Genomic DNA, 246,156 nt, shown 5'->3' with positions numbered 1-246,156 from the left:
ACTGTGTCTAGGCAAGTAGGGCAGTTCCTGAGTTTGCAAAGTCCTGCTGTGTAAACTAGATCTCTGGGAGAGGGCTTCCATTGTTAATCTGTCTTTACTATGTTATAAAGGATAGTTATTCCTTCTACTGAACCTGGCATAGTATGCATGACATGTTTTTACTGTGCTGTACGGGTACTGTGGATTGAAGACTTGCCCAAAGGCTGCTATTAGCATTTTTCAGTGTAATAATCAAGAGAAAGAGGTGCAACATCTAATTTAGGTGTTCATAGCAGGTCACCTTAAGACAGTGCCCAGATCTCTGTATTAGTTGGACTGGGAGACATGGTATTGCAGACCTGGATAGGCCAGGATTGACCCACCCATTGCTCCTTTGTACTCAGAAGCTGTAAGAGCTCTCACACCTGAAGCTCTGTGATTTGTGCTTTTTAGGAAAGAGGAGGGTGAGATGTAAGAGATGGTTGTGCTCTGTACAGAGAGGAGCAGCTCAGATACATGGAGTTCTGCTGTGTACTGTGTGATGGGCTGGTCAGAAGCTTATGGGACAGGATCAGAGGAAAGGCCAACACAGGTAACATTGTGGTAGGCATCTGCTACAGATCACCTAGTCAAGAAGACAAAACAGATGAACCCTTCTCTAGAGACATGGAATAAGTGTCAGTGTTTCAAGTCTTGACTTTTACAAGAGATATTAATCAATGTGACATCTGCTGGGCAGGAAAGAGTAGGGCACAAGCAACTCATGTTTCCTGAGTGGGTCAGGGACAATGTCTTGGTACGGACGCTGCTGGTAACGATGTGGAAAACAACAGGAAGTGTTTCTACAGGTGTGTTAGCAGTGAAAGGAAAACCGAGAAGATGTGGGTCCACTGCTGAACGGGGCAGGTAAGCTAGATGAACAACATGGAGAAGTCAGAGGTTCTCAGCATTTTCTTTGCCTCAGTCTTTACTATTATAGTCTGTTCCTGCTTATCTATGTCAAGTGGCAGAATTTGGAAGATAAAGATACTACCCAAAGTAGAAGACGATCATGCTGGGGTGACTTAGATAAAATGAACACATACAGATCCGTGGGACCAAATGGGAGGCAGTTCAGATAGACATAAGGAAGAAAATTCTTCGTAGTGAGGGTTCTCAAGCACCAGAGCAAGTTGCCTAGAAAGTGTGTTCAATTTCTACCCTTAGAGGAACTCAAAACTCAGCTAGATAGGGCCTTGAGAAACCTACTCATTCACTGAGCAGAAGATTGCATGAGAGCCCAGCATAAGTAATTTCCAACCTATTTTTTTTCTATGATTCTCAGTACATGTCTAAATGTAATCTGTAAAGCTCCTTGGAAATGAGATGCATGTGCCTTTAAAATGTGCAGTACTGAATGTAGCACGGCTCAAGTGCCACCCAGCCTTTGAATGGGCCCATAAGCCATGGAATTATGGAGGAGAATGTAATCGTGGTGGTACAGGGAATGCAGCCGATAGGAAGGTCTCTGACCTTTGGCCATGAGGATTAGTGGTGCTTAAACAGTGCTCTCTGCTGCTCGGTTCTAATCTCTCACCCTGTAGGTGTGCTGTAGGTATTGCAGTAAGTAGTCCAGATCCTCCCAGTGCTCAAGGTATTGGTGTCACACTCTCTGAAGTCTTCATGAGTCCGGTAAAGCTCTCTGTCCAAGAGCCCTGGGTAGCCTGAGCTCTGAGTCAGTGCTGACGTCCATTTGAGCAACTGTGGCAGCTGGGAGCTAATGTGTACTTGTTTTACCCAGCTGGCAGCAGTTACAATAGCAGCACAGAGTGCAGGGAAGGTCTTGCCAGGGGGTTAGTCACCAGCAGACACGCTGTCTAAGCTCCCTGGGCAAATACTCTGTTGCTAGGGTGGGCTGGCACCCAGGCTGCTGCATCTTCACAGCTCTTGCTACCTGATCTGGGAGCTATGGGCACATCTCCAGTGCCCATTGAAACAGACCCTGTGAAGGCCTCGGTTTCTTGCAGTGCTTTTGCTTTGTCCCCGAGCAGCAACTGCTTCAGGTGATGTTACACAGCTGCTGGTTCAGCAGGTTCACTCCCACAGGAAAGCTACCGTAAGTATTTCAGGTTTAATTTAGACCAATTTAGGTTTAATCAGTGCTTTGGACCTTTTGTCATTCCTTATTTCGACACTATTTCAGAAGGGCTGCCTCTTGGGCTATTGTGTCCTCTGCAGACTACTGGTTGGAAGCAGTTTTTCCAGGCCTGTATCTCTCCACAAGTGAGACACTCTGACCCCTGCTGCCTGGCCAGGAGGAGCCACAGTGTCCTGGAGCCTCTCTCCATGGATGGTGAAATCTTGGGGAGTAAAGTCTCAAAAGAACAAAGCTAAACTCTGCAGTAAGAACTACACTTTAAACGGGGTAGGTTGGTTGTGCTTATTAGTAATTAAATTGACATTTTCTATCATTTCTTTGAATAGTCCTTCTTGATGTTGCATCTGAATTACTGGCTGATGAAAGTTCCAACCTCAGTCTTTCAGCAGAAGTTGTGTGACCATGGACACGTGAGAAAACTTGCTGAGAGCATATCTGTATTAAAGTAATAGGCTTTGGTGCAATTCTAAGAGTTGATTTCTAAACAGGGTTTGATTCCTGTGTTACTTTGTGCTTGCCATGACTAGAACTGTATTTGGTTGGACTGGATGATCTTAGTCATCCTTTTCAACCTTAATGATTCTATGACTCTTTTTTAAGTTGCAGTCCCTTCTCTCCATGGTCAGAACTGCTGCAGCTGGAGTACTACTCGAGAGGGGACAGGACAACTGATACACAGCATCATGCAGAAGTTTGGTAGCAAAGCAGGGAAGCTAGGTACAGCATCCAGGAACTCAGCTTAAATATCAAGAATCACTTATTGCTTAAATGGTCTTATGTATGATACAATAATTATCACAGGATAAGAATCGTCTCTCAATAGATTTTTATATATATTTTTTAGCAAAGATCACTGACAGATTCCTTTCAAGGTAAACAACATTGTACTCAGGAGAGCAAGAGTTATTATGTGAGGACAAACAGCCAGATTTGCTCTGAATTTTGGATTTCCACATGATGTGCTAATTTAAAACAGAATAAGCAAATAAAATAACAAAGAAAGCAGTGAAGTAGTAACTTTGTAGTGTGTAAGAACTGAATTGAAGTGCTATGGACACTTACAAACACCTTTATTAATACGAAAACATTGCTTTATCTTTGAAATGTTTTAGATTTGAACCTATGTCAGTTCCATTGAAGACCAGAAGCATGTCTGTATATTATGTTTTTACAGAATATTCTTCTGTGATTACACATTCTGGTCCAAGGTATCATCCAAGCCAAGCCCGTCCCTGATGAATTAATGTCAATGGAGTCACATGGCAGGATTGTGACTCTTTCAGTAGCCCTTATCCAGGATTAAATTGACATTTAATTGGCATAGTCTGCGGAACAAACTCTTGGCTCTCATTCAGTGTACTCACTGCAACAAAACATGGGCGTTTTGGACCTGTCTCATCCTTCTGTCCCCTCACTTCCCAGGCACCATGGACTTTGGTGAGGTACATTCAGGCAAAATATGCAACTTGCTTCAGCCTGTATCTTTCTGCTTATGCTCCTGCTACTCAATGAGATCACCCTTTTGTATGTTTTAGTTCATTTGCACCAACCATAAAATCATAGAATCATTAAGGTTGGAAAAGACCTCTAAAATCATCTTGTCCAACCATCAACCCATCCCACCATGCCCACTAACCACATCCTCTGCCACATCTCCATGGCTCTTTAATGCTACCAGGGATGGTGACTCCACAACCTCCCTGCGCAGCCTGTTCTGGTGCCTCACCACTCTTTCTGAGAAGAAATTTTTCCAAATATCCAACCTGAATTTCCTGTGAGGTTCATATCTCCTCTGGAGTGCAGCACCCAGCTGAAACTCCCAAAAGTAGGAGCTGCTGAAGAGCCTCTGTGGCTGCAGGGAAGGGAGACAGAGGAATCCATACAGGTGCTGGTATCCTGTTACCCACAGTGTACTTACCATTGGGTTCCACCTTCTCATCCTCACTGGAACAGAAAGGAGCTCCATGGCTTTTGAAGTTGCGTGTGCTTTTTGCCATTCAGGGGAAGGCAAGGCTGTGACAACAGGTACACGCCAGCAGAAAGTACTTTTAGTGCACAGCATCGAGTTATTTTGGTCTTTCAAAATCCAGTACCTATGCTATTTATCCTTGAGCGTCTTTTACTAGCGCTGTGCCTATTTATACTCACACAACCATAGCACCCTCTGTAATGGCAATAATTCTTACTGCAATGGCATTTGTAGCAGTGAGCAGAAAGCAGAAGCTGTTCTCCCTCAGTGGCCGGCTGTCCAGCGACACTGTCTGCCAGTCAGGAACTCTTGGAAAAGAAAAGGAAAGAGGGAAACAGAACTCACAGGCCAAGAGGCAAAGGCATTCCCATAAAGGCTTAGTGGTTATGCCAAGACAATTAAAACTGTTTACAAGGAATCAAACTGGTTTAGAGGAAACTTGGAGATCTGTGAATGTCAAGAGCTCTTCGTCCTTACAAGGTAAAGGTTTGCACTCTGCTCATATTGTTACTTCCCAAGGTACCCCATGCTTAGCAAATTCCTCTGCTTACTCAATTTGTGCCTCAGTGATGGTGGTCTAGTTTGGCAAAAGGGAAAGTAAGTCCACCCAGCTGTCATTTTACTCTCTTCAGGGAAGAGGTGATGCAGGGGGAGAGCAGATTGAACATTAATTAATTCATTAATAGTTACATCAAAGAAATGAGCCAGTCTTTTGGCTCTCCTGTGAAAAATATAAGCTGCTTTTTTTTCTTATCTTTTTTTCTTCCCATGGCATGTAAAAAAATGTAAAATCATATTTGATAATATTATGCAATAACGAAGGCACACATAGCATCTGGACCTGCATGCTCTGTTGGTAAGTGTCTGCCTGTTCACAGGGACACAAGTTTCCTGGCACTGACACGAGTGATAGCTCAGAGCTTTTTGAGGATTAAGCCTTGGTTCCCTGTGCTGGCATTCTCTGTAAAGGTCAGTTAGCCTTTCCTGTGTCCCCTGTCAAACTCACTGACACTGAGCCCCTTTCCTTTGCTAAAGATGATTCAAGCCTTGGGATATGCTCTTGACTAATGAGCTATTTTGGTTTCCGAGCCAGCTGTTTCACGGGTGCAAATCAATGTAGTGCTGATTTGAAGTAAGAACAACCAACTTTGGCTTTGACGTCCTTAGCTTCTTTGCCAGTGTATCTGTTTTGGCAAACCCTCATAGCACAAACAGAGCTTATATCCCTGTCGCCCCAGCTCATCTGCATGGGTGAAGCCTCTCCTTCAGTTCCCAAGCTTCTTGGGAGGATTGAGTGCACCATAAGCAAGTTTGCCAGTGACACCAAGCTGTATGATGCTGCAGCGAAGGGCTGCCATCCAGAGGGGCCTTGACAGGCTTGAGAAGCGTGACCATGTGAACCTCATGAAGTTCAACAAGGCCAAGTGCAAGGTCCTGCACCTGGGTCAGAGCAATCCCAAGCATAAATACAGGCTGGGTGGGGAATGGATTGAGAGCAGTCCTGAGGAGAAGGTCTTGGAGGTGCTGACTGATGAGAAGCTCAACATGAGCTGGCAGTGTGTGCTTGCAGCCCAGAAAGCCAATAGTGTCCTGGGCTGCATCAAAAGTAGTATGACCAGGGTGAGGGAAATGATTGTTGCCCTCTACTCTGCTCTTGACAGACCTCACCTGCAGTGCTGCGCTCAGCTCTGGGGCCTCCAGTATAAGAAGGATGTGGACCTGTTGGAGCAAGTCAGAGGACTGGAGCACCTCTACTGGGAAGACAGGCTGGGAGAACTGGGGTTGTTCAGACTGGAGAAGAGATGGGTCTAGGGGGACCTAATTGTGACCTTCCAGTGCCTAAAAAGGGCCTACAGGAAAAGCTGGGGAGGGACTTTGTCAGGAAGTATAGTGATAGGATGAAGGATTATGGCTTTAAACTAAAGGAGAGTAAATTTGGATTAGATATAATCAGTATGAGGGTGGTGAGGCTCTGAAACAGGTTGTCCAGAGAAGCTGTGGATGCCCCATCCCTGGAGGTGGTCAAGGACACGATGGGTGGGGTTTGGGCAACCTGATCTGGTGGAAGATATCCCTGCCCATGGCAGGCAGATTGAAACTGGGTGATCTTTAAGGTCCCTTCCAACCCTATCTATGATTCTGTGATACCATGCTATGAAACCCGTGTTTTGCTTGCTTCATTCATCTCTGAATGGGTTCTTCTCCCTTATCCTTTCTTTCCTTCATGGTCAAAGAAATCTGTCTCTTGGTCTATGTATTTGTGTAACAATCCAGGAGTGCCAAACAAAGTATGAGGGACTCTGAGTACCCATATCTCCCTTTCACACCTAGAGAACTTGGGCAATATATGTCAGGTAGCCTGAGGCCATAAGGAAAGTCTGTGTCCAAACCTGCAATTACAAGCAGTTGTCTAACTTCCATACCCTTGTCTTAGGCATTAGAGCACCTATTATGGCTCTCTCCTATGCTTGTCCTTGCACATACTAATGAGTGTTTTCTTTTATATTTAATGGTTTCTGACATGAACTTGTTATCATTGTATTCAGATGCTGTCTGACAAAACCATCCATTCTCTTTACTAAAGTGATGGAAGCATATACTTCTGATGAGGGTTGGCTTCTTCAGCTAATGAACCAGCAAAGTTTTTTTCATTGCTGAATTGTCCTTAATTATTGAAATCAACACTGAGACAAGCACATTCATATAACATTTATCTACTGATGAATCGGAATCATGAGTATAAAATCCAGACTTCTTACATCAGTTCGAACATACCAGACATTCTCTAGTTCAGTTCTGGGGAAAAAAGCAATCATGAACAGCTTATGCGGCAACAGTGGATTTTATATATATGACTTATACTCTGGTTTTAGTGTAGGAATATCTAAAGCACATATCAGTGAGTCATTTGTTGAAGTATTGAATCTTAAAGCAAGGGAATAATTTTGCTGATTGAGTTTCTGTGCTTTCTAGTATGTGTCATGGAAAACATTGGTTATCATGCCAGACCTTGCCTCTGAGGAAGGTCATATTCTTTTACCACCTCTTGATTAGCAAAATACTTGAAACTCCCTTCCCTACTTTTAATTAGTAAGCATGATTGAAACCTCTGTGGGTATTTCTAATAGTTGCTGGAATGCTGAGGTAGTAGATATTTACTTGTTCTGGCCTGCTGGGCTGGAAGAACCCAGAAGAAGCAATTTGTTTACATTAATTTTCCTATTCTGATGAAATTTGCCCAAGACTCCACAGTTGGAGGATGCTATTTCTGCTAACATGGTGAGAAGTGCTGTGATGATCTTTCAGACCTTCAGAACTGCCTAGTATTTGTCATTTGGATCTCTCAGGCACCTTTTCCAGAACAGAGATAGCACAAACCCTTTTGTAACCTAAAGGAAGTGTCAGCTAGGTGGGATTATGTGATAGTGAAGAACCAAAACAGCAGGACTGTGGATGGTGGGAGCTTTGATGGATCATGGTCCTGTGGCAAACAACAGGCTGAAACTTATATACCAGCTACTCTGTGGAATTGCATGGAGCTAGGTGGTGCCTCCTAAGCCTGGCTTTCTCTCTGAGACCTTCCAGGGCAGAGGCAATCATCCCATGGATGATGGTTCAGGAGAGCAGTCAGAAAGAAGGGCCTTTCATTTGTGTTGTGATTTCCAGCTCAAGCTCTGTGTGAGGATATTGCTCATTCATTTATTTATTTTCACTATTCCCCTAAGTTAATTGTGGGATTTACTCTTTGAAAAAGAAACAAACAGACAAACAAAACACCAGAACAACCTTTCAGTTTTGTTATTTAGAAAAAAAAAAAAAATTGTAGCAGGATGCATGTACCTATTAAATTAGAATGTTTATTACTTGCTCATTTATTCCTTAAACTATGAGAGGAAATTTTTTCTTTCTGATCTTTCTCAACCTGGTTCTGTCTGGGTAAGCTGATAATATCTCACTTTAAAACTGCAATTTCTTATTCTGTTTTGGGCAGACATGGTGTTGCAAATGAAAGGTGACCATAGCAGGAGTGGCTAAAATGTCGTTGCTCTATGGGCTGATGATTATTAGTCAGAGTATATATTGGGAAAGGCTCTTCACAATTTTATATGCCACAAAAATAATTTGTTTTTGCTCTGTGCCTGATGAATTGCTGTTTCAGCTGGATGTTTGTTGCAGCTTGTTTGATTACAAAATCTTTGGTCATCTGGATGGTATTTCTGTAGCACGGGTGAGAAGTCATGGAAGTAGCTCTAAAGCTTTATTAGGAAGAAAGTTCTACTGTTACAATTGAGCATGAGATAAGCTATGAAGGAGAAGACAGGACATGGTAGAAATGCCAACGCTATAATTTAGTTCTATTTTTGACATCCTTTCTACTCACTTTATATATGAAACTCCTTTCAGTAGGGGCTTTATGTATAATGGATGAAAAATGTATGGAATTTTCCTTTCCAAAAGAAATCATATACTAATTAAACTTAACATTTTCTGAAATGCTGCGTGCATATGGGTGTGGGATTGAACATGCAAAGGGCACTCTGAAATGCTTCTCATGCTGTTATTAATAATCAAACTTTACTAACAACATACATCATTGGCAACATTGTTGTCTACTGCACTTGTTCAAAAAATAATGTTTTTGTGTAATTCTCAGCAATATGGTACAAATATAATTCACGTAAAGAACAGTGGTTTAAAAAGGGACTGAAGACCTCATTGTTTAGTGGAACACATCATCTGCTGACTGGTCTGTTCAATTTGGGCTCCAGACTGTAAACTCCAAGGTCAGGTTTTTTCTAATCTTGGTGTGAGCCGACTGATTGAAGCACGCACAATGGGAGGGCAAGCCAAAGGCTCCAGATCTTACTGGCATATTGTTCTATCAGATTCTCAATTTACTGAAAAAAAAAAAAAACCCAAACTTTTTCTGATGAGATTGGAAAGAAGAGCTCAAAACTGTCAACAGCTGGTAGTCTGAATTGGTAGCACCTGGAAACAGAGAGCTAAGACATGAACCAGCGATTCCTTCCGTAATGTTGCTGGTTCCCAGACTTGTGCCCTACTCAGACTGACAGCTGCCAACACTCGTCAAACAGAGTGCACTGTCAAATACAAAAGAGAGAGATGATCCCAGTCCTTTGAGTAGAGCAGAGATCGGCACTGCCATGGTTATGGTGTTCCCCCTTTGCTCTACTGCCATGGATGATTTTCTGAAGAAATGGCAAGATTTCCTGCTTTGGGAAGGATCTTCTTTTGATTCTGGAGGTGCAAAAGAGATTTCCTACCTTTAGGGGAGAGTGAGGATGAAAATATCTGGCTTGCAGTGCAATACAATTTTTCTCTCAACCTATTTTTTTAAAATCAAATGCATATTGATGCGCTGAGACAAAAAAATGATGATAAATGCTTCCCTTTGAAAACTGTGGCAGCTATTTTTTTGTAAATATTCGCTTTTGATAACTTCACATTAAAAAAAAAAAAAGATTTATTTATTTATTTATTTATTTATTTATTTTTGGGCTGACTCAAACGATCGGTATGAAATTGTCTGATTTAGTCCAAACATTTTTTATGCTGCCCTTTGAAAAAAATGTGAGGTCATCCCATTTATTCAGCTAATTCAAACTGGGAAATCTGCCAAATTCTTGAAAATTCTCCAGAGACAGAAAAGGATTACGCAGTGGCTCCTCTGAAGGCTAGTGTTGTTTTTATTTAGCCCACTCATAGCTTCAGACAGTGGGCAACGACCCTTAGTACCAAGTGAGCGTTGCTTCGGCACTGGGTTTACTCTGGCATATCTGAGGTACTGGGGATCGCTCAGAAGAGCACTGAAAGGAGAATTCTTGGTTGCTTTTTGTGACCAAACAGGAGAGAAGTGCCCTCATCCACGGGCCAGCTAGCATTTATTCAAGCTGCTTGCTGCCTCGTGCCTTTTCCTGATGCTAATGAGCTGTTGGAAAGAGGATGTTGTGTTCTTTGCCCTGAGTCCAGCCTGGCAACAGCAGAGGCTGCGTGAGACTGTAGCAATGCTCTCTCCTTGCAAGTTTCCTGTGTAGGGGGTCCCTGATGGCCAAAGGAGTTGTGATGTTACCATACATAAACATACACTTTTGACTCTCAGTTGAAACACAGATGTTTTGTGGTCTTAAATATCAGTTGACTGCATATTCTTCTTTGTTGCCAGCACTGCCATTTAGACTGTGGCAGAATTCTACCTATGAAATACCAGTAGACTTTGGACCATTAATGCCATCCGGTGACAGCAGGATTTTTAATATCAGCTCTAATGTAGTGAGCTGACCCCTGTTTAAGAGGCTGTTTTTTCTTATAATCCTATTTATGTCTTACTAGCTATCATTTTTAAAGGATCATCACTGTCTGAGGCACTTTACAGGCAGTTTTTTGACTGCATGTTTAACAGCATTGAATTTATCTCAGCGCTAAGCAGATAGTCCACTTCTGTGTAACTACTTTTCCAAAATTATTCTTCAAGACTAAAGGAAATTCATCTTTATTTTTGATGCACTTCTAGTTTCCCATTTTCTAGTCTGATCTTGTGGCTTGTAATTCCAAATTTGGAAAGAATGGAAATTATCAATAGGATGTTGGCTTGCTCTTCCACTTGAATGTGCAAATCCATTCGGTGTAATATCCCCATTTCTTTCCCTTTCATAGGGATAATAACACTGAGTGAAAGCCTTGCTTTCAGTCTCTGTAGAAAATTTATTTGCACCAAAATATAGATTCATTGAGTGTGCACACAAAAATTTGGTACTTACAGGCAGGCATTGCCTCATTTCAGTTCAATTTCTAGATACAGAGGAAGTTGCTTATGTAGGCAGGGTTCTCTGGTGATGAGTGGTGACTTCATGAACATTTGAACAAGCAAGTTGCAGAATACAAGAGCTGCCATCAAGTGGAGTTGTACTTTTCACAGGAACGACATCCTGTACTTGCAAGCCAAGGTGATGGCGGCCTCCAGTGATTCAGTGAAGAATATAATCAATACTTTCCTAAAAAGGGTCTCCTCTTAAGTGACTGCCCTGAACAGATTTGTGTCATTTTATCATTGTATATCTGAAAATTTATAATTGAGCAGTATCCCCACAAAGATGTTTTTCAGGCTGTGGCTGGTTAGCATTGTCCTTGTCTGGAGAAAGAATTGCTCTTGTGAAACTGTCCTGATACAGAGAAGCTGTAAAAGAGAACTAAAAAATCCTGACCGGCATGAAGAAGGTGAGAAGGGAGCAATTAATTATTCACCACTCGTTATAGCACGAGAACTGAACATGGTCAGATGAAATGTGTAGGCTGTTTTTAAACTTTTTTCACTTGCTACCCAACTAAGCTATGAGAACCCCTAAACCACCGGATGTTGTGGATGTTGAAAGCACACACATTTAAAAAAAACTGATTCAACAAACAGATAAAATGTCTCCTCGTGCTTACTAGCCTTGCTTTATTTACATCCTTCCTGTAAGCACTCGCTTATCAGCTGTACCTCTTCAAGTAGTGTGTGTGTGTGTGTGTTTGCGTGGAGAACAGCTAGACAGTGGTACTGCACGCAGCTTCCATCAATTTGCTGATGAGACACTTCCCAGACTAGTGGTTGCTTCTGGACCTTTGCACTCAATACCTTTGGACTTTCCCTCCGCTAATTTCTCAGTGGATTTTCTAAGCCATAGTACTTGAGGTTTCTCCTCGCCTACTAAGAACTGTACAAGACAGAGATCCTGAGAAGGGAACTGTGACAGCCATGTGGTTTTTCTGCCATTTACTTAGGAATCAAGGCTCAGTCGCAGAGTGCCATCTCTGAGCAGCAAACATGTGATTGCACAGAGATAAGTGCAATTGCTCACTAAACAGCTTTGCCACACGGTTTAACAAATGACAAAAACTTCCCTTCTCAAAATGATTTTCCCAAAGTTTTTTTTTTTTAGCTTTTTTTTAATGTACCGTTTATTGATGAATGTCAGGAAAACAATGTCAGGAAATAATTAGAAAAGGCGTGGACAAAAGCAACAAAAAAAGGAAATCAGCTGGAAAATCAGTCTTGCGTGTGGGAAGCGCTGCAGCTCCTCTACCGTTTCATTTTCCTTGGGTGCCCTCTCGTGTCCATCGCTAGTACAGCCATTTGGCGTTCGGACCGGCACAGGCAGAAGAAGCGTCCAACTGCTATCACTATCACCTTATAAGGTTAATCCATTTCGAAATCGTTTGTTCCCCCCTCTATGAAATTCCCATAGCCCCAAAGAATCTTTGTGCAAATTTTCAGGTTGAATGCATAATTGATGTCTTTTTTTAGGACGGTCCATAACCAAAGAAGGTTTCCTCTGCTTGCGTTTTGCCTGCCTGGCTACAGCTACAGGCACGGCCAACTCCTTGCAAGATTTCAGCCAGGCTCTTAGGCCTGCCTTTAAGATAAATGAACACAGCTGAGATCCCTGAGAGCTGAGGATGCTTACATGCTCACAGCAGCTGATCAAGTCCGTGGCTCGTACTCGGACTGAAAATATTTCCCACATGTGGGTGTGTTGGGAGGCTCAGCACGCAGAAGGTTCAGCTATGATGAAAAGGCACAGAGTCTACGGGTTTTCTGTCATCTGATATTAGGCATCTGCTTCAAATCAGTATATTTATAGAAGGAGACGCATTCCTTGCAGAAGCACAGTGATGTGTCATCACCTTGCTCTAGCGTATTCCCTGCTGTGCTGTTCAACATTAGCAAGCAGAGTGGGATTCCCTCGCACCCCAGCCTGGTTTTGTACAGTCCATTTGCATTCTTCCTACTGTTGTACAGTAGAAAATGCAAATGAGAGAGCTCCTCTCTTTGAAACCTCAACAAATGAATGCCAAACACACATACCCATGTGTAGGTTATATTTGAGGCTCCTGAAGACACAGCAGGAAGGAAATGGGTCAGTCTGGGCTAACAGACATCCTGATCACTATTTTTTTTTTTTTTTTTGCACTTATGAGTGAAAATAAGAGGTATGAAATATGAGAGCAGGTGAAATGGAAGACAGATCCTTTTCCTCTCTTAATTAAAAGGATAAAATAGCGTGGGGAATGGGGTTCTGTCAACACAATTTTTTAATCTGTCAGCTCTAACTAATGCAAGCTTGAGACAATTTACTGAAAGATTATTAGCTGTTAACTTAAGTGAACTGAGTAAGTGGTATTGAACAAAAAGAGTGTAGTTAACCCTCTTGCAAACAGAAAGGATAAAGATCTAATGGAGATGAAGAATGACATTTTGGCCAGCAGGTGACCATACAGAAATGTTTAAAATATTTGAATGCTTTTGTATAAGAAAGCTTTCATGAGTAGGAGGCAAAGGATTTCAGTTTTCAGGACTGGGAGCACATCTTCCATCAGCACTAACCTCACCTTATGAGAAGATAAAGACGCATGTCCTCGTTCAGTATTATGTTAGATGAGATTTTCTTTTTTTGCACAGCAGCGGTATGCGGTGCTCTCACTAGAGCCCTCTGCTGCTCACATTCAGAATGAAAAACTCCAAACAGGTCAGCAACAACTTTGGGATGAGGATGTAAAATTCAAATAATGGATCAAGACTACATTATCTTCTGTCTAAGTGAAATAAGAAGAAACCTTTTCATGGAAAGGTATTTTGTAACTGCTGCAGGATTTCTTCTGTTTATGCTGGCCTCAGCCAGAGACACAATATGACAAATGACCTGATGTAGATCAGCAGTTTTTAATTAAAATATTTCGATATTTTAGAGACTTTTCTGAGAGAGAGAATAATATTTCTTTTTTTTTTTCCTCCTATACACAATAACAATATTTGTGTATTGGGGATATCACTTTCTCCTGACAGTACTGAAACAATCTATAATTTTGTGAGCTCACACCTGGAGTCATGGCATCACGAACAGCAGGAGGAGCTTCAGTAAAGAAACAAACTCCAGAAGAAGGAATCTTCAGATACCTAAAGTTCTTATTTTTACAAATCCATCTCAGAACAGAAGAAAAAGGCCAGTAAGAAGAAAGCCAAACTGTGTCTATAGCAGCACAGTCTCCATGATGATATTGCTATTTTCCCTTTGCAAAAGCCCAGAACCTGCAAAGTTCCAGGCATGTGACAAAATCTCACACCTAAGAGATGCTCAGCCTCCTGAATGGCACAGTACAGCTTCAGTATGTGCCCCACTGTGTGTCTAAATATGCTTCAGGAAGTAATTTTGTACCATGCGTATGGGCAGTTCATAGAGGTCTGTATGTAGTATTTGGCTACATCTGAACCATTTGGGGAAAACGTACTGACAGTAGTGAGTTTGTAAGGTCAAATGCTTCTGCATTAGTGGGCTTCTATATTCAAATGCCAATAGTGAAAGTCTGTACAGACACCCTGCTGTGGTATCTATTCTGCTCAGCTTCAGTCTGTGGAGTGCCACACTGGTTGGTGACGTACCAGTTGAGTACTAAAGTGAGCAGTCACTTTCTTGGATGAAAATTTAGTTCAGGTGTTTCCAGAATTAATAACCACAACTTACAATGCACTATAAACTTTAATAACAATGGTGTCTCAGTGAGGCAAAACTCAAAGGGCTTTACTGAAATAGGTTAATTATGCTCTGTAACATTTCTGTTTATTATTATAAAATGATCAGATTGGATGTGATTGATGAATTAATAATATTTGAAGCACTACAGAAACATTATACTTTTGAAATACGAGTGGGCCACAGAGATGATTAGGGGCCTGAAGCATCTCCCTTCTGAGGAAAGGCTGATTGATACGGGACTGTTCAGCCTGGAAGAGACTGAGTTCCCTACCTACAGTAGGGAACTGCTTTAGCAGGTGGCTGGGCTGAGGGATCTCCAGAGGTCCCTTCCAACTCGTACAGTTCTGCGATTCTGTAATTATTACAGGCTTTATGGAATATCAGAAATGCCACACTACTCGCTAGGTGCAGTGCAAGTTCCTCTGTTAGCTATGAACTCCTTTCCCCCTAAATCAAACCACCTCACCTGGGAGGAAGAACACAGACCGGCACAAAGGAGGTGTCATCACCACCGTTTTACTATACAGAAAGTACAGCACGAGTTTATTAACAGCTTACATAAGGTCGGGTAAGAAACCTACAGTGAAATGAGGGAAACTTCAGCGAGCCCTGCGGACCTGCTTTAAGCATGAGATCTACCGCTCTCCCATCCTTTCATACGGACTGCCACGGGGCTCATTCTGCAGAACCACTGATAGCCATGTGCACTGCCTTGTGCTGGTCAACATTTACCCCCAACAGCAGAACACTTAACGTGGAGAAACGTGAATACAAGCGCCTTTTTGGTAAGCGGGGCCCACACCTGCTTCCTAAGAAGCACCTCCAGAGCGCTCTCTGGCTTTCCTGCGCTGTAACCAGCTAAGCGCGGCCCTGTCACACACACCCCGCACCCCGCCATGAAGCAGCACCGGCACGCGGAAAGGGAGGGCGCGGCCAACTCTCGCGAGAGCTGCTGGGGCCGGCGCCGTCGCGCTCCTCCCCGTGCCGGTCCCGGCGAGCGAGGCCTGTGCCGACGCTGGGCCGGGCCGCCGGAGCGGGAGGCGGGCGGGCTGCGGGCTGCGGGCTGCGGCCGGGACCGCGGGGCGCGATGCCGGGCGGGCGGGTGTGCGCCGCGTGCGGTTGCTCGGAGATCGAGGTAGACGCGGCGCGTGGGGATGCGGTGTGCACGGGCTGCGGCTCGGTGCTGGAGGACAACATCATCGTCTCCGAGGTGCAGTTCGTGGAGAACAGCGGCGGCGGTTCCTCCGCCGTGGGGCAGTTCGTGTCGTTGGACGGTGAGCGGCGGGGGGGAGGAGAGGTGTGGGGGGCGAGGGGCGGCGTGTGGGAAGCGCGGGGGAGGGACGGGGACGTGGGGAGTAAGGCGCTGTGTGGGGAAAGGATGCTGTGCGCGTGGGGTGTGGGGTTAGGGAGCTGTGTGGGGCACGGCGTGGGGAGAGGAGCGCTGCAAAGGACGGGGATAGCGGGGTTGCGTTGGGAACCAGCGGCGAGGGGAGATGGCCACAGCGCGGGGAGGGCGGTGTGCTGTGGGAGGCAGGGTTGGCGTGGGGGAGGGAAGGGGAGATGGGTGTGCTTTGCAGGGCGTTGAATGGGGAAAAGGCGTATGCGTGAGGTGGGTGAGATGCTCCACGTGTGGCAGGTGTGAGTGCACGAGGGTCGGAGCTGTATGCGACACGTGCGAGTCATAGAGTCATTAAGGTTGGCCCGACTGTCCGCCTATTGCCCGCTAACCCGTGTCCCTCAGCATCACATCTACATGTTTCCTGGATGCCTCCCAGGACAGCCTGCAGCAATGCCTCATCATTCTTACGGAGAAGTTTTTCCTAATATTCAACCTTTTTTCTAATGTCCAGGAAGGTGCAGTGTGGAAGGGCTTGGGATGGTATATGAAATAATTTGGGCTTGAGGAAGGAAGGTGTGGTGGTGGGAGAGGCAGCGCTGCACGCTGGAACCAGAGGGTTTGTAGCTGAGAGCTTCTCTAGACGTTGCCCGGTGCTGTTGCCATCTTCCATCTCAGGGCACTGACGCTGTATTTCTTTTTAAGCTTACAAGTAATTCTTACATCCTTCACTTTTTCCTGTAGAGATGGGGAGGCTACATTTTAAGGGCTTGTACTGCTTTTTGCCTCCCACCTAAAATTATGCAGGACAGATGGCATGCAAGCTAGAGCTCATTTTGGGAGCTATAAAAAAATATCATAAAGGAAATAGAGATCCGCACCAAACTGAGGCTCTTTCTTCCCCTGGCTGAATTCTACAATAGTTTGCTAACAGTTTCTTTAAGGAACTTTTTCCCTTTTGTGCAAATTGTGGGATGCTGTAGCTGGCTGCCCCTTTTTAATGGACAGTGTGTTATTTCCTTGGTATTGTATAGGCAGTTACCTATTGTATTAGACTGAAGAGGAATTCTGGCACCCAGGAAGACAGATGAGCACTGTGAGGATAGGTGGGTGTGTAAACCTGACCAAAGCACATTCTAGCATGCTTATGGTGCTTTATCTGGCTGGCACAAGAGGTGGTGGCAGGAGCTTCACTGTGTGTTGATAACGGGTCCCTCTGTGCATTAATGATTGCATTTTGGTGAAGAACGAAAATAACAGGACTCTGAGAACAATACTGCTTGTAGATTGGCAAAGTTAATGCACGGAGGAGTGAAGGGCCCTATTTCATGCAGTAAATGTCTTGAGGGAGTTTGGCTGGGGGTCATACATACTAATATAATTCTTATATTCCAGGACAGATGCTTCTGCTGTGAATAATCTTTTTCCCTGATTTTAAATTGAGTAATCTGAAAAGATGTATTTGAACTGTACTAACAGTGTCTTTGTGATGTATGCCTATCTACAATGTCAGTATGATGCTGATTTAAGTTCCTGGGAATGGGGAGAAAATTCCTTCCCTGTATAAGCAAGGCAGAGTTCATCCCTCTCTGTGTTGTCCTATCTGAATAATATCCAATGGAGTGTATATTTCTTTTCCGCAAATACACATTTTCTGTCTTAAAGCAACATTTTCTGGAAAGCGATAGCCTTCAGTGATTCTTCTGATTACATAAGCAGGTTTCCGTCAATGTTACTGGTTTATAGCACCTTCTCCTGTCATCTTTGTAGGCTTTTTAGCTCTGTGGCTCTGAAGGATCCCGAGTACGAAACGCTTTGGGCTAAGGCTCCTTGGACTGCAGCCTGATGCTCTCAGGGAGACAGCGCTACTGTGCAGAGTGTTGTGCTGTCGGAAGTGCTGGCTATTGGTTTTGAGCCCCTGGCACCTGGTTAGGAGGAGTGGGTGACTCAGAGACCTTTGCCCATGTTTTGCAAGGTGTGAGGGTGTCGGGTTCTCTGGTGCGGAGCTGGGAGTTGAGTGGGGCTCTTAATGGCTGAGCAGTTTGGATTTCTGGGTTGCGCAGCAAATCTTGTGAGATTCCCAAACCCTTCTGTGCTCTGTGAGAGATTCTATTTGTGTGCTAGTGTATGTAGAACAGCTATAGATGTCTTTATTCATTATTTGTTTTCAATTCATCAAAAAGAAGCAGAAGGGTATGGGAAGCACTGAGATATTGTTACTTCTCTTTGGTACATCTAGCAAAACCTTTTATTTTGCAAGGCTGTGGGTCAAGGATTCAAAATGTTGAATCTGTTTGCTGAAGGAAGAGTTTTGTGCTTCTCTATATTAATGCAAAACCAGCTGCCTAGATCACGCCATGTCCTTGATTGTAAGCCCAGCTGCCTCAGCACAACGCATGGGAAATCCCTTCTTTTGGCTTGGAAGAGTTAGAAGAAAGTGTGGGATCACCATTATATTTGCTCAGATGGTGTTCAAGTTTGGATGTCAGTGTGCCTAGCACAGGAAGCCACAGCCTTAATGCTGATGCCTTTCACAGAGGATTGGTATGGCCAGTGCTTTCCCATGCACGTCTGTGAGTCTGTGCCTTCCATTGTTTTGACAGTTTTAACAACAGAGCAGTGGTGTGCTGAGAAAGTGAGAACTTGTGCTGGGATTTGAGTGAGAGAACTTGCTTAGTTACTGAAGAGAAGTTTGGGAAAATGCCCATCAGCTGGACAAAAGGGCAGAAGCAGTGAAGGATGAAATAGGTGGATGTACAGGTAATTACGTGGAAAGAATGTTTTTTGGCAAGATAAATTCATGCCTTGCAGATCTTTTGGAGCTTTCTGAAGAAACCAGTATTTGGAGAAAGGGGATGGTTGGATTTGCGAAAGGAAGTAAGCAGAGTAGAGTAATCACTTAAACAATAAGCATAGACTAGGAATAAATAATAATTCTCCTGAAGGAAGTGGCAGTGAAGTTCCACAGACATCTGAGCCATCTGATCTGGAGAACAGGTGAATGGTGTGTTAATGAGATGGGCTGGCAACGCTAAATTATTTGGGGTAGTGCAAGGACTTGTGCAAGGACCTGTTGCTATTAGTAGTCTGGGTGGTGGGGTAGCACGTGTGATTGACAGTTGCAGTTTCCTCCCTATTCTAAAAAAAAAGTCTAATAGAGCTGAAATGATAGAGAGGGAGATGAGATGATCAAGAGGAGGATTTCTCGAATTGCTCCCCAGTGAGAAAATACTGAATAGATTCAGCCTCTTCAGATTGAATGGGAACATGGTAGAGTATTGTATGGTAAATACCATACAATATCATGGTCAAAATGAGCAGTTGTTCAGTATTGCTTAATACAAAACCTAGGGAACACTAAGGAAGCTACTGGCTGGCTTGTTTTAAAGGCAGCAAGTAGTAGGTTCAGAAGCATTACGAGTGGTTTGGGGTGAGATTTTTTTTTCCATTAAATTTTGAATCTTAAGTTGTGGACGTTAAAAGTTTGCATGGATTCAAAAAGCCTTGAACGGAATAGAAATGTGGTGTGGCCATTATTAAAGAGATGCTATTTCTGACTTAGGAAATCCTTCAGTGCTGGATCTGTAGAATCTGGATGATAACACAAGAGATGTATCACAACAGAGTTTGTGCTTATGTTTTGTGCTTCTTGTAGACACGTACATCAATGGTCGTTACTGTTCAGATGCAGGGTGCTGGACTAGATGGGCCTTTGGCCTGAGCTGGTACAGCTCTTCTGAGGAAGATGGTGTTTTTTCTGAGCTCTGTAAAGATGCTTTTGAATATTTTGACCATTCTTTTAAAGCTTGTCCAAGAATGTGTGTGCTGTGGTTTTGCAGTAAAAGACAGGTGTTCCTAAGTATTATGGTTTCTTTCAGCTTGACGTCTGCTAAGTGATGAACACAAAACTCCACTGACGTTGATATTATGTAGGCGTGTTCTCTTCTGAAAATGATTAACTAAGCCTTCTGATTTTCTTGTGGGAAGTCAGTCATAGAAATATTTACAATTAGGAGAGAGTCTGTGATCAGATGTCCAGAAATCAGACTGCGAGACAAAGGTTTATTTAGAGTGAGGGTTACCAAGTTGCATATGCAATACTTCATAAAATGGCCATGAAATCTTCCTTAATGGTAACTGAGCTGTATAAAGTATGATGTGCTTTTGTGATTACACAGAGGGAGAGGGACCATGTCAGTCCTAATGAGACACTCTTTGGAGACTGGCATGATCTGTCTGTCTTAGTGTAATAATGCTCACTTCAAGACCATGCCCCTTCATTGCCATAGTCTTGATGGAAAAGGAGAATGTGATTGCAGGTTAGCCTAATACCACAATTCTTATTAACACGGCCTGTCTCTCTTCTTGTCAAGAACTTGCTGGGAGATGAGCAGGTAAATTCTTTCAGTAGGAAACAGATACCCTCTTCGTGCTCTAGAAAGGGGCCAATGTGTGTCTGTCAGTCTTCTGGTAGGAAAATCTTCAGAGAGCACATGCTTGTGAAACATTTGATAAGTCCCATACTGTTCCAGCTAACTGCACTTTTAAAGTCTGTTGCAGTGAGGTAAGAATCTAGTTTCAGCGCTTAATCCTGGACGTGTTATTCTCTTGAAACTTTTGAAAGCCATGCATGAGTGTGTCGTTCTTGAACTTGATTAAACTTTTCAAGTGTCAACAGATACTAGTGGAAGAGAGTTGTCATGCACATTTGAGCTCCAAGAAACTGTTATTTGCACGCAAAATGTTTGAGGCATGTGCTTTTCCTACTACACAGATCTAATTTTGATAAGCATCCACTTCAGAATCGATAGCCAGTTCAGACTCTCACAAAGCAGTCAAAAATATTGTTCTGCATCTTTGTGCCAAATCTATAGAGTGTTTGAATTAAAATTCCCCATTTTCTTAATGGAAATTAATGTGATGTTTTTTTCTTCATACCCAAGCTCCTAACAGGCTCATGTCAGTCATTGTATTTGAATACATCCCAGCAGTGAATTACAGAACTGTAGTATTTGAGAATGAGCCGTATTTCCACCTCTTAGTTATCTTGTACCTGTGTACAGGAAAAATGAGCTCTACTGAGCCCTTCTCTGGTCTGCAAAGATTTTTTGGCTGCTGTTTTTGAAGAAAGCCAGATTGTTAGTTGTGCACTGTTTGAAGGCAGTGCATTGTCTGATCATTCTTTTAGCTCATCTGGATAGTAGTACACCGGTCTTGTGGTACTTGCTGGGAGAAACTGTTTTTGCATGTAATTGCCCTGAGGCTGGCAGCAAAAATAAGTACAAAAGTGAAGAGAATAAGGGGAGGAAGGCTCAACTTGATGTAGAGTTTAATCATCCAGATCTCTCTTCAGATTTTTCTTTAAAGAAGATGAGAAAGTGGAAGTCTGGGGCTTCAATCTGACACTAATCAAAGGAGATGTAAACAGCCCTGTCTGAAAGAGCTGGTGCGTGAGCAGTGCAGTGGCAAGCTGGAAGACATAACGAAGAAAATGTAGCACAGAACAATGGCCCTCCAAGGCACGCTGACCTTGTGATCCTGAAAGATCTCTTGTCTGGGGAAGTTGGGGTTCTTTTCTTCCAGGAAAAGTCTTTAAATGCGTCGTAATTAATTGAAAGAAATAGCATCTGATAAGCTTCTTAGAAGCAAACCATAAGGCAGCCTGGAAATCTGCCTTTTGGAAATCTCACGAGTTTCTGTGTGCATGCAGTGAGAGCTGCCTCCTTCCAGGGCACTGCTGGGTCTTACTGGCTCTGACTGGCTTCTGCGTGGGGCTCCCCAGCCCTGCCTGTGGCCCAGGAGCCCATTTCAGACCCAGGGGGCCATCAGCTGCTGCCACAGTGAGGCCTCAGCCAGGCTGATCCCCAGCTGCCCACAGCCAGGCCCAGCCATGGCCCCACCAAGCCCCAGCAGGCTGGTGTCCCGGCCTGGTCTCAGCCAGTCCCTCGGGCCCAGCTCGGCCTTCCTTGGGCCGTGTGTGACCTTGGTTCCCCTCTCTGGGTCTGATCCTGACTCTCAGCCACAGCCCAGTGTCCGGTCTGGCTTCAGTTCATACCTGGTCACATAGAGGAGCCTGATGCCCTGGGTTGAGGCTGCCCCTAGCCTCTTACAAAATTTGTGGTCGTACCTCTAGTAGAAATTTAAATCTGTTATTTCCCATAAGCTTTTAACTCATTCCCATCATTGTCTTCCCTAACCAGCTGCCTATTTTTAAAAAACTTAAGAAACCTCATAGTTTTCAAACCTCTACTCTTGTTTGTGCTAAGGTGAAGGTCTTGCCTTTGCTTTATCTTGTTCATTTGACATTAGGCTTAGTCAAGAAGGTTACTGTGGAGTTATGTGAAGAAGGGACTGTTGCTTAGATATTAACCATAGAATGGTTTGAGTTAGAAGGGACCTTTAAAATCATTTAGTTCCAACCACCTGCTATAGGCAGGGACACCTCCCTCTAGACCAGGTTGCTCACAGCCCCATCCAGCCTGGCCTTGTATGCCTCCAGGGAGGGGGCATCCACAACCTCACTGGGCAACCTGTTACAGGGTCTCACCTCCATCATTAATGGCTGCTGTATGAAGGTCTCTGGTATGTAATGGTGGTGGTGGGTTTCTAGTTGTTTTTATCCTGGCCTTCTCTTTCCAAGTTGGCTGGCTCATAGCAGCAGGAAGTGAAATCATACATCCATTTAGTCACGGTCGTTTTAGTGACAGCTGTGGGGTGGAGAAGCTGGTGGAACTAGGGGCATTTTCTAACTCCACAGAAGACCTATAGGATATTTTATCCTTAAATTCATTCTGTGGAAAGCATCAGCAGGAGGATTATGTAGGCTGGCTGCTGAAATGGGGTTCATGCCCCACAGGATTTAACCTGCATTTGGCATTGGAGATGAATGTGCATCACCAGCATCTCTGTGCAAGATTGAGCAGCGTGACTGTCTTGAATCAGGCTTACTATTTTAGTGTTGATTTCTTGGAATTTATATTTATGTTGGTGGCTTTTGATTAAAAATACATAATAAAATTAAAAATGTGTTTGTTATTTGAGATGTACAATAACTGGTGCAAATTCAAGTCTTTTAACCGTTCTTATGTAGTGACTAAGCCAGGAAGTTTTAGGAGAGTGACAGTTGTACTGACCTTCATAGAAATGGAAGTCTGCAAGGGGCACTGATGGCATTAGTCCAACTTCAGAATTGAGTCAGGATCAAGTAAAGCTCATGGCTCTTGCGCAGCATCCATATGTAAGATTCTCTATCTCCAACTGTACATGAAACTGTAAGACACTAAGTGGAGGCTGATGGGAAGAAATATCACTTGCGGGAAGTTATTTGCTTACTTTTGCTCATAGGGTGAAATGACAATTGTGAACCAGTAGCACTAAACGCAGTAGCAAGTGTTCATAGAATCATAGAATTGTTTGAGTTTGAAGGGACCCTTCAAGGCCATGTGGTCCAACCCCCTCGCAATGATCAGGGACACCCACAGCTCCATCAGGTGCTCAGAGCCCTGTCCAGACTAAACTTGAGTGTCTCCAGGGGTAGGGCATCCACCACCAAGGGATGGGGCAATGGGGCATCCACCACAAGTTTGTTAGAACTTCCAGTATAGGAGGTACCACAGTGCTTGTAAGTAGTTTTTTTACCAATATTACATTGTCAAGGAAAAGTTTATTCCTGCTGATTTTGTTTTTTTGTTGGTTTTGGTTTTTTTTGCAAGTAAATGGTAAGCATCTTACTGCAGAGACCCATGTGCACTGCTCTAAACTCTGAATATATACTCATACTCTCCAGACCCTTGACTAATTTAACGTAGCTTATACATTTGTATAGCTGTGGTACGTTCCATTTTTCAGTTGTGCATATAGAAGCTTACTGTAAGATTCTGCATATGCTACTTCTTTGTCTTCACATCTAGGAATGTGAGCTACACTGACCTCAAGTGCAGAACTTGGCTGCAGTTTGACTTGATCAAAGTATTTGGTTCTTTGGGGGTTTGTGGAAATGAAGTGTGTTGAACAGTGGAAAGCTGTGGTCAGCCAGCTGGAGTGAAGAGGGACTAGATGCAGGGAGAAAAATGCTTTCCTAAAACTGAAGGTAAGCTTATTAGGTATTAGCTTTCTATACCTTCTTTCCTCTAGAACTTGATAGGAAGGAATAATATAATGAGGCAGTTGTTAAAGAGGATGGTCTCTGTATTCATATCAGATTCTGTGTTTTTGTCTGTTGAGTTCTGCACAATAGAGGATTATTATGCATTTTTCAGTATTACAGAGGTGGTGGGAGTAGGTGTTTTGTTTTTAATTAGTAGTTGTTAACGAGTTTCTATGCAGGATATGTTGACAGTCAGTGCCCTGACACAAAATGTTAGTTACAGTGCAGCCTCGAATCCTGAAGTGAGCTCCAAAAGTAATACGTATACTTGAAATAAAATCACTAAGATCTAAAAATAAAAAATATCAGCAGAATTCCTCTTAGTTGTAGTCCAGATTCCTGGAGGTAATATAAACCACGAGTGGTCATGATGTAATTAGCAAAACAGAAGAAAATACGAGTTTAATGGCTTTGCAGACCTTTTTGGGAAGTCCAGAAGAGTGCTTACCTGCTTCAGTTTGCGCTAGGTTTTCACTTTTCTGATTACAAAACTAATTAATAATCATCTTGAGTTGGGAAGGAAGAGGGGAAACGCATCTACTTCATGCTGAAAATAATTATAGTTCAGTGAGATGAGCTGTATTGCTTCTTGCTTCTCTTCCGAAATCCTCAAGGTGGCAATCTTGCATCAGAGCTAAGTGTGTAGGGCTGTGGGGTTGGAACCCCCGTGCTGAGTCTTTTATATGCTGTCCTTGTGGTGGCAACAAACACTTGCTTGGAGTGCTGCAGAGTATACTGCTGTCAGTTGTGTAAATGCTGGATCTTGCACGTAACTTGGATACAGACTGTCTTTCATAGACTCATGCAGCCTTAAATTTGGGTGTGGTGGATGCAACAGTGCATTTATCCCTTGGGTTGGTAGTTATGAAAATAAGCACATAGGTAACTGGCTATGATGGACTAGATTAAAAGTTTGTCTTTATGTAATTATTCAGCAGGAGCATTTCAGCAGATGTGGTGCGTGCATGCAGGCCTGTGAGCTTCCCTGTAAAAATGGCTGAGAAAACAAGTCTTTTGGTCACAGTAGTTTTGTGTGTTCAGAAGACTTTAATTACATCATTTTGTTGTGGGCATGAACTGTAATGGAACACTGACCTACTCTCCTTTTGATTTTTACGATTAACTTTAATGGGAAGCTGATTAATTTTTTTTATGTTAGACTGCCAAGCTGACCCTGGCTATCAAACAGTTGGTGTGATGCGGTCTGCACTGTTTACAGATTTTATGTTGTTCTGTAAGTACATGGCTTTCAAATGGAAGCTTTTTCTCCTATCATGTGCAGAAGAAAGGGCTGAAGTTCTTTAGTTTTAATTTTGCAGGGAAGGATTTTCGTAACCCTGGCCTTAGCAAATAGCAGATACAATTCAGTTCCACTTGCAAGCAGCTTCATTCCCAGTCTTCACTTGCTCTTTCATTTAGGGGAAACAAAATCTATAACTGAGGGACTAGTGCTGTTTCTTCTCCAGGTGTTGAAGGTGGAACTCAGCATGTCAGTGGCTCTCAGAGGATTGTCCTTTTGCTGCAGGTGCCCAAGTAGCTGCTCTTTGCCTCCTCTATAAGGGAGGATGTGATCAGTGCTGTTCCTGCTGTCATCTGTTTGTCTTTCAAGGTTATCGCAGAATTTAACCTTTGCTTGCTCTTTTTACATCTTGAGGAACATTTTCTTTTGTAGAAGAGCTGAGTGCTATGTATTTCTTTGCTGGCAAGTCAGTGGAGCAAAACAGAATTGGCCAAGGTGCCAGGGTCTGACCTGTGTATGGCATGAGTAGCGGATGTGAGGATGGCAGCTCTTGGCTGCTCAATAGGTAGGCATGGTGCTTCAGCACAGCAGCAATCACAGGGGTAGCGTGCTTGGTGTTAAAGGGACATTTCAAGATCATCTAGTCCAAACCCCCTGCCGTGAGTGTGGGGTTTTGAGCTGGATCTGTCTGAGCTTTGTCCAAGCATCAAGTTTCCAGGTATACCATAGAATCACGGAATGGTTTGCATTGGAAGGGATCTTTAAGATCATCTGGTTCCAACCCCCCTGCTATGGGCAGGGACACCTTCCACTAGAGCAGATTGCTCAAAGCCCCATCTGGCCTGGCCTTGAATGCCTCCAGAGTGGGAGGACCTCCACCATCCTTGGTTCTCCTCGTCTTGTGTCTCAGGGCACTGTATCCTGCTGAGAGGACCACGAAAAACTGAGCAGCTGTTCCGTAGAGCTGCCCAAGGCATCTCTCCACATTGTCCAAGCAGAAGTGGTAGGCAGTGGGACTTGATGATCTTTGTAGTTCTCTTCCAACTCAACTGTTCTAATTCAAAACTTCCACAGTGTCCAAGGCTAACTAGAAGAGGAGGCGAGCCTTCAGTGAAGCACAGCTTGAGAGTTTTTAGTTTCCAGAAATAACCAGTAGATGACAGTTTGCCTTGGGAGGCACCACTTCCCTGAGGAGGGTATTTGCGTTGGCTTAGGGAAATGTTAGTGTTAACGTTGAAGATTTGGCAGGCGGTACGGTACTTGCAGACACCAAATACTTCTCGGATGTGGGTTTCTTTTTTTTCTGTCTTGAAAGCTGAATGTGAAAAACCAAAAGCCTGTTTAATTCACTTCTGAAGTTGTAGAGGAAAAATAGAAAAGGTCAAGGAATGTAAAAATTGCAGTTAAGCTGGAATGTTAATTTGGTTGTGCCTAGCGATTGCTGTTCCTTTTCTTTGTACGTCTTAAATGACTGGCTCTGTAGGGTGTTATTTTTGTCTTTAAATTAATTTGATGATTTCACAGATTTTTTGTTTAGTCTTTTTCTAATAGTTGCTCTTATTACCCAGCTGTGCAGTTGCGTTAATGGGTTTGGTTTGCATTCTCCTTGCAAAGATTAAAGCTGGTGGTGAGACCTCACAGCATTAGTTGGCAGTTCTGAGAGGGTAAGTCCCCAACAGACTTGTTTTCTGTCAGTTTTCAAAGCCAAGCGCTAACTCAAGCCGTACAGCGTTTCCAGTTAACTAGCTGAGAAATGGACGTGTCAATTCTGATAGCAGAGCTTGTCTTTCAGAGTGCTCTGTCAGTATCTGCTGTGGACTCCATAGCTTTGAAAGAAAAGACTTTTAGACAACAAGGTATAAAATGGTACATAATGAGAAGGGATCTTAAAGAACAGCTGAAATCTCATCTTAATCATCTTTTCCGGTCTTTCTGGAGTTCTGCATCTGAGTAAGTTTGTTTTTTTTTAAATAGTATTCATTGTCACCTCTATATGATTATTTTAGCTTCTTATTAGTAACAAGGAGACCTGTAAAAGCGCAGTACGGCCATTTTGACAACGATAGTCAGTGGAGTTCAATATTTTTGTGTATTCAAAGAGGAAGAGGACTCTCCGAGTGTTCTGAGGTGGTGTGGCCAGGAGGAGGCAGCTGCTCAGGCTGCCTTTGGCCAGCTGCTGTGTGTGCTCCCCAGCTGGAAGTTAGAGCTGTGAGGCAGCCCATCGTGCAGCAAACATTGATGCGAGAAAAAAAAATTGAAACTAGGAAAGAGAATTTGTGAAGAGTTAGATTTGTTGCTGAGGAAAATGTGCATAAAGCTGTTGTCACCATCTCTATATTTTTGCCAGGTAAACCAATATTACTAATTGTACACGAAAACCTAATGTGAGTGGTGGAATAATGTGGTAGTCTCTATTTTGCCTGATCACTTTGCTTTGGAGTGCTTCTGGAAAGGAGAGATGCTGTCTGTAAGAGCAGCAAGGAGATGGTGCTGCCTGTGGCCTGGGCTGGGAGGCCCACCTCTGCATCCAGCCGGGAGGTCACCGCTGAACATTTTCCTCTCTAATTAGGACGCTGAAGTACTTAAGCTGTGGGGCATTTATGTGAGAGCTTCTGATTATCGTGTGTTGAAAGGCTCTGTTAATGAAGCGAAGGTGAAGTCAGTTTCTGTTGTGGATAGCATTGAAAACCTAATTTAAAGGTTGTATGGAGAAATAAGCTTGGAAGGCTTGCAGAAGATTCTACCAGAATATTAGCTTTTCTGTTTTTTCTCATCAAGATATTTATTACATACAGCTGAGAGAGACTAGCCAGGGAAATCGAGTCAGAGGCTGCAGTTTCTCCTCTGCTGGGCCCACTCTGGAGGTGCCTTACCCAGGTGTGTAGCTGCAGTGCCCTGAAATGCTTGCAAGTGTAACATGGGAAACCATAGCTACAAGAACTTGAGGAAAACTGTAAGCATGGCAGGAAACAAGATGATGTTTCCTATTCTGAAGGGCAGACTGAAGTGCAGTTACCAACAAATCAACTGGTTTTCAATCTTTGCAATTTAGCTTTTTGGTCTCACTGTTGAGCTGATCGATTCTCGCATCCTGCTTAGGGAATCATAGAATCATAGAATGGCCTGGGTTGAAAAGGACCTCAAAGATCATCGAGTCTCAACCCCCCTGCCAAGTGCAGGGTCGCCAACCACTAGACCAGGCTGCCTAGAGCCACGTCCAGCCTGGTCTTGAACGCCTCCAGGGACGGGGAACCCACAACCTCCCTGGGCAACCTGTTCCAGTGCGTCACCACCCTCTGAGTGAAAAACTTCCTCCTAATATCTAACCTAAATCTCCCCTGTCTCAGCTTAAAACCATTCCCCCTTGTCCTATCGCTATCCACCCTCACAATCAATCAATCCCCCTCCTGTTTAAGCCTGATTATTTAAAAAAAAACTTTCTGCTTTAGTAAGAGACTGCTTCTGTGCTCAGTAGTTTAATTCCTTGCTCTGCACGATTTGTTTGCATGAGTAGCTCCATTGACTCCCAGAGGACTCCACATTCAGACTCTCAGCGTTGGCACAGATGCATAAACCAGCCTCTAGTTTGTGCTAATTCACAAGGCAGACTTATTTTAGTCTCCAGCCTTTCAGGGTGTAAACGTAGCAGTTCCAGACTTGCACATTTTGTAGCCTAAGCTTCTCTGTGTGTGTCTGATGTTAAACTGAAGTTATTTTAAGTGCGTGTTATGTCTGTAGTAGCCTACACTCTCATTATTGAATGTTAGCCATGATGTTATGTTTTGTAGTGCCAGTAATCAGCTATTAAAATTCTGTATTGAATATTCTTCAGACAAGAAAAAACAATTAAGAAATTTTCTTGTTTTACTTTGAGCAATCTTTTACAACACTGATTTTCGTTTTCTGCCCCAAATAAGGAATGTGATGTGTGTTTAACTGGAGCTGAGACTGGGGAGGGCCTGGGGGGAACTGAGTGATACAGGGCACGCTGTCTTAAGCCCCTCAAGAACTTTACGGAGCCCTTCTTACTGTAATGTAGGATGTTGTAAATTATACAGATACTACAGTGCCTCATTAAGTTTTCTTCTAGTATTTTAATTCACTTATTGCATTTGACATGTTTTTGGTTTTTTTCTTCCTCAATAGGTTCAGGCAAAACACCAACTTTGGGAGGAGGATTCCATGCGAATCTGGGAAAGGAGTCAAGAGCACAAACTCTACAGAATGGTACTTGCAAGCTTTAATTCTCTTGAACTGACTTTTTTTTTTAATTAACATGATTGATTGCAATAAATTTGTAGTTTCGAATGTGACCTCAAAACCTTGGGAAGCCACTTGCTAGTCAGTAGGAGACAAGTTGGCATAGTGCTGATTTTACATTGTGCTCTCATTTGGTTGCCATACCTGATTTATGAGGTCAGGTAGCTGGCTGACAAAGGGTAATGACACCTTACAGTACTATCAGAGTTTAAAAGAGCTTTTTCAAGGTTGATGTGCCCATTGCACTTTTTTATTCTTTCTTAACTTACTGTGGCTTTATATCAAATTTCAGGGTTCTTGTGGTGCTTTATGCATGTTTATTTTTAAGTATAATTGCTTTTGTTTTTATATAAGCGTAAGGCAATGCACTTATAGTAATCACATACACATAGTAATACACTTAAGTAGTAATCACATTCTTAATATGTGACTCTTGAACAGAGAAGAGAAATAATGGAGAAAGATTTTAGCGTCCAGAGAATATTTAAATATATGTTCTTGTTTCTTGCTATACATTTCAATTGAAATCTTCCTAATATCCAGTCTTTAAAGAGACTGAACAAAAACAGCTTTTATTCCAGAAATGGTTTTCCAATTTTATTTGCTGTTGTTCGTATCAATGGACAGGAGTTGCCTTTTTTTTGGTAATTAATACTCTTGTCTCATGACTCACGGTGATGACAGCTGATGGACTGTCATATCAAAGATGCGGGAGCTGATGTGTAATTAACCAGGGGATGTAGATAGCACCATATCAGTAAAACTTCATCTTGGGGGGAATTTTAAATAAAGGCATTTTCTTCAATGCAAATCTTAAACATACAACTAAAACATATAAGGTCTTGGCTGATACTGTGTCTGCATAGATATAGAAAGGATAAGATTGATCTGATATTTCATCTGCATCATTACAGAAATGGTAACATTGATCTGTGGTATTGAAACATACCCAGATTGCTTTGATCAGCATTATGCAGCTGTTTGGTATGCAGACTGTTCTATTCAGCTGTTTGTAGCAAGTATCAAGCCCTGTTTGTTTGATGAAGTAAATCTCACACTTTGTTAGCAGGTTTCGGTGTCATGTCCAAAATTGCTATCTTATGAATTCTGTGAATGTCCATATAGACTATACTAGTGGAATAAAACCACTAGAATACCTTTTACAGTATTAGAGTTGTCATCTGTTGAAGGCATTTTAATCATAACTGTAATTTTGCACAGGTATTTTAATAATAAATTGTCTGGTTGTGTGTAGGAATTACTCAGTTACTTGGCTTTAATTGTAGAAAAATAAAATGCTGAGGTGAGAAAACACTGTCATCTTCCTGGAGTGTAGGAATCATTTAAAAGCCCATTTTAGTAATTGAAGTTAAACCAAACGTAGGCATTATTCTGGAAGTTAAACCTGCCTTCTTTTCTGGCTGAACTTCTTCTGGGGTTGTAATATGTCTGAGCATCTTCCATCCCAACAGCTTGTGTGTGTGCTGCACTTGTCAGAATCCCCTCATCATACACAATGATCTTTACTTGGCATCATAGTTTATCAGCACCAGAGAAAAGAAATTATAGTTGTTTGAAATGAAATTGTTTCCCAAACCGTTCTGAACTGGGAAAACAATTGTCTTTTTAGCTATACCTCTTTGAGGCCCTTTATAGTTTTCCTTCTTTTGTGGCTATCCTTTATATTAAAAAGCAACAACAGCAAAACAACAAAGGTATTTGGTCTTTGATTTCTGTAGGCAGCCTGTATTTGTCACTCTGCCAGTCCGTCTGAGAAAGTTTGTTTCCATGAGCTAAGCAGTGCTCTTGCTTAGTCCTGGGCATGACAACAGCAGCTGCAATTTCAGGTAGAGCAATTGGTGTTTGAAAGGCCCTTCTTTCTGCTGCTTTATAATGAGCTAGTTGTCTGCTGCATTTAATCACATTTTTAGCTGTGTGTAGTACTTAATTGCAACTTGAGCTGCGGCAGTGAGATTACAGAATCTCACCCTGTCACTCTGTGCCCATGCTCACGATTTTTTAAAAAATTGTCAATACCCATTGTATTCACACTTGAAAGTGTAGCAAGGTAAATGAACTTAGTGTATATTTCTAAAAGAAAATGTGTGAGGTTGTTCACTGGGTGAAGCTGAAGTGCACTGATAGATGGCTGTACTGAAAACAATCAGCTCTCCCTGGAGCGCTGTGCTGATCGGAAAAATGGCCACGCTAATTATTTATTTGCTGGTACTCTTGTGTTTGCACTGCCAGAGTTCCCCGAGTTGCAGATGCAGTGAGCTGCTCTCAGGATGGGGCTGCAGCACGGCTTGTAAGCGCCCTTCCCATGGCTTCCAGGAGGTCTGTTCCTTGGGATCTGCTGCTGGTGCTTAGGTCAAGGCTATAGGTCAGTGCTATTTTCTCCCATGTGGTGCTGTGCATCGCTTGCTGCTGGAGGGAAGAACCAGACAGGGTGGAAAGCAGCGATGGGCGGCGGAGCTCCGGAGGTTGTCCCCGGTGTCTGAGAGCAGCTGGGAGGCGCGTGTGTGGTCTGGGAGTGCTGGCAGGTCTCTGAGCGCGCCCGCTCTGCTTGCCAGCAACCTGCAAGCTTGACATGATCCGGGGAAAAGTCCAGCAGTGAAGCAGGAACTTATTATTTCTTAGGGAAAAAAAACCGCAGTCCCCCCGCTACTTTCCCTTCCTCCTCCGTGTAGCTCGGGCCAAGTTCTTCCCATCTGTAATGTCTGTCTTTTCAGGGGAGGTGGAAGGGAGGTGGTTTGGCCTCACTGTCTCTTATTTAATCACTAGTAAAGCAGCTGGGGTTGGCTAAATGTATGATGCTGCCGGTTTTTGAGGCTTGTAATTAAAAGACATGTAGAATTAGATGAAAAACAGTTTTTCATTAGAATACCTAAAGTAATAACTTATGTGAATTTTTTCTTTTCCTTTCATTTGAAAGTGAAGAAACACCACAGTAAAATCTCCATACAACTGCTGAACACTTTTAGGCTCTTCTGCAAAGCCATTATTTTGTGCATTGGTATTTACATTGGTGTGCTCTCAATACATCCATGGGCAAACCCTGAAGGTTTTCCAGTTTCCAGGTGTGTGAGGATGTCTCGTACACAGAGCTTGTCTCTGTAACACACATGCCTTTGCTTTATTTTTCCTCGCTATTTATAATGTGGTGGTGTGTGGCAGTCTGTATTCTCTGCCTTTTTTTACCGAACCAGCTGATGTTTGTGGGTGTTCGGTTGGGAATTGGCTGCAGTTATAAAAATGCGAGTCTTGTTTATGCTTGTTAAAATATGTATGCAAGGAAGACCTAATACTGTTGTGTTTGTTCATTATCAGTTTGGTTTCCAGCGCGCTGTTCCGTGCTAATTGAGCGTGCAAAGCTCCACCACCAGTTCCTTAATCTCAGGACCACAAAATGGTTCATCTCTGCTCTTGTAGAGCTCATTGTTGCTGTAAGGGCCTGCACATCCATGGGATGGTACGAAGAAGTGTTTCTGCTTGCTTTTGTATGGTTTGACAAAATAGCCACACAGTGCTGTTTCTGTGAGAAAGAAGAGTTTTGAATAAAATACAGCTCAGAGAGGGGATCTTTGACTTCTTCCTTCATTGTCTGAGTCTCTTCAAATTGCTGCAGTGCTGCCCAGCTTCTCTGGGTGCTTACAGGGCTGAAATTGAGAGTTCTGTCTCTTTAAATCTTATTTTACAGCTCTGTGCTACATTACATAACCTCTTTAAATAGCTGGTTTATTCTTGCTTCCTTGCAGGCAATCTGCTCTTGCTATATCCACGTCAGATCCATAGTTACAAGGGAGTTGTTCTTGACTTGGAGCTCTGATAGTTTCAATAGTCTTCAGTGGCCAAATAGAAAAGGGAGAGGGTAAGGAAAGTCAGTGGCATGATTATAAATTGAAAGCTTCAGTTGCAATTTTGGTTAAAACTAAGTTTGAAGATTGCAGCCGCATCTAGCTTAATCCAATTTCTGAACTGTTGCGCTGTGTTTTTAATCATTTCTTTAAATGAATGTGTTTTCCCTCAGTCCTAAATGCCAAAACTTAGCTGACAGTATTTTAATCCTAAATGGGAAGGCATTTCTGAAGATGTTTTTTAATGCATTTTTGACTGTTTAAATGTGCACTATTTGCTTAATTCTTTCACATTTGTTGTCATCAGCAATTTCATACCTAGTTTATCACAAGTGATTATGGAGGATCCACTTCCAACCAGAACTATATGGTGTGAATTAAACCAGAACAATGTATTACATGCATGAAGAACGAATGTAGCCAAAGGAGAGAAATGGAAAGCACATCTTTATTTAACAAAACTAAAACAAAGGAGCAGAGGACAGTAGAATCATAGAATGATTTAGATGGAAAGGATCTCTGGAGGTCTGCAGTCAAAGTGGTGGCTTTGAAGTTGCATTAAGCTGCTCAGAGCCTGGTGCAGCTGAGCTTTGAGCATCCATAAGGATAGATATGATGCAGTCTCCGTGGACAACCTGTTCTTACGCTTGACCACCCTCAGAGAGAAGAATGTTTCCTATGTGTTTGATGTGATTCTTGCTTCTTGTCCTTTCGCTGTGCATCTCCAACAATTCTATCTCCATCTTCTTTGTAACCTCCCACTGAGCAGCTGAAGACGCCAGTAATACCTCCCCGTTAGCTTCTCTTCTGAAGACTGAACAAATTCAGCTCCTGGTCTCACATCATGTGCTCCAGTCTTCTGGCCTTGTTCCAATATGTCGGTGCCTTTCTCGTGCAGAGAAGTCCTGAACTGGATGAAGTATTCTAAATATATTCTCACAAGCGCTGAATAGGAGATGATAATCGCTTCTCTTGACCTGCTCGTAATACTTCTAATAATGCATCTCTAGTATGGACTAGTATGCAGCTGTAGCCTTCATCACTGCAGTTAGGTGCTGCAGTCATGTTCATCATTTTGTCCAGGAGAACTCTAGATCCTTTTCTGCAAAGCTGCTTCCTAGCCTGTTGCCTGTGATTCTTCTATCACAAGTGCAAAAAAAAATTGTTGCATTTGCCTTGTTGAGCAACTGTAATGTGGCTTTGATTGTAATTATGAGGCATCTCATCTGTGCCATTTTCTTGTCCTTCTTGCATTCATTTCTACTGTGATACAAGCTGGTCCTTGTCCTTGCATCTCCACCATCAATTAGTACTCTCATTGCATTTTCTTTTGTTGCTTCTTCAACTAATTGCTGCTTAAGGTTCTCCTTTTCTGCATTCGTCTCGTATCCTCCTTACTTCCTTTATTCACTGAGGCTTTGAGAGATGATTCTTCTAGCCAGGCCATTGCTTTGATCTTACCCTCTGATCAAGCTAATGCCTTGTCTCTTTACGAGTCCCTTGTTATCATTAACAACTTTTGTCTGATTAATTTTCATCTTTCCTTTTGATGTGTCATCTTTCTTCATGCCTCCTTGTAGAGGATGTAGGGCCTCTTTCCCTTTATTTTTGGGATGATTTTTTCTCCTCTGGCAAACTTCTTCATTCCCAGCATACCTCTTCCATCCAGTCCCAAGTCGTGGTTTGTGGTGGGATTTAGTTGGCAAACTTTAGATGTCTTTGTGAGCTTGTCATCTTGAATTCCATTCAGGGTTTCTAAGTAGAGGTGGACAGATTCGGAGTGTGATTAATTTCACCCGAAAGGAAGTCATATGACTCATTCTTTTAAGTGCCTGTTTCTCTTCTCCCACTGAAAGGAAGTCTAGATAGACTAAGCTCAGATGTTCATCTCTGCTGATAAGTGATGAATCCTGTGCTTTGCCGTCTGTGTTTGTGGATCATCTTCTCGACACAGACTTAACACGGCCAGAATTGAACTTCTGAATCACATCCCACTGTCCTGCTTTTTGCACATGAACAAGGTCAAGCTTCCTCCCTTTGAGGTTACTCACATCTTTCCGTCTTTCTGTCTTGTTGGTCCATTCTCTCTGCTAAAACGTGGTTGGGTCTCAGACATAACACTTGCATACGTGTTTCTTGCGCAAATGCTCTCTTGACCTTTGCTCTTCCTCTTTGATCAGAACACGCTACAGAGTTGGGAAGGCAGGCAACTTGTGACTTGGGATCTTAAATCTTTGCTACCTTAAACGCTTCATGGAAGAATTTTCAAAGGAATATTTTTTCCCAGCCTGTTTGCCCTTTTTCATTTGTGATCACTGTTACTTGTCACATCACCTTTCAGCAGGGAACATTTCTGGTGTTACTAGGCTGCTGTGCTCTGTCTCAGTAGATATTCCTGGTCTTGTGTATTGATAAGTCACCAAAGTATGGCCCCGATGCTGGGGTTACCGATGGCTGACCTTCAGGGTATCTCAGTAGCTTACACACCTCTCAGAACTCCATATTAATATATTTCTCTGTACTTTCTCTGTTACTCTTGAGGAGGCATAGGGGATACCAGCCTCTTTTGGCACTGCCATTCTGTACACAGCTTCTCCTCCAGTGCGTGGTGTATCTATTTCAGACGGCTGCGCTCCAAGGTCTCCAGTTACTTACTGAAAGACCTGTCAGGTTCATCAGCTGATGTGGGGCAACCTTTTGGATAGGGAGTGATTGATCACTTCCTACCCGACTTCAGATTTGAAAAATTTTGAGTGCTGGCTATCCTTGCATATGTTTTGATAGAGAGTGATGAATCTCAGAGATGTCTTCAGGGCTTTTGCTGCGCTGCTTTGTTCTCTCAGGGTTTCTAGTGAAGAGGGGCTGGAATCCTTTAGAGCAGAGGATCTGCTGGAGGTACTGTAATGGCAAGATTTTGCCACGAGGATGTCGACAACATGTTGAGCACAGCATCCCAGCCAACTGAAATACAAGAATCAGGCTTTTCTTGTCTTACTTATTCTGTTCCTGTGTTTGCTTGCCCTCAAAAAGGAGAAATTAGAAAAGAGGTCGCCAAAATCTGTTGGAGGTATTGATTTCATCCATATGTGGACTCAGGCCAATCTCTGTTGTTAGTTTCTTTCTATTAATTGCAAAGATTGTTCTTGAAATTGAGAAGAAAATCAGTCTCAAAAGAGTTAACAGATGCCCTCTATTGTCTTAATTAAAAACAAAAACCCCTTTGGTGTTCAGCGCTTTGAGCTGGCCTGGCTGTGGCTGGAGTTAAAGGCGTCTTTCATGGTTCTTTTGCTCTTCCTCCTCTTCTGTCTCTGTTCTGTCTGCTGGTTTATTAATTGGCTGAGGGCAAGCAAACTGTTGTGCCAGGGAAGCACAAACCTCTGCTTCTTTTTGTCAAGCAAAAGGAGAAGTGCTTTCTGAAACTGTGCACGCTAGTGAAATTTCGTACTTGGGTATTAAGATTTTGGTGTCTCGTGTCTTCAGAATTTTCCCTGTTAACTCTGACAGTTTCTACGTGACACAGAGTAGGACAATACGTATCGCATTTGCGGGATTCACTGGCAGAGATTTATCTCCCTCCAGCCTTGTGTAGGTAATTGGAACCTGTCATTTCTCTTGAGAGCAGTCCCTTAAGTAAAGACGGTTTATCTAGCGGGCTGATGTTTTTTAAAGCATTCACTTTTTATAGCACCATTCAGGAGGAGATGGGCTTGGATATGAGTAGGTCTAGCTTCCTGCTTGCACACTGTCACAGAAAACGACTCTCTGCCTTTCTCTCCACCCCTCTAGTAACATCTCCCCATTTCTGTGCTGCCTCTTCTGACCAGCTTCTGAATTAAACCATTCTAGCTTTGGAAGGTTGTTAGACAGCTTTAAAATACACCTGAAATAACGGAGCTTTGATTTCAGTTCTGTGTAAATGCCACTCTCTATCTTTTTTTGATAATGAAAATATATGTCACTTATGGCATAAGACTTTTTAAATAAATGCTTGAAGATTATTTTTGAAGTGTTTGTGCCATTTCTAGGCACTATGACACCAAACCTGAGGGGGAGAATGTTTTTTCTTCTCAGTGCTGCGCTCTCTGACAGCACTGAGTTCCTCACTTGGTGCGCTGAAAGCGCCTTCATGTTTTTCCCTATGAAATAAATTGGAGATCTTACGACGCAGCAGCACAGTGTTCTCTCAGCCTGAGGATCTGAAAGCATGCTTTGCTGGTGGAGCTAGTGCAGTTCTCTGGAAGATAGCTTCTTAAGATAGATACTTAAGTAATGGCCACAGCCTTGAGCTTCTGGACCGCTATGCTATGGGATTAACAAATAGAGTGATGCACTGCCTGTATACACTGTTATTAAAAGGATGACTGACTTGCTTATGTTCTTGCAGACACATTTGTGCTCACTTCCACCTGCAGTTATGCCACAATCCTGAGCTGCTTTTTCCTCGTTATGGGTCGTGGTGTGAGCACCAGGTGCCCCTTGCATCAGAACCAGCGTATGTCTATCGGTGTGAGACCCAGCTGGCATGACCTCCTGCCTGCCTGTGGCTGACCGTGTGGGCATGCTGTGCATGTCCCTGTTGCAGGGCTGTAGTGACACCGGCCCAGGCACATCTGGCACGAGAAAGTAGACACTACCAGGTTCTGTATCAAGTATGCAATACACGTGTATTCAACATGAGGGTCTCATGTCCCCTAAGTTGCACAGTGCAGCAGCACAGACCTACGTCCACCTCCCTCTTAGAAAAAGAAAGCAACCAAAACCACCCCAGGAAAACAAATCCTTCTTCTTGACCAGGACAACTCTGTGCACACGTATTTTTAACAGTCTCTGTGACTTGCTGCATTCGTGTGGGTGGTTGTGTCAGCCTGGGAGCTGACGTGCCGTGGTGCGTGGGTGACAGTGAGGTGTTGTGTTAAAGGGCTGGGAGCTCCTTGGAGTGGTGTTGCCATCAGAAGCCCCCGTCTCAAAAAGCTACAGCTCTGTCATCTGGTGCTATGATAAATGTCTCTAGCAGCAAAGCTACTTTGCTCCCTGCCTTTCTCACCCTTCAGCTGCCCTTTCCCCTCCTCTCTTCTAAGCTGGGGCTGGGGTTCAACCACCCTCAGTTGGCGTGATGCATCTGTTCACTATGACAGTGAAAATATTTGGGTTTCATGACAAAAGCAAACAACCTCCCTGCTGCCTCTACCCTGACCAACTCCTTTTTTTTCCCCCATTTTCCTTTGTTGGTTTCACTCCTCTGTTTGCTACCATGGTGGATGAGGGAATGGATACTGTAGAGATCACAGAATCATTTGAGTTGGAAGGGACCCTTAAAGGCCATCTGGTCCAACCCTTCTGCAGTGAGCAGGAACACCTACAGCTCCATCAGGTGCTCAGAGCCCCATGCAGCCTGACCTTGAGTATCTCCAGGGATGGGGCATCCACCACCCCTCTGGGCAACCAGTGCCAGTGCCTCACCACCCTTATGGTAAAAACAAACGAACAAACAAAAAAACCTACTTCCTTGTATCCAGTCTAAATCTCCCCTCTTTCAGTTTGAAACTATTTCTCCTTACCCTATCACAACAGACTCTGCTGAAGGGTCTGTCTCCTTTCTTACAGCTCCCCTTTAGATACCCAAAGGCTGCTCTCAGCTCTCCCTGGAGTCTTCTCTGGGCTGATCAGCACCAGCTCCCAGCCTGTCCTCACAGGGAGGTGTTCCATCCCTTGGGTCACTTTTATGGCCTCTTAAACCAGCTTTGTAGAGGAGAGGCTGAATGTGGGACCGTGTTGTTAGGTACCTTTTTTTTGTAACATGTATTTATAATCTACTGTCCTGTTAGGCTCAGTCCTGCACAGTCAGTGAAGGAAGGTGTTTTCTGTTCTTCTGGCTTGACTTAGTATGAGTGGGAAGCTTTTTAGAAGTATTCTGTTCATTGACTCCTGCTAGCAGATGGATGCTCTCTGCTTGGAGTGCCTCAGGCCTTTATATCTTCTGATTCCCCCCGCCCTCCTCCCAGCACACACCCTGGAGCGTGCAGGCTGTGCTAATTCCATCGCAACTTAAAAAGGAATGATGAAGAAGAAATGCTCTCCTCTAATAGAATTCTTGTCTCTCGCTACGTCTTCAGGGAGTACTTTTTCATTTCGGGATCCCTAAGGATTTTTTCAGCAGCATGTGTTAGCTGTTCTGCGATACTTCACCAGAACAGCAGTAAAATTCTTAATGCATTAGGACCCAAATGCTAATTCTGTTTATATATTAATCAATTCAGAGCATACAGCGTACGTGACACTCAGTTTGATTTTCAAGTGATTTTAATAAGCTAGGCTTGACTGTTTCTGATTCTGAGGTGGCCTTCTGTCTGGATGAACTATAAAGGAAGCCATTAAATAAACAGGTCATTAACCTGATATGCTAAAACATTTGAATGAATTCCAGAATTTTACTAATTCGGCTGTTGCTATGTCAAGAGCTTTCCCCTCACTTATCAATAGAGATCAGCAGATGTTAGAGTTGAATTTAGCTCTTTTTTCTAGCAGAGTCACAAAATGTTACTATATACTAATAAAAATTCCACGTATTTCTAGATAAAAATAATCAAAATTATATAGACCCAGAATTAAAACATTTTCTCTACTCATCACTATGCCTTAACTCAGCTCTGCAATGTTTTCAAGACACTCGCTAAGATCAGCAGGTGGTGCTCTTACACACTGCTTTAAGCACTTCTTCTAAAAGTTCGAATTCTGAAAGAAAATGCTATTGTCACAGTTATTAAACTGTAATTTCGTGGGAGGAGTGGCGAGAAAGATTATTTCTTTAATCAGGTCTTTAAAGTAAAGCTTTTCCTAAGTCATTTTTTACTTCCAAAGTTATACATTAATTACAGCTGTAAAGAAAGTTGCTCTTTTCCAGAAGTCTTGTAGGAGTGGCTCTTAGTAGGTGAACTGGAATGGGAAGTCATGAGTTTAATGTTGCAAACTGCTCTTTCAGGTGAGGATTTGCATTGTCTTTTTGTACTCGAGTAATTGAATAATTTGGGGCAGTACAGGTGACTAAGTACTAGTCTGTGTTGACTGAAGCTATCCAGGTAAGAAGGAATTAGGGCTGAGTAATTGTGGGAGGGAATGGGTTTTCCATGGATGCATGAGGCATCGGTATTGCTATCACTTTAGTTACGATTTCTTACGTTGAGAATGTAACACTTCAGAAATGAGTTGTATTGTTTTGTACGTGTTTTTTGTTATTATTTTTTGCTTTGAGTGGTTTTGAATGGAAATAATAAACAAATGAGTTTTATACATAGGGATAGAATGTGGTGGAGTCACCATCCCTGGAGGTGTTCGTGAACCATGGAGATGTGGCACTGAGGGACGTGGTCAGTGGGTGTGGTGGGGATGGGCTGGGGTTGGACTGGATGATCTTAGTGGTCTTTTCCAACCTTAATGATTCTATGATTGTGTCAGTGTAGCATGGTCTCCTTCAGTCTGAGCTCCAGTGTCAGCAAGAGGTTGGGTTCAGTGTGCTTAAGGCTGTTCTTGAGCTGTGCTGTTTAGATGAGACTGTTGGTGTTAGCAGAAGCTGTGTTTGCTTGACAGTGTTGTTTGGGGTCTCAAATATGTGTCTAGAAGTCTGGCTTTAATCATCCCCATTTAAAGTCTTTATACTGTTAAAACAAAATGCCACAAACAAACACAATGTAAATGAAGTGAAAAGGTAATTGATTGCTAAGCTGCTCTAAAGTCAGTTCAGGTTACTCCTGCATTTTCAACAGAAAGGCTTCTTTTAAGTTTGGGCAGTAGAAAAATCAAGCAGAAGTGGATCCTTCTTCAAAGAAAGGTCATTAGCACTAAACACAACTAAACAAGTGGCTAATTATGTTCAACTGTGTGATTCCCCATGAAGTATGCAAATGAACTTTTTTTAAAACAAAATCAATTAGAGATTGGATGTTTAGAAGAAAGCAGTACATTCTTTCCCTTACGTGCTCCAAACCCACACATTTGATTAACAGTACTTTTGGATAGTATATTATGAAATATGCAGTATTAAGCAAGCAGCTTAGGATCATAGTTGTGGTTTCCAGGGGTTTGTGCAGAGCTGGGATTCTGGTACAGGAATTAGATGCACATGTTCTCATGTATAGTTGTCATTCATTAGAGAGAACGTATACAAATATTTTCATTTATACCTTAGATGTACTGTTTGATTGCTTTCATAAGTCAGTATTCAGGGAGAACATTCCATGCGTTTTTATGGTAGGAAGCATGAACTTAGTATTGCTTGAAAGGGAGCTCTGTAGGGCTTAGTTTGTCCTTTGTAGCCCATTCAGGGTGAATTTCTGAGAACGGGTTCCTCTCCAGAAACCAGACTTTAGGTCTGATCTGAGGTTTTTGATGGTAGTACAGAACATACTGAACCTGAAGGTCACCTCTTTCCTGTCCTTGCAAAATTGATGTATAAAACACAGCCATCTTGTGGTGCTTTCAGAAAGGCCAGCACATCAATTGTGCTGTCTGGAAGGGAGATACAAGCACTGCAGTCTCTAGCCACGCTCCTATGGGGCATAGCACAGGTGGGTGCTGATTGTTAGCAACTGTCTCCTTACGCTCAGGGTGTTGCAGAGACGCTTGATGCAAAAAGGCATTTCTGGTTCCTTTGGGCACGTGTGCAGGCACATGCAAGCATAGATGCGCAGAAATCATTTTGCATGGGAAGAGACACATTCTAAATCAGGTTAGGAGATTAATTTCTCTGCTCATAGAATATGTATACTGCACATTTGGAGGCAGTAGGCAGCTGTAAACTCCTGCTACCAGAATCTTGTTAGCCTCTTAGACAAATCAGAGGGGCCGCATGATGCTGAACTGCTCCCCAGGCAGGCTGCTGAACTTCTTGCACGTGTCTCACTTCTCCTTGCTCTGGCCAATGCCTGTAGAAAACTGCTTTTTGTTTTTTCCTGGGGTAGTGGCTCAGCACAAAATCTGAGGTGCACTGGGCGCTCTAAGAGGTATGCTGGGGGGGAGAATGGAAGGGAGCTCTGGGATTTTCCCTTCCGACTGTCTTAGGTAAATCCATCCTCTGATAATTTACCTAATCTCATATGTAAAAAAAAAAACAAAAAAAAACAAAAAAAAACCAACAACAAAGCATCAGCAACAAAACAAAAAACCCCATAGATTCCTTCTAATCACTGGAAGATTACGCAAAAGCCCTTACAAAATACAAAGGATTAAGAGCAGAGCCCCAGCTGCTCCAGTTGCACCAAGTCTTCAGGCTGAGGTTTTTGTGTGTCACCTCTCCTCTTTCTTACCCTAGGTCTGCCGTGGAGTGAAAAGGAGAAAGCTGGCTTTGTGTCAGGAAGTTAGTAATGACTCTGAGTTTATCAGTCACTCCTCTCTAACTACTAACCTCCATCTTAAGCGTGAGATGAATTGTCAGCATTTGCTAATCCAAATTCATCCTCATTTCAAAAGGTGAGCACAGCTATCGTCCTATCGTCAGCAAATTGGCGCCTGTAAATGAAGGAGATGTTAGAGGGATGCCTTATTATTCTGAGCCCCATGTAGCTTGCCAAATCCAAGCAGGTGTTACGTTTGCTTACTTCCATGGCCTTGAAAGCTCTGTGAGCTCAGGGAAATAGCTGGAAATAAAATTATTCAGTGTCAGCTGAAATCTTCTAAGTGACTTCATAAGCAGTACTAATGTGGGTGAATAGCTTTGCGAGTACAATCTCCTACCTCAATATAATACTTTACCTAAGGGCTGCTTTCTTTTGGGGAGTGGGAGGTGGTGAACAAGTCTGTCATTTTTTAGTTGTATGAAATCTTTGTTTTTAAGCTTAAATACAAAGAAAGTAATTTTCCAGCTTGCCTAATGATATGATGGGCAAACATGGATCCTGAGACTACTCAAAATGATCTCAAAATAGATTTAGAAACGATAGTTCCTAACATGCACTAGAAACAAATACTGCTTCTGATGCAAACTGAATCAGTCCTTGAGTGTGTCTAGGAAGAATACCACTTTTCAAGTGATTTCTGGAACAAATCCAGGGTGCTTGTGAGGTGACGTTTGTAGTCTGAGTGGTCTGTGTTATTCCAGCTGGCCCTATACTAGAAGTTAACTCTTGCTGCCAGCTTCTTTCTTGTGAGCAAGTGAGTATCTGTAGCTTTGGTCAAAATAAAGTTGTTAGACATCCTGTGGATTGTAAATGTACTTCTGTCTCTTTCTGCTCTCAGACCACAGCAAATCTAGCGTGCACTGATGGCAGATGGTCTCCTCAAGGGTTGTTTGCACCCCATTTCTGATCCTGTGGAGCTGGGAATAGAAATAATGTTCTTTCTGAAGGATTGCAAGGCTGCTTACATGTTCTTTTTGTCATTGAGTAGACACTTTTCCTACTGTGTGTGGGTAGTTTTTCTTTTTTAAGAGAGTTGTTGGGTATTATTTAGTTTTTTAAGTAGGAGAGGAAACTCGAGGTTGATCGTGGTCTTTGACATAGAGAACTAAAGCTTTGAGGTAATTTTGGCTTACAGCAGCACTGAATATTAAATACAGTCCTAAGAAAACTTCAGCAGAAGGTAAAGGGAGTTTAAGTGGTTACATGGAAATTAAAATCAAATCCTTCAGAGTGTCTACTTTGGAGTGTCATCCCTGCTTCCCACAGCAGAAGTGAAGGACTGCCACCTCCCTCAATGGCTCAGTGCAGAGAATACTATGTGTATTTTTTCTTTTCCTGCAGGTGTACTCACTCACTATCAAGCTAAGAAGGATCCTTATGTCAAATATCCATTCCTGATTTAGTCTGGAAAGTGTAAAAGGGAGACAACATAAGCTGCCACTTGGAACAGAATGCTTTGTTGAAGTCTTGGAGTGTTATGATTTCATAAGATAATAGGCACAGTTACCTGAAACTAAAACCATGATGGATTTGGAGCCCTCAGAAATGTTTGTTTCAAGTCCAGCTCCCCATCTACACGAGCATGACTTTCAACAGGAAGGTGAATGCTGAAGCTTATGGTAATCAAAGCTGGATCAAACAAAGCAGGGCCTATGCTCCTTGTTATGTGATAGTGTAAGAGGATGGAGTTTGATCGTGCAGAAATGCTAACTTCAGTGTGTTCTGTAGTTAATTTAGCGGCCAGGCCCATGGATTTATGGACATATGGTCACCTTGCACAAAGCTAGGCAAAATTTTATCTGCCTGTCTGCTTTTTCTTCCACTCCAGAGTGAAATACGAAAGGTAGGAAGGAGAAAGGAACAGATAATAATTGTTCTGTGGAGGGAAAGCATGGTCCTGGAGGTTAATTAATATAGCAGTAGAACTTGTGAGGCCTTCGGTGAGGAGGCTGCTGGTAGCATAAACAGATCGGAGGCAGGCTGCTGATTGAAGTGTTTGTTTATTCTTGTGGATGCTAAGAGGTCAGTAAGTAGAATTTGCTCTGTGAACTCTAGCAAAGCAATATGTTTTTTTAGGTTCAGGATGATGCTGACGTTAAGTGATTCCTTGATTGCAGTTCCACAGAGTCCAAGAGGACAAAAGCAGAAATTCATTTTGGCATTTAGAGCACCTGCCTGATTGAAAGTCTGAGGCAGGTAGTGCCTTACAGATAGCTTGCTTAAAAAAAAACAGAAAAGATTCCAAACACTGTCACTAATCAGAAAAATAAAGTGGAGACCTCTCTATAGTGAGGCTTGGGCATTATTAAGTTGAGATGGATCGTCCTCACAACTGGTACAAAAACTATTTCTGAGTGAGGTTACAATCAATATTCTTCTTTGTGTTAAGCATCAATGTCAACTCTGTAGGAGCAGTGACAGTATCAGGGGAGAAGAATCCATGTCTCCTTTAATGAGGTTCGTTAGGTTGCTGCATAGCAATCATTGCATTAATCCACTGATTTCTGTTTAAGTCTTTAGTCAGTGTGTTCTCTGGTAGCTCTTTTTCACCATGCCATATTACCTGGGGAGAAACGAATTAATAATGCATCTGGTCTTGGACATACATGTTTAATGGATGCTCTCGCATCCTACCTTGGAGTCATACTGCATGGAAAGCTGCGCTGTAATTGATCTTTGAGCATTAACACTTGAAGAGGAAAACGTAATTGTGCTTACCTGAAATTTTCTTTAACTGCTAAGGTCTGGCACGCTGAAGCTGAGTGGGTCTAGAATAGCAAAGGAAGTTGGTGTCTGAAGTTTGATTGTGGAGGAAATGTCACATACTGTGAGTGGTGTTGTGATTTCATTGTTTCTGTTGTTTTTCCCAATATTGAATTTGAGAAATTTAGAATGGAGTTCTATGGACTATGGAAAAGGTTTTTAAAGAGGTGAGATCTTACGTACATGTAGATGGATTTTTGCTCTACAGATCAGGTAGGTCTGTCAGGTCGACACTGCCTCTGTATTGCTTGGCTACGGAAATGCAAGCAGGCTGAAACACTGTTGTACTGAATCAGCAGAGGTGGCAATTTGGGGAGGGTGAAAAGGGGACCTTTCCTGTTGTATCTATTCAGAGTACAGAATGATTCTGTCATAGAAAGATGCCCCCCTCTCTTAATGCTTTACAATTTTGCAAAAGCATGAGAACTTCAACCTCGTAAATCAGCACAGCCTGTTTGTATTTGGACGAGATCACTCCGTATCATCCATTTTTCTTGTCTTTTGTTCTTCCTGGATTCATATGTTCCAAGCAGTGGGGGTTTGCACTAGTTCCCTTGGGAAACTATTATGAGGTCCAATGAGTTGTGTTGTAAATTCTTGTTAGTACGGTGCTTACATTTTCCTTCAATTTCATGTTGTTAGTCATGAGCTCATGCTCATATCTATTTATGGCCTAAACTTCCATTATCTTCCAGAAATCTAGTGATCTTATGCTCCTCTCTTTATAAATCATGTTCAGTAATTTAAAGAAGACTGGAAGTTCAGTCTCTGGGTCTTCAACAGCCATCGTGTGTGCCTACCCCCAGGCCTCCATTTCCCCCTCTTTCATTTGAAGGTGATTACTGTTCCAGAGGAGAACAAATTCTTGAAAGAATTCCGCCTTCCCAGAAATGTTGCTAATGACATCTTGTATGTGACGAATAAGTTCATATGAATGGAAAAGATTACATACATAAAGATGGAAACTGCTCAAATATGCCAAATATTTTTGAAGAAAGCCACGTTGGCTCTGTAGAAATACATAGATGGCATTGTGGTTCTAATTCTTTACTGGAACAGCCTGTACATCTGACTTACACAAATGTTATTGTTTAAAGAAATGTAGGATTGTTGCTGAAATATGTGCATTCACTCTTTGACCATAAATCTCCTTTTGGTTCTGAGCTGAAGTAGATAACGCGAGAGACGGGTTTGATAAATAGCATCACTGATCCATTTCATTGTTTAGCTGAGATTTGTGGCAACCTTCACCTTATTTTTAGTTTTTAAAGGAAGGAAGGGTGAAAAATGAGGATGAAGCTCTGTCTGTAACTTCTTCCATAGCCTATGGCTGTGCACAGATAAAATTACCAAGGGCAGTTGTAGTTCTGATCTAAACAGATCTGTAGTGGTAAAAAAAGAGCAGCCCCCTCAAACGCGTACTCCTTACTTGTTATCTGCAGCTGATGGACTTGGCTACTGGGGACAAACGGAGGGCAGAACTTTATTCTTTAGCTGCAGCCTGAATAAAGATTGATGCTCTGTTACCTAACTGCTGGGTTTCTTATCCCTCCCAGATAAAGGAATGAAGTATTTGACCGCTCTTGTCAGTCTCATATAAAAATACCTTAAATAAGTATTAACCGAACACAGTCTTTCTTGCTTTTGTTATGGTTCTGTGCCTTTCCCAGCTTTTAGTTCTCTCCCAGATTTTACTTCTCTCTCTGCTTCCATTTTTAGATCGTGTTTTATCTCTTATCCCTTTGATGTCTTTAATAACTGCCTCTTTTTCTTCACCCCCCTCATTTATTTCACTCCATCTGCATCCTTTTTCACTTGATGCCTTCTCACCACATTTCCATTTTTGAGATGATGTAAGGAATTTGCCAATTCGTTAATATTTACGAAGTTTTTACTTCTGGACTTACGGTGTCAGACATGTTTGCCATTTGGTTATGGTCTGAATGGGGAGAGAGTGTCATTTGTTATGTTCGCGTGTAGAATTGTGGAAAGGAAAGGAAAAAAACTCCTCCACCTACCAGACCCCAAGAGCAGCGTGGGGCCAATGGGGCCTTTTTCAATCCTGAAGCAGCAGGTTGATAGCAGAGAGGTATCAGTCTCTGTCAGTGAGGTCATTCCTGCCTACGCAGTTGGATGATGGAGAGTGGGAATAATTCCCCGCTCACTGCTGGCGTGCAGAGAAGAGGGGCTGAGCTCTAGGTGGTAATTGTTCTGCACGTGTCTGAGGACAACTAAATTCTCAGGCATGTGATACAAGATAAGTACTAAAAGGTGGACGAGGAAGGAAGAGAAGGTTCACAGAGATGCACAGGAGCCTTTTGGCAGGAAAAGGGAAGGGCTGGGCTGGCTTTTATAGCCGAGAAGGTGGATTAAATGGAAAGATTACATTTTTTTAAGCAATCTTAGTATGTATGACTTCAGCGAGCAGTCACTGCAGTGCGGTGTTGGTAACTCAATTACTTCTGCTCTTGTCTCTGTCTCCTTGGCCTCGCTCAGCTGCAGTTGTGGCCGGGGACACCTCCGGCTTGGCCTCCTCCTGCCAAGCAGAGCCATGCGGTCACCGGGGCTGCTGCCTGCTCCCCTGCTGTCTGTGGGACTCTGAAAAATGGCTCCTGCCAGCTTTCACTCTACTTTGCCTTGCAAAAGCTCTGATCCGCAGGGAAGGAGCTAGAACTCGCTGTCAGCAAGCAGATAACATTGCTCTGATTTATGTGCTGTTTGCATCTGTAAAGTTTTCTGTTGCAGCAGTGAATCTTTTGTGTTCAGTCTTCATTTTTGTTTTGTTTTAAAGATTTTGACAACTTTTACCAGCAGGCAATGGATTATTTTTTTTGTCACGTGGCTCTATATTCTTGAATTATTCTGGCTCGTAGGCTGATCAGAGTTGCATCTTAGTTAAATGCTTTTTGCTTTGGAGGTGTGAAATAACTTCTGATCTCTGTGATAGTGCTAGAATTACTATCTTTTAAAATGTTAAATATATATGTATATAGTTCCCAAACTGTCAGATTATGTCATGTGCATTTTTTTTTCTTGCAGTGATGTAGACATGATTTTGGATGGCTGAAGGTACAGCTTGGATCAGCAGTAATGCTGTGTGACAGCAGGAATATTTCATTTCTTGTTGTGACAGGAGTAACAATTGGTAATTGATAAGTGTAGGGGGAAAAAAGCTTTACGTGCATATAGGTATAGAGAAACTGTCATGTAAAATGTAATTAAAAAAAAAATCACTGTCCAAACAAAACAGAGGAAACTTAAAGCACAGCCAAACTGGTGGTGCCATCAGAAAGAAAGCTGCACGTGCAGTAGCAACTATTACCTAAAGGCTTGTGGTATCTTACATGTTTCTTTCCGATTCCTTTAATGTCAGGTAGCGAAGGCTATCCTGTGCTAACCATGCGTGTGCTCTCAGTTCTTGCTGGTGGTTCTGCCTTCCTTCCAGCTGTTTCAGCTTTGAAACAGATGCACATTGTACGTGAGTAAAAAAAAAAATTAAGTTGACAAAACTTCTGGAATTAAAAAAAATCCCTTCTTGCCAAAATTAATCTGAAACTACCTGAAGTGTTTCAGTGAACAAACAACTAAATGAACACGTGAGCATGTATGTAAGCTGTGCTAAGTCAGACTTTATGTAAGCACATTGCATCAGAGGAGCAGCGAGGGCTGGGAGCGGTAGCAGAGGAATTGGAGGAAGCGTAGGTATCATGTGTACTTTTCTCTTTGACCCATTTAGGCTGCAGACTCGCATTGCTTTAAGTCGATCCACGTGTAGGCTGCTGCTGACAGCAGTTCTCCTCGCCTCAGCCACGTTCTGCTGGCGCTGGGAGGTGCTTGTTGAGTTACAGGGGAGCTACTCCAAATGAGAACTGAACTTTTGGTCAGGCCGACTGGCAGCAGGGTGGGTTCCCCGATCTCTTATCGGCACGTGGCTGTAAAAATGTAGTGCTGGAGGGGGGAAGCACTGCCTGCAGCAATAGCTTGGGCTTTGGCTTGACTTTAAACAGTCATGATGCCTTCAGATGTCAGAGAATCAGCCGTTGCTTTGGGGTGTTTTAATGTCTGCACTGAGTGTGGTTTTCCAGCTTTTGATAGCAGAAGCGAAGGACTTTTTTAGCAAGAAGTTCTTTAACCTTATTAAAAAAACCCCAAACAACAAACAAGGATAAGAAGCGAGCAAGCTGCTGTCTAAAGATGATGGGGAGAGATGCCAATAGGTTAGGTACAGCCCGTGGTTAAACTGTATGGCTTCAGCTTCTAGTTGTTGAACCCGGAGTAGTGGATACATGGATAATGGGAATGAAAGGACAGCAGCACCACCTGCAAGAGAAGCAGGATCCCGGGAACTAAATGCAAAAAATTGGAGGAACCACTCGTGATGCCAAGTTTTTCAGAATTGTAAGGCAAATTAATTCAAATGGCTGGTTGCTGCGTATGAAAAGAGTCTGTCCATGTGGGAGTGATATCATATAATCAAGGAATGGAAAAAAGGGTTGAGGAGGAGGGTGGGGGAAGTTACATGGGTGCTTTGCAGGCCTGTTTTGGCACTGATGGAATACAAGGGCCAGTTTGGAGGGAATGAATGCTTAAAGAAGTACTGATAAGTGCTGGGAAAAGATGTTGACAGCAGATTTTGTGTGTGAAAGAGAAATAGCGTAGTATCAAATATTAAGAAAGGATTGAGGCAGTGACCACTGTCTGAATTTTTAAGCCATTAACCTTAATGGTGCCTGCTGGTTCTCTGTAGCTGAATGCATGAACATTTGAGGCACGGTGAAAGGACTTTACTGGGATGGATGGGGAGCTCTGCCTGGTGGTTGAGGTGCTCTCGTGGGAGGCCAGAGGGATGCGTTTGGTTGTCAGCAGGCGGGGACACTGAGCACAGGTCTCTGCATGGAGGTGGTCTGGTTCTGGCCATAAGAAGAGAAAGTGGTGGCATCAGTCCAGCCACCATGTTAAATCACTTTCCTTATGGGCAGTTAGGCGTTACTGGGAATAACTCTTAGCTATCCTTAATAAAATTAGAGTTGATAGCGTGCTTGGTCAGTGCTGCTGCAGTGCCCTGCTGTGCTGCTGCTTCTGCTGCTCATTGGCTGTTTCCAATACTGGAAATGCTCTGTGCGAGCGCTGCAGTCATCACTGTGGTTTCCTCTTTTCCCTTCTGCATTGTTTGGTCTTTAAATGTTTTTCTTGTCTTTGATCATGGGACCCTCCTCTTGATTAGGCTTCTGGGAGCAGCCTTCGTAAATGTTACTGATGATGCTGTGCTTTCCCTGTCGTGGCTTTGTTTGTTTGACTTATTTATAATACAAATAGCATAGAAGCCTGGCATGGAGCAAAGAGCAGGAAATTCATTCAGGCTTGAGCTGGGACTTAGAGAAATTGAAAGATATGACAAAGCACGCAGGGATGCCCACACATAAGAACTGTTCTTATTCCCTTTCTAGGGAGTTCTTTAGCGAGCTTTATCAAAGCAAGAAAATAAAAGGAGTTAAACCCAAATGCAGAATAAAATCTGCACATAAAATTCAGTCGCTGCAGTAATTCAGCTTCTGGAAATGAATACTCCAGCAAAAATCACCCAAAACATTTCTTTTAATAGAATCTAGTGTTTGTTACCATAACAATCCCTTCTGCAGAAAAGGATTAGCACAGTTAACGTGACTCCATTGCCCAATTCAGGTACCGTTAGTTTCCAGAGCCCCTGGAGCAAATTGCAGAAGGGGAGGAAATCTGTATGCCTTGATTTTGTTGATGCAGTTTAGTATTGTAATAACAATTCATTTAAGCTCTGGCTGTGTACTGCCTGTTATTTCCCTGGAAACTTATGCTTCTTGCTGAAAAAAGTACTACTTGGAAATAGCTGCATTAGTCTCTGTCAGTCTATGGGAAGGGCTGCAGACAAGCGGGCAGAAGCCAGATGAGAGTAATATGTAGCTGCAGCTACTTGACATTACTGACTTTTAAGGGATCCAAAAAAAGGTACGATCCCTCTTGAATAGCGGAAAAGAACAAGATGTTTCTGTAGTAACGAGATCGTAAAAGAAAGAAAATTGCTTGTAAAGGATGGATCTGATTTTTGCCCCTTTTTTCTGAAGAACATAAGCTGCAGTTTTGCTATCAGCCTTCTCTTGTGTAAGCGTTTAATATTACCAGGTTTTCCTTCACATTTATTTTTGTGGCAGTGATGGCTGGCTTCTGTATTTCGCTATTTGGTAATAGCAACAGTTTTCTCAGTCCAAAGAATGGAAATCTTCTGAAACAAACGCTTAGCAGAATTCAGCTGTCCTGTCTGAACTTGTTAAGTCTTCCCCGCCAGCCCAAAGTGTTGAGGTTGTCATCTGCTGAGAAGATGATTGTGTTCCAGCATGCTGAGAGTTAAATGGATATAAGCACTTTTTTAGTGGGCTTGGACCTAAAAACAGAAAAGGGCTTTTGTTTTCTAGATGCTGATTCAGGAGTGTGATAAACTTTACTACTTGGTGGCCTGGGAATTTGATTTTGTTTGATCCTCACAGAAATGCAAGCTTCTTTTTATCTCTTGTCCTTTCCTTTTTGTATTCCCCACCCTGCCCAATGGTGTGATTTGCCTTAGAGAAAGGAATGGCAGCTGCCCGGTATTTCTGTTGTTTCTAGGCTTTTTCTTCCTTCTCTCTTTAAAGGAAAATATTTCTTTCCTGTAAGACCCAAGAAAAGCGACCAATATTGCATGCTGCTGATAACACGAGAGAGGTGCCTGATGGGGTCCCCTCAAACTTCTTTTTTTAAATCATTCTACTGGATAAAATGGATGAGAAAGTCAGGAAGTTGTATTTTGTTTTATGATCCGGAGCATGATGTGGTTTAAAGGCCTGTCAATTCTTTTCCATCCACTAGAGCAGTTCAATTCATTTGATGAGTTTGTAACGCTGCAGTGTAATCTGGTGTACACTGGGTTGAACAGATTGGTAATAAATTGTGTTGCAGTGTTGGATATTCCTACTGTTTTGGCTGAGACCACAAGGCTTGATGCATTCTTGTGGGTAGCTGGAGCAGCTAGCTGCACACTGGGACCATATGGTCAGACCAGCAGAATGGGCATCAGCCAGCATTTAGGGCTGATTGAAGCCATGCTGGTAGTCTAGAGTAAGCTGTAGAGACAATCAGGGGAGGAACAAGAAATAGAAGGTAAGAAAATGCCACCCAGCTAACACGGAACAGTGGTAGCAGAAGTACATTCCAGGTCTGGTGGACATGGTGCGGTATTGTAGGTTTGCTGAAGGGAATTACTTGTTGGGGGCTGATGATATGGATGGGTATCTGGTCTCCGTTTGTATTTTTCTTTGTTGATGGTAACTGGAGCATTGGATAGAGAATTTATATTGATCAATTATTTCCTTAGCCCTAATTTCTCTTAAGTGCGAACATCTGCTCTTCAGATGCCAACAGAGTAAATTGCTGTATTTATAGTTAAATAAAATGCATATTTTTCAGCTGTAGAAATGTCAGATCAGTGGGATTGGCAGAAAAGACTGGAAATCACAGATCAGTATGCTTTTGATTGTTGTCTGACTGTGATGGGGACACTGTACAACAGCTCGGTTCTGCAGTACTGAGGCAATAACCATCCAACTGATTCTTGCCTTTTCTTGGCAGTTACCTTTTGGATGGAAATGCTTCTTGTATCTGTGGAGGAATCAGACTATGAAGTATGAGGGCTGCTCCAAAAGTAATGCATCCTATTTTATAATGTTGGTCCGTGACATCAGAGGCAGATATTGGTGGTATGGCAGTAGAGGATGAACCTTCCCACCAACATTCCATTCCATTTTGCTGCTGTGTGACAGATGGCAGCAGAGGGGCAGTCTGACAAAATGGCATCTGACCTAGAAGTGCGTATGGAGCAAAGATGTATCATTGAATTCCTCCAAGCAGAAAACATTTCATCAGTTGGCATTCATCAGTGCTTGCTGAATATTTCTGGAGACCAAACAGTGGATGTGAGCACAGTGAGGTGATGGGTGGTGCAGTTCAGCAGTGGTGGCAGTGGGTCATCTCTGCTGGTGCAGATTGTTACGAGTGCTCTGTCCAGAGCCACATCCAGCCTGGCCTTGAATGCCTCCAGGGATGGGGCATCCACAACCTCCTTGGGCAACCTGTTCCAGTGCGTCACCACCCTCTGAGTGAAAAACTTCCTCCTTAATCTCACCTGTCTTAGTTTAAAACCATTCCCCCTTGTCCTATCCCTATCCACCCATGTAAGCAGTCATACCCCCTCCTGTTTATACACTCCTTTCAAGTATTGGGAGTCCTCCCTGGACCCTTCTCTTCTCCAAGCTAAACCAGCCCAGTTCCCTCAACCTTTCTTCATAGGAGAGGTGCTCCAGCCCTCTGATCATCTTGGTGGCCCTCCTCTGGACCCGTTCCAAGAGCTCTGCGTCTTTCTTGTACTGGGAGTCCCCGGCCTGGATGCGTGTATCTTGTGTTCCCTGTGTGGAAGTCCAGAACAACTGATAATGTTAACTTTTCCAGGTGTGGGTGGGTTTTTTTGTATTTTTGTTTTCTGTTGCATAAGGTAGCAGCAAAATAGAAGTTTGTTGTCACGTAAAATTAAGGGGGAGGAAAAAAACGCAACGTATCTTTTGATCTTTCCTTGGTAAATAGGAGACTGGTTACAGCATGTAAATATTTATCTTCGATGATGCTATAAATAGTACCTTCTCCCTCTCCTGTAACAGAAAAGGACAAAACCAGGTTAGTCATGGAGATACACATTGCTTCAGAGACAATTCTTGTTCTGCTTTATGTTGTTCATTTAGGGATCAGTGGCACTATCACGGTTGTCTTATTTTTGCCTAAACTGTGTGACTGCCGTAATACTGCAGAGCAGCTTCAGGAGCAACCCGCACACAGCGTTAAAGCGTTCACTGGTCTGCTGAAGGTCGAGTAAAACACTTAATGAAATAACATTTCCTAAGTGGATGAGTAGCATTCTGGGCTCTCTGATCTCTTTGGTGTTTGTCAGTAGACAATAACTGGCCACTCCTAAAGTAATTGCATTTAAAATATTGATGCTGCATGAAAAGCTCAGCTAAAAAACCTGTATTACTCAAACAAGCATACTATTTACTTAGGATGGATTATGATGAATTATACTTCAACATTTGAAATTAGGAGAAGGTTAACTACTTAGAGAATATTAATGATAGCTTGGAGATGGGACCAGCTAGTGGGAAAGATTGCCTGTGCAAAAACATTAATTTCAAACATCTTTTTCAATGTTGTTCTTTCCTCTTCTGGTATGTTCTTTGTTTCTGGAGTACCTTGCAAGGTGTGGAGCTCTCCCTGTGTGAGAACGGCGTTCCTGGGAGAAGGAATGCTGTGTACTGGGGACAGGCCAGCGGAGTGCTGGAGAGGAAGCCTTGTAGATGCTCGTCCTTTTCATGCTCTGTGTCTCCAGCTCATCTGGATTTTACTCTGGTGTGTGCCCAGGGCTGCATCAACTGCTGCTGCTCCAGTGGTGACGTGGCAAACTTGCTCCTCATTTCTTGCTCGGTGACTGCAGTATGTTGGGCCGACTCCCTTGTGGAGCATACCGTTGTGGAGCTGGCCCTGCGTACCGGTTCAACCATTAGCCCAAGAAACCTTCAGGAGTGCAAGTGGCTCATCATTTGCATAGGAGCTCCTGCTTTTATGTTTTTATGAAAGCTTTACTCAAGCGTTGTCCACATTTTACTTTTGAAGCTTCTGCAATTTTCTTGTTATCAGTTGCCTTTGTGACTTTAAAGACATTGAATTGGAAGGAATAATTTACTCTTGTTGCCAGTTTGGATCTCCCTGAAGCCAGAGAGAGGCACAGTGGCATGTGTCTCTTTATTCATTTATTTTTAAATGGTTGTACATCTGCATATAGTGCATAAAATCTCTACAGATGACAGTTCTTTGTGTTTTCATCTTGGCCACAGTGCCTCACAAACTGTGACCCGAAAGGAGAATGCCTCCAGTGAAAGGCACTTCTTTTGGTATAAGAGCTCTAACAGAATCCTTGGGTCACAAACTACAGGGCAGTTTCTCTTTGCCTCTCCCAGGAGCCTGTGCTTCTTGCTCCATCGGGTAGTGGGTTGCTTATGGTAGATCCTCCTCTGATGCCCATCTCTTCTCCTGTCCCAGAGTCCTGGACTAGGTGGATCCAGCGTGATTGTCCTTGAAAAATAATCTTGGAGAGCTGAATTCTCTGCTAGAGACCAGAGCAGAACTGACTTCAGGTGTGGGCACTGGTAACAAGGAAAGCAGCAAAATCTGCTTTATTGCTCTGCAAGTCAGAAATGTTCTATGTTTGCCACGTGTGCTGCAATGTAGCCGGCCCTTGCAGGCCACAAGGCCTCTCCTCAGTCTCCTCTGGCTCTGGGCTGAACAAACCCAAGCACCTCAGCCACTCCAATACATCTTGCTCTCCGGACCCTTCCCCATCTTTGTAGCCCTCCTTTGGACACTGTCTTAGTAGCTTTACATCCTTCTAATACTGTGGTGCCCAAACCTGCTTGCAGTGATTGAGGTGAGGCTGCACCAGTTCAGAGTGTGGAATGTAGAATACAAAATAAAGCTCAGAGGAGAGAGATGGAGAGATGGATAAGATCTAAATTTTGAGAACATGCTGGTTTTTTTTTGTTTGGTTTTTTTTTTTTTTTGATGCTATGACATCAGAGCCCTGGTTCAGTGTGTGCTGATGTTAGTGGAAAAACTACTCACTTGATGGGCTTTGGATTACTCTTGAGTAGCTTACCGTGCCGGTGCCTCCTGTGGAAGGTGACGTACCCTTCCTGACATTACTTCTTCATCCAAATAGGTTATACTTGGTTGCTCAAAGTAACTTAGAGGAGATCTATTGATGATTGCATTAATTGCTGTGCATGCTGAGGGCAGAAGCTGTGGCTTTCTTGTAGATTCTGTTTATCTGGAGTTTTACTGACCCTGATTGGGTTTCTGGAGTTGCTTTTTATTAAAGCCAAATTGAAACAGCGCTTTGGCAGAAGGTTGTTCAGAGGTTAAACGTTTCACTGAGTTATTAGTGGTGATTATGTAGGAATTTGCATAAAATTAAGAAGTGTGGTGTTTGCGGGTGTAACTTGGGTAAGCATCGTGCAGTCATTCTCCATAGTAAAGGTGGCAGAGGCACAGGGCCAGCTTTGTGCCAGCTTCAGCAAAGCTGCTTGTAACAGCTCTGAAAGGAGCAGATGAGTGTTTCCTGTACTTACACGTGCTGGAAACATCTGTCCAACACATTGAATTAAAGAATTTCTCTTGATGTGCTGTCTGACCCCTAATGCTGAGGAACTTCGGTACTGTTTTCCTTGTGACTTCCCCCATCTCTTTCTTAAGCTGTCTTTTCGACGTACTTTTCCGTAGCTGGAGCTGTGAGAATGGACGAGACTTTGCCTTCCACATCTGTCTTAGCAACCATACCACTTCCTGCTATGAATCATCTGAAGCACTTTTTTCTTTCATTATTTTGTTTAAGGGTGAAGGCACATTTGTTTTCCTGAAGCCGCAAATGAATCTCCGCACTCTGGCAGCCAAGCCTTAAATGAAGGCTCTGCTGTGAAAGTGTTCAGAGGAAGGAAGTGCCTCCCTATCACTGTGATCACAGACAAGCTCTCAGGGCAGCTCCTTCCCTTACAGGCTCAGGCTGTGGTCAGAGGAACTACAAACTTCATCAGTCCTTGGAGGGATGCCGCAAAATGTCTCATTTGTTTGTACATTAATGTCAAACGTGCAGTGATCTGAAGGTTTCAGAAGCTCATCTCTATAGTGCTAACTTTAAAACTATGTCTGGGGAGGGGTGCCTAATCTTTTATCTGAAAAGTCTCAGCTATGTTTTGAATCCTCTCTTGGAGGATCTTCGCAGCTTTCATTTTCCAGGGCTCACTGATGACACACATTTTAGTTATAGGAGTCCAAAATGAGGCATTTTTTTTTTTGTCCTAAGGATGATACTGCTCCCAGGAACTTGAGCAATTGCTGTGTTCTAATTTCTGTATTTAACACAGAGATGAAATCCAAAATCCACTCTCTTGGTTTTATCTTCAAATCCCTCCACCCTGAAAAAGTACATTAGCTATGAAGTTGTTAAAAAATTTTTCCTTATTAATTTTTCTAGGAAAACGTCAGATTCACCACTTAGGAAACCAGCTTCAACTCAACCAACATTGTCTGGATACTGCCTTCAATTTTTTCAAGATGGCCGTGAGCAAGCACCTAACCCGGGGCAGAAAGATGACCCATGTAATTGCTGCGTGTCTCTACCTGGTGTGCAGGACAGAAGGAACTCCTCGTATCCTTTCACAATTGTGCAGTATGAAAGTTATCGCTTGGTAACCTACATAAAACGCCTATGTGGGAGGAGAAAACGTTCACTGTTGAACAATAAAAACCATATTTTGGCAAGCTAGCTGTTCCAACTAGGACTTTTTTTTCTAAATTTGAAGAGGTAAGTGTTTAGAACCTAATGTTGTTGCTGTTATAATGAAGTGAGTGGGATTTTTTTCCTGTGGTTCAGCTAAAAGTTTTCCCATTCTAAATATACAATACTTACTAGTGTTTTCATGGATCCACAAATTTCTGTGTACCCTCAATAACTTCTTGTTTCTCAAAATTTTCTTCTAGTGTAACTGTTCTTTTCCTGTGCTTTCCTTGGGATTGTTTATTTGTTTGCCTCTTGCACTTCCAGCATTAAAATACAGATCTCAATTCCTCTGGATTTTCCATTGAAATACTTGAATTTCCTTCTTTTAATGCTTGTGGGAAGGACAATATCACTACTGTTTGAGTTTTGGGGGAAAATGCATTTGATAAACTAGGAAATTTACTTAAAGATCATCTGGGAAATCCATAGCTGGAGATGGAACGGCGCGCAGGTTAGAGTTGCAAGTGAGTGCTACTTGCTCTAGACATTCCTATTTTTGTTTTTACATCTTTAAAACGTTCGTAACCTCTAAATATTGATAGGTATCCAAATGTATTTGTTTTAAATATGCTTTTTAAAATGTTATGTTGCAGTTGCTGGAATTGGGAGATTAGTAGCACAAACTCAAAAGAATACAAGCAATTACTTCTGTATTTTTTAGCTGTCCTTTTCTGCTTTGAAGCAGTTTGCGTATACCATCAGTTTTCTATTTGACGTTTTCTTCCCCTCGTATTGTTTGCATTGCTACATTTCTTTTATCAGTTGAAGAGCTTAGGTTTTCTTTTAATATCTGAGATTTTTTACTTTTGGGAACTGCATTCAGTATTTTAAAGTTACTGCTTTCTGATAACGTTGTGGTCATTACATATTACATACATATTATTGTATTTCTTAAATTTTCACAGATACCACAAAATTTAAAGGAAGACTTATTACATTAGTCTTTTCTAATGTAAAGTCTTTGTGCAAACTTTGAATGGTATAAGTCTAGAGTTACCATAAAGACAGCATTGAATTGCAAACTGCCAATATTTTTTTTATGCCCATGTCAAATTTTAAAAGCAATTTATTTATAGTCATTATCCGATACTGTTAAACAAAGCTTAGCCTTAATATGCAAGTCCATTTTTCCCCACTGATAGTGATGGGGAGGAAAAAAAAAAAGCATTTGAAGCAGTATGAGCTGTTTTGAGTGATTTAAGTGTGGCTTACTCTTCTAACAAGAATTCTTTGCCTGTTTGACATATCCTTTAAAGTACATCAGCATCTATCTCAGTTATGTGCAAGACGTACTGGTCTGGTTGACGCTTCATAAATACCTGAATTAATTTTTCCACCTTTTTCGTTAAATGGAGATCATTTCCTGTGCCTTATCTTACATATGAAATGCTGGAAGCATGGTATGAAGGAGACTGCATAGATAGTCTCTGTCTTTCTGTATTAATGTCACAAAGAACTCCATCTCCATGTGCATGGTTACTGTGCCACCTGGGATTCAAGATGTGGTAACACATGACTGTATGGCTCAATTCTGTTGAAGCTTATTTTTTAAAAATCAGAAACTTCATTTTGTAACTGTTATAAAGAATTTAAGTGTATTACTTCAGGAGAGTGAGTTCTGGCTCTTCCTGTGTTCTGCTGGTTTATTTTTCTTGTTTTTGTTTTTATGCACTTAATACCAGTGTAGTTTAAAAATCAAACCTCAAATTAGAGATTCTAAACATTGAATTGTAAATTGCTTTTCTGATTTCTTACGCTTCCATTAGAAATTTGAAAACCTGAGAGAGAGGTGCGTGTTGCTTACCTTTGAAATTAAAATGTGTTCAAGTCTCTATAGATTAATTACAGCGATCACTATCAGTGTGTTGTATTTATTTTCAGCATAGATCTGGCAATGTACAAATGTTCTATAGGGGCAGAATTGATCCCGAAACCTTTGAATCCAGAGAGACCAAGAGCAGGTGTAAAGAATAGCACAGTGATGAGATGGTTTAGCGACAATGAAGATGCACGTTCTGGGTATTAAGCCTGCAATTGGTCTTGGTCTTCTGTAGAATTGAGTAAGAGGATGGTATGGAAAGAGAAGAAATACAGTGTACGAAGTATATACAATATTTGTAACACTTCAAGATTTATGTAACGCTGCTAAAGAGATTTACAGATCTTTATATGTTTGTTGTTGTTGTGTTGGATGTAGAACTCTTATGAAGAAGTTACTTGGAAGAAGGAAAAATTATTTGGGGGGGAAAAGAAAATTCAATACTTCAGTGAGTGTGTGTTTTAGAGGAAAGAGATAAAATGGGAGCAGATGCAAAGAGCAACGTTTTCAAAACTTAGAGATAATGCCTTGGTTTTGGGAGGCCCAAATGAATCAGTGGAGTGACTTGAGAGTCATAGAGGCAGGAGAGATTAGATGGGAACAGATTAGTTTTTGAAGTGGAAGACAGTACATTTCTTACAAAATAATATGGTAGAGGGAGCAAAATGTGTATGTGGTCTCGGGAAGTACAGCTAGGTGTAGTTGGGCTGAAGAGGCAAGAAATGGTGGTGTGTGCTTAGCAGTGTCAGAATGAAAGGAGTGGGAAGCATTTGGAGAGGGAAAACAGAATTTAATTGTCTGCACTGAGCTCGGTTTGAGGGAATGGAATGTATTTATCTTACGTGGATATCTGCTTATTCTTCTTTTTTCGTAACGTACGTGTCGCCAGCCAGCCTCTGAGAAAATGTGAGGAAAATTCTAGCCAAGTCTGCTGCTGCATTCTGAATTATGCTTGAGCACCCTCAGCCTGAAATGGCAAAACAATAAGTTCTTAGTGGTTCCTGTGTGCTGTTTAATTAATACAAAAATGCAGAGTGCTCACGTAATACAGCTAAATGCTTAGTTCCCTCTAAGTTATAGACTTCAGATTTAGAAAAAAATTATCTCAACGGCATCTTTTATTTATAATTCTTTGGAAAGCTTAATCCTTTATCTGCAACCCGAATTCATGTTACACCAGTTTATGGCTTTCATTATCTTATTTGACACAGAAACCCACAATGCAGTAACTTTGACATAGCTTTTCATTTACGTTGTTTATGTTACTTGTCAGCGTTAATGCGCTAAAGGAAGATGGCTTACTAGCTATTAGCAGTATTTGGGAGGGGTTTCACCCTTTTGATGAGCTACCTACAGAAACTTTAATTTATTATTCTCTTCATAAAACCTATCTGTATTTTCAGTGCTAGAAGTAAAGCTGTAATGCAAAAAAACATCAGTATGAAGGAGATGATGGTTTTGAACCACCAGGTCTGTCCGAGCCGGGAGCCTCCCAGGGGCTGGGCAGCTCTGAGCACCCCCAGGCCATCTGACTACAGCTGGCACCACAAGCGCTCAGGGCACTGCAGCCTCCAGCTTGTAATTCGTTTCTTGGAATAGCAACAGTCCTTGGGTGTTTCTCTTTAATGTTTTGAACAGCTTTTCCACCCCTACATATGTTTGAATGGAAACAAAGGGCTCTTTAGCTGGCTCTGCCGTTTCCGGGAGGGAGAAGCTGGGAAGCGCCAGGCCGGGCTGTGGGTGACTTATGGGCTGGGCTGCAGGCCCCGGGGTCACTGGGAACAATGTGGGCTGGAGGGGGCTGTCCAGGTGCAGTATCAGTTTGTTTTCATCAAGGAACATTTCATTCTGTTTGTGGTCCTTTTTTGCTATACACAGCTGCGATAGAAGCTGTGTGACTGTCCACGGTTTTGTTTTTAGTGCTTTCCAATGCTACCACCTGGGCTTTTTATCAGTAACATTTTACACAGTAAAAGTCTTTTATCTCCCTCACTACCACCACCTTAACCCCTCCCCCCTGAAGCTCTTTGGAAAATGCTCCCTTAGTTGTAAACCAAATCTTATTGTATGAAACCTTAGTAAATAAAAGCTTTTCCACATGAGAAGAGTTCTCACAAAGTTCTCTTGCCAGCTATCTTGTGTCAATATCCCAGAGTTTGTCCATGGAGGCAAGTTCAGGGCAGGTTTTTCCCCCTGGTGCAGCCTTCTCAGCTCGATGTCCACGTTTTTCAGGTGACTTCAGCAGCATTTTGTACTCAGAGGAATGGGATGTGTTCCTCCAGGTCAGTGCAGGGCAGCCAAGTGAGGCCTCTTCTCAGAGCTGTTTGTAGAGGAGCCTTCCTGCTAAATGTTGAAGCAAAACAACCTCTTAGATGTGAGTGCTGGGAGCAGAAGGTGAGGGGGAGAAAGTTTGGTGCCTTGCTTTCTTGTGTGTAAACTTGCATTGAGTCAGAAAGTGTCAGGCGCTTTTCCTCCCCTGCTTCCTCTGAGCCCAAGCCTCCCTTTTGTTTGAGGAAGGATCGCAGAGGCATAGCAGGATGCCAGCAGGCAAGAGAGATCTGGGGAAAAAAACCCGGGCATCTCCTCTCTGAATGGGGCACTACTTCGTTATTTCCTATTTGTCTGCAGTATTTGCACTCTATTGCCAAGCTCTTTGAATGCCTCCCCATTTCATGTGTTTATTTTTATGTCACAGTAAGGGAAGTTGAGAGTATTTATCTTCATTTTCCAAGTGTGGAACGGAAGCTAAGTGACACATTCAAAGTCACCCCGAAAATCTGAGATGGAGTAAGGAATTGATCTCCTTAATCTTGGATTAGGCACCAGTCAGTGAACCTTTCTCCTTTTTTGGACTTTGCAAGAGGTGTTCAGCTGATTTTCCTTGGAGCAGTATCAGGTTCTGTTGGCTTCCATACTATCTTGGGAAGCTGTACAGCCTCATGTTGAGGGCCTTTGATGGATACATTCTTTGTTTCCCCACTAACACTTCAAGGTCTATCTTTGCAAGGAAAAGAGCAAGACTTCCTTCTTTAATAGAAATGAAAAATTAGATCTCCAGCAATCTTTCGACCTCTACTAAACTTCCTGGAGCCAGCAGGCTGTAGTGTACCCAATTAGAAAGTTAACTTTCGAAATTAGACTTTAGTCAACAAAATTTTAGAGCTCTACTTAGGGAAGTTTATAAAAATGGTTTATATTTCTCTTTTGACTGTCTTTTTAGTCACTGACCTTTTAATTAAATATGGTTGCATTCAAAATGTATTGTGTTTTTTTTCAAATATTGAGTTTGACAAAGGCGTAAGATATTGAAAACTGGTTTTAAATTGTGTAGTTAAAAATGCATGTAATATTTACCAAAGTAAATTGCTTCATTTCACCAGATTATTATTATTATTTTGTTATAAAAGAAACCACTGTCTTACTTCCAAAGAGGATGCTTGGACTGGAAGTCTTGGAAGAGCCTTGTCTGCTTCAGAATGAAATTTAAAAAGCGGCAGGCTTTTGTGTGTCTGGATTTCAGCTGGGAGAGTTTCACCCTATTCATGAAAACCTGCGACCTTAAATACATTGCAGATATTGTTACCCCATTTTACTTGCATCTTATTCTGAGGAGCTCATGTATTTTGTAGTGCCTAGCTTGTAAGTTCATTCCTATTTGATACCACAGAAGGAAATGGTAAAGATGTAAGGAGGAAGACAGTCAGGAACATTAACAGAAATGTAGTTTCTGTATCTCCCTTTTGCCCTGGGTTCCAACCTTTCCAACTCTCTCCTCTAGGGCTGAGACTGCTGTATTTCCACAGCTGGGCTTGTGACATGAAGCTAACGTATCCAGTCTCCTTTTCCATGTAGTGAAGGAGACTCATAAGATTTTTCACTTGACAGTTCTGCTTCACGCTTTTTTGCCACACAGGGAGATGCAAGTGCATTGCTGAGGGAATGAGATGTTTCATGTTTCCCGCTGATGGGAAAGACGGACAAACTTTCCACGTGCTCGTTGACACAGTATGCAGGCTTGTTCTCTCTCTGGTTTTGTTTGCTGTGAATCTGAATTCATAAAATGATCTCGAGAGCTTCACAGAAGAGCCTGCGATTCCCTTAGGTCTTGTACCTGTCGGTCCCATGCGGATGTCTTTGTAGTATCTAGAATGAAGATAGGTACTTGCATATAACACTTGAGTTGTTCCACTTGTATCTGATGGCTTGCGGTGTCTTTTAATGGGAATTCCCTCTTAGGAAGAAAATGACCTGAAGCCTTTCGGTCTGGTAGAATGGCTCTGCCCCAGGGGCACAGGGCCTTCAGGTTCTTCTCTTGTCCCTTGGGAGAAAAAAAGCCAAAAACCTCACTTGTGCATGACTCGGATATGGCAGGAAAATAGTGAGTGCAGCTTCTGAATAGCATTATCCTGCAGAGTGCCTTGTCTCTGAAAGTCATTGGGGCATTCCAGACCATAATTTTAATGCGGAGATTCTGTACTTGGATGACTTTCTTTGTTCCTCTAAGATTTTGAAAATCATATAGAAGGGAAACTTTACATTGTGGAGTGTGTCAAGTCAACATCTTGCCGTTTAAATGCTTGTGCTAAATGCCCGTTACGGATGCTGCAGGGAGGGAGGGGAAAAGCTGCTGTAAGTGCAGTGGTGATAATTGACCCACTTAAGAGAGCTGCTCTAATTTTGCATGTTACAGCATCCTGGAAATTCAGATAAGAATGTTGATCTCTCCAGCTAATAGGATTTCTAAATATATCATCCAAAAGAAGCAGGAGGACTGTAATTTTGCCTGTCTGTGTGTGTTGAGGCTAATCTTTTGTTTAAGAACTGCACACTCTGAAAATCTGCTTTTTTATTAACTTGTTACTAATTTGGGAAAGAGAAGTATTTGACCCCTGGTGCTGGCGTGGAGGAGACCTGATTCTGCCCCATCAAATTCAGTGTCGAAATTCTCACCGCTTCTGCGTGTTAGTGACCAACTTTTTTCCCTGTGGGTTCTGGCACCCGGCAGGTGGCTGAGATTGTCAGCAGTTCCATAATGCAGCTTTAAACAAAGCCTCTGCAGAGATTGGGGAGGGGGCGGGGTCACAAGATGGCCCATAAAGATTACAGATTAGGTGGTTTCTTGTAGTTTTGCTGTTTCTGTTTTCCCCATTCAAGTGAAATTTTGAACAGTGAAGGTCAATATAATCCTCTTCTGAAATTTGACTGCAGAAGTACTTCTTTTTTTGCGTTAGAACAAAGTGTTTCATGTCTCTCTCCAAGCAGTTCTTTCTCAAAATAACACTGATGGATGTGACTCTGGAAAGCATGGCTTTTAATTACAGTAGAGCTTTTGCGCCTTATTGTGTTTTAATTTTGGAGGTCCTTTGCCCTTGCCCATCACATCTGCCTGTGCTGGGAGAAAACCTACCATTGCGGTCCCTCTTTGGAAGGAACAAGCGTTGCTCTGTAAACTTCTGGATTAGGTCCTCCCAAGCCTTTGTCGCTGTGGGCTTGAATCGCATTATGGGCAGGTAGAACAAGTGCTCATTGTTTGGCAGCCCCGTGCTCTCACCGTGTCGGGCCTTGTGTAACACAGAAATACTTGCAGCAGAAGAATCTGTGCCAGATTTTTCTTATGCTTGCAATAACGGACTGTTTAAATTCATGGCATGTTTTGCAGCCTTAGTAATTGAGTTCCAGTTTGGAACTCCATTTTGGAGTTTTTGAGTTGGTGAGACATTCCTGTGATAGAGGTGAAATGAGGAAAGAAAGAGGAGTGGGGAGCAGGAAAGCTGTGAAGGCAGTGACAGCAGTGAGGTGAAAATATGAGGGGCAGCCCTAAAATACCAGCAGCACGGACTGGGGGTGAGGCATTGAAAAAGCAGCAGAGACACGGGATCTAAGGAGGTGAATGAAGTCCTGAGCGATAGACGGGGTGATGAATGAGGGGAGGGAAATGTGATGGCAGAGGGCCTCCTGCAAGTGAAACAAATACAAAGAAGGGATGATAAGGAACGGAATTACACCTCTGATGTCTTTGACCTTCAGTTATCCTTGTGTGGTTGTGAAAATAAATATTTAATAATCTTCTTAAAAGGCTGTTTAAAAGAGGAAATGATTAGGTTGGCTTTCTGCTTAATTCAGAAATTTCTCTCTGCATCTGAATTTTGGTGCTTATGTCAGCAAAAACAGCATTATAACTGGGTAATGTTTTGAACCCGATGGGAGCTCGTATGTTGCAAACACCAGCTAAATAAAAAGCAGTGTGGTATGGCTGGTCATTGTATAGCACATTCTTGCTTTTGTCAGAGGATATGCTGCTTGTGGGGTGGGGTGCGGAGGAGACGCTTCCCCTTCCTTCTCTGTGCCCCTGCCCTCCCCTTCTCTGAAAGAAAAATAAAAGTTACCTGATGCTTTGTTTAAAGAAACCCTGGCAGGAAAGCCAGTCAATCACTATTGATGCTTTTGTTGCGTTCACTGAAAAATATATTCCTGGTTGTAGCCGTTGCTAATGATTTTTGCATTTTAATACTTCAGAAGTCATTTAGAAAATTAAATGCTCTCTTCCATCCAAATCATTTTGAAGATTCTATATTTGCATTTTAATGCAGTAAGAATGATGCCTTAGAAGACAATTTCATATTCTTAAATAGTTTAATTAAGATCGGTAATGCCAAATAGAGTAAATAAAATCCACCGAATTGAGACCAATACACTTCTGTGTTTGCTATCTGCAAATACTACTTCAGCTGAGTTTGAGGAAAGTAGGAGTTTTAAATGAGACCTGAAACAACCAAAATCTTGATTTCTTCCAGAGATCTGCTTTTGAAGCCAAATGTTCCCCATGCCTTCTTTATTTTGACTTGCTAATTGGAAATAAGATGTTGAAGATAATGTGTGCTTTGAAGTTTGTGTATTGTGTATTTTATTTAGATTTGATCCTTTAAACATTTGACAATAAAACATAAATTGCGGAGCTCTTTTCTTTAGATCAGCTGTAAGTGAATCACTTATGTTTTCAACACCCTTCCACTTAGGAGAAAAGCAGTAGTCTCAGTAATGTTTTGACGGCGTCTGTTGGTAAAGTGCTATGAGATTTGCTAATCAGTACTTTTAAATGGAGATATATAACTGTTTCTTCAGTGGTGAAACATCTTGTCTGCCAAGAATAAAGTCCTGTGCCTAGACACGGAGTAGAAATCAGTTCTCTTAAGATTCCTTTTGTATTGGTAAGCAGGAAGGAACTGCAAATGTGTATACATTTTATGCTATTGCACGTGAACTGCTAATGATGGAAAGCAAGTTTTGAAAGAAGGGAAAAGTCTCTTAGCTATATAGGCTGGGGAAAAAAAAAAAACCAACAAAACCTGGCAAAGAATGGCATCTAACTTATTTCACAAGTTCCATAATCTTTTTAATGTGATGAGAAAATTATGCAGTAGAAATGCGCATTCGGCAGCGTGGGGCTGCATTAGGACAGAGTGGATGTGTCCTAACTGAAACACATAAGTGTGACATGAAAATACTGCACTGCTAACATTGCCTCTGTCTTACTGTCAGGGGATTTTCTCACCTTATCACTTCTGCGGCTTTTTGGTGGTTTGTGTGTTCTTGTGATTGTTTTTTTCCCCATTCTTTAATTGGTCCTTGTACCTTTTTATTGTGCTTGTAGAGAGTCTTTTAGCCTTACAGTTTCCACTGGGAAACGAAGTAGTTACTGCCATTTCAGGTAATGTAATGTATGGCACGATTGTAGGATAAACAAAGAGCAGGTGATTCAGGTTAGGCTGCAGAAAACGTGAGAGGTTACCTCAACTTGCTGCTCTGTGAGAAAGCAGCACTGTGTCCTTGCTTTGCAAGGATTTTGTCCCCTTCTAGCTAGCTTGCATTAGCAACACACTTTTTATTTCTCTCCCTAATGAAGCTGTGGCCTCAGAGTAATGAAGTTCTGCCTATTCAGCTCCAAAGGTTGTTAGGCTGTAGAAGCTCTTTTTTTTTTTTCTTTTTTCTTTCTGTGACTTGTCCTCTTGGGCAAAAGAGCTGAGTGGTCTGCGTTGAGAGTACTTTTTTTCAATTTTCCATAGAAATTACCAGTGGACCATCCTTCTTCAGGGAACCAGGGAAAAAAGAGAGAAATAATTGTAAGTTATTACTGAAGAAGTCTAATTCTAAAGAAACATCTGGAGTTTTCAGCTGAAGTGTCTCAGTTGGTACCCGGAATCAGAGAACATTCTATTCCGTGCGTATCTGGAGTTGAAGGTTTCAGTTTCCCATGTGAGTGCCAATAACTTCTGCAGAATCTAAGTTGAATTTTCTGTATGAAAATTTCTGGTCCTTAAAGGATCAGTCTTCTAGGGAATGCAACAGATGGGCTACATCTGTGCTGTTGTTTCTTAGGGGCTCCCAAATCACTGCATTCTTATCACATCTGGAGTACCCCGTTCATTGCCAATAATTACGTTCAGCACTTATTCAGATAACACTTCTTCAGCTGAAAAATATTTTTGTAAACTTTCAGTATAATATTTATTAGTTTTTGCCTTCTCTCTTCCGCTTACACTCTTGGCTCTTGCTGTGGCAGAGAAACTCAAGTATTGGTTGCTACTATGTTCATTCCTCAGTCCTTTAACCAATGACTTCATTGTCTCAGCTGTTTCTCATAGTCATTCAGTGATGAAACAAGAGAGTGCTCCAGTCCTTGTTTTTTGCTGATACTGCTGGCAGCCCTCCCTATGGAGCTGTAAAAGAGTCACTTTTCTTGCTGCTGCAACTGGAGAAGATGGGAGAGAGAGCAGGAGGCGTGAGTGCTGGCTGAGGAGTAGTATCAAGAACCAGAGAGCGGTGTCAAAAAGAAGCTGCAAAAAAAGTAACTTAAAAAAATTGTTCATTACAAGAATCCTTTTTAACCAAGACATTCAGAAGGTTGTAGAATGGGAGGGAAGAGAAGATAGAGAATTTTCCACCAGCTTCCTAGTAGACAGAGAAGCTGGGATGCATGCAGGGAAATGTTTACGTAGGCCATGTATTTGAAGCTGACAAAATGCAGAGACAATGTAGAAAGCCTGTGTCCCATGTAGGATCAGAGAATGATTTAGATTGGAGGGGGCCTTTCCGGTTCATCTGCTTCTGTTCTCCACTCATGTCCTCAGTAGATTGCTGAAGCCCTACTCAAGTGGAGTTTTTGTTATCTTTAATCATGGTTGTATCCTACTCTTCTTGGGCTTCATGGTAAACATATTTTTTTTCATAGTATCTAATCAGATTTTCTCTTGCTGCAACTTGCATCGCTTGCCTTTTGTTCTGTCACTGTGTGCATCCAAGAAGAATCTGGCTCCTCCTTCACGGTACACCATCATTAGGTGGTTAAGACAGCGTTAGATCTCCTTGCCAAAAGTGTTCTCTGGGCTGCACAAGCCGAGCTGTCTCATCCTCCCATCATACGTACAATGCTGCAGCCCTGTGACCATCTTGGTCACTGTAGGTAGTCCAGGGTGCCAATGTCTGTCTTGAGGACCTAAACCTGAACACAGCCCTCCACATGCAGCCTCATAATTACTGAATAGAGGGAAATAATCACTTCCCCTAACTGCTGCCAGAGTTTCTGCTGATACAGCTCAATATGTGCTTAGTCTTTCTTGATGCAAGAGCGTGCTGCTGACTTCTGCTCAGCTTGTCCATGGGGACCTCCAGCTCCTTTTCTGCAAGCTGTTCTGTAGCTGATCAGTCCCAGACTGTACGGCAGCAAAGGGTTATTCTGTCTCAAGCAGAGGGCTTTTAAACGTAAAGACAGATGCAGTTCCTGCCCACCCTGTTCTCCAACTTGCTGAGGTCTCTCTGAGCACAGCCCTACCTTTTGGTGGATGGACTGCTCCTCCAGCTTAGTGTCAACTGCAGACCTGCCTGTGGTGCCTTCTGCTTTGGTGGTTCAGTGTGAATGAAGACAGAGTTGCCCCTCAGGGATGCCTGTTGTAACTGTCTGCAAGCTGGGCTTTGTGCTATTAAGCCAGCCCTTAGAGCCTGGCAGTCCAGCTACACTTACCTTATAGTCCATCTGTCTATCCTCATGTCACAACAGTTTGGGCACACTGGCAGACTTTTTAACTGAGAGGGTATGTACCTGGTTCAGCTTTTCTCTCAGATTGTTCCTACCCATTTGTTGTGTTTTTCTTGTTTTTTGTTTTTGTTTTTTACCTACTGTATTTATTGTATACGGTTATAATGACCTAATATGCAAACAGGTCTCACGGCAGGGCTGTAATTCCAGTTTGCTCCCCCCTAGCAGAGGGGTAGAATTTACAGTGCTCTGTGGAGGAGGTCAGTGTGACAGTCTTCGTCTTCTGGTTGGAGAGGTGGAGGCACAGAAGTGAAGCAAAGCACATTGCTGAGCGAGGGCAGTGACGCGGTGTAGATGCGTCTGTCCCCCGTGCATCCGAACCACACACAGCAATGCGCTGCCTCCCAGAATGTAGCAGTCGTGTCCTGCGTAGTAGTCTCCTGTGTGATATTATGAAGGCCCTGAAATATGCCTTTCCAACTGTATTTGCACGGTTAAAATTGTGAGGGAGAGCAAGTTCTGCTTGCTAGTTCTGCTGTTGTACTGAGCTTGTTATCAAAAGCCTAGACTGAATTTGTAAGGCTGGGTAGTGGGGGGAAAAATGCTATCTTTTTTCTTGAAAGCTCTGCAAATATGACACAATAAGCAAGCAGCTGTAGGCACGGGACCCACAATAGCATTCTCAGTTGTTGTTCGGAGCAGAGATGTATTTTAGGAGCTTGCTGTAGAATGTTATTTGAAATTACACTGCGTGGTTACAATAAAAATGCTGCAAGTCTGCGTGAAAGGAGTCTAAGGAGATCTTTCCCAGCGTATCACTGACAGTTTTTATTTTCCCAGAGGCAGATGATATGTACATCATTACTGATTTCTTTTTTTTATTTGTGGTTAAGAATTCCAGCAGCTGAGATAAGTTTACAGCTTCTTAAAAACTGATAATGAAAGAGCAGTCTCTGTGCTGTAAGGGAGACATGAGATAAGTACTTTCCACTGCTACAGCATTCAGAAGATAATACAGGGATAAAAGTTTAAAATGACACTTCAAGAAAATATTCCTCTTTTTCCATCTTGATTAAAACCATTTAATGAAGGTTAACTTCTAAGAATGTGAGAAATGTCGTTTGCAACCAAATTAACTCCAGTGTGTTCACTGTGCAATGTTGTTTTGAAATGCTTTGGGAGTTCCTGTTTAAGTGAAGCAAATTTTGATGGTAGTGTCAACAGAATTGCAATGCCAATGATGTGTAGAGAACTGCGGCAGGCTGCTTGCTGAAGGTTTGAGTTTTCAATAGGATATCTGCACGTGTATTCTGGCCACTTCCTTCCTGCTCTCCCCACCCCATACCTCACCCCAGTAAAGTGCTTTCCTCTTGCTCCTCAAGGATCTCCTCATAAAGATGAGTAACCTATTAACAAGCAATTGACGCTCGCTTTATCTTTTTTTAAACACTGAAAAATGGTATGTGTATATATAAAGCGATTTTAGAGCAAATTGGTGCAAAGCTGAACTAAATCTTAACTTTACATTTCTTCCTTCAGTTTATTATAGGAACTTAGCTATGCGTTTAGGATAACGGATCTGTGGAAATTAGGACTGGCATACTTGAAGGGGGGGTCGAGTATCTGATACTCATTGCATCTATTTTCATCATTGGGAACTCAGAATGTAACTTAGCTCTTAAGCCCTTTTTGCGTGTTTGGGACAGGTGGGCAAATTACTGTGTTGATTTGTAAATCACAAACCTGCTAGTTAGATCAACCCATGGTTTGGTCTCTCTCACTAGGGCAGTGAGATGGTCTGAAAGATAGTTATTGATCATAGAGTTCACTAATGGGACTTTATATCAAAAGTACGGTTGTCAGATGGTTCATCTGTCCCTCTGTAGGGAGCTGGGAACTAGAGTCAAAATGATCATTGCTGTAGTAAGAGAATCAAGAGATGTCAGAGCATTTTACCAAGGAAGGGAGAACTATTTATTTGTTTATTATATATATTATGATGCAGAAAGATAACATGCTTTTTGCAGTGCAGTGAGAAAACTGGGAACAGAAACACAGTGTTCCTGCCACCCTGTGTTCCTCTGGGCTGCCTTTCATTTTCCTGGGGAAAACAGCTTGCGAAGGAGAAACTTTCATTTCCCACCCCTTCAGGTGGATAAAGTAGAAAGCGTATCACGTGTTTTCCCTGCTGAATAGATCACGGGGAGGATTTATTCTAGTAATTGACCTCTCTGAAAAGTTAGCTACCTTAAAATCTCTGCTACGTTGTCTTTCTTCGCTGCAATGTGAACTCCTCCCTCCAGCTGCAGTGTTACACTTTCAGCAGGACCAAATTTAATCTTCTTCTAGAGGCAACTTTTCAAGACATAAATTTGTTTTAAATTTAAAATCTGGTGTTTTATGTCCTCGAAGGGGAATGTGTCATGTTGCGCATTGTATCCATTTCAAAGCATGATGCATCACTTGTCTCTCGCCCTGAAAGGTACTTTAAAAATATGTCAGCGGTTTACAGGCAGGTTCGGCCTGGTTCCATGACAATTGGGGTGAGGAACCCATGGACCCACGCCCCAGGAAAGGGAAAAGGGAAAAAAGGGTAAGGAAATGGGCCTGAGAACAAAACAGCGGCAACGATCTGAGGAGAAACAAACTAATTTACTAAATAAGATATCGGAATGCAAAATAACACAATATAATACAATATAATTACAATTTAAGCTAATAAATCCAATACAATGAGAGAGAGTGTCCAAAATTAAAGTAGGCCTTGCTCTAATGCCGACGGTGAGATGGCTGGGGAGCGAGATGCTGCCGGGACAAGAGACAGGACGAGAAGAGGGAACGTCCTGTGATATGTGAACAGTTTTATCTTTCCCTCTGACCGGAAAACGGTCACAGGGCAGCAAAGTCCTCTGGGGAATGTAGTTCTTCTTCTCTTCTGAGAACCAGGTACCCAGAACTATCCACGATCCACAGAACTGGAGCATTAACTCTTTAATTCCTGGTACACTACATGATGTTATGATGTGGAATACCAACAACCAAAAATCATAAAACAATGACAAAATATCAAATAACAATTTTAAGTTAGGAAAGCTATTAAGGTTCTTTTTTTTTATTCTTGAGCCCTGGGCTTGCAGGAACTGAAGATACTTGCTCATGCTGACTGAGATGGCCAGTGCTGATCTCTCCTTTGTGCATTGCTTTGAAGTAAAGGCAAGGTTGTGTATTGTGTCCAGTCCACAGGTGGGTGAATTCAGACATGCTAACGTAGCTGCTTGTGTTTGTTACTGTATCCCAAGATACCTGGCTAGCTGTCTGAGGAGGTAACATGAGTTTTCTGCTCAGCTACTTGTCTAAATAAACCTCCCTTGAATGCTCCAGCAGCAGTACTCTAAAGCATAGCCTGTGCAAAATGTCTGATGTCTTATTTCACAAAATGCTGTTTTTAGTCACTCATTTGGGATAAGCTGTTATTTCTGAACAAAATGGCAAGCATAATTAAAAAAAATACAGAACTTCTTAGTAGAACAGCAAACTGTGTACGCCTCTGTGCTGGTATGACTTACATAGGTTTCTGCTGAAGTGAACAGTCTCAAGTAGAATTATTTTTCATGTTTAGTGCAGACATTTCTTAAAGTGCTGGCTTGGGTTGAGGGTTTCTCAACCCATTGATGCAGTGCATCAGTTCAGCTCCATGTTTTCTGTTCCTTACATTGAACCAGGCTGATTGGAGGAGTTCAGCCAGTGGAAAAGGGGCATGTTGTTCTGACTACCAAGACTGCTGATGAACCGGTGCTAAACACCTCGTTTTCAGCTCCATGCTGTGTTTAAGATGCGTAACAAAGATGGATAGGTGATTGAGGAAGTTTTTGTGAGTTACAGTAATGCCTTTAATCAGACTTGCTTTGAGAAGTAATTAACAGTTAGGTAGTGTTTGTGGAAGACAGCCACAGCTCTGGCTCTGCTCTCCTTCTCTCCTTTCCAAAGAGCAAGAAGCAGCAAGGTGTATGTAGCAGGCTCGCAAAATACACATTAAAGAGCATGTAAAGAAAAACTCCACACTTTTAATTGTGAATAATTAATAACACTGAGGAGCAGGAAACTGAAGAATGAAGAAGACCGAAATTTCCCACTGAGCCCCTGCCCTGATGATGGTTGCACTCGATCTTACAGGTCTTTTCCAACCTAGATGGTTCTGAGTGTTGCTCAGCCCGTGCCCTTGTGGAGAGCTGGTCACATCCACGCAGTGGTCGTGATGGTGGTTTTCCAGCAGAGCTCAGGCCATGGGTGACCACAGGAGTGCAGGCCATGCTCACCTCCTGAGGTGGGCTTTGCTGTCAGCTGGAACACACTGCTGCCAGAAATGGACAACACTTCTCTGTGTTCTGAATCCAGGAGCTCCCTTCGGTGCACTGTGACGAGTATCTAGTTTAAGTAACGAAAGGGTTTCTACAGGCATGTTCCTACCTGCGTCTGATGCAAAAGGGCTTGCAACAGAAATTTATTTTCTGCTTGTGTTACGTGACATACATTGATATATTTCTCTGCAAGGTCTTTTAGAACGGGAAGCTTATTGCAGCCAACTGTTGGATTTTCCACTGGAGGCCATTAGGAAGTCAGCAGCCTCAGAATGGCAAGGATGTCATTCATTTCTTTTTGATGCTGTGCTTTTTTTGTTGTTTAAATAAAGACTCCAGTGTCAGGAATTTCCTGCTGAGTGGCTCTGTTTAACATGTAAGAGATTGGATAACGTGTGTGCATGGGTATATCACGTTCATTGATACTTCCAGGAGAGCAGTGTTTGAGATTCTGTGCAAACTCCTCTGTGCCCCAGCGCAGTTGCACAGCAGCTGCCACTCTCCCATCCCACCAAAATTCTGAGATAATGCCAGTGCATTAGGCTCTGTATGGGCATGAAAGCAAAGGTGTGATGCTTGGCTTCTAGCATGGAAAATGTAAACCATTCTGTATCTACGAAATTTGGGCTGATTCTGGTTTAACACAGCAGGGCAGTGCTACTCTAAAGGTACATCTGGGTGTTGACCGGGTGTAAAGCAGAGCAATGCTGTGTTGAACTTTTGCGCTGGAATCATTTGTGTGCTTTAAACAGGGAAGGTGTTATCAGTTTTCTAAGACCGGTTGACTGTTAAGCAGCTATTCTGCAGGCTCTTGCTCCTTATTTGTTTTAAAGTTTCTCTTTCAGATAAGGTGGGTCTTTGTGTTTTGGGGCTAGCCCGGGAGGACTCTGCAAACAGTGTTACTTTAAAGAGAAATTTGAGAAGGTGGGATGGATGACAGAGAGATTGTCTCAGGCTGTGTTTGAGATGAGTGCTTTAAGCCAGTGTGAGCTGGCACGGCTTCAGAAAGAAATCATCTTGTTTTGCCCTTGCCTGCTTGTTCCTCCCCCAGTCCATCCCCTGCCTTCTATCAGCCCAGGTGTTTGTGCAGTTACGTGTGAGCTGGGGAGTTAATCCAGCTGAAAACAGGCCAAAAAAAAAAAAAAAGGAAAAATATTTATTTATTTCGTGTGGTTCCCTAGGCAGGTTTGCCACATTGCTGCACAAATAGCGGTCCAGGGAAAGTGGTGGTGACAGGCCACAGCGGCGCCAGGTTGAGCCAGGCTGAGGTTATTCTTTGTTCACGCCTGGTGCAAAGTGCCAGGAGGCAAACCATAACCTTAACATCTTCTATTTCCTAAATCTTCCCAAACGCTTCCATTTGGAGCTTTCTGAGAAGCAGATTGTAAGGCTCACAGCAGCGCTGGTTTTCCTTTGCCCCTGCTGGGCTGGGTGTGATTTTCTCTGCTCCGGGTTTCGTTCACTTTTCTCTCCAGCTGCAAACCTGGCTGACACGTGCTGTGTTGATTTCCAGATCGTCAGCTCGGAATAATTCTTCCAAATCCGTACCTTTTATGTTTTGTGAAATGTCCTGGTACAAGTCATAAACATTGTAGAAATTTCATTGCAGGGAAAAGGAAAAACTAAACTCCTTGACTTTTATCTAAGTCTTTACTATTGTCCTCCTTCCCAGCTGCTTTTTTATGCCCTCTCTGTTACTAGCTGGCCATGCTGTGCAGGTTTTTGGACTCTATAGCTTCACCCTCGCTTACGTGTTTGAACTCTTTTCAGGCACACAATGTTTTTTGCAGTCATTTCCACTATTTACTGTTTCTTTTTCTCTTGCAGCCTGAGCTTTGCTCCTTTCCTGGTGCCTCTCTCCTATTCTAGTCTGCCAGCTCCACTCTTCTTTTAAGTTCTTCCTTAAAACTTGCTTCTCCTAGCAACCTCTCTTGTTTTGCCACACCAGTGCTTGTTCAATTTACTCTTCAGGGGAAAGGGTCTCCCTTTCTTGTTCGGAGATGTTTTGTTTTGTGAATGTAGCCAGCTGTTGTTTATGCACGGTCACATCGCCCAGGTTGGAGATGAACTCAGGTCTCTAGAAACGTAATATTTACATTTTCATCCTATGCTTTAATTTTCTCTTCCCGAAGTATACTATCCAGGTTGTCTTTTGGTGGCGTCGTTCACATATTCCTTGCATAGCATCCTGAATAAACGAGGCAGCAAGCTTTTTTGGACAAGAAGTATTTATTTTGTTTTTCTTTTTTGGTTGCGTTGCACTGTGCTGTAAATTTACATGGGACTTTGTAAATACTCCATAGTATCACACAAAGCAGGTTATTTACTTGGAGTCAGTAACTCTCGGGCTGCAGCCTGGCCTGAACTCTTTGAAGACTGTATTCTCTAAGGGCAGCATTTTCAAAAGAGCTGAACACTGACTGAATATTCAGCTAGCCTCACTTGCTTATGGAAATGTTACTGTAAATGGCAATGGCTCTGAAGAAAATTATTAAGAAAAGCAACAGCATTAATTTTGTGACGACTGAGCTGTACGTGCATTGGGGAGTTAGAAGCTTAATGTAGCTTGCTGGCAGTGGGTTCGTCCCGTCGATCTTGTGCCAAATTCAGCAGCCCTCTTGCCCTAGATTTTGTCCTTAGTTGCCAGGTGTAGAGTAGGAGAGAGAGACAACTGGTGTCAGAGGCCGGCTCAGCCCCTGGGTGAGCCAGAAGGCTTCTCTTGTGACTTCAGTTGCAAAGGAGACCAAATCAGGCGGGCTGCACACAGGCTGAAATGTCTGCCTGTCTCCTTTTTAATAGCTCTATCTACGTCGGTGGCTGTACAGTGCTGGAATACCACTGCTGGCTTTGTTGTAACTATGAATATAGAGGTGTTCCACATTCTGAAAGGGAACTACTGGTGATAACGTGCTGGTTGATCCGGGGAAGTGGCCCAGCAGTGCTTTTTGTCCTTAACGATTAAGGAGTTTAAAGTACTGGTTTTATGCAATACAGACATGCAGTTATGTGCAAAGAAGAACAAAACAAAACAAAAAAAAACACATTAAAAAAACCCAAACCACAGACCAAAATGCAATTTTTTTTCTCATGCATTTATCTTCACATAAGTGAAGATAGCTTTTTTTATGAAAATGGCTTTTGTACCTTCCAGTTTGATTTAAGTGCTGTCTTTATGTGTATATGCAAGTGCTATGCAAACTGGTTCTTTGCAAACTTAAGAAACTTTAGAAACTGGCTCCATAGGATTTCAGCCCCGAGGCAAATCTTTGTGAGAGTTATGAGAAATGAGTTTTCTACAAAAGAATTGGTTTGGGTTATTATTTTCTAATCCTGTTAGTTCAGTGTAGTTGGGAAGAGAAATGTTTTTAGAAAACAATTAGTGCTGTCAGTCAGTTTTAATTAATTGCTAATTAAAGGAGTGAAAGTTTGTAAAGCAGCAGAGATTTAATTGTGATAAGTCACAATCAGCAATCACTTGCAGTATGAAAATACAGAAGGGCAAGGATATAGGATTGAAAGATGCAGAACTGGGTTCAGGGCCAGGCAAATGCAGCCACTAATTTTTCACCCTGGTATCACTCTGCTTTGTTGTCCACCAGCCCTTTTATCTTATCTCCATGTGTTTGTTATTGTAGGTGCTTCTGGGAAGCTCTCATCTCGTATGGAGCTGATGCAAAACATAACATTGAAATTGCAAATGTTTGATTTCGTTTAAAATTTGAGAAAAATATGTTTTAATATTCAGAATGCTTGTTGCCTGCTTGTCAGCTATCTTTCTTATTAAGGTTTTCTTTTTTTTTTGTTTGCGGCCAGCTGAATCACTCTTATTGAATACAGAGAAGGAATTCAGATTTAACTATCTTACATACCTACTGGATCTGTTAGGAGTTTTTGTTAGAAGCAGACAGTGTTTTAGTTTCAGCTGAAAAGGGTGAAGCTTCACTATTGGACAGCACAGCTCTCATGAATGTCACATTTCTGCTGAGTGGCTTGTAGTCACGATTCCTTGGCATTAATTTTTCTGTGGTATCACTGATTGTGTAGTAAGCTGTTGTAAACACTAAGGAAAAACTTGAAGGGTAACTTAAGAATACTTCAAAAATAAAATAAATACATTCTCCCCCCAAAAAAACCCAAACAAACAAAAAAGACCTCACCAACCCAAACCAATCTCTCCGCCTTCTCTGTGCTGCTCATGTATGCCTGTGTCTCCAAAATATGACACTACATATTGCACTTCGACACACTGAAATGGACACAGTAAAAACCCATGAAATTGTTTGTTTGAGGCTTTCCTGATTGTTGTAGATTCTGTCACACATTAAAACCAAGACATTTTTAGGAGGGGTAATAACTCGATCTCCTACAAGTATTCCTGCGTCTCTGTATAAACTTGGTCAAGTGGCATTTTTGCCTTGTGATTAATGATACCCGAAACCCAAGGGGATTTTTATCCATATAAGTACTTTCGAATTGCTGGAATATATAAAATGTGGACCTGTCTAAAAGACAAATGCACGCTTGTTTTGGTATTTTGGGTTTTAGGTTTCCGGTAGTATTCATTTCATCACGAACTTTTGTTTCCTTTGGTACTGAGAATGAGATCACTATTGCAGTGATTCATTGTGTGCTCACATTATCCACAGATTACCAGATTATAAAGGCAGGAGGGGAGTGCTCTGACCGCTCAGCCTGACCTCTTGCATCACATTGGTCAAAGGATTCCCTTGAATTAAATCTTTTGAAGTTAAGCCTTTCGACTCATCTCGTTTGGTTTGAGGGTTTCCAGAGGTGAACAATCAGCTGCATACCTTGGTGAAGTCAGCTGAAAAATAAGCAGCAAAAAAAAATTAAAAAAAAAAAAGAAGTGGCTGAAACTGTTGAAGTTTTCTCCTTTTCTTTCTTTTTCAGTTGGGTACATTTATAACCCAAGACCCCTTGTGTTTATATTCTGTTATTTTGCATGTGTCTATCTACAGTATCAGTAGCTTTCTGTCTCTTGGAGAACTTTTCCATGTCCCAGCAGTCTCCATATGTAAAATTATCATTGTTTTCTTTCTGCTTCAAAGAAAACATTTATCTTAGGGTTGTTTAAATTTGGAGCACATATTAAGTATTATCTGCAGTTTTCAGCTGTTGTTGTATGTTCTCCTGGACTGTTCCAGCTCTGAAAAGGAGTTTCAAAACAACTGCCTGTTTTTACAACTACTTCCTGCTGATAATTGTGCTCACAATATTCACAATAAAGGCCAACCCATTGCTACTGCATGACTCAAATTTCCCTTTTGCTTTTGCTTTGCTGTAGCAGCTACACATCTAATCATTGAGAGAGATTGCTGGAGGCTACCTTAAATGAAATCCAGAAATGCCACATTTTTACTGTGACCTTTGCTTACTGTTTCAGTGGACACTTGAAGTAACCTCTCTGGAGCAAAGCAACTGTATGCTAAAGCATCTGTAGCATGGCTCTAAATTATTGTCTGAACACTGCTAGTGAATTTCCCAACTTCTAATCTTCTGTCCCTACAACTGCGTGCACCTTCTCTGTTTCTCCTTACTTAGATTAGAAGGTAGGTGTATTTTTCTTACAGTCATAAAGACTGAGCACTTGCAGCGTCTTACTAAGTTTGGCTCTTCCACCAGAGTGTTTTTAGCTTGTTTGATGAGGGTGAAGAATAAATTAGTGTACGGATTTCATGACTCTGACTGAAATACCTGGGTTAGAAAAGTAGCTTTCTGGCTCGCTTAAGATGTGCACTAACTTCTGGCAGTGGTTCTGTCTCAAGTGGCAGTAGGCAGCTCCTGGGGCCGTGCAACCGCACACTTCAGCGTTTCAAGAACCCATAAGCTTATTTTTTTTTTTCCTCTTTCTGTTTATTTTTTTAATATCCCTAAATTGTGACCAAATCTGTCAAGTACAAGTGATAATTTTAGTTCTCTCACTGGTGGAAGTATCTCAGTATCTTTAGGTATCTCAGTGGTGGGCAAATGGTAACCGGACACTTCAAGTCAGTAATGCACTAGGAACATTTTTAGATCTAGAATATTTCTCAAGCATAAAATTGCTGTTGTGATTTCTTTTAGATCTGTTTGAGGAGCTGTCAAGAGCTGTGGTTTCTTGGCAGTTTCATTACTGAACTCTTTCCATTTTCCCCTTTCTCACTATTTTGGCCAAAAAGTCGCATTTAATTCAGTATTGCCCTGTGTAAATTTCTAAGCTATATTTTTTTCTTTACAGACTGTTTGTGTTAGCAATTTTCTTACTGTGTTAAAGATTACTTTTATGCCTTACTTAATTTAATCTATAATAGGTTTGGGATTTTTTCAGAGGCTGAAATTTCACGTAATTAAATATCCAACTATACTGTGATTTTTCTTTTAATGCTGACCAAATAATATTTGACCAAATAATATTTCACCAAATAATATTAACACAATGTATTGAATTTTGTAGCGAATCTGGAGTACTAAATTCATATAATTTAAAATGCAAACTAAGGATAGAAATGGTCAAGGATAAAAATACTTAGTGAACAAATGTTTATGTATAAAGTGATTACATTATCTGAATTTTTGCTGACAATATTTAGGAGAAACTTGTACAATGGCATACCCCCAAAAACATCACACACTGACACTTGCATTACTGTGGTGTACCGAACTATACTGATGTTCCAGTGTTTCTTAATACTGGATTTCTTAATGCATTCTATGAATTCTATGCATTTCTTAATGCATAGAAAATTTCTCCATACATGTTTTCTTCGCCTGCCTCCCTCATTAAGTTTACTTTGATGATCCTTTTAATGGTAAATCCGGAGCTCCTTTACGACAGGTGAGCCAGTCCTGGCTGGCTGATAGCTGGAGCACGTGAGCGGTACTTTGGTCTCAGTGAGAGGGCCACCTTTGCCCTTTAAGCTTAATGTTTGTTTGGCTTTCTTTTTAGGACTGAAGACAATATGTTTAAAAATGTGCTTAATTTCAGTAACATCTGATGGAAACTTAAGGTAGTTTTGGCTCGTTTGAACTATTGTTCAAGTCCCGGGTGTGCCCATAAGGAGCATTGGTTGGTAACCTTATCCTGTACTCATACTGGGTGATGATGAATTTGAAAGTAGAATCGCAGAATTGTTTGAGTTGGAAGGGCCCTTACAGGCTATCTAGTGCAACTCCCCCGCAGTGAAAAGGTACACCTACAGCTCCATCAGGTGCTCAGAGCCCCATCCAGCCTGACCTCGAGTGCCTCCAGGGACAGGGCATCCACCACCTCTCTGGGCAGCCTGTGGCAGTGTTTCCTCACCCTTATTGTAAAACAAAACAAAACAGCTTCTTTCTTTTCTGTGCACTTGGCTATGTTGAACCTCGTGAGAGAGTCCTGGCCTTCTAAGATAGCATAGGAGAGGGATTGATGTTTTACCTTCTTAAAATACTTTCACACTTATCTCTTTACTAATGTTGTTATTTGTTGTTACTCTTCTCTTCCTAGGCTGCAAGATATGGTGAGTAGTTGCAAGTTGCACAAGATGTTGTCTTTTTCTTTCAGACCACCACTTTACATAGGCAGCTTGTGCAGTGACTGCAGCAGCAAGTGCTGGCAGGAGTTTCTGGGGAGCAGAACTGTTAGCTGAATGCTGGCTGTGAGCAGAAGCATTGCATCCCAGTATCTCACCTGTATTTGCTTTCTGCTGCAGTTTAACTTGGGATTGTTCCTTCATTTTTTGTGTTGCTAATGAAATTTAGAAACAGTCACATTCAACAAGCGTGTATATTCCTTGACTTCTTCACAGACATGTTACTGGACCTCAGTGATCTTCTTCAGGTATTGTATCTGTTTTTGTGGGAAAATTCTCTTGATGAAGGTTCCTTTCAAGCAAAGAGCTGTCAGCATGGGCTATTTGGGATGCTTTAATTTCTCTGTAAAATTTCTGAATTGGAAAGTCACCGGGTTTGTAACTCAGTAATTGTGCAGTGAAATTAAATATCAAGTATCTTTTGCTTTTAATGTTGCAAGTAACGTATCAAGAGTTGGTGTGATGCTTTCTTCAGGATTCCGAGTCATTGCAATGGCACAAGGTCAGCTGTTACACATTTTTAACATAATCGTAGAAGACAAAAGTCTTTGTAGGTAATACAGTGTAAATGGATTAGTGTATGCGTGGGACGTGCTTTATGAACTGTATTTTGAACAAAATATGTATTTGCTCTTTGTGTGGAAATAGAAAGCTGTGCTGACATACGCTGCCTTACTTGCATTCTCCACGTTCGAACTGTTTTACATACAATGTGAGTAGGTTAGTTACATCTATTTTTGTCCTCCCAGCTGTCTTGGTAAATGGCATCCCTCTGAAGGCTATTTATTGCTTAAAGCAATCTGCTGGAATTGCAATAATCAAATGAATCTTTAATTCTTAAAATTACTAACATTTTATTTTTCTTTCCAAACTCTTATTGAATTATATTGATTGCTTGTAAGCAAATATTGCATATGTAGACTGGGGGGGGTTATTTCCTTCTAAACACAAGTGATTTTTCATGGCGATTGCTATGAAATAGGATGATTGCAGTAATGTGGAGAATATTTACCAAATGTGAAGAAGAGGTATTGAATCTGAAAAAGAAAAATAGATGTCCTGTTGGCAGGAACAAATATTGAATGATTTGTTTTTTTCCCCTCTGTACATTGCAGCCTGAAAAGGTGCTGAGATGGGGCATATGAGATCCAAAAGGTTAAAGGGGGGTAACTGAAGAGATGGGAGAGCCAGAAATAGGTCAGTGGTATGGAAATAGTCAGCCCTGGAAAGAAGAAGAAAATGCAGCGTTTCACTGTCATGAACTTTATTTACGTATTTAACTATGTGAAGATTTCTGATAGCCTCCAATTCTAGTTTCTTAAAGATGAATCTGAGCAAACAGAAATCTTAAATGTCATTGTTAATTATAGTTAGCCAGAAAGCCGTGTTGAAGAAACCAGAAATGAGTTTTTCAGACTTCCTCTGGATTTCTCCCTCCAACCTCAGTTTGTTTCATTAAACAGCAACAACAGAAAAGTAAAACAAATAGAAACCGACCACCTTTCCATTTTCTATTTTAAGTCAACTGTATATACATGCTTAAAATAAAATTACCTACAAAAAAAGCTCCCTAGGTGATTCTTAGTATTTGATGCTTTGTTTCCCTCTAAAATTAGTGGCAAAAAATTTACTGCCTAGACAGAAAACATCCCTGTGTTGTGCTTTAGATCATTCTTTGCTTGCAGATGGTATGCCTAAAAACTAAAAGCAATTGGTTTATTGGATGGTACTGTTACCTTGAAGTGACTTTTTCTTTCAAGGACAGCTTTGCTATTGTGAAGTTGGGATGTGAATGTCATTAAAGAAAAAGAAAGGTGGTCAGCAGAAGCGATATTACTGTCTTTCCAAAATATTTGACTTGTTTGAAGTTACCTGTACAACTTATGTACTACTAGTCCAGGTAACCATTTTTGCTGGTGAAATAAGAAAGGTAGCAAACTTATATCAGGAAAAATAAGTCTGAAAAATGTGTTAGTCCTGACCTTCATAAACTCTTGCCTAGATGCTAACAGCCAAGCTTGACTTTTTTTCTGTTGAATGTGCTACTTGATACAGCTCTGTTGCTGCAGGAGGTGAACTGATCTACGGGGTTGTTAATTGTGTGACCATAGGAGTTTTTTGGAATAGAATAGTTTGGTTGGAAGGGACCTTCAGAAATCATCTAGTCCAACTGCCAACTTTTCTTTTGAAGAAAATTAACAAAGCATCCTTGTGGAAGCTACTGAGTAAATTGCAGAACACCTTGAAATAAATTTTGGTGAGTTTGAGTGGTGATGGGAGGTGCACTGCTTTTGTGCACTGCAACATCTAATAGCAAAACAAAAATAAATCTACCAGCAAAAAGGATAAATGAAAACCTGTGGAAAAAAAAAAAAAAACTATCTATTGTTTTCTTTTGCCAGCTTGCAGCTAGGTGTGATACTGCTGTGCTGTTCTGCATCTGTGACCTTCAGTAGGTGCTGGGAGAGCTGAGTCCTCACAACTGGTAGCTGGTAGCTTCCAACATGAGCAATTTTGGTAGCTGAAAGTGAGAGTCTGTTTAAAAAGCCTTTTCAGTTTTTCTCCTGTACTGATGACTGAGATGGGGGAGTTTGGCTTATTCCGCTAGAGAACTATTCCGTTTCATAACAACTTCTGGAACTTCAAAATTGCTGTCAGAATGAAATAAAATTGCCCCCTTTTTTGATTGAAGGGCCAACTTTTTTTTTTGGCATTTTGCTTTCCATTTTATCTCTAGATGAAATACGTCCTATGTGTTGGAAACCTCCCATTGAAAGTGTCAGATTCAGCGTGCCTCTGGTACACTTAGACTTTAAAGCATTAGTTGAAACGAACTGAAAATGTGCAGAGCAGTGCTACGTGCTCCCTGTGCAGAGTGAAAAGGCACGCTGCATGTTGATTGCATTGGATGGATGATCAGTCACCAGTCTCCGACAGGGAAAGTACTTGTTTATATTTTCAGATATTGCATTTTACTTGCAAATACAGACTTCAGAGCGGTCTATAATCAGGCCCTTTGTTTGCTTTTTTGTTATTCCAATCGAAGTGACAGGACTTGCTTGTTGAGGAGAGCTGAGAAGCTTGTCTAGCCTTGGCCCAACTTTTGAACAGTTTGGGTTTGTTCATCTATTTCAGAGCATTCATTCTATTCATCTGGAGAACTATTTGGCTCACGTTTGAATGCTGCCTTTCCAATCCTAGGAGACTCCAGTTTCTTTTTTCAGCCTCTTGTAATCTCCAGTGTCATGGTCTTTGCAACATAGTCATAAAAGACTTCAGGAAGAGATGTTGGCACTGCTTTGATCTCCAGTTTCAGCCTTGTCAAGTATCATTTTAGTGTGCCTTATGGTGTGTCCTGCTGTTAAATAAGACTAATGCTGCCTGAAGAGATGTTAGAGTCAGGCCCTTTAGAGCAGTGCACGGCAGGAGGATTAGCAGCAGCCGACATAATAAATGAAAACGAGACATTCTGACTTCATATCAAGACAAGGTTTTTCACCGTGAGGGTACTCAAGCGTTGGAACAGGTTGCTCAGAGGAGTTTTGAAGTCCCCATCCTTGGAGGTTCTCCAGACTCTGGGCCACCTGGTTTTGCACTGACCCTGCTCCAAGCAGGAGGTTGGATTGGAGGCCTCCTGAGATCCCTTCCAACCAGAGCTATCCCACGATTCACGATGAGAAAAGAGGCTATACAAGAAGAGAAAACCACTACCTTCTACTTGTTTGTCTGGTCCTTCGGTCTGTCTTCTGCTTCAAAACATAACTCTTATCCTCTTCAATTTCTTTCTCTTCAATTTGTGCAGTCAAGTAACAATACTTCATTGTCCAGAAGGATCATTATTGTGAGTTATTTTGGGAAGCTTGTATTTTTATTATTATTACTATTTATTTTATTTTTAAGGCAGCACTGGGCCTCGCTGATTCTTCTGTGCTCGTCACAAATTACCCCCTTACTTTGTTGCATTGATGGTATGATTCTGATTTATTGTACAGCTGTGGTGTTAGAGGAAGAATGCTAGGACTACAGCGTATGTGATTAGTGAAAAGCAGGCTCTCTATGGGGTCCCTAGAATGAAGGCAGAGCTTTGAAATGCAGCATAAAAGAAGCTGCTTAATTTTGATTTGTGTCTTTTCTTCAACTTCACTCTGACAAGCTGGGTTTTGTGCACATTTGTAGTTTCATATATTGTTCCTCTTTTGAGGTTAAATGTGATGTTCTGGTTCTGATATGGACCCCAAAAATAAGACATTTCAAGAGAAGAAGGGTAAAAGAGTATATATGTATATATTTACACAGTACTCATTTGCTTCAGTTTTTAATACCCTTTGTTCCTTTAAAGATATTAACATGTTGACTGCGTTGCCTTTATTGCCCCTTTGCAAATTGCTATGTTGATTGAGTTAATTTAAACAACCTGGTTGGGACCTTCAGGCATTACTATACTAGAAATGTTAATAATGAATCAAATAACCACAGGTGCCTCTTTCCCCAGCAACAGACACTCTCCTTAAAAACTCATTTGCTTTTCATGCTTGCTTAATTATTTAGGCAAGCAGCCATGGATGTTTCACAGTGTGAATTCTCATCGAGTTCCAACTGCCCAGTCTTCGTCTTTCTGAATGACAGAAGAACGTAGCACTGTCACCATTTGTAATATTTTTCCATGATGCTGTGCCATGGTCATGAAAAGCCTTTTTGGAAATTGCTCGTAGTGAAAGGGTATTGATTTATTCATTTAGAAATATGAATGAAGATTTTTGCTTGACTGTGATGCAACTTTATTGATTGCTACTGTCTTGAATTTAATGTATCTGGTACCTGTATGAATGGGGGATTCCGTGTTTCCCAAAGAGAGTTTAAAATTCTGGAGTGTGTTAGGCTGATGAACAGTTGAATTCCTGTGGTACTGGCATGGAGGTATTTGTTATTTGTAGAAGTGGAAGTATATTGGTATTTGTGAACATGTCAGGCATGATTTGAAATCAAGAGGAAATTATGAAAGGATAAGAGTCCCTGTGGAAGTGTCCCTTTGAAATCAGCATCTGATGACTGACAGATGTGAAATGAAAAGACTGTCTCTGAAAAATACTGTGAAGGGCAAAGAGTATAATAAGTAGGAGGATTTTTCTATAAAGATCTAAGTGAATAATTGGAAGCCATTCCTTCTCCAAGTGCCACTTTTAACTAATACAGAGTGTTCTATAACAAGAGCAGAAATGATTGGTAAAGGACAACATCTTATAGAATCTTAATTTCTCCTGTAAAAACTTAAGGTTAAAAAATGGGTTGCTTTGCAGTTCCTTGGTGAATGTGTACTTTTTATCTGAAAAAATGTCTTCCTGCTGGAAAATATTGTTTAAAAAAAAAAAACAAAATGACAAAAAAAACAGAATGCATAGTGGCAGATCCATGTACTTGCAAGTGCATTCCATTAAATGTGAACTGAATGTAAAATAGTGTAGTAACATATATGAGAGTATGCAAATATTTTAGAATACCTACTAAAGAAGAGGTTGATTATCCTTTCTGTTGTATTAAGTGTTGCTGCTCAAACCTAATGCTTGCATCTACTTTAGAGAATTTTAATATCTGATCAAAATATGAAAACAGTACAGAGATCACAAGTCTTTGGAAAGTCCATAAAACAACTGCTACACTTTGACTGAAGAGAGTCTGGGAAAATACAGGCTCCCAGTTTGATTCTCATAAGTTAAGAAGTGGGGAAAAGAGACCAAAGTTAATGGGGTAAGCTTGAAAGCTGCCACAATTCAAGTCTAAGCCAGAGACATCCTTCTAGAAGGGCATTTTTGTTTGTTCAACATTCTAAGAACTCATAAAATTAGGTTTTATGAATACAAATGTCATATGGTTCTAAATTTGGAACATGAAGCTTTTGATGGATTGGAGTAGATGAATTTTTATTATAAGTTCTTAATGACAAAAGCTAGGAATTAAAGTAGCCCTCTAAATTAATTCCCTTAATTTTCGAAGCTTAGTAGTGTGCAAAAAATGTACAAAAGATGAATAAAGATAGGTTCTTTCTATGTGCCTATTATCTATCTGTAATTTTTCATCTATTGCAGGAGGGGTGTGTGTGTATGTGTATATAATGTTTCAAATTAGTGACAGTGGTATTAAATTTTAGTGTGAGGGCCCTCTACCACAACCAGAAATTATGTGCCATGTTGCAGCAGTTCATTACTGATTTCTGGGTGAGCTCTAGGCCATATTTAATACTCTGCTTATGAGAAATGCCCCAGAACCTCTGAATGTTTGGTAAGTTCCAGAGATGATTAGTGTTTTGTTTTACTGGGTCTGGAGTATTTCTTGGACCCATCTGCCAGGAAAACTGGAACCAGTTGAATATTCCCAATTCTTTTTGTGACTTTACACTGACATTAAAGAAGTGTGAGCTTGGATACAGAGCACATAATGCAGTGACTGTCATACCTTCTTTCTGAATTGGTAGTATCCAGAGACTGCAAAGTGCTCTTGTGATCAAAAGAAATACCCCGATGTACCATTTCAATTTGAATTTATTATTTTGTGTAAATACGCTGCCTACACCTTCAAGCTGGTTATAAAACACTGCCAACACAGGTGAGGTGGAAAAGCAGGTTGGGTTTGAGTGTATTACTTCTCAGACAGAGCGTGGATCTGGAGACCTTTAGCTAGGGCAGGGATGGAAAGTTTAAAATACAAGAGTCACTGAGCAATTTTATAATGCATTTTTCTTTGCTTTGGATTTAATTCAACACCTGTTTTGTTAGTTAGAACACAGCTAAGAAAAAAAAAAAACAACTCTGCCTTCTTATATCTCTTCATATTTATTTGTTCTTTGATGATTGCATTTCTGGAAAGTTTCCTTGGGAGGAGTTTCATACAGTGACGTGGTTAGATGGGGATACGCATGAAGAATCTGGATATCCTGGCAGAAGATCCCGAGGGAAAAATACTTGACTGAATCTAAGGCTTTCTCTAGACTAAAATGAAGGAACTAGATGAGTTTGTGACGCTCTGATGGAAACATTGCATGTACTTGGCTCCCCTGAAGTAACTTTATTGATTTGTGCAGTGAAATCATCCTTGCAGAGCAAGATCTAAGCGATGAGGTTCAAGATTTATAGTAACTCGGTCAGCCAACTTAGAAGGCTGAAACTACTGCCAAACCCCCACTCTTTATGTTAATATATTTTGGACAGAAGGTCAAAACAATCCATTCCAAAGTTGCAGTGAACGTAGAGCATTGAAAGCCAACTGAAACACTGCAGCTATTTTGCTTTAGTAATGTCTCTGTGGCTCATGGAAAGTCACGTGCTCCCAAACTCCTGTATGAATTGCCAGATTCAGTAGATGCTTATTTTTCTGGGTTGAATTCGATGACTTATTTCCTAAGTACACTTCTTGTTCGGAGGTTATATTTTGTTTGCTTCCTTGCCATAGAATAGTATTGCTATGTCATCTGGCAAAAGGATGGCAATATTTCAGACTGTACTTCTGTATGGGATAGGCCAGTCTAACCATTGGTCACACAAAGCATGGAAGGTATTCAGCAGTCTCCACTAAATATGGACTAAATTCATGCCATGTCACATACACCTACTTGTTTGAGCATTTACTTTCAGGATACGTGATAATTCTGAGGATTTATTTAAAATCTTCCCTTTTTATATTTGAATTCGCACCAGAAAAAATCACGTTAAGAAAAATTTCACATGAAGAAGTGCAAGGCTAGGTGAAAGTGTGCCAGTATTTGTTTGTTCTTTGTCACTAGCTTGGTGAAGCATCCATATGCTTGAGAGGATAGCTGCTTTTAAACTGGTGAAGCTCTTTTGTTAAACTGAAAGGTAGTGCTTAGTAACAGGTTATGTATTTCCATGGACAACGCCGTTGTGTCATAGACTGCTTAGTGAACGCGTTCATCATTGTAGCATAGGAAAGAGAGTGGTAGTTCTGCTGCATGAAAGCAATAGAGTGCACGCTACTAGGAAAAAAAAAATAAATAAAAACCTTCACCTTTTTGTTTGTTCAGGAGGAGAATAGAGTTTTTTATACTGACTTCAACCTTTATGGGTGCCTTGGGGAGCAAGGTGCGCATGGAGCTTCGTGGGAACGTTTGGAGCTAATTGGGAATTGAAGTATATCCTGCCTTTCTTGTTGACCACAAGATAGCAAAATAAAGCTTCCTCAGTCTTTACAAGCACAACTGTAATTGCCTATGCCATAAATTGCAAATCAGAGTATGAAGAGCAGCTCCTCCCATCCCTTCACATCCTCCTAGATGAACAGTGAAAAGTGGGGTGGAGAGAGTGGGGCTCTGCTGGACTCCTTAGGCTTGCTGTGCTTTAGAGTTGCTTTTTTTTTTCTTTTTTCAGGTTTGTTTATCTTTTTTTTTTTGTAACTGTCGAGTGATGTGGGTCAACGTCCAAACCAATCAGAACTGACAAATAACCTCGGGGCATGTGACACTGCTCCTTTCTTTGGTAGAAAAGTTTGGTTTGCACTTGTGCAACACTTAATTATTCCACTTCACATGATCATACAGAGCTGAAATCTGCACTGGCTTGTGATTATTTGCCGAGGGTTTGTTATGTTACAAGATGAATGACGCTGTAAAGTCTACTTACTGCTTTAAGATGTTAGGTGACAACTGAGAAATTGTCCAAGTACTACAGAGCAGAGTCCACTGAAGAGCATAATGAACAGCTCTTTGTAGGTTTTTTTCCACTATCAACTCCTGCTTTGATTTCCAGTGCTTACTTGTGCAGCTCATGATGAGCACCAGGTACTGCTCTGTCCCTACCAATGTTTCTTGTATTACTTTAATTGAAATTTTTAAAGCAAGTTGTTTAAGATTTCAAAAGGTTTTTTTTTTTCCTTTACAATTAAAAGATGTGTTGGAAAACATTTGTGGTTTAAGATTTAAATAATGATTTTTGTCTTTTACCAGGTGAATGTCTATGTGCTGGGAAAAACTTTCCTTCTGCTGGCGAGAGAACTCTGCATAAATGCTCCAGCCATAGGTACTTCTTTACACTTTGAATAATGGGTGTATTTCTGGTATGATTACTTCAAAAGAATCTGTTATGTATGTGTCCATAGTATTAATCCACTAAAGCGGTAACTTAAAAATGAAGCTGGAATCCATCCAGCAATACTGGCCATGAGATCCTGGTCTCCTTTATGTAAGACCTTATGGGCGGTAGATGCTGTTTTCTTCTACAATTTTGATGCTTTTTCTGAAAGTAGCTTAGGCTACATTAAGACAATAGACTGATGATCTATGACAAATGTGTGTTTATCTGCAAGCTTGCAAGGGCCTGTCAAACTTCAGCTCCACAGAAACATCTTGTAAGCATTTGCCAAACAGACTCTCAGTCCATCACTGCAGTTGCAGTGTTCAGTGCTTGATATACAAGTGACCTGATGGAAAACAGAGTGCAGCGTTTTCAAAGTATGCAGCTTTTCCCAAGTATTCTAGTAACTAACTTTTTAATTAAGTCACCGTTCAAACCATAGCACACAGTGTTATGGAGGTGGGGTTCACCGTGTCAAAACGGTGAAAAGCTCTTTTCTAGGTTGTAGCTCTGAGCCAAGGGAATTCATGTCAATTCCCACTACAAAAAAGCGAGTTTATAGAGAGGTCTTGTGACCGTTGCCCACCTCTGTGCAGAATTCTTTTCCCTGTATCTTAACCCACCATCACTCCCACTCTCCTTAATCTGTACAGAGAGAATCAGATGCCTTTGTGCTCAAGAACACATGCACCCTCCTTCAGATGTACTGAGCTGGTCACATAACTGTGTTCTTGCTCTTTCAGTTTGCAGCAAGGGAATCAGCAGCTGCCATACTGAGTATCGTCATAATGGTATCCATACAGGGGCAGGACACAGCTATCTCCCATCATTGCAGTAAGAGGGGTTAGTTGGCAAATGAGTTAGCAGAGCCTGATGTCCTGTACAGACATCTTCTTTCCAGGAATTCAGTTCCCTTATTTTTTTTTTTCTGTTTTTCTGAGAGAACAGGCAACATTTTATTACAGTTTAGTTTCAAGGTAGAAAAATAATGCAGCTCAGGTAAAAAAGCAAACAAAACTTGAAGCTAAATGTAGAGGCACCTGTTATATGTGCAAAAAAAAAAGTAAACCAGATCATTCTACAATTACAATATTTTTGTAAATAACAGTAAGTACTTCCCCTTGGTTCAGCTGTAATCATGGTCAGATGCTTGAGGAATACACCTATCTTTGTCAGTCTGAGAAAACTGAAGGATGCTAGCTATGAAAATGACTGATACCCCCAGAACTACACGGAGAGAAAAAAGGCCTGGCAGCTTTTCCTTATGGTGGCTTCCCTCAGTAATTTTGAGTGACCGTACTGTAAATCTGTCTGCTCCTAAAGGCAAGATGTGATGTATATTTAAGTAGTGGCTGTCAGTAGTGCAGCTTGTGGCTGCATGAGGCTGTATCTGTCTGTCTTGACTCTGGCTGCTCAAATCTGGTGCATTTTGACAGCGCAGGTGTTACTGCTGCTGTTTGCTGGGCAGAGTGGAGGTTAACACAAATGATGCCAAAAGCAGAATGCAGATGGATAGGAGAAGCTTACAGCTGTAAGCACGAGGTTTTATCAGTGCTGGTTATGCTCAAGTTTTTTCTGTTCAGCTTAGGCAACCCACAGCCAACCTCCGAGCTTCCTTGCTCCTGTCCTTCTTCATGAAGGACAATGAGGGCTGCCTGATGGATGGGCTCTGCAGGTGGAAGAGCCTTTCTGTGTGCAGTGATGCTCACACCTTGCAGAGGACAGCCAGGCAGGGGTGTTACCACCCATTAACTACACTGTAGCTGAATTAACAGACAAGCCATAACATCAGTAATGGGCAAGTACGCAGGATTTAGGGCAAGTAGAAATGTTTTATATTTCACCGATTCATAAACTGCTCTAGTTTAGAACATTCTGGTTGAGTCAGCTGCAGTCTGCGAGTTAGTTATCTATATACAAAATAAATGCACGCATGTGCAAAATTTAACATTTTTCTGCTCACTGCAGTCTTAATTAAGTCAAATAGCTTATGAATAAATAAAATAAGATTAAATTCAAGAGCATTCCTTCACTTATTGGTATAGCCTGATGTAGCAGATAGGTAAGTAGCGTAACATTCCATACTGCTGTACAGTTTTGTAGTAAAATTGAAGACTCCCTTAATGTGCAGCGTTGCAGTACTGGAATACAATCAAGGTGAAATGCATCATGCATAGAAAATGAGCTCAGGGATTTGTCCTCCTTGTACCCCAGTCCCGTTGGTACTGTCCGAGGAGCACTGGAACTGGAAGGTCACTTTCCCGCACTGCACTTCAGTCATTCCCTCCTGCCCGAAGTAACTGAGCTCATTGCCGTCCAGAATGGCACTTACATTGTAAAACGTGTCCTGCTCAACCTGCACCGGGTGCTCAAACCACACCGAGAAGGTATTACTGGAGCCGTCGGAGGTAAACTTGGTCAGATTCTGAGCAAGGACAACTCCTAAGCGCTTCAGTTCAATTTTGACGCTGTATTCAGCTTTGCCACAACTCGACCCATACAATCCCAGTCCCGCTATAAATATCCGTTTGTCTACGGCAAACTGAATACTGTCGCACCGCCCCCGGTACCTCCACTGGTTACTGCGGTACGCGGACGACTGAAAGCGATGGCAGCGCTGCGGCACGAGTCCTTTCCTTTTTGTCAGCGGAAACTCGAGTTTGGGTTTGTTGGCAGCCGTGTACCACAGGAATATGTTGTGCGTCTCCTCCAGCGTGAGGATGTCGGACTGGGCCGCCCCGTTGGCGAACTCTTCCAAAGTCATCGTGGGGATCCGCACCAAGTACAACGCTTTCCCCAGCACGTTCCTCTTGTTGCGCGGCGTCACCGGCAGCCCCTGCCTCTTGCACTCGGCCTCCGCCCAGTTGAGAACGGCCTCGAACACCACCACCTCCTTGGTGTTGAGGGCCTCCCGCGTCACGATGATCTCCAGCGTCTGCAGGTCGATCTCGCAGAACCCTTCCGACTTGAGCGCCATCTCGGCCTGAGCATCGATCACCTCCCAGCAGCGCTGCGTCAGCTCTGGCTCCTCGAAGAGCCGGCTCTGGGACAGCAGGACGCACGCGTTCTTCGCCTCCAAGCTCGTCTCCAGAAAGTTGACGCACGCCTTCGCCAGGGCCGGCACGATGTACTTCTTGGCAGCGTAGAGCGTCGCCAGCACCGTGTCGGCTTCCAGGTCTATCTCATCGCTGTACATGTATCTAGGTGAGAAAAGAAGTTTCGTAAGGGAAAGCACAGAGGCGCAGCCTACGGAAAACTCATCTCTAGTCATTGCTGCTGGCTGTTAGTCAGACGTTCAGCATCTGACAGCTCACGAAGCGTTACTACGTGCGCGTCGCACGACGCCGAGCGGGAGCTGCATATTCTATAAGCCACTTTGATTCCGTCCACGTAATTAGTAGACTCGGAGCGGCCACTTACTTTAATAGGATTAGAAAGGCTGCGGGTTCCACATCTGGGATATGGATTTCGGATTTGACCTCGGCGAGATCGCCGTAAAACATAGCGTAGAAGACGGAGCTGCCCACTGCCAGCACGTACTGCAAAAACAGAGAGAGCACCTCAGCACCGCGCCGCTCCCTGCGACCGCCACACGCGCACATCGCTTCTGGGACGAGGCGAGGAGAACCGAGACACGGAACCCGGGTGCGCACAGCGAGCCGCGCTCCGCACCCACCTTATGGGCAGGAACTTTCTTGGATGCCCCTGGCGGGCCCACGATGAAGTGGACGTCAGCCATGAGCTCGTTATTGAACATCAGCGCGTTCCTGCGGACGAGGGCAGGGAGAGGCCGGTTAGCGGCGGGCGGCCCGGACCCACGCACCCACCCGACCCGGGGGGGGGGCCCGGCCTCACCTCTCGCGCAGCGTGGGGTGGCACGACTGCCAGCTGGCGCTCTCCAAGTTGTTGTTATTGAGGTTCTGGAGCTGGGGCGGCGGGGGCGGCTGCGCGCTCTGCTGCAGCTGCAGCGCGGGCTTCTTGCTGCCGGCGGCGGCGGCGTTGCTGTTGGCGATATTGGTGTTGGCAGGGTAAAGTTCTGCGGCCATCTTCTTCTTCAGGGCCAGGGGCACTGCCTCAGAGCATCCTGGCGCCTTGCCGTTTGACCGGACGCTCTTTTTGGACTTCTTTAAGGTCTCTGGAAGCAGAAGAAAAAAAGTCAAACACTTCATGATCCTGCCATTGAGGCACCCATGGGGCAGTGGCATCGGCGAGAGGACCGCCGGCTCCCGAACCAGGTCCCGCGGCGTGGATGGGCGCTCCCAGGCCGCCGTCACGGAGCGCTCCGGTGCTCACCTCGCAGCGGGGAACCCGGGCAGTGCGGGCGGGCGGCTCCGGCCCCCGAGGAGGAGGACGAGAAGAAAAACCAGCCAAAAAAAAAAAAAAAAAGCCAAAAAAAAAAAAAAAAAACAGCACACCACCAAAATCCCCACAGATCCAGCAGGGCACGGCGTCAGTCCGCAGATCCTCCAGGTGCTACCGCCCGCCGCCGGCTCCCCGCTGCCAGCGGCGCTCCGCTCCGTCCTTCCCCTCCCGGTGCTGGAGGCGGCGGCGGCGGGGGCACATCCGGGCCGGGCCGGGGCGGCGGCGGCTCTCCGCAGTCCGCTGCCGGGCGCACCAACTTTCCTCCTCCTCCTCTCCCCGCGGCGGCGACGGCGGCCGCCGCCGCCTCCTCCTCCTCCGCCGCCACACGGCGCTGCTCCTCCGCGCTGCTCCCGCCCGCCCCGGGGGCGTTGCTGGCGGCGGGGCGCCCCGGCTGCTCGGCGGCGGAGGCAGCGCTGCCCCGGGCGCTCCCCTCGCGGCTGTGCTCGGCGCGGCTCTGCCGGGCCCTGCCTCCGCCTCCCGCCCTAAGAGGCAGCGCCGCGCCGCGCGTCACGGCCCTCGCGCCAATGGGGAGCGCCGGGGCGCGGCGGGGAGAGCCGCCCCCCGCTCGGCGACGTGCGCCGGGCAGCGCCGCCCGCTCCTCCCCGCCGCGCCCGCTCGGGGGCGCTGTGCCGAGCGCTGCCGGAATAGCACCGCGGAGCGGCCCGGGGCGGGCGGCCCTCGGAGCTGCCCGGGCGGCCCGGGCGGGGGCGCCGCCGCGCCGTGCACTGCGGTGGGGGGTGGCCGGGCCGGCGGCGGGGGCATGGCCGGGGCTGAACTGCGGAAAGAAAGGGAAGCGCGGGGCTTCTGCCCGGTGCTCTGCTGCAGGGGCTTCTCTCCCGGTTCATTTCCCTCTCCTTTTTTTTTTTTTCTTTTTTTTCTCCTGTTAAAGTTTGTCTCCCTTTTATCTCCCCCCACCGTTTTATTTCCCTCTATTTAGTGTTATCGTTCCCCCCTTTTATTTTTCCTTTCCTTTTATTTTTTTCATTTTTTTCCTTCTGTTTTCCCCTTTTACTTTTTCCCCTTTTACTTTTCTTCCCCCACTTTTTATTTGCTCCTCTTCTATCTCACCCCACTTTTCACTCCCCCTTTTATTTTTTCTCCTTCTTATTGCCCCCAGTTTATTTCACCCCCCTTTTTAGCTTCTCTCCTCTTTTTATTCCTCCCCCCTTATACTTTCCCCCCTTCTCTTGCCTTGCAGCCCCTTTCAGACCCCCAACCTTCACCCCACAGCTCCATGCTGTGCCCTCAGTCCAGGGTCTCCCCATGGGCAGGGGCTGTGCGGCTGCTTGCAGGACCTGCACGGAAGGACTGCCATTGGCTTCAGCAGCATTTTAAAAGTGTTCTTTTTTTTTTTTTTAATCCATGCGGGAGACAGTCATGTTAACTTTGGCCCTAGTGTAATTTATATATTGGTGGCATTAGTTTTTGGCCTTTTATGGCCTCTTTCGCTTTTGGCTTTTCACTCAAAACCATCCACGCATTCATACTCTGGCTGTTTGGTAGCTTTCAGAAGTTAAATTAACTGCGTGTAATGTTTTGTCAAATGACCTTTGGGCACAAGCGCTGGCAGAAAACTGAGCTACTTCTATGCAGATGCGTGCAAATACCCCCCAACTCCTCTGCTTCACCCTGGAGCTGGGTCCTTGCCCTGTGGGACAGCCCTGACCCCATTCTGGGAGGCACAGACCCCATATGAAGCAGCCTGGATCCCATGCAGGGCAGCCCCAACTCGCGTGGGACAGCCAGTGCTGCCCGCTGGCATTGCACACGGTGCTGCAGCATCAGTAGCAAAGTTTCCATGTCCACTGAGTTTGAGTTTTGTCTCTGGAAGCGCTCTGCATTTTGGAATTGGTCGTTTCTGTTTACTAGCATGATGAATTCACACTTTTCCAAAAGCTGTGATTGTGCCAACACTCATTTTTACAAGAAAGTACTTGGAGGTGGTTTTCCTTTAGCTGTTCTCCCAGACAGTTCACTTGCAGTGGGCAGGGATCTGCTAGCACATGACACAGCCGCCCTAAAGAATCACAGCGATCCATCAGTCTTTCCCAAACCTTCGGTTTTTATGGCCACGGTCAGGAGGTGGCTGTGCTTTGGCATATCTTAAGGTTTGAGGGAGATGCGTTTGGAAGTTTTTGTTCAATAAATGCGATGCTTTCATGTAAATGTCTTTGTGTAACCATGTACTGCTGGTGTGAGTAATTAGGGATAGCAACAGGGCATCGTTGTCAGAGCTTGGTGCTACGTGGAAGCACTCTGATTAGTTGTAAATCCGTGCGGCTGCTGCAGCGCTTTGAGCTGAATTTTCATCTTTATCAGTGTAAGTGCCCACATAGGAGATCAGCTAAGGAAATTGAGTCGGGGCTAATAGTTAACAATTTACCTTACATCATGGATTTTCGGTCAAGTGATAAAAGGCAGGCAGGAAATGAGCAGCTGATACCTCAAATCAGAGTAAACATGTGTTACGTGCGGCTTTTACAAGATTGTTTGATAAATTATAAATTGGGTTAGGCGAAGCACAATCCACACTGACAGATTTCGGTGGGTCTGAACCTGATAACACCAACACTTGAAATGAGTTTATACATCAGGAGACACATCCTGGGCTGATGTAAATCGTCGTAGGCTGTTGACATTAATTGGGCTCCGGCAATTTGTGCCTGGATACAGCTTTGAACCCTGAAAAGCACTAAGGACAATGGTGTGCCGTGCTTTAAAAGCCGCTTGTCTGTAAGTGGGGAAGGATTTTGTTTTAGCTACGCCCGTAGTGAAAAGGTATTCCTCAAACTTCGTCTGTGCTGCTCTCCACTTGTTCCCTGAGATGTGAAGCAAGCCAACCATGACAGCCTCACAGTTCTGTGCGTCATAAATCAAGGCTTGGGATTAGGAATAATTGTGTTACTTTCTTTTGCAGATCCGTGTTTATATATTCCTCGTTTTGCACATATGCTGGAATTTGGGGATAAGAACCATGAAGTGTCCATGACGGCTCTCAGGCTACTGCAGAGAATGAAGCGAGACTGGATGCACACTGGCCGCCGGCCGTCCGGGCTCTGTGGGGCAGGTGTGTGAGATGTGGGGTGTCAGATATGTGAGATGTGGGGTGTGAGATATGGGGTGTCAGATATGTGAGATGTGGGGTGCCGGGTACATCAGGTGTAAGGTGCGTTGCTCCACCTGCAGCAAGTTGAGCAAGAAGCTCTGGGAGCTGGGAACAGCTGTTGACTTTCCCATTTCCTAGGAACTCAAATTTCGGTTCTGCTCCTATATTCTTTGCTCAGATCCTTTACCTCTTACATCTTGTTGGTTTTTTTTTTAACCTTTCTGAGGCTTCTTTTGCTCCCATTCTGCAAGCTGTAGTTTTTTGTCAGCTAAAACTGCACCATTAGTGTAAGCACTTTGGTATGTGTCTTTACACTGATTCTTATGCAAGAAATGCCCTCTCTGACCTAATCTTTGAATTTATTTTCCTCTCAATCTTTTTCCAAGATTCATTGTAGGCATGATGCTTACAAAAACCTGTAGGACTAGGCTAAGAAATGGTTGAAATTGGCTAGTGAGGTCAGACTAATGAGCAGTGCGTATAGCCACAGTGTTAGTGTATGCACTTCATTGTATTTGAAAGATCTTACATGTGCATGCTTGAATAGTGTATAAACCATAGAGAACCCAAAACTATGCATACTTGTTACAGGCTGAGAGAGCTGGGGCCATTCAGCCTGGAGAAGAGGAGGCTCTGGGGAGACCTGAGAGCAACCTTTCAGTATCTAGAGGGGTGCTGTAAGAAGGAAGGGACAGACCCTTTAGCAGGATCTGTTGTGACAGGACAAGGGGAAATGGTTTCAAACCATTCAGTAGACACACAGGTTGAAGCAGGAGGTGCTGAGTTCCTACAGCCATACACACAATGAACAGTGCATGTGGTTCATGGCTTCTTTTGGTTCCTTGGCCTACGTGTCTGTGCCACACATTGTCTGGAGCTGTGTGAAGGAGCAGTCGTTTGATGTTCCCATTAGGAACTGGAGCCATTTCCACACGTGCCTGAAGTGAAGCTCTGGTTTTGTTTCCACTAGAGGAAAGCAGTTCTGCATACTTAAACCTGTTCTGCCCACTGAACCACCCCACAATGAATTAATGAGGTTGATGCCTCAAAACTGACCTGCTGCTCTGAATCAGAACACTATTGTGAATGCAATAATGTCTGGCTGTGTAGAGGGTCTTGCACACCAGCACTTGGGCACCAGCAGGCCGGTGGTAATGGTGACAGCGCTGAGGGGAACAGCTTAAGCAGGTTTTGTGTTTTGCTTTTGGGGGATTTAACTGGAGAGCTTTTTATTCAACTAGTAAATTCTGCTAAAAAGATGATAACTTTGACAATGTGTGATCAGTCTGGTGTTGCTGTGCTGTATTGAAATAGCTGTGGTTTCCACAATGAGCTAAAGCGTAAAATTTTTAGGGTGCAGTTTGCAATCAGCTTACTTTTATTGGGTAGGGACAAAGTCTGTAAAGTCAAGTCCATCACATGTATTCAAGGATGCAGCTGAACATCAGCGTTTACTGCTCTTTATCTGAAGGCGGGGGCAAAGAGAGGGTATCGTTATCTGTCTGTTTTCTGCTTTTCTTCAGCAATTTTTCCTCTTTCTGACATTGACTGTCCCTGCTTATTCTCTAGCTCTGTTAGTGGCAGCGAGAATGCATGATTTCCGACGCACTGTTAAAGAGGTCATCAGGGTGGTCAAGGTTTGTGAGTCTACGCTGAGGAAAAGGTCGGTGCCATTTTATTACTTTTATCTTTCGTTTACAGAACTGGAAAGTGGTGTAGTCTAAAATGGTTATATATCAGAGAAAAGCAGGTTATTTTCCTTTTAAGTGCCAGGAATAAAATAAGTACAATGTGTTCAGCTGGTCATATTGAAGCACTAACCCTGCCTCTTATGTAAGGCCTTGAGTGCTCAGCGAAGGCGGTGGGAAGTGCTGTGCCTGTTTAATGGGTGGAGAGTTTAAGGCAAACAGTATTTGGTCATAAATGTTAACAGAAGAAATAATTGATTGATTCTCAAAGCTGAGGATGTCCCGTAGGATTTTCTTGCCTTGATCCAGAATACTGTGCTGAAAATTCTTGTCCTTTTGCTGTTACTGAACAGGACTTTGCAAAGTATTTTGATAAAATGTTCATTTTCAATATTGTTGAGCTGCTAATAAATGGAAGACAGCACAATGGCTTTAATGATAACTTCACTGAAAGGATTGGAATTGGAATTAACAGCAGAAAGCAAGAATTATCAGCCTGAAAGTAAGAATTTTGCCTGTGCTTTTGGCTTGGTTTTTGTTGAAAAGATCTAGTAACACTTTCCACATGTTGATGAAGTAAGCATTAGTAGTGGTCACCCAATTTCTCTCGGATTTGAAAATGGGTGGCCTTTTCTTTTCTTCTAGGTTTGTGAAAAATGACCTTACTGTGAAGTGCCATACTTTTTGTTGCCCTCAGTGCAAAATTTTTCTACTGCCGGTATATTTTGAAGTTGGTTGAACCAAAGCTTGTCTTTAGAAAGTTCCCCTGGTGTTTTACTTTCTCACCACATCACTGAGACCAGCCTAGGCACATCCAGCTGAATTGAATACTAGTTATTAGCATTCACTTCTTAACTGTGAAACATCTATTTGCTCTAGATCTTCATTTGTGGAGCAGGAGTGATAATATTTCCCTGCCTTGCCTGGGTGCTGCAGGAATACATTTAAGTTGTTTAAATGGCTGTGGGCACAATAACAGGATGAATGAGTACGAATGCCACTTTTTTTCCTTTGGTCAGCAGGTCATGTGTTCTAATGTGCATTTTGTATAATTGATGATTTATGCACCCACAGTTGATTTCAAGACGTCTTGGTTACATGGTTGAAGAGTTCATTCTTACTAAGAAAATAAGCATAATAAACTAGAGTTGGAAGGAAAATTAATTTGAGCAATTGTTTCAAGCGGAGAGATCTTGCTTCAGAATTCATGCTTTGAAATGTTTACTCAAGTCACACACATCAACTGAAATGACAGCGTTATTTACTTTGACAGGGTAAACGTGACAGCTGAATTATTTTCAAGCAGCTATAATTACAACTATATTTATCACGAATCTATGAATTTGATTGATGTTTTTCAAATAAGAGCACGTTATATGGTACTTAATGAAGGCAAATAAAAAATACCATTGAATAACTGTTTCTGCACCCCATTTTTTCCTCCACTTTCAAGAATTCCTCTGAAGATGCCATCAAGTAGAAGTCGTTTGAATTAATAAGCAGTTGTTTCTTGTTCTTAAGAAATTCTTTGCTTCTCAGTCTGATGTAGATTTATTTCCTTTCAATTACTGCTGTAGTGATCCTGATCTGCGAAGAGCTGCATTGTGAAGCTGTTGAGTGTGGTTGGGTGGGAGAGCGATAATGGGCCGCCTTGGGTTCTGTGCTTGCTGGCTTTCCTTGGAAAGCCCTGGAAGGAAACCAAGCGGGAGTCCAGATAATGCTGACGCTTCCGGCCTCCAGGTTCTCTCTGCATTATGGTTGGATTTCCACGTTGAACCCAGTCTGGGGTGGACAGGGCTGAATGGAGCAGTGGCTGAGGAGGTAGGAACGATGGGTTTTAAGAAGGCTGTGTTAAGCTTACTGCTGTGCACCGGGGAATGGGGCTCAGGAGGAGGTTCACCGAAATGTGCTGTACCTTCTGGTCTTAAAAATGAACGAACTGATCATAAACAGAATCTGGTTTGAAAGGAAAAAGGAACAAAGCCTGGAAGTGGCCCGTAGACCCCGTCATCCACCTTCAAATCAGGGCGTCTTAATCTGCCTGTTTGGCTGGAGAACGGAGTGACTTTATTTCTAGTGCGTGTGGCTTTGATAGGGGCTCAGTAAGAAAACTTTGTAGTTGCTTCACAGGGCCTTTTTGCTTTATGTTTTGAAGCACGCAATTAAAATGTAACGCTTGTTGCTGTTGTTGAAAGGGAGCACATTAAATATTAATAAATGTACTGATAATTCTATCTGTCTCGCTTCCAGTCTAATTGAAATGATATTAACTTATAGATCACTCTATATATTCAAAGTACTGTACAAATACTAACTAATTAGTCAAATTGTTATTTTTTGTGTAATCTTCTGTGGAGATAACAGAAATTAACTTTTCATAAACTCAGTGCTCTTATTTGGTTTAATTCTCACAGTTGTGCCTGCTTAATGCACCTGTCTTCCCTTCTGCTTCTTTAACATTTACAGAGGCTGCCCCTTCATCTGTTTATTCACCTACTGCATACTTTTTCTGCACACTAAATTATATTCTACTTGCAGTAAGAATAACTTTCGTTATATTTCTCCATTGTATATGATCTAATACGGTGCAGCCCTTATGCATGTTTGAAGATCTTAGGCATTACTTCAATAGAAATTTAAAAAATCAGTTTATCTTTGTTAACAGCTGCGTTTTACTTCTTTGGCTCACTTTCTTTATCTTTAAATTAAGCTGCTTTGTACATAAAAAAAATATTTCTTCTCAGTTCCATGAAGTACTGTCTGTTAGAAAACCTATTTGTGATGAACTTCAGATGGAGTAGCGTATCAGCAGAAGTGAAGCTTGATTGGGAAGGAATTGAAATGAAAGGCCAGAACAGATTTAAAGTTTATGAGGCGAATGTTTCTTCACACAACAGAACAGTATTTTTGGTAAAGGAAGACAGAACTTCACGACAAAGGAACTCATTTTGCCACTCAGGGTGGAGATGCTGCAGGGGCTTTTGTAAGTAGGGTCCTTTGTTCGTGTTCTGGGGACCCAGCTCTAGCTCTTTCAACAATGGCACTGGAAATTTTCTGGAAAAATTAACGACTCATGCATAGAGACAAATGTGCTGTCGCTTTTCTTATTTTCACTGCAGCAATACCTAGTTCACATAAACTTTGTGTCCAAATTCCTGCTGCAGTCTAAAGCTGGGCAGACTTCTGCGAGCAGAAGCAGAGAGAGGAGCGGTTTGGTACGTGAGTTCAGAGCCAGGATGGGGAGAGAAGGTAATAGGGATGCTGCACAGGTGGCTGCAGGGCCAGGTTTTCCAAAATACCGAAGCTGTCTCACAGCCAGAGCTGAAGGGAAGGGTGCCTAGAAGTCGGTGTTCTGCTCTGATACATGTATGGTTGTACTAAAACCCTGTGCTGAACTGAGGATGCAAATGGAGAAATATTTGATGTCTCAAATTATATAATGGAGAAATATTCAAGTGGCTTATAGGTGATTTCTAGAAATCTTTCTAGGATAACGAGGAAAATGGGGCTTGATCCATGCCTGCTGGTATTGCATACTTTTGCAAGCTGGTTTGTCTGTTGTAATGAAAAAAGGTTTTGTTTTTGATGAATCCAATTTCGCCGGCTATGTTACTTTTTATAAATCTGACTTCCATACAGCTCGTAAGCTAACGCATTAATTAGAGTCCTAATATGTTTCAGTACTTCATGCTTGTTTTAAAAACTGCCATTTCAAATTCATTTGGTGGCTGTTACTTTTGATACAATAATTAACTTCTTAGCACTAACTCGGGCTTAGATCTTGTAAACAGTTTTCTGTGTGTTTGACTTTGCTCGTCTGAGCGGCTCTGCTAAGAAACGAAGCAGCGTGCTATTTTGCTTTTCCAGGAGATCATAGAATGTTTTGACATACTGCAGTGGAGGAACCATGCTAATGGAGCAAAATTTTAAGTAGCGCTGTAGCATTTTGTTTCATTTCCGTGGTGCGAACACTGGAATCAGGAGAAAAACAAGGACAAAGAATTCCAGCGGGTTTGGACCGATTCAGGACAACCCATCAGTGGGATGATTAGTGGGTTAGCTGATGTGCACAAATGTTAACGGCTGTGTGTGAGCGTTTGAAGAATTAGAAAAAATTATGGTAACAAATTTGTGATAATTTGAAATCTGTGCTTTGGTGGAAGCAAGCAAAAGCAACTGATTCTTAAGGGCATTCTGATTAGTACTAGAATAAATCTTTCAAGGTACCTATTCTTTAATACTTGGAAAAAAAAAGGACAGAACTGCTAGCAGATGAGCACCATAAACGAGCAGTTCCTAGCTAATTTGTAGCAAATGACTGTATGCGTACTCTTAGTCTGTCTCAAAAACAGATGAAATATATTAATGTAGGACACCATGGAAGTTGTTTAAGGGAAAGTAATTCTCTTTACAGGTGCGTTGGGCCAGGAACACAGGGAGAGTAATTTAGCACAGCTCAGGTGATAAGTTGGACATTGTAAAAATACAGGAATCGGATGACCTCTGATTTAGTCCCCACCTTTTAGTAATGAGATACCTACTCCATAAGATTTAAAAATACCTCTTTATGTTGCTGCAAGTATGTGTTGTTATATACGTGTAGGTTGCTCCAAAAGTAATGCTTCCTATTTATTTCCATGGAAACTACAAGAGATACAAAGAGCACAATAACATGATTTGGTAGAGCAAATTCTTGGCTACAAAACAGTATTTTTCAACACGGTCACCGCCACTAGCTATGCATTTTCTCCAGCAGTGAACAACAGCCTGCATGCAGCGCTTGTAACAATCTGCACCAGCAGAGGTGACCTGCTGCTGAAATGCACCACCCACTGCCTCACTGTGTTCACATCCACTGTTTGGTCATTATCAGTGTTCAGTTAGCGTCGATGAATGTCAGTAGGTGCCATTTTTTCTGCATGGAGAAATTCAGTTCCACCCCTCTGCTTCATTTGGACTTCCATGTGAGATGCCATTCTGTCATACTGCCCCTCTCCATCTGTCACACAGCAACAACACCTAATGGGATATTGGTGGGAAGGTTCAACCTCTGCTCCCGTACCACCACCATCTGCCTCTGACATCACAGGCCAACATCAAAAAATAGGAGGCATTATTTTCGGAGCAGCTCTTGTACGTATGATGATTGCATATAAGGATATTGCACTTCTATTTATTTACATCCTAGGGGATACTAGAAAACTTTTATATCATGTAGGAAGCATTTCATAACTATTTATGATACATGTTCTATATTAAGTATCACTGTTAGAGTACGCGTTTATAAACTTCCATAAATAGTTCATGCATAAACATTGTATAGCTTGGAAAAAGTGTGTAGAGGAGGATGATGCAGTAGAGATTTGTAATTTAGTAAGCAGTGACTGTTTGCCACAGCAGTGCAAATTCTGACCTTTTTTTGTGTTAGTGAGCACGTAGGTTAGGAGTGGTAGGCAGTGCTGATGAGCTCCCTTAAGAGAGTAGGGATATAGTTAAATATTTTTGTACTCAAGTAATATATAAAGGCAAGTCCTTTACCTTTCTCGAGCTTGTAAATGTTGGAGTTGTCAAATCAGCTGATCTGTTCGCTAAAGTATTTTTTAAAAGAATGTCTGTTAGTCTCTGATCTGTCTGCCATTCTGTGCAGAAGTCCATCCAGCACAAGGTACCTCTGCTGCTCAGCCTGCTTTCTGGAGCTGGGCGCTGATTGTGTGTACGTAGGAGGGCAGTCAGATGCCGTGTAGCTCACCACACTTCTCTGGTCCTGGCTGAGCTTTGCTGGTAGTTCCAGCTACTTTTCCTCTGAAGACGGAGCGGAGGGCAGTGTGGCTTCTTCTAAATTGTCCCTGCTCAGAAGTCCCTCTTGGACTTTGAACTTGGAGTCCCGAAGCGTTTGTGAGTTGGACTCCAGAGGGCCTTGCTCTTTTGAATGCTTTGTTGCACCCCACCACCACAGCATTTCAAGTAACCACTAAAACTGAGCATTCAGCTGCACATGGGAGTCCTTTTCGTGTTGTTTTTCCCCTGAGCTCTAGACTGGATTCATAAGTCTCCACTGGACAGCATTCATGACGCAAAACAAAGTGAAAAAAAAACATTGCTCGGCTTCAAAGTGACTGACCCATTTTCCCTTATTGGGAGCTAAATTAAGTGTGAATGGAATTGGTTTACTGTTTGGTGCACAAAAGTGCTTTATCAGAGCACGAGGTGTGCTTTTGTCCATAAAGCGATGGAACAAAAGCTGTGGAAATTTTTCTTTGGGAAAAAATAAAAAGGGCTGGGTCTAGGAGCGAGTGACACCAAGCCCTGGAAAAACTTTGCTCCCAAAGGAACTTGCTTGAAAGAGTCTGTGAGAAACTGTAAGAGGAGGGTTTATACTGGAAGTTGAATCCTAGCCTGAACCGATTGCTTCAGCTATAAATAGAAAATACTTGTCTGCCAAATTTCAGTTTTTTGGAGCCATTTTGAGTTCATGCCAAAGTAATAATATCTTAATTTGTATATCTGTTTATTTTCCTGCCTTGGATGACTTTAAATGGCTACTCTTATTAGATTTTTTTTTTTTTTTTTTAGATCAACAAAATTACAAAGTGAACTTGGATGTCATTTCTATGCAGAACTTAAAAAACAGCCCGCAGCTAGTTGGTGTTTTTTTTTCATGAGGGTACTCCCTCGCCCCTGAAATTATAATGCTTGTAATTAAGATTGCATCAGTTTTTCTTAGCTGCCAAACTAATGTTGCCTTGTTCCATGCAGCGCAGACTGCTGCGTGCATCGGTTTGTTGCTTTGGTGGCATGTGTCCAAACACTGGATAAAATTAAAGAAATGTTTAAAAATATGCAGACAGGATATCAGCCAATGTAAGACGCTGAGGCAGGAAAGCGGTTGGCAATTGCAGATATTTATTTATATCAAGTTAAAGGAGAAAACTCTGAGGGAATGGCTTGCTCTTCTGTAGCATGGTGCTTAATACAAGACTGCGTAGCCTTGCTCCTACTCCTTCTGGACGTGTTTGCTGTCATGAAATGGGCTACACAGGGTTGTAGTTTCACCCCCTGGAGAACAAGGATCACGTGTAGCCGTGACAGGTGATGTTTCATGGGTCAGACTCTCATCCTGGCCGTGACTTATGGCACTATTGTTAGGGAGATTCCTTAGGAATGAATTTAACTGAGTGATGTTCAAGCTGTGGTCATCTTCAGGGGATGGTTTGTCATTTCATGAGGAAGGTTACAGTCCTGTGGCTAAGGTCTGCCACTTGGTAAATCTGAGCTTCCAGCCAGGGTGTGTTGCCTACGCGGTCACAATGGCCACCTTCAGAGCCAGCTGGTCAGCACTCAACTGGTTTGAATATATAGGTAAGAATATAGGGAGAGAGAATTATCAGGTGGTGTTGGCATTGGTCCTGGAGGTGACTGGAAATGGAATTTGTGTCCTATAGAAAATTTCTTTTCAGGAAGGAGTTTTATTGCAATAAAAAGCAAAAGAGAAAATCATGAGTACTTTTTGGGAGAAAGAAATTGTGAAATGTCCGGAGTCGGGAGTGCTGCAGTAGCTTAGTGTCCCGGCTTTGCAGATGGGAGCGGTTATTAGCTTTGCTTCCTCTGGAAGATGGGAATATTCCAGTGAAGCAGCTGCAGAGCTATCAATGCAGTTTCCCCATGGAAAATGTTGGTATTATTAAAAGGGCACTTTCTGTCAGAAAAGCATTCTGCCAGACGTTTCCTGACCTGGCTTTACACTTAACCTTTTGTCTTGTTTTCTCCATCTGTAAGATGGATGTGATGGTTCTCGACCACCTGTATAAAATGCTGAAAATTGTGGATGAAGTTAAGATGTTGTGGTGTCGTTCAAGAGTCAATTCCTTTGAAAGCTTCAGCTGCTTTCATGGCAGTTCCCTATGGAGCCAGTCATATCTCTCACAGAGGCAGGAGCTTCTGAAATGCAAACATTAAAAAAATACAAAGTATGTTATTATAAAATTATATGCATTCATCTATTCTATCTGTGCAATAGGCAGATGATCCCTTTTTTTTCTTTACTACTGCTTCTTTGTGTCCTGGGAAGATTGCCTCTTGTTTTTCAGCACACTCTTAAACTATGATGGCAGATATTTTAGTTTGGGAATCTGTTTTGTTTTCGTTGTTGATCCCAAAAACAGCGAGACAGGAGAGATGAACTGCATTTCTCTTGTTTTGTCAGGCTGTACATAATTGATTGTAATGGCTGTGGTATTTCTGTTCAGTCTTTGTTCATCAAAAAAAAGTGTGTGTTACATACTCTAATAAATCAAAAGCTAATTTGTGATATGAAAAGATACTTACTTTGCAGCAAATGAAACAATTAGTATCACTTCAGTTTTAATTTGTTCTGTACTTGAGCCAAAGTTTCTAGTTCTCTAGAATGCTCATTCTTCAAGTCAGAAATCTGATGAGTTTTGTGACTTTTAAAGAAGATCTTAAAGATGTTAAGGTAATATGGTGTATGCTTTGATAGGTTGACAGAGTTTGAATATACTCCAACAAGTCAGCTAACCATAGATGAGTTTATGAGGATTGACTTGGAAGAAGAATGTGATCCCCCTTCATTCACAGCTGGCCAAAAAAAACTGAAGATACAGGAGGTAAATTTTAAGCCTCATGCTCTGTTCATTTCTCCTCTCTTTTCTCCTTCTGGATCAATTGGCTAGCATCTCTTAAAATTTGGTTACATCTATTCTGAGGTTCTTAAGAGAACAGTGAGCATTAGTGCATATGACACTCATTAACTTAAGATATATATATATTCAAGGATATTGTTTTACTGCCTGTGTCTTCCAGAGAGGCATCCTCCTGCAGATATGTAGCTCCAAATGTAGCCTTAAATATCCCCCATGGAGGGGTTGAAGCATCTCTCCAGTCTGAGTCAACCCCAGCAGAAGCACGATGTCACTGCTCTTGTTGGTCAGATGGGGACATTTGGGTGTTTGAGCAAATGAGGACCTGTGGAGCTCCCATGTTTTGGAGGATACGAGTGTTTGGTGCTTAACACAATTGCTGTGTTGTAGATGAGCCTGCCTGTGTGCTGCCCCAAGAGCAAGATGTTGCAGTTACTTTAACCAATTTTCCTTCCATAATGCTTGTTTTCCTGCTGCATGTTTCTCTTCTTCTGCTCTGACCTTTTACTGAAGCATCACATCTTTATGTCCTTGCAAAACTGGAGTCTCTCATGTGACAAATTAAGCTGAGCTTGTGGCACGTAGGTCTTGAGGAGCTGTTCTAATGCCTGCACTTCTCTTGTATGTGCTGTGTGCGCTCTTCTGTTGTAGATAGCCAGAACTGAGAGTGGCCAAGGTGCATGCTTTGTAATTGGACTAGAAACCATGAGCTTTTTTAAAAGGTGGTAGTGTTTAATATTCTGAATATGCTGTCATTTAAAGGGCTGTTGGTGTGTTTATGATGTTCTCAAGAGTCAGTCAGATTCTGTAGGCCAGTACTGAAGTCTGCCATTGCATGTGTGCCGCATCTGGCCTGTGCACAGCAATTTCAGCACTGTCCTTGCACTTGCTCACATCTACAGGCACAGTATTAGAGCTTACTGCTGTAGACTGGGGGCTTCTATATGCAGCTTGCTGAAGTAGAAGTTGCTTTTGAAGTGTAGAGATTTCTGACGTAGTGTTTAAATTGGCCAGTAGCTTGATACCTGTTTGACGATTTAAAATAATTGAATTAGGATTTGAAACCTTATTGTTTTTGAAATACCCTGTGATTCTGTGTCTGTATATACAGTTCAGAAATAGTACACAGATATTTTTTATGGTAATTTCATGGTTTGTTTTTTTTATTTTCATTTCAGCTTGAGAAGTTGTTATCAAAAAAGCTGGAAGCTTATGAAGGTATAAGTTCTCTTTAGTGTAACAGATCACTCATTTCTTCAAAATTGCATTGATGATTGCTGAGTTTTATTTTTATTTCATCACCACAGGTGAAATATCAGACTATCAAGGTATAATAGAGACTGAATTAGAAAATAGTAGACCAAAAGCAAAAGGCGTATTTGCAAATTTATCTAAAAGTGGTAAGTCTATAAAATCCTGTGACTACTTAAATAATAATAGGTTCATATCCTACAGACAGTCTTAAGTGTATGAACTTCATTGTGATAAATGCGACCATGTATATGCCTCTGTAATAAAGAATCTCTACGTATTGTATTAGGGTTCTCTCTGCTTTTCAACGCACCCTGCCAGTTAGTTGATTCAGTTGTCAGCCTTCAAACAGACAAAATACTTAATACAAAATAAAAAAGACTTCATGCGAAATAAAAACAAAAGTAAAACTTGTTCATTACAATTGCAGTAATCATTTTCATTCCTGCCACATTATAAATTTGGCACTGATACCTGAGAATACTCTTTTTCATCACTAGTATTGCAGTGGAACAGTATGTAGACCCTTCTGTCACTGAATGCCCCGGTTGACAAATTGGTATGGTGGGTCTCTGTGCAGGTTTAATTGGTCATTCACTGGCCAACAAGTAGTTAGCTTCTTTTGAAAAACTCTTTTACCTGCCATAATTTGGTAACACAGTGCTTCTATTTTAGATGACTGTATTCACAAAAATACACTTTAATAGCCAGGGTCATGAATTTGAAGAGCATCTGGAAACTCCCTACGTTCATACATTGTACTAAAATAGCATGTATGTCTTCTACAGATTTTCTCTACAGATTTTTTTTGCTTTGAAGGAGTGCCTCTCTATTTACTTAGTTTCTGTAACAGATGGTATGCAATGATTTGTTGGTTGGTTTTTTTTGTTTGTTTTTTTTCCCCTTACAGATTCTATAGAAGATAATACATTAAGCATATTTGGAGAGGAAGAGGCAGAAGATGAAGAACTGGAAGCAGCTGCTAATCACTTAAACAAAGACTTTTGTAATGAACTTCTTGAGAAAGATAGGTTAAAACCGGGTGAAGATGGAGAAAGCAAAAATGGAAATGAAGCTCCTGTAAGACCACCCGCACTGGAATCCTTACTTGGTCCACTCCCCACTGCAGCCAGTCTTGGCATAACAGAGTCCATAAAAGAATGTATTTCCTCTAAGGACCGAGAGCCTGGTGAGTAAAAGATCAGTTCAAGAAAACCTGAGGGAGGATGTGTTGGAGGTGTGCAGCCAGATGTGGGTTGTGTAATTTCTATGGATCTTGATGGTTACTTTGACAGCAATTCCGTGAGTTGCTGTAACACTGATTGACAGGAGTTGTGAGACTGGTTGAGACCAGTGGTCTAAGTCACTGATATTGGTCATTGACATCTGCTCCTCAGGAAGCTTCGGGAAAATCTGGAGTGCTTAATTATTTTCTGAAGCCTGAGAATGTGTATTAGTCAAGTAGATTTGCAATCATACGGTAGCTGATAGGCATATTTCAAGCCATGCAATCTCAATTAGGAAATTGGAGGAAGCAGATTTCTGTAAGGATGACTGGAAATTAATACCCAAGCACGAGAATTTGAGATGAAGGCAGGCTTTTATCTACATTTTCATCCACATTTTGCTGGAGTCAGATGAGATGCAGTCTGACTAATAATGTTCAGTCATTTGCAAATGACAAATATATAAAATTTTTGAAAGAGAAATAACTAGTGGTATTTATTTTCATTGATAGGGACTTTTTTTGTCTGTTTTGGTGGGCTTACTGTTTTATCTTTAAAAAAACACCAAATCTGTCTATAACAAATAGCTCTGTGCAGAAAAGTAAGACCGGGACTGATGAAAGAATCTGATTTTGGCAGAGCCATAAAGCAGACAGTGTTGCAAACAGTAGTCATTCAGGCAGGTTTGTTTGCTTTCTCTTCTGTGTGCTTCAGCATTTAGAAGATGGCGTTTTTAAGATTTCTTTTGCATCTTAATGTCGCTGAGAAGTGGATGTATCTAAAGGACATTTTATTCATTATCACAGTTAATTTTTCCATCGTAAGACACACCTGCCCAAATCTTCTGTCAGCCTGGGGGCAGATACACCAGAACATTTTGTTACCCAAATTGTTCTGATGCTAACGTCTCTTCAACAGCACCTACTACTAAAAGGGTATTCCCTGCCTCGATAGATGAACCAAATGCATTCAGATTCTTATTATGTCAGTGTTCTCAGAAACATAGCAGGATGATCGCATGTTTATATTTTGTATGAACTAAGGCATATAGAAACAGTTGAGTGGTTTTGTGTTTGCTTTAATTACGATTAAGAAAATGGATGGCTCATGGCTTGTCTTGCTCTGGGAAATCAGCGGTTCGCGTTGAAGAGAGGTCAGTAATGGCTAGAAGCTGTTGTTGTCTAGCTGGCCAGTGACCTGTAAAAATGAGTTCCAGTGGCAGGCGTTTCTCAGCTGGCACTGCTATTGACCATTTTAATGGCTGGGCTGAGGACTTGAGTGATTCTAAAGATGAAACTAAGCTGATACAGCCAGGTATGTTCCTCTCTGCTGGGCTTTGGGCAGGTGGGCAGGAGAATGCATGGCCACTCCTGCTATGGCTGGTCTGCAGTCTGCTTTTTTTTTTTCCCAAAAGTGGAGGATGTGCCGAATTTAGGGAACATTCAAAGATAAATAGGGTTCAGTATCCTCATTCTCTTAATGAAACTAGGAAATCATTGTGGACATTTAAACAGGTACTTACTTCCATAATATACTGTGAAGCTGGTATGCTGGATTGCTGTTTTGGTTGAATTTTGATTGTAGATCTTGTCCCAAACTTCTTTTTTTTAACTGACTGATGCTAATTATCTCAATGTTAAGTCAGATTGACTGGCCCTGTCTGTACTGCAGGGTAGACATGTTGTAGTGTGGTTCCCAGTCTCTGCACCCTTCCAGCTTTGTGACTGCCTGGTGTGCGTGCATCATCTCTGAGGACCTTTGGGTAATAATGGAGCCTTGGTGTGTTTTGCGTGACCAGGAACCTGGTCTGGCAGACAGTCTGGGAGGGCATGTTACTGCGTAAAGAAAACTTGTAGAGATGCCTCCTGTTGGTCACTTGTGCATCATAACACTGAGCTCCGTTGTGGATGGAGACATCCATCTACTGTGGATGTCTCCATCACTTCAAGCACTGATGCCTTGCGTTCTGCCTCACCACGCTGGGAAGTCTGGGGAAGGTTTGTATGCAGAGGTAGTATCTTCTGTCAGGCCAACTAGCACACTCATTATAAAAATCAGACACCTTCCAGGCCCTCCTTGAAGTCTAAAAAAGAAGTGACAGCTTTCAAAACTAAAAATAGGATGAAAGCAGTCGCTCCAAGTTTAATTTGAGATAACACAGTTAGAGATCATCTCAGGAAACAAAAGTAGCTTGTACCTGTGGAGAGAGGAAGCAAAGATGGTAACATTTCCGCATTTATCCTGTGTATCTGAATTTAGTTTATTGCAATTTATATTGTGAATCTTGGCTAGATATGAGTTTGCTATGGTATTTCATGTTCCAATGGCTGAGTACGTTGGAGAAGGGAGAGAGTCAACATTGTGCCCCTAAGATGACATTTTGTGCCACCTCCACAGCTGTCTGAATAACAAAATGAGACTCTTGCACTTCCCTTGTCCTTCACCATCCCCAAGACATCTTCCCCTGCGCAGAGCATTGGGGCTAGGCTGGACTGGAGACCTCGGTCAGGATGATGCTGTATCTCCTTGGGGCTGCACTTGCTGATAGATGGGCATGTTGCAGTGGTTGGGAATGACACGTGTGTTTCTACATGGGGAAGATTCACAGAAAACCCTCATGGTGATACATGGTGTGGCTGGGCAGGTGGCTATGAGCAGGTGCACTGCGTGCAATGTGTAGCCTCCTAAATGCAGGGTATCCTTTTGATTCTCTGTAATAATCTCTTTTCCTCAAAAAAAAAAGCTCTGCTCTAGGTACCTTCTGCAAAGTCCTTTTAGTTGGCTTTTGCGTGCGGTAATTCGGTTTATAATTGCCTACATCAGCTCCTTTGGGAAATCTTCCACCTTTGTGTTACGATGGCTGCAGTAACAGCATAAGGTTTCTCACAGACTGCATGTGCAGATAAGAGTTAGGTGCAGAGCCTAGGTATTAAGAGAAACTCTGTATATTTTTGCTTCACTTACAATTGGTGTTTGAGTAGTGTGAGACTGTCTATATGAATGTTTCATGGAAAGCATTGTATTTTAGCAAATTTGCATTACAAAGAGGGCATGTAAGGTACTGGGTTAATGAGACTGAGGCTTAGAATAAACAGTGCATTTGACAGTTTTTTCTCCTACCAAGTGTAATCATTTGCAGAGACATTTGAGCTGAGATCTCTCTGACTCGTTGCAAACTGCTTCTTATTCTTTGCGATAGAAGAGCTTTATTGTGGGATCACAGTTTCAGAGGTGAATCTGGGAGATCAGTCTGTCGGCTTCCTGGCGGAGCAGCGTTGCCGCACCCTGCCCATGATGTACGTGGGTGTTCTTTCTGGATCTGAAGTTCTCCCAAACAGGGCACCATTCCCTTCTGGAGACCGTCACAGTTAAACACCATGGGTTCTGTTTGTCATTCTCCTTGGTGTTTCTGTCCTGATGTTTGCTGAGTGTCACTTCTCTCCTTCCCGCGCTGCTAGGCCATACGCAGACAGTTCATCTCTTTATGACACACCAGCCAAAAGTCATCAACTGAATTTTGGCCAAGAAGGTCTGATAAGAACAGAGATGGAGACAAACTGCAGGGTGTAAGTTACCAACTAACTTCATATAACTTCGCCTTTGTAATCGTGGTAGAGTTTCAGACCTCATTTAGTTTTTGTTTTGAATCAAAATTCACACGCAATCATTTTGGGCAACGGTTTCAAATCCTGTAGGTGAAGCGGTGGTAACAGGCTCCTGCATGTCCTCATGAAAGTAAGCGGCTCTTGCAGCGAGAAATGGCTGTGCATGTACCATCTTGCGCTTGGTTAGGCATCCAGATAACTGCGTTCAGGGCTAATTTCACAAAGAATACATGAGGAAGGTTTAGTGCTTGTTCATAATTAATAGTTCGCTCATTTATTACTCCTTGTGTTTATGCCTCCCTTTCTGCCACAGGCGTAATCTGACACATGGGCTGAGGTCCAAAGATGTTTCCATTGATTTCTGTGGGTGTTAAAGACCCTGTGCAGACAGCAGTCATTGATCGGATGGTTGTCAGCATCCCTATATACCAGCACTTTCTAACTTCTTGTTCAAGGAGGATGTGGAAAGCAGCTGAAGATGAAGTTATATGAGGCAAAAGTGGGCTTATCTACCATGGTGTTCTCCAGCTGCCTTCTCCCACTCCCATCTTTGTCCTGGCCCTGGTAGAAACTGATCAAGGAATGGCTCTTGGCAGCAACCTGTGTGACTGGAAGGCTGTCTGATTCCCTCCCATCAGGGAGTCCCAACCTGGTTTCCTCCATGATGGGTAGGAGGATCCCCGCATTGCTTCTCGCCATTGCTTTTCAATAAATGGAGGAGTGTTGACTCCCACTGAGTGTTGGATTCTTCTTGTATGGTCCCTCTTTCTTTCTCAGATTATTCTCTGAGCTCATCAATGCCAGCCATTTGAGAATATATAGTTGTATATGCACGTATGAAAGTATACAAGAAGATATAATCAGTAATTAGAGAGAACATTATGAAGCTCTATTAAGTCATAATTACCACATACATGAGAAATAAACCTGCTGAGTTTAGCGCTAATTGTGTTATATATGCAAAGTACAACTTGGTCATCAGCGTAAGCATGCGTGTCCCCATCCTGATGGCTTCTTCTGGCTCTGACCCTAATGGTGCTCTCACTTCAGTGGTTTTAAGCTCTGCTGGTGGAAAGCAGCAGTGTGGTGACCTGCTCGGTGCCACCTTCCTCCTCTGGCACCTCTCAGGGTCTGCTCTTCATCTTCGAGTGCCGTTGGATCACCAGAGAGTTTTTTCTATGGCAGGACTAGCTCTTTACCAATCCTTAGAACTAGGCAGTAAAAACCTTTATGCTAGTTCATCGTTCTAACCTAGTGTCTATATTCTCGTGCTTGGCAGTCTTGATAGGCCGTATCGCTGATGGAGCCTTCATTATGCTGTTAATGAGATGTGAAGTGTTTGCTGCAGCCAGCATAGTAATAGGAGACCACCAGCTGCTTCAAATGCAGTTTTTGGTACCTGAAATCTTTGGTGGGAATTACAGACGACATGATCTTCTTACCTGACTATGTATATCACTCCCACATGAGTACTGTATATGCATGTATTACTCCAAAATCCACAAATACGTATTTTGTCATGTGAGATCTTTGCATTTCATTAAAAGTTAAGAGTGCTATAAATTTGTTCCATATTCATATCGTGAGTAACTAGGAAGGTTAAGGGATGAAAACTAATCATGTAGTTTAGCTGAAAGATTTTCAAGCAAATCTAGAAGGGAGTTTTGGAGAGAAACCTGCATTTGTTAGGGGTGCTGGGGAGATAAATGTGAGTGACAGTATAAGCTGAATCATGTGAACACTTTTTTTTTAAGGGTTCATGGATATATGTGTTAGGAATTTTCCAAAGGTTTATCAGTGCAGACACTCCTCACAGGAAAGCATGTGTCACTTCTGTCCAGCAGCTCAGTGCAGGCAGGGAGAAGGGGGGAAACTTGGCTGGGGCTTCAGGAACGGTCCTTTGCCCGTAAATAACTAGAATTATGGAACCAGTTGTTCGCCAGATCTTAAGGGAGAACTGTGTTCACAACTGTCTTTGGTACCTCAGCATTCACGGGTGCTGGTCTAAGTTTTCCTTCTGTTGGGGCTTCTTTTTAAGGTTTTCTCCTTGTCAGCACTCCCTGATGTCTGAAAAGATGCTGTTTCTGTGTATGGGAGATGCTCTCAGGGGCATTTATATTTGCATCCATCTTTCCATGGGCTGATTTTTCTGGGAACCTGCAGAAATGCAGCCATCTCCAGGACCATTACCCTGCTCTTAAATCACTGAAGTTGGCCGTGGATTAAAGAAAAACTGGGGGNAGGGTGGGAGGGTGACGACACAGACACACAGGAAACCTGGCTAAAAAACCTGATTAACTCCCCACCAGCATGAGAATTAAATTATATTTCCTTTTCCGCACCTGCCAAAATGGGAGCCTATTAATGCTCACAGCTATTTGGTTAGGTGCTCTGTTTTCAGAAGAAGCGGACGTTCCTGCTCTGCCCTGCTGCCAAAAAGGAAGAAAAATCTTTCACCAAAAAACTCGGTGAAAACTGAAATTGTTCATTAGAGAGCTGTGGAAAGTGAAATGTGTGGAGAATTGACGGAGAGCATCAAGTTAGGATGGAAAGCTAACTGTGAGGAGGAATGTTATTTAAGCAATTCATCATGGCATCTGCAGCGTCAGGGTGTAGAGCCAGGCTGAGTTCAGGGAGGCTTCGTGGTCCCAGTTGTTGCTGGGAATAAAGACTTATTAACCTAGGTCAAGAAGCCACAAAACATGCCCTTAGAAGAAGGAAATTCAGCGCAGACAGATTTGCACGGCTTAGCTACTTTCTGTTTAATATGATGGACAATAAATCCATGTGAGGTGCTGCAGTGGATCCTGTCCATTCCATGTTTGTCTTGCATCTCTGAAAGAACTAAAGTAATCCTCTGTTTGGTGCTTTATTTTCTTGTGATGCAGGCTCAGCTGTTAAAGGCAATACCTGCAAACTGAGAGTGCGTGGAGGCAGAGCCTTTCAGGGAGGTGCCGTTTCTGTAAGGGTTGAGGGTTGGTTTGTTCTGTAGCAGTTCAGGTTTTTTTTGCTTTTCTTTGGCGGGTTTGAATTTGATTTGAAAAATTAATTCCTGTATCCTCTTAAGGATTAACTTCATCACACCCCTACGTACTTCATCTGTTTTATTTGTTAGTCTGAAATCCCAGAGCTGGCATCGTGGTCAAGAAAAACATGTGTATCTGTGGGTTGGGCTGCAGACTTACATAGGTGACCTTTGTAATTAGAGATTTTCAGATGTGACAGTACAGATTGTGGTGGAAACTGTCATGAACTTGGCCTTGTATGATAGCAGTTTGATGTGTTTGGTTTGCTAAAGGCTTTCACTGACTAAAATGGATGTATTATCCAGTAGAGGAGTAACATTTATGTTGACAGTGTTGGCAATTAAAAATAATTTTGGAAACCAAGTTTTTCTACTCCTCTTTGCATCTGAATTTGTTTCCTAGTGTTCTTTTAGGATGGATTCATTTATTAGATCTTTTTTCTTGTGTGACAATGAGATAATTGCTGTTTATTTGTTATTCTGTAAGCAATTATAATCAAAGCAGCCGAAAATAGATGCTGCTTTGACCTGGAATCAGAGTGACCTGTCAGCATGAGGGTACCGTAGTCTTCCACTTTTCAATTTAATTTTTTTTTTCATATGTGCTCATCAGAATGCATTCAGTAGGGCTGAAAAAATTGCTTCTAGAGTTTTCGGTGTTCATTAATTACAGTGGTGCAAAGCAACGGGAACTGACAGATAAGACCCACTACAGGTTAGTTATTAATAACAAAAATCGTGATGTTTTGTTTAGGGTTGTGTGGTTGTGCTGGACCAGCCTACTCTGTGGAGAGGGTTGCTTGTGAATTTTGGGGGGAACTGTAAAAAAAATTGGATTTTTTACAGCTAAGTTTTGCTAAAGTAGAAAAGACTTTAAGTTGGCAGATTGAAGATAAGGCTCATCTTTCAAATCAAGATGTCTGTTTACACAAAAGATTATAAAAGTTGTTTTCTGTGATGAAAGACAGTTTACAAAGGGGTACTAGAAATAAGGGAAAGAATATGAAATGAGGGAGAGTAATAATATTGCAAAGTAGTACCAGGAAAGAAATTCAGAACAAGAAGCAGTGCTCTTGAGATAGGTGTGAAGACACAAGCCAGAAGTAAATGTCTGTACAGGGGGTGAAAGAGTGTACCATTTTGAAGCAAATTCGCCACCTAAATTCTGTATTTGATTCAGTTATGGTAGTGAAACCACCGCGTGCTCACAGATGGTGAGGAAGTGGAACAGTTCTCTGTGACCAGATCGTTAACAATTCTATAGGAACCAGACAAATGGCTGATTTTGGAAGTCACATTCCTCACTGCTTTTCTTTTAAAGGTAAAAAATGTATTTTTTCTACACACTATTGTAGAAATCAGTGTACTGAGATGCAGCAGTATCCTTGTCAACGTTACGTTGTGTCACCAGTGGCGCTGCTGTATTCCGTCCATGCTTTTCATTCATTAAAACGTACTTAAATAGAAGTTGCTTTTCCATTAAGTCCCACTTAATCTTCAAGCTAGAGTTTTTAGCACTTTACAGAAGTGCTGCTTTCCGTACCTCCGCAGTGCCTCGCAGCTCTGTAGTGTTCAGTTCTTTACCAAGACCAAAGATGAAACCCAAGACCAAAGATGAAAGCAGAAACCAGCTCCTCCAGTTCTCCCCTGTGGCCAGCATTGGTGCATGGTCACCTCACAGGGAGCTTTGTTGCTGGGGCTTCTGTAGACCTGCTGAAGCTGTTTCAATTTCCACCAGACCCTCAGCTACACATTTGGGCAGTGCTGTAGGCAGGAACGTGTGTTTTGGAGGCCACATGGAAGGACTGTAAGCCCTCCAGTGATTGGGAGCAATGTTTTCAAATACGCTGTTACCCAAGATTGTTTTATACTCAGAGTACAGGGAGTGAGGTTCATACTTGAAGCCGTTAAGAGACGTGTGAGTTATGAGGAAGTTGGTTTAACAAGATGGGGAAGGGATGCAAAAGGGTACACAATTCTCTCCCGAGAAAGCCTTCTTTTAAATTTAAAGTTTGTTGCCTTACCTAGACTTTCAGAAAGTTTGCATGAAACCTTCTTGCCTTTGAAAGCTTGATAAAAACTCTAAAGGTATTTTGACTGAAACAGAAAATTTAATATTGAGACATTTTGAACATGGAATGGTATTTGTGGGCAAGCAATTTAAAGAGGTACTAATACGAAACGGTGCTGAACTTGAAAGGATACAAACCATGTACACAAACTGGGTGCAATATCACTGGGAGCAATAAAATCTAGGAATTCTTCGTATTGCTTTCATTGCAAACAATTTTTATGGTACGGCCTGTGAAGCAATTGAAATGCAGAGAGCTGGCACATCACTAGATTGATAATTCCTCCCACTACTTACAATGTATTCTCGGTACAGATGTCCCCAATTCTTTCTTTCTATCACATTAAAGCGTCTTGTCTGTTTCAATTTCATGCCTGCCTCAAACATAGCACTATTTTTTTATTTTTTTTTTTTATTTTTGGAAATCATCCCTCTACTTTTCTCTTTTCTCTTTAAAAGTTTATATCAGATGAAATCTAGCGGCTGTTTCTTATCCCAAGGTTTACGGTTAAACTTTTAACAAGCTCATTTTTAAGAACAGTCTTTCCTTGAGAGAGCGCTTGGCTGATGCATCAATAATTATGTAGTAATAAAGCAACTCTATAAAATGGCACCTCCTTGCTGAACAGATCGGTTTTGCAGAGCCAATGACAAGGATAAATGTTTATTATGTTTTACTGCTTTTGGTTCTGCAGATGCAATACAGCTATTTTCTTTCTGGCGTAAGCATTACGAGAAGTAATTTCCAATTGTGGAATGTCTGTGGTAATAAGGATGCATAAGTAGAGAGAGCTCACATTGACTTTCAAATACCAGAATGAGTTTGCAGTGCTGGTGATTTAAAAATAAATAAATATACATTTTTTTTCTTTGCTTAACCAGTTTTTCAATCACTGGGTTGGAACACACATGGAACCCTACAGTATCACCCAGTTACTCTTTTGAATGAAATACTACCGTATTAATTGTTGGTTCCCCCAGTCTTGGCAAGCTTCTCCTTGTTGTGTCCAAAGTTTTCTACTTTTAATTTTACTACAAAGCAGAGAAAAATGTGGTGTCTAAAAGTAGCACAGAAGCTTGAAATTGTCATTCATGTTTCCTTTCTTCTTTCTAAGTTACAGTATAGTTAAGGCTGTGATTTAGATGACTTTGTGTTGTTCAAAATCTATCCTCTCCGTTTGGACAAAATGTGGGATATCACAGTCTGTAACTTTTTATGGCCTGTGGATGCGCAGCCGTTGCAGCCTCTGAAGCTGATTGATTGTGGTGTCACTGCAGGGATGAAACCATTCCTAAATTACACTTGAGGAACACCTTGAGAATTAAACATCTGTGAATACAAGCGCCCAGATCCTGCCTTCACAGCCTCCAACATGTCCTGCTGGTCTCATTTTCAGGCTTTCCTGGACAGGAGGTGAGGAGCTGATCCACAGACCAGTTTGCTGCCACAGCCCTAAAAGTCTTCGTGGCAGATTCTTGCTCTGTCAGCAAATGTTTTCAATGCAGATCATTCATTTTAGTTGGCAGTCAGTGACAGTGATCTTTCTCTGTTAGGCTTTATTTTAGCATTTGAGGATTTTTATGTTGATTTTTATAGCGTGAAGGAAATTGCATGGGAGATACTTTGTTTGTTCTTTAGTGTTCTCTGCTTTATCTAGCCAGTAGGATTCAAAATCTTATTCTTTCAGGAGGCAGGGCTTCTGTCCACACAGTTTGCTAGCTCTTCCCTCATCTCTCTGAGGGAAACCCATTTCCTGGGCTTATTTCGCTGCACATTTAACGATGCATAAGTCTCCCGTGGAAAGAGTTTGCCTACTTAAAGCTGATGTAGAGAACAGTCCATCCTAGTCTTATTTAAAGAAATAAAATATTTTTATATTTTTATCTATTCCATAGAAAAGAGCAGTAAGTCTAGGTTTGAAATGAGGATCTAGTGGTTTTAGTTTCCTTTTGCAGTGAAATGGTGGAACGAGTTATCCAAATCTTATTTCCTGAAGGTAACTTTGTTATAGTTAACTTTAAGCTCTGAAGAGAAGGACTTAGGGTCCAGGTGGACAAGTGGGCCATGAGCCAGCAGTGTGCCCTTGTAGCCAAGAAGGTCAGTGGGTTGCATTAGGCAGAGGGCCTGTTTGTCTTGGAGGAGACTGAGAGGAGATCTGATCAATGTACACAAATAATATTTTAAGAGAGATTGTCAAGAGGGTGGGCCCAGGCTCTTCTAAATGGGGCTCAGCGATAGGATGAGAGGCAGCATGCACAAACAGGAACTTCTGTCTGAACGTGAGGGAAAATTTCTGCACTGTGAAGGTGACAGAGCACTGGAACAGGCTGCCCAGAGAGGTTACGGAGTCTCCTTCCCTGGAGATATTCAAAACCTTAATGATTCTATGATTCTATGAAAACCTCCCTGCCAGAGATCCCAGCGTGCTTTAGGTGACCCAGCTTGGGCAGAGGGCTGGACCGGGCAATCTCCAGAGATCCCTTCCAACCTCAGCCATTCTGTGATTCTGTAATTCTGTAAAGTAAGCTTTAATGATTTCAAAGAAATCAATATTGCATTTAATGCTGAATGTGTTTAAAAGGATTGCTACATGAAATGCAGATCCCTCTCTCCAAATGGGCTGCAGACACGTAGTCATGTTTCTGAGAATTGTTGCCATAATACAGTATGTTGTGGTGAACTTAGATTAAGCCTCATGGGAAAGCATCGTTATTCAGTAAGTTAAAGACGAACAACTTTGATACGATGCCATATGTTGTAAAATAAAATGGATGCATGACGGAAAGAGCCATGAATCCTCTTAGTGTATGTGAGACAGCCGTGATTTGTAACTTTCTTCCTGCCTCTGCAATACCATGTTAAGTCCTAATGTATTTAAATAAAGAATAAATTACATTTGATGGGGTGTGGGACCTTACCATTTCCAGTGCTCTCTTTCAAATCTGTTACCAGTCTACCTGATTTTTGAGACTTAGTAAAATCATCTATGCTCATTGCTTCGTGCTGTATCTGATCCACATTTAAGTTGTGTCTTTCTCGTGCCTACACCCCAGAGAAAACCAGCAGCTTGGTGGAAATCTGTAAAATCAGCAATACATAACCTAGCTAAAATGACACGTGAAATATAGTCTTGCTACTGTATAAACTTTGTATACAGCAGTCAGATGCCGAGATTAATCAGAGTGACAGGTTGTGCAAGCATATGGCTGGCCTTTCTGATGGCCATTAGCTTGAAAGGCCGGCTTCGAAACTGGCTTCATTATTTATAGGTGAATCACGCTGCTGGGCTTTGTCAGGGAAAGGTTATTTCTCCAGAAACCTTCTGTGAATGGGAGGGCGTATTTCCACAATTCCTGGAGAATAAGACAAATTATTCTCTAGGAATTTCTCCACAACTTTCTTCTTTCAGAAAGTTGTGGTATTGGAGGGCATTCCGGTGCTCTAATGATGTACTTCAAGCATATGGAGTGCGCATGCTAATTACACCGTGCTCAGTTCAGTCTCATCAAATGCCAAGGCACTGGGGCCTCAGAGCTCCTGCAGGCAAAATGTTGCAGTTCTCCACTGCTGTCTACCGTACATCTGGGAAGGTGTTCACTCAGATCCCTAGAACGTGTGCGGAGAGGCAGAAGGAACCAGAGCACGTCCTCCCGTGGAGCATGGTGAAGCACGTGTGGATTGTTGGGTGAGGTGACCACGCGCTGCCCTGCTCTGCTGTCAGCTACAGCCACCCTGCTTTGGGAGCAGAGATCCATCCCTGTGTGCTTTGTAGGGCTGCCCCAATGGGCACGGTAATGCCTTGGGCCCTAGGACAGGGCTCCTGCTGAGCGTGCTTCCCACCCACTGGCTTCATTTTAAAAGCTTTTACTTTTTGTAGAAGAGCTTCCACTCTTGCCTGTCATTCTACTGTGATAATAATAAATAATAATAATAATAATAAACTTTCACCTTCTCTTTCCCCATCTCTGTAATTCCCTGCTTGCTATTTCTCATTAGCAGTGAAGGAAGGAAGAAGCTGAGTAACAAAATGAGAAATTTCTTACCTGATAATTTTCTTTCGGTTAACAGCTTCTCACCATTCAGCCCACCCGGATAAAGTGGTAAATGGTCAGAATACAAATTGATTTTTTTTCTCTGAATGAAGAGTCGGATATATAATTCAACATGCCATATCGTGTTGTTGTCTTAATGCTAATAATTGCCTGCTGAAGCATTTCTGTGGTCTAGGTGGCTTTTGGTGGCTGGCACTGAGCTTGTCATCTGATGTGCCATAGACCTATTTTCTGAACCTCAGCAGAGGGGTACAAGCATACCCACTTCTGCTAAAGGAAATTTGCTCCGAATTATTGGGCTCTCCTCTGAGCCAACCTTGAATTTACTCCAATGTCCAGGAATATAAGTTAGCTTTGCTTTTAAGTTAAGTTCCAGTGTGTCAAAAGGAGCCTCTCAAGTACTGTTTTGACCCTCTTGATTTCTTTTGGCATGAAAGCTGTGCGTATATGTGGTTGGCAGAACATAGTTTGGTTCATAATTAAAAATCTATAGATAAGAATAATCCAAGCAGAATTTTCTGGTGTGCTTTTAAACTCTCATTTCACTTGGGGTGTGGAGGCGGGACGTCACAGGGGCAGATTTAATTCTCAGCAGAACACATGCCCACTGCTCAGTGGCTGAGTGCTGGCCAGGGAGGGACCCAGGTGGGCTTGCAGGGATGGGCAGCAGAGCGCTTAGCGCCCGCAGCAAGACCTGGCTGCTTACCACCTTGCTGCAGCTGCAGAAATGGTGCTCAGCACTTAAACACAAAACCAGCTGTTCCCTTTATGGCTGGCTCCTGTGTAAAGCGCTCTTGCTGTTTTACATAGTGGTCTGGCAGCACAGAGAAAGGGAGCCGGAGGCTGTGATCTCAGCCTGCTTCCCTTTGCCGGCGGCTCTCCGGGCAGTCGCACAGCCGTAGCCTGCTGCAGGAGGTACAGCCACACTTTGCACTTGTGGGTGTGAAGAGGGGAGCTGATTGAGATGCCGGTCAGTTCTTCTCCCAGGCCTTTCCCTTTATATGAACTGTTACTGTTGGATACCCCTGCAGAGATTTAAAGAAATGCAGAAAATACAGGCCAGAAGGCACCAAAAAGAAGAAAGGACGGGGGAAGGGAAAGGAGAGAAAAGATGCCAAGAACAGCATAAAAGGCAATGGAGGAAAATGTAGCAGGGAATTGGTGACTTTCCCAAATCAGATGGAAAAGAGCAAGAAGTGGGGAGAGCTTCTGTCTTTATAGCCTGCATTTTAAAAAGCTTTTAGACTGAAAATGTGAATGTGTGGCCAAATGCTTAAGATGTGAGCATGTATCCGGAGCTGGGTTGCATCCTCCACAGTCACACTGTGGTCAGTGCTGGTGTTGTTAAAGGCAGAAATCACAAGCTGGAAAAGCCTTGTGCCTTTGCATGGGAGCTTTGGAGCAGAAAAAATGCCATTTGTGATAAGTAATTAATGTGTGTCCGAGTGAGTATTTGTCAAGGTGGTCAGTGATGGTGATTGGCTTCATCAGCAAGAAATAGCTCTTGGGGTGTTGTTGAGAGCTGCCGTCATCTGAGCACTTGGTCCTGACAGCAGAGCTGTGATCTTAAAAAAGATTGAAGAGCTGCATCAAGTGGGTTGCATAAGGGATGCTCATTCTCACTATTTTTGAAGATGTTGGGGGCACATGAAAATTATTAAAGAGGAATGTCTTCTACTGGTTTTGGGGACAGTTCTCAGGATGTTCTTCAGTTCAAAAGCTTAACTTTCAGCTGTATTTATTTTGGGAGGTTGAAAGGAATCTTAAGGGTTTCTTATATTGCTATGTGGTTCAATAAGCATGAGTTTACCATCCCAAAAAAAACCTCTTCAGAATCACAATGGCACTGTTTATTGCTGGGCTACTTTCTCACTGCCTTCTTTACAAATGTGTACTGCAGGGGAGATTTCTGGGAAGAACAGAACAGTTAACTGTTCTTCTGATGAATAAGTGTTTAAATTAACAACTTTCCATGCCTGTTAGACTGCTGGTATAACCTTTAAATGGATGTAAAATGTATGGGAGCGGATCAGTTGGAACCTCCATCCACTGTGAGGTGAAACAACAGTGATTTTTTTCAGTATGGATATACTGCTAAAAAGCAGCAGTAGGTTTCTTCATTTTCCCCAAATTGAAATTTAATTTATAAAAAACGTGCTCAATATCTAGTAGAAGTTCTGTTAGAGATGACTGACTGCGGGAAAAGCTTTTCTTGTAATTCATTCACATATATCATTAAGCACACAAATTTGGAATTCTGTTCTTGTGATGGGATAATTGTTCTGCGGCTGCTGTATGAAAGCGACGAACGCAGGAAGGCCATCAGATGTCAATCAGCTGCTGCAGAAAAAAACCTAACACCTGGAGTTTGAGTCCCAGCACAAGGAAATGGAGATGCAGATGCTCAGTAAAGCTGAGTTTGTAGTTTGCGCACCGTTAAGACCAAGACTCGCAGGACCAAGTATTATAGATTGGATATTAGGAAATATTTCTTCGTAGAAAGAGTGGTGATGCACTGGCACAGGCTGCCCAGGGAGTGATGGAATCACTGTCCCTGGGGGGGTTCAAGAACCGTGGAGAACTGGCACAGAGGGACATGGTCAGTGGGCATGGTGGGAGCAGCTGGGGTTGGACTGGATGGTCTTAGTGGTCTTTTCCAACCTTAGTGATTCTGTGAGCCTTCTGCATACAGAGAGGTGGGTGAGCCTGATGCAGTGGCTGCAAACCAGCCAGGCTGATCCCAGGTCATGTTCCTGTTTGTTCAGTGATGAGTTCCCACTTAGGAGCAGGGACAGAACTAAGAAGCCTGTACATCCTCATTTTTGGAAAGGCTTTCCTTGCAAACAGTAATAAGGCTTGCAGGTTGCTATTGCGGGTTGCTATTGCAGGTTGTTACCTCATGCTTACAGTAGTACGCTATGTAGCAGATACGTGGCATTTCACTGTTTTTATTAGCTCAGGTTTTTTCCCTCTTTACCCTTCATTCGCCCCATTTTGGGCTTTGTCTTTGCACTCCTTCCCATCCCCATGCCAGGCGGTGACCATGCCAGCCCCGTCCCTGTGCTGCTGGGCATCCTGGCGCCAGCCGTGCCGTGTCCGCCCGTCTCCCGTCGGCTGGAGGGAGCGCTGCTGGGAAGAAGGGGCCCGGCTGCTCCCAACGTGCCGTGTTTGCTTTCTCTTGAGAAGCAAGCAGGCTGGAAACTTGGCTTCGGCTGGAGAGGACCCCTTAACCTTGCCTTGGCAGAAGGAAATAATAATGTGACAGACTTCATTTATCTTTATACTGTATGCATGGCCTCGTGTGCTCTGTAGTCCTTTAGACCTAAATTGCGATGTGGAATTGGCACTGTGAAGGAGTAGGCTGTAATTTTCAAGGTGGCCTCAGGTACAATGAAAAAAAGCCCTCGTTTTTACCTAACCATGAAAATGCAAGTCGTACATTTTTGTGACTCTTATTTTACCACGAAGAGCGATTAATTTTACTGTGTCCTTCTATTTCGATTTTCATTTGTGGCATGCTTCGCGTTGGGGCTTTGTGTTGCAGCCCTTCCAGCTCTGGAACTGTGTAGCTGAGGATGCGGGTGCTGCGTGGGACGGGAGGACCGAGCGCCTGCTATTACATAAGCTTCAGAGGATTTCCTGAGAAGTGTTCAGCCTTCATTGCTGTCTGTAAGGAAATCCTCTTATCTGGGCAGCGCAATAAATAGTTCTGCCTCCTGCGCGAGAAACAGAAAAACACATTCTTCAAATGTCTGTTGTCAGAAACGTGGGTTTTTAAAATATATCAGCTGGAATTATTCTTCTGTAATAAATCCCCATAATAGCGTGCTATGTATACACTTAAGTAGACACACAGAGGTAGAGAGAGGGGGAGAGAGTGTGCTAAAAGAGGGCTTAGTATGCATTTAGTAATGACAAGAACAGTAAATAATCCTGCAGGTTTACAAACCTAATCCCAAATGTCTGTTTGTAGCACTCGTGTCTATTAGAGCCCGTTGGCAAAGATGTTAAGAGGCTGCAAAGAAAGGGCTTTTTTGTTTTTCATTTTTAAATATGCAGGGAGACGGCTGGGTGACCGGCTACGGTAAGTGACATGGATGTGGCTGACTGGGGCCTTGACTGAAAGCTCTGGGAGCTCCTCTTCCTCTGCCTGCAATGAGGAATGTGGTGAGGAAGCACCCGGCTGCCCGGCTTCTCTGGCTCGCTGTCCGCTCTGCCCAGCAGTAGTTTCATTTAAATATGGCATCTTTTGGTTTTGCTTTTTTTCTAACGCAGAACTTATTTTTTGTCCGTGCCCTGCAGCAGAGTGGTTGTTTTTCTTAACAGAAGAAATCCCCACTAAGAGCCGTGTCACATGGCACTATTGCTTTTAAATAAGCTTTTAAGAGGTTGGACCAGATGTTGGCCACATCTGTGTTTTCATTTCGTTGAAAATTTCATTTCAGCCCTTTTATTAAAGGGGAAAAATGATCATTTGGAAATTGTTTTGAAAAGTTTAGCAGCTGGGAAGATCTTTCTGGTATAATAAAAAGTAAAGGGGTATACTTTCATTGCCCCAGAGCAAGCAGATGAATGATGATGGCTGGTAGGGTATGCTCATGACTGCTATGGAAATTTTCAGATCAAAGTGGATGTGTTATTCTTTGAATCAGCGTTGTGTAACAAAACACTTTTTTTTTTCCAGTGAAAGTGTTAAACTAGAGATTTGAAGGCTCCTTCTCATCTGAAAAACTCCTTGCAGTTAATGAATGCCTATCACATTGGCAGAAGAAAAGGCTACTTGCAGGCAGAGTGGATATCCTGCAATTACTCCCTCTACTGCTGTTATGGGGTCTAAGAAATGCTTATTATATACAACTTGCTTCTGGATTTTTCTCTGCAATTTACCAGTTGGAGAATGAGTTTTCTGTCCCTGGTGCTAATTGATCTGATGAGAAGAACTGGCACCTAATTCAGTAACAAGTTATATTTAAAATGACACGTGAAATTGTTCATGGTGCCTGAAATTACATCATTTTCAGTCTGGCATAGTAGGGCTGTATAAGGAAACAGACATCTACTGTACAGTGCCATATTAAATTTTAAACCTCTGATCCAAAAATACAGCAGAATATAGGGGAAGCAAGGTGTTTAATGACGAATAAAAGCAGTGGCAGTTGATTTTGGTGGGATATTTTTATTGTTCCTAAAGCGCTGTGACAGTTTTAGCAGCAAATAGTTTGGAGACGCAGAGAATTTTATGTCGAGTTGAGCTGTGACTTGAGTCCAGAGCAGTTCTCAGTTACCACTGCTAGATTTTGGTTTCCTAGCCTGTGATGATGTTTAGAACTTACTAGCGAGTGATCTTTGAGTTTGGCTCCTGTTTAATTTTGGCCCTAATGTGTAAGTAGTCCATATTTTAGTTTATCTGGTGCAGTGAATTTGGAAAAAAAAAAAAAAAAAAAGACCAACAATCCTCTCTTGGTTCAGATAAACCAAATGGAAAGTTTCTTGCTTCTTTTTCCCAAAAATCTTGAGGAAACAGAGGGCTGGTAAAACAAAGAGAAGGAAAACCCCATCCTTCTGTCCTACAGCTTAGTGCCTGCAGCACCTACCCAGAACCCAGTTCAAGGCCTGGTTCTGTGCAGACTCCTTCAACCCAAGATGGATTACTCAGCCTTGGGCACACTCCTGTTTTCAGCTCTCAAGTTATTTTATTTTGTGTAAGTAATGAAACCTTGCTTGGAGCCAGGTGTGCAGTCTCCTGGGAAGGCGTCTCAGACAGTAGACTACAGAGTTCACTCCTTGCCTCGGTGATTATTTAAGCGTTTCACTCACTGGAAATTCATGTATCAGTTCCAGCAGGAGGGACTGGCAGTGGTGCTCGGCATGATGCCACGGCCTCCCGTTGGGGATGCAGCACACAACCATTCCTGTTTGCGCTTCTCATGATTATGGCTTGCTAAACATTTCCAGTCAGTTATATTAAAGGTATTTTAAAGAGGCAACGAACTACTTGGATGTATTTTCTCACCTTGATTTTCCTTTCCAGCCTCAAGTGAAGGCATGCTTTTCATAGAATCAAAGAAGGAAAAGACCACTAAGGTCATCCAGTTCAAATCCAACCCACCCCCACCATACCCAATCACCATGTTCCCCAGTGCCACATCTCCACGGTTCTTGAACGCCTCCAGGGACGGTGACTCCACCACTCCCTGGGCAGCCTGTGCCAATGCATCACCAATCTTTCTGAGAAGAAATTTTTCCTAATATCCAGCCATGCATCCTTGCATCCCATCCCTGTATGTGTGGTAGTGGGTGCTTTCACAGGGAGCTGGAGGCCCCAGTGCGTGGTGTGCTCTTACTGCACAGTGTAGAGATAAGAGCAGGAGATAAGCATATGTGCTGAACAATTCCATAGTTAATAGTTAAAACAGTCATAAAGCAAAACTTTCACAGCCTGAGACTCTAAAGTACAGTTAATTTCTGAATGTAATATCAGTGAGATATGTTCCTGAAGGCTTTTTCAGTCATGTTTGCTTGAGATTATCCGAACTGGTTAAGTTGACACTGCATTTATGAAACAATCTCAGAAGAAAATCACAGCAAAACGTTAGGCGATTTCTTGCAACAGAACATTTTCTTTGGGCTGAAACCCATTCTGTGTATGATTTGGTGTGGAAAGAATTAAAAACTTTCTGTTGATTGAGTTTTGAAAAGCAAACTGTAAGTGCTCAGTGTCTGATACCAGTAATGTCTGTAGGGCTGAGCAGCCCAATCCTGCGCAGCTCCTCAAGGAGCGCAGCCCTCATTCCTACACTGAAGTTTGGGTTGGATTCCAGCCCTGTGGTTTTACGTACTTCAGGAACTGCTTTAATGCCTGAGTCCTGCCAAGCTGAGGATCACTTGTATCTCTGGAGAATGCTCTGAATTCCTACCTTTGCTTGTTGGCTCCTTCTGATGCCCCTCAAGGCTCTACAAGGAGCCACCAGCCCAGGCAACAAAACATTCGGCAGCCTTGGGAAGCTGGGGGGGCATGTGCCCAGGAACGGGGAACTATGACCCTGAAGTTACCAAGCTGTTCCGCACCATTTGCTTGTTAATTTGCTGTTGCAGATTCTTGAAACTTATTTATTTTTCCTGCACGTCATCGGCTTGGGTTGTCTGTTGTCCAGTCTTGATCAGATAAAATGGAGATGACCAAGGAGTTTTCTTCATTCCCCAGAATAAGTCTGTGTTGAATAATGTATTTTCTTCTCTACCTGGACTACATTAATAGTATATTACTACTGTACATTAACTTGATGTGGAAAATCAATTTTGCTGCTGTAAGTTGTGCTGGTCCCAAATTAGACCTCAGTTCTTTGCTGTTATGACTTCTAATGAATAGAATGAATATTAAAAACTCTGTTTTTGGGAGAAGTCTTAGTAAATATGTAACTATAAAAATGACAGTGATGTTGTAATTACAGAAACTCATTACTGCTGCATATTTATTTAGACTCTTCCATAGCTTTCAAGTTATTTTAAGATTTGGATATGTTTTAATAATTCCCATTTTACAACAAAACTAATACACGTATTTTTACAGAACTGATATGAGTTAGGTGGTTTGAATGATTGTAGATCAGAATTAAGAATAGAGCCATGGTATGACTGTCGGTGTGATGTATTATTCACTGGTCTGTGCTGCTTCCTTGTAAACAGAAAATATTTTCTAAGTCGTAATTTACAGATGAACCACCAACCTATAGGCTCTGGTGGAGAAATTCAAGTTATGGTGAATGAAAAATGGTGTCATCTTCCTGAAATGGCTTCTCCAGATTCATGGTGAAAACATGTGGTTGTAAATTAAAAAAGAAAAAGAAAAACAGGACACTTGGAAATGCGTGGCAGATTTTTAGTCCTAAGCAGGACCATAGTGATTCCTGAATTTTAAATTAGTTCAATGTGGTACATGTTGGTGTGTATACTCAACAATTTCTTAAACCTCATTGGCGAGTGCAGAAGACAATTATGAAGTGTTACTTTACCATAGGACTTGAATTGCAATTGATTTTGAAGAAATGTCTAGCTAATTAAATGTGTTCTTTTATGTAGGTGAAAATACAGGAGATGGTGAATTAGATCTCAGTGGAATTGACGACAGTGAAATAGATAGGGTAAGATACGCTTTTATCCCAAATCTCTCTGCGTTTAGATATCTGAGAAAGAAAAAATGGTTCTTATCTGGTGTATGCTCTCCATCTCTGCCTCTTTACTCTGGCAGTGCTTGCCTCTGATCTGTAGAGAGGTTTAAGTGACTTCAGTGATCTGGGGTCAAAACTAATGTTCATGCAAGCCTGTGAATTTAGTGCCGATTTTATGTATGTACAGGACTGCTGCTGCTGCTTTCTTACTGTGCTGGCATAGTTATGTTTGAGAATATCTTTTATTCTTAGAAGAACTTTTAGAAGTTTGGTGGATCTCTAAAATCATTATTTAATTACAGTATGTTCAGCTTATGAGGCTGCCATGGAAACCAGGCTGCAAAAGCAGCATGTACAGCTTCTGTGTTCTTTCAAAGATTCCCGTAGCATCTTTTGGATTTATTATTATTTGTGTGGCAGCGCAAGGTACCCTTTCCATAACAGCCTGAGTATAAAAGACAGCTGTGGAAATGGTCAGTTAAAGGGCACACAGCAGGTCAGCACATGAACACACAGACCTCCCATCAGGGCCTGATGTCCTCTCCAGCCACCACGTGAGCTGAAAGTGAAAAGTGCGATTTGAATGGATAACGCCGATGCTAAAAGCTCCTTTTGGGGTACGGAGTCACTGAAAACAGAAGGGTTTCGTAGAGATTGCTGAGAATCGGGCTTCATCTGCAGAATATTCTTCGTGAGGAATAGAGAGGTAGACAAATGCTCAGCCTCAGGTCAGCTGGGCTGGGTGTGAGGAAGACCATCATAGAAATGGAGTAGGCATGGGATGGGGGGCAGGGAGGCTGGTAACCTGAAGGCTGCCAGAGCTGATTCTGAAGGGCTTCGATAGAGCAGATCAGTCTTTTAAAACAAAAACGGGGAAAGAAAAAGCACGATTTCTCCACTTCGTAGCCCATAGTGAGGTCATAACTCTGCTTTTATGACCTCATGTTCATTTCCATGGCAATAGACTGTAATATTGTAAGCCCAAGATTATGAACTCACTAAAAGCATAAGAAAGATGAATAACTGAGCTATGAGGAAGAGTTTTACTATTATGACCCACCTTTAATAGAAACAGATGAAATAGTGAAATACTGGCCTGATAAACCAGCACCTGTGCAGCTGCTTGCTCGCCCCATTTGTCCTCCAAGGAAGGACCCCTCCCTACACTAATTTCATTTGCCTGGAGTTACTTTTCTCATAAAATCCATATGTGTACATTTTACTTCAGAGAAAATCTGGACTACTAAAACCCGTAAGATGGAGAAAACTCCGGTTGTTTCTCTAGCACTTAAACATTGTTTTACAAGTTTTGGGTCCATTGCTTACAAGTAAATTGTCTTGTTTAGGAAGGATGATTTGGTTTGTCATCTCCATTCTGCGGAAGTTCTTCATTGCCAGACAGCACCTGCCATGCAGAACCTTTGCTTTGCAGGCACTTGTGCTAAATACTGGGCTTATATTTGTGTGTGAGAAGTTGAGGGGGAGATCTATCTAGAAGCCTGCTTGCCTACACACATATTTATTTATTTATTTGTTTTAATTTATTTGAATAGTTCTAGGTGCTTTACAGCTCCACGCTTACTAACAATGTTACTGTGACTAAATGGGGTTAACTGAAGGAAGTTTAGATGTGTGTACTGCACCCAGCTCTCTGAAGTCTAGAGGGCTGAACCTCTGGAAAACTAAGCTAGTTTCATTCATGCAGACCATTGGCCTAATAATCTTGGTAACTGTGCCTAAACCTTCCCAGAAACCTACCAAGAAGACGCATGTTTCTGTTTTGGTAGTGCAAGGCAATGGTTCCCATGCTGTTTTGAATTACAGACCACCATCACCTCTCAGAATTACTTGCAGACTGCCATGTTGTCATGATACTCTCTTACGTCATCTGAAAAAGATCATAAAAACAGGATCATTTTAGATTAATAATGGATCAAGTATTACGATCACGTACAATGAGTCCTGGATGGCTGTCGACCGCCCCACCATAATTTGGAAACCCAGCACTGTGTTTTGAAAACAGCTCATTGTTTGTCCCAGCTTTGGAATTTGCTAGAAATGCTCTCTGATTGTTGCATCTTGGTCATATTTTCTTTTATACATGCTTTTTTTTTTTTTTTAATTAAAAAAACCCAAAGCAACAAAATGTGAATTGACCTTGTTAGTGGTTTTTCAGTTCAGTTTTGCTCTATGGTTTTTAAGTCAATTTCTGAAAGTAGATGAACTTGTTTTGTCTTTTAGTATATACTTAACGAAACAGAAGCTCAGATAAAAGCAGAGCTGTGGATGAAAGAAAATGCAGATTATTTGAAGGAACAAAAAGGTAAGTGGATAGGACTGAAACTCTTCTTTTGGCCAGGGTTGCTGACATTTGCAGTCTGCGTAATCTTCATGCTGGTTACCCTTTTGTCATCTTTCAGAAAAGGAAGCAAGAATAGCAAAAGAGAAAGAACTTGGGATTTATAAGGAACACAAGGTATCAAACTGTGTGCTAATTGTGTCTGTTTGAAAATGTCTTGGAAATTCATTGTATCTGTTGATCACTCTGTAGAGGATATATGGGTTTAAAGGGACAGGTCGCCACTAAACAGGCCAAACCTAGTATATTTCTAGAAATATAAACATAAATACAAAGCTGTAATTTCTCAGGTGATAAGTAAAACACTTTCTTGCCCAAATGTCTATTCTGAGTTACTATTACGAAAAAAAATTCTGTGCATGGCAAAATCAGAGCTCGTTCTTGCATATAGGATGGCTGCCCTAATTGCTTACTTTTTTAAATACAATTCTGAGGACATGCTTGACTTTTTTAACGTGTGCATGGGGAATTTGTTTGTACTTGCCATAACTTTAGCAGCTTTCTCTGCTCTTACTATAATGATTTCTTTATGGACAACTGAAGAGGTCTTTGTTATAGCCACTTAAAGAAGTATCTTGTTGTACCTTTCATAAAGAAGGCGACAGTTATGTTAACAAATGGCATGTCCTGTCTCCATGTTTAGCAGTTTAAAGCAACCTAATTGGCCATATATTCACAATTTACAGCGTAAGTGTTTTGTGTAATTGAGCAAGTGACGAGTCAGATCTTCCACATGCAGCTAAAATCCGTGTTCGTTTTTAATTCGTGTATCTTGTGTCTTTCTTTTCTGGCTAATGTGAAAGACAGAGTTTCCTACTTCCCCTAGGTATTTCAATAATAAAAACAAAACCAGACAATGGAACACTGTTTTATGCTTCAGAGTTTCTCATTCATCCCGCCCTTCCAGGGCCGTGGAATTCTACCAGCAATTTTCAAAATTGTATAACTCTCTGGCACTGAGAAGTAGCCCAAACAACCCACCTTTTTGTTCTGACAACACAGGATTTTTTCTCTAGCTGTATTGTTTCTGACAGCTAGAGTAGAACTTGATTAATGTAGTGCTTTCCAATTTCAAGGTAGCACTTGACCCATGTAGGTAAACAGAGGGGCTATTATACATTAAAAAATAAATCTCCTGCGGAGCTTGGTGTTAAAACCTTCCTTTGAAAAGGAAAAGGCTGAATGAGAAACAGAAGATCTTCTTTTTGTACCTAGCTAGGCACTGGTCCCAGATAGAAGTGTTCCCTGGTGTCATTTCTCTGTGTCTGGGTCTGTGCAGCATCAAACTGCCGCACAGTGTTAGTGCTGGGCTTGCAGTGCTTGGCCCAGGGGAGCTTGCCTCTCTCTGTGGGCAGGTGACGTTGCTGCAGCGTCCTGCTTCCTCTCTGACAGCATAATGGCTTAGAAAGCTGCTCCTAATTTTCTTGGCTTCTTTCAGTTTTGAGGAAGAGTTGGATATGCAGCTTTCGGACTTCAGATGAAATGCTGTTGTCAGTGCCTAGGGAAGTGCCCCAGCTTGACTCTAACTTGGAAGGTAGTCTTAACAGAGGAATTTATTTACGTGCTGGGTGATGTTGTCAAGGCCCCTGTTCCTGTAACGGGAGCTCACTCCCATTTTTTTCACATGTGAGAAATGGCCCACGTTTCTTTTCTGGCAGCAATACAAATGTGCAGTAAAGAATTTGTAATAAACTGCGTGGGCATTTGGCAAAAATAGGAAAGCCTACACTGAATTCTTGTAGAAAGAGAAGTCCCTTAGCCTTCGTCCTGCTCAGCCCTAGGCCAGAGAGCGCTGACCTGGCTCGGCCCCATCGCCCATCCTGTCCCCAAGTCACCAGCACCTGTGCAGGGACTGCTGAGCCACAGGTTGCCCTTCTGCTGCACAACGATTTTGTTTGTCTCTACATCACTAATTTTATATTTTAATTAAGCCAAAGAAAGCTGCAAAGAAGCGGGAACCAATTCAAGCCAGCACAGCAGGAGAGGCAATTGAAAAGATGTTAGAACAGAAGAAAATCTCAAGTAAAATTAATTATAATGTGCTAAGGGACCTGAACAGCAAAGGAAGTAACACACCAAAGAAAGAGGATGACAGCACTGATGACAGCACCAACACCAAGAAGCTGTCAAGAAGAAAATCTATTGCCAGTAGGAATATAGCCAACCCTGTAAACAGTGTGGGAAAAAGGTACTGCAATTGTTCATTTCTATCTCTGTCTGTGAGACTGTCTATGTATCTTTCTGAGCCAGACAATGTAGGTACTGAAACATTTGTCTGAGGCTAAAATAATGCTGGGGTCTTGTTTTTATTTATTTTGCCTGCAGTGTCACAGTGGAAACTTATTTATAGTTCACGTATCAAAGGTCTGTTTTGGTGTGAGTTAATCATTCTGGAGAAGAAAAAAAAAATCAATGGAAATTCATAAACATCAATCTTTTGGCCACGAACAGCTTTTCTTCATATATCCCTGACATTTGGTGTCCTCCCTTTCTGGGTTGTCTGTATCTGCTGACATGACACTAAATGTTCGAAAGCTTTGGCTTTTTGCTTGATTTGAAAAATACAGTTCCCATCTGTTACGACAGCTAGCTGTTTTGATTAGCTTTTATTTTAGTTTCATTCCAAACTTTTGTTGTTAATTGGTGACACAAATATAAAGCTTTACAGTAAATATGCTTGTCGGTTTTCTGGTCTGCATTTGCAAATGTTTTATAGTGTGATGAAAGCTACTATTTTAATGTGCAAAATATTCAGACTTGCCGGGCAGATTTGTGGTGTGCTGTAACGTGTATAAGGAGATTGATGTGTCCTATCTGCAATATTCAACTGTTTTATTAGCCTGCAGTTCATGAAATCACATCGGATGATCATTTGGATGGTCTCTCTCTATAGTAATTTCTTATTTAATTGTTAGATATTTATTTACTGCCTAAAATACGTTGTTTTTTGCTTCCAGGCCCTACACCACCAGGAAATTCAGATATTTAGCATGGAAATGCTAGATGGTGTCTTCATGCCATTGGTTGGGGGGTGAAAGGCAAGGGAGGGATGGAGGGAGCAGAGGAGAGCTGGGGTTGGCGATGGCACTGCCTGCAGCTGCACTGAGGTGGGCAGGGAGCATGGGAGGAGGCCCGGGGCTGTCTGATGTGAAAATCAGGAAAGAGCTGCTGCTGGAGGTGTTCAGAGTTGCATTTTCCCTTCCTAAATGTAGCAGCTTTGGGGAGAGAAAGGCAACTGCAAGGTGTGAGAATTCATCTATTAGTGAAGAAGCGGGGGCGTAGGATACCTGTGGAGGTGAAGCTGGGTGGGCTGGTACGGACATGGCTATACCCAGACCCATTATTATGACCTGATTTGCACTTGGCCAATGACACTGGCTTTGGCCAATGCATTTAGCTTCTCAGCCAAAATTGTGTGTAGCCTCACTGCCACTGGGAAACAGATTTTTGCAATGTAACAAACGTCTTTTCTTTTTCTGCTCTTCCTTCTTTATTCTGTGTTTTATTGAGGTGGCTTCATCCTCATTCAGCTTCTCACCTGTAGTATCAGCAGCTTTCCAATTCATTACTCACTGAGGATTTTAGTTTCCTGTGTAAGTTGCTACTTCAGGTCATGTTTAATGGCCTAAACACACAGATTTTCTAATAGTGAAGGAAAGTGGAGATGCCTTCAGGATTAGCTCGCAGCATTGGCATATGTTTGATCTGGATTTTGCAGGTATAGTGAGTCATATTTCTGGAATTTTTAGTGAAGCACGGCTCTGATGCAGTTGTCAGAAATGGAATGCTGTGTTGGGAAGTAGGGGCTTGTGAGGGACCCATTGCTTTTCAGGACTTAGCAGTAACATCAACACCCAAGCTGCTTCACCGCATCCATCCCGTGTCCCTCTGAGGCCCGCTTTTCAGCAGTGCTGGGCACTTGGAGCTCCTGTTGAAGCCAGCAGGTTAAACCCTTAGCAGGTGTTAAACTCTTTGGAAAATCATGCCATAAATATTTAATTTAACAGTGGTGCAACTTGAAAAGGTTTCTAAATAAATACACAAATCAGTATTTTCCAAAAGCAGCTAATAAAATGTGTTTATTTTTCCTCTTGAGTGCCTAAAGTACGTCCTTAAGATGCATAACAGTTTCCTGATGATGATTAGCAGATCTTAGATACAATGAATTTTGCAGCAGAGCACTTCAGAGAAAGTTGGTGATACATGCAGATACGTGGTTAAGATTTTGCACTCCAGAAGTAGGCAATGTTCCTGATTAAATAATATCAAGGACTTGGCAAACCATTAGTTTTTTATTTCTTACAATTAAAGATTTGTGACATACTTTTTGATTTTTTTTGCTAGTAGTCTGAATGCCATGTCTTTTAAATGGCATGCATAAATTTCTATGTTTTGCATTGTTCTAATATGCCATGCATTCATTTTCTTTGTTCAGCATTGTTCCTCTGAGATGTGAATGGCTAAATACTTTCCCAGTGATACAAAAATAATGGCAATTTATTTGCAATTAATAATAATAAAAACCCGGAACATTGCTCATTAGAAACTGAATGAAGCACATTCATTCTCCTAGCTTTATCCAGGAGGCATTTGTGGAGTTCTTGCTAACTGTTCTGGTTTGTAGTGATTTACAGTCCAGCCTGCTCAGCTTTGTATGTCTTAAATATTTAGCAAGCTCTGTTTGACTGCAGTAGCACCTTGCATAACTGTGCTTTGATGCAGTCCTTTAGTTTGTCTGAGATGTAGTCAGGATTTAAAGAGCTGCTGATTTAGTCCTGATCCCAATTAGGACTAGGAAAGGAATACTGCTTCTTGGTGATTAAAGCAGTACTCCTGCAAAGGTACAAGATTAGGAAAGTAGATTTTATTGTTTTCTGTGTCCAAGCAGAGGTTTTACAAACGCAGCTGACTTTGTCACGTGTCTCAGAAATCATCTTCCTATGCAATATTTAGCACCTTGGAAGCAGGAGGTTTATCTCCATTTTTCAAATTGTCTCTTGCTGTAAAAGACACTACACTTGTATTTCTGGGAAGAGGACTTCAGATCTTCTTTTAAAGAAATGGTTACCACAGCCAGACGTGGTGCAATGTCTTTGTTTTCTAATATGATGTAAAGTAGCAGTTACTGTGTTAATCTGTTAAAGTCTTGTAAAAAGTTGTTGATTTGCAAGAAATTTTATAAAGAGTTGGAATGCTAACAATCCTTCAGGGAGCATGCTTCAATGGGGTGTTCTTTCAATCACAACAAAGCTTTTGTAATCAGCGTTAACTTAATAGTTACTTGAAGCCAAAGAACATATCATTCATCTAGACATTATTTCTTCTGAATTCCCAATTTTGAAATCTTGGAATCGTTTCTGAAATTTTCTCAGGAAGGTACTTTGAAAGAATTACGCCAGGGATTGTGCAGAGTCCACTCTTTATGGATGAGCAGATACCATATTCACCAGTATTTTCAAAAGCAAACTGGATTTTTGAACAGTTTTATTTACTGTGAATGCTGTGCCACTTTCTGGGTATTAGGAAAAGACATGCTTTTTTTATAGACACATTTCCCCTAAGTATACCAGAGTTGTACTTAGTGTATCTGTCAAGATGGTATAAAAATAGTAAAAACAATGTAAGCAATTTTAGGAAAGTTTATGTTTTTGTGAGTATATTTCACTGCATTTCTTAATGGTTAGGGTTAGGTTCTTAATGGGTTAGGGTTTTTTTTTTGGTTCTGGTGGGGATCATGGTTGGTGCTTCAGAAACAAAAGCTATTTCATTGTGTGTTACAGAGATGTGGTGCAGTGGATATTACCGTAATAGAGATTGCAACTTTAATTTCGATTACCAGTTGCACAGTTTATCTTCACTAATGTCTTCTGTGCATATGAAACAGGCATCACAGAAGACGAATATGTTGAACTCCTAGAGAAGAGCAATTGCCACTTTGAGCTCCTTAAAACCTAAACTCCAATTTGAGCTTTAAGTCCACTAAAAAGGGAGTCTGCGAGCTTTTGGTTGGAAGCTAAATAATTTATTTTGTATTTGCTTGAGCTGAATCTTGCTTGCAAAGTGAAATGTGTTGTTCCAAGAAAAAGTGGGAACAAAAAAGCTTTCAAGTCACTAGTTTTTAAAAATTGTATGCCCATTTATTGCTATGTACTTGAAATTGGTAATGATATTAGAGAGGACGGGATATATCATCAGGGGAATAAATGTGTCAGGTTAATCTCCTAAAGAATTTGCCTTGGAAGAAGTGGAGCAGGACTGCAAAGCACAGCTGAATCCACTGTAATGAAACAAGGTTGTTCTGAATGGAAGCATGTGAATATGTAATAGAAAACCAAATCAAGCTTGCTGCAAATATGACAAAAGCCCTCGGTAGAGATTTCAGATTTGATTAGATTTTGGATTTCACCTCCAAGTTCTCTACATGGTCTCACTTGTGTCCGTTTGCTGGTAATGTTTCCCCCAGGCAGCAGGGCCTACGTGTGTCCCTGAGCTACAGGGCCTGGGTATGGCATGCAGTGCCTGGGGCTGTGGGGCTCGGTTCTGGCCTTAAGGGATGCTTTGGCTTAGTATCTGCTCCAGCTATGTTTTTGTTGACTTCTCAGGGGGTGTTGCAATCCCAGAAAAATTAGCTGGGAAAAGGGGAGGCTCCAAGGAGACCTCATTGTGGCCTTTCAGTACCTGAAGGCTTACACTCAGGAGAGGGACTGACTTTTTAAACAGTCTGATAGTGACAGGACAAGGGGGAATGGCTTTAAATTAAAAGAGGGGAGATTTATCATAGATGTTAGATAAGAAATTCTTTACTCAGAGGGTGATGAGGCCCTGGCACAGCTGCCCAGAGCTCTCGGTGCCCCATCCCTGAAGCCCGAGGCCATGGATGGGGCCCTGGGCAGCCTGAGCTGGGGGGCGTGGGAGTGGAGGCAGCCCTGCGAATGGCAGGGGATTGGAGCTAGGTGATCTTTAAGGTCCCCTCCAACCTAGGCCATTCTGTGCTTCTATGATTCTATGAAAAATCTCCTTTATTACGAAGGAGAATGTACGTAATGCTTTCTACAGCCTTGTGTTTGGCTTCTCCTTTAACCACAGTAAGTTACCTGGTACTTTCTTGGGATTCTTGGGATGCCTGAGCGACTGAAAAACCTTGAAAGTGATATTTGTATTATGTTTCTACCTATCTTTTATACCAAATAGACTCAAGTGGTCATTCATTCATTCATTCAAGAATGTATGCATCTGTATACCCTTGATTCATTGTGTATAGAAGTGAGTTGTTTCAGAACCTCTTTCATTAGGAAAGATAACATTGCAACAATAGTTTAAGAGATTTGGAAGTGGGTATGTGAGAGGTCCCTTGATTGCAGGGGGCACAGTGGGACCTGGTGGGCTGCCAGGCATCCGCAAGGATACCTGTGGGCAAGCTCTTCATGATGAAGCTGAGCTGCTCAGGAGGGAGAAGTCCTCACGTCTGGCAGATGTGAGGCTTTTGAAAGTCTTTTCTTTACCATCTTTAGTATGTATTCTCCTTACAAATTGGTCCTTTGAGATGAGATCTTAAGAGTGTTTTTATATTCTTTAATTTTTCCACCATTAATTTTTATTTTTTCAGATTTGCCTTCAGCTCTTTGTCTAATTTACCTTTGATAGGCTGTTTTTTCCCTCTCTGCTTTGAAGTCTATTACATGGCTTGGAATTCATATGTATTACTCAAAGTGAGATATTAAACTTTATTTCTCATCTTATGCTGTGCTTCAGGCCTTCTTTTCTTATGTGACAGATGCGCTAGCAGAAATTTCCCAACAGAGACAAAATTCCTTACAGAAGGTACCGGGAGTGCGTGTTGAGATGGTAGTTAGGAGTTTCTTCTGTAGCTTGATTATTTTTGGTTGACGTTTCAGCATTTCCTCCTGAAGCGCTCTCTTGTTGGCTGTGGGATTATCCACTTCTGGTTCCTGGGTATGAATGTGCATGCGAGAGCCTTCCCATGTGGGCATATGGTGTCACAATTTGAATCTTCTGTACTTGGTAAATAAATTCTCCAACCACTCTGACATAACTGTTTTCTTATGTGATTCCTGCTTTAAAAATTCTGCGGAGTGTAATTTGATGTATGTTTGTGCTTTGCTGTGGTATATAATCATTTAAATCAAAGGTTAATCAAAATGATTAGTCATTTTAAACAGGAAAATGGTGACATTTGATAAGTACCACCACTTAAAATAAATCTTGCACATATTTTCCAGTCTTGTAACTTTAGAGGGACAAGTTTATGCAGATTATGGTTAGCATTTTATTTACAAAAAACAAAGCCAAGAAAAAATGAATTCAACCCTTCCAAGCCCCTGCTTTTCAATTCCTGCATCTGCATTAGTAAAGATGGCTGTCTGGGGAGAGCTTTTCCAACGACCGCAGAAGGAGCTGACATGCATTTATTTGCTTGTTCTCAGTAAATTTGGGGAGTTGATTTAATAAAGCCCGTCCTAACGTTGTAGCCTGGCTAGAGGTGCAGGTTCCTGCTCTTCACGTGAGCTGAGAAGCCTTTTGTAAGGAGATAAACCAGAGGCAAGAGCTGGGGAGGAACTCATCAGGCCCAACATTTCTTAAAGTCAGTATGTATGCTAAAATCTGTGAGTGCTCAAATCAGATGACCTCAGTCCTTCCCTCCTCACTAAGTGAGAACAGGCGAGGAGAAATGCATTTGTTCTGCATACACCGCTCACTTGAGCATACACAGAACTAGGCAGCAGCCATTGAGAGACCTGGGAGAGAGGAAGCAGGAGAAAGGTGTTGCTCTCTCTCCAACTCTTCACACTGAGATGAGACAGAAGGAAAGGGAAAGATTTTTTTAGAACTTCCCAAATGTATCCTTCCAGCAGCTGGGAGTGTTTGTCAGGATTTGATGTTTACTCTGATTATTCCAGCTGTTTAGAAAATCTGTTCCATAAAAGTTCTGGAGTCATTTGTTTTAGAGTACTGGAATTTAAAATACTAAAATTTCAGTACTGCAACAAAGCTGTCTGTATTTTCTCTCTGTGAAATATAATTGGAGGCAAAAGCCCCTGGAATGGCTCAATGATAGGAGAAATAGCATTAAAAAGCTTTCTCAATGTGAACCAATTTATGTAAGTTCAGTGATGCTGCAAATCATCTCTAGTTTTACATCATTCATTAAGGGCATTCAAATTTTATAGTACAGACTTTTAATGTTGTCAAAATTTGGCTTAGTGTAAGCGTAAGGGAATGTGGTTGCCACTGCAGAGGGGTATTCCTGAGCTGTTTAGTCTTACGAGACTCTTGGAGAACCTTATAAAAATAAACCCTTCAAGATAGGGTGAAGACACATCTAGGGTTGTGTGAGTGTTTCAGCAGCAATAAGCTTCTGCCAAATTCAGAGCTTGGCTCCGTTTAGCCACAGTAATTAGAATGCCTTCAATTTAAAACTAAAAAGGGATTGATCTGGCTGACCTTGTGGCCCAAACCCAGGTCAAATCTCCTTCTTTTTACAGCAGCCTTGTTGTTTGTTTAATATAAATTGGATATTGCTTTTCCGCCTCCCACTCAAGAAAATCGTCTCCTTGTTGGATTCCAAGGGAGGTCAGCTGGGCAGTGCAAAAATGCAGATGGATTTTTGTGACTGTCTAAAGTAATTCTGTCTTCCATCGAAGACCAAGGAGGAGCAGTTTTAGTTTGGAAGATAATTTTGCATGAAACTTGTATTGCAAGCTCCTTGTTTGTCTATATTCTCATTTTCAGGTTTATTAGAAGAAAATGCTCTGTGATCATTTTCTTCCAAATTGGACTTTGTATGTTTAGCAGGAGGCTTAATGTAAATACGTATGTACACTTTAATAGTGTCTTAGCAATAGTTGTATGTGATTTGGGGGAAGAGGGCAGTGGGAAGAAGCAAAGAAAGACAAAGTGCAGTGGCTCTTGCAGTCAAAACCTATAGGTGTATATTCTGCTGTCACAGCCAAGAGTGCTTGGGTGCTATGAAATGTTCACATCATTAGTCTGTAGATTTTTATGCTTATTTTTTTTTTAATTTTATGAATGGAAAATGGTTGATTTCTTAATTGATTAATTGAGTCTCTTGACTCTAGTCCAGCATGGTCTCTTTGTTGATCTTCACAAGTATGTATTTGCTCATTTTCTTAATATATGATGAGGGAAGAGTATGGCTGATGTGCTTTACATTTGCAAATGAAATTGAGTTTTCAGTGGATATTTATTAAATACTTAAAGGAAATGGGACAAAACAAACAAAAAATTACCATGTTCTCAGTAGGATAGGTCAATATGTTATTCTTCCAAGACTGATACCCAAACCAGGAGAGCAGCTACAGGAAGCGTTTTATTTCTTGATGTTTGCATACATTGCCAGACTGGGTAACTGGCAGTCATTATGTGGTTGTGATTGCAGTTCTTTCACCACAGCGGGATAAAGTATTGGAAAGCTATGGCAGTTTGTTATAAAACTTGAGGTACTGTGTTGCTCACAGAATATTTAGCAGAATCTGCATAATTAGTTTTAAATTGGCCACTGTACTGTAACGCAGTCATTTATATAAGTGCTGTTCCATTACCCAGTGATGTTGCTGGTGTGCTGACTGATTTCAGTTTTACCTTGCTGCATTTGTTACTAAATATAGGATGAAACATATTGAAATGACTTCTAAATGTGTTCTCGGAAGATACATGCAGCAAATTTAACTTTTTTGTTGTTGTTTGATTTCTGATTCATTCTAAATCAGAAGTTCCTGCCCAGCATTTCCACCCTCCTCCAGCAATGGACTGAACAAACTAATAGCTGTATTCAGTATTCGCAGCAACCAAGCTAACTTCCCCACCCTCTCTAGAACAGCACATCTTCTCTCGTACAGATTCCTGACTCAGAAAGTTGCAAGGGAACAAACCACTGACGTTTGCGTACATTTTCCTCTCCCTCCATGTTTTTACGCCGGAAAAGAAACCTATGCTGCTACAGAGGTGGGATGGGATGGTATAGAATATAGTATATATGGACCTGAAGACGTGCAGCCCATCTCCTAAGTACACATTCAAGTGAAGATCCTCTCATCCTGAGTGCTCTTGCAAGGCATCGCGTGGCTCAGCAGCTGTCAAAAACTGCACGTGTTTGGAGATGTTTCTTTTCAAGCAGGACTGTGATAGCTGGCAGGGAAAGGATGCGATGAGGCACACATGTTGTGACAGATCTGGAATCTGTACTGATATTCAAAGTTGAATGTTGGAGCACAGGAAGAACTGTGGACATGCAGAGCGCTCTGAGGTCCCTCTCAGGATAGAAGTATTGAGCATACATTAATAGTCTGCTGTCTCTGGATTCAGAAACTGTTTTAAATGTGGTATTTACGTGAAAGAAATATTTATAACATAGTGTTCTTTAAAAGGTTATCTATATATTTAATCTGAGCGTTTGGGGATCTGAAGTATGAAGGAACAGCCTACAAATTTGAAAGGAGAATGAAGTGGCTGGCATATTTATTTTATAAGGTTATCTCTGCCTGACTAGAGGGGTGGTGTGGTAGCTTTAATAGAAAAATGGCTTTGTGTACTTCTGCATGGATTTTATCATGCAGCGCTAAAGAAGCAAATAACTTGGAATCCTAACTAAAACACCGAGCAACACAATCATCAGATTAAAGCTGCAGTTCAATCAATCAATCAGCTGATGAATTAATAACAGAGATTAAAATCAGCAGAGAATCAAGTGATTAGAAGGAGAGAAACAAGCCAGAAATCAGGGTGTTCTAGGACGTTGGAGTGGCTATTGGAGGGCAGGAAGGTGGGATGTGCAGTGAGCATTGCCTGCTGCCCAGCTCCTGGAGGCTGCAGGTGGGCCCTTCCAACTATTGTGTTGAAAAGTCACTCCATGGGTTAATTTTTTGCCTAAGCGCACTACTTAGATTATGTTGGTTTAGACACTTGTTCTTTTTCTATTTTCTGCCAAATGAACTGTCTGCAAGCACTCTTTATTAAGCAATATTGGCTTCAGAAATGATCGGCAAACATAGCACATCTTAAACATGTTTGCACTTCATTCATACCTTTTAAAATATTGCAGGAAAAAAAAAAGATTATGGGAACAGAGCGGAAGAAAAGTTAACTCTTTCTGCAGGTTTTTTTATGGAGCATTTCAGGTAGGAGAACACTTTGGTTTGCTCATGTCACTGATTGATGCCTCCTGTAGAATTCCTGTGAGCATTCCTACATCAGACTGTGCCCTCTGCAGCCTCTCCTCCTCCTCCAGACAGTGTTCGGGACATTAGGATCATTAATGTCTCTCAGTAATGTGCCATATGTTTATTGCTGATGTGTTTGTTTATGATACAGGCTTTGCCTCTTCAAATCCTCTAAATGCATTGGTGAAATATGACCTTTCTTTTCGTACGACCTGGCCCAGTTCAAATGAGATTTTTACCTTTGGATAATCTGGAACATAAAATCTGACATTAAGACCCAATAATTTTTTATATGACTTATATTTAAAGTCAGAACATACTGTGCTCCTAAAGTATAAGAGAGAACTTGATGAAAAAGCTTCAGTCTCATCATAGGAAATGTTCCGAATACACAGATATTTAGATGTTGTACTGAGGGACATGGTTTAGTGGGGAAATACAGGTGGTAGGTGGATGGTTGGACTGGATGATCTTGGAGGTCTTTTCCAACCTTGGTGATTCTATGACTTTATATGACTTAAATTTCCTTAAATTCCTGTAGTTACAGAAGCTACTTTTCATCTATAGATCCGTATTTTCATTTTCCTGTTGTATTTTAAATATTCTTGTTCCTTTTCACCAGGAAAGAGTTGGGGGAGTGAAAGAATTTAGTTTAACTGGGTTAGAAAGTGTCCTTAAAAACAGTGCTCTATAGAATCTAGATTGTATTGATACATCTCTTTTGGTCAGTCTGATGTGTATAGATGCATTATGAACATTCTTGATCTTATGGCATAATGTATAACAAGAATTACAAAACTATTTTATACAGCCAAAATGTAGTTATCAATTTTGATCTGTGTATGACATTTCCATGCAGTTTTCTTCCTTCTGAATGCTTTTGATGAGCTACTGCTCTGAATACATTGATGTTTTACAGCTCAGATAGACTGTGCCATACATCTCATGAACATAAGCTTCATTCATCAGCAATAAAAGTGTGAAATGACAATGCTCAGTTCTGTTGAGGGTGGATGAGGCCAGGCACTTCTTGGTGTTGTGTAACAATAGGAAAAGAGTAATGGCCTAAACTGTGTACATAGGAAGTTCCATACTAACATGGGGAAGAACTTCTTTATGGTAGGGGTGACAGAGCACTGGAACACATTGCCCAGAGAGGTGGTGGAGTCTCCTTTTATGGAGATAGTGAAGACCCATCTGGATGCCTACCTGTGTGACCTATTGTAGGGAGCTGCTTTAGCAGGGGGGTTGAACTTGATGATCTCTGGAGGTCCCTTCCAACCCCTGCAATTCTGTGGTTCTGTTCCATTACACAGAGGGATGGAGGAAAAGAAAAAGAAATGGCTAATTAAGGGTTTTAAACTGGTGGGTTTATGCTTGTTTTTTTTTCCTGAAACTAATGAAGTGGGTCCCATGTGAAGCGAGTTGAGTACAAGCCGCAAGAAATCATGAATTTTATATGACGTGAAGTAACTTACTAGCAAGTGACTTACTAGCTGGAGAGCTCTGGGTTGAGAGGTGACTGTTTTGTACAAACAAACCTCATCTTGCTGACCTTTGCAGACCCTGGCTGCCACTCTGTCTGTCCTATCTGAACAGATCAGAAAGCCTTCACATCAAAAGGGACCCATAGACACGGTTGTCTCCGAGGGTCCCATTGTGCTTCGGAGTGATTTATCAGGAGGCAGCAGCCTGCCTGCTCTGGAGCCTTCACCCGCTGGCACCAACAACACAGAGCAGCACTGCTGCTGTCGGGCAGGCATTCAGTCTGCAGCCTCTGCCTGCTCTGAACAATGTGCATCTCCTGCGTGATGGATGGGGAGCCCGACCCCCTGAGTCATCTGCCCAAAGCTGGATGAAGGGCTGGCTGCTTTTCTTGAATCAACGTTTTCAGGTGCTTCCTGTGTTCCCTTCAGGAGTGGATAAAATTCATAGTTTGTTCAACTGCAGAAGATGTGAACATAATTAAATCACGTGGAAAGTTTGTCTTTCAGCACATGGTAAACTTCTGTTTCTGGATTTAATATACATATGTATATATATATATTCACACACATGTAGGCATTATATATATATATACATGTGTGAATACAGATAAAAAAGACAAGTTTTACAGAAGAGATCCTTTAAATAGCTGTTGGAGGATGATTTAGTTTTTCTGCATTTATTTCTGCCTCATTAGGAGCATTGGCAGACAACATTTCTAAGATCCAGTGATTGCTAGGCTGCAGTTTTTCTGTTAGCTTTGGGTTGCAATTTTAAATTATTCCTTAAAACATAAGCAGGTCTTAAATTAGGGAATTCTGAGATCCAAGGCCTTGAGTGAGTTTGCAGTAGTATATAGTGACTATTTTGTTGCAATGTTGGTAGCTAAAAAATGTTAAGCACAGCATTATATTGGCTTTTCAGTGAAGACTGGAGACTAGAAAACTCAAGTTTATGGTTCAGCATTTGCTGATAGGATTTGCAACTCAGGGAAATCCAGACTTAAGATGTTTTTTGCAGAAAGCTTACGGGAGGCCAACTTCAGTAACAGATGCATTTTTGTCTAAATTACTTTCCAATCTCAGTATCTGTTGATTTCATTTTAAAACCCATTTTAAAGCAAATGAAACTAAGATTTTTTTCTATTACAGTAATCCATACTTTCAATATCCTTCATCTCTACAGCCTGTAGTTTTAAGAGCTGTGGGAGACATAGTGGAGCTGGGGGTACCCATACTGGGCTCTAGTTTCAGGCCATTTTTAAGGTTGATGACGATTTTCAGGCTCATATTGAAGATGTAACTTTTACTCAAGCAGGTTCCAGAGCACAGCGGAGCTCCTCTCTCCTGTACACTACTCCACAGCGTCAGAGAGATCTGGCTAGCTTCCAGTTTAAACTGTCTTAATAAGGTAAATCTGAAATGATTTAACGCTCTTAATTTACCACCATAACTCGAGGGTCAAAGTCACAGGAGCTGTGGAAGTGCTGATATTTAAGAGAGTTTTTAAAGAGGAATTTAAACACAGCTGCTTTAATAAGGTCATTAAGATGAGGTAGGGAAGGTTTTAGCTAAGTGATTTCAATCACTCACATTTTTTTATTAGTGAATCACCTTAAGGTTTTCTGCATTGTAACGTGTCTAGGGCTGGCTTTTGTCCCACTGCCCTCGGTGGGCTCTGGTTCACGCTGTCTGGAGGTGGAGCTGTGTGTTTTGGTATATGTGCAAGGGATTGTGAGAGTCGGTCCTTAACGGGGCACATCGTTGGACGAGTGTGTGTTCTCAGGCTTTCTGCACGCTTTTGGAAGGAAATGGTAAAACAATCCACTTAAGAATATCTGACTTCTTGCCAACGAGTGTTATAGCTTTCCCTGATAACTTACTGAACATGCTCTCCATACCTATTGCTACAGCTATTTTCTATTCCTTTCTTTTGTGCAATATTTTTGAGGATAACCATCACCCTTGTGTTTAATGGTCTTGCCTTTCTTTAGCCCTTATCAGCAATCTGTCAGTGTTATTTATTCTATTTTTGCTCTGTTGAAGCTCATAGGTGCCGTTTGGACTTCAGACTTCCTCAAAATCTAGAAGAAGAACCTTTTGTTTTGCACAAAGAGGAAAAAAGTGTTTTTCTTAGAACTTCAAAAGCATAAAATAAAGATTAAACAGGAAAATCAAGAAATAATTCAGAAACACTGAAAGGTGCAGACCGATTAAACTGCAAGGAACATTCACATATCTGCCATTCGGTCTCCTGAAGATCGATACTATGAGACTAATCTGTGATGCTGTGGCAGTCTATAATATCTCTAACGTATTATCTGTCGGAGTATTATTACTGGACTAAAAATTGCTAGTTCTAAATTTTGAAGTTATTGGAATACTCATCCTGGTGTTCATTATTTCATAAAATGGATCAAGGGTGTTCTCTGTGTGCACACAGTTCGGTACTCTTTCAAAATGATATCGAAGGATGATCATGTTGTTCCAGCAATCCTGTCCAGCACGGTTATGCTTGGATGGACACCAACAAAAAAAAAAAAAGCAGAGCTCAGAGAAAGCAAAATGTGTTTGGTTCTTATCTGGTGCTTGGTCATTATAAAGATCTCATCCCTCTTTGCTGGGTGATAAAGAGAAAGAAGTAGAGCATCTTGTGGCATCACAGTTGTGCTCAGTGAGAGCCACAAAAACAGCTTGAAAGTTTTGTGGCGCCTTCTGGTCTTTGTAAGTTGGATTCTGGGGGCTTATAATTCGGTGAAGAGGGAGCAACATTTTTAGTCATAGACTTATTCCCGTGCTGATAGACAAGTTACGAAGTTTGGGCTAATTATAATTTCCTGTGCCTCCATAAGTGGATTTGAAATGACTTGTTTGCTCTTACACTGTAGTAACTTTTTTCATTTATTCTTTTTCCTTTCAAGCAACTGAATGCCAAATTGCCTTTAAATTGGGAAAATATTAAATTTCCATAGCCTAATCTTGGAGTCTTGTTTTTCCAATTATATTTCAAAACACTGATGAACAATAGCCAATAAAGGCAAAAAGACAGAATTCTTAACCAAGGATGGGTTTGGAAGCCTGTTAAAAATATGGACAGAAAACAACCTGTCCCACGAGCTGTGTAACCATCAACGTTTTGCTTCTACCAGTTGCACCATTTTTCCCTTGGTCATTCCTGTTCTCCCCTCAAGCAGCACCTCCATCCCTGCTCTTTGAGCCTTTCCTACAAGCTGAGCCAGGGTTTTTTTGGTGTGACACGTAGCCAAAGCCCAGCTGATATCTGTGTGATATCATACCTTTCTTCATTGGGGGGGACCTCTTTGGGTCTCTTCTTCCCATTTATGCTTTTCACAAAGGGCATAGGGACTTGCTTATTTTGTTGACTTCTACTTCTGTTACATTTTGGGGTCCCTGGATGTGTGCAAGGGTTGGAGTGAGGTGAAAGACTGTTGGATGCACTGTCAGCATCTCCTAAATAATTCTCTTTGCTGTGCAATGGAGAGTGCACCTTGCATGTATGGGCAAAGGATGCCCATGAGTGGATTTCTATTGCTCTAACTTATTTAAGAGGATTTTTAAAGTTGATGTGTGTTTGTGTGTGTATGTGTTTTGGCTGAGTTACTATCTAAATAGCTTCCAACAGTTAGAAACTGTTGCTCTTCTGAGCAATTTTCACTGTGAATCCGAGATCACAGCACTCCTAGGCGAAAAATAATCTTTAAGTCTCAAAATGCCTGTGTTAAAGTTGCCCAGTATTGGCAATGAATACGTAGGTGGGAAAAATAATCTTTAAGCCTCAAAATGCCTGTGTTAAAGTTGCCGAGTATTGGCAATGAATACGTAGGCATGATGCATTTCATCAGCTTTGCTTGTAGCTAACCAAAGGGAGTTTGTCATAACATGAGTCGCTTATTGATGACACAGTCATCTGTGATTGATTAAAAGTGGCAGATTTATTTCAGCTTCAACTCTTTCCATTAGCATTCCTATCGACCATCTGGTAGTGGAAAACCTTACTTGTGAGACAGACTAAGATCTTGTTAAAAAAAATTACAAGATTTCTTTGGGCCTTTTCTGCCGATGTCCTGATGGGCTGGAAAGTTGTCAGCTTTCGTTTCCTGACAGTTCTTCATGTCTGAGGGTGTTGTGACATGCTGGGTCACCTGTGATTTGTTGTCAGGGGCTTTAATGTTTTTAAATTTTTGCTTTGATCCCAGCAAATATTGAGTTAGTGGTTGTGCAGGTATTGTTTTGCGGTTTTTTTTTTGTTTGTTTGTTTGTTTTGCTATAGTTAAGGTGAGAAGGAGCAGGTTCTGCTTAAATGGGAGGAAAAAGGTGACCAACTTTTTTTCAGAATGGTACCTATGGAAAACCAGAACTTCCCCCAAATTTCTTGATGATGAAAATGTCATACCATAATCAAAATCATCTGACCATGCTTAAGATACCACATTCAAAATCATGTATAGATTATGTACCAAAGAGGGGTGCTTTAGGGGCACAAAATGAATTCTAAATGAATTGTGGTGTTCCAAAATGTGGAATTGCCTCCATGTCCATTAAATGCTAGATACATGAACTGATATGAGAGAAACATGGATCTGTCATACAAAGGATGATGCAATCTCAGGACATTTAGTGAAGCCCCTGCAACTGAACTGTGGATTACATCACAATCTGAGGTGCAGCTGCTGCTCTGGCCCTACCATCCCCTGATGAGTCATACTGAATCAGGGCTATCTTTGGTAAACAGCTTTATGTGGCTTTTCTGCTTCAGTGTTTGGCACTTGGATCTGTAATGCGGCCTGTGTCTTCCCACTGGCAGCATCCCCTGCTTCCCACAAACATAGTAAAGGCTTGAAATCTTGTTGGTAGGACCCCTTACATCTAGATTTTATAGAGGACATTGTAAAGATTAGTTTTATCTGTGTGTTGCAGAGAGGTGAGTTATGGATAGAGAAAATGCATTCTGCATGGTTTTCCCTGCGTTTGCAGGGTTTTATTGTAACAATGCTTTGAAGTCTTTGTTAAATGTATTTCTGGGGAGATGCGGGAGGTGGGAGTGGAAAGGAATCCTTCAATTTCTCAGAGTGTGATAGATTTCTGTCCGGGATCTCCAGCTTGACCTTGCTGACTGTAAATATTTTAAACAGTTCCATTGGTATTTCAGGCTTGTGGCTTGTTGAGGCGTAATGCAGGAGAGACTTCCTTCTAAATGGGCTCCTCATGGCACTTAGGCTCACACACGTTGCAGCAAGGGAAAGTGTTAAAATATATGCCTGAAGGTCAATGCAGCACGTCTTATTAGGAGATTACCGGCAATAGTTCTCTTGAATAATCTCCTAACAATTTATTTTCAATTTTGTATACGATTTTGCAAATTGTGTTGAGGCAGCATTGAGGTTACATAGCTGCTAGTTACTTGCATAATAGTTAGCATTAAAAAGGGGATGAATCCCTTCTGGTTTCATTTTCTGTCATTAGTAATGTTTATGCTGAGAGAGTATGCAATTTCTGCAAATGAGATGTTTTTTGGACAGTTAGCAGGGATTATCTGAAACACATAAATAATGTATAGTGTAATTCATTTGAAGGTCTGTGTTAGCCTTTTTTGGTCTAAAGCAGGAGAATATTGGAGTAAAAATTGCGAGGAAATTTATTCAGCCACTTGAAGGCTGAATATGGAGGATTAAGACTTGCTTGTTTAAAGTATTTCTCAAGAAGTGTTTCTCTTGTCTACAACTTTAGTTGTGCCGTCGTATCTGTGGAAGATCATTATCATATTCTTTAACAAGGGCACGTATCAAAGCATATATCAAAGTTGGAAGCAGCTTACTTCCAATCATCCATAAACTATTTGATGCAAACACTTTGCGGAGCTGCTAATAGACACCATCCTTCTATCAGAAAGTTTCTTAAGATTACTCACCTATGGGTTTATTTGTCCTACTTACTAAATTTTCTTTTAGAAACAATGCTTTTTGGCAGCTCCTGTTGTATTCATACTGATTTTTGGATAACTGACCAGACTTACTCACAACACCATCTCAGTGCACTCTTTGAGACCACTTGCCAGTTGTCTGCTTGAGCACCATCTGTTCCTGGCAGAAGTTACCTTCGAATACCTAATAAAACAGGTCATGGGAACAAAAATCTTCCAGGAGCTAATGATGTTAGCATACCCTGCTTTTCAACTCTGTTACCCTTTTCCTCATCGCACTTCAGGAAACTTGGGCTATTTAGACAGATTCTCTTACCCCAAGATCTTTCCTTTGAGGAGTACCAATATCTGCCCAAACAAACAGCAAGAATGGTGCTAGCTTTCAAGAAGATGCTTAGTGGAAAGCTTGAACAGTGTGTGAAATCCAGTCCTACTTCATAATGACACAGAAAACTGTGCTAATGAAATCTGCAGGAGACAATAAAGTGAGTCATACAGCAAAGAACACTGAAAACAGCCGTGCAAAACAGTGCCACTAAGAAAAAAATAAAACCGAGAGCAGGAAATAAAAAGAGCATCTTGGAAAAAATCCAGGCTAATGCATCCAAAGAAATATAATCTGAAATGCAGACGTACATGGGAGCACAAGCTGTAAAAGCCATAAGGCTGAAAGAGATAGAGAGATAGCGGGCTGCAAATTAGATATGAGGCTCTACAAAAGGACCAATTTGGGCCACATGTTGGAGAAGCACCACGTGACAGATTAGGGAGGCATTAGGCCTTTCTTGGAGAACCATTCATTTCTGCGGATGAGAGAACTGGAGTCATTAGGGTGATTTCAGCAAGAAATAAAATGGTGATGATCTGGAAGAAATGCTGAAATACAGGTGCATAGTTTCATGATAGGAACTTACATATAGGTGAACACTATAGGTGTTTAAAGCATAGATGAGTGAAACAACAGCATATGGCATGGCAGAAGTAGGATAAAACCAGGGAAAAGGCTGATTTCAGTGGAACAGCAGATGGTGGTGGTCAGGTTGAGTGCCATGTTTGAAGACAGCATAGTCAAAATACAGGTTGAGGGCCAAATACAGAAGAGATATCATGAGATCTGTGTCTTTCTTGAGCTATGTCTGATTAAGCCAAGTCTGAATTTCATCCTTCAGGTATTCATAGGCTTGAAGAAACAAGTTAGTTATTGTGGGCTGTCGGTGACCCTGTTTGAGCAGGGGGTTGGACCAGATGGCCTCCAGAGGTCCCTTCCAACCTCAGCCATTCTGTGATTCTGTGATTTTGTGATGGTGAAGCATTTATGTAATCCCGTAGGACCTCTGCAGCTGGAGGTGAATTTAAATACACTGTGGCAGTCCAGAGGGTGCTGTACGGCCTAGTCACTGCTGGTTGTTCATCATGCCAGGCCCTGGGAAGGGAGGGCACCGGGCTGCTGCGTGCAACTGCAGCAGTGGCCCGGTTTCATCTTCATGCATGGGAGTCAGCACCTTCAGCCTTATAATTTTTCAGCTGATAAGCCAAGTAGAAGTGTGAAAGGATTTAAAAGCATCTTAAAAGAGGCTTGTAAATGACAGGAGCTGGTTTGTGTCTCCTGTAGGGGATCAGCTCTCGCCTGCTCCTTCAGGTGGGAAGGCTGCAGCAGCCTCCAGCCTCTGCACAAGGGAGGTCTGAGAAGGGAACCTGTTGCTTTTCTCCACCAGTGCTGCTGTTAACTCTGAGTGAATTTAGTCTTAAATAAACCAACCTCTAGGTAATTATTTCTCCACTCCAGTTGCCTTTCTCGGAGACATTTTTCCATTTTAAGTAGGAACGATTGATTTGACAAGTTCTCTTCAATGCAGCAAGTGGAAAGTAAAACTAAAATCTGACTTACTGTGATCCTGGCTGCAGTTCAGTTGCTCATATAGTAAAGGCTATAAGAAAACAGGTTGCTTACTTGCTACGTTTGAGAATGGTCCATCTTGCTGTTCGTTAAAACTGCGTTCCCCAAAGACTGATCACTCAAACTACTTTTTCTAATATTAGCATTGATTCTCTTATAGCAGAATGATAAAGTTGCTTATTTCTCAGTCCTTTTAAATGTGCAAGCCTGTCTGTAAGCATGGCAGACAACTTATCAGCTCAGCACTACTGCTTGCCAATGCCGTATGTTTGGTAAAGGCTTGCAGACAACCTTGAGAGTTTACGGACATTGGCTTGTGTTTCCATTTCTATTTTACCTCTAGGTTTAAATCAGGAATTTTGCAAATCCTAGTAAATTTAGAGTGAAGAGAGGATCTGTGAATACACCAGCCCTGCCTCCTCCCACAAAATGGCCTCTTCTTGTCTGTGGATGTGGGGCGACATTTAAACCTGCTTTTTAGCAGCGGATTTGTGGGTGCAAATTGAGCCTAGAGTTTAATTTATGACTGACTTACTGAAACAGGAAGGAAATAAACGAGCCTCCAAAACAGCACTTTTAATACCCCATGGTTTTTTTGGTGTTTTTTTTTTTTTTCTTTCAAATGCTTTTGTTCTATTACAGCTGACAGCAGTCAAGGAGAGAGGAGGCTCTTTAACCTTAATGCAAATAAAACAGTAGTGCTCTAACAAAAGTCTGTTCACTTTATACCTCTAGGCTGATGACCCTGGCAGGTTGGAGAATTTAAAAATAAAATTACTCATTCGTTGTTTTTTTTAATTAATCTGTTTAGCTGTATCAATCCATTTGAAGCCTGATTTTTGCTTAGAAAGAGTAAAAAATTACCTGTAGCAATAAATCCATCTGTCTGTCATGCTGTTTATCTGTCTGTCTTTCCCCTAAAGACTTTAAAACGTTTTTTATTTTTATACCATTGCTGAAAATCAATTGTGACATTTTCTGTTTAGGCTGCTAAAGGTTTTGGCAGATAGAACATGGATTTTGTCTTTTGATGGTGAATTCATTTCAGCATTTATTGCAAAGTCCTGAAGTGTTTAAACGTGTAGTGATAGACAACTAAAACTCCCACTGTGTTAAACTCCACCAGGTCTCTTCAGTAGTTCTGCTATTCAAAAAGAATTAGGACTTGTTTCATCTGTTTTAGTAAGCATGAGGCTTACACACTATTTATGTCAGAACTAAAGCCAACTTTGCATTTCAGTCTGACATCTAGAGTCTAACTTTTTAGCTCTTACTCCTAAAGACACCTGCTCAACTAATGATGTTATTCCTTTAAAAACTGTGATGCTGTCATGTGTATAACGAAGGAAATGCAAAAGCTAGTCTGGAAAAATACTGGTTGTGTGAGAGAATACCCAGCGGAACTTTCTTACTGGCCACGGTGAATACCAGCATTCGGGAGCTTTGGTTGTGTCCATTGGGTTGTTCCTAATGCTGTTCCCACTAGTGTGAGTCTGATGGAGCTGTCTTCTGTGTATCAGAAAATGAGGAGCTGGTGTCAGCCCAGCACCTCCTGCCTTACCTTGCACAAATCGTTTTGGTGATGTCAGCAGGAAACAAGTTGGTGATCCCAAGCTCCCATGCCAAACATGCTTCTTGTGTCACCATGAGCGCCAATGGGCCAGGACCCCAGGGTAGGACAGCTGGGGCAGTGCTCACTCAATGACTTCCACGCATTGCTTTTGTAGAGAGATGAGAGAAATCTGCTCTGTGGTTCTCTGCATGGTGCTGTCATTTGGTAAAAATATTGCATTGCATATGCCGTTTCTGAAGCATGCGTTTTCCACTTGTGTTAGGTGAGATGAGTGGGGCATTTGAATGTCCAGACTACCTGCACAATGTCGTAATTCAGTGGGAAGATGTAGAGGCAATAAATACATTTGGTATTGGATGGATCAACTTTTTGCTGTTGTTGGTGATACTTTTTTGTGTAAAATTGGTTCAGTTCATGCTAGAAGTATATATTTTGTTCATGAAGAAACCAGAGGTTTATGCTGCTTTCTTGTTCATCTGTTAAGATTTTCAAATAAGATACTGAAATTCAGAACCCTAGAGGTAAAAAGAGCCTCAGAGAGGCTTCAGCTCTTATTTTCCCACTGAGGCCAGCCAAAACATTACAATTCTGAACTAATGCATTCTTGCTCTAAGAATGACTGTGAAAGTTCACGTCAAAAGGCCATAAATTGCTACCCAACTCATTTCCAAATGTAAGTCTATTGTGCATGTGTTTAAATTCGATTGAGTTCCTTTAAATCAGTTTACTCTAAAAAGCTTCATCCATAAAAAAAAATGCACGGTGAAATGTGTTTACATTACAATATGGCCGTTACATTTCATTGCATTAAAGAAATATATATTTTGTTCATCTGTTTATTTACTGTGACTTTTTGCTAACTGACCGAGGAAAGTAGCAGAGAGATCTGTAGCCTCGTGCTAAAAGCCCAAGTGTTAGTTTGCCAACTATTGATGTTCCCACGATATTCTGTAGACACAAAAAACTAAGGCGAACTGGAATGATGCTGTGATGCTGATAAAGGCAATGCAGTGTATGGAGGTTAAACAACTGAAAGGCAGACGTATTTGGAGTGAGTCTGTGCAGACCGTTGTCTCGCTGGGGCCAAGCACTTCTTAGGCATTTGTTGCATATTTTAACCAAGTATAGAATGTAGTAAATCTAAACTTGACACATTCAAGACTTATGTTTTTTAAAAGAAGGTGGGAGCTTGTTTTTAATTTTTTAGCTAGGCTTTTTAACTAGTGCTTCAGAAATGCCTTTTCAAACGCACAGCGCAAAATGAGTGTGATGATGGAAAAGAACAAAGGCAAAGTTGCTCATTAGACTTAGTTAAGGCTAAGTTGATCATTGATACAAATTTGCATTATTTTTCCCTGCGTGGCATTCTGTAACAACTTTACTCTGTGCGCTTTTGTTCCAGATGACATTTGCCTGAATGGCAAAGCAAGTTGGCAAATTTTGTGCTGCTGGTCTTTGAAGTTGTGACTTCAGCCCAAACAGCCTTCTCTTTGTGTGCAGCGGGGAGCCCTTTGGCTCTGGAGAGGGATGCATGCAGCACAAAGGCTAGAAAGGGTCTGTGCATACGAAGTGTCACAATGCTTTCTAGCGCTTAACTTGAAGTAGCTCAGGTCTTGTAGGAATATTGGGTTATTTTGTGTGAATTTTTCCTTTGCTATGCAAGGAGTTAAAGTTCAAAGTGCACAAGATTAACGTGAAAGTACATTTTTGATCTTCAAACAGAGCTTAGTATGCAGAAGGATTTAAGCTACGGTGGGAATTCACTGTCTCCTCTGTTCAATACAATTGTTTTTTTTCATGTCGCAGCTCCAGTGCAAGCTCTCTGAGGTAGAAAGGAAGGAGCAGGGATTTACTTGAGATGGATAAAGTTTGCTTCGTGTTTTACTCACTCTTACTGGAGTTGTACTGAAAGCTGCTGCATGCCACCACTTGTCTGAAAAGCTTGTCAGAATTCAGTGTCAAAATATAAATGATGGCTTAGGAAAGAGGGCCTTCGTATAAATAAGACAGTGTATAAATATCTATTTATTGTAGTATATGCACGTTTCACGGTCAGTTGAACTCCTTTTATCATTCACAGCCCATATCCTTGTAATTGTGATAGGAAGGTACCTTGCACAGCATGTGTGTTACTGCTCCTCAAATGACCCAATTTGGTCATAGCTGTACATTTCTGAGGGAGCGCAGCGCTGAAGGGTGACTGTAACCGTTAGAGCTTTTCAGTGTTTTCATAGATACAAAGCTAAGGATGTGCATGAGCAATCCCAGGATGGAGCCACAACGCTGCAGCAATTTTCTTTTTAATACAGCTTCTGTAGCTACTGCTGTGGGGGGAAGGACGCTGCGTGGCAGTGGGAGCTGCTCGCCTCACTTTTATGCCAACCTTCTTGAGCAGCTGGATATTTGACGGCTGAAGAAAAAAGGGCTGGAGACCACAATTTCTTAAAAGGGAAGGGCCTCCCGAATTTGTAAGATCAAGGTCAGCCTTCTGCCTGTGCAGGTGAGGGCTCGGTGGGAGAGGAGGCGTCGGGAGCCATCTGGAAGGGCAGTGAGGCCAAGTCAGCCCCGTGTCCCTCAGGCCAGTATGCTGGCCTGCTTTTGTATGTGCCCTTTAACCCATTTTGGCAACTCCAGCAATTTGAAAGGGCAATCATTAGCAACAATCTATTTAGGCTGACCCAGCTGGTTTTGTCTGAGCCTAATTAGGGACCAGTGGCCCAAGCATCCCAGAGTCCTGAGGGAATTGGCTGACGAAGTCACCAAGCCACTCTCGATGATATTTGAAAAGTCATGGTGGTCAGGTGAAGTCCCTGGTGACTGGAAACAAGGCAATGTCACATCCATTTTTAAGAAGGGTAGAAGGGACGACCCAGGGAACTACTGACCTGTCAGCCTCACCTCTGTGCTGGGGAAGATCATGGAACAGATCCTCCTGGAAGCTGTGCTAAGGCACGTGGGAGAGAGGGAGGTGATACGGGACAACCAGCATGGCTTCACCAAAGGCAAGTCCCAACTGACCGACTGTGTCTCTTTTTATGATATTGTAACTGTGTCAGTGAACAAGGGAAGAGCCTCTGCTGTCATCTGTGTGGACTTCTTTAAGGCTGTTGACATGGTCCCCTATAACATCCTTCTCTCCAAACTGGAAACATACGGATTTGATGTGTGGACTGTTCGATGAACAAGGAACTGAGAGATCATTATCGTGAGATTGTATCCAGAGAATGGTGGTCAGTGTCTGGATGGAGATCAGTGACAAGTGGTGTCCCTCAGGGGTCATTACTGGAACAGGTGCTCTTTAACATATTCATTAATGACATTGTCAGTGGGATTGAGTGCACTCTCAGCAAGTTTGCTGATGACACCAAACTGTGGGGTGTAGTTGACAAGCCTGAGGGACGGGATGCCATCCAGGAGGACCTAGACAGGCTGAGCAGTGTGCCCAAGTGAACTTCATGAGGTTCAACAAGTCCAAGTGCAAGGTCTTGCATGTCATGGCAGCCCCCACTACCAATACAAGCTGAGGGATGAAAGGATTGAGCACAGCCCTGCCAAAAAAGACCTGGGGGTTGTGGTGGATGGCAAGCTGGACGTGAGCCAGCAATGTGCCCTCACAGCTCAGAATGCCAACCATATCCTGGGTTGCACCAAAAGAAGCATGGCCAGCAGAGCGAGGGAGGCGATTCTGCACTGGTGCAACCTCAACTGTAGAGTCCTCAGTACAGTAGAAATGTGGACCTGTTAGAGCTTTGTTTACCCTAAAGCTTTTTACAGTAAGGATGGTGAGGCGCTGGCACAGGTTGCCCAGAGACGTGGTGAATACCCTGTCCCTGGAGACACCCAAGGTCAGGCTGGATGGGGCTCTGAGCACCTGATGGAGCTGTGGGTGTCCCTCTTCAATGCAGGGGGGTTGGATCAGATGACTTCTAAAGGTCCCTTCCAACTCAAATGATTCTATGATTAAGCAGGCCTGCAGGGTGCTGAAACCAGCGGAGGATGCTGCGAGAGCCTTCTCCCTTGCAGTTTGAATGAGGTTTCATTGGTTAATATGTATCTGTTAGCACCAGTATTAAGCTGTATTAAAGCCACTATTAACTGAAAATAAATCAGCTTTCCATGTAGGATTCCCTTTCAATAGGTAACCTAACTTAATTTGAGCAGCGCAGCGTGGAGCTTACACAATGCATTGGAGGAGATGATGCTGCTGTCTGCTCCCTACATTTGAAATTGCATCTTCCTGTCTTGAAAGGAATTGCACATATTGTACACAGATTTTAAAACAGTAATTAGATTTGTTTTCCTTCTTAACACTTCTATTTAGGTTTTTTTTTCCATAGGAAAATGTGGCTGCATTTTAACACTAATCTGTCTGTACCAAATGCATTGCTGAAGAGATGGGCTTTTTTTTAGAACATGAAGGGCTTCTGGGACTCAGTTCAGTGATTCATTAGTATATAATAATATGTGCAAGCAAGGACTTACAATGTGTAGCAATGCTTCTTTTACACTAGTGTCATGTTCAATGGTAAATGGCTGCTTTCCCAATTATTTGTACCATATTTTACTTTATTAACCATGCATGCTTATACCCAAGTAGAGATTGCAATGCAGGTAGCTTCCAGGGTTGGAATAAAAGGGTACCATTTACTTTCTGCACCTTTGCTGCGTCAGTAGAATTTGGATCCAAAGTTGTGAGAGACCTGCATGATTTAGGGACTTTGACTTGGAGGGAAGTTCTTGTAGCTGAACATCCTATTGAGCTTTTGACTATTGTTTTTTCTTTTTAACTATTTTGGCTTTGAGGTGATGTTAGACCATCTTCATTTTATCTTTGAAAAAGGCGGTAAAGAACGATGTACGCATATTCACGGTGGATATTTCCATCTGATGGATGGACTGGACACAGCCCGTTGGTGAAATGGTGCAAGTTTGGCTACATCTGTCAGGTTCCCCGAACCTTTTGGTGTCAGCATGTCCTGGTTTAGTGAGAGCAGGTATCCCACAGCATACCCACATGGAGCAGGAATGCTGGGCACGGGCAAACAGATCATCACAGCGCTGATAGCAGCCAAGCCCGGACTACCCTACGTGGCAGAGCTGGGAGGAAGAGCTGGCAGACCGGTCCTGCAGGCTTCTTAGGGAGCCCGGTTTGCACAAGACAGAAAGTATTCAAGTGGTAACAGGGCAATCACATGCCGGCCTGACTTCAGCCATCAGCAGAGCATTGCTATGGTTATTAGCTAAGTATTTCCATAATGTGTGTCTGTGCAAGTTATAATTAGAACCAAGCCTGCCCCTTGCTAATTACAAGCTTGCTTAGAAGTATAGTTTATATAAAGCTTTTAAAACTTTGTATGGGGAAGATATACATCCACAGGCACAATTGGAATGATGCCTTGTTTTCAAACTGAAATGTGTAGGCTTTGGTGTCTGTTTCTCCTTCCCTTTACACTTTTGTGTTGCGTACTCATCCAAAGGTTTTGCCAGAAATGCTTTCCAAGTTTCACCAACATCAAACCAGTGATTTTTGAGATTTCTTCCAAGTGCTTCATTCTCACTACCAAGAGAGTAAGGCAGATGTATAAACCAGCTAAGATGTCTTTGAGCTTTGTGTTTGGAGAAGATGAATAAATAATACTTAGATCTCTTGTAAAAAGAAGTTAAGGAGTCTTGAAAGTTTTGTTAAACACTCAGTGCAGGATCTACATGAATACTGATCCATCTATGGTGACTTGCTGTGTGTTTACTTGGATGGTGCTGCACCCGCATGCCTTCAGCTCAGACTCTTAGAAATAAAGTGAAGCTGGCAGCGTGAGCACAGAGTCTGTCTGTCGTGATAGTGCTGTGGCATCATATCCTTCAGTGTCTGAAGAGCAAAGTGAATACAGCAGAGCCTGCAGGGCTTCTGCACTTGGCTTTTGACATCTTTGGTATAAGGAGATGCCCACTTAACCTTCACTGCTTTTTAGGAAGAAAAGCAGAGTAGGGTGCAAATCCCTCATGTGTGGGAAAGGGAAGAAAATTCCTGAAAGAACTGCAGCTAATGAATTACCTCTACTTGCTTTTGTCTAGCCATATTTGAATTTTGTATTAGTTCGATTATTCAGGTCAGATCAGATTTAGGTCAGTTGAGATGGATTTTTTCCAAATCCAGTTCCCTTGATTCCTACTGTAAACGCTTACCAGATGACACGATGCGAAGCTGGAACAGACTTGAGCTGTGTGATGACCAAATAAAATCTCCGTGGAAACCACTTCCACGTTCCTAAGATCAGTTTCTCATGTAATAAATTCTGCATCCAAAATTATATCAAATACTTTTCTGACAACAGTCTGTTGCTTTTTTTTCTAACGGACAAATCCCAGCAGAGCTGCTTATAAGAAGCCTCTCTCTTGTGTTTGCTCTCACATGCCTGTTTTTCAGACCTACACTGAAGAACAAATACATGTAAAAATTGCTGAGTGTCCTTGCCAGTGCTGTTAGACCCACCTTGTTTTGTCTTGTCTGAAATCTTCCACTACGTTTCTTTCATATTCTCCCGCTGGTAAGAGTTATCATAGGAAACCACCATTAGAGACTTCTCCCCAGAGGAATGGTCTGGATTTATTTGCTGATGCCTTTCCTTTGCTGACTTTCATTGCTTTGTTCTGCCTGATCCTCTCCTGGCTGTGAGGAGAGGAGTCGTTCAAGTGAGTGCTGTGCTTGTGCCAAGTGCCACGCTATGGGCTGAAACTTGCAAAGTCTTTACAACAGAGAATACCTGAGAGGGTGAGTGTCTGGGAGCACACATTAGTGTCCTTGTGCTTGGAAGGTGGAGGCCAGGCTACTTCTCAATCAAATGCACTCACAGGAAAAGCTGCTTTAATAGGGTTTTTAGCCTTAATTTTAGAGCTGTGTACTTTCGCCTTTGTTAAAATGGAACTAAAAAACATCCAGAACTTCTCATTAGACCAACCTACAGTTTCTTCTCTTGTTACAGCCTTCTTATTAGTTTCCTGATGCGTTAAAGGGAAGTCTTGACACCAGACTTCCTGCAGGTACGTTTTGGCTCATGTTTCGCAACACGTCAATCTCTTCTGTGTTAGATCAGGCATCAGGCAACTGTGCCTTCAGTTTTGGAAAGTGCTGATGTACCTAAGTCATGAGAGAAGGGCATGTGCTTTTCTGTGTCTCTCCTCGGTGACTGCTACAGCCAAGTTAAATTGTCGACTGCCATTCGTCTGCTTGATTAGATGTGTTCTGTGCGTACCTCAAAATATGTGATGTTTTAAACCTAGATTTGCTATTTAAATAAGAGGTTTGCCTTAATTGGCTGTTACAAATTACAAGCAAGGGGGAATGATTTATTGCTTATAATTAGAAATGAGTTACGAGAGGGAATGTTGGTAATCATAAAATAAAGCTTGGAATACATTGATTTCCAGATGGCTGGCAGTGAAATTGCTCTTTAATGTAGAATAGACCAGATACAAAGAAAAAAAATCTGTCATCCATCTTTATTCCTTGATGGATTACTTGTGCAAATCTATAGATACCTGAATTTTGAAATATTAGTTTTGCTGCATAATCTGATGAGAGCAACTTAATTTACACAGTAGTGCATGCTGTCAGAGGTGGTGGAAGAGGCGAGTTAGTATTTTGCCTGGCGTTATTTTTGTCCTTGTGGTGTCACCAGGGAAGATCTGCCATCACCTTTGGGTATAACGATCTTGATGGGTTGCTCTCAGAGGCTGCAGGTTACTAAGATGTTTTTCTTTTCATCTTTTGCCTCATTAACTGTCTTTATGATATTGAGATTGATCAAAACACCTGTCCAAAAGCAAATATTTGTAATCCTCCTTTCTTGAGTCTAGCAAAAAACATTTGTATCGGGAATAAAAACAGCAATGCGACTGCTGAGAATATTTCAATAGTATAAGCCTTTTGTTGAGATGATAGTGTTTTTGTTTGACTTTCTGAATTTCATTTCAGTTACTATAGTTCCAGGCATGATTTTAAAATGATTTATGTTTGCCTTATCTGCTAATTGTTGAATTTCTGCCCTCGTAGATGCATTCTGTGCTGTTAACCATATGAAAGGCCATCCTACAAGGTAGTTGGACGTATCTGGATCATCACCACATGAGATGTCTCATGCCCGTGTTTTAAAAATGGCATAGTCATTAGACTTGCTTAACTGAGACCATTGCAATTACTCATTTACCTTCATTAAAATGCTTCATAGCTTCCTTATTTTAAATAGTTTTTCTCAGCAAGGTACAAATCTGTTTCTTTGCCATAATTTTATCTGAAAACAAATTTGCATGGTGGAAGGAATGATGTATTTTCAGCTAATGTTTTCCTGACCTGTGGAGAGATGAGCTCATCAGTATCTTTATTGACAAGGCCAGGAAGAAGGTGTGTCAGCCAGAAATATTAGATCAGTCAACCCTTCTTGTCCTGGAGCAATTGTAATTTCCCATGGTCTGCAGCAATTTCCTTTAGAATCAGATATGTGCAGAGATTGTTTTGGATCTGCTGCTGTAGTATAATTTCATTTGGTCCCAATAAGGTGGCCTTAGATTTCATTCCTTTCATTTTTGTTGTTGAAAACCTTTTGTTTTAGTGGAAAGAATAGCAAGCTGCCATTTTACAGCATCTAATTGAGGAACGAGTGCTGCAGCTACAGAGAATATTGCTCACTCAGAGCTGGGTTAGTGAAGACAGCAGATGTTGGCAACCTCTGCCCTTCTCAGAGAAGCGTGAAATGAGTGTTTAGTTCACTCTACATTAGCAAAGTTCTGGCTTTTCAAGAGACATTCAGAAGTGCATTGGTGAGTGATGTAGGTGCTTATTTCTTTGCTGTTGATATTTCCTGTAGTGAATGATAGAGGGTCTTATTTTTTTAAACCAGTTTACTCCTGCGAGTTCATGCTCCCTAAATACTTCAGCCTGGGTATTTGCTAGAAGAGGCCAACCTCATTAGTGCTGAAGGTGTTCAGTGCTGTGCTGTCTGATGCTGCGCTGATGAAAGCATAACTCTTCTGATGCAGCATTAAAGAGGACTGAGCGGGAAACAAAAGTGGGAACAATTTTTCATTTCACTCTATTTTTTGTTGTCACTTTAGCTTTGTGTTTTTCCACTTGAAATGGCTCTTTCTGTGGTATTTCGTGCACAGACAGGAGGAAACCTGGTAGGGTTCAGATCCTGCCTGCTACTCCATCAGTCTCAGTGGTATAGCTCCAAAGGAGCTTGGTGTGCATGAACTGAGGTCCCTGTCATGTGGAGATGCCCTTCAGTTGGCATCTGTTCATCATTAGCTAAGGTCTCTGCAGCCCTATAGCTAGGAGGAGTGATTCAGAGAAACTCCTTGATGCCTTCATGTGGATGATGAGCTGGGCTGGACGAAGGGCTGGTCAGCATGGCTGTCTGAAAGCCAGACAACTCAGGTGCACGTGGTTTCAACGTGTGAGCATCAGTGATGCTTTGTTGTTCTATAGAGCTGGTGTTTTCTGTGGGCTTTTTAAGATGTGCCATGGTGCACCCTCCCACCCCAGTCCCTTTTCTCCAGGCATCAGATGGCCATTGGTCAGTGTCACAATCACCCGTGGCCTTGGCCACGTGCCTTGGCTTCCTTCCTAGGGAAGGGAATGTTTCTCGTGAGCACCCTAGCAGTGGGTCTGCAGCTGTATTTGCAAACCCTGAAGTACTCTGGGATTGTTGTCATTATTCCAGTCTGTCTTGCCTTCTGGAAAAGAGCTGCGGTCCCTGTCCAGGGAGGTCAATCCTCTCTTGTGCTGAAATGGCAGAACCATGGGTCAGCATCTCCTGACACTGTTTTGTTTCCAACAAGATCATTAAAGCCTCACAGAGAGGTAATTCCCAGCTTTCCGGTAAGGATAACATTGACAGTACCTAATTAAAGGGCACTTCTAGCCGGGATAAACATTTATATTAATTTCCTTCTCACACAGATGTCTGGTAAACTGACTTCCTGAGGCAAAACCATCTGGCCTCAGGTGGGAGGGGTATCTCAACCAGCATGAAGAACCTGACCCAACTCCCACTGGACTGTTTCTGAATGGCTTTTTCTGTCACTGAAGTGACATACATACGAAATATCTGTGGTAGGGTGATAGAGGTTTGATAAGCATTTGCCTTGGAAGACCTGTGTAATGGCACCACAAGGCCTGTGGCTCCAGGCTCCACTCGATCTCTGCTCCCAATCGTGTATTCTGGGTTTGTCTGTGTATAAAATTAGTATGTGCGGTAAGCAGCAGCAAGATGTTCCCTACTTGGATGGACTAAATTAAAATTCAGTAGGAAACACAGCTTTGGGTGAGTTTCCAAATTACGTTCAGGATTTTGCTGAGGAGATTGTTATGGAATCATAAACCTTTTCAGTGGGCAAACAGCCTGATGCGAGTTACGTTAGCTTTTATTGCCTCATAGTACTCCTCCTATTTTATGTACTGTGCTGTGTAATCTTTTGTTATTAAATAATAAGCAAAATAAAAACAGTTGTTTGTCACAGCCAGCTTGTTTTCCAGAGAATCTGTTCACTTTGAAAGTTCAGTCTGTGTGATCTTCAGCCCTGTCAGAAGCTATTATACCGCATCTTCTTTTAAATCGTTAAGCTGGAGGACAAACCTAGATGTTATCGTGCGCGTCTCAGCCGAGAGCGGAGCAGATTCGGTGGGGAGCAGCCTCTGATGACATGTACCGCACCGCTACTTTTTGTCGGGAACATGTCAGGATTATCTGCTTCCAGCACTACGTGTGTTGGCTGACACGAGCATTGGTAGATCTGTATAATTTCTGAAGCAGTTTGAAATGTGGATATAACACTTAAGGCTGTGTGAAGTCTTTCTTTTTTTTTTTTTCCTTCCCCTTTTGATGGATCTTGTAGCTGTTCAGAAAGCTGCTGGTTTGTTGCTGCCTCCCACTGTACTGTAATACAGTGCCTTGACTGTGTTTAATTGTAGGGTTCATAACAGAAGTGATCCAAACTAGAAATCGTCATCACTAACGAGCAACTGCTGGAAGGTTTGGGAAGATCAGGCACACCACTGCTTTCCAGTCACAGCATTACGTTTGAAATAGAGGCTTTTGCTTTAGTGTATATGGGATCGTACCTTAATGCAGCATGGGATGCTCACTTAGGGGTGTTGGACTTCAGAGGATAGGATTTTTCTGCATACCCTGAGAGCATATGACAGATTAAAAATAGGGTAAGATTCTTCACTTCCCTGTTTTTTCAAGCTGCTTGTTTGATCCATAATGCTCAGACCTGTCCCAGCCTCAGAAGCAGTCGTGCTTTTCTATGAGGACACAAACAGCACCCCTTTCCTTCGTGCTCTGTAGTGCAGCCAGGCAGCAGAAGGAGCCCTGTGAGTAGCCATGGCAGCCAGTAATTGATGGCTCCATATGGCCAGTGTGCCACAGCTGCTCTGGTTTAAGGAGGTCACGGCATCAGGGCATTTAAGGAACTAACTGAAACCCAGGTATCCCTATAAAGCCTTCCTGAATGAGTTTTTACAGTAATAGTAGGCTTTTCCATTGATGTGAGACCAAAAGGAGAGAAATCAACTTTTTTTTTTTTTTGAAATCTGATCGTATTGAAAAGCATTATTGTAGATAGAAAATAAGTTTTTCTGTCTTTGGGATGGTTTTCAGCTTTTCTCAGTTCTTGCTGTAGCTTGCAGTAGCATGATGCAGAGGGCTCAGCACAGCCCCAGGCTTTAGGGTGCATTACATGTTGCGCTGAGGGAGAAACTGCATTACCTAAACTGGATGGCAGCGCTGTATTTCTAGTAATGAAGTGAAGAAGTACGCTTTGTGAGCAATTAGCATGGAGCAGAAACACAGCTTTAATTTCAGAATGGGTGCAAGAGTCACTCGCTGCTGAAAAATGGTATAGAAGGGCTCTCGGTTATAGCATTAGTTTGCAAATAGGCTTTTCATAAGTGTGCATCTTTATTTTCATTAGGGGACCATTTTAATTAAAGTGAAACTGGAACGTTTACTTTCTGCTTCCTATAGCTTGTGATGGTTTTCTTCACTGTGTGAGCACATGCATAATTTGCTCTAAAAGAAGTGTCAGCAGTTTCTGATTACCTTGTGAGTCTTACTCAACAGCTTGATTTTAATTGGGGGGAGGAAAGATTTCAGGGTGCTCTAGGGAGGTCTGAAGCCTTCTGGTATCATGAAGCAATAGGTGCTATCTTTGGTGCAATGTTAATTACAATAATCACTTCTAGTGGTTTAAAATAAAGGTCCTTCATTGGTTACCCCCGTTGGGTTTTTTCTCAGTTATGTCAGTGAAATACAACCTGGATGATAATTAGCATCCTTCAGCTGCTTAACCTCTTGGCACCGCTGCATTTGTGTTTTTGTAGGTGTTTGAACAGAGTGGCTTTTGGAAAGCACAGATTGACAAGCAGTCTCACATTTTGGGAAAACTGTACAATTCGGGCTAGATAAAGAAAAGAGACGGTCAGGCACGTGGGGTGAAGTTTGTCTGTGCCTTCACATACGTTCTGTCTAAGCCCAGAAGTCCTCCAGGAGTTGTAAATAATAGATAATTTATGTGGGTCAAGAGTTTCTCTTTCTTGAAGATTCTGATCATCATAAGGTATGACAAGAAGTGTCTGTCGCAGAAGGATGTGTTCTGGATCGTGTGGCAGTGCAGCTCCTGAAGCATTCCTGTGCCATCTTTCCATCTAAATCTGCTGCACGGAGTCACCTTGGACTCCCTTGGTTTCTGAAATGCCTTTTGGGTCTTGCGAAGCATTCCAGAGATGACCGTTTTTGGAGCTTAGCCAATGCCTTGTATTTTAATATTGTCTTCTTCATCAGAGATAATGATCTGAAGTCCGCCCTGCTCGTTCTCTGGGGTTATGTTTCCTCATGCTGATTATTTGAAATAAATAAGTAGGAAAACAACCGGTATCTGTGTGTTAATAGGAAGGAATGACTAATAGAAAAAAGAGAGGAAAGATACTGCTTATCATAAAAGACTACATCTCTGGAAACATAAATTGGTATTCATTAAGTTGTTTGCGTAGACTTAGTTAAAAGACATACTTGAGGAGCTGTCAGAGCCGTGTTTCTGTAGAAAACAAGTCATACTTTTCATGGCTGGATGTATCTAGATGAGGAGGAGAGACCAAAAAGCAACAGTAAGTGATGGATTGAGAACAGCCTTCGTGGCAGTAAGGAGACAACAGACTGTGAAATGCTTTTCAGAAAAGAATGATACTTAATGCTTAGCTGTAGAGTAATACAGATCCATCTTTTCTCTCCAAAAATGCAGGTGGTCTTTGGTGCAGATTTAAAAAAAAAAAAAAAAAAAAAAAAAAAGCTTATGTTCAATTTCTGTCACTTCTTATTCCAGGTGTGCAGGGTCCCCTTGTGTTTGGTGATGACTTCTTTAACTAGAGGTTAACGTTCAGTCTGATAATTATGGAATCCTGTGTATATAATCTTACTGCTATTTTGCATATGTCATCAAATAAACGGAAGTAGTTGCAGAGCAGTGCTGGGTAATTGAGGAGGTGGCTCATTTTTGCCATGTCTGCATTGTTCCAAAAATTCCATTGTTTTGCCCCAAAGCATGACCTGCTGCTCGGTGCCCACTCATGTTCCTTCCTGGCAGGCAGCCTGCAGGTGCAGGTTTTGCTGTGTTGGGAAGTGCTGCGGATGCACACTGGGATGGCAGCAGAAGGATGAAGCATTGCTGTGAGGGCTGCTTGCTTCTTCTCTTCCTCACCACTTCCTTGAGTCTTTTTGTTTCTTAATATGTGATAAAAACATCTCTTTCATGGGCCTTCAGGATGAGCTGAGATGAGGTTTTGCTGTTGTGCTTGTTGACTGGCATTTTTCTCCATGATCCTGATCTGGGGCAGATGCTTACAAGGGAATATGTCTACTAATTATTGTACAGTATGTGGCTATCTGCTGTTAGCTTTGCTTTGTGTCTTTGAAAAAGTAAGCGCACAGCAGAACACTAGTGAAGTGCTTTCATTTTTTTTTTGCACACTGAGCACTGTGCATCAAACTCTTTTGTATATGGTGTAACTTTTCTGATGTTCACCATTTCTTTCCTTTTTTGCAGATTAAGACCCTTGATTTCTACACAGCTGGCTAAAAAGGCTGCCACTGAAGAGGTATGTAAAGCCCAGCTCTTCGTAGAATCATTAAGGTTGGAAAAGACCACTGAGATCATCCAGTCCAACCCCAGCCTACCCCCACCATGCCCACTGCCCATGTTCCTCAGTGCCACATCTCCATGGTTCTTGAACGCCTCCAGGGATGGTGACCCCACCACTCCCTGGGCAGCCTGTGCCAATGCATTACCACTCTTTCTGAGAAGCAATTTTTCCTAATATCCAACCTGAACCTCCTCTGAACCTCTTCAGTTAGTCCGGAAATTCCCACAAGCTTTTCTCAGCCTGGCTCAGGTCATGTAGTAAGTATGGGCAAAAGAAATGAGACTCATGTCTCGGTGGTTGGAGCAGGAGCTGATTACTGCAAGCAGAGCAAAGCTGAAGTTGCCTGTCTTCTAACCAAGGTTTGCCCTTACTTATCCATTGGTAACTTTAGCCTCATAACCCCTGGTTCAGTAGGAGAAAAGAGAAAATTCCCTGCATGCATCTGAAAGGGTACATATTGAATGAGTAGTAGGAGAGGCAGAGCTTGTGCCTGTTTCATCTCTTGGACCATGCCCCCAGAGACGAGGGACAGTACTAAGTTCTGCTTCTGTGGAGCTGGTGATGACACAAGGGAAGGGCTGGGGTTCTGGAGTCTGCCTAAGGAGAACGATGAAGAAGCACGAAGTGACAGCTTACCCAATATAGCTTGGCTTACTCTTTTTTTGTTGTTTGTTTTGTTTGCTTTGAAAATAATTACATTTCCATTGAAAAGTTAGAGCTAGTAAGTGGTCACTGTCAAAAACCCTCCCAGGGTGGCTTTGTGCATGTGAATGTTCCACTGAAGGGGTCATGACTGTTATCAGTCACAGCAATAACAGCTTTCCTTTGCTATTATATTTACACAGTACAAAGTAAACACATGCATTTTGCTGATGATAAAAGAACGGTCTGTCTGACAATTCTGTTCCCAATATACCAAAGGAATTTGTCATTCTTTTTTCTTTTTTCCCATGTATGTGTGACACTGATGCCCTTTTGAAAGGATGCTAGCCAACTTTGATAGCCTGATGTGCTTTCACGGTGCCTATGCATATGTAAAGTTGCATGCCAAACTGAAGTCCAGGTTGTCTGGAAGTGAATCCAGGAAGTTCTATTTAAAGGTGTTGTCTGACTGCTTTATTTTTAAAATGACTAAAACCCACCGACTTTCAGAAACAGCTTGATATCCTGCCTAGGGAAATACATTTTCACTTCTTATGTTATGCTCGTTAGAAAACCCTGCACATTTTTAGAAATATAGCAGTCTGGAAGTGGACACGATAATTAGAAGAAGGTCACATTTTAATTAGCGTGGTGCAATTTTAAAAAATAATGACTCAATTGTAGCTCTTTTATATTCACTCATTTTTTCAGAGCAGATGGATACTTTAAGCATAAAAATTGATATACATTATGATTCATGTCAAACGGTTGGGTCTATTTCTGCTTGTTCCTGAAATGTAGATGGACTCAATTTCATCAGTCTAGAGGCAAAAACAATGGTGGGAAATACAAAATAAACTGAAGGGAAGTTCCTCTAAATGGTGTGATTAATTTGAGCATTAGAAATAATGAAAACTTGTCTTTGAGTGATCCAAATACCTGAACATTTTCTGTTAAAATTAATGGGTGCCTTGTGGCCTATTAATGAGCTATTGAAGCAAAGCCATAGATGGCTGTGAATATCTCAGGCAGATTCTTGGTTGACTGGCATGGCATGTGACAATTTTAGGAGCAGCTTTGATGTTTGAATAATTAGACTGTCAGCTTTCTGATATGGGGACTTTCTGTTATGGTGTACCTCTAAAGTGCTTGGAATTAGAAAGATTCTGGGAGTTTCTGTATCACGAGTAAATACATAAACAAATAATTACAATGCTGAGACAGACCTTATTGCCAACAGAACTGGAGAAGATGCAGCAGTACATGTTTATGTGCTGTGATTTAAACCCTGGAGCACTGCAGGACTTTTCTTGTGGTAGGGATGAGGGAAGCTGTACTGGGGCAGAGCACACTGCTGCAGGAGCTGGATTTGGTGCTCACCCCGTTCCTGAGGTGGAGACAGCGTTACCTGCACCCCCACATTCGCTGCTGCCTGCTTGCTGTGTGCTGCCCTTGCTCTCTCTCTCAGTGTCCTGCCTAACCTTGGAGCATCTGGGTAGGTGCAGATGCCAGAATGGGTCCATCAGTGACCAATTCCCAAGTTAGAGCTTGGAGGTTGTTATTCTGATGTATTTCATAGGAAATGTTACAGATGCTGTTGTGTGTTATCAACTTAGTGCTCGACCAGAGCATTAAGTGCTATCTAAAGAGTGCCATTTGTTCCACAGCTCATTGTGCCTCCAGATAAATCCAACCAGAGCTATCAAAGCTAATAGTCTTTCTTTTTTTTTTCTGATTTGAAGGGTACATTTTTGCCATCATTGAAGTGCCAATAACATTGTTACTGTGTAATAGGCCTGATGTGAGTCAAGCACAATGAGGAAAAGGTTGTGAGCTTTCCCGCAGGGCTCTGTTGAAGAGCCCTCATTCCCAAATTTCTCCTTACCTTGTGCTTGCACAAGGCTCCTGATCTACCATCACTATCTCTGGATACTTGCTTGGCTCTGGAATATGTGAAAACTGTGAACGTTTGTCTGATTTTGGTCCAGACAATGCTTCACTGAGCAACTTGGACGTTCCCTGGAATGGCCATGCCTCCAGCACTAGATATGGGCTTCTAGATCTCCTATTGCTAAGCATTACATAGGAATATTGAATAAAAGGAAGGACTGTCCAACTGCCTTGTCTTCTGTTTTGCAGATGACCTTTCCAAGTGCACAAGCAGAAGCCTCTAACTTAGAAAAGCCAGCAGGTGTGCTAGTGGAGAGTGGCCCAGTAGCTTATAACCTTGATGAAGAGGTGGAAGAGGAAGAAGCAGAAGAAGAAGATGATCACTGCATGAGTGCATTGCAGTTAATGGGAGGAAATGGTAAGTTGGGGTGTTGTCTGCATTACAGCCTTTTATTTCTCTGGTGCTGTCAGGTTTGTTGGTGCAGAGTTCAGGACAGTCAGGGTTCCCCTGCTTGTCCCAGGCCTTTGGCAGCTTGTCCCAAGTGGAGCTCATTCTTGTGAGAGACTGGAGTCACCTTTGTCAGAAATGAGACTTTCTTAGGGACCTCTCCAGAGAAAACTCCGCATCTCGAGCTTTAGGCTAAGAAGGTTTCTCAAGAGGAAACTGTTGTTAGGGCTTCTTCTTCAGAATTATACTTATTAATGTGAAACTGAGGAATTTAGGAGTCAATAACGCCTCTATTAGAAGAGTTTGGGGCTCATTGCCTCACGATGGTGCATGAGCCCTCTGGACTTGGTTGTCCAGCTCAAGACAATCATCACAACCTATTTCTGGGATAAGCATCGGGAGGAGGGAGTTCTTCTCCAAATTCAGAAATGACACTGATAGCGTGCAGTGTGCTGTATGGCATGCAGATGTGTGCTACTTTCTTTGGGTTACCCAGCAAAGCCACTCATTTAATTGGATTTCTCTACTGACGGGAAGGGGCAGTATCCTTTCTGTTGCGTTTTTCCTAGCTAGACACATCCACATTTATCCTTTTTCAAAACCTCCCCTTAGAAGTTAAGCCTTGAAAATATATGAAAATATTTTTGAAATGAGGGCAGCTAATTATGGATTTTGAAAAGGAAAGATGAGAGTAAGGTTCTTCCTGAAATGTTATTTACTGCAAAAGTCTTTGCAGAACTATTAATTTGCCTTTCATGGGCTATATATATATATATATTTTTTTTCATAAAAGTGTATGTTGCTTTTAAATTGATTTCTCCACTTCAAAATAATTGCTGAACCTTAGGAAAAACAGTTTGTTGCCTGCATTTATTATTAGAATAACGTTCCCAAGAAAAGGCACCCATGTGAGGGAGGGTGGGCCTATGTTTATTAATAAATCCCCAACAAAAATAGAATAAAGGTCACTGAGCTATTTTTTATTTGTAAATGTTACTATTTTAAAACCATTCTGAGAACATTCCACTACTCCCTGTCTGGTTTGGACAACAGCTGAAAAATCAGAGTTTAAAAAAAAAAAAAAAGAAAGAAAGAACTATTCCCAGAATTCAAATGCAGGTGTGCAGAGCTGTTCAGCAGAACAAATAACTCCTTTCTAACTGCTTTCTTTATGGATTTTAGACCTGTCTGCCTGGAATAACTGCAGGAATTACAGATGCTGAACGTTACCCATTCTAGACGAATTATTATAGATTACACTTTATTTCTGCTTCAGAGCGTTTGCTTGAGTTTGGATGAAATGTTGCAGTATATTAGATTTGGAATATAAAGGTTAACATCACTGAATGTTCATATGTAATAGTTATCATTAGGTTTGACTTTGCAACAGAAAATGTCTTTCTCACTTTATTCAGGAAGGACACAGAAGAGAAATTAATGCGTTAGAAACATACAAGCATGCCTTCTAACACACAAAACACACAGCCTTTGCAATCAGCATCATTTTAGGAAAAAGAACTGAAAAAGTGGGCAAAATGTTAAGTTGTGCCTCTAGGAGTAAGTAGGTGTGGGAGTTCTGAGTCAGATGTATGGGACGCAGCTTGTTGTATGACTCCTCTGTCATCGATGGAAGCTCATCCCTGGAGACTTTCAAGGCGAGGCTGGATCAGGCCTTGGGCAACCTGACTGAGCTGTAGTGTCCCTGCTCGTTGCAGGGGAGTTGGACTAGATGACTTTTAAAGGTCCCTTCCAACTCTAAGGATTCTATGATTCTATGCCAGTGATAAGTGAGGAGAAGTATTTATACACATGTATTTACAAATAATTTTATTAATGGAGGAAGAATGGAAGAACTTTTTCTTCAACCCAAAGAAAATTGTGATTTTTTTTTTTAAATGCTTGCTTATGGCAAAACTTATCATCGTTAGACAGCAAGAAAACAACCTGAAACTAGCAGTACTTCTGTTGAATGTTCCACCTACCTGGAATATTTGCATTTTTATGTCTTTGTCTTCATGTATTTCAGATTATGGCTGTGATATGGATGACGATGATGGCTATTAGTTCCATTTACTTCTAAAGGACATGGACTATTTCTTGTTCCCAGAAAACCTGCAATCTTCTAACTGTATGAATGGTGAAAGAAGCAGACTATGGTCAGCAAATGTTATCAAACAATCCTTACTTCTGTAAAGTGAATTTTAGCTTGGCATTGGCTCTGGTCAGTTTACATTGACCCATAACCCAGCAATAATGTTTGGGTTTGTACTTGAATTATTTTTATTGTGGTGGATCATGGTTTGAGAATGAAATTATTGGGAGTCATGTTTTCAGACAACAAAAGCAGGAGACAATATAGATAATGTGTAAAGAAATATATGACTCTGCTTAATGCACGTTGTTCAAAGGGAGCGTATAGAAGGACAGATAGAGGGATGGATAAAAATGAGAAGCCCACAAGCTGATTGAATACACCAGGATTAATGGTCTTAAATACTACAGCCACTGGAAAACATTTCCAACCTTTATTGTAAAATTGACCTTGTCATTCTGTGCAAGTTTCCATACCCAAGCCTATCATAAATTGACAAGTTACATATCGTACCTGTTTCTCTGACATGAAGTAAATACTTAATGATATTAATCAATTCACAGATGTCCTAAAAGTTGTCTCAATAGAAGGTAACGTTGGCAATGAGGAAGTGACTTACTCTGTAAGTCAGATATTTATGTGTAAGGGAGGAGAAACCCTGGGTGAGGCAAGAATTGGAGGGAAAAAGCTGGAGGCATTGCTGGTGTCACGTACCTTTGGAGTCACTGGGGACAGCCAGGTGGTGGTGTGGCTGGTGTTGCTGCAGGAGAGTGACTCCAGCCATCTCTACAGAGCTGCTCCCATCCAACCGAGTTGGAGTGCGGGTCTGCTCCCAGAGCTGCCTGGCTTTAAAACCAGTTGAAAGCAAGAGAAAGCTGAGCTTTTTAATAAATAAGCTAGCATCTGCTTTGGCTGAATTTAATTTTATGTAATTTATTTAACTTTCTGTGGGTAAATTAAAGGTCACCGTGCAGCAGCCTGAATTTCATGGCTCAGATCCTACCCTTGAACAGTCTCTGCTACACGAATAATGCTGGAGCTTTAGCTGTATGTGCTCCAAAACGTCAACAGGCAGGTCCTTGTCACCCAGATCAGCAGCCCTCACGGTGCAGTGGGTCAGGAACGGAGCTGCAATGCAGGATCCCACCCTGCTGCCTCTGACCTGCCTTTCCTTGATGCTGCTGGGACTCCAGGGCTCCCAGCCCAATGTGAGATGTACTATGGTTTCGATGGCTGCAGCTGCAGGAGCTAGGGTGTTTTCATCCCTCTCCCTTGTCTGTGACAATCATGAATGCTGTAGTATTGCAGACTTCTCTTATATCGGGGAAAGATGGATGTTTTATCTTACCAGTGTGGTTTCTGTTAAGCTGGCCTTCCTGGTTAGCTCATCCTTCCTATCCATTCTGGGATTAAGGCACCATTTTAAAGCACCACTCATTAAAGCATCAGCAGTTCTACTGCCATGGAGGGTAGGTAGTGTCAGGAGAAGCTGCCTTGGGACGGGACAAACCCCAGACAGAGGAAGGGACTGATGGTGCTCATACCTGTGGTCATTGCCAACAAGGGAAAGGACCACACGGCCTTCTGTACTTCTTCTGTCCCTTTCAGTAGCTTGCATAAAGGGGATCATGTAAATAGAGCTGGAATGAGTGCTTTTTCTAGGCGCAGAGTTGATTTTGTTTGGCTGTGAATGTAATTTTTTGGGTAGGTTGCACCTGCTAGATATTTGTGATCCCAAATAAGAGTATTTCAGTGATCTGTCTTAACAGTAGAGCTTGGTTAAAAAATAAAAATTATTGTGAGGCAAATGGGAAGAAAAGCTCTCCTGTACCAGATATCAGTTACTTGGTTTGCAGCACATTGGTGGGAAAGAAGAGATTTCTTATAATTCTTAGGGGAGTGGCTGGTGCTTTCACCAAACAGCTATAGCATTTTTTTTGGATACTTTATAAGTACTGCACAAAAAGGTTCATGGAAGAGATAAACCTTTCTACCTCTCTTTTATCTATACCATAATTCAAAATCATGCTATAAGCTGACCATAAAAATAAAATTAAAAAAGCAGTTTGTTTTTATCAAAGTTCATGGTCTGTGAGTCTTTGAGACAGCTGAGTTTGAGCACTGGGGTTTGAATTAATCTACCAATAGCACTATTACAAGTACCCGTGCTCTCAGTATATTCTCAAAGCTGGGTTTTATTCCAAGGTACACATTATTCTCTACGCGGGAAATAAACACGCATAAATAAACATGTGTATGACTCATGTAGGTCGAGTACGTTTCTCAAATGCATAATGTCAGCTCTTAAAGAAATCGCTGAGTTCCTTATTGCTGAGGGTCTTTCCTGCAGTTTTCTGTGTCGATTTTCATGGGTTTGTTCCCCATACAGAATACTAAACCTGCTGCCATCATAGTGACATTACGTGCAAGAGCTGAGAGTGCACTTGAATAACTCCTGCTAGCAAATTTTAATTTTGGTAGCACATGGCGTTTCTGAGAACATTGTCTCCTGCACTGGGAGCACTGAATACCTTTCTGTGTCAGACAGGAAAATACTTGCAGTTTTTGAAAGCTCTCATAAGATTTGATTAGAGAAGGTTATCGCATCATCTGCTAGAAGGGCAGCTAGCAAAAAAGGACCTGCAAACCCATAGCATCTCAGCATTGCTGGTGAAGCTGATGGCATGGTTTCTGCACAGGAGTCCTGAAGGCAGAGCCATGGTATTGCTCTGAGCATTGCAGGCTTCTTAAACTATAGTGGTTATGTACATTTTTAATTTATTGGTGACTTATCGGGATTTTTATAATGTCCATTCCTTCTTGATTTAACTAAGCTCAGGAAATGTAAACAAATTAGAACATACTACTTTCTGTTTTTATAGCTAGTCATTAAAATGTAAAAAGATTAACACTGCATTAACTCTGTTTACTACTGTTGATGTATCTGGACTATTTTGTTGTATGTAAGTGAGCCTTTATTCTCTTGGAGTAATTTGGACCTTGCTTTTTTCGGGATTCTGATTATAATGAAGATAGACTATAAGGCTTCAACATTTGTTGTCCCTAGGTCTTCTTCCTTGAACCACACAAGCTGTACATGATAGGTTTTCTTGCATAAAGCAAGTCTCTTGCTGCAAGTCACTTCGCTTGTCAGGCAGAATTCTCCAGCTGCTGCATCCAGCTTGTCTGCCATGCCATGCAGCCTTTTAACAATCTTTTATCATGGGGATAAAAAATGAAAGAAATAAGGAAAACAATAGGATTCTTCACTGTGGTGAGCATATTTTCAGAGTCTTAATCATCCATGACATTTCTTTAAAACCGCTGTGTTCAGTTCAGCAGCTCAGAAATGGTGCCAGACAGACAGCCTTGTTTTGAGGGTTAAACGTGTTCGTCTACAAAGTCCTCGCCATCCTGATGGCTCGTTTGTATTCTTTGGATTGCATTGAAACTCTCGTCGCAGATGTGTACACTTAATGTAGAGTTTGCTTAATAAATGTTCTGTTTCTTACATTCGTGTTGAATCCTTGCTTTTGGTTCAGTTAGTGCCGGGGAAGTTAAACCTGTTTGATGTAAGCACATGTATCTTCCTTACACAACCACAATATGAGTCATGTTAAGCTTTTTTTTTTTACTGTAATATATTTGCTGTAAATAAAAAGTAAAACCCTTGCAGAACCCATCTTTTATGATGCTCTCCTGCTAATTTCTGATTCTTCTGTCTTTCTTGTGAATGTTCGTTTTTGATTGCTGCACGATTGGTTGACAGTGGAAGAAATACTTATAATTCAGAGCTTTCTTTTGTCTCTAAAAGAGAAGTCTAATCAGGTAAGTGTTTTTTACAAGAAATTGTTCTGCTGATAAACGTAGATACTTTCTGTAAACTGCATTACATTAATGAGGTTTTAGCACCAAGCTATATAATTAACTGACTGTAGAAACAGTATGTAGTATATAGTAGCACAGTTATCAGTAGTTTTGATACAGGGATGTTTTGATTTAGGGATGTGGTCTAGTGGGCATAATGGGGATGGTTTGATGGCTGGACTGGATGATCTTAGTGGTCTGTTCCAACCTTAACGATTCTGTGATGCAGTGAGTGGGCATGGTGAGATGGGTCCATGGTTGGACTAGATGATCCAGGGGTCTTTTCCAGCCTTTATGATTCTGTGATACAATGTTGAACATGCCTCATTCCAGTGTTTCACTGGGTTCCCTTAATCTCCTCTAGGTACAGTCTTGCTCTCTTTGACATCAGGATGTTTTTATTTGTAGTTTCTTTTCAGCTGTTCCAACCCTTTCCAATGGTGGTTGGGAATTTCTCCAGTGACGTCCATCATTGGTGCTCTCTCTATCATAATATCTAAATTGTAATGAAGTACTCTTTGCCTCAGACTCGTATTTACTGCCTCCCCCAAGCTGTCCAGTTTATTAGCTTTGTCGTGTAATTTTTTGTCTTCCCTACCACATCAGGCTTTCATAGCCAAAACCATTCTGTCCTCCCAACTGCCTTCATCAAATACGCCTCCTTTAAGGGTCTGAAAATTAAAGAATGTTAACAAAGCTGAAATATTGCAAAGATTTATGTTAGCTTCATTTGTCACCGGCAGATCATAACATCCTTGTTTTTGGGTTCACATATTGTAACAGAAGAGGCGCTGCAATTTCCTACTCCAGTCACTCATGGAAGAAGCGTTGTAGGATGTTATTCCGTAATGTTTTGCCAGCTTTGGTGCCTGACTGTGGTCTTGGTGAATGGTGTTTGTTTAGTGAGAGGGGTAAAACACTGAGAAATGAGGCTGGAGGAATACTTGCAGTCTAACAAATTTACGTGATGAGTTTCTTCATCTTAATTGTTTTATTCTTTTGGGACTGTTGTGCATTTTCATGGAAATGAGGGAGGCAGATACGTTTCATAAAAATGCAAAATGAAAATCCCATCCTGCCATGTGACGTGGAGCACAGGATTTAATGACTTCTTGTCTGAATCTTGTGTTTGTTGGTGTATGGGCTGGCAGTAAGCGGCATTGCACTAGACACCGGGACGGCAGGCATTTTATTATCTGTCTCCATTGTAAAATTGCAGGAAGGATGCTTTCTTATTGCTCTTAGTGCTCCTAGTGAGGTTTCTCAATTCTTCAAAACCAGAAAAATACAGCAAATTAGAGGAATTTGAACAAAGCAATCAAAAGAAATGGCACCAACACCACTCTCATCAAGTCATTTTTTCTTCAGTGCTCTTGTGTGAGAATGGTAAAATCTATTTGTACAGGGAGACTAAAAGGTACAAAAGTTGCATCCTGGGTGGTGGAGCCAGCAGGTCTTCAGCTCCTGTCCTCTGCTCTGATGCAGTCTCCTCTTTCTGCCTTTCTGTCAGAAGTGCTGCTCCTGGTCTTGGTTATATACCCTTCTGCAGATAAGGATGTTGGAGCAGACATCTTAAGCAAAAGTCCTGTGTGAAGGGTGTGAGCCCTGCCCTAAGCAGATGTCTGTTGGTAGTGAGGGGTCTTAAGTTCCCAAAAATGCAAAAGATGAATAAAAACAGGGGTGCACGGAAATATCCGTGATAGATGTGCACAGTCACTGTAAATTGGTTCCTGTGACTTCACATCAGGCAATAAGAGCTTTGCTGCTTTACATCAGCTGAGGATTCGTGCTATTAATGACAGTCCCAAGGGTGCTAACAGCAGGAGAGGAAGGGAGAAAAGTGCTCCGGGGTAAGTAATGACTTCTGATATGCAGTATGTTGCCCAAAGCCAATTCTTACTCTGTTTGTCAAGCCCATCAGTCTGCCTTTCCTCATTAACCAGCAGAATGGAGTTACCTGTTCTGGTGATGTTAAAATAAATGAGAAAAGGGAACTTCAGTGGTGATACAGCTGTAGCGTGCAGCACATAATGCATTCCTCTTCAGCTCTCTGTGGCAATGGCTGCAGCTGTCAAAACTTTCCCTCTCTAGGTGGTAATAGACTACTCCAACGCATATCTGTAATTGAATAATGATTCTTCAGAGCAGCGTTGTGTCTGGGAAACAGGCGAGATCCTTGTATCTGCTTTGATTCCTCCCTGTTCACTGAGAGCTCGCCAAAGGAGAGCCTATACAAACACACCAGCACAATTCAAATAAGATTCATGGGTTGACATGGGGTAAAATACAGCTAAAGCAAATGGTTTCAAAACTCCACTCACTGTTTCCAAGCTAACTCTTACACAGGGCCACTGGGAAATGGTTTGGTACGGCTGCATGCTGCATTAAATCAGAAGCACCTACCGTAAGCTCCGAGGTCTCCAGCAGCAAGGCAGTGTGATGTGAATCACTGTATTTTCTTTCCTGACTATCCAGCACCAAGAGAAAGAGTCTGAGTGGATTTCACTGCCCGTGGTAAGATGAAGGATCTTTCATCTTTTTGATCTTCCTTGTATATTTTAGGTTGGTTCAGAGGAGCTGGCTGCACTGCATTAATAAAATACCATCTAAAACACTGTTAGCTGGTGTGCTTGATATTCATGCAAGTATAAATCTTCCTATCTCTTCTAGCCAGTGAAACAGAATCTCTGACCATAGGGGCATTGCCAACCCTTGTAAAGGAGCCCAGCTCAGACCTGTTGCTGCTTGTGGGTATAATAGTGGTGTGGAGCGGCCCCATCTCAGATGATTGTGCTTGATGGATACATCTGTTTGGAGATCATATGTGTCCCCATCTGCTGCAGATTTGAGTGGGGAGATGCCAGTGTACTGATACGACTGTGCAGAGAGGTAGGTTGGGTCCCCAGGGCTGTGTTCAGCCTCAAGTAAAGATTGGAAGTGAGCAGAATAAATACAGAGCTACTGCAGGACATAGGCAAGGTTTGGAAGGAAGGCTGTGGCTCTGCCAGCATCATTTCAAGCTTGCTTTTCCAGCCAAGCTTAGCTACTGTTTACTTCTTGAATAGATCTTGAGTTGGTTGGAGGCACAGGTGGCTTTGCCTTTTTTTTCACGTTATTCCCTTCATTTCTGTAAGCTGTGCCTTGCTGGGATTTGCAGCTTTCTTTCAGAGCAGAGTCCTCTGTGCTCAGCAGGAGTGAGTAATCACTACTGAAGAGCAGCGATCTCAAATGGTACAAGAAAGAGGGGGGAAAAATAGCACAGATGGAGAACTGTGGTGAGACTTGGAGTGTGAAAGCATTGTTTGCTGCAGGTGACAGAGCTGGGGATGTCCCACACCAGAGGTGGAGGAGCAAGCAGGAAATACAGCAGAGACCTGCTGTGGTAAGCTGTCACCTGAAGTCCTCGTTTCTTCTCAAAGAATCTGGTGCCTCTGAGCCACCCTTGTGGCTGGGTGTAAGTCTCTTGTGGTCATCCCATCTGATGGCAAGAAATCTCTCTAGGAGAAGCGAAACTACCCACTGGAATCCCTCAGATATGTAGTAAGTATTGGACGCATAAAATGCTAACAAAATGGAACGAAGTCAGACATGAAAGGGAAATCTGCCTTTTTTTTTTAACTTGAAAACAGTGTGATATCAGCAACGCTGCAGTGTCTGGGAGTAGTCGGAATAAAAATGTGTATGTATTTAGGAATTACGATATTTGTACAAGAAATGTTCAAAGGGCTGAAGTCTTCAGTCTCTTTAATTAGTCACGGGAGTGAACACCATTGGCTTTCCGTGAAAGAACTGCAGATTGTTGCTGTTCTGTCTAAGTACATGTCCTGTTTTCCCCGTGGTATATTTCATTATAAAATACCATATTAAAGCTTTAAAAAGTCTTTTATTAGCTAGCAGATGGTTTTGCAAGTCATTTTAATGAGATAAAGAAAACTTTAATGGCAGATGTATAAATTTGTGCTTAGACAGACTGTTGCCTTTGGAAAATTCTTGGGAATGTTTTCTCCTTGATTTGGCAGGGCTTGGCACCAGATTATGTACAAGGAAATAGAAGGGATTGATTTATGCTGACTGGTTCCCTCCTGAGAGTGGTTTTGCATCAGTGTAACATCATTGTGTTCCCCAGTTACTCTGTGATTTACAGAGGTGCAAAGGGAGAGTGAAATGTGATTAACATGATGCAGTTCAGGAGAAATATTACGTTTCTCAGATACTTGCCTCTGTCCATTGCCGTGGTCAAGAGATGTTTTGGGGAAGCTTAAAGGCGGGGCAGCAGAATGCCAGCCCCTTCTTGACTATCATGTGGAATATCCTGCATAGTTCTGGCTTTCTTCTCCCACCATTGTTGAATTTTATGAAATATAAGGCGGTCATGCTGAAAGTAGTAGTATGATTGTCAGAAAAACCCCACAAAACCAAGAAACAACCCAAAATCTCAAGGCCTTGGTGGTTCTTCCCAGCCTGTTTCTTTCGTGAGCAGCCAACACCACATTCTTCAGAGGCATGAGCTGGCTCTTGGTGAATATACTCACATCTGGAATAAACACCCACTCCATGAAAGGAGGGGTTATTTCCTTCTAAGTATACAAGTTCTTGGCTGTAGGTCTTCACGGGAGCAGTTGCTGACATCCAGACCTGCTTCCTCCAGACATTTGTTGTGGCCGTGTAGGGTCTTGGCCCCGTGGGAGCGTGCGGTGATTCATTAGCACAGGCATAGGATTGACTGTCCCCAAACGTAATGAAAGATGAATCAAGCCTGATAAAAGCAGTAAAAAATGCCTACTAAGAGCAAGTGCCTAGCTACCTTCTCAAGCTTTGCTGTCCTTTGGTCTGCTGACCATGCTACACCTGGCCGAGCTTCAGCATCAGCTCTCTGCACTGCTGGAGACCATCACCCTTCTGTTAGTTCTAGATCTAGCTGATCTAATCTCAAGAACCATTTTTCAGATTTGGAAAAGCCATGCAGCTACATGCATTACACAGGTCATTAAGGAAAGCCTTGCTCTTTCTCTGCATATAGAGTGTGTAGGTGTACTTGCAGCAGCAAGTATATTAGCGATGCTAATATTAAGTAACAAATGGGCGACATTTGTCATTTTGTCACCATCCCTATAGTCCTCTATTTGTTTCTTGACTGTTCTTTGGTAATAAAGACTCTTGGCATGTTGTGCCATTCGCTCTGTCCAAGAGCAGGTATTTCTACGGAGGCCCATCCTGAAAGAAATCATTTGCCAAGAGAAAATCTGGTGTTTTAAATGTGCTTGTGCGACAGGCATCACAAAAACTGTGTGAAATGAAGACAGTTTGAGATGTCTGAAGCATATGCAGAATAAATTGCAGCTGGCCTACTTGCCCTGCACATTAAGTGCTGCTGCTAGCTTGTTTCTCTGGCATTTCCCACACTGCGGTTTTATTGCTGAAGTTGTGTCACGTCCTGGTACATGTGCATGTTTAATTGGGGCTCCATCAACGAAATGTGAGGTTCCTGTGAGCTGAGCTAAACCACATCCTGAACACAACAAACCTCTGTCTTCCTTTGCTTCCCTATGGTTGTTCAAAATCCACCTTGCAGCCATACCGAGGGCTGTGTGCTGCTCCCAGCTGGGCCAGGAGGGCCTTGGGCTGTTTTTCAGTGGCACCTTTCACCCACTTGATGCTAAACCCAGAGCCAGGGCGAAGCTACGGTAAAAATTCCCATGGGAATTAGCACTGAGCCAGAATGGGAGAGTCAGAAAGTGCCTGACACTGCTTTTGGAGCAGCATGGGAAGAGGAAGGTATGTCAGCCTTAAACTGGAATTTCCTGTAATTTCTCAGTTTTCACGATTCTACAGTTATTAAAATGAGATTTTTCTCCTTTTTTCTTTGCATTTGCTGGACACTATGAATCAGAAAGTGGCTGAAACTGTTATCTTGCTCCAATGTAATTTGATTCTCACCTCCCCCCCTCTTAGTATTTGATGAGAAACCTTTGTATTTTCATGCTTTAATACAATCTGGCACATAATTACAAATGACTCATAGATAATCTCGGTCATGGAGCTCTCTGAAATTAGATGATAATTTAGCCTGGAATTTCTGTAGAAAGAATGAAGGAAAAGACAATTATAATTATTCTAATCAAGATATCTTTTTCTTTGCCTGGGGTATTGCTCTGTGAACTGCCAGAGGCCTGAAAGTATTTAGACCGTTTCTGCCGCTCGCTGTTTCCCAGACAAACACGGCTGATCACTGCGGATTTTCTTCTCCGTGAAATTTCCGTAAGTGCTCCTGACAGAGAGAAAAGATGAAACACGCAGGGGCGGAGCTGGTGGGGTGTGAGCAGAGCAGCAATGGAAAATAAACGATCTGGGTGCTTTGTGCCAACCCTCAGCTGAGGCTGAGGGAAGGGGCCCAGCCACGCACTCTGGTCCCAGTGAAGGAAGGATGTCTGGCCCATAGGGTGCGAAGTGAGAGAGGTCACCATGAGGCATGGCCCTAGTGGGAGAGAGTTGGTTGCGTGAGGCTGTCCCTAGCGTGGGGCTCAGCAATTCAGGTTTGGCCATGGCCCTGCCTGCAAGGGTGTGTTTGGGATATCACCTGCCCTTGCTTGTTTGGCGAAAATCCTCTCGAGTGAGAGCTTGCAGGCAACTACAACCAACCTCGTGTCATGGTCAATCCAATAGTATGGATGGAAATGCTAGGAGATTGGTAGGAAAATAGAGCATTTCTCTTCTGAGAGACTCCTGAGAGTGTGGCTTGCCTCACCCAGCAAAGGCAAAGAGGGGATCTGAGTTCAATCTATAAATACTTCAAAGGGGCAAACACCAGGGAAGGGAAAAGCAATGAAAACAAGGTTGCATAAGAATAAATAAGAATAAATTAACCATGAACTAATCTAGGCTGAAAACTGGAAGGTTTGTCGGTGTTCTGTGAAGTCTCTCCCGGTTTTATGTTCTGTTTATTCGAGAGAGAGAGATAAAGGTTGCTGCCTTCATCCCAGAGGATGAGTCTGAAACATAATGACCAACTGAGTACTTGCCAGCACTGCTGACCGTCCTGCTGCTGATTGCTTCTGGCAGCAGCATAAAATTAGTGTGCTTATGTCTGTTTCCGAGCCCTGCCTGCACCCTGACAGGCAGCACCCACCTCCATCCCACCTCCAGGCCAACTGCTGGCAGTCTCTCCAGTGGGTTCAAGCACTGGTGGTACCACACCTGGCCTGGCTGGAGATGAAGAGGTGTGAGGCCAGTGGAGGAGTCAGTTAAACTGAATAGAAAAATGTTGCAGGAAGATGGAGCCGGTGAGGGGAGGAATAGGATTGTGCTGATTTGCATGCTCACTCTTAGCATTCAATTTAATCAAACCTAGTTTTCAAATGAGGTGAAGGGTGCAGGTTTCTTCGCTCCACAGGGCCTGGCTCAACACTGGAATGGGCTGCCCAGGGAGTGGTGGAATCCCAATCCCTGAAGGCATTTAAGAGATGTGTGGATCATAGAATCATAGAATTGCTCAGGTTGGAAAGGATCTTCAAGATAATCAAGTCCAACCGCAATGTGGCACTAAGGGATGTGGTGTAGCAGTGGGATGCAGTAGGTCAGGTTATGGTTGGACTTGATGATCTTGAAGGTTGTTTCCAACCTAGATGATCCAGTGATTCTATGACCCATGGCAGCCCTGTGGGAGACAAAGGATCCTGGTGCACAGCTCCCAGGAGGTGGTTGTCCATGGGGGAACCAGTTCCTTCCCCTCGCCTGCTGGCTGCTGCTCGCACTGAAGCTGGTTGTCAGCAGCTGAAATCTCACCTTGGGTTTTTTGGCCTTGCACGTTTATAGTTCCTGGCGTTTCCCCTGCAAGCTCTTTTCCCAGTTCCTAACACACTTCATCTTGCAGCATCACACCGATCACCTGGTGAATAGACCCACCAATGCAGGGATTGAGCAAAAGTATCCTTAAAAATAACCTGGCCGATTTTCTTTTCTTTATTTTCCTTAAAATAAAAACTTCCTTTTGTAGCCAGGTGCATCCACATTCCGGGATGCCGACAAAGACAAAGGGTGAGCTGTTGTGCTGACAGCCAAAGGGCGAACCGTGCCCATACGCTGTGCTGCTGGAGTAGCGGGAGACTGAAGACTTGATAGATGCAAAAATAGCAAGATCAGAGAGAGGCTTCAGAGCAGCTGCTGGGAAACAGGCACTTTGCAATAAAGTGAAATGCTCTGAGCACTTGATGTGTGCGCGTCGCGAGGAAAGCCTTGCCAATATGGGAGATTTGTTTTAACTGTGTGGGACGCAGCCTGTCAGATGGATGAACAGCCCCTGATGTGAGGGGGTTCACGTTCTCGTATATTTTTTCAGCTCCTTTGCAGCTCTTGCAGGCTGACTGGGGCTGGTTCCCTCGCTGTTAGAAGGTGGCTTTGTGGGAAGCACCCCGTCTCTGCCTGAGAGCCTGGGTCTGCCAGCTGAGCCGGGATGCTGAAGGGAAACGCGGCTCTAAACATTTTGCTTGGTCTAAATCCAGATATCTCATTACACTTCAGATAAACTGTATTTTATTTATTTCCCTCCCCCACAAAGTTACACATGCTCTAACATTTACACTGAGGGGCTGTATGTAAACTTTCGAAATACTGCTTCAAGAAGAAAAGTTAAAATATGTTTTTTGTTAAGAAATAACAAACAGACTTCCCCCTGCCAGCATCCCTTTGGGATCCCTTTTGCTTTAACCAATTTGTCACAGATTTGTGAATTTCTTGGGCCCATCTGAATCTGTGTTTTTGATCGCAGAAGCTCTGAACAAAGAAGTTTCCTGGTGACACTGGGGAAGGCCACTCTGCTGCCTTGATGCTGGCACCTACCCCTGCTCCTTTGGCAATGTTGGAGAGTGAGTCAAAGAATCACCAAGGCTGGAAGACCTCCAAGATCATCCAGTCCAACTGTTCACCTACCACCAATATTTCCCACTAAACCATGTCCCCCATTACAACATCTAAACGTTTCTTGAACACCACCAGACAGTGACTCCACCACCTCCCTGGGCAGCCCATTCCAGCGCCTGACCACTCTTTTGGAGAAGGAATTCTTCCTAGCATCCAACCTGAACCAAGGACACACCATTCTGTGTTGATGCACTCGGTGTTTCTGGGGCTGTGTGCTGCTCCCTGCTCCTGGCTGAGCTCTGTCTCCGCAGGAGCAGTGCCTGCCTGTCCTCCTGCTGGTTTCTGAAGGAGGCAATGAATAGGCATGAAGCCAGAGGTGGGATGGCGTGACAGAAAGGGTCTTTGGCGGCGCTGTGAAAAGAGAATTATTTCTATACAATTTAACATGAATGAACGGCTCCTGAAGATCAAAGGAAAAAAAAAAAAAACAAAACGTAACAAAAAAAACCTAGGGAACAAAAAGGAAAATGTGTTTGCTTTTAGCACCGGGATGGTGCTGCTCGGCAGTAGACACTGGAAGCTGATGTCTTCTTTCCCTAGGCAACAAGCACAGCAGGGCTGTAAACACGCCAGCCCTTCGCTGGTGGATGGATGACAGCTTGAACACATCTAGCAGGGCTTCTGTAGGCACAGCCAAGGTGCATCCTGCTTCAATCCAGAGTGGCTGCTCTGTTCTTACGTGGTCTGGGAAGTGAACTGTAGCAGCTTGTGGCAGTGGGAAAGTTCTACGGCACTGTGAACCCAACTCCACCACATGCACCAGGTACCAGCTGTCCTCCTCACTCAGCCCATCTGATGTTATCCTCCCATTCCTGTAATTAATCAGCTTTTCCTATGCAGAACCAACCCAGAGCATCGTAAGCCAGGAATGAGAAAGTGATTGCTCATAGATATGTATCTAAATTGTTGAACTGGTACCAACCAAATAACAAATGTGATTTTGACAAATGCTTCTACCGCGTGCAGAAGCCACAATGCTTTGAGGAGCAGAATAACTCAGCCAGCCGGTACCTGACTGCAAAATTAATGGTTGACTCTCCATTCCATATTTATTTTGAGGTGTCACTTCCATTTTAGTTTCCCCTGCTTGGGGATTATCAGAGAGCACGAAGCCATGAGGGTCCTTGCTGCAGCGGGAGCAGAGCGGGGTTACAGCTTACATGCAGGCAAGGGAAGGGTTCCTCCTAAATGTGATTTATGGTAAGTGGAGATGGGCGGGACTTCCCAAAGTAGCTAAGGGAATTAGGTGCCTGATTCCCATTGATTTCCCTCTGACAGAGATTAATGTACTGTTTTCCACTTTGTGATGTGCCCAGATGCGTTGGCAGGGGAGGATAATATATCAATCAGTGAGTAATGCGTCTACTCTGTTCGATGCATGGTAGAGGGATATTTTACATTACACTCTGCATCATGCTTACTGGCTGCTTATCATATTTTACTTTTCTGTGTGTTGTCTTTTGGTTGTTGTTTTTTTTTTTTTTGTGATTGCAAGATATGTTTGCGAGGGTTTATGGGATACTGCATTGACAGTGATAAGGCTGAAATGTGGACTGCTTTTCACGAGGGGGAGGCGGCAGCAGGTTTTAGAGAGAGGCAAAAACCGGTTTGATTTCATTTCCCCAAATTCACGGGAAGAATAATGTGACTGAATGGTATTTTCCGACTACCTTAGGCATGTTGCTGAGGCCGTGCTTGCATGACAGAGCTTTTTATTTTCCACCTTCTGATACTCAGCAGGAGCGGGACATTATTGTCACTAGAATATTCCCGATGCGGTGAAATTTGAGTGGGCTAATTAAACAATGTAAGAACCTTGCCAAAGCCCAACAGTTTTGTGTGAAAGGAAACGGCACGGCGTCCCTTCTCTTTATTTAAATGGGAGGAGAGGAAATATGTGAGTCTAATGAACTCTATAAGTTCCTGTGGCTTATTCTGAGCAAAGCAACCTTTAGCACTATGTGCATTATTAATACCCCAGATGGGCAGACGGGATGGCATTTGACACCAGAAAAAAATCACGCAAAAAAAACTTTATTAACATTTTCCTGATGTCTTCTTTGGATTCCTCCTCAATTTTGGGGAGGGAATACTGCTTCCTGGAAATGTGCTGGAAATGGTGAGTACTGCCTGTCTGCTCTCTGTACTCATTTCGTGTTCCATTTATTTAAGGACTGCAAATCTTGGACTTGGACGTTGACACCAAGCTCCCTTTCAGGATGGTTGATTTTGGATAAGGCTTGTGTTGCTCCAGGACTTTCTAGAGAGGGCTGTGATCTTCCATCTATGGAGAGAGGGAAATGGAAACACTCTTTGGTGGTTTCTTCACCCCTGGATGATAACTTTCTTCAGCTGCTCTTGACAGGAGGAAGAAGCTGGGCCCCCATTCCCTTTTTTTTTTTTTTTTTTTTGTAAAACAGAAGTGCTTTCCTGCTCCTCGGTGTTTCTTTATCTCATCTGGAAATGACAGAAACCCTCAGTGATGGGTGAGGGTTTCTGTGTGTCCCTGAAGACCAAATTCCTGAAATGTTCCAGGTTGGAAAATCCCTTCTTTGGTACATACACCCTTCTAACCCCAGGGTAAAAACCAACCCCAGACCTGGAGTGCTGAATGGTCACACCTTGTCCAGGGGTCATACTGTGTTTTGCAGCCTGAGGATGCTGCTGTTCCCACTGCCCATCCTTCATCTGTCCATGCTACCCAGAATGAAAACCCAAGGCTCGGGCAGCAGTTCTTGTGTGTGGTACCAAACAAGAGTGCCTACGGACTGATGGAGAGTCCATATACTGTGTTATGTCCAGGCAGGAACTGTAAGGGAAACCTCAAGCAAGACTTTGCAAATTGCTAACACAGAATCATAGAATTATAGAATCATTTAGATTGGAAAAGACTTTCAAGATCATAAAAACCAACTTTTCAGGAGGAGAGTAGTGGGAGGATCCCGCTTCCTGGTATACCTGGTAACCCTACTGAGAAACAATGTCTTGCTCTCCAGAGCCTGAGATTAGGAGGTGTTAAGAACCGTGGAGACGTGGCACTGAGGGACATGGTCAGTGGGCACAGTGGGGATGGGTTGGACTAGATGATCTTAGTGGTCTTTTCCAACCTTACTGATTCTATCGATGATTCTATGAAGAAGGCACCACAGCTGCCTGCCAGCCCCTCCAAGGTCCTCAAGCAACACAGGGACAAAGCAACCACTTGCTTTTAAGCAAGTAAGGTTGTTAAAGATAATAAGGCCATTTGTGTGTCTCACTTCTGTTTCATTCTCTACTTTCAGTTAGAGTTTGATATTTCAGCAGCCCGTGCTGCTGCAAGCCCGTCCCCGCTCCTGTATCTGCTCCAGGACCTTGTAATCCATGTGGTGGTCCCATCTGGCCCACCACAGCTCCCTCTGCTAGTGGTGTGGTCCTCCCATCTGCCCTGCTACAGCAGCACTTTTTGCAGCCTTTGGGAAGAGCATCATGCAGGCAGCAGCTGTGTCATTCAGAAAATGGATGGCACTGCAATTTCCCTCAGGTGAGAGGTGATGAGCTGAAGAGAAGTGCAAACTGCAACACTTTGGGTTGATCTGTGTGTAGAAGTTTGCAGTCATGGCTATGTGCTTCTCTTTCTGGATGCTGAGACCTTGCAGGGCTGAATATGGCTTTTGGGACCACCAAACTGCACCAAGGCAGGTGGGGTTCATGAGACAACCCACTGCTGGAGATGAGCTCCTGCTGTCATGAGCAAGAGGTGCCATGTTGAGGAGTCACGATAAGCTCCCTCGTGCCATGCATTGTGGATCGTAGAATCATAGAATCATTAAGGCTGGGGAAGATCTCTAAGATCATCCAGTCCAACTCCAACCTACCCCCACCATGCCCACTCACCATGTCCCTCAGTGCCACATCTCCACGGTTCTTGAACACCTCCAGGGACGGTGACTCCCCCACCTCCCTGGGCAGCCTGTGCCAGTACATTACCACTCTTTCTGAGAAGACGTTTGGACACTGAAGGAAAGTGTGTGCTAAAGCTGCCTCTCAGTTCTTAGCCTCCCTCTTTCCATGCTTTCCACTTTGCCAGCAGCAGAGCTTTGCTGAGCAGACTGCCCTATGCCACTCCTCATCAGCCACCTCGCCAGGCCTGTCTGGATAAATGGAAGTGTAACACATGCACCAAATGGCAAAAGAACTGCAAAACTTCAGCGACTAATCACAGAGAAAGGTTAGGTGCACTGCAGCCTCCAGAGTGATTTCTGCTAAGCTCAGGCTAAAAATCCCAGGGCAGATGCTATTTATGTTGCACAGCACTTCAGAAGCAGCGCTGCGAGGAAGCAGATAGACAGAAATGAAGGTCAGCCCGGGCCTTTTAAATGCTACATTACTTAAATGGCTTTTCCTGCCTCAGCTGTCTTGCTCTGAGATTAGTCTGACTCCAAACGAGGGCTCTTTTCCTGCTGCAGTAAATGACAGGCATGTGTTTCCAGTGAGGTTGTGGATTCTGCCTCCCTGGAAGCACTCAAGGCCAGGCTGGATGGGGCTGTGAGCAACCTGGTCTAGAATGAGGCATCCCTGCCTATAGCAGGGGGTTGGAACTGGAAGATCTTAAAGGTCCCTTCCAACCCAAACCATTCTATGATTCTATGATTCTATTATTCCATGCCCGTTGTGGGGCCGAGGGATTTGGAGCAGCCCTACACATTTGTGAGCAATTCTCCACCTGAGGGCCTGGCTGGGAGATCCCTTCTAAGGTTATTAACAGTGATGGCATGTCCCCAGATTGCCTCACACCTCTGATCTGCTTTGTCTTTAAAAAAAACTTCAGGAACTCATTTTCTACATCGCTGTCAAGTCTTTAATTTCTGAGATGCATAAAGCTGATGTGAACACGCCCATGTCGATAGCATAGCCTCGGCTGCTCTGAATTTATGAGAAGCTTTGCAAAATTTGAATGATTGAGTTACAAAAATAACTTTTGTTGTAATTAACATGCATTGCCTTTCCAGGTAGCGGGGAAATTGGATAATTGAGGTGCAGGTGATGGAGGTTGCGTGGCTCTTTGTAAAAGCACAGAGTGTCCGCTGTACCTCTTTGAAGCAGCCTCATTAAAATCAGTAGAGCAGCATAATAACGCACTCTGTAGTTCTGTTTTGGGAATAGCTTTCTGCAGTGGCCACTGCAGCGGCTCAGAGCTGAATGCCTGAGAAAGCCGGGCACGACCTCACCCTGCCACCTGTGTGCTGCGGAGTGCCTGTGGGTGAGCACTGCATTGAGCTCAACGCTTTTGGAGCAGTTGGCTTCAATCAAGCCATGTGCTTGCAAAGGCCTCCGCACACCAACATTCATGTCCTTGACCTATTGCTAGTTATGAAGATAGCCAAATTAGAAAATCGTTTCTTTTTTCCTACATTGCCTTGCAGATGTGTAGAAGTGAGGCTGCCCGGTGAGCTCAGTTGCTGAGCCGGGCACCCCTGAGACCTTTGTCCTGGGCTCTCAGCAAACTCTAGAGTGTATGGCTGCATTTACTTCACACTTTGTGGTTTTGCCTTGGAAACAGAATATCTGAGGCTTTCTGAGGCACTTGGACATCTGCCTGTGCCCAGCTCCCATACAGGGGCTGGGGTGATCCCTTTCACCAGGTATCGGAGGAATGGAAGGTTGGGTTTGGTTCACAGCAAACATACGAGAGCTGTGCAAATGCTGGATTTCTTCTGGTTTACTGACTAAAGTGAAAGCTGAAGAGGAAACTCAAGCTAGATAATCCAAACTTGATTTTCTGGAAGTCTTTTAGCAAAGTGAAACATTAAGCAAAATGCATTGTTTTTCCGAGAATGCAGTGTCTAACTGCTCGAGTCCTTAACTTTGTTATTTTTTTCATTACAAAGTTTGAAACAAAGCCATGTATTTCAAAAGGAAGCCTGAATTTCCATGAATTCCACTCCCCTAGTTTTTATTTTTCTTTTAAATTTGGAACAAAACCAAGGAATTCATTCCAAGGTAATAAAATTTGACCATCTTAAAAACTTCATCTGTAGTAAATTCTCATTTCACCTTAACTTCTCTGGCTGTTTTTCCCTACAAGGAACACCCCGGCTGCTGCCCCCAGGTCTTGCCTGTGGCACCGTGCCCCATGGGGAAGCTCTGGATGAAGCGCATTTGTGATTTCAGGCGTGACTTCAGCTTGCTGAGCTGTGAGAACTTCTGCATGGTCTCTGGTGACAGCACGGGGCGGCTTCCCAGAGAGACGGAAATTTCTGAGCAACTGAAGGACTAAACGTGTGGAGAGGGACAAACTTTTAGACACTGATCTATGTCACTGCCATAGTCAAGTCTGCGTGTTGCATCTATCCAAAGTGAATCAGGGAATCTTATTTTGCTAGCTTAGCATGTTCTCAAATCCAATTAAAAAAACAAACAAACCAAACCAAACCAGCAGTTAATTCAACACAAGCCTAGCCAGGTCAGCATTTAATCACACATCTGATCTAGTGATTGGCAATCCCTGTGGCAGGGGGTTGGAACTAGATGATCTTTGAGGTCCCTTCCAACCCAAGCCATTCTATGATTCTATGATTAAATGTGTTCCCAGCCTTAAGCTTGTACACTGAGTGCTTTCCAGAGCCAGTTTGTTGCTGTCCAGAAGTCCCTATGGAAGCTGTTGGTACCTTGGATGACAAGAATGAGCACAGTACACAGCTTCCAGAAATGTAAGAACTGTAATTAAATAATCTAGCAGTCATTGGATTTATCGCATCTAAATATTCCTTGGTATGAAGTCTCCCATCTATCCGTATGTGGGTGAAAGGATTTCCTTGTGCACAAAACCAGGAGGTTAAAGAAGAGAGAAGGTGTAAATGTATCCTTCAGCTGCAAGGGTTTTACTGGCCTGCCATTCCTCTGCAGCAGAAGACGCTGACTATTACTGTGTTGTAGTATACATATTAGTAGAGTATTACACAAAATCTTACCGTGTTTGCTGTTCTCCATTAAACAGAGGTGTATATGCATTTAAATAGACCCATCATGACTTGAGTTTATTGTACCAATAATTCATTTATTTATTGCAGGCTTATTTTTATTGCTGACAATATTTTCGGTGTAATTTGAAATTCAAAAGAAATTGTCACAAACACTCATTAATGTTTAAAGGCACAGGTTATTATTTAGTGTCGTGCTAGTTATATTATACATTATGCATTAAATACTTTTTGGCGGTACACTTACTAAATACAAATTGAGGCAAACCAGTCCCTCAGTGGGAACAGACCTGCCTGTTTTCTTTCTACTTTCAGCCTGACTTACAAATGAAGATCTTTTGGATTTCAAAGCTGGTGCTGTTTCCCACCCCCACCCCCTACTCTCTTTTCAGGGCGGATTTCCAGGACTACAGGGACTTGTTAAGGAAAGATCAAACATAATATATATATGTATTAATGCATGAAACAGATATATTTACCTCACAGGGGCATTGAGAATTAATTAGTCGCTGATTAGAAAGCAGTGGAAAATGAAAACCACTATCTAAGCACTTGATAGTGTTTTCCCTTTGAATCCACAGCTGGAAATGAAGCCAGTTGGAGAGCATGCAGTGAGCAATGCCCAGCCTGCTCTCAGCCATGCATTTTTTCTAGCAGCTGGCTTAGGCTGTTCAAGTATGGACAGTTGTAATGAAAGCAGTCCCTGTCTTGAGCATGCGGTTACCTTGCAGATGTCTCCAAATGAGGTTCACTGTGGAGTTGTTCCTCCATGGAATCGCTCGGTTTGGGTGAGCATGGGCATGGCCATCCTAAGCCAGGCCTCAGAGCAGATCTGGGATAACAGCTCCTCTGTGTGACCGCACAGCCCCTATTGGTTTTTGGCCCAGGGACCAGAGAGGTGGTGAATGCCCCATCCCTGGAGACACCCAAGGTCAGGCTGGATGGGGCTCTGAGCACCTGATGGAGCTGTAGGTGCCCCTGTTCATTGGTGGGGAGTTGGACCAGATGGCCTTTAAAGGTCCCTTCCAACTCAAATGATTTTGTGATTCTATGACTTCCCTAGCCAGATGTGGTGTCTACATGCTTAACCATCCTCACAGAACTTATTTTCTGTGGACGCACTCATTCTTCCTTCAAGGCCAGGTAACCCCTCGGCACCCACAGGGCCGTGCTGCGGGGAGCTTCCAGAGGTCCCCTGTATCATTTGAATAAAACCCTCTTTTGTATTTGTTTCTCACCTGCTGCCCACTAGTTTATTGCCACCTCATGCTTGCGCTATGGAAGCAGTGAGATGTTCTCCACACACTCCCTCCATGTCACTCTGAGCTTCATCACAGCTCCCCTCAGTCACTTCTTTCCTAACCTGAGCAGAAAGCCAAAGCCCATTTTGCTCTGTCTTCTCTGTGATAGTGTTTCCGGGCTCTCCTCAGGGACATGGCTCATTGAGCCAGTGCAGGAGGAAGGGAAAACAGCTTCTCACCCACTCCAGGATGGAGTTCACAGAGCCATGTTGAGGCTTGCTCTGAACTTCACCAGAGTTTATTGACATGACATCTTCCCCTCCCTTGGGGGCATATGAAAGCATCCATATAAAAGCATCATATAAAAGCATCCATCCGCTGGCGCTGGGAGACAGCGTGTCCATCTGTGTGGCTCCAGGCACAGGCTGTCAGGGTGCTCACATGCTGATGCCCGCACGGGACTCCATTGGTTTTAGATAGGAGCCTTTGGATACAGTGGGGAATGACTTGCAGCATGCAAGCAGCATCTCCCCGTGTTGGTCTTTCTGCTTCAGCTGTAGATGGATTGAGCAGAGACTAATTCTTTTTCTTTTTTTTTTCCTAGAACAGATTGAGCCCTAGTGCACGAATCCCTCATTAATCTAGCAGAATTACTGCTGTCCACTTGCCTATAGATTTCACCTCATCCTCTCTTCTGCTGTACCTCCAGCCCTGTTAGCTCCCCGTCAGGTGGGAGTAGCAGCAGATACTGTGATGTACTTGGGGTGACACTGGCTGTGCTGCTTGCCAGCTGATTGCTGCCTTTCCATCATGGGTGAAGGGCAAGCCCTAGTGACCTTTCTCATCATAAAGGCAGTCATTTAGGTCTTAGGCTGTTCATAACCAAATCTTTTAGGAGATGAACATCTTTGGCTGCATCTAGTTAAAAAGTCAGGAGAAGAGGAGGCCGGGAAGTGGGCAGGCAGCAGAAGAATCCTAGAACCATACAATATCCTGATCTGGAAGGGACCCACGAGGATCACTGATTCCAACCCCTGGCTCTACACAGGACCACCCCAAATCCAAACCCTATGTCTGAGAGCATTGTTCAGATGCTCCCTGAGCTCTGGCAGCTCGGGGCCATGGCCACTGCCCTGGGCAGCCTGTTCCACACCCACTGCCCTCTGGCGCAGAGCCTTTCCCTAACACCCAGCCTGACCCCCAAGCACACCTGTGCTGAATGTTGGAGCAACGATGATGATGTGGGCTGGCATCAGCTCCCCTCCCAGCAGAGGCCTGGGCACAGAGGAGGTGGTGGTTCCCCCTCCCATGTCACTGCCTGGTTTCACTCCACTGCTGACTAGGACCTGGAGAGCTGAACTCCGGCTGCTGGTTGGCCATCTGGAAGGAACCATGAGAAAACAACAGCACCGCAAGTCAGAAAAGAGCCTGTTTACATCTTCGGTGGAGCGGATGAAGGCCTCCAACTGGCCCTGTTTATTTTAGGGAATATTTTGTGGATCATCAGGAATGTCCATTAAAGGGTTATTTTTAATATTGCTTTTTTTGTGGAGAACGCAAAGCCAAGGAGACCCTCCCAAGCCCCAGCAGGGTGATTAATCCGCCCTCTCCACAAAACTCTCCTTCAAGCCTCGCAACTTCAAAGCAAAAAACCCCCAGCACCTCTGGCTGCAGGGTGTCCGTGCCTCGCTGCCTGACATTTGATGCGAAGGGGATTCATTCTCCCACATCCAAGCTGAAATTCCCCAGGTGCTAATCAGTGATTTCACATTTTCAGCTTGAAACGATTTGTGTGAAAGACATTAGACGCTAGGAAGCGGGCTGTGCGGGAGCCACGCTTGCTCCATCTTTCCAAAGAGGAAGTCATTTTTTATTTGCCTTCCTTGACTGGTGACATTTAAGATGTTTGCCCCCAAATTTTAAGCCGTGGAAGGAGACGGACCACCCTGCGCTTTGGCATTGATGGAAACAAAATCTGGCTGTGGAGTATTTGTGTGTTGTCTTAAAGCTGAGCTTCCTTGCTGAGATATCTTCTTTAGTGGAAATTAAATAACATACAGTTGCCCCTGTCTACAAGGCTCATTACTGTCTGTCAGTTCTGACCATTATATCCACTTAAAATACCACAGGGAGAGCTTATTGGGATTCTTCTGATATACTATTCCTCCAAAAGTCAATCAAAAACCAATCTAGTGCACTTAGAGCTTTTACTGCTTTGCTGAAGACAATCTCCCAGTATCGGCTAATCTGCACAGCCTGCTCCGATAGCGCAATGATTTTTAAGGGCATGTGAGAAGAGATTACCTACCTGTTTGTAAATGAGAATAATGGCTCACTTGCAGTGGGTGTAGGAACAGAGGTGACAAATGCAATTACTCCTCCAACTGGAGGGGGAAAAGCCCGAGCACAGCGCGCTTGTTTGGGCTGTGCCGTAAAATCAGCGAAGAGCTGCGTGGAGGGATCGGGGTGATGGATGGCTGCAATGGAGCTGAGTTATGTCCCTGAGGGGCTGCTCTGTGTCACTGAGCCCACTGTGGGAAGGGAAAGGTTTGCTTTCAGAACAACAAACAGCCCCACAGGGTCCTGTGCTTCGCTCTGCTCTGCACTACAGGCAGGGCAATGGGGAGACAGAGGGAAGGCTGAGCTGCAGGAGAGGTGTGGGGCAGCGACAAGCTCCCCCAGCACACTTTAGTACCCTTTGAATGGTCTGGGAATAGTCTGCTAGGGCATTTTTCAATGTTCAGAGCTTAATATCTCAGTTTCTATTTCCCTTAGGCGCATCTGGAATCACCCTCTGTTAACTCAAGCTGGAGTTTCCTTGCCTCAGGTGTTTACCATGGAGGAGGGGAAGGCACAGAAGAAATGCAATGCCATCTGAAATTTAAAAAGCCCTGGGCTTGTCTGTGGCATTCCTCAGTGTCCTTCCTTGCTTGCTTGCAGAAATGGGATACAGGAGACCATGTGATACTCTGGAAGCAGAGAGGGGTGGGCTCACCTTGCTGGCTCCTCCCTCTGGGCCACCGTTGGGTATTTGTTCTTTTTTATGCTTCAACTAACAGTCTGAATATTAGGCTGCTTGTTTCTCTAGTTCCATTCCGGAGGTATTCTGGTAAAACCTCATACATTGTATTAAGGAAATATTAAATGCACAGTCTTCTATAATATTTCTGTGTAACACTATTCTGGAAAAGAAAGGGAGTACCACAGATAACTAAATAAGGGATGTAGTTCCTAATCTGAGCAGCACCTTTCAGCCCTTGCAGAAATTTGCACTTTACAGGTGTGTGCTCTGGGATTCAGCAGTCCGACATCAGCTGCAGGTGACAGATGCAGCTGGGTCTCTGCTTGCAGTTCATCACTAGGGCAATTCTCCCCCATGCAGAGGAGCTAAGGTGGCAGTGCACTGACCAACAGAAAAGGGTACAGCACTGAGGAGGTGCCACTGGATTTGGGGAGCACTGCTCTGCCTGGGCAATCACATGCTCCAGAAGCAAGGAAAGGCCGAAGCCTGCTTGTGTCCCCATATTCCTATCCTGGCCCATCCATCTGAGGTAGATAATAACCTGGTTACCTCTTTTCCACCACCTTAAGCACACGCTGCAGTTCCACTGCTCTGCGTGTGATGGAGCAAAGTCTGGATGCAGTAAATGCTTAGCTCAACGTAACTGTGTGATTACATGTTTGTTGAACTGCTAAAGGCTGCATTTCCAGTTGAAAACTCAAATAGTGTAAAAATTGTAAAGTGACTCATAAAGTGACTAACATGACATCTATACAGTCTTTGGGAGACATTTTCTACCCTTTTCATACCCAATCACAGATTAATTCATCAGTTTGATAAAATAAAAAGTAATTAATATATTTCTGTCATGTATCTCCTTGCAGTCAGAACGATAAAATATTCACAAGAGAGGTGGCTTGGAAACATGAATTTGATGAAGATGATTCAAAAAGAAAGAAACTTTAATTAAAGTCTAGAAAGGTCATTGAGTCCTACCATCAGATAATGGTGAAATTATAAAACAGATGGCAAATGTCCCCAAGAAGAAGAGAAGCAGTAGTCTGGAAAAAAAGGAAAATATTGTTAACAAAGTAAAACTCTGCTTAGCAGAGGCATTGCTCCCAGTCTAACAGCCGGAGAGCAGGGACAAGTGGTCAGACCCTTTGGGACTGCAGAGCTAGAATCTTGACCCCTGTTAAAAGAATGTTATACTTTTGGAGAAGAATACTGTATTTAGGTTTGCCTTGGTCATTTTCCTGATTCCTTTTTCTCAGTTGCATTATGGTATAGGAAGAACCTCTGGTGTCTCCAGAGATAAACCTGAGTCTTGATACAAGGCCTGGTTCTTGAGTCAAGCTAAAGGTGAGGAACTGCTGCCCCTGCTGCACTTGGGTCACTGTTCAGAGCAGAAACTCCAAGTCAAAAGGTCCTGTTGGCCACAGGCGTCCATCTGTCTTGATCCCACCAGCTGACAGGGCTGTTGGCTGGGCTGGGTACAGTCATATCATGACTGGACCCCCACTGAATCAGACCTGTGGAGATGAAGGGAGGTTTGGAGTGGTTTCCTTGTAATGTGCTCCTGGCAAGAGAGGCTCTTCAGTTTGCAAGAGGGTTGGGAAGACAAAGGCCATCAGGTGTCCTCTGAGGGTGGGACAGAGTGCTTCCAGTGTCGGGAGCAGATGAATTTGACATTCAGATCCTTTTTTTCCCCTAATTCTTCAGGAAAGCTAGTGGAATTCACTAAAGGTGTGTAGGAATATTTTAGTCGCCTTATCTACATCGCTGCGCTCACTCTCACTGTCCTGTTAGTGTGAACTGGCACATGCTGCTTCCCCACAGACCCAGTGCTGCTCGCAGTGCTGTGCTGATCTCAGTGTCAGGGCCGGCCAGGCTCAGGATTGATCACACAGCCCTCATTCAGCCCTGAGCCTGAGCTATTGCACTCCCTTGAAGCCTTCTTTGAGTTTTTCTTGTGCCAGTTGCTGCCAGGCAAGTGAATGGAGATATCAAAAGCGATGAGTTCCTGGCCGATTTGTCCCAGCACCTCAGCTGCACAGCCTGTGGCAGCAGGAGCGCCCAGGCCTTGCCACGAGCAGGCCTTGGGAACTAGAGCGCACTGAGTGATGGGGATCACGCCATTATTCCCAGCTAAAACAAGTGCTTTTCTCTTCTCTTCCTAGCATTTGTGCTCCTTTCCCTCCCTGCAGACAGAGAAGGCAGTAAGTGCTCTCCTTTGCTGCCGAGCACTGACTCATACCTCGAGTCTGTTCATTATGGCAAGGCAGCGCTGTTGTGGAAGAAATGTCAAGTGGCCATGTAATGAAACACAGCCAGCAAAATGTGTACCAAATGGCTTCCCCGGCCTTCATGCTTCACAAACCAGCGTGGCACTACGTGAAGGAATTTCATTGATTTCAGCAGAGGACGGGTTTCTCTCATAACCTGAGTCAGCCTTGATGTTACTGACTATAAAGCAGCAGCCTTGGCATCTGTCTCAGGCTCTCAGCGGGGATATGTGCAATTTGAAGTGATGTTCTCAGGCATTTAAATCACAGATCCATGTCCCACGTCTTAGATGAAAGAAAGTGAAGACAGGCAAAACTAAGCTGTGACACACGGTAGCTGCAAGGTGGGCTGAGGGAGGAAGCATGCTCTCACCCCTCTAACCTGCAGTGCTCCTCCGCCTGGTGTGGGCCCTCCTGGAGCTGGGCTGGCTGAATGGGCTGTCCTGGAGCAACTGCACTTCTCAGGGATTTATTTAACACTAGAAAAGCCTTAATAGAGATAATCAGAAATTGTCAGGGCTATTACATACTACAAAGTGGCAGATGAGACCTACACCCTGTGCAGGAGTCCTGCACCCATCTGCGATGAGGTGGATAGAATGAATGGGTACTTACCTCCATCATGGCAGTGGAACAGGACTGTGAGCCTCAGCTGGTGTCTGTTTCACAGAGTGGCCTTCAAATGCCATCAGTCATGCTCTCCATCCTCTGACCCAGCACCCACTTGGCCTTTTAGTCATCTCTCTGCTTCAGCATTTCCTCCATTCCTAGTACGTCAAAGACCAAACTAATTTTCATATGCAGTGTCATATTTGTGTAGCTTGCGTATGAAAGATCAAAGGTGGGCCAACAGGGCTGCTCTTTTCCCTAAGATCTTCAGCAACCCTTTGGCTCATTGAGAAATTAAACACATATGACAGTATAGACCAAACTCTCTTGCTTATCTTTTAGGCACATGTTGGATGGACTGAGGCAGACAGAAACCAGACCTACATGCCTCTTTCTTTTTCAATTTTTCTGTGCCTGAGGAGCAAGGCTCTAACACACCAGGCTGACCTTTTTTTGTTGTTGTTGTTTCTATAGCAATTAGTTGATTTTCTTTTTTCTTTTGGTTTGTCTTTTATCTGTTATCGCATGTCTACTTCATTTTCCAGAAAGTGTCTTTGACTTACAGTGCATTATAGATTCTGAAGCAAATTACCCCCCTTTCATTTGCTTATTTAAATTGGTTAACGTGTTTAAACATTTCCTCCTCCTGCTAAAAGCAGCGTAAAAGCAATGCTTTTGCAGTGGCGTCTGCAGGACAACTCACTGTTTTCACACAGGTACCCAAGTTTACAGGATTTCCCTCCATCAGTTGTAACATAGCATTATCAGGAATGGGGTCATTTAGGCACGTTATTGAAATTTAAAGCATCTCCGATTTCGTAGTTAGAGCTAAGGAGAACGTGCTTCAAGTTTTGAGAACTGGAGGAAGAAAAGTTGAAAAGGAGAATATTATTGCAAATGGATCCCTTTATCTGACTGGGGGAATGGAAACATACATTGAGTATTTCAGACAGCTCCAAGCGGATTTCTTAAAAGTTTAAAACATATATCTATTTTTTTTTTTTCTTCAGTGTAGATGGACTAAAAATGCAGTTTAGGGTAAATAAGGAAAATGCAGGGGGACACTCCCGCAGAACCAGAGCATTTCTCAGTAGTTCCTCCATACAGGAGTGGGGGATTAGTCCCCCCCCTAAGTCCATTTGCATCCTAAAGCGACTGATTTCACCTGGCTCCGTTCTCAAACAAGAGGCATCTGTGAGCACCCTGAATTAACATATGCGCACGTTCAGGCAGAATTGAGCTGCCGATTTACATGTTCGTGTGACAATGTACGCAGAAAGCCTTCGTGCTGAGGACTGCATAGCACCTGCCCAGGTAGGGAAGATCAGCTTCGTTCGTAGTTGAATGATTTGCTAATGGGTTTCAAGTACAGGAGATGGCTGCACCTGGCCACCCGACTGCATATGTGCATTTCTAAAGAGAGAAGAGCTCTGCTTAGCCCAGAGGGAATATTAGTGAAACTGCCTCCTGTTGGAAGGGAGTCAGTGTCTCCTTGATGCAATGACTAAAAGCAGTTTGAATTCGAGGGGGTGAGATATTGCATGAGCTTAGGGGTTTTTTTTTTCTTTTCTTTTCTTTTTTTTTTTTTTCTGTGAATGCAATCTAAGAAAGCAGGAAGGTCATCTTGTGACCAAGCACCTGGTGTGGTAAATGGCTCCAGACTGTTAACCAACCGAGGTAGAGAACATTTTCTTTTGGTTTTGAGCTGAAAGCAATATGAAATGCCTTCTTCTTTCCTTTCTGTAACGGTTGTCTTCATAAGCTCTTACAATGTTATGCTTTACTTTAGGTATTTTTTCTTGCTAGGTTTTTGGGTTAGCCTGGCTTCTGTTAAGTGTGATTTCGAAGTGATGGAATGAAAGCTAAGGTATTCATTTCTGTGGTCTGGTGATCCTGTGTGCTGGGAAGTCTCGCAGTGCTCTGAACTCAGTGCTTTGCTCTGTGTGGAAATGTATAGGTGAGCTCCTGGGCAGCAGGAGCAGAGTGTGCTTGAATCCCAAGGGGTTTGAAGAAGCTTCTAGCAGGAGTGCAAGCACATGCATATAAGCACACACGATCAAGTGGATTAAACGTGATCATAGTCACACAGTATACACCAAATAAATACCAAATAGATGCACTTATGTCCACAAAGAGTGTACTACATTGCTGAAAGAAGCAATGCATTTGTATCTGGGTATATGGGATATACAGCTATGTCATTACAATGTACTTATCACCATCTGCGTGTGATAGATAGCCATATGAGTACATCTTGTTTATTAATTCATGGTATAAGGCAATATAAACACAGTGTATTCATAGCCACATAAAATCTCTCCTGCTTATCAGCTCAGCTCATCATCTCGCTTCCTATCTCAGCAGAAAATGTCTTGTCTCTCACTTAATCTTTCTGGCTAGCTCTTCTACTTTGATGAGTGTTTCTGTGCTTTGGTTTCCCAGATGTAACATGGGGACAGAACTTGTGCAAAACCGCTTGATGTACAACTGGTCTTGATCAGGTCCAAAAGGGTTCTTGTGGAGTTATGTTGTTAATTCCCTGGCTACGAGCAAGGACTGGCAATACCTGTGTTATTCTAGTGGAAGTGTTGTGACTAACCTGGTGATTGCTGTGTGAGAGAAGGGGTGCAAAGCCCTGCACAGATTCCTGGACAGCTTGGATCTGCCCCACTGCCCACAGTGAGGGACTAGGGCAGGGTGAGGGGGAAGCAACTCCCTGGTTGTAGGCACCTCTGTGCCTGCAACTGCAAGACAGAAGTTGTTGGGAGGTGGATAGCAGCCTGTTTTTGCTCTCTCCTTGCTTCTGGTGGTGCCTGAAGGACAGCTTGTCTGCACCTGTACAAATGGCGGCTTGTTTATTTGTTTTTAAATTATAGTAGCAAGTCAAGAAGGTGTTAACACTGAGGGCTGTGTGACAGCAGGAGATTTGATGTAGTTCACAGTACCACTTAAATATCAGTTTATGTTTTAAAGCCCTTTCTGAAATTGGGTTGACGCAGATTTCCCCATTATGCTTTGGGAAAACTGAGGCACAGGATCTTGTTACGGTCTCCATCCAGGTCCAATAACAGAATTAAAATTAAGACTTTTGAGTCAGTGCTCTACCAAATAACCAGTGCAGAGAATAGCTGATTCAGATGAAAGATGCTTGTTTAGTTCATTGATTTACACAATCATCTGTGACCCTGACGCTGTAGGACAGATGATACTATTACTACTTCATGGTAAGGAGATATTACAGAGCCTTTGTCAGACTCATTTTGGTCTGATCCATTACTCAGGAGCATCCAAGCCAGAAGTAATCCATAATTTGTCCCTCTTAGGCAAATAACCATTAAAATCTTCACATCCTATTCTTTCCTGTGAGGAGTTGTGGATACGCAGTATATTTCCTGGAAAAGCTGTTCTGAAGCACTGTAAGAAAATCTAATCCCTTCAATCCTATCTTTAACCTGCTTTCCTAAAGGAACAAGACACAGTAGCAGTCCTTCTCTCTTCCCCTTGACCTTTAATAAGGGTGAGCCTCTCAGATGATGCTAACTGTAGCTGACAGGAGGAGGGAGATCTCAAAGACACTTCAGTGTTGGGACTCTTATGAAACTGGCAGCTGAGGGAAGCCCTATGGGGGCCACCACCAGAGACTCCATCGTGACCTTCCTAAGTGCAGGCAGGTGGGGTGGTGCTGAGGGAAGCACCTGAGAGAGTGTGGGAGGGAACACGGGCTGTTGCAAAGGGGTTTACCAACAGCCAGGGCACTCAAGAAAATCACACAGCAGTGGTGCAGTTCTGCTCTTTTGGACCACCTTGTGTGCTCTCACATCTCCTGTGGTACCTCACTGGGAATCATGAGATCCAGTTACCAGATGTGAAGAGTAGGAAATGCCAGATAAACCAGAAACCTGCTCTGAAATGCTCGAAGTGTTAAGACTTAGCTGTGCCACACTGCGAGGATGCAGAACAAAAGCAGCATGCTCAGGGAACTTTGGGTTTTCTTTCCCATGTGTCTTCCTTGATGCACAGCACTGGGAGTTTGCTAGCTTCAGCAGCACTATGACAGCATAGAATCATAGAGTGGTTTGGTTTGGAAGGGACCTTTAAGATCATCTAGTTCCAACCCTTGTGCTATAGATAAGATGCCTCCCACTAAAGCGGGTTGCTCAAAGCTTCCCGCAGCTGATGACCTAGCCTTCTGTCTTTAGCCTGGAGGTCTCAAGTGATAGTGGCCGTCAATACTTTCATTGTTCCAGGACTGATTGCAGCTTCTGAGAAGGGGCTGGCTGGAGAAATGAGATAATGTAGAATCTGTGAGGTTGATCACTAAGATCATCTAGTCCAACCCATCCTATCATGCTCACTAACCATGTCCCTCAGTGCCATATCTACCCTTTTCTTCAACACCTCTAGGGATGGTGACTCCACCACCTCCCTGGTCAGCTTGTGCCAATGCATCACCATGCTGAGAAGAAATGTTTCCTAATATCCAAACTGAACCTCCTTGGACATGACTCACACTGCAGCAACATGGAGCCATGGTCCCAAACAAGACACTCTGTTGTGGAAATATCCACCTTGTCCAACTGCACGTACATCACTGTGCTCTCCAGAGATAGCCTGACGTGATGCATGCATGGATGAAGGTGGACAACGTTGGAGGTGCATAACTTCTTGTTGGTCATGCGGTGTTCTTATTTTAATAGGAGGAGCAGCAGGGGAAATCTCTTGGCAGCAGAGATGGCCTGGGCTCATATGGAGATTTGGGAGCTTGCTGTTTCCAGGCTCATCCCACAGCCCCTGTGGCATGCACGTGGTGCATTTCTCAATGTGGAGACACTCTTGCTCCCAGAAAGTGATACGTCTGCTGAGCAAAGCTGCAGCCCTCTTAACCGGCTGGTAAAGCAGCCGAGGTGCTGCTTGAATTACACGGACACAGCCTCCTGATTTTGCCCTCTTTTCTTTTTTTTCATCCAGTGCATTTCTATGAGATGAAAGCACAGTAAGTGACACTCTCAGCTGCTATCAGCTCGGTTTTAATGTGGACTTTTCTGAGGAAGGAGAAAAGAAAAAAAAAAAAAGCTTCTCCCAAGGTCATTAGCTGACAATTGCAGCCTGTTTGAAAATTGCTTGCACTCCCTGCTAATTGGTCTACCAGACCTGTTCATTTGTTAATTTGATGCCATTAGGTAACCGGCACATCTCTGCTGCGGAAAGAGTAAGGACAGAGGCGGCTGTTTGTGTCTCTTGCATTGAGGTGGACCAGACACAAGAGGGGGCAGGGGCCACCCCAAGGGGCAGTGGGATGCTGTAGGGACACTCTGGGCTTGGTGGTATGAAACCTGGGCTTTGGGGCAAAGGAGAGAGGCTGAATGAATAAATTGATTTAGGTTGAGTCAATAGCTCAACCTTAAAGCAATTATTGCAATTACCTAGGTTGGCATCAAATTGACTGCTTTTGGATTTGCGAAATAAAAGGGAAAAAAAGGTGTTTCAGGGTTAAATGAATGCTTTATTTGACTAAAAATGAATTATGTATGAGCGGAAAAAATAAGACCAAAGGGCCCTGGAATCACAGAGTAGGAGCAGATACCTGTCCTGACCCTTCCTCTCCTTTCCTTTCATCACATGGCTCCTTGTTACGTGATACTAACATGGGACAAGGACTAGGTCCCTCCAGCAGGGTGCCCTGCCTGTGGGCTGTGTGAAACACATGGGGACATAGGAGAGAGAACCTGGTTCTACCCTCGGTCTGCTGGGGCCAAGCCCAGGAGGGAAGCACAGATCTCAGTCTCTGTGGAGACAGTGCTATGCCCACCCCTGGGTATGCCCCATAGCTGGATGGGCAGGCTGTTGTCAGAGGAGAAAGCCCTTGAATGCATGGAGGAGGGGGATGTGAATTGAGATTAGTGCATGAGATGCTGCAATAACAGAGTCATCAGCTGTGTCTCACAGTCTGTGAAAGGTGCCAAATGCCCTGAAACTATTTATACATTTAAGGGTATTTGGTGTGTGCAACCCAAACTGTTCCAGATTGGCTGAAAGAGGATCTTTTAGAAACTGTATGATTTAAATAAATAAATACAATTTATCTGCCCTTTTATCAAATCAGCCTCTTCCAGCCTATTCTACTGCTGTACCAAAGAGAAACACAGCCCATCAGCAAACTGGTGTTACTGGTTGATGATATCTCAATGTTAAGGAACTGTAACAGCTGTAATTTTTTAGTATGGAGAAGAGAAGTGAACCAGCTCAGCTAGTGCACAGGAATGGTAGCTCCCACCTGGACAGGGCTCAGCTTCAGCCCCTGGTATAAAGGGGACTCATGCCATCCTCAGAGCCAGGGGTGATCCAGAATGCCCTGTAGCTCTGCCTCATTGAAACACAGCACTGCTCAGCCCACCAGCCCCCCTGTGTCCTTCATCCTTGGCCTTCCCTTATAGACCTCATCCCCAAAAGACTGGGAGATCTCAGCTGCAAAGCACCCACAGGAGGACCTGGCAGTCCGTGGGTAACCTGTGCTTTAGTGATGGAGAAGGAAAACGAGCAGTAGCTCACGTAATTCTCACCAGACTGGGGCTGTTGCCAGCACAGCTCTGTGAGTTGCAAATCACACCTCATCGCACCTGATGGTCGCAGCTTGGCTGGAAAAAGCTCGTCGGCTTGACCCGGTGTAAGGAGACGGAGGATTTAGCGGGCTCTTCCTTGCTGCGTTTTGAGAATTTCTTACGAAAACATTTTCCTACCATGGGTGATTTCACAGGTTGGGAGAAAAGCAGCTGTTGGTGGTTCACAGCTCAGATTTCCCTGAGAAGTGTAAAGTCTCAGCTGGACACCGTGATGATGGATTTTATAGATTTCCCCTCGCTTCCTCCGCAAGCACCAGGCAGCTAAACCCAACAGTAGGCTACAGTGCGTTTCTCTGTGTTTTACTTCGCCTTGAGATAATCCGTTTGCCTCTGTTCTTTGAAAACTTACTGAATAAGCCACTTGTTTCACACTAGTGGGGAAATAACACTTTGGGGGCCCCTTTTGTGCCTGTCTTATGTATAACAGAAGTGTGGAGTTTTATAAAGGCTAATAAATATCCAGCTCTGCCAGATGTTAGCTTTCCTTTTTTTTTTTCCTCGTTTTTTTTTCCTTTCTAGAAAGGAGGTCAGAATTTGAGTTCCATACTTAATGCGGCTGCAAATAAAATGGGGCTGTTTCTAAGAGATGTGTTGTGACAGGGTAAATTATCACATTTTAGCTGGTTTTAAATATAGAAATGCCACCTAAGAGGGGATGCATTTTGTTCGGCATCTGATATTTGTCTCGTCAAGACGTCCCTGTGAGATGGTGTCTGTTTATTATCTTCCCCTCTCTTTATTATTCTGCTGTCTGGTGACAATGGTTAATGATAAAGTTGGTCTTGTATGTGTTTTGTAATGCTGGAGATATGGTGGGGCAGGTCACTGCCCATGGGAAGCTGACTCCAAATTAGCCCCAGCTGGAGAAATTCCCACTTGCAACATGTGCCTCGAACTCCCCATGGGAATCTGCTGGGTTAAAAACAAGGATTGGAGGCAGGTAAAAGATGCAAAATGTCTGTGCAAATATGTGGCCTCGTGGCTACGGCTGGGGACATGGGGCAGGAGGGAGACCCGGAGAGATGTGACACAGCCCAAATCAGCAGTGCTGGGATGAGGAAGGAGGAAAACCTTTCCCTTAGGTTGGAATCATAGAATGGCTGTGGTTGGAAGGGATCATAAAGATAATTGAGCTCCAACCTCTCTGCTGTGGGCTGGTTGCCCCCCATCAGACCAGGCTTCATCCAGCCTGGCCTAGGGCACCTCCAGAGATGAGGCACCCACAAAGAAAGGGTCAAAACTCACTGGAGTGAATGGTTTTGCAGTTTGTTTGGTTATTTTGGTTACATCTAGTTCATTGACGGATCTGTTTTCTTCTCTTATTGGAAAAGCGTGTGTTTGGTCTCATTTATAAAATTAGAAAGTGCCATTTTCTTTCTGGTGTATGCTCTGTGCTGATTCTGGAGAGTGGTAATTGCATGGAAACTTGCATGGCTTATACCTAAAAGAATCTTAATTTTAATACATACAGAATTATATCTATTGAAGCCTCATTTAGTTAGAAGCAATGCAGGTTTCCATCAAACGCCTTTCCAAACAGAAGCTGGCTTTGCACTTAAAGTGGTTTCTCAGTTCTAACTTTATCTTCCCCACCTTGGACTCAGCTCCATTAAAGTTAATCACCATCATATACAATTACCATTCAGTTAATGAAAAATAGTTTTATCCAAAGGTGAAGTGTTATAATTAAGGGCTCTGCATAGCCACAATAGCTTTTATGCCTTCACCATTTTTTCATTTTTTAAAATTGGCTTTTTCTGCGCAAAGGAAAAGGTCAGAAATGCTTATGATACAAGCTAGTTCTGCTCCCACAATGAGAAAAATAATCGTGTTGGATTACATGGGCACAGATGCAATTTAGCAACAGGTTCTTGTTCCTGCCATGGATCATCAGTCAGATCTGATAAAACTCACAACTTATTGAGCAACACCGGCCTACTTAACAGCAGCATTGGTTTTATTCAGAATGATACCAGGCTGCTTTTAGAGCAGTAATGAGACCGATGCAAGATGAGGAGTGTGGTCTGGCCAGAGAGAGCCTGACCCAGAGGGGAGAACAGGTCCATCCCTCGATCCCCAGCACCCGTGGATATGCCAACAGAGTGGGGAGGTGATGGTGCAGCCCCAGATGAGTGGAAGAGACTTGGACCAACCTTCCAACTCAAATGATTCTATGAATATGTTTGAATAGTCATTAAATCAAATAGCTTTGTCAAAAATCACTATTTTTTTGGTTATGGACTAAGTTCACTTAGTATTCTCTCCCTCAGCCCCTCAATTAAAAATTAAAAAAAAAGAAAATGCTGCATGGAAAATTCCTGATGTGTGCTAATAAAAAATGTTCTCATGTATGTTCTTATGATGCACTTCCAGCTATATAAATATAGATGATTTGTAGCTCTACACAAATTAAGCGGGATTTTCAAAAGCAATCTAACTGCTCCCAGCCTAAACTACTTGGAGTAAAAGCAGGGAGAGTTTATAATTAAATTCACTGGGAGCTGTGCTAGTCCCCTGCTGAGTGCCTTTAAACATTTCTCTCCTTAGACTCTACTGAGAGAGAAATAGACTGCATTTATAGCCATCTTGTTTCAATATAAACATGTCAAACTGTAAATCTGATGCAGAGATGAGCTCAAGCTGAAAAACTCAGTCCCAGATTTCAGTCTCTATTTCAGATTAGCTCCTTTCTGGGCTTTGGATTTGAGGATCTAGGGCTGGTTTCTAATTTAGGCCCACTGTCCTTCCTTGCACTGGGAGATGCTCTCAGCCCTGTGTCCCACTGAGCCTGTGTTACACTGGTGGTTCCGGAGGAGTGCCTGATTCCTCTCAACTCCAAGTTGCTTTCCCAGTGTGAAATACCCTTTTTCAGCACACGTGTCCCTTATAACCTTGCTCCCGTTCAGCACATGATTACGCATTTCCTTTATAACGGGAGCAGCATGTACCTGCCTTTGGTCTCATGCTTCTGTTCTGTGTGTCCCTGTGTCTTTCCTTCCATGCCCTGTAGAGAAAAGAGGCTAATAATACAGCATCACCAACAAAAATAGCATCGCGGGTATTATTAGCTTCAGCCAGGTTTTATGCTGGGAACAGCTTGGTCTGTGAAATGGGCTGTGTGCCATAAGAGAGGGCAGCTCTGTGTCCTGATAGGAGACGGAGGTTGGAGAAATGCAGAGAAAAACCAAACGAGCTTTCACAAATTTGGAAGATGACGGCAGCAATGTGTGTACTGACAATCCCAAGCTTGTGTAAGCATTAGATCTGAGGAAGAAGGTGTGGGGCAGGTGAAAAAAGTGCATGTTACCAAAACAACTGAGATGCGAGCTGTGTTAGCATCCCCCTGAGATGCAGACCTGCACGTGTCTCCTAAGAAGGTGTGCGTGCTTTGCAGATGTTTTCTCAGAGCAGGAGATGTCCTAATAAGCAGGTACATTGTTCCACGTGTTTAATCATGAGCGGCAATGAATGCCTGCTTCAATTCTCCTGCCCCTTTTTTTCTTCACTCCTGACCTTTTCCTTTCCTAACCTGTCACACATGAAAAACGATTATTAAAAGAACTAAAAAAATAAAAATAATAATAAAAAAAGAAGAAAGTAAGGTGATTACATTTGAGGGGGACTTGGGAACATAAAGGAGAGTGGGAGCGTGTTATGTAGCGCTTGTTTTCTCTGCTGCCATTTTACTGCTTTTCTGGGCACCCTGCCATAAAAATGGCGAGTCGTGCTTTAATTAAAGAAGGCTCTGTGTGCACTCCAGCTGTTCCTCATGTGACCGCCTGTCTACGGGCAAAGCGAAGGATGCTCCCTCCAGCTCGCCCCAATCAGTGCTAACCCAGTTCCCGACCACACACTGTCAGGCATGCGTGCGAACCTGCAGCACTCGGGGCATGGTCTGCGAGCCAGACGCTCAGCGCTGTGTCCCAGTATCCTCACATACGCAGGGCAGAGTCTGGCAGAGGCACTGCTGGGGACTCGGGAGTGCATGGGGCGAGGTGTGGCTTTGCTTAGAAACATCTCTGCTGCAGTGATATCTGCTGCCTGTAAACAGGCTGTGCTGCCTGGAAGGAAGGGCATTTTGGGCTCAGTGGTGGAAAGCTGGGTCCCCAGTGGACTTTCTGGGAAAGCAGAATTTGGCTGTGGGTGAACATGACTAATTTTGCAGCAGTAACCTAGATCTGAGATGCCCTGGGCTCAGGGAAGACCAGAGCCATTACTTATTATTATTTTTTTCCCCTGACTTTAGAGAAAGAAGTCAGCTTAAAAAGAATCATAGAATCATGGAATGGGTTGGGTTGGAAGGGACCTCAAAGCCCCCCGAGCTCCAACCCCCTGCTGTGGGCTGCATCCCTCCCACCAGCTCAGGCTGCCCAGGGACCCATCCTTGGCTTTGCACCTCCAGGGATGGGGCACCCACAGCTCTGGGCAGCAGTGCTGGGGCCTCACTGCCCTCTTTGTGAAAAACCTCCCCCTGACATCTAACTTAATCTAAGAAGAGACCATCTCTATCAGTGCACCTAAACTGAAAATCCAGCTGTGCTTCTGAAAGGTGCTACATGGACTGAACAGCAATTTTAAGGACGTACTAATAAAGGAAAGCTGCTGAACAAGAGGGAAATTGTAAGAAAAGTTCCATAGGACCTTGTAACTTATACATTTTTAAACTGTTCCTTGTCCTCTGAACCCAGCTTCTTATGGAAGAAAAAGCTGACTGTGCTAATGCGGGCTGTATGGTCCCTGAAGAGAATAGGTTGGACTGGGTTCCGTGCGTGCTACAGGGCCCCTTTCAGCACGAAGGGCGCTGCGATGAATGTGACGTTGTTTGTGCCTGCTGTGAGACCGTTCTCTGCCAGATGGACCTGAAGGGGCCTTTCTGTGAGTGAGAGGCGCTGCTGTGATTTGCAGGGAGGGCTGACGCACTGAAACCCTATGCTTCTGCTGCAGCAGCTCTGTGGCATTACCACCATCATGAATGCCGCTTCTGACACGCTAATTCAGGTGCGAGGTGAAGCATCCTGCTGCTGAGGCGTTTATTGTGCTTTCACTCACCTCACCTACTCATAATGCGAAGCTACTTCCTCCTGTGCTGGTATGGAGCTCAGCCTCCTGCGCTGACCTGTATGAGACCTCTTCTTGGGAGCTTTCCAACTCTTTTTCCTTTCATAGCCTGAGAATTGTTCCTTCTGTGCTTGCCTGTCTCCCTGTGCACCTAGCTCTAATCGTGTGGTTTATGGCAGTGGAAATGAATTGGCATAATACACGGAGGAGCTTGAAGACTGAGCTGTTATGCTGCTGGAATTCAGCTTCAAAGTCATGGAGTTGGGCTGGACTTCCTTCCACCAAAAAGCAGAAATGGAGGGAAACCAGACAAGGGGGAGATTTCTGTATAGAAACACTGATCACAGAACCACAGGGTTAAGTTTGGAAAGACAACTAAGGTCATCTAGTCCAAGCATCGACCTGTGCCTGTGTCTGCTCTAGACCATGTCCCTCAGTGCAACATCTACCCTTTTCTTGAGCACCTCTAGGGGTGGTGACTCCACCACCTCCGTGGGCAGCCTGTGCCAATGCATTACTGCTCTTTCTCAGAGGAACTCTTCCTAATACCCAACCTGAACCTCTCCTGCAACTTCCCAGATGTTTGGGTGAAGGCTTGGTGTAGGGGTTGGGATGTAGGGAATGTCCACCTTGTACGATTTGCCAAGTTTTAATGTGCTGCAGAAGGCCTCACAGTGGCTGAACAACTGTCGATGTGTGTCAGTAATGCTCAGAAAAGGGCCAGCTCAGTTCCTGGTGGCAGAAAATTGCACTGCCAGCTGCAGATAGTTTCTGACGACTAGCTGGAGGCTCTGGAGGCTTTTGTGCAATGTTTCCTTTGTGCCTTTCCTGTTTACTGCAGAGCCCAAGTGATGCTCCAGGCCCTGTGTCTGGATATCCCCCAACTGTCATGGTTGGATTTGGGGTTCCATCAAATCAAGCAGTGTGATTTCCCCAGATACAGAGGTGCGTGTGCAGGTCCTGGTGTTGGTGGTCGTGAGTTTGGCTGTGTCATCTTGGTCTGTGAGCTGGCTGTGTGCTTTGTTGTTGGCTGGAAATCTGAGGAGCCTGAGGCCTCTTTCTTCTGCACTCAGACACTGATCTCCTGTCAGTGACACCATCTGCTTACTTGCTCCACAGTTCTTTTCTCTGAAGTGATTTATCTGCTTTCTGCAGCCCAGTTTCTGTTTGGGTGATGCTGTTATGGGAGTTTTCATTTCTCTGGTTCTGTCTTTCAGCTCAATACCAGATTGTTTCCTCCATCCATGCAAGTTTGTCTTACAAGAAAACTAATGAATTATTTTCCTTTCTCTAGACTTCATTTTTTGGCTTTCTAGGGAGTTTATCTTTTCTTCATGTACATCTGAGTAAAGTTTTTCCTGTCTGCTTTGAAGTGCAGGCTTGGAAGCAGCAACAGTTTCATGAGCTAAAGATGATCTGGGTAGAGTTACTGCTTACATAGGAGATCCTTTGCTGTTAGTTTTAGGAGATCCTTTGCTGTTAGGGCAGTCTTTGGTATGGAGTGACAGAGAAAGTGAGGGCAGATGGGCATTTAGTAGGACGAAAAAGAGAAGGTAGGCAGAGATGACCACAGCTCAACTCTACTTGTCTGGCTGATGTTTGGCCCTTCCAGGTAGGGTCATGGCTGTAACTGGCTGAGGTCACATCTCCATCAGAGGAACAGAGTTCACCCCTGAGTCTGTGAGCAGGCTGGCATGTCTGTTCTACACAGGGCCATGCAGTGACACTTGGCGATGGCTGGTTAGCAGTGACAACTTTCTGCTAGGTACAGCTCTATGCTAGTCAGTTCGTTCACTTGCAGAGCAGGCATCTCAGCGTAGAGTTGTAACATCCACCCTGCCGATCCTTAAGATCATCATCTACCACTATGTGTCCTACAGAAACCAAACTGGCAATATATGACCTCTTGTCCTTGGTCCCAGCTGAGAGAGGGCCATTGGCTTAGCTTGGTGGTGTCAGGACGCTTTCTTGTGAAACCTACTGTAGGGAACCTGTGTTAGAAGGGTCTTGGACTGGATGATCTCTGGAGGTCCCTTCCAGCCCCTATGTTTCTGTGATTCTGTGCTGACCTTGAGAAAGGCTATAACTGGAAATGGCACCTGGAAAGGTGATCTTTATGAACTTTGGTATGGAAAGAAGTGAAAGGCTGGAGTCTGTTTCAAGACATGGTTGAGGTTCATGCTGAAGGGGCATTGCAAGACTTTATTTGAGCAGGTCTGGAGTCAGGATTGACACAGGAGTCATCTATGTGGAGGGGATGGCTGAATGCATTCCCTGCAGTGTCCAGGGTGGAGGCTGCCTCAGAGGCAAGTCACAGTGGGAGAATACAGCACTGAGGGCAGAACCCAGTGGGACCCACTCAACAGGTGACAGGAGAGCCGAGGACAGTCTTCAGTGAGGTTATGTGGAAAGTATGAGTAGAAACATGACAGAAGAGTACCATGGAAGGCAAGATGATTGAGTGAGGTTGGGGGAGTGTATGGAGGATGGAGGTAGAGAGATGGATCTAAGATTGTGAAGACAGATATCTGGCAGCCAGGCAGTCTGTTCGGCCAAAACTTTTGGTTTCTTTATGTCTACTTTTGATCTCACTATGAATGTAACTGAAATATTTCCATTTTCCTGGCAAAGTGGATGTCCCCAGACCCTGCAGCTGCTCAGTGAAGGCAGCTCTGTTACCAGGATGGGGGCCAACATTGCAATGACATTATACAGCTGCTTGGGGCCTGGCGGTCTTGATTGTATTCATCACCTGCCTTAGGACTGCTCCCAGCTCTCTTTGCTGACCTATTGGAAGCCTCTGCCTTGCACCAAGTTTATTAGCCCAGAGGCTTTGAATAAAATATTTCCCATTCCAGTGAACTTGGATTTTTTGACGAAACTGATCTCATCCCAAAATCTCCCAGCAGCTACATCCACTGATGACTTTGGCATCCGTGAACTGAGCTGAGCACAAGGAGAAGATGCAGCATTTCTTCAGTTGCTGCCAGGCTGTTGTGTTGGCCGATGAAATGCTTTGTCCTCTGAGCCACAGCAGTGAAGTTTTGTTTTGCAGGATTTGGTTCTAAAAGGAGTTTTAAAGCCTTAATCTTAAAAAAATAAATAATAAAAGAATTTTTCACTGAATTGGCAAAAAGCCACAGCATAGTACATAACCTCTGAGCACTCCAGGAGCCTTTATTTGCGGCAGCAGCTGGATAAGAGGTGAGTTGATGGAGATAGAGCAGGAGGAGTTGAAAGTGCATCCCGTCTGGTGATTTTTCACCACGCTGGATTGCCCCTGTGCTCCCTTGGCAAGAAACCCAAACTGTGCTGCGCTGTCTCTGCAACAGAGCTTTGGTCCCTCCACGTGCCGGGGTGTGAGGGAGAGGTGTTTACACTTCCCATCCAAGGGGGAGAGCAGGGAAGGATTGCACAGACACTTCTGTCCCAGACTATAGTGAGATAATGGTTCCCAAAGCTCACTTCAGTGCTTCTAATAAAGGGAGGGAGGGAAGTTCCTTGGGCCTACCTCAGCTGTGGATGAAACTGCAGTCTCAAACTTTTCTGCTTCTTTGCTCAAGACAGCAGTGAACCATGGCTCGTATTATAGACCAATGCCATGAAGCTAATGTAGAAAATGGGTAACACAAGGTCATGGTGGGTGAATTTATGGACTTCCTGCTTTTCTGGTGGTAAGGAAACTTGTTTTCATGGCTTTCAGATTTGGTTTTGGGAGGACAGATGCTGATACAGTGGCTTGGCAGAGCGGGTGCTGCATGATGTGGTTGGATGGCATGATTGTGTGGCACCTTCCTCTTCAATAAATCTACCAGCAAGTGAATTTCCCGAAACAGTAAATTCACGTGAGCAGCCGTACCTATAGGTGCTATAACCAAGTCTTGTTCCAGGGCTGCTTGAAAGCCCAGATGAAGCCAGGCCCTGATTCCAGCAAGGCACTGAACATGTACAGCCCTACTACAGCAGCTGGGGCTTGAAATGGGGAGCAGTTATCAAAAATTGTTCAGTGCTGGAGCAATGCAGGGCAGAATGCAGTTGTCCCCAAGTGCCTCTGTGTCCTCTGCTTTCCCACGCCACCTCCTCTGCCTGACTTTGATGCAGATGTTCCAGTTGTGTTCCAGTTTGTCATCAAAAAAACTTGGATATTTTCTTATGTTTTTGAGGTCAGCAGGCCTGTTCCTGTACTAGGGAAATGTAGCAGGAGATACGGTCTGACATAGTGACAGAGACTGCTCCTCTTGGAAAGCCCCAGTCCCTTGCATGCTCAGGGGTCCACAAACCAGCCCACTTGGGTGTGAGGTCAGGTTGTAGCAGGGAGAGTCCCAGTCACTGGGACACTTGCTGGAGAGCCCCAGGGAGCAGAGCTGAATGAACGTGCATGTCTGCACGCACATCCACTCTCATCCTTTTTCACATCTGTTGCTTCCCAGCTTCAGAGCATACCCCCCTCTTCTCAGCACAGTATTTTAGCACAGTATAGTCCCCCCTCCCTGCAGGCTCCTGCAATACCTGCTCATGTCCTCTCTTGTGCCTGATAAACTTCTGCAGAGGAGACTTTCCTTTCCTCTTTCACTTTTTGTTTTGCTATAAGAACAGTCTCTTGTTGTTAGGTTTTAAAATAACCTTCTGTTGGAGTCAGCCTCCTACATGCAGCACTGGTTGGACTCTGCACCAGAAATCTGTGCTAAGGAGGTGAACCGTGTCCGACTGCCTGTTGCTTTTCCTCTGAATTTCCCAGGAGCTGCTGTACAACATTCCCCACTGCTGTGGTCCGTAGGATAAGGTATAGGAAAGGTCTGGCTCAGAGGACACTGAATAGTGTGCAGTCCACAAAGAGCAGAGGATTTTGGACCAAGTCTTAAGGAAAAAGTCTTGGGAGGGGTTTGGAGGAAGAGCCTCCTGCCAAGGAGAGCAGCAGCAGCCCGAAGCCAGGGCTGTCCCTGAGCCCTTTGTTCCACTGGGTGGTCGACACAAAGAGGCTTTAGCGTTCGGAAGCTGGCACAGAAATGTGGCAAAATGCTGTTAGTTCCCCTGCTTTTGTCAAAGGCATGTCTTGCTGCCAAGGGAAGTTTCCGTATCCTGCTGCCTGCGTTAGCCAAGGCTTAGCTGGGATCCGCCGTGATCACGAGTCTTCAGGCTGCGACCGCAGTCTGGGAGTTTTGTTCCTTCCTTTGTAGCTGGATGGAGAGGACAACAGTCAAGTGTTTTTAGCTTTTCTGGCTGATTCAAGCTTACTACAAAGCTTGGTGCCTGGGCCAGTTTCTTGACATGGGTTAGGTGTCCTGGGGATATTTGCTTTGCTTCTGCTGGGACTGAGCCATCTTTTCAGCATCTTCCTCTGGTTTCCGATGCAAGCCATGGGCTTGAGAGTGTCCTCCAAGAAATGCCTTGTACAAGGCTGGGTCTGAGTGAGCTGCCTTGCTTAGAAGGAAATGTAGTGTGGGGAAACCAACAAGGGTCAGCGTTCCTGAAAATGCAAGAGGCAGCCTTCTCTCTCATTGCACTTTGGCTTGAATGAATGGTGAAAGTGGTTGATAAGTAACCTTTTGATTGGATTAGGTGGATTCTTTGGTCCAGATTTTTTCAGAGAATCATTAAGGTTGGAAAGACCTCTAAGATCATCTAGTCTAACTGTCCACCTACCACCAATATTGCCCACTAAGCCATGTCCCTTAGTGCTGCATCTCCATGTTTCTAGAACACCTCCAGGACTGGTGACTCCACTGCCTCTCTGGGCAGCCTGTGCCAGTGCCTGACCACTCCTTCAGAGAAGCTTTTCCCAATATCTAACCTTTCTTGTGATTAACCTTGAGGCAAAAAAGGGAGTTTTGCCAATGTGCAGGGTGCAGAGTCAGGATAAACCAGAGCAGAGTCTTTGTAAAAGGGAGCTGAAGAAAAACCTGGAGACACACGAGATCTCATAGCAGTATTTGTGGGGAATTACTGTCATCCGGAGAAACTTCACACTGATTGGTGCAATTAGCTGATATCAAGATGGTGTTTAAGCTGTAAAAAGCATCCATAATGGCGATATGGGCAGAGAATTGTGGGGATGGAAGCAGGCTGTCATTAAAGTGAAGATGAAATTATAGGATGTGTTTTTGAGTTTGTATTATACAGTTTGACAGTCTGGAGAGAAAAGTTTCCTACTTTGAGAAAGTTTGGGGCCTTTGTTTTTGTTTGTTTTCTGATAAGACTGTCACTGGTGTGAATCCATGTGCTGAGGCACTATAGCCCAAGAGCTGTCTTCTGAAAATACGCCTTCCTGGCAGCACAGGCAGGGCTCGGGTCCATTAGACAAGAGCAGTTGCAGGCGGCGATCATCCTGGATCAGCCCAGCATAGGATGAGCATACTTAATCTTGCATACATGCATAATATGGAAAGAAATGAATGCTTGCCATTTGTTTGACAAGAGCATCCCCTAGTCTGGGGAGCTCTCTGCTCAGTGGCCACGTTTCATGCTGAGGAAGAGCCAGATGAGCCTCTCCCTTGTGCTGCAGCATGCACAGAGAAACTCTGAATGTGTTGTGTTTGATATGAAAAGCATGTGAGATTTTTTTTCCCTATTTTCTGGTGGGAATTAACATAATAGAGCTGTCACCTTTCATCAGTCAAACTTAGTGGCAGCTAAGCTCAGGGGTGGTAGCAGAGATGGGCACGCGAAAGGTATGGAGAGAGCTGAAATTTGCATTGCAGGGAGGAAGGGATTTTTCCATGCATCTGGAGGAGGAGAGAAGGGCTGTTCTTTGGGGTTTGCTTCTTCCAGAGATCCTGACATATTTGGGGCTGGACTGAATCTGCTGGGGTGGGCACAGAGAGCAGCTGGGTATGAAGGAGAAGTGCAGCCAAATGAAACAGAATCCTTTTTTTTTTTTTTTTTTTTTTTTTTTTTTTTGAGAGAGAGAGAGAGAGAGAGAGATTGTCAGGGTTATTTAGAGATGGGTTTAAAATGTTTTCCCAGCTCTGAGGAATGCCTCTCTCTGAACTCTTCCTGGACGATAGGCTCAGCTGCTGAGTAGGAGGGAAGCATCTCCACTGGAGCTGGCACCATAGGGCTTCCCAGCTACATCACAGCTCCACAATCCAAGAGGAACTGCAGGGCAGGGTTTGATATTCTATGTATTTATTATTCTATATAAAATATTACATTCTTTATATTGAGAATTCTGAGTATGTATAGGCACAGTGTCTGCACGTTTACCTTAGTAGTAAAGTCATAATTCTGCATGGCCCCACTCCTGCTAGCCAAACTCTTGACCTTACCCATATTTGGGCACCTCTTGGGCAGAGCCAAATGCTTTGAGATCTCACCAGAGGCCAAGCAAGTGAGAGGTACTCAGCATCTCACCAGAGAGAACCTGTCCCTAGGGCTGGCCATGCCATGTCCTGGCAGCTCCCACGCAGCATTTGGAATGGTTGTGCAGGGAATTTGGGGCATGGGTTATGCCCTACTTACCCCTACAGAGCTGATGGCACTGGAGCTGCTGCTCTGAGATATGCTTCTCTGGGGCAGGTTTTGCATTCTCTGTGTCTTGGCATCGCTTCTTGTCGCAGGCATAAACCTGCAGCCCTCCTAATTGCTGCCCCCAAGGTTTTCAGCTGCGCTTGGCAATGTGGAAACTGCCTGCAGTTCTCAGGATGCGTCAAGCATCCTTTTGTCCCTTCACAAGAGCCTCTCTTACCCAGACAGAATAGCTGAGCAACATCAGAAGAGCTTGGGGCTGACTGGAATTAACAAGGAGGTGAGGAGAGCAACACTCTGCTGTTTTCTTCCTTAATTTTTTTGGAGGGATGTCAGAAACATTGGGACAGTCCTCCACTGAAGGTTATAATTAATGAGGGCTGAGCTCAGCTCATTATCTGTCTATGCTTTGAGAAGAGGGTATTTGAATATACGGAATGGGGAATATATGGGAATCATACCATTAAAGATTCACATCTGCAGATATGACCTAATGCACAGCACTGGATCTGCCCACGTGTAGATGCAGTGGGTTCCTGTCATCTCTGGGCCAATTCTTATTTCTTTCCCCAAGAAACATTTATTTAGGCCAAATCTTGAGTGCTTTCCAGAGTAAGTTGAATTACAACAAAAAATTGTGTGCAGGCTGGGGGATCTGGGCGTGTTTTGTCTCCCCTGAAGCACCTTGAGTGATGTGATGGGACAGGCAAAGGGTTTGTAGATAGGCTGCCTGGTTTCACCCAGCATGTGTGGCTGAAGAAGTGAGAGAGATAAGGGTATTGGTGTGGGGGTGGCTGGGTTGGGTGTTCTCACTTGGTGCAGGGGTTCTGATTCTGAGTGATGACCTTGGGCTCCCAAGATGGGTGTGTGAGATGTTCTCCTTTGGTGCATGGGCTGTCCTAGTGGCAGGAACCATTGGATAGGGCAGATGGGGCCTTTTCCTTCTCTCTGGTCAACTCTCATGTCAGGATAAAAATGAAACGAAGCTCCCATTCCCTTTCCCACAACAGGTTGCCCTCAGCAGAGCGGGGAGCAGTGCATTAACCAAACTTTCTACCTCTAAGATAGCCAGTTTTGGACAAGTTCTTACTTGGCACCCCCATGCTGAGCAAGAAAACGCCATGGTTGGAAAGCTATTTGTTGAAGCCAGCCATCCTGTAAGCAAGGGGCAGCTGCTGGGGCTGAGACTGCAGCAGGGAATTTCCCTGATGGAAAATCTTGCCTTAGTGAAAAACGTAAAACGCGGGGATCTGCTTATCTGAAGTATGTCACCATCCCTCCTTCCACCCTGTGCATCTCCAGCTGAGATAACTGAAGTCTCTGGAGCATATTGTGTTCAGGGTGACCTTCAGGAAAGCAGCGCTGTGACCTCAGTGCCGTGCCTGATGCAGCTCTGTGCCTGCCAGTATGACCGGGCTCTGCTTTGTGGAGCAGAAGGTGCTGCTTCTTGGTGGATCTGGCAATTGCCTCGAAACCTGTTCTGTTTGAATTTCAATCTGGCTCAGAATTTTGTTCCCCTCTTGGTTTCTAAATGGATTGCGTGGTTCAGTTTCTTATCTTGCCAGGTGGCATTTTTGCATGGTGTATGTTTGCAAAGACTGCCTTTCTTAGGGATGGGATTTATCCTGCGATCTCCTCAGCACGGTTACTTCAGGCCCAGTATATACATTTTTCTTATGCAATCACTAAGAAAAAAATACATTCTTCAGGACAGGACACCGGCAGAACATGTGACATGATTTGTGAGGTTAAAGTGAGGCATTTGATAATCTCTTCATTCTTTAACCTGAAAAAGACGTCAAGCTGTCCTCCCACCACTGTGTATGACGTATATGAAAAACTAGGGGAAAAATATGGCTGTAGATCTGCTCTTCTGCAGACAGCTAATGTACATGAAAAGGATTTTGTATTATGTATTTGCATAAATAACGGGAAGACAGCATTACTGGTAGGTAGTACCTACATCTAGTAGCATTTACATCTGTCAAGCCCAAATGAGAGCCGGGTGTTTATGAAGTGGAATGATTTAACATGCCAGTCTTCTCTCAGCTGTCATCTATTTCAGGAATTTCAAATCTTTCTAAATTAAGCTTATTTCTCCTTCTTGCTTGGCTCCTGAGTGGGAAAAACTTTCCTGGAATAAACAAATAATTCATTTTACTTAAATCATCCTGGTGGTAGGGGGGAAAAGGCCAAGGCAGAGCAGAGCAACTGCTCTAACTGAAACAGAATATTGATGTGGATGAGTGAAAGAGGGAACAAAAGGTATGGAGAACATGTGGTGACCTAGCACCCCAAGTGTGCAGTGTGAACACTTTCACAGTGAGGTATGGCTGGAGATTGGCTCAGCACGTCAGGTGGAGAGCAATTGTTCAGCCTGCTGGCAAGCCTCATTGCTCAGGTGATGGAGCAAGTGTTCTGTATTTATTCTGCAGCCTTGCTGTGAGATGGGAAACTGGGTCCTGATGTCAGGCTTGGACAGAGAGGCTGCCAAGCCTTTCCAAGCCTGAAAGAGAGATTTTTCTAATGATTGGTGCTATGTGGTGGAAGCCAGGGTGAATGCTAGGCTTGTATGTGGTTACATTATCATGCCCCCCTCAGGAGGGAATCAAAAATCCCAGCTGGCTGGAAGAATCCTCTTTTGGCTAACATCTAGCTCTTCTCACTTCCCACTGCTCCCACTTGTTTTCACTTTGCCTCCCTTCTCCTCCTTGCCCTGAGCCCAAGCTCCTCTCAAGTTGCACCTGCCCAGTGCTGGCACTGGCTCTTCCTCCAGAGAAGCTGGATGCACCTGGTAAAATAAATCCAGCTGTAAAAGCTGTGGACAGTGAACATTAAGCAGCAATTAGCTGACTGGAGCTTGTGGTGGTGCAATACCAGGAAACTGGATAGCAGGCAATTCCCACTGGTGGACTTACAGCACTTGCTTGATGTGGGGGTACCCAGGATGAGAGTATTGTTGACTAATTGTAACTCCTCAGAGGCCTGGACTTTTCATGGAGGTCCTTCCAGTGCTAGACTTCTCCAGGGAGCTCCTAATAGCTTTTTGCTTCACCTGTCTGTCTGCTCATCAGTCTGCTGAGCCGTGATTCCCAGATGGGTGTTTAAGGACACCAGGCACCCAACAAGGCTGCTGGGTTGTGCCAAAGGCATTCAGAAGCACTTGATTCACACTTGCAGAATGTGACATGCTTTTCAAAGCAGTATTTCAAAACAGCAGCAACAATTGATTTAAAACTTATTTCAAGGAGTAGGTGAGAGTGATTCCGTGCCAATTTTAACACGAAGCAGCTACGCTTTCATTGCCGCATGCCAGACTAGCAGCTGGAGAGTGCTGGGGAGCATGTTGTGCTTTGATGTTTCCAAAATGCAGTCCTGGGGGATTCCAGTGTAACCAAAAATGTTTGAAGTGCTGGCCTGTTGCCAGAGTTGGGGATGAAGAATGTTTCCGAGAACACAGCTCTGTGTGGAACCAGAGCCTATTTTTCCCAAGCGGCCCACAGCAGAACTAAAGTGGTGGTACCTTGGACTTATGGCTTCTCTAAGCTTAACCGCAGGGCAACAGTGAAATGCGAAGGACCAGGTTTTCAGGACTTTCTTATTGTTTATTTTTTTTCTTGGAGAAAAGGAGTACCCATTAATTAATGTTCCTTAAGTTTAATGTGAGTGCTGATTTCTGGGTTTTTGTAAACTGTAGGAAGGATATAAGTGAGGTTTCAGTATGTACATCTCCAGTTCTGTACGCACAAAAAGACCTGCGGCAAGCAGTTCTTTTTAATAAGTGTCTGTAAAAGCTAAAATACAGAATTTAATCCACTAAATTAATTGTGTTTATCGTGTTCCTAATTCTGGTTTGAAAAGAATTCAGTGTGACAGCTGAGGGAAAATAAATATGCTGTTTTTTCCATTCTTCATAGAAAACTGCAAGTTCTGGGGCTCAGAATACTAGCAGAGAGGAGACTTTGTTGTCTGCTGGTGGTTAGCATGGCTGTAATCAGCAAAGTTTGGCTGGACCTTGCCCACATGCTGTATAAAGAAGTCTTACAGCCCACTGCTACTCCACTCCTTCCTACTGCCCTTGGCTATGTCAGAACTTGACTTACTGAGCTCTCACAGGAGTCACTGAGAAACCTTTGTCCAAGAAAAGGGTTAAAACAGCCTTGCAGTAGCGAACGAGTCTCTCTGGCAATATCATAATTAATCCTGTTGCTAGGCTTTGATACTAATTGCTGCAGGTGGAGTCTGACCTAAATGAAAGCCACCCCTTTGGCATGGTGCCTCCACTGTACCAACTTGTGATGGAGTTACAGGGATTTGGCTTTGCATCCCTCCATAGGCCACCACTCCAAGTGATGGCCTGCAAGGTATGAAGCCTCCATTCGGGTGATTTGATTCAAGTGCCACTGTTGCATCACATTTGCTCACTGGAGCATGCTTCAGGTGCACGACGAGCAGCCCACTGCTGACAAAGGGCTTTAGATTAAAAGCCTTGATCACCTCCTGTTAATGCTTCATAGCAACAGTGTTCTTAAAGGATTGTCTTGATGATAAAATGAGTGACCTTCACATCCAAGAGCTTCAAAAGTGCCAGCTATGCCCTCTCATTATTATTACTGGTTATAATGTCATTCTATAAATTAACATTAGGTGTAGCACTGAGACAGAGCCATCCATTCTCTGCGGTCCCTGTCTCCCAGGGAGCATGTTTCTCTTTGTGCTGGCTGAGCAACAGTTCACCCCGTCATAGTCTCCTGTTCTTCACCCTGAATTTTGCTCCTCAGCACTATTTCAGCTGGGTAGAGTGATTCATCCTCCAAAGTATCTTTTCATGATAAAAGCAGCTCGTAGGTGCTTCTGGCCCATCAGCCAGATAGCCAGATGTAGTGTGTCTTCCCTTATTCTGCAAAAACTGGGGAGAATTCTCTAAACAGAGCTGAGGAGAGGGAAAGGGGCACAAATCGAAAATGAGTGACTGGAACAGTACTTTTGTATTTCAAAGGGCCCTTGCATGCCAAACAGGAACCTCTTGTTTTTCAAGGCTCTGCATGAGCTTGAATTGGCTGCTGCTGACACCTCTCGCTGAGTTCTTAAAGCCTCATCTCACTGTGCCTGTGTGCATAGCACAGCAGGGAGGGATAGTGCTGGGTTCAAGAGAGGCTCTAAAAATTTAATGAAACACCTCTGAACTAAGCAGGGCTTATGCGCCAGCAGAGTTTGAAAAGCCTGTTTGCTGCTTACGTTATGGGCATAACTGGGAAGAACCATCGGTATTTTCGTCGCGATCGATCATTAATTTTTCCTTCTCCAATTGTTCCACACAGGCTTTGGAGTATTTCTCCTGCCACTCAATTGTCTGGCAGAGGCTGCTTCTGCAGCCCTTTCTTGGGTGGGTAGGCCCAAAGACTGCTGCTTGGACTCTTCCAGCAGAGGGTTAATTCTGTGGTTCTTACTCAAAGTCAGTCAAATTTTTGCACTTGATGAAAAATAAGACACTCACAAAGCATCATCTTACCTCTCCTGATATACGATCCTTTAGACACAAGAAAGATGCATGTGGGCACTTACAGAACTGATACATCCTCCAGAAATGGCATTTTAGTCCAAGGGCCTGACTCTTCCACTCCTACTCAATAGATTAATGCTGTGTTGGTGCAGACACTACAGATCAGGGGAGATGAAACTGCTGTGGGGTTACTCATGAGATAGGATGGGCAGAGTTTGGTCTGTCTTCTGGATCTCTCTTTACATGCTCATCTTTCTGACCACATTTATGACTGAATTTTATGGGTTTTCAGAGTGATTTCTGGAGCTCTTTCTAATCAATATGCAGTAGCGGTCCCTCTCTGGAGGGCATATTCTGGCCTGATATTACTCTGCCATCCGTTCTCTTCTCGGTTTATAACTCACCTTAATATTTAAATGGGTTTCTTGCCACAGTTCTTGCACCCCGTTTACCCAAATAATCTATAACTCAATGACTTCTAAATCCACTTCACAAGTTGTTAAAGTCATTACGGATGAGTTGTAGTGCAACCTGCATCTCAAGTAGATGTTCTCATCTGGAGGTCTGTGCTGAGATCCAACATGAACCATGAATATATTAAACCCATAAAAGCCCCAGGACACACAGCGCCATACAAAATGAGCTCTAATGACATGCTTTATTCCACCTTATCACTTACATTTGCTAGCCTTTCTATCACAATGTGCTGCACATACACCCAGCTGGTACAGCACCTCGTACAGCTCCTACTGATGTTTTGCGAGTGGTTGGCACTTTTAGCAAGGCTGGGACAGTAATCTGTAGTATTAGCCATACAGCTTGAACCCATAGGAGTGGCCAAATCCAGCAGCAACCTGGGTCCTGCAGCCCCAGGGGAACTAATAGTCTGGACTCAGTGATCCATATGGGTCCCTTCCAACTTGGAATATTCTATGATTCTAAAATCCCATGCTCCCTGGTCTCCCTGATTTCAACAGCGCAAGACTTGCTGGCTTCTTTTTCAAAGTTGAAGATGTGGCTTGGTGTTAAATGGCCAAAGGATTCAAGGATCAAGGATTCAGACAATCCTCTGCATCTTTGGGGTCTTTATTATTGCCACAATCGGCTTCATTTGCCGAAGGGCTTTGTCTGGTAGGATCTTAGCAACTTTTTAATCTCAAATCCTGGCTGATTGCTGTGCTAAAGCCAGCTTCACGACTCCTTCGCTCCAAAAACATTGTGCATCTGACAATCCTGTACAGATGTCGCTCTTGAGATTTTATTTCTTTTTAACTCTTCCTTTTTTTCCCCTTCCCCACCATGGAGCAGTAGCTTTAAAAGGGATTTGAAGAAAAGAAACATGGAGTTTGGAAGAGACCTGCCCCATTCTGACAGCAAATGCAGGAGGAATATTAGAACTTGGCAATATTCCTTTCCTTGTAAAATTTGATAGATTTAGATTTGACTGGTTTGCCTTGGATTGAGTAGGAATGTTATTAGTGCATGAAATTCAATGAGCTCTAATGCTGTTTAAAAAGCCCTAATGAGAAGGGTGCTTTTGTGTCAGATTCTATTGTTGGGTTTTTTTTTTCCTTCCTTTTCTGCTTTCCATATTTGAAGAGCGCTAAAAATATTTTTAACAACTAAGAAGGGAAACAGACTTTTGTCTGCAGGACTTGGGGGAGGAGAGGAGTCTGGGGGAAGGAGACTGAACTGATCTGGTTGGTAGCTTTTACTGTATGTGTATGCTCTCCTGTGAACCATTAAATTGGGGAGTTCACTTGGGTTACAGCTGGTGCTAATTGTGATCTGAGTTTACTGACGGGGCTCCTTGTCTTTCCAGTCAAGATTCATTGTCTTTCCTGCCCACTGAGATTTTTGTGGGACTTTAAAAAAAAAAAAAAAAAAAAAAAAAGTATCAGCTTAAAGGACAAAGAATTGAGATGATCAGTTTTTACAGTCTAATTTTTATTTGGGAAAAATTATCTTCTGATGATTTTTGATATTCCTGTTTCTAAGATTTGACAAGGAACTGTCCACTATGTTTTGCAGTGGGTCACACAGTTTCTACAGAATTATTATGTAGTGCAAGGAAACCTCTTTTTTTTTTTTTTTTAAATAAAAGTGGAAAAATCTTTTTTTTTTTTTTTCAGCATATGTGAATAAAAATATTTAGTTTGTTGAACCCAATGGAAGAGCCCTGTTTTGAATCAGCTCATTGTTAAATTAGGTCAGTCCATGCCTTGGAAGTGCTGCCTGCTGCACAAACCTGGCCCCTTGACTGCTGTTTAGTTTTTGGTTGTGGCTTTGTGGTGCACTGTGGAGGTCCTCCCTATGGAGGCATCATAGGAAATGCATCCTGGGTATGAAGCCCAACCCACAGAAAGGATAAGAGTAATGCACACACAGATGCCCAGTTATAGTAGGCACTGAGGACCGTCAGCTGATTCCACTGCTGCCAAATAGCCTGAAATGAGATCTTCTATGGTTTAAATAATCTTTGAACTCAGTTCTGAAAAGGACTTTGATATTTCAGCTCTTTCTCTAGATTGGAGAGAAAAGCAAACATTGAATGACCAGAATTTATCATGGAATATGAAGTTTGATTTCTTTTTTTAATGCTCTGTTTTAATATTATGCATACAAGCAAAATGGATCAAAACCTCCTGCTTCAGATTTACATTTTATGCCTTTAAACTTTTCAGCTTCAAAAACTTGACCGCTCCCTGCATGGAATGCCCTAGGGCAAGGAACCCCAAATATACCATTTCTTTCTTCCTCTCTAACCCTCTAAAACAAAGTCCATATTTTATGCCAACAGACAGGACAGCCTTTCTCTAGCTGCAGTAAATCTAAGGACCATTTAGAGTGTATGAAGTCTTACGTAATGCAGTTTATCTCCGGGGTAGAATTTCCTTTGGCTTTTGCCTTAGCTGGAAATACAAACAGCCACTCCTGTATCAGGGTAAGCTCCTTCTGCAAGTGCTCCCAGCCCAGGTTTGCATGTCTCGCTTCTGCTGCGCTGCATGAATGGGAGGCAGCGCTTGTTTCCAAAAACTCCTAACTGTCAACCAAAAACTGGGTTTTGAGGTAGATCCATTGTTCAGATTTAGCTGAATTGCCCAGAAGCCTGGAAGAAATGGGAGAGTTCCAGTTTATGCATTCACAAAGGCTATCTGCTCCGAGTCCCAGGACTGGGAGATCAGAGATGAGCAACTACTTGTGTTCAATAGTGATCTCAAATCTGTTGCTTTTATTTCCATTTTTGGATGTTCTGCTCTGGCTGTCCAAAACGGAAGTCTTAAAGTGTTTTGCATGGGCAGCTCTTGCTTCAGAGTGTCTCTTCCTCTTTGGAAGGCATAAATCCCCCATAAATCATGTGTGAGAGCCTGGTCTTTGCAATCAGCTGGTCCAGGCTACAGACCTAAGAGGAAAAAATAATCAGCTCAGTCTGTGGATGTGGCATCCCCAGAATTAACTGTTCAGATTTTCATCATCATCTCTTGGCTCTTTTGCAGATATTCTTCATTTAAGACAAAGCTAAAAAAATAAGCTTTCATCAAAGTATCAAACATATTTCTGTATACACTATTAAAAATACCTCTCCATATAGTTCAAGGACCCATTATTGTCCTATTAATTGTGGCATCTGCATTTTGACACAAGGTTTCATACTCTGGTGGTTCTCCAGGGTCTATAACACTGTTAGATTGCTGGCACAGACATTTTTCCGGGGTAACTAGTACACAAGGGCAATGCTATATTAAGTGCAACATATGCTAGAAATCAGAAATGGAAATGCCTCATCATTGCAGTAAGATCACTAAGCCAAGGCTTAGTTAGCAGCTGGGACACAATATAAAAATAGTAAACCTGGGTGAGAAGGGCTCATTGGAGAAAAATGCAATAAAAGAAGCAGGAATGTCTAATTCTCGTTTTCAGAACTGGCTGGGGAAAACATTCTCTCACAGATTTCTCATCAGCATAGGAACAATGTACCCCCAAAACAATTCGTCAGTGAAAAATCTCAAGGGTTTTGGCTGAATGCTCTTGTTCTCATCTGAAGTGGTTGTTCTTTTTTCAGTTAAAAATGGAAAATTTCAAGGAAAGAAGATGCTGCTTCTTAAAATCTTCCTTTCATCAAAAAACTCAAGTACAAGCAGAAGGGGGAAAATTTCAATAAAACTTCTGCACATTTTCGAATATTATTTATTTATTTTCATGGTTATTTGTAGAGCAGCATTACTGATACTTTAGACTTCTTTGGCTGTGAGGAAAGGATAAATATATTCCAGAATAATCATAGAATCATAGAATTAGCTAGGTTGGAAAAGACCTACATGATCATCCAGTCCAACCATCCACCTACCACCAATAACCCCACTAAACCATGTCTCTCAATGCTATATCTAAATGTTTCATGAACACCTCCAGGGACGGTGACTCAACCACCTCCCTGGGCAGCCCATTCCAGCGCCTGACCACTCTTTCAGAAAAGTAGTGTTTCCTAATGTCCAGCCTAAATCTCCCCTGGCGCAACTTGAGGCCATTCCCCCTCGTCCTGTCACCAGTTACAAGAGAGAAGAGGCCGACCCCCAGCTCACTACAACCTCCCTTCAGGTAGTTATAGAGAGCGATAAGGTCTCCCGTGAGCCTCCTCTTCTCCAGACTGAACAACCTCAGCTCCCTCAGCCGCTCCTCATAAGGCCTGTGCTCCAGACCCCTCACCAGCTTTGTCGCCCTTCTCTGAACACACTCCAGGGCCTCAATGTCTTTCTTGCAGTGAAGGGCCCAAAACTGGACACAGTACTCGAGGTGGGGCCTCACCAGGGCTGAGTACAGAGGGATGTCACGTTATAAATCTTACTGTCACATCACAAAGGAAAACGTCTTCACTGGCCCCAAAATAACTGTAGACTGTAGACACTCAGCGAACCTGGAGAAGGAGATAAAACTGCATCACCACCAGAATGGATCATAGAGTTGTAGAATGAATCAGAGAAGGGGTTGGGTTGGAGGAGACCTTAGAGCCCACTCAGCTCCAACCCCTGCCATGGGCTGGTTGCCCCCCACCAGCTCAAGCTGCCCAGGGCCCCATCCAACCTGGCCTTGGGCACCTCCAGGGATGGGGCACCACAGCTCTCTGGGCAGCAGTTCCAGGGCCTCAAAACTAATGAAAAATTTCCCCCTGACATCTAATCTAAACCTCCCCTCTTTTAGTTAAAACCATTCCCCCTTGTCGTAACACCATCTACCTGTGTAAAAAGTCAATTTGGATGTAGAGCAGGAGAATTAGGCCATGTTCAGGAGGCCCTGGGCTCGTGCAGACCTGGCCTTAGGCTCCCCTTTTGCCTGTGTGCTGTGCTGCTCCACGTGTGGGCCCTTCTGATGATTGCGATGGATATTCTGGTACTTGTGGTCTGCTGGAAAGAAGCTAGCTCGAAAAACAGTAGTAGATTAAACCTGGCCAGTAGTGATGAGTCTTTGTTTTGTGGTGGCCAGTGCAGTAGGCTTGCTGAGCTGAACTTAAATGCTTCAAAGTGCAAAAATGGATCTTTTGGGACTGCATGGGCTGCAAATTGGCAAGGCTGGAGGTACCTAGAAGGGAGCAGCCTATGGGGATATTGGTTACAGCGCCTGGGAAAATGAAGCCTTTGGGTTGGGAAGAATTTTTTCTGTGCTAGGGAGGGGCTTGTGGTCAGGGAGAGCAGAATAGCATCTCTGAGCAGCTGAACTGACTGCTGCTTATAGGACTGTGCCAATCCTACTGGAGTTTCTGCATCCCCATAGTTAGTCCATGGGTAGTGTCTGGGGTTTGGCATGCTGAGCACTGGTTTAAGGGTCTCAGGCTGCTTATCTCCATTCAGCTAGTCAGCAGCTCATTGAGCTCTTATGTTCTGCTTAATATTGTGACGTGTGACTCCTCAGGATAAGGTGCTACAAAAAGCTGGCATGGCATGGGACTGTGGGCTTACCAGAAATAGGGTTATGTGGGCATCTTCTCTCATGGCTACTGGGCGTCTTTCTTGGAAAGTTGGTTTTTATGAACGGCTCAGCAAGATGTGTTCTTGAAAACAGTTGGTAACAGGATTTTTATGCTTTTTATAAGCTTTATTTTTTACAAAAGTGTAGGGTTTTTTTGTTGTTGTTAATTTTTTTCATCAAAGAACCAAATTAGGGTTGTAGTGCTTCTCTTGAGTTTCATGCCCCATCCCTGGAGGTGCCCAAGGCCGGGTTGGAGAGGACCCGGGCAGCCTGAGCTGGTGGGAGCAACCAGCCCATGGCAGGGGTTGGGGCTGGGTGGGCTGTAAGGTCCCTTCCAACCTAAACCATTCTATGATTCTATGTGATCTTTGTGCCCCCATGATTCTGTGTTCTCCAGATGTGCCCCTTCCTTTTTGATTGTACTTCAAGTCTCTTGTTTGCCTTCTCCTGGAAGCATTGTGGGAAGTAGAGCACATTTGAGGATTGTGCTCTTCAGAAATTAGAATCCAAGAACAGAAAGACAGTTCCTGGGAGGACCTGCAGCATCTGCTTTTTTACAGCCAAAATGTTACTTTTCTTGAAAGATTTTAGGGGAAAGAAAAGAAAAAGGAAATTTTGCCTCTGCAAGCTGGAGAAGCTGCCTTGCCAGATTGTTTGTTCCAAGTGATGCAGGGGACATTGATTTAATGTTTTAGTTGACACCTGCAATTCAGACACCACACCTGAAAGCTGCTCAGCCAGGTCTGTCCCAAGTGTCGCACAGGGCCAACAAATGAGAAAGGCTGAAAGCATGGGACCTGCTGCTCTCTGGAAGCTGGGGATGGTTCTAATGGTGGGTCTGCAAAAGGTGCACATTGTTCTTTTTAATATGGTGCACTGCTGTAGGTGTCATATAAAATGTGCCTTGAGAAAGCACTTGAAGGAGCAGGGAATAGTAGCTTTGTGAATTAGTTCAAGGATGAGCTAAAACACCTCCATGGCATCATCCTGCCGTGTGGCATCAGCACAAAGACCAGGCAGTGCTGTGTCTTGCTCCGTGCTGAATTTGCAGACATCTATGTTTCATCAGACCGGCTCTGCAAGTCCTTTGAAAACATCGATGTACAAGGGAGGAAATGAGGCACACAAAGACAGTGCTATTGTGGTTAAGTCATGACCTTACTAACCTCTGGCCCCCTATTCAGGCAAACAATGCTGTGAGCAAATAAGGCCACAGCCTTCAGCAGGAGAGTCAATACAATATTGCTGAAGGATAATGTATTAATTTCATTTACACAGCTAAGAAAATCCAGAATACAGCGGTTATCATAATCATGTCCTGCCCTCTAAGCTGACCTTTGAGGAAATTTTAACAGAGCTGTATAAAAAGTGAGAAAGACATAGTAGATGCTCATCAAATTAGGAGAAGAAATTGCCTGAAAATGGCATTTGGGAGAGCAAGCTAGACAATTCTTAAATAATAGAGGTGGAAACGCAATGAAAATAGCATGATCAGAATATATGTGACAGAATTTTTATAAAGCTTCACAAGGCTTCTGTGAGTATAATATGCAAGCTGGGAATATTGGATTCAAAATAATAAAAAGCTCCCAGTCAAGCTCCATCTCATTGCAAAGAGCTGTAGTGGCTTTAGGCAGATGCTAAGAGGTTGCAAGCAAGTGCTTAAGCAGTCTTATATAAGAGATAAACATGACGGATTCACATGTAGGAGAAGCACTTCTTAGGATAAAGAGAATCTCCCAAAAATCACAGTAGAGTTGAGGCTGGAAGCTGTGATGGATTCATCTGAGGCTACTGTATGAACTGCAGTATAAGAGGCCAATTAATTCTCAGGCTATACAGTGAGAAGATTATAGGATCAAGGACTTCACGCATTTGGAAACCAAATGCACGTTTAGAGCTGAAAAGGCTAAGAAGCAAGGAGGATCCTTGGAGACATTAACCCATGGATCCAGCTGCCCCACACAGCTGTATCTGTGAATTATTCTGTGTGCTGAATCATTTGAGTTGGATGGGGCCCTTAAAGGCCATCTGGCCCAGCACCCCTGCACTGAACGGGGACACACACAGCTCCATCAGGTGCTCAGAGCTCCGTCCAGCCTGACCTTGGGTGTCTTCAAGGAAGAAGTATCTGCAGATGTAGTCACACCAACAAGATGAGACAGCGCTGCTCAGAGGAGGGCTCATTCTCTTCCTAGTCATGCAGGTATGAGTTCACCCTGGCACTGTGTGACTGTACATCCAAAGCCAGGTCTGGTTTGCTGCGTGAGGCACAGCTTACTGCAGGGAGGATTTCACATGGTGTGTAGCTCTAAAAATAGCTGTGTAAAGGTCTTCTGGTGTACGTGCATGCGTGCACACACTCTCACACCCTGCTATGATGAATGAAGAGAAGCGTATGCAGGCTGCCTCTCCCAGACCCGAATCTGACTGCAGTTCACTTTTAGAGGTCAGCACTATATGTGACACATCCCACTTTATCACAGAATACTTCCCAAAAATAAAATGGAAAATTTAATCCCCCCCCCATTTTTTTTTTGAACCTTCCCAAATTATGTTTCTTTGTGCTGTAATTTAGGATCTGTATAAATATATTCTGCTGCAGAGGGTGATAATTACCACACCCACACAATTTTATAATACACACATCTAATTGTAGTACAGTTATTTGTGGCAGCCAAGCACTGAAAATATACTTTTATTGTATGCCTCTAAGTAACGATAAAAAGTCTTTTTATTTCTACCTGAACATATACTTTCATGGCATTCTTGCTCCATCTTAACTAACCTGCTTTTAGATTTTTCTCTTTGTATGGCTTTCAAAATTTCCTTTCTGCAATTAAAAATATAGGTAATTAGTAGGGACACAAAAAGCTGTTCTGAGAATGTCTTGTCAGTGCGTCACAATGTCCTGCAGAGACGCCTACGCTGGATCCAAAAAAGGTGAAAGAGCTTCCCTTTGGTACAGTGGAAGGAAATTCAGATTTGCCATTTCTTGTGACCAGCCTGGTCAAAGAAAGGGGATAGTCAATGTCTGCATCCTCCCTCATCCTTTTCTATGTGTCTTGCTGGCATGAAAGCTAGGTTCTCCACTTCCTTTCTCTCCAAAGAAGCAACTACCATTTCTACAAATAGCTTGTACTCTTGGAGGCACAGTAAGCCAGTGCCCTGGTTTGCTCCCACTCCTTGGTCTCTTGATTGCCATGGATGTTCCTTTGGTGTGAAAAAGTCCCTCGGAGACAATAAGCTATTTCCCTTTGGGTCTAAGTCTGGGGATTGTTCTGGAGATATTTCACGCCAGGAGCTGTCCCCTATAGGCAATCCCTATAGAATCATAGAATCATTAAGATTGGAAAGACTACTAAGATCATCATCCAGTCCAACTCCAACCCACCCCAACCTGCCCACTGACCACATCCCACAGTACCACAATCACTATGGTTCTCGAACAATTCCAGGGACGGTGACTTCACCACTTCCTGGGCAGCCTGTGCCAATGCATCACCACTCTTTCTGAGAAGAAATTCTTCCTAGTTTCCAACCTGAACCTTCCCTGATGGGATTCCTAAAGGCTGCTTGCTTGTTCTGCTGAGCTCCAGACCTGCAGTGCCCATCGTTTCCTTGGCTTTCCTTTCCATGGAGGCAGTTTGCTCTTGTATTGCTACCACAAACCTGTATTTATCAGAGCTTGTTTCAGGATTTGCTCAACAGTGAAGCCTGAGCCTGAAACTCTCACTGCCTCAAGTAGTTTTAGCTCCCAAGATTTAGGATGTCTCAAAGGATTATATGCTGTACTATAGGTCTTCACCATCTGAACTGACTGTGATTTGCTTGCTGCTTGTCTTTGCAAGGGGGAAGAGTGCACCCAGCGCAGGGGCTTGGAACTAGATGATCTCTGAGGTCCCTCCCAAACCAAGCCTTTCTATGATTCTGTGAAACCAATTTCCAAGTGAGGTCTACATGTAGACCTGTTCTTCTGTGGCCCTGCTGCATCTTTTGAGGGGATTGGACTCGATGATCTCTAGAGGTCCCTTCCAACCCCTACAATTCTGTGATTCTGTGATTCCACGATTACCATCTTTACATGTTTATAATCATGTCACTGGAGCCCAGCCCTGTGGACTTCTGTCATATAGTCACAGAGCAAACTCTCAACGTATCAGCCTGACCCAGCACCCCCTCACTGTCTTTCTGATGCGATGACACTAATTACTTCGTTGGTAGTCTAGCTGTCTTCATTGATTCATTTAGATTATTTTTAAATAATCTTGCTCAGCACCTTTTTAATGTTCTGTCTAATATTGATTAGAAAATCTTGAAAACATTACTTCATTGGAGGTAAACAGATATGAGAGAAGCAGTGAAGAGAAATATGTCAGGCATGTCACCAAAAGATAGGTCAGGTATTGATTTTTGTCTGTCTCTGAGCCAAGGTGAGACAGCTCACGCTGAATGAATGGTTGGAGGCAAGAAGAGACTGCAAAAAGTTATCGTTTTAGGATCTGTTATGCTTGACCATAGTCTGAAGCAATGCTGTAGCCCCTGGAATAGGAACATGCTTCGAGGTCCAGGCCACCATGGTCACTGCACAATGAGAAGCATGGCACCTACAGTGGTGTGTGATGTGGTAGATATGTGGTAGGTGAACATGGGGCTATGGATCTTCACTGGCAGCACAGGGAGCCTAAGCTTTGCGTTCCTTGATAGAAACTGAAGAGTACATTGCTTTGTTAAAAACAGATCATGGAAATCTTGGGTGATACTAAGTGTGGGCACAGTACAAATGTAGACTTAAGAGGATTCTTCATGAGCAGGAAGAACTGGGAAAGTGTTATTAAAAAGATACTAACTTGGGTGTAACCTGTAAGCTCTGTAAATAAAAATAGGATGTAAATATCTGAACATTGAGCATGGCACAAACTGTGCAGACATTTTGGTTACTTTGTAGTCTTAGACCCCACTGTAGATGTCTGGGATCCTTATTCAAAGTTCTCGGAAGCCTTGAGTGCCTAAGCTAAAAACAAAACAATCCAGGGGACAGGGCACTCTAAGATAGCTTAGTGTGGAAACCTCTGGGTTACAAGTTACATCCCTTGGGGAGCAGAAGTAGGTGTCTACCAGTGTCCTTATCTACAGAACTTGACCTCAGAGGTTTTCTGTTTGATAATAAGATGCTATTGGTCCATCTCCAGCATGTGGGTCTGGTGCAGGCTGGGAAGCATTCCTAGGAAGATACACAGTACGTTCACTCAGGGTTGCACTCTTTGTTCTCCAAAACACAGGACCCAGGTGACCAGGCTTTTGTGTCTGTGCTGCATTCTTTATAAGTTATTGAGCAATTGGGAATTGAGAATATCCCTGTGAATATTCTAGTTTGACAAGTACATGCACAGATAATAACAGAAAGCTTTTATTATGGAAATAGAGATCAAGTTAAAAAAAATAAGAGCCCTGTTTATTAAAGCTTCGGTTGCACTGTAATATGTTACATTTGGTGACTCACCCTGAGAGTCATTGGGACACGCATGCTAATGCTGCAGTGCAGAAGGCTGGGTAATGAAGAGTGAAAGATCATTCCTTTTAGAAAGATGACTGAAACAGCTCTGATCATCCACTACCTGCTTCTATGTCATGGCTAATGCTCGGAGCACCTTATCTGGATGCCTAATCTGCTTAAATGCATGACTCACACCACAGGCCAATGCCAGGGAGATGACAGCAAGAGATTTGAGTGCTGGGGCCAGCAGCCCGCTTGCAAGCAGAATGAGCCATGTCCTAAAATCCTGAGGCTGATGCTCGTAGCCAGCAATGAAGTGGTGGTCCAAGTTCTCTGGGTATCCTTGCTAGCATGTCTGCTGAAGTGATGGGGCAGCACCACGGGTGGGATCACTCCCTCACCCTGGTCCTGGCTGGCAGCAGGTGTCCTGGAGGCTTGGGGCAGGGAGGGAGCATTGCAGCTGACAGCTGAAGTGTACTTTGAAAATGCAGCTATTTTGAGAGCATGTAATGGGCTGGTAGATCCCCTCCCTTCTGAAGGCAAAGCCTTATTTGGAGGATCCAAATATCCATGCTGCTAGGCATCCTGTAAGTGTGATTGGGATGCTGCTTATGCATGTACAGCTTGATCTGGCTTATGCCTGCAAGGTGTAGAGATGTGGTCCTCACTATCTCCCAGATCGAGACATTGCTGGAAGTCACCTCTGACTCCTTCTCTGGCACTTCATACCTTCCAACCTCCTTTAAGAAATAAAACAAACATGTGCTCCCAATATGCCAAACAACCAAAGTTACTGCTAAGGGGTTTTGCAGGCATCCTTCACCTGAAAGGATGGAGTGACAGAGGTGACAGGAACCAGGCAGACAAGTGAGCTCACAGACCAGTGTTGCTGCCGAATTGCTGCATGACTTCAGGAATATACTCCCAACAACCCTTAGGTGGTCAGGGCTCACTGTGGAATATCCTGCATTCCTCCCTTGCTCCTGCTGCTGCTTTATTTCTAAAGCTTGCCTGGCTGAAGGATGTCTGTGTGGATTAGGGCTGGGTGATGCTGAAGGACTGTTGCAATATATTTCCCGTACTGAATGACAGGGAGCATATGAATCATTGGCTACCAGCTCCTGCAGTCTCATTTCCCCTTTGACAGGGCTTCCCAGGGCTTGTCATAGACGGGTCTTATGCAGTCAAGGACTTACTCTTGGTTTTATCTTGGGAACAGCAATTGAGTAGTTACCTGGATGGGATGGAGAGATAAACATCTTGATGGCCCTTAGGAAAATATTCCAGCAGGACTGGCTCCTAAAAGCCAAGTGTCACAGCGTCTAAGAATGAGGTGCCCAGCCTCCTTGCTGCAATTCAGCATGTAGTGCAAGCATCCTGCAGGGCTGAGATGTCAGCCTCAAAAGAGTGCCAAAGGGCTTTGCAGGGAGCTGCCTCCCTGAGTGCATGGAGCCATCCAGTCCTCCTATGGTGTGAGAGCAAGGAGCTCACTCTGCTGCTGCCTGGGGAAAGCGGCAAATACTCAGCTCTCCCCAATTCTCCTGAGCATCCTGCCCCTTTCCCCCTGCTGTGCAAAGGGTGGGCAGCACAGTGCTGTGGCTGAAAGCCTTGTCCCTTGTTTGTTCCTCAAATAACCCCCTTCATTTATTGGCTAACATTTTGGCCAGGCTGTCTTTCCTCGGGGCTTGGCAGGAGCTGAGTTAGAAACTTGTTTAAGTTGGTGGAAGGGTTACGCAGTAGTAAGAGCAGCCTGCAGATGCTGAAGGGTCTGGGGTCTGCCAGCTCCCTTTTGCAGGCACAGAAAGCCTCACAACACATCAGTCTGCTCCTAACAGTGTGTTACCTCCCAATGTTCATCTACTTAGACTTCAGCCTCTTCACTGGGCAAATGGGAGTAATTTAGTCATTATTTCCAGCAGCAAATTGACTCCATTAGAGTTCAGCTGCCCGATGCTCCAGCTGCTAAAGGGGTGGGAGTGATGCTGTCTAGCTGCTACAAATTAGGCATCTTCTCAGTTCTTGCTTTGCCTTTACGACTCTGCTTTCTCTCTGTGCATCTCTTCCAACTCAGAGCTTGGTTCTATTGCGTTTTAACCCTTTCTCAAGGCCCTGCTCTCCTCAGGCACATTGCAGCACTAGAAAGTCTGTTAGCTTTGCTGCCTTGTCCCGTGGCTGAGCCATTCCCTTTTGGGCCATGTGTGACATGGTCAATGCCAAGATCTGTCATTAGCTGGGTCCCCTTGGACTTGCACTGTGTGCAAGTACTGTGTGCACCTTCCCCACATTCTGCTGTTGGTTCCCAGCAAAAGGCAGGCTCAAGGGAGGGGGCAAAACCCCCCCTCCCTGCATGGCATGGATACAGCTACCACTGGGGCTTTGTGTTGTGGAACAGAAACACTAGTGACCCTTTTGTGTTATATTGACCATTTGTTAAATCTTTAAAGTCCATCTGTTTAGGATGAAATCATTTTATTGCCTAGACATAAACAATCTCATGATGATTTTTCAGGAGGAAATTGGACGGGTTCAAACTTTGGTGCATGTCGTTCCAGCTGGTAAACTGCGGACAGTGCTTCGGGGACATAAACATGGCCTTTGCTGGGGATGGCTCAGGGCTGGGGGCCAGCCCCATCAGGAGAGCACAACAGATGTGATTTTCTTATCTCTGGCGCCTGGAGGCTCTCCCTCCCTGCATGTCCTCTCTGAGCTGGAGAGATGCTGTTTGTTTTGCTGATTGTTTTGTTAGGAGATTACGATTCCGTTGTTATGCGCTGGCATTTATCTATCTCCCCCTCCTAACACCGATGCTCATGTAAGTGGTGCCCTGTTCTGGCTCTGGCAAGTCTTTTCCAAGCCATTTGTGTCTACATTGCTGCCCCTCTGCAGCATGTGTTGATGCCCCCAAGGATCAGAGTCACAAGGAGCTGTGTCTTGGAGATGTAACATTTCCATTCAAACCACTCTCAGATGCGTGAAAAAAGGAAGTTATCAAAGCCTAAACTGAAATACTTTTAAAGCATACAGGAATCCTAAAAATGATAGGGCAGGAGATCTAGAAAGGAAAGGGGTGTTCAAGGTGATTCCCACAGAAAGCAACCCACCGACCTGCCCTGCTGGGGGACCATGCTGGATTGATAGCACTGTCCTGTCCTCCTGGAAGAAGATCAGTAGAGCCTGAGATGAAACCTGTCACATCTATTCTGAGCAGACATATTAGCTCTGACAGTGATCCAGAGTTTCATGGCGTAAATTTAAGCAGTTTGCAGTGAGTGCATATTGCTGCTAATTCCAATTATCTGTAATTCAGTGGGCTGAAGGGAAGCAATGCCAGTCCTGTAAGCTATCTGCTGAACAGGGCTACAGGCTGGGGCTCAGCCTGGCTGTGGCTTGGTGCAGCATCACTGGTGCTGCATGAGTTGTTCCCTGCTGAAAACCAGATTGTCAGCAGCAACTTGCATATGTAGAAAGTGATGGATAAAGCACAGGCAGATGAAGCTCCACATTACCCTCAGTGCAGTGTAGGGCCATGCATGCTGCCAAGGATTCATGAGAATGGTGCTGTGAGTGTCTGAAATGGGAAACAATAGCTGGAAAGAACAGCACTGTTATGGAAGGTGTCCCCACAGCTGAGTGGTGCTGTCATTTAGAGAGACACGTGCTCAGAGTAATGGGAAACAACTCCAAGTGTTGGTGAGAATGGTGAAATAGGGCACTGAGTTGTATGGTTGGAGAGCGTCAGATCCAACAGCCGTAGCTGAAACGGCAAAAGCTCGGGCATGATACGGGCAGAACTGATGGATTTACTGCTGCTGGGAAACACTTGTGCTGACATTTCAGGGTGATCCATGGGTACATGCTAGAGATGCCAGAGAGACTGATTTAGTGCTGGCTGAGAAAGGCAGTGTTAGAAGCGTATTGCTCCAGAGCTATTTACAAGCCGTTGTGCTCAGGTTTTTTTGCTACACAGAGCTGATGGTGTGGAGAGGTGATGCTGAGGATGCCACAGCCAGCAGATGGCACAGCTTTGGGTGATTACACCTCCTCCTTCTGTGATAGGTCTCTTCCCACTGGTGGCACAGACACCATCATTTGAGAGACTGCCCAAGAACAGCACTTTGGAGAAGTTTTGGGACTATAGATGTTGGCGGATCTCCTATGTCTCTGGTAGGTCAGTCAGTTTTGTAACAAGCAGCAACAGAAAAGGGCAGTTTGGTACTTATTTTCAAGCAGATTATGTCTATCTCTGGCTCCCCATCCAGTGTTAATATGAACTGACACCTTTTCATTATTGTTGGAGAGCATGCTATGCAATCCTTTGCTGCGATTCACGTTTATGTCATAACACAGACATTAAAAAAGTGCTCAGAGCACTTGTGTTTCCTTGTCACCTTCTATTTAGCAGCTCCAGCAAGCCTACATTAATGGGGAAACAGCTCAATGGATCTTCTTGCCCTTTGCTCACTGTCACTGCCTATGTGTGCACTTAAACACATGCACTCGTATGGTCCCTAGAGCCTAATGGTTTAAGAGCCTAATGGTTTTTGGATGTGCATATAGAGAAAGTCCTCTACATTTTTAGCCTTTGTATAAGTATGTGATTTAGAAGAGGGTCTTTTTTCAAATTAGATCAACTTTTTTGTTCAGCTCTCTTCTGTTTCAGCCCTGAGCACCATCTATGCAATGGATGGACCAACTCGACAGATAACCCTTGGCTTTGGGTTGCTCAGACCTCAAGCTTCGGTACCTGCATTTATTCGCTTAATCAGTCACTAAACTTTGGCAATGAATAACAGGCAGCTGAAAGGAGAACAGCAACAAATGAATGGTGGGCTACTAGGTCTGGGGAAGGAGTGGGAATATGAGGTGAGCATTTAGGCAGACCAATGATGTTATTTTTAATGTGGGGCCATATTAACAAGGATTAGGTTGAGGTACGCTAACAGCTCATGAAACAGCTCAGTTATTTTTTTCAGTTCCTCAGCAACATTAATTGTGTGTCTTGGCTAATAAGCAATGATGATTTTTGATCTGATCTGGGGACACTCCGTAGCTGCCTACTTTTTGATTTTTTTTAAATATATATATGATGATATATACTCAAGCCCAGTTTGGAAGATGCTTGATGAAAAAGGAGCAAGGCTAGTGTGAAGGAGTACCCCTCTTCTTCCTCCTAATACATATCCCATATACTCTTACACCCCTTTTGAGCATCTCAGCATCCTCTGTTTAGCCACAACCACAATCTGAAATCCCCTCTTTCCTGCTGCAAACACCACTTACAGCTGCTGCACCAGAATCCAGAAGTTTAGCCATGACTTCTCTCTGCTTCTGGCCTTTGGCTGCTCTTCCTCACTGTACTTACAGGATTTGCTCTCACATTTCAAGTGAGAGACCTCTGCTTTTTTCAGTGTGAAGGCTCTGACAAAGCTAGGCATATCAATCCTGTGTTTATTTACAGGTCAGGTACAGGACAGGCAATGGCAATCTGAGATTTCCCATGCTGCTTTAGGCAGAACTGACCTCTGCAGTGATCCAGACTTTGATGGAGAGTAAGAGGTAGCTCAAACTCTGCGTTCACTCAGCCCGCAGAGCATCATGCTGGATGGCTCAAATATGCCAAACTGTGTGTTGTGATTAAGTGGAATGGTCCATGATCTGTTCAGATCTGAGCAAATTACCACCACATTAATTAAACATAGGCTCTCTGGTTGAGCCTAAGCCACAGATGGCATCCCACAGATGGAATGCCACTCTTCATATTCACAGAGCCACTCAGCCCTTTAACTTCAGCTTTTACTGATTAGCAGAGCAATTTATTTTAGGTGCAGCTATTGGCCTCTGCTGAGGAGAGTGCTCTTAAATGAATATCACTGACGAGGGCCCACTGTACAGAGAGGAGCGCAATGGGGAGCAGGGATAATGGAAGCTCCAAAAGTTATCAACTGTTCTTCCATCCTGGCCTTTCAAAGCAGCAGGCAGTGAATTGGGCACTGAGATCCCACTGATGTTCAGTGGCATTTGACTATTTTACTACTTTAGGCGCTATTTTTTACTGATTGTAGCTGTGATCTGTTAGAGGGTGTCGTGATTAGATGTTCTAATACTGAATATGGAGCTCTTTTACAATGGAAACATTTACCCTCTGGAACTGATTCCTAAAATCATCCCTTTCTTTCCCACCAGAAGGCTCAGGTTATGGCTCATTGGTTTTTGCGTTGTGTTTTTGGCAGCACTTGTGGGAAAGATGCACAGCAGCATAACAGGTTTATTTAGCAGTAATGGCTATTGGTGGTAACCTAAAGTGGGGGCTGTATCCTCTCTGCCAAAGAGGGGGA

At 43.0% G+C, this 246,156-nt stretch overlaps 2 protein-coding genes across 5 annotated transcripts; one reads left to right on the top strand and one right to left on the bottom strand.

The window, feature by feature from the left end:
* BRF1 (BRF1, RNA polymerase III transcription initiation factor subunit) lies at window positions 15,646-180,348 on the top strand. Of its 3 annotated transcripts, XM_021400928.1 has the most exons (18): window positions 15,646-15,891; window positions 29,486-29,566; window positions 57,745-57,918; window positions 82,048-82,079; window positions 90,782-90,854; window positions 98,188-98,337; window positions 99,946-100,039; window positions 108,562-108,688; window positions 109,900-109,939; window positions 110,029-110,121; window positions 110,883-111,161; window positions 132,032-132,093; window positions 134,362-134,443; window positions 134,541-134,596; window positions 136,411-136,667; window positions 171,669-171,720; window positions 174,547-174,715; window positions 176,772-180,348. In XM_021400928.1, the coding sequence occupies exons 1-18, from the start codon at window positions 15,705-15,707 to the stop codon at window positions 176,807-176,809; spliced, it is 2,046 nt and encodes a 681-aa protein (XP_021256603.1). In that variant the 5' UTR covers window positions 15,646-15,704; the 3' UTR covers window positions 176,810-180,348. The 3 variants fall into 3 exon arrangements, with proteins under 3 accessions (XP_021256603.1, XP_021256604.1, XP_021256605.1); XM_021400929.1 differs by lacking the exons at window positions 15,646-15,891; window positions 29,486-29,566 and adding an exon at window positions 31,867-31,982; XM_021400930.1 differs by lacking the exons at window positions 15,646-15,891; window positions 29,486-29,566 and adding an exon at window positions 42,788-42,918.
* On the bottom strand, window positions 92,721-95,694 carry BTBD6 (BTB domain containing 6). Of its 2 annotated transcripts, XM_021400932.1 has the most exons (5): window positions 95,202-95,694; window positions 94,764-95,043; window positions 94,585-94,675; window positions 94,329-94,447; window positions 92,721-94,108 (listed from the first exon to the last, which is right to left on the bottom strand). In XM_021400932.1, the coding sequence occupies exons 2-5, from the start codon at window positions 94,952-94,954 to the stop codon at window positions 93,076-93,078; spliced, it is 1,434 nt and encodes a 477-aa protein (XP_021256607.1). In that variant the 5' UTR covers window positions 94,955-95,043; window positions 95,202-95,694; the 3' UTR covers window positions 92,721-93,075. The 2 variants fall into 2 exon arrangements, with proteins under 2 accessions (XP_021256607.1, XP_021256606.1); XM_021400931.1 differs by having other exon boundaries at window positions 94,764-95,292.

The sequence above is a fragment of the Numida meleagris genome, chromosome 6, assembly GCF_002078875.1.
Source record: "Numida meleagris isolate 19003 breed g44 Domestic line chromosome 6, NumMel1.0, whole genome shotgun sequence".
Lineage (NCBI taxonomy): Eukaryota > Metazoa > Chordata > Aves > Galliformes > Numididae > Numida > Numida meleagris.
Note: the sequence above shows the minus strand (reverse complement) of the source record. Positions and strands in the feature narration are given on the sequence as shown.

Bases quoted from the DNA above. Each gene is read 5' to 3' on its own strand.
- BRF1 (XM_021400928.1), top strand. From the start codon at position 15,705: ATGCCGGGCGGGCGGGTGTGCGCCGCGTGCGGTTGCTCGGAGATCGAG. The intron at 111,162-132,031 runs GTGAGTAAAAGA...TCTTTTATGTAG, and splicing joins CTCTAAGGACCGAGAGCCTG to GTGAAAATACAGGAGATGGT. The intron at 134,597-136,410 runs GTATCAAACTGT...ATTTTAATTAAG, and splicing joins GGATTTATAAGGAACACAAG to CCAAAGAAAGCTGCAAAGAA.
- BTBD6 (XM_021400931.1), bottom strand. From the start codon at position 95,113: ATGCCACTGCCCCATGGGTGCCTCAATGGCAGGATCATGAAGTGTTTG. The intron at 94,676-94,763 runs GTGAGGCCGGGC...CCTCGTCCGCAG, and splicing joins CACCCCACGCTGCGCGAGAG to GAACGCGCTGATGTTCAATA. The intron at 94,448-94,584 runs GTGGGTGCGGAG...CTGTTTTTGCAG, and splicing joins AGAAAGTTCCTGCCCATAAG to TACGTGCTGGCAGTGGGCAG.